Raw genomic sequence first — 288,358 nt, forward strand, 5'->3', positions numbered from 1 at the left:
TAGAAATAAAATAATAAATATATTGTTACTTCTATTAATTTTATTTTTTTACCTACGTGACTTTACCGAAAAAGCCTAAGAGTATGAATCCTTGCAGTCACGAACGCTTCAAATCTAGAAGTAACCAAGTGTTGCTGCCCCCCCCCCCCCAACCTCGAACGTCTTCATATTTAGCTTTGATTTAACGTCGATGTATTTTGTTGTTGTTGCAAGATTCGCGTCAACAATGTTACGTGCCAAAGACGGCTCGGCATCTCTATGACGTTCCTCCTCGGGGCGTTATCCTTTTAGTTTTTGTGCCTTCTATTAATTTTGTCCCCTATTGCGCCATCGGTGTCACGCCACGGGAGACGCGGAACCCTTCATGTTGGACAACGCCCAAGGAAGTGGACACTACGGAGCTGGCCTCTAAAATTCCCTTCAGGTGGCCACTGACCCTCCACACAAGTAGCGGGCAGCATTTTGCCCACACGCTCCGCTGGAATTCTCATCACGTGACAATCAATCCGATGCTTTTAGATTCTCAGAGTTGGGACTTTAGTCAACGGTGACCGGGTTGAGACCATCAACTCACCACACTTACACAAAAAAACCCGGCTTCACCGCAGGTGTTTGCCTGGATCTGCAGAACAGGGATATCAACGGCTCAGCGCTCCGACCTCTCAGCCACCCGGCCGCCACTTCGCCCTCTCACGCTGGATTGATGACTCTCATCTGGGATTAGTTCGTAATACGGGTAGAACGCACATTTAAACACAAGCCCCCACTTCATTGGCATGGGGTCAAATCGTCAACAAAAGACTCCGCGGCCAATTTTACTCCTCCGAAATTAGGCATCGAACTCGCCAAATTGCAATCCAAAATCTGAGCATCACTCTCCGAAGCAACTGAACCATTTCTCCCATCCTCGCATCTCTCAACTCATGCAGATTGATAAAACGAATTTCTTTACGACCTGCTTTTTTGTGTGTAGTTTGGTGTACTTCCCGTGCACCTCCGATTAGCAGAGTTTGGGTACGTACGGCGCTAGAGAAGTTCAACATACGTATATACTATGAATAACTGCTCGACAGGTCCCTCTCGCAGACTCATCCTGGTCTATCAGTTCTCACCTGGTTCAAATAAATAGAAAAAAAACCACACCAAACCCTTGCCCATCGCGTGGGGTATAGTTCTTGAAAAATAGCTGCAATTGGCAAATCCGTGACCCGCAAACTCAAAACTCGAGTATGGTTCAAGGTTCACGGTTCACGGGCCTCCTTTTGTTTCGTGTTATCTTTACATGAACCCCAAACACGAAACGAGAAGCATTTCTCACGTAAAATATGATGAATCTTTTTCCGACAGTGTTAAAACAGAACTCGTGCGGCAAATGTACAAGAATGGGGGAGGTGAATAGAAAGAGAGCCAGCGAGAGAGAGAATGTGGAAAGAAAATTCTTTCGGGCGGCTGAACCTCGCTGGGAAAAAAACGCGCAACCTGGGACCCGAGCGTTGGGCTTGCGTGGGAGACGCGATGCAAACGAGACGGCGTTCTTACTTGGCAGCAGCATCAGCAGCAGCATCGCGATCAGTGTTTGCAGTTAAATGCATCCAGTCCAGGAACGTCTCTTTATGTACAGGAATCTCGTGGTCAATCGATAATGGTCGAGCACACCTCGATACATCTGGCGTGAATGGTCAAATCCGCGATGGAAAAAGCCACGATGGTGCGTGGTTTTGGTGTAAACTTGAACGAAAGAAGTGTTTGTATGTGGGGGGGGGGGGGGGGGGATTGTGGGGGTCGCAGTCCTCTTCATCGACCGAGCGAATGCAGGAACGTCCGCCGCTCGCCGAGCGCTGATGTCTCGTGGAGACACTCGGGAACAACAGAGATAGGTGGCAGGATTATTATTCCTCCTCCTCCAGGAACGCAAGATAAAACCGAGCAGGTACCATTGCTGCGGCAGATGATGGGGATGATGGCCTGGCGGAAAGCAGTCAATCAAACGCCGCACATTATAGTCAACACGCGAGTTTGCGTTTTTAATGTAGAATTATTTTTTTGATGAAAAAAATTGAAAGAAATCCCAACAGGGCCGATGGGGGGGGGGGGGGTGGCTGGTGGGGGCTGGTGGGTGGTACTGGTGGTGGGGGGGGGGGCTGGTGGGGGCTGGTGGGTGGTTGGTGGGGGGCAGTCGCGTGCAGCCCCCCAGACAGTCAAGACTCGGGGTGGCGTCGTCACCACGCCCGGCGACCCGCGCTCCAACTCGGCCGAGCTTGCGGCTCTGGGCCACGGTCAGCGGTGGTGGTGGTAGCGGTGGTGGCGGCGGTGGTTGTGGCGGTGGTGGTGGTGGCGGTGAGTGGCGCCGTGGCACCGCACCCGTCCCGCGGCCCTGCGTGCGAGCGGCATCCAAACCGCTCCGTCAATCCCGCGGCGCTCACAAGCCAAACAAAGACAAAGGTTCCCTCCCGTGTAGCCTTAACAGACTGTTGAGGCAAGAGCACCATATGAAGGCCGGCACGGCACACGAGGGGGTGGGTGGCCAGCACCGCGCCCGGCCGCCTTTGTCTCTAAATGTGGAGGTGAAAAAAACCAGGAGGACCCGGAGAAAAATACACGCGACCACGGGGAGAGAGACACGCAGACTCCAAATATACAGCAGCAGGCGTTAGGATCGGTATCGAACCCACGACCTCCTGCATACCGGGCGAGGTAGTTAACATCTCACTATTTTGGCGCCCACTGTCTTACGTGTAAACATGTGATCATACATGTGATCATACATGTGATCATGGTCCTTTGTCAATCCACCGTAGGATGAAGGCCACCCCACGCCATTATAGGCCGTGGGAGTTGCTTGGGCATACTTCACCAAGTTGGTAAGTGTAGCCTGGTGACGGGGCGAGGGAAGTTGGGTGGGTGGGGGGAGTAATTCAGGACCGGGTTTGATAAATCTCATCCCACGAACTGAACCTCCGGTCACTTGATGCGAAACGCAGTGTGCGATAACCTTCTGCACAACACACATACACACATATCTGGGTCTGAGAACAAATTCGTCTCGACGGCCGAAATACTCCCTCCCTGGGCTAAACGGGCAAGACTCTCCCACTGCGAGAAGCAGAGCGCTTTGTAAAGCCGACGGCTTTGCCAATAAAGTGGACACACCTCAATGAACAAGCATGCGCGTACCCCCCGCCGCCGCCCCCGCCCCCCCCCCTAAGCATTTAATTAAAAACATTGCCCAGGTGGTCATGCACATCACACGAATCGGTTCTGTGGCAGAATAGCAATTGGGCGCAGAAGGGAAAACGGCTCAAGCAAGGTGGAGAGGGGGGGGGGCAAATGATCCACGAGCAGGTAAACAACAGGTAAACAAACAGGTAAACAACAGGTAAACAACAGGTAAACAACAGCGACATCCCCCCCCCCCTCTCTCGCACAATTGGTTTCAACCAGAGTCTCGATCCACAGTCGGACAAAGCCATCGTTTTGTTGGGGGGGGGGGGGGAATAAACAAAATTGTGATAAAAACTTTGACAGACACCCACCCGCGACGCAAGCTCACAAATGTAGCGACTCGATTTCACCGTTCCGACTTTAGACTTTGGGGTACCCCCCCACCCCAACCACTGTCTCTGCGCGTTCATTTTCCTTCTTATTAACTTTATTCCTTCTTATTCACTTTAAGATGTTTTCTTGTTCATGTTTTTGTTTTTTGTTTGTTGCGGTTGCACCCCATTCAAGAGCCGAATGGCTCACAGGGCTATACCTATTCTTAGGTTTTTTCGGTAAAGTCACGTAGGTAAAAAATAATAATAAAAGTAAAATAAAAATCACGACGTTTCGGAGGCAACACAAGCGTCCGTCTTCAGGTGGAACCGTCACAGCACGCTTGCTGTATAAAGTAAATAAGGGCTATACCTAATAAATAAACTTGAACTTTCTCTTGGCTTGCAAAATTCATCACGATGTGTTTTAAACATCGATAATTGTTCCTTTCAAGCAGCGTGCTACTTTTGTTTTACGAATCCGTTACTGCTGCGAGGGCACAGCGGGGCCTGCGTTTTCGGTCAGTGCAATAGCGAGCGCCGTTCACCATCGGAAAACCACATTGTGCTTCTAGATTTGAAGCTTTCGTGACTGCAAGGATTCATATTCTTAGGTTTTTCGGTAAATGCACGTAGGTAAAACATTAAAATTAATAAAAACAAAATAAAAATCAACATTGTGCTTTTTTTTAAAATCGCGAAACCGCATTTCTGCAGCGGCGCACGAGCACAAATAATAATGATGAAACCCCGTCAACAGTGCGGCTGTAAAGAGGGAAAACTTCATATTTAACAGGCGAGTTTTTTGGGGGAAATGGGCCCTTCCATCGCTCCGCTACGAAGAAGGGGGGGGGGGGGGCACGACGAACCAGCAACGTGCAGTTTCCTTTGTCGTTACAAAAGCAAACGTGAGGTGTGGGGGGGTATAAAGTGGGGGGAGGGGGGGTGACGTTCATTAAGAAAAAAAACTCCAGAAATAACAGGATAGGATCACAATTGAAAATTTATAAACGGCATCACTCTCGTCGCTCGCGAACACTGGCGTCGTGCGTAAGACAACAACACCCTGCGGTCGGGGGAAAAAAAACAACACAACAACAACAATAACAACAACACCGGGCGTGCAGGCGGTGCAACTGCACCGGGGCAGTCGCCATGGCTACGACGAGAACTGGGTGGGGGGAGGGGCAGATTTAGACATGAGGCCCCCTCCCCCTCTCCCCACATTACATTCCTTACAAAAGGGGGGCACACCAATGCCAACCCTTGCTTAAACCCGCTGAGTTTCACTCATCCGGCGCAATGCAATCAAAGAGTCGGGGGGCTCAATCTCGGCGCCCCGATTGACCGGGGCGCGCCTCGAGGAGTTTTTGTGCCCTCCGGGTGTCTCGCTACAGGCGACAACCCACACACACACAGAGAGAGAGGATCGCAGGCCGTGACGCAGACTCGCTTGGCAGCACCACGCCGCTGCACGTGGGTGGGTTCGAAGCGTGGGGAGCACGGACGTTTGGAGCGACGAGGCACGTGTAGACGCGCGTCCCACGTGATGCGGTCAAGTGGGCTCGTGTGCTTTGTTCATCACACCGATGCGTATTTAAATTTTTAAACTTTTTTTTCCCGGAGGCAAACGTCCACAAGATGACAGTCACGTTAATATATTATCTTGTGTATTTGTCGTTGTCCGGTACGTTCGGAAACGTATTAAACGTAATCACTCAATACACCTGTGCGTTTGCATATACACGTACACACACAAAACGCATACGCCGCACAATACAAAAATAAAACACGCGAACCGTTACAGAAGAGAACATACGCAAGTGACGCTTTTCACCGACTGGTTGTGTAAAATTGAAATGTTAACCAATGATCACACCCAGTAAATACGTTCATTTTTGTATAATATATTACAGTATATATATGCTGTACTTCATTTGCCCTTGTAAATTTAAAACGAGTGCAAGGATTCAATCATTTGAGCTGGACCCATCCCACGATTGTGAACGATAACCGCCGATTGATCAACTGGCCAAGCCAAGGCGCCCCCTCTGCCCGATGGATCTGCCGCTTGAACGTCTCATCGGCGGCGAGGGGGGAGAGGTCGTCACTCGACCCCTGCGGGAGCGAGGAGGATTCGGTGGCAGCATGAGCAAGGCAAGTCAGAATTCCGCCGTTTGCTCCGGCGAGCATCGTCGTCACAGCGATGCTGCCCTCTTCTTGGTTCTTTCGGTAAAGTCACGTAGAATGGAAATAATAAAATGATAAAACATAATAAAATAATTCTCACGACGTTTCGGCCACAACGCAAGCAGCCGTCCTCAGGTGGAGAGCAGGTCTGTCGAGTAGACAGAGTAGACAGAGTCATTCAGACGCTGTCTACTCGACAGACCTGCTCTCCACCTGAGGCCCGGCTGCTTGCGTTGTGGCCGAAACGTCGTGATAATTATTTTATTATGTTTTATTTTTATTATTTTATTATTTCCATTCTACGTGACTTTACCGAAAGAACCAACAAGATGAATCCCTGCAGTCACGAAAGCTTTAAAGCGATGCTCTCCTTTTCTCCTCCAACCTCCTCAGCCTCCTCCGTTGGTGTGGAACCAGTGGGGAGGGGTCCAAAGGAGCACGGGACCTCGCGAAGCGCAGCAGCATTTTCAGCCGGTACCTGCTGTGCACACCATGGTGGAATGATCGATGACCATGAACGGACGGACGGACGGATGTTTGACCGGTGATGGCTTTCGATGGTGATGATTGATGGGATGATGACAGCTGTCAATGGACGACACCGAGTAGAGAGGAAGAGACCTAACAGAGAATGGCGACGACGACGACGACGTGACGAGATTGGTGCCAGAAAGATGTGGCCACGACTTGAGCAGCGTGGCACGAGACCGAGAGGAAAGTGGAAACGAATGGCGACATGTACAGTGGACACCGACGGGCCATCTGCCCATGGATCGTGATGACAATAAGAACGATCGATTGATGGTGATTATGGATAATAATTGATCATTATGGATCATGATAATGATTAACGGATGATGAGAATAAGGATGATTTATTGATGCTCATAGACGACCGATTCGTGAATGACGTGTATGCGTCACGGTCATGAGGATGGTGCGGATGATGATGATGAACCCAGGGTGCAGTTGACCCATAAACAAGACCTTGAAGTTGGGAGCTGGACGCAAGTCAGCCCTGTCTCTTTACCAACTTGCACAACTTTGGCCACGGATAAATATGAAGACCTAAATAGTAAAAAAAAAATACACGCGCACGGGAAACAACACTGCTTGTAATCAGCTCTCTTACTTCAGCGACTGCTGTAAGCAAGCAACGCCGAAAGTTTAAACCCGTTGCATTGCGTGCGCGATTTATTTTGGCTCTTCCGAGGTCACCCGAGGCGAGGTCAGGGTGTTTGGGGTCAGCAAAAATATCCACAACCCCCCCCCCCCGCACTCAACGCCTTGAATATATATATTATTTTTCTTATTCTATCTACGTGACTTTACCGAAAGTCCCAAAGAGTATATAGAACACTGTTCAAAGTTTCGTCCCATTACAATCCAGACAGACGAACACACCGCCCCCCCTCAAGTGCAGCGGTGAGGTTGGCTCTCCCCCTGTGTTGGCAAACACGCGCTTTGTCGCGACATTTCTTACACGAGTATGGCAATGTCTTTCGCCCACGCCCGCATAAGCACCGATGTCGTACGGCGCACGTACAACCTGCCATTCGTGCGTTGTTTGACGATGATCAGGCCCCAGTCCCGGATCGGTTTTTTTTACCACTGGTGGAAATTGTTGTTGCAGCCAAAACAATTTTAGTGGGGAGGCTCAGCCAATCACGAGCGAGAGGAGGAGCAAAAGCACAATTGCACCGCGGGTGATGTGACGTCACGAGGCAAGGCCCCCACCCCCAGCCCAATGGAACAGAGCCGGCCAATCGGGCTCCGAGCCGTCTGACACCACGTGCGCTCAGCGATCTGTCGGTCTTGCCCGCTGCAGACCCATAACAGCCACACACACACAGTTGGGCGCAGAGCGCTGGATACATCCACAGGGTGGTTCAAACATGTTTTAACACTTATATGGGACTATCGTTTTTAAGCGGGGGGGGGGGGGGGGAAAGGAAAATACAGTACTACACTGCAACTTCATAACGAATGTGATGTTAATAGCTTCAAAGTTCAGAGATTGTCCACTTGTTTCGCCTTCATTGTCAACGCATTGCCTGGAATCTTCTCCAGGTGGTCTCCAGAGCACGGAGGCAGCAACTTTCTTGAGGTGTTGTTGCAAATCCTCAGAAAGTGGAAAACATTTTTTGAAGCACCCTGTACATGGGTGGAATAACTACCATCCCCCCCACCCCCCTCGCGATTGTCAAAGATTCCCGATCGCGATTCGATTTAAAATATTCAAGAACAGCTTTTTTAACACTGGTGTAATGGTTGCAAGCCTTTTCTTGCAAGCTGCAGTTGTCACGTGAACTCATGGACGCACAGGATGAAACGCAGCAACTCGCAAAAGGAATTCTTTACACGGGTGATTCTATGCGCGTATCGTGAACTTATGAATCGGTATTGATTGACGAATCGGTGTTACTCTCTTTCTCTACTTGCAACCAATGGAGGGGCTTGGAGACCCCACAATATCCTGTCTCTCACACGTGTGAACCCAAAGCCTACAGTTTCTGTACTTGACATTATTGAGGTCAACGACAAGAGGTTAAATCAATTTACAGGTCAACATACCACACCATGCCATGGCTTCCTTCTGATCGATCGTACAACAATTGTTACACCGATCTCCCTTGCACATAAAGACCCCTCATATAGCTTTACGGGCAGTGCCGGCAAGTGCTCGTAGGCAACACTTAGGGAGGCATCTCAGCTGGCCGCCTCTGTCTCTCCGGTGCCCATGTATACACACACGGCACCCAGTTACTCATTTAGGGCTAATTCGACCTAGTGGAGGCACGGGACAGGTTCAGATACCACTTGCCACTTGTGCGCATGATATCCAAGCTAGATCGCCAGTATTGTAGAGTGCGAACCTGACGTCACGCGCACACATACACACACACGCGCGCACAAACTACATCATATGTACGTTCAACATATCGCGATCGTCATTAAAATTACCATAATCACTGTTATTAAAATAACTGTGCCCTATCATAATCATCAATATGATTACCTTCACCATTATTAAAATCATCATGATGATCACCATAATATTAGCATCATTACCATGAGCATCGCAAAAATGATCATCATCATCATCGCTATCAGCATCATCGGCACTCTGTTCGCACGAGAGATGGAGGCCCCCCACACCGGCCACCCACAGGCGCAGCGGCGCCCCGGGAACTTTGGGAATATTTTCTATTTTCGCGGCACACCAGTTTCCGAACGCGCGCCGGACGGTGTCAGGGGCCCCTCGCGCGGGGAAAACCGGCGAGCGAATCCGCCAAGTGTCACAGGCCGCGATGCCAAGGCCCGAGTCGTGATGGACAAAAAAAATAAAATCGCAGAAAGTTCTCCGTCACAATCCTGTGGGGGGCTCCTACAGCAGAACGCGCTTTCCATTTTCTTTTCTTCTCTCGAGAAAACGATCCTCTTTGCGGAATCGGTCGATCGTGGAATCGAGATGACGACTTTCTTCGCAAGCGGGAAAAGTAAAAAATAGAAGAACGGTGCACCATGAAATCGGGCCCGTGTCCGAATCTTGTTCATCTTGAGACGGTGTGCTTTTTGCACAGAAGTGTGCACAGGTGTGAACGTACAGGAGACCACGTGTATTTTTTTGACGTCCCAAATCGGGAAAACTTTCTCCCATTCCCATCGAAGCCACGGAGAGCCCAAAACAAAAACACAAACATTCGCGCACGACAGCCGAAAATAATCAACCGTGGCCATGGTGGCGGTCCAAGGCTCGGCAGGGCAACTCTGATCGCGCAACCGGCACTCCCGCCGCTCGGCGACCCGGCAAGGAGATGACTTTCTGATAATTTTGTTTCACGCCAATTTCAACGGTCGACGATGAGGTGGTGGCGGCGGCCGTCACTTGAGTCGACGCGGGATTTTTTTTTCGTAATGGATTATAATCGGTGCCGTGTCGCCTTCGTTAAAAATTGCGCGTGCCCCGAACGGACGAAACGTTAGCGGCGGGCGCCGCTGCCTGTGGATTTAAGTCCGCTTAAGAGCGAGTAAAAACGAGGGACGAGCAAAAAGACACGATTTAAAACAAACACTGTGTGAATGAGAGGTGGGTGGGTGGGTGTTTACTTCGCTCTACCGAAGTAAACATTAGCTAAATAGAAAAAAAGGGGCTTTAAAAAAACATTTAAGAGCTTTCATGAAAGTCAACACACAGAGCGTGTGTTAAAACAAGAGCGCGACGCTGGGATTCATCGCTCTGTACAGGAGGAAAAAAGCAGAGAGTGTTGCCGATGACCAGGGTTCTCATTGACCGAACATTCGTCCAAATGCAGCTTCTCTGCATCTATCTGTTCGACGTACGCGAAGTCGTTCACCTGGTTCGACAAAGATTCGTGCAGCATGAAATGTATCCGCAATAATCAAGCGGACCGGGGATGAAAGGTTCTGAATGCAGGGGGTGCCCCCCTTGTGTGGCCTTTACAATCCCGTCGACAGACGGCGGCGAAGTCGGGGATGACAAAAGAAGGAAGCAGCTGTGGAGGCGGTGCCGTGGTGGTGGTGCCCTGATGGGCGATGTCGTGGTGGCAGGACTGTGTTGGTGGTGGTAGTGATGGGCAGGACTGGTTGTGGGCAGGGCAGCACCGGGGGCGGTGCTGCTGCCTCATATCGCGAGGAGCTCGATGCTCGGCGGAGGCTTGGTGGTGGCGGCCGTACCGTTGCGTTTCTCGAATTCTTGCGAGATTTCCAGGAAGGACTTGTTGCGCGTCTCCGGGAGGATGAAGTAAATGTAGATGGCGCAGCACACGCAGTCCACCAGGAACACGAGGAAGCAGAAGGAGCCCAGCTCTTTCTGTCGACGGGGACGAGCGGCACAAACAACACCAGCACAGGCACTCGTGGATACGCGGGCCCCCTTTCTTGCGAATCCGCTGCTAGATGAGGGCATCCCCAGGCCATTGCGGGTTGTTCGAATATACTTCCCCACACTGGCCAGTGTGGGGTGTGGGGTGGGGGGAGGACCCAGGACCAGGCCAGATGTCACTGACCACCGTGGCCAGGAATAAAACACAGAGGCCGCCGAGTTTACAGGGTAAACACACCGGTGGTGCTGAACTTCTAACTCATTGGCACGTTCGGTTCACGTGAGAAACCTTACCAATTGGCTGCGTCGGGAGGTGGCGGGTCAACGACACATTTATATTTACGCGATTTAACAAACAAAAAAAAACGCTTTATTATGGATAAAATTTGTCACGACAGCCTACTCCGTGTTAAACCAAGTCACAACACCTCCAAGCACACACAGCGTGTACACCACGTGCATCATACAGAAGGGGGCAGCAGTGTGCCGCCGCAGATAGACGAGCGTTGCGCATAGGGCCCCTCTGCAGTGCGAGAGGGCTGCGAGGTGGCCCGGCAGTAGGGCGTTTGCCACTCGCTGCAAAGGATCACGGTTCGAATCCAGCGGCCGCCCTGGTTATTACTGCCGGTGTAATAATGGTAATAATCCTACGCCATCTGCTTTACGGTGGACGTTGAAGAATTCCCCATTTGTGCGTGTTGGCGCCAGGGCCCGAAAATGTGGCAAATTCGAAACGTTCCATCAGAAGTTACTCACTTGGGATTGTACGTAGTTGTCATTGCCCTCGACTGGCAGATTGCTGCCCCAGGTCACTCTTGCAAATACGACAATCCTGGTCTCTTAAATTCTCATTTTTTATGGCAACCGCAAGCCAGTAAATTAATAATCCCACTAACGTTTTTTGTTGGTTTCATTTGGAATCACCCCTGTAAATGGCCGTGATTATTATTACAGGTTTGGTATTTCGAAGCACGAGCAAGGTCCACCCCTGCACCTGACGATGGTTCTCCCCAACCTGCGAGCGACCCTCAATGGCCAAAACTGCCTGCCACCCTGCCAACTTTGCAGGGGAACGCCACCCATGCCAAACCCGCGAGGGATGGGGGCTCGCACCACCATGAAGGGGAACACCATGCCGATGGAGAAGAGGAAGATCCAGTTGCAGGAGCCGTTGATCATGTAGGCGGCAGGGCGCGCTTCCTGCGTGAACAACTCCGCCGCCATCATTCCCGTCACGCCACCTGCGTTACGATCGCACGATGCACGCACGCACAAAGACAAAGATCCCCCGTGTAGCTTTAACAAGCTGTTCGGGGCAAGTGCTGTTAGCGAGCACCTATCAAGGCCGGCACGGCACACGAGGGGGTGGGTGGCCAGCACCTCGCCCGGTCGCCTTTATCAGAATCAGAAGGGGTTTTATTCGCCATGAGAGTTCGCACAGACAAGGAATTTACTTTGGCCGGAAGGTGCATACATTCAACATTTAGGAATCTTAAATCTTAAATCAGTGGTGTACAAGTCTAACTATACTAAAGGTACAAGTCTAACTAATACTAAGGAGCTAAAGTATGTAAAAATTGAATAAAATAAAATCTAAAATATACAATAGCTATAATATACAATATAAAATTACAAAAATGCAAATAGGGTAACATAGTGCAAATATAGCAGGGTGTCATTGTGCAGATATTGTGTTAAAGTCAGTTTGAGCGTTAAAGTCAGTGTGAGCCCCTGGCCTTGTTTATCTCCCCAGTGGCGATGTTTACACACCGCACCGGGTACTCATTTGAGGCCGAGTAGAACTAAGGAAGGTCCAGGACCGGTTCAGACAATCGTCACCGGTGTTGGCCATGAGCGGGAATGAAATTCGGGTCACCAGGTTTGTAGCGCAGCGCGCTAACCGCTACACTACCGCTCCCCACTAACACACACACACACAGGAGCAGACGCAGCGAACAGCAGCAATAATTTTTACGAGAAACACATGTGAGTGAACGAATGCAATGCACAATGAAAAATAGCAAATCCAACTCCGTCTGCTACTTATTTCTACTTTATTTTTTATTTTACCGGCTAAGGCCCACTGAGCTACTGTATATGTTTCTACACACACCTCTTTTTCAGAAGTGACCTGGCCACAAATGATCGCTCAATGACGTGGCTGATCATGTGGATGTGTAAGTTAGCCAATCGCCCGGATGGCCTCATCCAGCTCAACGGCTATTTTTTATACGACGGGCGACCCCACGGCCACTTGTGACCAATAAATAAACTCTTGAATTACACGAGATATTGGTTAATGTGCACCCTGGTAAACCCCCCCCCCCCGAATGCGCTCACTTTTTGTCAGATCAGCGGATTAGTTGAGCAGGGTTGTGAAAAAAAAGCAGAAGTACTTAATAGTTGTTATGAGGCTGCAGACCTCTGGTGGGCAGCAGTGGGCAGTGCAACAACATCAATTGCTGTACTCTACTTCTATGCCCCTATGCCTACGCTTCCTGCCTTCACTGGATGAAGAGTCATGCGGGAGTATAAACCATGGGAAACCGTAAAGACGATGGGGGGACACGGGACTAAACGAAGACACGGAGAGAAGAGGATTTATACTCTTAGTTCTTTCGGTAAAGTCACGTAGGTAAAAAATGAAATTAAAATTAATAAAAAATAAAAACAATAAAATCACGACGTTTCGGAGGCAACACAAGCTTCCGTCTTCAGGTGAAACTGTCACAGCACGATAGCTGTATCAAGTGGAGAGAAGTCCCAAGAGGTACGACCTTATATACTGGCTAAGGGGGGAGAAGCCAAGAAGGGCCGCGGGAGAGGAAGAGTTGTGAGATGGTCAGTGCTGCTGCTGGAACTGAGCCTTTGTAATGTAGATGGCATATGTAGATAAGCCAGCTAGGATTAAGCCGCCTTTTGTTATGCTGCTGGGTGGGTAAATTAATTCAAAAAAAGAAGAGGATTTCACTGTGGATTGGAGAGTTTGTACGACTCTCCGTGTCACTATCGATGCTTCAACATTACAGAGATTTCCATTGCCTTGAAGTGCTCGCCCAGAATGAAGGGCGAGGGGCGGAATTGGGAGGCGGACGCCGGGAATCTCACGCTGGTGCGAGGATCGCGAGGATCGCGAGGATCGCTAGGATCGCTAGGATCGCTAGGATCGCGAGGATCGCGAGGATCTCGAGGATCTCGAGGATCGCTAGGATCGCGAGGATCGCTAGGATCCCGAGCTCACCTGGGCCGATGCCAAAGCTGAGGATGTAGCCGAACACGCATGTGGCGCTGAGGTACGGCATCCACTCCACGGAGTCCTGGGTACAAACAAAGACAAAGATCCCACCCATATAGCTTTAACAGGCTGTTGGGGCAAGTGCTGTTAGCGGGCACCTATGAAGGCCGGCACGGCACACGAGGGGGTGGGTGGCCAGCACCACTGCTCATTTGAGGCTGAGTTGACACACACGCACAGATACACGCACACGCACGCATGCACACGCGACACAGGATGTGTCGGATCCGTACCCAGTTTTGCAGAAGTAACCAACGCGGCTTTTTTTTCTCTCCAAAATTTATTTTCGTCTTTCTCCAATTGTATCCCAATGGTGATATCGTCGTCATGTAAACTAAACAAACGCTCAACTATTTTTTTTTATTTGACCAGGTAAGGCCCACTGAGCTTTAGACCTCTTTCTCAGAAGCGACCTGGCCACAGATGATAGCTCAACCAAGTGGCTTATCACGTGGACATTTATAGCAGCCAAATACTCGAAACGGACGTCGATTCTAAATGTCACGGCCCTCTCAACCAGACGCTTGGTTAAGAATTGTTGGCATAAAACTACCATGTGTCCTTGGCCAAAACAAAACACGCATCGTCGTTTTGGCTACGAAAACCTACGTTCTAAGTGGTATTTTACAGACCGTGCGAAATCGAAGGTGCACCTCCGACTGATGGCATGGGCGAGGAACAGAGGGCCTTGGTCAACGACGGGGGGCCTTTTAGGTGCGGCGGCCTATTATTAATCCTATAGGTAACTAAAGTGTTATTCATGTTAAACTTCGATTTGCGACGTACAATTCGTACATCGAACTTCAAATAGCCAGGCCCATCGGGCACGGGCGGTGGCGATGATGTCTCCCCCGGGGGGCTCCCGTCGTAACGCAGTTCGGCCGGCCGTGAACGTGAAGGTGGACTTGGGTTCTCACCTGGAGGTGCAGCGACACGGTCATCACGACGCACACCACCGACATCATCACGTAGCCGCCGATGAGCAGCGGTCGCCTTCCGGCGCGCTCGATGAAGTACCCCTGGGGACACACACGCGTGCCCGCAGTGGAAGCCGGCTTCCATCATCGACCGCAATCGCCGACGCTCAGAAATGTTTGTCAGTCACTGGGACAGTTCTCGTGGCGTGCACCATCTCACAGAACATTCCGGGTTTCTCCCGCAAACAGGGTGCCCCCGCAGGAGACAGGAGCCGCACGTTTCTATGTTAGATCCCTCCTTCACAACTGCACAAAAAATAACAACGCTCTCGAATGTGCTGCTTCGTTTGTACCGTGTGTTGTTGGGGAATAGATGCCTGCCATTTCAGAATAGGAATATATATTTATACTGGAGGAATCCAATGACAAGACAATTCTGCTTCAGGTGACAGTTCCGATTTCCCGAAGCAGCACGCAGAGCAAAACGTCGGACATCACATCCGTTGCTTTTTCTTTCGGACAGGCTCAACGACAAAAAAAACACAAACAGGCTGAACCGCCACTTCACCACTCCCAACGACCACGATCGTCATCGCGCTGCACGGGGGGAGCGGGGGGCGGCCGTGCAACCCAAACTTACGCTGACGAACACGGTGAACATCTCGCACACGCCCGTGCCGATGGTGACGTAGGTGATCTTGTCGTGGGCAACGCCTGACGCTTCGAAAATGTACGTGGAGTAGGAGTAGATCTGCGCGCCCAACACACACCGAGAGCAGCAACGAAACACCGGGCGCACAGAGAAAACAAAAACGTTAAAAACTAAAAACTTTTTTTTACGACCAGTTAATGCCCACTAGGCTACATAGGTCGCTTTACAGAGGCGACCTGGCCACAAATGATACTTTTAACCGAGTGACTTGTCACGTGAAATGCTCTAAACGCACGTTTCTAAACGCGGAGGGAAATGCAGAGAGGACCCGGAGAAAAATCCCCGTGACCACGGGCAGAGAGACGTGCACACTCAAAATATACAGGCGTCAGGAGTCGGGATTGAACCCACGACCTCCTCGCACACCTGGTGAGGTCGTTAACATCTCGCTATCAGTGGCGCCCCATATCGAGGCACGGGGGGGGGGGGGGGGGGCGTTCCTTTTGGCGATCGGCACTTGCCCCGGCACGCAGGTTCACGCGTAGGTACAAAACCTCCACGGGCGGGCGAAACCCGGGTGTAGGTGCAAGTGAGGACACGCGTGCTGCGCGAGAGACGGAACCGAAATAAACGACGCTGTGCAGAAAAGCAAGGGGGGGGGGGGGAAGTGGACGGCGGGCCACGGTACAAGTTTTATCGCGTTGTGGGGGGAGCGGGAATCCGGCTGCGTGGATGTTTATTCGCGAATCAAAAGTAAATTTCGCAATGACCCAGCTGGGGAATATCTCGCGGGGTCACGGCAGCCGGGCTTGTGTCAAGTGGAGCCCCCTCCCCCCTTCCGCTTGTAGGATGTTGTGCGTGGGCTTGTGTCAAATGGAGCCCCCCCTTCCGCTTGCAGGATGTTGTACGTGGCAATCGAGAGCGTTTTCAACAACAGTCAGAAATGTGTACAAACACGGACGATTGTGTAAAAATATAAAAAAACCCCGTCGTGTTCAATTTCGGATTGGCCAACTTCCAGCGCTGGGAATGATGAATCTAAGTTTTGACAGTCAAGAGGCGAACTTTACCCTCTGCAGTAGAATGGGTTGGGAAATTGCAGTTTCCTCTAGCGGCAGATAAGCGGTCAATTGAAAAGATACCAGAAGCAGTTGTGCGAGGTCTCCGTCTGCGGACCATTTCTTTAATGCAGTGGGCGATGCGATCCGGCACATTTGGTCATTGGCAGGGGGACTTCATGGCGTGTTCATCGCACTGATTCAAACTGCTTCACGTGCTCGCTCAGTAGGGCTGAACGATTTGGGGAAAATATCTAATTGCGATTTTTCTGACAGATATTGCGATTTGATTTGCGATTACATTTTTTAAAATCAAGCTTCAGTTCAATATTCACTGTGTAATAGATTTAAAGCATGTGATGGAGCATTACCACATGATACCATAAAAATATGAACTGCTCTATATATTGTAATGCAAGGATGAGAACTTAAAATATATGAATTGCTTCCAACGTGTATTTATAAAAATGTTTTAACTGAAATAGAACAATCAAACATAGAACAATTGCTAAGTTAAATAAATAAAGTTATCATAATAAAAAAAACTATTCCAATAAGAAAGTAATAGGACTTTTCAAACCGCAAAAAATCACAGCCTTTGCGATTTGCTAATCGCGCTGTTTCAAATTGCGATTTCGATTTGAAATCGATTAATCATTCAGCCCTAACGCTCGGCTAAAATTAAATTAACCCGCGTACGAAGAGGCGGTGCAGTGGTCGACCACATTGGACATCCACTTCGAACTCCCGCAAGTTTCTTAAATCGCCCCCCCCGCCAACGGCCTCTGTCCACCCATCAGTGTAAATGGGTGCACCCACAGTTCGTCGACTGGTAGGTTGTGTGCGTTAACATCCAGCCAGCGTGGACGAGTCGGACAAAATACCCTCCCCCCCTCCTCCTCTTGGAAGGGACCCCCCCCCGGAGCTTCCGCTTTGTAGTCGTGGCCCTTTTCACCAGCAGTGGAGTGAGCGAGCAACGGCAGGGCTGCACCTTTACCATTGCCTTTAATAAGTCATGCACTCTTCTTGGTTCTTTCGGTAAAGTCACGTAGAAGGGAAATAATAAAATAATAAAAATAAAACATCAAATAATTCTCACGACGTTTCGGCCACAATGCAAGCAGCCGTCCTCAGGTGAAGAAACAGGTCTGTCGGGAAGACAGCGCCCCAGGCTTGAAGCGTCTATTTAAGCTGGGTACCCAGCTTCACCTGAGGACGGCTGCTTGCGTTGTGGCCGAAATGTCGTGAGAATTATTTTATTATGTTTTATTTTTATTATTTTATTATTTCCCTTCTACGTGACGACTTTACCGAAAGAACCAAGAAGATGAATCCCTGCAGTCACGAAAGCTTTAAATCGAAAAAAAAGTCATGCAATCGTGCAACCGTGGGGGTGGGGGGGGGGTGGCAGGGGAGGTGCTCACCACGTCGAGTCCGCACAGCTGCTGCCCGGCACCCATGACCACGACGGTGATGAGCTGCCACCGTTGCGAGGGGTCACGCAGCAGGTCCAGCGGCATCTTCTTCTTCTGACCCTGCAGCTTCGCGTGCTCGGCCCTCATCTCCGCCATCTCGTCCGTGACGTCACCCGCCCCGCGCAGCCACTGCAGGGCTGTGGAATAAAAAATATATAGAAATATCCCCTGTGTAACCTTAACAGACTGTTTAGGGGCAAGCGCTGTTAGCGAGTAGTCTTCTCGACAGACCTGTTCTCCACCTGAGGACGGCTGCTTGCGTTGTGGCCGAAACGTCGTGAGAATTATTTTATTATGTTTTATTTTTATTATTTTATTATTTCCATTCTACGTGACTTTACCGAAAGAACCAAGAAGATGAGTAGTACTCGTGAAGGCCGGCACGAGACACGAGGGGGGCGGGTGTCCAGCACCAGGCCTCCCCGTCCGCCATTGTCTCACCAGCACTGATATTTTATACATTGCCATATTTTACTCAATTAAAATTGACTCGAGCCACAAGCGGGAAACCAACTCGGGGTGGCCGAGTTCGCGGTGCAGCGCAGCGGCGCTAACCACCTGCACTATGGCCCCATTGCTACTTCGCACACGGAAATGCCACCAACTGCCACGGAATTAATTGCACCACGATGAATCGACTGCCTCTTTGAAGGTAACGAAACAAAACCGCGTGGGGCTCGGTTCACGGAGTTGTCATCGCAATCGCCACCGATTGCTGCGCTTTGCTGCGTGGAGTCCGGTCGATGTTTTTTTTCCGTTCCTGTGGCCGCCTCAGAAAGAGCGGAGGATGTTCAGAGAGACTGTGATGTAATTCGCGAGAGGATGCCAAATGCTTCCACTATTTTTAATCTGGTGAAAAAACAATAATAAAAAACCAAAAACACACTTTTAATTAGTTTAACACGTAGGCTTTCGCGACCAATATCATCCATAAGAGGTTTTTTTGGGGGGTTAGATTGCGTAAATATCTAAATGTATTGTTACACCCGCCACCACCCGACACAGCCAACTCCCACCTGAAGACGGTTGCCTGTGTGGCGATCGAAACGTCGTGAACTATTATTATTTTTCTACCTACGTGACTTTACGAAAGAACCAAAGAGTATAGCAAGGGTTGTCACGTAAACAGAACATACCATGTTGTACTAGTGACGAATTGGCACGTTCTGTTTACGTGACAACCCTTACTAGTTGGCTGTGTCTGGTGGTGGCGGATTTAACGACACATTTATACATTTACGCGATCTAACTCCCAAACAAACCTCTGTTACACTTTTAATCGCCGAGGATTCGCACCGTCATGAACGTCACGGATGAAGTCACCACGACCTTCAGGATACGCAGCCCATCGTGCGCAACGGCATGAACAGTAACGACACGACATGGGCGGCTTGTGCCTGTGGTTCTCTCCTCCGTCCCTCGCGTTCGTTGTGGCCCCGAAAGGTGGCCCACCACCTGATTTCTCGGTCATTCACCTCGATGGTGAGTGGGGGTGAGTAGGGGTGGGGGGAATTCTGGGGCGGGTGCAATCACCGGCGGTGGGGGGCGCCAAGGTACAGCCGTGCGGGGCCTGCCAGCGACCGCGGCGCAGCGATCGTGCCGCCGCTGTGCTGCGCACGGCCAAGCACTCCAGACAGCTCCCTGGTGGCGAGCGTTGCGGTGTGGCACACTGCTCGTGCCAGGGCCCCTCGGCTGTGCCAGGTGCCGTTGCCAAATTCCTTAGGCGGTGATCGTGCACCCTCCACTACCCCCCCATCCCCATCAAGGTGAATAACCCGGTTTTGGGTTGTCACCTCCGAGGCACAAATCACTGAAACAGAGGGGATTTTTGTTTTATTATCACCATCATTACTGTTACGCAACTGACAAAAGACAGGCCTTTGAAAGGCTTGCAGATGGTCCCAGGAAAGCAAGCTCAAAGAGAGGCTGGTCCCGGGTAAAACCAGGACCAGGTGGCCAACCCTAGACCTGTACGTGATGCAGGTCTATCAACACACTATGGGCGGGGGGGGGGGGCGAGGTGCAAGGGGGTATACAATTGCACGGGGGTCCCAAAACCCAGGAGGGCCCCCCAAAAATACATTTACCTTGGGCAAGGGACGTAGGCCCCCCCCAAACCCCACCCCCACTTCAAAAGTCAAAATTACGCACCATGGGCTGCAAATTTGTTCCGATAGGCCCGATGACATTGACGTCACGGCAGTCTCTGCGCTCGTCCGCCGGTGGCGTGGCGAGCGGCCTCGCCAACGCGCGCGTGAAGCACGCGGTCGGATCCTGCCGACGGGCGCTCCCCGTTTTCTCATTTAAAAATCGATATTGTGTCCCGGTTCCATGGCAAGCGACGGCGTTGGCTCGTGCGCAACAAGGTGCCAGGCGGAGCATCGCGCTCGCCGCATCGTGGGAGGTGATGGCGACAGCGATCGGGAGGGCATTATCCAGCAGTGGATCGAGCAACGCCTGATGATGATGATGATGATCACCACCGTTCGTCGTCGTCGTCATCATCATCGTCATCATCATCCGCCACAAAACAGAATCGTTCCCGACTAAGCCACTGGTTTTAACCAGGGGACATCCTCTCTTTGAGGTTGCTTTCCTGGGATCGTCTGCAAGCCTTTCAAAGGCCTGGCTTTTATCAGCTGCCTCGCAGTAATGATGGTGATAAGCCACTTGCAGCGAAGCGTTGGACCTCACGCCGAGCAACGCGGGGGCACAACCCGAAAACGCATAAGAGAGCGATTAAAATCAATACATCGTTACATGCCGATATAACCTGTCACCGTGCGTGCTATGTTGTCCATTTGTACCACGTGTGCCCACGTGTACCCACGTGTGCCCATGTATTCCCACGTGTGCCGCAAGTGCTGTTCGCGTCGCGCGTGCCTTTTGCGCATGTGTAGTGACATAGAACGGTCACTACTGTGTCGGCCCGTACGAGGGCTGGGGGCCCCAAGGGGGTGCCTGGGGGGTCACGTGGTGGAGGGACCCAGACCTTTCCAGAGGTGGGGGAAGGGAGGCGTGGCCTGGGAAGGGAGGCGTGGCCTGGGCAGAGCCGGCCACGCCTGGGCGGATATAAGCGTGGTGTGAACGCAGAGCGAGGCTGTTGAACTCCGAAGTGAAGACGATATCATCGGTCCTCCAAGTCGTCGTCCTGGACCAGGCAGCCCGTCGCCTGCCTGGTCCACTCTGTGTCGTGTTCCAGAGTGTTAGTGAGTTGAGGAAGGTGGTCACCACCTCATGTACAGTGTTATATTACTTACCGTTTAATAAATACTGTTGCCTCCAAGCTGTGTGTGTGCGCACCTAATTCGAACCCACTACGCACAAGAGCGCGCCGTTTGCGCTCGGCTACCTTTGAGGCAGCGCTTGCGGTCGTCGCGGTCGATGAGCAGGAAGCGCGGGCTCTCGGGGAGCAGGGGCAGCACGGCGAGCTGCACCAGCGCCGGTACCACCGTCAGTGCCAGCAGGAAGGGCCACATCTCCTCCTCGCCCATCAGCTCCCTGCAACGGTGGGAGGGGGAAATACGGCAGTCCCCGGGGGCAGGGAGCAACGTCACGCAAAGACAAAGACCCCACCCCCCCCCCCCCCCCGAATAGCCTTAACAGACTTTTGGGGCAAGTGCTGTTAGCGAGCACTTACGAAGGCCGTAATGGGTACACAAGGGGGGGGTGGGGTGGCCAGCACCACGCCCCGGCCGCCTTCGTCTCCCCAGTGGCGATGTTTACGCACCGCACCAGGTTCCTCATTTGAGGCCGAGTCGACCGAGGGGAGGCCCAGGACCGGCTCAGATCATCGTCACTGTTGTCGGCGTCACGTACGCACGCACGATCGAACGCAGGGCGCCCCCGGGGTCTGCGTCCCGGCTCCAGCAGCTCGGCGAGGAGCGGCTGCCGAGTGGACTTCAATGTCAGCGCCCACGTGCTGTGGGCGAGGCTCCCCATCCCAACGTCTCTTTTCTACGGCTCGTCTGGTTCGTCATGTCAATACGCGGATCAGTAAAAGGATTGGAATAGGGAAGTTTAAGAATACTTTTGCAAGAACGTGGCCTGTCTCATGTAGCCCATGGGCCAGAGACGATACTGGTGCCACCTAAAGTAGCTCAACTTTATCAGTTGCGATATCTATTTATATAAAAGGGAAATTTGTGATAATGTGTGTCTGTTCGAAATATTTAGCGTACTTCCCGACATGCAACAAACTTGAAATTTGGCATGTGGGTAGCTTCCAGACTGTACACAATGCAAAAAGTATAAAAATAGACTTTTGTATTTTGGGGGGCGTTGGGGGGGGCGCAATAATGGATATATTTTGCACGCAAGTGAGCGGTGACGTCACATCTGTGATGTCACCCGCATGCGGCAGCGTTACGCATCCAAGACAAGAATCCAAGTCTCGGGCGAAGCTGGGTAGTCAAGCCAGTATATTTATACGGCTAACACAAGTTAATTATTTTATAACCCACTCAGTTAAAATGGTTATCACAAAATTAACTCTTGTGAGCCACATAAACAAATGGGAATCGCCACCACTATGCCACCTCAGGTGGTTCCGACAAAGTGAGATGTTAACTACCTCGCCTGGTGTGCAGGAGGTCGTGGGTTCAATCCCAACCCTGATGCCTTCTGTATATTTGGAGTTTGCGTGCTCTCCCCATGGTCGAGTGGAGTTTTCCTTCCACATTGAGAAATATGCGTTGAGATTTTTTTGTTGCTATAAATTTCCACACGATAAGCAATTTCGTTGAGCTACCCTTTGCGGCCAGGTCACTTCTGAAAAAGAGCTACATAGCTCAGTGGGCCTCATCCGGCAAAATAAAAAAGTAGTTTTAAGCAAGTCAGTAGTCGAGATCTGGCCAGTGTCTGACGGAGTCAATAGTGATCATCGGCAATCATCACCGTAGCCCCATGATCTGTCCGCTGACGATGCCGAAGGGCAGGAAGAGGATGCCGCCCATCGCCATGATTCCACGCAGGTGCTGGGGGGCCGACTCCCCCAGGAACATGGGCTGCAGGCTCAGGCCCACTCCTGTGAGTGAATTTGGGGCACGCACGCACACAATGCACGCACGCACGCGACAATCGGCATACGTGATTGGTCAGTTGGTTGGACGACACGGGCAAAAATGCGCGCGCTCGCAAACGTCAAAGATCGCTGGCGACGGCAAAAGGGATCGGGGATCAAGCGGCGATGAGCCCACATCGGTCGTCGTCATCCACATCGATTCTTGAGCTCGCGACACGCATAATCGACGTTTTGAAAATTTCGCATAGGTTGCACGTTAATGAGGTCACGTGAACCCGTACGCCCACTAAGAGGCCGCTACGTTTGGGCAAAAAAACAAGTTTGGGACACTTGCACCGACTCGCGACCGTGAATTTCTGAAAATTGAATGGAATAACAAGGCAGGGATGTATCGCTATACGCGCGTGTGTGTGTGTGTATATATAAATGTATGTCGTTATATCACACCAAACGAGCGATGATAAAATATACGAGTTGGTGAAATTGCTGCTCAGTGAAGTGTGCGGCGGGCGCCCGGACCGTGCTACGGTTGGACTCGTATTTCATTAAAGCCCAATCATGCAAGACACACTGTGAATTAACTTATAAATGCGCATACGTACGGAGCGGGGTGTGTACGGGCGAGCGCGTGACAAGATCAAAAAAACAAATGAGAACTTCCAGAGTATAGCCTCGGTTTGGGGAAAAATAAAAATTTAACGTGAAATGGAAAAATAATCTGAGCTCATGTTTATTACGGGGGGGTGGTGGGGGGGGGGTGGCACCACACATGACTTTCCACGAACATGCTTTGTAATAAACAAAGACCTTCTGGCATTTAAAAAAAAAAGAGAAAACCCGACCGCCACACGAACGTGGCCAACTGCCTTCCCCCCCCTCCACCGTGCGTTTTAACCACAAAGTCTGAAGGGGAAAATGGATGCGGGGGAGGCTCAATCCTAGATTTGAAGCTTTCGTGACTGCAAGGATTCATACTCGTAGTTTTTCGGTAAAGTCACGTAGGTAAAAAATGAAATTAAAATTAATAAAAATAAAATAATAAAAATCACGACGTTTCGGAGGCAACACGAGTCTCCGTCGTCAAGTAACTCGCTCACAAACGTCGACCTGATGACGGAGACTTGTGTTGCCTCCGAAACGTCGTGATTTTTATTACTTTATTTTTATTAATTTTTATTAAATTTTTTACCTACGTGACTTTACCGAAAAAACTAAGAGTATAGGCTCAAATTTCGATTTAAAGCTTTCGTGACTTTTGGTAAAGTCACGTAGAATGGAAATAATTAAATAATTAAATAAAACATAATAAAATAATTCTCATCATTCAGACGCTGTCTCCCCGACAGACCTGGTCTTCACCTGAGGACGGCTGCTTGCGTTGTGGCCGAAACGTCGTGAGAATTATTTTATAATGTTTTATTTTATTATTTTATTATTTCCATTCTACATGACTTTACCGAAAGAACCAAGAAGAAGTATAGGCTCAATCCTCCTTGCGCTGGCCACCAGCCACCTAAGCCTCTCGGTTTCAGGGGGGGGGGTGTGGGACGGACCCCGGGGGGCCCAGCTCACCGCAGTTGATGCCGATGAGGAGCCTGCCGATGATTATGAGCTCAAAGGAGGTCGCGGGACGGCTCACGCCCATCAGCACCGCGGCCAGCACCGCAAAGCCATTGTTGAACAGCAGGGCACCCTTCCTGCGAAGCGAGGGCGTGCACAGCGAGACGCGGTTTTCAATGACCGAGCTCGTCAGCCAGACGCCATCTCCACCCCACCCACCGCCACCGACCCCGACACGACGGTTCGCACGTGTGTGTATCTGTGTGTGTCTGTGTGTGTCTGTGTGTGTGTCTGTGTGTGTGTCTGTGTGTGTGTCTGTGTGTGTGTGGGGAGCGGTAGTGTAGCGGTTAGCGCGCTGCGCTATGAACCCGGCGACCCGAGTTCGATTCCCGCTCACGGCCAACACCGGTGACGATTATCTGAACCGGTCCCGGGCCTCCCCTAGGTCGACTCAGCCTCAAATGAGTACATGGTGCAATGTGTAAACATCGTCGCTAGGGAGACAAAGGCGGCCGGGCGTGGTGTTGGCCACCCACCCCCTCGTGTGCCGTGCCGGCCTTCATAGGTGCTCGCTAACAGCACTTGCCCCTACAGTCTGTTAAGGCTATACGGGGGATCTTTTGTGTGTGCGTGTCGACTCAAGCGAGTACCTGGTGCGGTGTGTAAACATCGCCACTAGGGAGACAAAGGCGGCCGGGCGTGGTGCTGGCTATCCACCTCCTCTCGTGTGCCATTCTGGCCTAACAGCACATACCCCAACAGTCTGTTAAGGCTATACGGGGATCTTTGTCTTTGTCTGTGTAGGGAGCGGTAGTGTAGCAGTTAGCGTCATGCGCTATGGAACCCGGTGACCCGAGTTCGATTGCCGGTCACGGCCAACACCGGTGACTATTATCTGAACCGGTATTGAGCTTTCCCGAGGTCGACTCAACCTCAAATGAGTACCCGGTGCGGTGTAAAAATTTGCCACTAGGAAGACAAAGACAGCTGGGGATTGTGCTGGCCACCCACCCCCTCGTGTGCCGTTCCGGCCTTCGTCGGTGCTACTCGCTAACAGCACTTGCCCCATAGATCTGTTAAGGCTATACCGGGGGATTCTTTGTCTTAGTGTGTGCAGGCAGTAAGGCATGGTGGGAAAAGTTTCCCATGGTGCTCTGCAAGCCTCGCTAGAGCGACAGGGTGATGTCGCCAGCATGTGCGGCTGAGTGCGCTGCTCAGGGGCCAGATGCGCTGCTTGTACCGCCGAGCCTGTAACATGAGGGTTGGTAAACGGCGCTAAAAGCCCAGAGTGTTTCCATGTGGAGTTCAACATTTCTTTTTCACATGCGGGGAGTCTACCGCTGGTTTCGATCAAAAACCGTTTAACTTGTCGTAATAATGTTTGCTTTCAAATCGTATTTTGGATGCACACGGCTGGGCTAACGCAACAAAAATGCTTCAGTGATGGATTGAAAACAAAAAAGGCGTATTCAACTGAGCATTTGTATCGCACAAAGCAGGCACGGAGAAATTATTTAAAGCAGGGCCTCCGAAATGAACGTACAACATTGTACAGCACTTTGTCTATACACTGCTGGTCCCGAGCATGCCTTGGTGGTCACCCCACTGGTCAGCAAGGCTTGGGGTAGTGGGGTAGTGGGGGGGTTTGGGGTGGTTGCAGGGCTGGTTCAGACATCACTCACCCCTGATGACACTACGGCTAGGAAATGAACACATGCCAATGGGTTCATAGCGCAGTGAACTAACCACTTGCGTGAACGCTCTACCCACCCCTCCGCATATACACATGAAACGAATGACATAAAAGGAAATAAGTTATACGTCGTTTGTTCCATTCATGAGTTAATCCTCCCCTAATCTCAAGTGAAGATATATTTTATTTATTTAATCCAATGTACTTAACTGAATTCCAATAGCAGGAGAATAGGCTTACGCTTGTAATTCCAAGCGGATTATTCAGCGGTGTGACAAAGTGGGTCTCTCAAAGATGCGAGTGAGAATTAAAAACCATTGCTGAAATCAATTAAGGGCAATCCGGGACAATAGCGAGAAAAAGAGACTGTTGGGGCATGTGCTGTTAGCGAGCAGCACCTATGAAGGCCGGGATACGCGCGCGCACACACGCGCACACACACCACTCGCTTGAATCGTGTGTTTCGACACCGACCTCCGGCTAACCCCTTCCATTTGGCCCGACTGGCGAGGGACCTCTGCGGACTGTGCATTCTCGTCCGCCGGCCAAGAAGTGGCGCGGATGCTCAGCCGCACCTCTGCCCCGCCACGCCGTGCCCCCCTTTTCCTGGCCAACGAACAATGAGCCCACTTGCTGGGGCGGATGCTTTAAAGGTCAGGCCTTGCACAAGAAGAAGAAGTCGCTTGCAGCTCTGCGCGGCTGGACGGCTCATCCGAGCCCCGGGTTACCACCCCCGTAGCGCGGCACGGGCAGCCCCTGCCACCCCTTAGACTCATGATCCTCCTTCTTCTTGGTTCTTTCGGTAAAGTCACGTAGAAGGGAAATAATAAAATAATAAAAATAAAACATTATAAAATAATTCTCACGACGTTTCGGCCACAACGCAAGCAGCCGTCCTCAGGTGTTGTAGACGAAACGTCGTGAGAATTATTTTATTATGTTTTTTATTATTATTTTATTATTTCCCTTCTACGTGAGTTTACTGAAAGAACCAAGAAGATGAATCCCTGCAGTCACGAAAGCTTTAAATCGAAAAATCATGATCCTCCGTTGGGCTACCGCGCCAAGAGGGAAGAAACGCCACCCGAGCTCGCCCTCGAACGTCCATCGCAGCCCCACGCACATCGGGCGGGCGGGAGGGGGGGCAACGCCGCCGGTGTCCTCCAATCAAATGAGACATGGAGGCTGCGTCACAAACCAATGAGAGCTGTGAGGGAGAGGGGGGGGGGGGCGGACGGACACAGAGTCTGCTACTCCCAGCTGTCGGCGGGGATCGGTGTCGGAAGAAGTCGCCGCCGAGGCGGAGAGCAACGGTTTCAAAAAAGGATGTCGGGCCCTCGCTTGCTCGCGACCCGGACGCTTTTGTCCGACCCTGCCACGCCTCCCGCTGGGGCCACACCACCGGATTGATGAACTCGGCGAGACGCAGACGGCCCCCACTGCCAGCTGCTGCCGTGCTGACCTTTGGGCAACGTTTTTAGCAGGGGGGGGGGGGGCGGGCCGATCATGCCACCGGAGCGTCGGGTTCGGGGCTCGACCGGGCGTCACGTGACACCTCGCACTGCACCGCGCGGTCCAAATCGCCGTGGCGAGTTTCACCGTGGTTGACGATGGTTGTGGAGCCGGTGCAGTGCAGGGCGGCGCGATTGCCGTGCGGGACGATGCAAGGGGGCGGATTAGTCGAATTGTGTGAGAGAGAGAGGGAGGGAGGGAGACGGAGGAACGCATGGATCGGAGAACATGCGCTGGTTTAAAACAACACAATGTTCCAACTCTTAAGGAAAGCAAGCTGACTGGCTTGGGCAGGACGCGTCGCTAGAAGGGACGGGACGACAGCACGACGGCCCAGACGTACAATGAAGTGGCCGCCAAGGGATGGAACGCGTCTCGCGAGTACCGTCCACTGCAGAGAGAGATGGAGTGACGAAATACGCTCGCGCGCAGGTGCTCAGGTGGAATGTTGAAGGTCAGGACTGTAAGAGAACGGGGCGACAAGAAGGCTCGGGGAGGGACGAGACCTTCGTCCAAGCAGCGGACTGATCATGGTCCGACGATGCCGAAGAGGGCGGCGGCCCGGGGCTCAAGCCCCTCGACGTCGGGTACGTCTGGGGCGCTTCCGCTGGTGGCGGGCAGCGAACCGAATCATGTGGCCTCACGCCGCGCGCTACAAATCACCGCCGTGCTGAATCGCACGACCCTTTGAACTTGGGGGGGGGGGGGGGGGATTACATTTTTTTAATTAAAGAATTAAACGGGCAGAGGGCAGCCCAGGATTTTCGCGAACAACGCAATTACCTTGCCGCTTTATTTATTAACTCGTTAATCCTTCCACGCACTTATTAACCACTTAATGAAATGTATTGCATTCTCTACTTAATTAAAAAAGGGTGGGGGGGGAGGGCGGAGCTGGGGGGGGAGAAAAAAAGACAGCAGTCGTGCAGTCTGCCGATTGGGAAATACGGAAAACAAGGCAGCAGGCTCTGTGCATCTGTCAGCTGCCTGCATTGGGCTACTCATGTGCAGAGCTGGGCTCTAACCCGATTGGTTAACCCTTTCCCATTCCGAGACATTTGCAAGTTCGAGGGTGGGTCATGTCCGCCGATTAATCTCGGAACGCGCGACCGGGTCAGCGTTAATTTTTATTTAGAGAGGTTTAGAAGCGCCTTTGCTTTTCAAGACTCACCGCAGAGATCCGTAGCGACACAATTGCCGATTGCCGGCGCCAAACTGTGGCAGTCTGACGTTTTGTTTGCGGATTTGGGCGAAATAATAGGTGCGGGTATTACGACTGAACGCACCTGCCCAGGCGGATGGCGAGGGGCCCCGCGAGCAGAGCGCCGAGGCACCCGCCGAGCGTGAACACGGAGACGACGGTCGACCAGAGCAACGTGAGCACGTGCTGGTCAAGGCCTGCGCCGTAGCGCTGCTCGCACGTCGTGTTGATGAAGCGCTGGATGTGCTGCTCCGGCGGCGGCGGCGGGCGCGAGCGGAGAGAAGAAAAAAACAAAATAAGAGTGACGTTACAAAACGTTAGGTCTTCTTGAGTCGGCGGAGCGGCACACATTCTTAGGTTTTTTCGGTAAAGTCACGTAGGTAAAAAATGTAAATTAATAAAAGTAAAATAAAAATAAAATAAAAATCACGACATTTCGGAGGCAACACAAGCTTCCGTCGTCGTGATTTTCATTTTTATTTTACTTTTATTAATTTTAATTTTTTACCTACGTGACTTTACCGAAAAAAACCTAAGAATATGAATCCTTGCAGTCACGAAAGCTTCAAATCTGGAGCGGCACACCTTTGACGACTGGCGTATCCCATAGCCGGGGCCAAAACCGAACCCGCGATACGATGCACGATGGCTTCGCAAGACGAGACAAGACACGTGTATCCTGGCTCGAAGCCAAGCAGGGCCGCGGTGGGGCCTCGTGACGTGCGCGCCGGTGCCTGCTGAGCCAGGCCAGGCTAGCTGGCTCGCTCGCGTGGCTCCGGCACAGCACGGTTGTGCAGTGGAAAGATGCATCGGAGGTGAAAACTCGCAAGCTGGCACCGTTGTTTGTAAAACCCGTTTAAGATTCATGATAATTGACAGCCATTTGTCTATCTACTGATGGATGGATGGAGGCCATTACCCCCAAGCTGTGCGGTTACGGTGGCCCTCAAGCGCCGCGAGTTGATGGTCACAGCCTGGCCATACCAATTAAAATCACAAAATAACCCAAAACATTTGATTTCGTCCTGCACTGTGTTTTTTACTAACGTCCAGCTCTTAAGAATTATTAATTTTGGTTTAACTGGTATGCGACGAACATTACTCCCTGTGGCTGGGCGGGTGGGGGAAGTGCTGCCTTCTATACTACGTTGAACAGAAGTCGGCTCAACAGTATCCAGTTCTGTGGGCGATTCTCGAACACGAAAGGGATTCACTGCACCATGGAAAGATCCGAAACAGATATATTGGATCATGACAAGACACCGAATTCGCAGTCTGGATACAATCGAGACAAATAAAAAAAAGTACCACTCTCCTTCAGTCACACTTGGGACAGGCCTCAATTCATCGAACACACACACACACAGACATAATTCGCGCAGAATCAACGGAGTAACACAGCGGAGGTCACCGAGGTCTGAAAAACCTAGACTTGCACAACTCTTGGCTACAGCCCCAAATTTATCCTAAAATGCCTTCCCATCTCTCTGGAAGCCAAACCCCACAAAAGGCCAGACAAATGAGCCCCTTTTAAAAAGACTCGGCGATGTTTTCAACAGGATTTCCTTCTTGACGTCTCAGCGCTTTTGACACTTCCTTCCGGTGCGCGCTCACAAGTGCTGGTTTCGGGCCAATTTGAGAATTCCAACTTTTGATTTCTCGCTTTTGCAATTCGTCGAACAAAGCGGCGGCGGCGGCTCCCTCGCGGTTGTAATTGGCACAGCGGTCGATCGGCGCGTCGTTCCACGCTGCAGTTTTTTGTGAGGTCCCGCCAAGAAATGTTTCGAAAACCGCTCTCGTCGGCCAACCTCGGCCCAAAACCAGACAAACACGCGGCATGAGGCCTAGGCCCCCCGCCCCGGAGGACAAAGGGAATCTGCGTAAGGGGACGCCGGGATTCATGATTTTTAACGTTAACAAAGCGAGGCTCGCCGGGTTGTTTTCATGGAAATTGTAATGGCGTCCAACGGAACGCTCTCTAGGAAATATTTACTCCCGCTTGACTTGGCAAATCCTGTTTCAGAAATGTTCTGCTGCCGGTGGCACCCCATTGCCGCTTGAAAGGTTCAGGCCACAGTCCGATTCGCACCTCCGATTAGCGGAGTTGGCTACATGCGATGGGAAATAAGTTCAGCATACATACATACGCGCTGTAGAAACACCTTTTTCCTTTGCCCCAAATTATATTTCCAGTTGGCTGTCGGTGTTACGTCACGAGATAGAAGACGTTTCCACGGAAGGCTCTTTTGCGAATCCGTTGCTGGATGAGGGCTTCCCCAGCAGGTATGGGGCTTTTAACAAATGCGCTTTCAGAGAGGCAAACACGCACGGCATTCTGGGTGCGTGCAAGGCATTGTGGGTGTGTGCCACACACTTGTCACCCCGGTCGAGTGCGGGGATGTGCGCAGTGGGGGCGGGGGGGGGGCCTGGGAGTGCAGCGTTGCTGACTTTTTAACAGTGGAAAGTCGCCAAACGAACCTCAGAAAGTGGCTACCCAATCTAGCAAGTAATTAAACAACGAGCAGCTTTTCGCAGGCTTCTCAATGGCCACCCGGAATCGCTCTCGTACCTGTGTAACCTTCTCCCGTAATGTCCTCGTGCCAGATAGCCTGGAGAATTTGTCACCGCCGGTCGCTTTGACGGCGTTTGTGTGTTGCTCGCGAAACTCAAAGGGGTCTCAAGATCGAGTGAATGAAATAAATCACCAAGTAGGCAAGGATGATGGTGGAGGTGGGTGCGGAGGGTGGGGGAGGGCACTCACGGCCGTGGGTGCGCTGATGACGGAGATGTTGAAGCCGTACTGGAAGCTGCCCCCAATGCCCGTGGCGGCCACCAGCACGCACAGGCGCAGCACGGGAACCTGCGGGCACAGCGGGCACAAGGGCGGCGGCGGGAGAGCGCAGTGGCCACGACGGCCGAGAGCCGCGGTTAAATTTCCTTCGGGAACTCAGCCGAGGCATCCATGGGCAACGGTAGAATCGACTGCGATGGCACGAGCTTCGGTGGCATTTCAAGGTTTCAAAATAGCGAAACAACTAATGCCTTGGTGATGATGATGATAACCGGCCAATGGAAGCCAAGAAAGTTGAATACACCAGTGTTTTCTGGGCAGATTTGTTATTGTTGTATATTATTTGTATTTATTTATTTACCCTATTTAGAGCCACAGTGTTATTGACGAACGTGTTAAGTTTTTGTTCATTGTGTTTGTGCACCACTAGAAAATGCAGAATAGCGCGGTTTTTTTCATTCACAAAAATAATATTTTAACACCCCAAAGTTGTTGGGATATTCGTAAAATATCCACTTTTCAAGTACAAATCTAATAACTAATCCTAATAACTAATCCTATATCTGCTGGTGCTCCTTCTCGTGGGTGGGAGAAAGCACGCTTCCAAATCCCAGCGCAAAAGGCGTTTTTTTTTCGTCCCGCAAGAGACAACGGTGAAAAACAGAAAATCGCCGCGTTAATTCGTCAGCGTTTGCCGCACAGAGCGTTGGGATCGAAGGCAGCCACAAGGTGGCTTTTGTTTGCTCCCGCCGGAACGCAAATGTCTGCGGAATTCGATAAATGTGCAAACGCCACGAGGACTACGAGGACATCACGAGACGACAAACCTCACCACGTGCAAAAATCAGGAGGTCAAGAAATATACATATGTGTGTGTTTGTGTGTCAAGGGACATTCCATCCCTGAACACAGAACAAAGACAAATGTCACAGATTCCAATGAGAACCTGAGTCGACTGTTTGTGAGGAGCGTGCCGATAGCGTACACTTATGAAGGCCGACACGGCACACGAGGGGGTGAAGAATGTGGCCAGCACCACGCGCGGCCGCCTTTGTCTCTCCAGTGGTGATGTGTACACAGCGCACAAAGTACTCGCTTAAGGCCAAGTCGACCCACGGCGGAGACCCAAGCCCGTTTTAGATATTCGTCACGGATGTTGGCCGTGAGCAGGAATCGAACTCGGGTAACCCGGTTTAGACAGCAGTGCACCAATCGCTTCCCCCCATCGCTCCCCAAAACAAAAGACGCAGGCACACTCGCGCGCGCTTTAAAGCGGGTCGGGTTATTCAGGGTCGAATGGCACATCTGGACAGGACCCCGCGCGGTCTGGGAGGGGCGCCGATGCCTCGGGGAGAATACGTGGCTTGGGCCAGATGGCGCCTGCGCTTCAGATGGGCACTGCAGCTTTCACCATCGGGGCTTTTGTGCGCAGGTTTGACTCAACAACCGCACTTACAACCTCGGCAGAGCCACTGGGAACTTGCGCCAACTTGGCGCCCGTGATGGTCGGGGGGGGGGGGAGTGGGGGAAGACACCAGTGACCAGCCACAGTGGAAGGCGCGACGCCTGAGCGTAACCGGCGATGTGACGCCACGTGGACGGGCAATTGCATCATCAGCCGAGAGAGGGAACCGCACCCCAGAGGAAGTCCACCGCGCAGACGGAGCGATGAGAATTGCCTTGAGCGGAGGCGTTAGGACGGCGACGGTCTGACGGGGCCTTCAATCAGCAGTGAATTTGTCGTGGACGGTGACGATGATTGTAATGAAATGAAGGCTTCTGGGAGGACACCTCCGTGTGAACGAACAGCTCCTGTTGTGCAAGCAGATTGAAGTGTTGGCACGATGGGAGCACCGATTTTGTTATGCAATCGGCCAAACGCTGTTGGCTGTAGAACTGCGGCACCCGGAGGAGTAAACAAGATGCTCTCTACCCACGCACAACAACGCTGCTGGCTGAATTTCAAATGATGGCAATACAAATGAAAGACTTTTTTTTCTATCTGTTAAGGAAAGGGGCAATGTGTGGGTTTGAAATAAAAAATAGAATGCGTACGAAAAAGATTCACCAATGGCAAGCAGGGAAAAAAGTTCGTCGGTCCAAATGATCAAATTCTGCTAAAATGTCATTACTTACATCAGGGTCAGATTGGAGCAGAGTAATGATTAATTTAAATTACGCGAATTATTTCTTGGATTTATTAACAGACACTAATTATAGAACCCTCGTGTTGTAATGAATACGCGCTGTAATGAACACGTTAAATATTAGCTCACGCTCGAGGGGGATCGCGTTCTTTAGTGAGGGGGGGGGGGTTACGGGGTCATCGCCATCCTCATCATCTAAAAATCATCGCGGGCTTGTAGGGGGCACGCTAAGTGCCACGAACAAAGCCGAACGTGTTTTTTCAAAAAACAAGAAACGACAATGTCCACTCGCTTTAATGGAACTCCACGCAGCCCCCCCTTTTCACCGCGAGCACGCATGCAGTTCACAACGGTAATCCTGGCTTTTGGGGGCGCCGCGGTGACGAGATGTTAACCGCCTCGCCTGGTGTACAGGAGGTCGTGGGTTCGATCCCGACCCTGACGCCTGCTGCATATTTGGAGTTTGCGTGTCTCTCTCCCCGTGGTCGCGTGGATTTTTCTCCGGGTCCCTCCGGTTTTCCCCTCCACATTTAGAAATCAACATCAAGTGTTTAAAGTATTTGACTGCTATAAATGTCCACGTGATGATGATAAGCCACTTTGTCGAGCTCTCATTTGTGGCCAGCTCGCCTCTCAAAAAGAGTTCCATAGCTCAGTGTGGCCTCAACCTGGTAAAACAAAAAATAGTTTCATATTTTACTTTCCCACCGTCCTCGCCGAGTCTCCTTGAGCGGCACGCGGCCCTCCGCAGATTATCACGACAACTCAAGCGACGCTGGTGCGCGCCACAGTATTATGCAAAATTGCCTTCTCTCGCTTTCAAGGTTAACAAAAAAAGCATGCGGCTTGCCAGACATGATGAGGCTCCCTCTTGTATGTACGTTGGAACTTCTTCCGCACCGTACGTGGCCAACTGTGCTACTCGGAGGAGGCTTCTCAGTGGCAACAAGGGAGTGTGGAGGTAGAGGGGATGCTTCATTATTATATTTACTCGAGGGAGAGGCCTTCACGGCAACAGGTGCGCATTGCAGGCTCATTACGGGCTAATCCACATGCAGTAGCAGTTCATTATTTAATGAGGCCAATTTTTTTGGGGGAGTTGAACCATATGGCGGTACCCCGGGGCACCATAGTACCCCGGCTCTTGCATAATGTCCGTGACGCAGTCGTTTTTACTCTGTTGATGGTCGGCGATGCGGCAATCGACTCATCTCGAAGAGCTGTACACGATGCACCACCACGGTGCGTACCGCGAGCGTTCAGGGCAGTGGCGGCTCCTGCAAAATCTCTCAGGGGGGGCAAATGTCTGGATGATTGATAAGGATAAGGTCCACCCATGCAATGGATAAATTAACAGCTTAAGCATGTAAAGGCAACTTCACTTCTTTAATATTAATGAAAAATAAAGTGACTCTTACAATACATCTTGTTTGTTTCTATACTCACTATTAAAACAAACCACTCAAGTTTCTTTTATTAAAGATTCCACTAGGTGGCCACAAATTATATTGTTGGATGAAACGTGCTTACGTATGATGACGTAAGCACGTATGATGACGTAAGCACGTTAGGGCGAGCCCTCCCGGAAGCCATAGAGAATGCATTGCAGCGCCCCCCGGTCGAAAAAAAGCATCTTTGAATGTAAGTCTATGGGGCCACTCGGGGCGATTCTCAGCCGGAGTGAAATCGCCCAAAAAGAGGCGGTACTACACAGAACGTGACATGACGCTGATTGGACTATATCCAGAGGCACAGTGACGGCGAGCGTGACTCTGTGGTTGAATGACATTGGTGGTGCGTCGCCCAATCGCCCTAATGAAGAAACCGCCCCTGGTTCAGGGTTTCAGCGCAATCGTCCTCGCTGCGTGTCGACATCGATTTTGGATTGATTGGTACCCCACTCGCGGAGTTAAGTACACCCCTTGGAAAAAAAATCGTCCCAGAAATAAAATATTTAATTGCCTCGGCCATTTTGTATTATTTGGTACCCCGGGGTACCGCCAATAAGGATCATTTGAGGTTTTTTTTGTATTTAGTTTTTTAAAAATACGTCCCCCCCCCCCCCTCATCCGCTTCGCGTTCCAGACGGAAAATAAAAAGCACATTCACGCTGCAAAAAATACTGTAACAAAAAAAAAACGCGCGTAAAGATACACACACAGCGGGTCTGTTCAGTCAATTGTCTCTTCGCTCTGTATTATTGACTTATGGTTGCATCTGTGCTCAACAGAAGCTTGCTTGGATTTTGGGGGGGGGGATGAGGTGTACATGTTGGGAGTGGGGGCCACAATATTATTTTGTCACGGTTGTGCCGCTTGTGCAATCGGTTTATTACTATAAATATTTGTTTAATTTTACCGGGTAAGGCCCACAGAGCTATATAGGTCTCTCTTCAGAAGCGACCTGGCCACCGCCAGTGGACAACGCGACGAAGTCGCTTATCATTTGGAACTTCATAGTAGCCAAATAATCAAAACGCATGTCTATTCTAAATGCGGAGGGAAAAAACCAGAGGACCCGGACAAAAAAATCCACGCTACCTCGGGCAGAGAAACACGCAAACTCCAAATATAGAGCAGGCGTCAGGGTCGAGATCAAACCACGACCTCCTGCATACCAGGCGAGGTAGTTAACATCTCGCCACCACGGCATCCTTTGTGGCGCATTCTCCCGCCCTTGCTGCGTTGTTTGGCACGATGTTTAACATTTTGCACCGCGGGTTTCCGGGAGCTTCTTGATCACGCGAATTGGGCGGCTCACATCTCCTCGCCTGATAGTCGACGGAGAAATGCGAAGGGGCTCGATTCGGTTCCAGAAGAAGTTACCCCCACAGCAGCACGTGGGGCGAAACATCGGACATCGCACCGAACGACGCACGGTACACGAACCCGCACACCACCCATCGGAGAGCTCCTGTTTACTGTCGTAAAATCGTCTAAACTGCACCTCTTCTTGGTTTTTATTATTTTATGACTTCCCTTCTACGGGACTTTACCAAGAGAACCAAGAAGATGAATCCCTGCAGTCACGAAAGCTTTAAATCGAAAATTAAACTGCACCTCATTCATTCACAGTGCTGGTCTCGGTGTGTCAGCCCCCACCCACGTCCCCCTGTCCCCCCACCTCCCCCCATCGCTGTCATCTCCCCTCTCGGGACTCCTGAAAAGTCTCCAATTACCGCCAAAGCCGCTATCGTCGCGAGCGTTTCCGAGACGTCCCTCCCCCTTTCGGGGGGGGGGGGGGGGCCTCTCTCGCTATTCCCCGCACGGCGCGGTGGGGAAATCGAGGACGCACATCCAATTGCTGGATGTAGTTCGAAGCGAGGAGGTGGTGGGTTGTGTTTTTTTTATTTGATTATTTTTGTTAATCACGCGACGAATCAATTAATCCCGATTACATCCCGCAAGAGACATTTCTGTGTTGAGGTGGAGGCGGAGCGTGGCTTGCATGCATCCGCGTGGATTTAGAGCCGATTTATTTTCCCTGCTCGGCAAAAAGTAGCGATAGAACCGCCACACCTCGCCAGATCTCAGAAGCCAGGCAGGGATTCATTGAGCCTGGTTAGCACTTGAATTTGGCGACAACCGCTTAGGGGCTCACAAGAGGGTTATCGGCGCGCGGGGCTGCGAGGTGTGTGCCAGGAGTTGGGCAGAGAATTAGTGCCGCCGCTCCACCCCTCTCGTGTGGCAGGGGCTGTGGCTTTCTTCTCTCCGGCTGCTCTCCCGGTCTCCTCCAACGCGAAGGACAAACCCGCTCATGGACGGAAAAAGTCCCCCCCCAAAAAAAACTAAAATCCATCCCTCCCCCCTCATCATGGGACCTCCTTTGCCAGGACCGAAATATGAGAATAGGTCTTCCCCTATTTTCTGGCAACAAAACAGCTGTGTTAAGATGTTAAAACACCAAACGGAAACCTTTTACAAGGAATCATGTCTGCATTAACCACAATACTTGTGGTCAGAATGCAAACACAAAAACGTACTCTGATAATTTATGCATTGTCTTTGAAACGGATTGGTCCACACCAGAGACAGCTTTCTTTTGAGCCTCGTCTCAAAACGTCAACCGTTGGGCCCTCCCGTAGACAAGTCGTTGCGGCTCGGCTACGGGGATTTCTCCTGGGCCAACAACTGGCATTGTCAATTTGCACTCGCGCGGCCAAAAATGATTACACAGCCCGTGTGCGTTTATATTGGCGAGTGTGTCGCTCTCCCCCCCGCCCACCCCCCATCTTTGGATACTAATGTAGGTGTGAAGTGGGCTGTCCCCCCCCCCACACACACAGTGGATAGAGCATCCACAGAATGAACATTATTTATCGTCCGCAAAATGCACTCGTGTGCTTTTTAATTTTTCTGTACGACTATAAGTTGATCGCTCCTCACACGTGGAACTGCACCGAATCTCTCCCTTATGACCGAAAACTATTCCTATCTCAGGCGTGGGCTCCAGCCACACAGCGGAAGTTGGGAGTGTACAACCACAGTGTTACAACAGGAAGTCGTGGGTTCAAACCAGACCCTGACCATCTGTTCTCCCCGTGCTCGTGTGGATTTTCATCGCCGGAAGCATCCATCATCATCAGCAGTAGCATTTACGTCCTGGTAATAGGAGTTGCGAGGGGGAAGGGCAAAGAAAACGGGGGGGGGGGGAACCACCGTGGAGTCAAAATACCACGATTTGTGTTTGTCTCGTATTGTGTGGCTGTCTCTGAGGCCACGGCTGGAACTGCTTGGGGGGTGCCTGGGTGCTCACGACACAGACACACACGGTGGCTGCACCTCCGCTTCCCAGCGAGATTATTTTTCATGGGCAATTGAATGTTTTTTGCTTGGTCATCATGAACGTCAGTTGCGTTTAAATTACATATATATTAAAAAAAACACACCACGTTCTATTTTCGTTGGCGTTTTAAAAGATTTCTAAGATGAATAACAATGATGCACAGCGCTTTGTTAATCCACCGTTCGGTTTAGTGCCTCCGCAAGCTGCTGTGTCAGCCATTTGGGGTTGCTTGACCAAACGTCACCACGCTGGCCAGCGCAGGAGGTGATGGTGGTGGTGGTGGTGGGCGGTTGTGGCGAGCGGTTGTGTCGCGGTCAACGCGCTGCGCTACAAACCCGGCGGATCCAAGTTCGATTCCAGCTCGCGGCCAACGTCAGTGACGATTGTTTGAACCCGCTCCAGGGCCTCCCCTCGGTAGACCTGGCATAAAATGAGTACCTGGTGCAGCGTTTAAACATCACCACTGGGGAGACAAAGGCGGCCGGGCGTGGTGTTGTAGATCTACCCCCTCGTGTGCAAAGCCAACCTTCATTAGGTGGCTCGCAAAACAGCACTTGCCCTGTTTGTTGAGGCCTTAGCCGCATGTTTACAAGCGCGGCGTAGGCGTTTTTAGAGCCCCGCTTTGTTCGGGCACCTCCGATTTGCACGGTTTGGCATAGGGGCCGTCCATAAATGACGTCACGCGATTTTGAACGATTTTGACCCCCCCCCTCTCGTCACACGGCGTCACAAAAAGTCAGACCCCCCCCTCAAATATGACGTCACAAAGCTCTGCCCCCCCCCCAAAAAAAACATATTTCTAATGTTGAAAATAAAACTTGCTTCAAATCGCTTTAAACTATTGTCATTGCAGTGCGTATTTAATGTGGCGCTGCACTCTGATGTTGTAGGAGAAAACATTTATTAAAACGTCTATTTAATTAAGTAGAACGTGTTGTCTATTTATTTAAAGTTGCGCATTTTGATGTGACGTCACATTTCTCAACTCCCCCCCCCCCCCCTCGTCACAAATCGTCCCAAATTTGTGACCCCCCCCCATGTGCGTGACGTCATTTATGGACGGCCCCTTACGTACGTATGGCGTGAAAGAAGTTCAACGCGACTTGGCCTTTGCGACTTTGCCCGCCCGCGGCGAAAGAGACGTCCCGAAGCTCAAGGCTTCTCAGACGATTCACACAAAGCACTGATACATCACAAGCTCAAAAAGGGGGAAGGGCATGTATGATAATCTCCCTTCTAGGAACTCGGGGGGCGCTTTGGCAATGTCTTACCGCAACCGTCAGTCGTTTACCGCATATTTGTTTAAGAAGGCGATGAGGGGGCGGGCGGGCGGGCGGGGGAGGATTCCGTGGGTGGATGAGGTGAGGGGGAGGCAGCGGTGTGATAAACAGTCCGAAAATGTGGAACTGGGCCGATGGATAACCTTTGACCCTGCGACCTCCCACCAACGACTTCATCGTTCATCTTGAGCGGCGGGGAGGGTGTGTGTGGAAAAAGCTCAAGAGGTTGGCGCTTGATACATTCCTGTGGTCGACTGCGGAGGCGTGGGCAGGCAAAGAAGCTGTGAAAACGCGGCAGCCTATTTGCACGGCCACCCCCACTGCACTACGAGAACAGCAAGTCGCATACAGCGACGACGACTCAAGTCTCAGATTCCATTATTAAAAAAAAAATGTGCTCTTGGCCCCCTCCGTCAATCTCTTCTCTCTCATCTCGCTTTACCCTCTGACACATTGTGTCTCGCTCAAGCACAGTAAAGGCCTCCTCTTGCAAACCCTCCAGGCAAATTCTAGATTTAAAGTTTTCGTGATTGCAAGGGTCCATACTCTTGGCTTTTTTCGGTAAAGTCACGTAGGTGAAAAATAAAATAAAAACAAATTGAATCACGACGTTTCGGAAGCAACGCAAGCTTCCGTCTTCAGGTGGAACCGTCACAGCAAAAATACCTGTGTCAAGTGGAAAGAACTATAAGACACGAGACTATATACAGATTAATGGGAGGGGGGGGGGGGAGCCAAGATGGGCCGCAAACTCCCCTTCTCGGCTTCTGCTTCTGTGGTCTGGAATTCTCTTCCAACTCCATGAAGTTGAGACTGTACTGCCCCTGCCCCCCCACCCTCCCCCGTGAAGGGGCCTGGAGATTCGGTTGCATGTCGACTCCATATGAATGTTAACTGTATCCGTGCAACAACAACCAATCACCGAGCACGGCACGACGACAAACACACACACGTTGAACTTCTTTCGCACCGTACGTAGTCGACCGTGCTAATCGGAGGCGCGGGGAGACGCTTGTGCAAGGCTCGGTGCGCACTTCGAAAAGATAATGCGTCTAAATTTCGATTTAAAGCTTTCGTGACTGCAGGGATTCATCTTCATGGTTCGTTCGGTAAAGTCACGTAGAAGGGATATAATAAAAATAAAACATAATACAATTCTCACGACGTTTCGGCTACAACGCAAGCAGCCGTCCTCAGATGAAGAACAGGGCTGTCGGAAAGACAGCGTCCGTCGTGAGAATTGTATTTTAGGTTTTATTTTTATTATTTTATTATTTCCCTTCTACGTGACTTTACCGAAAGAACCAAGAAGATAATGCGTGTGTTATCTATTAAGCTACTTATTCTAATTCGAGACGCAAAACGTTACACCTCCTGGCTTTGGCATTCCTCGGGAGGCACCGATACAACCGACCATTGAACAGCATCGGAAAATATCAACAGGCCATCATCACACACGTCTCCTTCATAAATGGGACGACGTAAAAGACGAGCCGCTGTCGTACGATCGTTTGCCATGCGAGCCGAACCATGGACTTGACCGTATTGTAGTCCACAGTGGCCTGGCACTCCTTCAAAGTGGGAAGGATCAGCAGCAATACTACGCGAAGTCTCACCCCGAAGACCTCGACATTGACAAAGCTCCTGGGAATATTGCCATCGCACATGCAAGAACAGAGTGGAACCCGAGGGGTCACTTCTGTTCGCATGCAAAAAAGTGGCTCACCGGGTGCCAACCGATACACGACAAACATCCTGTGACATGGCGGTGACATCACCAGGGGGGAATTCCCAGGAGTTATAGGGTGCTTTCATACAGTGCTAGTCAAACATACATACAGCCCCTTTCTCCACACGCCAAACGAAAATCCGCGAGCACATCTGTCCAGCTCGTGCTGTTGCAGGTAGGTGCTCGCTCATGGTTCGGCAACTGAAATTCCGTAAAAAAAATAAAATCCCTCAATATTTCAAGAGCCCGCAATGCAATGTGGTGGTCCTCAACAACGTCAGTAAGCGGTCCCTAAAGAGCCGCATGAGGCTCTGCAGGTCGCAGGTTGATAGCAACGCCTGTGCTCGGTGGACCATTGCTGTCGCATCATCGCGAGGGTTGGCGATGGGGCCCGGCTTCGGGAGGGCCTTTCCGCCCCACCAGTGGATTTGCCCATTCGGTGAAATGACGAATATTTCGCTCCGTCTGGCCTTTTCGGCCTTCTGGTTTCAATGTTTTCACCAGCGGGTTGTTTGTGTGCAGCAGGAAATCTACCAGACCAGTTTTAGTGACGTATTCATGTATTCGTTTACACATCTGATTTTGAAATTTATTTCGTTCGCGTTATTTATTTTAAAGGCTCGACTCTGCTGCTGTCAGGCCTACTAAAAAACACATTTATTTCATGCGGTTAGAGACGCCTCGTCCGATTATTTATTAATAACCGACGAGGATATATGTGCCTCCGCTAATGAGCATCCCAAATTGATGTGCCGTTGACAGGGGCAGTCCTGTTCGCTGCGGTTTCCTGTGGCAGTTTGCGGGTTGAAGGTTGAGGAAGCCACAAAGTCCACCCCGAGGGCTTTTGCCGTGGGAGGCGATAACGAATTCAGGTGCATTCACAAGGGCCACTGGAATGCGCTAGCAGTTGCTTCATAATCAGTGCTTTATCTCAACGATAGACCCATACACACCTCCCCCCCCCACCCCATAGATTGACAGAGACGCATAAAATTAAATACTCACCGCAGAATAAAACGAACAGACCCATAGACTCAGGTCGAGACCCATATAGCAGAGGTGGGACAAAGTCATTGTTATGCAAGTCCAAGTCGAGTCTGAAGTCATCAAATTCATGACTCGAGTCTGACTCGAGTCCAAGTCACATGACTCGAGTCCACACCTCTGCCATATAGTGAAATGTGTAATATTCAGGTTGCACCGCAGCCCATTCATTCAGCAGCTCCAAGTAGACTGGTCTTGTGGGAGCCCAGCACCGGTTGTTCTACTCCCACCACACGGGTAAGGAATCTACCAATTATGAATGAGTTCAACCTGCCCTGGTGACGAGCCGAGACTGGAAAACCCGGGGTGGGGACTTTGTGCCTCTCGATCCCGGAGTCCCCTTGCGTGGGCCCTCCCCACCCCCCTTTAAGTGCCCCCCCACCCCCTCGTCCCCCCCCCCTTACGTGCCCCCCCCCCCCCACGTGCCCCTCCCACCCCCCCGCGCCCCTCCCCCACCCCGCGTGCCCCCCACCCCCCACGTGCCCCCCCACGTGCCCTTCGCCACCGCGGCCCACGCTGACGCACCGAGAAAGGCATTTGTGTTTTTGCCGTGATAGCGCAACGTGACCTTTGACCTGCACAAGATTAGAAAAAAAGACCCCGATTGGACATGGTGGTGCTGGAGGGGGGGCATCATCTGTTGCTGTGTTTCACGACCGCCGCGAATTTTTGTTTTGGTTTGCGTTTCATATCCAGAGAAATTTCAGGAGCAGCTGCAGCAGATGCCGATGTAATATATATACAAAAATTTTTTTAGACAAATGTTTACACATCACACTGTGGCCAAAGAATATATGTGAATAAAGCACACATACAGGAAGGCAGTCGGCAAGGTCTGAAGATAATAAAAAATTAAATGCATAAAAAAAATCATCCAGGGGTTTATTCTGAAGAATCATATTAATGTACTAAATCATACAACTGACAGAATGTCTATTATTGTAATTTATTGAGGCAATACAAAAATATCATGCAATAAAAGTCTGTGCGTAGATTTTTATATCCTGCCATTCAGGGTCTCAAATACACGAGCACACACGTACACACATCCTGCGCGCACACACGCGCAACAAAGACAACATATAGATCTCTGGAGCAAGTGCTGTTATAGCGAGCATCTATGAAGCGCCGTGCGGCGTACGAGGTGGTGCTGCGGTCAGGATCCCGCCCGGCCGTCTTTGTCTTCCCAGTACTAACATTTACACATTTAATAATTTACAGTCGACCTCGTGGAGGCCCAGGAGGACCCGGCAGGCCTCGTACCTGCACGGATGCTCGCCACTGATGTTGGCCGTGAGCTGGAATTGAACTCGCGTGTTCGGGTTTGTGGCACAGTGTGCTAATCTCTACGCTACTGCTTTACATGAAGACATGCAGGGCATCGCATGATTATAAGGCGCGACGTTATTCACCCCCCTCAGGATTCAGGGCTGCATTCGATGCAAGGGTCAATTGTTATTTTGATATTTTGGGGAATGTATTGGTCTCTAGTGGCTGGTAGTGGTTACATGAACCCATTACATACACCACATACGCATACTGATTAATGATTACACAAGGGATTTGAAGCAACTCAATGGGATTAACCTAAGAGACATCACCTTGACTCAAGGACTGTGGTTTGGGTCGGCCACATTCCTTTAAGGGATGATATATCTGGTGGTCGAGACTAAAGAGGGATTGGCAGCTAAAGGAGTGAACAAAGTTGAGATTAAATCCATCGCAGATATGGAACAACGAATGGACCTGTTGCATCACAAGACCGTGAGAGATGCACATGGTTTGGGGAGGCCTTCATCCAGCAGCGGATGGACCATTGAACGATGATGACTCTAATCTAGATTTGAAGTTTTCGTGACTGCAGGGATCCATACTCTTTGGTTCTTTCGGTAAAGTCACGTAGGTGGAAAATAAAATAAATTAACTCACGACGTTTCGGGCGCAACACAAGCGTCCGTCATCAGGTGGGACAACCACAGCAAGAAACCATTGCTTTACCGAAAGAACCAAAGAGTGATGATGACTCTGATGGTGAGATTAATAATAATAATAATAGTTCAATTTGTAACGCGCGCAAATTTGCAGACGTAGTGGCCGCAACTCAGAGGCGCGGAGCCAAGCTCAGAGTCGCTCAAAAGCATGTGATTGTAGAGTTGAGTTTTTAAGTCTCTCTTGAAGGAGGCGATTGAGGTGATGCTGCGAATGTGCAGAGGGGTATCGTTCCAGACTGTTGGGGCTGCCACCGAGCAGCAGCGCATAGACGTGACCGTCCTGGATCTTGGTATCAATAGGAGGTCGTGAGTCGCGCTGCGCAGGCATCTGCAACGATCGATAGTAACGTAAAACGACATCCCGTGCATTGAGTTCGCAGAATGCGCTACACGGTGGGAACAGACGGAGGTGCAACCTGCGCGCATCAATGCGCCAACAAGGAATCCCAAACATCGCCGGAGTCAAAGCGCATCGCACGTTTTGGAAACGGTGATAAATGATTAAAAAATATATACAAAGTGTTTACCGCCAGGCTCGTTTCACTCAGTGTGCCGTTTTAACGCTGACTTAGCCACGTTCCTTTAAAAATGCTGATCGACGGCAATGAGCGCGATTACATTCAAGGGGTGTGTGGTGGTCATGAGACGCATGGAATAAACAAATATCGCGTGCGGTTGACAGGGGTGGGGGTGGTCGCTGGCGGGAGCGACCATCAACCTTCGAGCGAAAAAAAAGCCGGCGCTTTAAACTCGTCACCGCCACCATCGTCATCATCATCATCATCATCAGCCGTGACCAATCCACTGCTGGATGAATGCCTCACCCCTCGAGCTTGTAGCCGTCACCATCTCTCACGATTTCCGCGATGTCATAAACAACAACAAAACCCGTCATTGCTACCAAGTGGCGGCGATGTCACCACGGCGCTTCTGCCAGGCTCGGTGCATTTTGAGGCCACGTGAAGGGTCGAAGGCTCTCCCCGCTGGCAGGAGGTCACGTGACAGACCCAGTGTGCCCTGGGTTGACTGACCGAGGCGACTGGCAGATGTTGTAATGCACCAAAAGCACCTGCACACGGGCGGTTTTCATCGGCTCCATCCCGCTTAGAGGACGCGATCTCTCTCTCGGGCGCGTTTCCCCCTCCCCTGCTTGGCTGCTTTGAACCGGCGGACGTAATAACCCGGCCGGAAAGACGGGCGACGGATCCTGGGTTGTTCTTCTGAACGCTTAGGAAGCCCTTTAAATTTCGTTTGAAGGAGCAGATTTGAAGGTTTCAAAAGCACAATGTTTGGGGATGAAAAATAAACACAGCTACCAAGTTGTGCTACTTAAAAAGGCACTCAAATGAACAGCGTCAACCAGGGCTATTGCAATGTCAGAATAATAAAATAAAGCAAGGTTCCGTAGCAGAACAGTCATGTGATGAAACAAAAGTCAAAAGAATAATAACCTCTATTTTATAAGTGCCTTTCATATTGAAGTATCTCAAAGCGCTGTACGTAGAAAAAAAACTACATTCCCAAATATAGGTAAAATCGAAGCGAAATAGAAAGGTGAAAATAACGATATAAATGACACCTCTAGAAATTCCAATAAAGTTTAAAAACTATGATGAAAGTGAATAATAATAATTACAGAGTAATCAGACAACGCAATTGTTTTTAAAATATTAAGTTAGAGGGAAAGCCTGCAGTACAAATAGGCGAGTTTTAAGACACGATTTAAAAAGTGACACAATGACACACAGAATCCCAAATGGGCTAAGGGGATATTCGACAATCGCAGAAAGCCTGGCTGCAGAAAAGGCTCCGTCTCCCACAGAACATCACGGTCTTGCCTTTGGAACTTTGACGAGTAGACCAGAATCATGCAATTTACCACCACAAAGTGACGAATCACGTTGTGTATATGTATATATACAAAAAAACTCGACAGTGTTGGGGGGAGGGGGGGAGCAAATGTGAAGCAGTGGTGGGTGTAGCGTGGTTGGCAGGGCCACTGGTGCAAGGAATTAAATGCCCCCCCACTCTACCCACCATGCCCACTTTCATAGGCCGGCAACACCTGAACATCGGTGCACACACATGCTCAATGGCGAAGCCACTGGGGGGGGGGGGGTATGAGTATAAATGACCCGACGGATTAGCGGGGGCTACGCTCTGCAATCGTCACGTTTTAGCACCGCCACGAGATGGGGCTTCTCCGTGGCTCACGAGCGTGTGGCGCTCTCGCTTGCGCCGCACGCGATCTTGACGTTGCAGAAGTAACCATCTGTCCACTTGGCTTTTTGTGTGTGTTAATGGACGCGCGAGGATACAGAGGTATTGATTTTTTATAAAGTGGCGCGCAATATTCCGTGCACGCACGATCCGTCTGGACAAAACGATACCTGGTTAAATACCGTCGCTTTCCGTCAACTTGAAAGCAGTGAAGTGATAACCTCGTTGTGCTTACACCTTGGTTATACGATAAATCTACCGACCCACCTACCCACGCACCCAACCTATCTACCCACACACCCAACCTCCCCATCCATCTTCCTACCTACCTGGCTCCATCTACTCACACACCGTGGAGTCAGAGCATGCACGCATGCAGAATATTTAACAGTACGAGTGAAGGGCACCATATCACGACCTTTAAAAACACAAGGCGGATTAATTTTTTTAAACAATCATTTCTATTGGCTTTCCGAAATAAACTGTATGAACTACAGAGCCCGTAAAAATGTAAAATGTGGGGAGGCGCGTTGAGTTCAGATGCACAAAGATGGCAAACGTCAGTGGCAAGCGATAATTTATAATCGGAGCTGGTTCTGACCGTCTCCTGGCTTCACCAAACATCGCTAACCAGCGGTGTGGTCAAAGAAGTGTCGGTCTGAGAACAAACTCAGACGGACACTGCAGGGGGGGGGGGGGAGAGGGCTCTCAACCCACAGCAGATTGACAAAGAGATTGTAAAAAAAAAAATTACAAGAATGAATTATCATAATTATTATAATTCAAATTACCAGCCGCACTTGGAAGCACCACACCATGGGCCCTGCCGGCTCACGCGCAACGGTGATCTGCATCTGGGTCGCCACTTTCACCTGCGTCTGAGCATTTCCGCCAATCTTTGTGGCGCCCGTACACACACACACACATCGAAATACCGCAGCATGCCATTGCGGGGCCAACATTCAGATTGCCAACAAGCTTAGAAAGAGGAGGAGCAAAGAGGAAGGAAAATAAAATACGATCGACTTTATGCAACAGTGGGTGAAACTAAAACAGCGCCTCAGCAATATCATCCCCCTCCGAGGAGCACGGCTGTCTCCGTACGGTGCACGAAAGATGTTTAACGTCGCCTACATAAATGCGACGTTGAAACGCCGACTCGGCAATGCGATAAATAAATAATAAATACTCCCAACCCCCCCCACGCGTTCAACGGGCACTCGATGGACACCCCCCGTGGGACTGAGTCCTTGCCAGCAGCTGGTATGCAGCTGGCTGGAATCTGGGCCTAGGCTCACACCACCACCACTACCACCCCATCGCAACAAACCGTAGCCCCGAAAGTCCAACACACCACACACACGCGGTCTCCCAGCGTTTCAAGCTCCCAACTGCGATGAAAAGGCACGCATCAGACATGTCGGGTTACTACAGCCCTTTGTCAATCCACTGCTGGCCGTGCCGTGATTTCATTGGGGTCACCTGACCACCATACTTCACCACGCTGGTCAGTGCGGTGTTGGGTGGCTCAGAACCGGCTTGGAGATCAAACGCCACGGACGTTTGTAGCTGCGGTAGGGAAGTTGAGCTCAGCACACCGCGGTCATTTTTACTATCGACAGTTCACATTTCATAAGAGGTTTTTTTGGTTTAGATCGCGTGAATATAAATGTGTCGTTAAACTCGCCACTACCCGAAACGGCCAATTAGTAAGGGGCTTGTCACGTAAACAAAACGTGCCAATTCGTTACCAGTGCAGCACATCGGTGTGCGGGAGGGTAAACCCACCGCAACATTTACAATTCGAGGTTCATATTGGTGTCCCTCAGAATAGCTTCGACTCCCGACGGACTCGTTAAACATCTTGCGTGATCTGACGTCGTTATCCCAAACACTCATTTGCCAGGGCGGATGACTTTCAAGTTTGTTGAACTTCGTTTGCACCGCACGCAGCCAACCGTGCTAATCGGAGGTGCGGCAAAGGGGCGTGGGCGACAAAGAAAAAGTTACTTTCCTCGAAGTCATGCGCTCCCCTCTTTCCGTTCTCTCGATGTGCTTTCAAACGTTTCTGTAAATTAAAAATGTGGCCCACACCCTTGGCCAGGGAGGAAACGCCCGTTTTTTTTGTTGCAGAAGCCATCATCCAGGCACGTGATTACCGACGGACACTTGTCAGTCGAGTGGCTAGGATTCGGCGCTCTTACCGCAGCGGCCCGGGGTTCGATTCCCGGTCAGGGAACAATTGATTGGCACCTCCGATTTAAGCACGGTTGGCTACGTACATTGCGAAAGAAGTTCACAAAGCACACACACACGGACTTGTGCCTGCGCGTGTCGCCCCAGAAGAGTGAACCGCAGCCTAAACTCTCTCTTCTCTCTTCCCCCCATGAGGTTTATTTTCCCCCTACTGCAGATCGAATCCAGACGAGGTGTCTCCGTCAAAACCGCGCGCAGCAATCCTGCAATAAAGTTCAGCATCACGCCGCCGACATCGATACAAACCGATTCCCGCCACCCGCACGCAGACGCCAACTCCCGCAAGAGTCCCGGTTAAAACCTGGACAGGTGGCAACCCCGGGGGGCTGCCCTGTTATTCTTAGGAGGGTCCGCCGTTAATGCTGCGTCGAGCAGTGTTTGTTCGTGGGGTAATCGCCCCGTTGTCTAACGAGCGGCAACTGCCACGAAAATAACTCGAAGCGCCACGCTGCCACGTGGCTGTTGTGTTTCCACCGATCCGCTTTGCCAGCGAGGGAGGGCTGGGGAGAGAGCGGTGACGTTATGGTTGCCACCTCCACTGCTTCTACCTGCAGGTCGTCCTCTTTTTTCAGGTAGCCGCCCTGGGATAGCTGCGAGTCTTCACACGGAGACTCGCGAGAGCCAGGGCTTTGTCAGCTGAATAGTAAAAAAAACAACACTAAAGGCTTCTTCCCCCTCTTCCTGTGTTTTCAGATGTTGCTCTACCGACGTTTCGTTCCCAGCATTTTGTACCTCAAGAGGTGGCGACCTGAAGTGTAGTATTGTACAGTCAACAGTGGAGTTTTGTTGACAGCATTGGGACAGGGGGAGCAAATCCTTTTCCTGGTGTCCAACATTCTGGAAACACCTTGCAACTCTTCCTAAAACATCTGGCCAGGGTTGAAGATTATCTCTTCCTCTTCCTTTTTCTATTCTTCTTCTTTTGTACGGCTGCTGATGTAGATGCGGAGCAACAACTAACAATTTCACATTCAGGTGGTGGGGCGAGATAACCGCGTCAGGGGCAGTGGAGCTTATCGATGCGATGCCTCCTTAGTATTTGTGGATCGGGCATTGCGTCGTTTTTTTGTTTGTCCGGTCTAGTTCTGGGTGACCACAAATGTTCCATTTGTGCATCAGGCATCTGCGTCTACTGCCATGGTTTGTGCAGTGGATGGGGTTTAGGGTGGACCATGAGCTTAGACCAAAATATCCTCCAGAGGGGCTCTCTTTCTCGAGCCCCCCTCTGGGGGAGGGCCTTCCGCTGGCAGTGGCAACGAGCAAGCACATTGCAGGGCTGCATCCTTGACCCTTACCTCGTGACGAGCTGACCCGGGAGTGACCGGGTGCCGCGGTGGCGAGATGTTAACTGCCTCGCCTGTTATACAGGAGGTCGTGGGTTCGATCCCGACGCCTGCTGTATATTTCGAGTTTGCGTGTCTCTCTCTGCGTGAGTCGCGTGGATTTTTTTTGCCCGTAGTCCTCCGGTCTTTCCCGACACATTTAGAATCAACGTGCGTTTCAGAGTATTTGGCTGCTATATATTTCCTGGAGATAAGCTGCTTCGTTGAGCTATTATTTGTGGCCAGGTTTCGTCTAAAAAAAGATCTATATAGCTCAGTGGGCCTTACCTGATAAAATAATAGTTTTACGTTTTTTAGACTGGTCTCACGTGTGGCTACATACAGCGTGAACAAGCTCAACATACATACATGCATACCTGTAGAAGTTGACAGGAAAAAAACTTATATTTTTTGTCCTTTTCGTTTCGTTTGCTTACTAATATTTAGGCGCGTGGGCAGAGTCGAACACCCGCGCACGTGTGTGCTAAAATGTCGCCTGGGTGTCAGTTAAAGATAAAGCGCGCTTTAGAGACGGAGCCAATATCGGGGCACGCGGCGCTCCATTCACCCTAGCGTCCGAATTCAGAATTCTCCTGAAAAGAAGGCCCAAGACTGAGCGACGCTCTCCTGGGTATATACGTACGGTGCGATAGAAGTTCAACTTACATAATACTGTCAATGAGTTTTTTAGAGTACGATCACCACAAACAGTATACTTTGCAATTACGACCACTGGTTCCACTTGCCGCAGTCTATTCATGCCACTTTTTTAGGATCACAATAAAACGGTGGGTTTATTTTAAATGTTACTGTGACATAACCCACTCACAGGGCTTGGGTGTTGACTCAATATGATGAAATTCCGATCATAAATGACCTGGCAGCCCACTCGTGGCCACCTTCCAAGTTCGTAAACTTATTTTATCTTAAAAAAAAACTCTGACAAGCCTCCACTAGTATCAGCCACAGCTCTTTGCAATCTTCCATAGCTTGATCAAATTTCACGTTTATTTTCTTTGACCAGGCGTAAACTCGGCATGAGCCTCATCTGAAAGAGTGACCTGGGGCGGGGGGGGGGGTTCACCAAAATGACAAACAAACAAAAAAATGACCACGAAAAAAACAAGAATAAATTACATTGCATATGTAAAGTAGTAACTCGGCGGGAGACGTCTTCACGGGTAGCACACTCTTTATTTTCACCAACTTGTAGTTACACGGATGACTAACACCCACTTCGTTGCACGGGTGACTGACACCCACTTAGCTACTCGGGTGACTCACACCCACTCAGCTACACGGGTGACTAACACCCACTTCGTCGCACGGGTGACTGACACCCACTTAGCTACTCGGGTGACTCACACCCACTCAGCTACACGGGTGACTAACACCCACTTCGTTGCACGGGTGACTGACACCCACTTAGCTACTCGGGTGACTCACACCCACTCAGCTACACGGGTGACTAACACCCACTCAGCTACACGGGTGACAAACACCCACTCAGCTATACTGACACGGGCTCTTACGCCCCGTAGCCTTCCGGGACACACCCAGCCGGGGGTGCCCGTCTCGGCTCTGGGTACCACCGTCCCGACCCACACGGGCGTCGGACTACGGGTCCCCCAGTCTCGGCTCCGAGCCACATAGGGCCCCGGTCCTCACAAGGACGGCGGGACTAGGGGTCTCGGGCCACTACCTCCTCCACCCCGTCTTCGGTCTTCAACTGGTGAACACTCCCCGAGTGCTCTCGCGCGTCTCCCTTTATACCCCTCCTGCGGACGTCGCTGAGAGCACCCACTTATCTGACCAATCACTGCGCACTCGCTACGATCCTCTTTTCCCAGCTTGTGTGAGCGCGCCTTACCACCGGCGCGCGCGTCCATGCCCCGCCCACATCGCGTGCCCAACCCCGCGCCCCGTGATCCATCACTGTCGGCGCACATCAATACCACCACTACACATACAATAAAGCATCTTTATACAATGTAAAGCATCTTTATACAATGTACTCGAAGGGCTGCGATATTGCTAAATCGATCGTTCGGCTACACTTCCATGGGCGTTCTCAGCTAATTGTCCCATCGATGCGTCCCATAACAACAACACGGCGCTGCCATCCGGACTATGTGTGCCAAGGACCTCCAATTAGCACGGTTGGCTACGCGCGGCGCAAGAAGCAGTTCAACACACACATACAAGAATGACAGCCGTCTCTGCTGTATCGTTTAGTTTTTTTTTTATCCAGCGTAGTTCATGGAAATCGCATCTCATAATCGTTTAGGAACTACAGACAAGCAGCCAGGCAGTGAGCCGGCATTAACAATTGCCCAAGGTCTGCAGTTCTCTATGTTTTAAGGATGTTTTCAGCCAATTAACGAGTGCTTATGCCATACGACGAGCACGACTGTCTGTTTTATGTCGATATTCTCTCTTCTCGGTTTACAGTTTGTACAGTATTTTCTCGTTATTCGTGAGGAAAACGTTCCCAGAGATGCTCGCGAAAAGCAAATTTCAAGGATGATGATGATAATTGCCCAAGAAATATCGTACGTGCATCGTCTGCAGATGTTTCTAAAGCTTTTCCCCTTCTCCATCTCTCTCACCACTTCGTCTCGTCACTTTATTTCTCTCGATGCAGTCCCGTAGCATTCCAGACGCGATTCGCGGATTGCCAAAAATCACAGACGCCAAGTTTGTGTACGACGGGGGGGGGGGGGGGGGGGGGATACTGTACACGTATAACATTGCACCATGCCATATGAAATAAGATCGTATTAATGTCAAGACGTACGCAACACCGATAATGTCATTTATACGAGGCACGCTTAAATTCTCTGGGTAAGAACACTCGCCATACAGCGCGGTCCAGGTGTCTTGTGACCCCCCCCCCGCCCGCCGCCACTTCATTTACAGAGCATTTTCGTTCCTTTGCTTATCCTTTTATGTTTTCACACTCATTTGTACACACAAAAAAAAGTTCTAGAAAATTAAACGCGGGTCGCAAGACATCTCAGAACCGGAATATTTATAGTGGAGGAATCCGAAGAGCTATAAAGTGATTTTTTTTAACAGGCATCTGGACCACCCCTATGCACTGCAGACCAGGGACTTTAACAATCGATGTTCACAACTCTGCTCGCATCGCACGCGCGCCCGCGTCTAGCGAGTTTGTGAAAGATTTCTTCAAAGCGCTCTGTGTGTGTCCCCCCCCGCAGTTTTGCGCTGCCAATGTACATTTCGCAGCGGGAGGGGAAAACACGTTGGCGACACGTCGCTAAATGTTTGATATTTGCCTAAAGAATGTGAGACCATGTTACACAAGCGTCACTCGGCACGCGTCGACTTGAGTGGCTGCGAACAGCTGACGATGCGCCCCAGCACCGGCTCCAAGATTTGTTTGTCGAGGTCTGCTGCTGCTGTTGTTGTTTGTCTGACATAGCAGATGCTCGCGTCAGTTATGAAACGGCTGCAGCGCTTTTAGAAGAAAAAAAAGAAACTAAACTGAACGTGCTAATGAAAAGCCGCGGGGCAATGTGCCGTGAGGGGCAAGGTTTAAAATCTGTGCGAAACGTCCGCTACGATCTACAAAAAAAAAAATCAGAAACTCGGACGCTGCCAAGAAAAGCAAAAGCCTAGGGGGGCAACGCGAAGAATCGCCGACGAGAAACGCAACGCTTGGAATCACACCGCGAGGGGGAGAGCAAAACCAACACACACGGGGTGCGAATACAAACTCGGAGGGCTTGTATTCGCCTTCGAAGAAAAAGTCACATTTGGCAAGACAGAAAGTTTGTATTCGCCTTCGAAGAAAAAGTCACATTTGGCAGGACAGAAAGCTTGTATCTTCTTGGTTCTTTCGGTAAAGTCACATAGAAGGGAAATAATAAAATAATAAAAATAAAACATAACAAAATAACATAATAAAATAATATTAGAATGTAATAAAATAGTAATATTATAATAAAATAAAATAATATATAACGTATTTTTTATTATTTCCCTTCTACGTGACTTTACCGAAAGAACCAAGAAGATGAATCCCTCCAGTCACGAAAGCTTTAAATCGAAAAGAAAGCTTGTATTCGCTTGAGAAGAAAAAGTCACATTTGGCAGGACACGGGCGCTGGGCAGGGAGGACGGAGGACGAGACTGAGAATCACGTGGCGGCTAACGGAGAGACGCCCGCCGAGGAGACGGAGCGATGAGATCGGCAGGAGACACGCGGATCGCTGCATCGCGAGAGCGTAAAGGATGGCGGTGATGGCTTGAGAGGGGGGGGGGGCGTTCATCCAACAGCGTATAGAGCAAGGATGATGATGGTGGTGGTCACGATATTATTATTATTTCGCTGCTACTAAATTTCTGCTTTTTTTAAATGGGTGCGCATTCTCCGTCTCGTAACACGCATGCCAATATAATTCGGAGTGTTTACGTTCTGGTAGCAGCGAGGCCTGGCATAATGAGAGTCGGCTTGGAGTGTATTGTATGTTGACTCGCACACATCATTAAAAGGGTCTTAAAAGCCACTCGCTCTAAAATCAGTCCCGGCAGTAGGTTTCCTCACAATGTAAACACCCCGCTGATTAGAGTGATGTTTTGATGGTGTAACTAATGGTTAGTCTCCAGACGAGAGCTGTACAGTCAAAACGCATCTCAGCCATATTCATATCCGGAATCCCTTCACGGTGCCTCCGAATTAATTCATTTCTTATCCTATTATCCACGCCATGATAATTGCCATTATACTAATATTACCACTATTTTTCTTTAAACCAGGCAAGGCCCACTGAACTACCTAATATCTCTTCTTGGTTCTTTCGGTAAAGTCACGTAGAAGGGAAATAATAAAATAATAAAAATAAAACATAATCAAATAATTCTCACGATGTTTCGGCCACAACGCAAGCAGCCGTCCTCAGGTGAAGAACAGGTCTGTCGGAAAGACAGACGCTGTCTTTCCGACCGAAAGAACCAAGAAGATGAATCCCTGCAGTCACGAAAGCTTTAAATCGATACCTAATATCTCTTTTACAGAAGCCACAAACGATAGCTCAACAAAGTGGCTGATCATGTGGAAATCTATCGCAGCCAAGTATTCTAAACGCGTGATGTTGATTCTCAATGTGGAGGGAAAAACCGAAAGGACCCGGAGAAAAAGCTACACGACCCACAGGGAGAACACGCCAACTCCAAATATACAGCCATCAGGGTTGAGATTGAACCCACGACCTCCGGCGAGGCAGTTAACATCTCGCCACCGTGGCGCCATGCCATGGACCGATCCAGAGGTGAAGGTGACATTAATCTTATTATCAGAACCTTTGGCACATATTAGTCACTCGGAGTGGCCTCTGATAAATTAATCTTATCCAAGCCTTCGCACGGATAAGAGGATTGAGGCCATGAAGTGGCAGAAAAATCTATCCTGTTATTCGCACCTTCATGTGAATAAGGGGATCAAATCCGGACGGGGTGTGAATTCTCATCCCATTCGGCGAGTATATTGCTCCAATACGGGCGATCCATAATTGGTTTCCTGGAAGCATTTTATCAGAGCCTTCGTATGGACAGGAGTAATTTCCCAGCGTGTTTTATCGTCATTTTGAATGCGAGAGCAGGCGGGTATTTGAGCTATAAAATGCACCACACTGCCAAATGGATGTGTATTTTATGATACCGTGAGCCATGAAGTGCTTACACGGCAAACTCACAGTGATGGTGGAACTCAAATTTGAGAAGCTTGACGAAAGGCCACTCTTGTTGCCAGTGTTTACGCCGATATTTGCTCAGTGGTAGCCTGGCCAAGGCTACATTTTACGATCATCCAGGCGAGATTGAGAGATGGGGGTGGGGGGTAGGGGGTTTAAGGGAGCAGCAGGGAAATGCGGAAGATACAAATTATTTGAAAGGTATTGTTTGAAGACCAAGAATTAAAAAGCCAGATGAGGTTTTTTCCTGGTTCTCACCGAGGCCCTCTTGGATCAGAGGCTTCGGGAAATCTTGGAATTCTACACCACTCCCATTCCGCCTCTCTCCATGCCTCCTGATTTAGTCTTCATCGACCATCGCCCCGACCCTATCCTGGGTATGTGGCTCACGTTCTACGACATGTGGTTTTATAAACATGGCCAATGAATCAATAATTTAAAACGGTGCACAAAAATAGCATGGAGCGATAGATGCACGCTTGGAACTACACCGAGAGACAAGGAAGAACAGCACGTGGGATCAGAGGACAATTTTTATAGGGTTAAGGACAGAAGTCCACGGGGGCCTTGGGTGCAGGATGTGTCGCCGGAAGGAATGACGGCCGACGGTCAAGAAGATTGACAGCGTGGCAGGCAAGGCACGCGAGCTCAAACGGATTGTGACATCGTGGGTTCGAGATGGCTTCGGATCGGGGAGGGGCCTTTATCCAGCGGTGGATTAACAGTGGCCAATGATGATGATGATGATATCCTGGGAAAAGTGTATTTGGCATCAAATGGTCGTTAGTCTTCACTTGGGTGTGTGATGTTATGAAATGATGAAATGTCCCTTGAGGCAGAAATCTCTTGCGCAAACCACTTGATTTCTGGCAAAGCCCGTTTTTTAAGCTTTCATTTGCCATGCGGAGTTCATGACCTAAGTATGTTCAGATCTTCACTTTTATTCAGTAGCTGCTGACATTTCCCCCTGCTCTAGCATAAGCCAGTCAAACTTCTTATTCATAATAATAAGTTCCACTTGTAACACGCTGCACAATATTCCGTTGGTCTTGAAGAGAAACATCGACTCGGACGAGGTGCGAGGAAGAACTGCGTCTGCGGTGAATTCTGGTTACGGCTTCGGTGGGTGGCGTGGGTATACGGGGCACCCAAATTACGTTTCGACTCGGCCAAGAGACACGGGAGACACACGCAGCAGCATCTTGTACATAAATCGTGATATTTTAATGTTGTTGTCGAGTATCGGTTCGGCTCCCTTCAGCAAGGCGAGACAGATGCCGATGACGCGAACCTTTGAAGGAGGCAGCAGAAGACAAACCAGCAGGCTCGGTGCTTGGGCAGCAGTAGCCAGGAGTTGCGTAGATTTAAATGAATCTCAGCTCAGCAGAACTCTGCTCATCCGCGACGAAGTAAGGTGTGGACTACGCAGGTCCAGTGAGGGAACCATTCGTTGGTTAGGGGGCACCTCTGACTTCCACTGCGAGGGTTGTGCCACCTGGTCCTTGGGCTGCGAGTATCGGAGGGTCTGGGGAACATCTGAGCCTCGGGGCGACTTGCAAGTTACACCACCACAACTCCCACCACTCCTACCGCCTGTGGCGGTAGGCGTTAAGCCGTCACGCTGCACGTGCCCTCGCTGTGCCTGCACCTGTTCAGAGTTCTGTCCGCGATAACAAGCACCGTGGACAAGGGGGATGTCCATAAGGGAATATTTCTGTTTCTGCTCCAGTATGAGCCATGCATGCACCGCACACCTGTGTGATGTTTCAGTGTGTGTGTGGAGTGGTGGCGCAGCGGTTAGCACGCTGCGTTACGAACACGGTGGCCCGAGTTTTGATCCCCACTCACGGTCAACACCGGTGACGATTATCTGAACCGGTCCTGGGCCTCCCCTAGGTCAACTCAGCCTCAAATGAGTACCTGGTGCGATGCGTAAACATCGCCACTGGGGAGGCAGAGACGGCCTGGTGTGATGTTGGCCTGGTGTGATGTTGGTCACCCCCCCTCCCCCTCGTGTGTCGTCCCGGCCTTCATAGGTGCTCGCTAACAGCACTTGCCCCAAGTCTGTTAAGGCTACACGGGGGATCTTTGTCTCGTCTTTGTCCTTGGTGTGTGGTCGATACACAAGGTACATATTATCTATTAATAGTTCCAATGACAAACCCATCAAGAATGCGAACAACGACCTTGTTGAATCTCAGAAGATAAGCCGGAGTAAGAATGTATAATGACATGGTTGTTATCGGCCGCAAGCATGGTCAAACAACACCCCACGATTTGCAAAGTGTTTGGGAGGCCTTCATCCAGCAGTGGAATTACAAAGAGTTCTAATCACAACTAGGTGCCTAACCACACGCACACAAACGGCATCTAGGCGTGTACACAGACGAACACCAGGATGCGTGTGGGTGGGCGAGTGCCTTCAACACAAGGTACACATTCTTATTCTTAGGTTTTTTCGGTAAAGTCGCGTAGGTAAAAAATTAAAATTAAAATTGATAAAGTAAAATAAAAATAAAATAAAAATCACGACGTTTCGGAGGCAACACAAGCCTCCGTCTTCAGGTGGAACCGTCACAGCACTTACTTGATACAGCTATCGTGCTGTGACGGTTCCACCTGAAGACGGAGGCTTGTGTTGCCTCCGAAACGTCGTGATTTTTATTTTATTTGTATTTTACTTTTATTAATATAAATTTTAATTCTTTACCTACGTGACTTTACCGAAAACACCTAAGAATATGAATCCTTGCAGTCACCAAAGCTTCAAATCTAGAACAAGATACACATTTGACCGCACAAAAATATCCAGGAGGCTTTTTTGTAATAATTCAAACGAAATAGGTCCAGACATGAAGCACGAGTTAATGGGCACGCTCAAGATCACCATCTCTCGGAAGGTGCCTTGCTGGGTCAAATTTGTGTCGAAGCGGAGTCAAAACTCGACACGGATTCTCTCGTAGCAGCGACCTCTTTGTTCAATCCTTGCGATGTCGGTCACGCTGCCCATATATAGAGACGGGTGTTTTTGTGGCTTCACTGCAGTGAGTCCGCATAGCGCTCGAAGGAAAGTGATACAACACCAAAAAAACCATGGGGGGGGTGGATGATAAACTCGAAGGGTGGGCATGGTGGAGAGATGTTAACTACCTCGCCTGGTATGCAGGAAGTCGTGGGTTAGATCCCGACCCTGACGCCTGCTGTATGTTTGGAGTTTGCGTGTCTCTCTCCGCGTGGTCAACGTGGATTTTTCTCCAGGTCCTCCGGTTTTTTCCCTCCATATTTAGAAACATGCGTTTGGAATATTTGGCTGCGATAATTTTCCACACCACCAGCCGCTTTGTGGAGTTATCATTTGTGACCAGGTAGGTCACTTCTGAAAATGAGCTATATATACCTCAGTGGGCCTTACCTGGTCAAATAAAAAGTTTTAAAAATGTATAGTTTACGTCGAGGTTGGCGAGTGAGCCAGTGCACCGGCTTTACGAGCAGCCTGGCGAACATTTTTGCCACTCTGCGATTGGGATCTATGGATGCAACGTGCCTCACAAAGTTACATTAATATCACCTTCATCACCATTATGATTGAAGCGGGCAGTGGCCTTACCACGTGGGCCGCGGCTTTGAGATGGGACCGCGTCGTTCTCCCGTGGTCGCACCGTGGGCTATTCCTCGCATCCCATCGGGGTAACGGACGGCCGCATCCGCCGTGCGATGTTCTGAGGAAAGCGATTCGGCACCAGCCGTGATATTCGGGGCGAATTTAAAAAAACCGGAGGAGATTCTTCTGTGCTGGCGGGAGGAAGAGGGGAGGTTGGCGATTTATTAAGCGCTTGATCGGAACGTTGTGGCCTCGTGCCTGGTTTGTTTTGCATTGATCGAGGGGGTGGGGGGGGGGGGTACGCTTTGATGGCTCGCGCTCGATTTAAAAACGGGGCCGCGGGGGGGACTTCAATCCGGAAACGGGGGACGTTCGTGAAACTCCTCTCGAAGTCGGTAGTCTCGGGGGAGTTGGCCCGGGACGCCGGGTGGGTGTAGACGCGACGTTCGCGTGTCCCTTCTTCCGAGTGTCGGGGGGGGGGGGGGGGGGGTGAGGGAAACGTGGGATGGAGTTCCGCGTGCGGCCGGGATTAGCGAGGGACACCGCTGGACGCGCAGCAAATAACCGCAAGATTCGGACACATTCAGCGGACAATGGGAGGGCGACGCCGGATGGATTGCCGCATCGCGAGAGAAGCGAGAAATGTCGACGGACTCGGGGAGAGGCCTTCATCCAGCAGCAGATAAATCGTGGCGGGGGGATCGCTGAAACAAACTAAACAATGGGGGGCATTGCCCCCTTCAGACATACCCAGCAGGTATGCGTTTAATTTTATTGAAGAGGATATTTTAACATGTTGTCTTACGTTTTTCCCACTGCAATTCTACGGTATCTTTGCAGGTGTCTGTAAAAAGCTCGAGTGTATACTGTGCGACGAATGAGTGTCAAGGAAGGGGACGTTCAAAAGGGAACAAGAGGTTTAGAATGCTCGTTGTGGTGGTTGCTGCTTACAAGTAAATCACTGTCAGGGGGTGTCTACAGAAAGCGGTTGAGGCTTTTGTCAGCTGTTCCGGCTGTTTTAAAGTATGAGTGGTCACAAGCGGCATTGACATCTTAGAATCTGTGATGCGCGCAGTGTCCGTTCGTGTGCTCTCAGAGAGAGAGAGAGGAGGGGTGGGGGAGAACGATGATGAGGCGCGGGAAAACCGCAAACAAGTGGGAAGGGAGCCAGAACCGGCGCCAACAATTTCCCCAAAGATCTGCGGTCCTATATTGGGATGTTTGTCCAACTCCACTAATGATAGTGTTTATGTATGTTGGGAGAAAACCAGAGACGGGGAGAGAAAAAGCCCACACATGCGAGGAGACAACACTCGATTCCCCCCCCCCCCCCCCCGTACAGATGGAAATGGACGGATTGGAATTAACTTTCCGTACATCCAGATTCTGGCAAGCCAGAGATGGCGACCTCGTTGCCCACAGGTAGGGAGGGGAGATCCACCAGCCCTCGCCGACAGAGTGCTGCACTGCGGGTGTGCAGCATCGCCACCAGCGCCGGGAATCTGTTTGTTGCTCAACCGTAGAATGCGAAGGGCAGCGGCGCTGTGAACCCGGTGACCTGGGTTCAATTCCCGGCAAGGGCTAGGTTTGGCGGCGAGGGAAGTCTGAACGAGTCCTGGGATTGCCACCGCTTTCCTTCACGGACCCCTCACCGGGCCAGCGTGGTGAAGTATGGACAAACCACCTCCGTGACGGACGCCGCGTGGCTTGACAAAGGGGCCGTAAAATATTGCGGCGCTGTTTGCCGCGTTGTCTGCGTAACGCTTACGCCACACTTTGCCTGCCCTGAGGTTTTATTTGTTGACGCTTACCAATATCTCGTACGCACCATTCGAGTGTGCGAGCTGTAAGCCGCTTGATAAAAAGAGATCTTCTTAAAGACGTGGCTGCAATGATAAAATAGTGAGTTTTTTTTCTTCACACGGACAAAAGAATTTCCCTGTGACCATTTACTCATAGTATTTGATTTGCCAGGCAAAACAGGGCCTTATTTATTCTACCCTTTTCCGGAAGGTGTGTGTGTGTGCGCGAGTGGGTGCAGTGACGCAGTGGTTAGCGCACCCGACAGTGAATATTTGAGCCAGTCCCGAACCTCCCCTAGGTCGACTCGGCCTCAAATGAGTACCTGACGCCACTAGGGAGACAAAGGCGGCCGGGTGTGGTGCTGACCACCCACCCCCTCGTGTGCAGTGTCGGCTTCATAGGTGCTCACTAACAGCACTTGCCCCAAGTCTGTTAATAGACCATACAGGGGATCTTTGTATTTTGCATACGGAGGTACATGCCATCTATAAAGTTTGGCAAACCGTCTGAAATCACACACGGTAAAAAAACCCCCAGTTAATACGGAAACACTGACGTGACTATGAAAAACGCAACATGACGCTAACACCTCTGGCAGTAAAAAAAGGCGTTTTTGGAATCTTAAAGCTGCTATATATATTTTTTTTATGTTCGTCAATAACATCACCACCCTTCAAAAGGAAAATATTTAATAGGCGACGTTCTGCTGCAATGTCCCTTTCTTCATTGCGGGATTTTATGGCCCACTGACCAAAATGTCTCCTGTTAAATGGCAGCGCGTGTTATTTGATGGATGTTTTTTTTGTTATTTCAAAGTTTCAGGAAATATTTTTTTTCATAGCAGACAGCACTGCTATGAAGAAGGGCCATTTGGCTGAAACATCGCCCATTTATATATATATTTCCCCTAATGGCCGATCTATGAAAAAAAGTAATTTTCGTTTTTTGTTATTTATGCTTGCGCACTCCTGCCAGACGCGGTCACAATTTATTTTCTTTAACGGTGGAAATAATAGATCGGTTTGTTCCGTTCTTAGCCTTAAGGCTACTACTGCAGTATACGCGTTGAGAACAATTCTTACCGCCATGTGGAATTGACTTGGCGGTGAAAACTCCATGATCCAACGTGATTTTTACTGTGCACCTTTCTCCTCGACCGCAAGTTTTTTTCTTTTCTGAAATTGAAGTTCAGTTCCTGAAACCTACGCGGCAGAATGTGTTTGTCACCAAACCCCTGCCCCCCCCCCCCCCCAAGACAGACATTGTTATTCACAAATCTATGGGAAAGTTTCACCACGCAATGTCGAACACACACCCACGTTAAAATATTTTTTTTACGTGTATGAGCGAAATGTATTTATTTCCTAGCCAAGGAGCGAGTCGCCGAGTTTCAAGACTCGTATTTTCCCCAAAGTATTCTGCAATGGCATCTTTGGAGCACTTCGAAATTAAACCCCACGCGTACTCAAATCTCCACACAGACCGATTCAGGAATCCGTTGCTGGATTCACGAATGGATCTCATGGCCACACTGCAGGGCGATCCCACAAGGAGCCGTATCGCAAACCAACGGCCACTACACCGAAACTTCCTGCTGAGCTGCCAAAAAAAATCTGTCGAGACCGAGTGAGGGCAATTTGGTCATCGCTTTAACAAGAAAAAATTAACCCGTAAAAACAAAGTTTTTCACTATAAATCCTTTATATGCGTGGCATCGGTTTTATTTTATTATTCATTTATGTTTTTCTTGAGTAAGAGTTTCATTTTTATCACATTGGTATTTTAAATTAAATATGAAAAAAAATTTTCCTAAAAAGTGGAACATTTTGGAAATTTTTTTTCACGAAAATAAATTGTCACGCACAACGAGTCTGTGTGCAAAATGTCAGCTCGATTGGATCACGGGAATTGGGTTAAAAAACGACCGAAAGATTTGCACGGTCGTAAGCGCGCAAGCAAGCAAGTGAACTTAATATAAAGGATTTAAAAACAACCTTCAGCCCAAAAGCCACAACTCTTTAACTCCGCTTCCTTGAACTCGGCTTCTGAGAGCCACTCCATAACCGAACCATATGCTCGAAACACTCTCTCGCGTGGGACCAGACACATTACACGTCGGGTTTAAAATAGAACGCGCATGCAAGCTTCTAATTATATACCGCACCTACCGCAAGTTGTACAGATACTTTACAGGCGTCTTACACTACAAGTATGGCAATCTCGTGATCTGTACACGAACGTAAACAACCACGAGATGGCAGTAAGAGCTACGGATTATTGAATCTATCTGTGTGGAGCTTTCTGAGTGTTACCCCTCGTGTGTGAGAGTTTTTTTAAGGGCACTGGTTTTACACCATTGGAACCTCATTTACCAGTAAAAAATATGATCATTGGGTTTTTACCCTTCTATCTGGCAACAAAACTGACACCTTTTTTTTTACAAGGAGTCATGTTTGCATAGACCACAATACCAATCAACTTCAAGGACAGTGCATACATTATCAGAGTTATGTTTTTTGTTTGCATTATGACTGCTGGTATTGTGGTCTATGCAAACATGACTCCTTGTAAAAAAGGTGTCAGTTTTGTTGCCAGATAGAAGGGTAAAAAAACAATTATCATGGCACTGGTTTTGTTTACGAGGCTCCTGCTCCATAGGGATGTTTTATCAGTTTCACTAACGAGTGGCTTGTGGATGGAAACACGAATACCCCGGAGGAAAGGCACCACGAAACAATAAACTCTGCTTAAATTCAATAAATCATCGCAAAATGCTGCCATCTCCTGGCCACCTCGTAGCGCAACGGTGTCATTAGGGGGCCGTCCATAAATGACGTCACGCGATTTTGGACGATTTTTGACCCCCCCCCCTCGTCACACGGCGTCATAAAAAGTCAGGCCCCCATCAAATATGACGTCACAAAGCTCTGCCCCCCCCCTCCCCCAAAACCAAATTTCCATTTTGAAAATAAAACATGCTTCAAATCGCTTTAAACTATTGTCATTGCTGTGCGTATTTAATGTGGCGCTGCACTCTGATGTTGTAAGAGTGTTGTTATAACAATTAGTGTTGTTATAACAATTCTATATTTATTTAAAGTTGCGTGACGTCATTTATGGACGGCCCCTAAGCACAATTCGAGGGGGACGGTCACCAAGAAACAAAGCAGTGCGGCGCGTGTAACTAAGGAAACAAAAGCATCGACTAAGCATGCCGATATATCAACGCCACGTGCAATATTTTTTCGTAAACTAAGATCTAAAAACGGTCTGGAAATCGGTGGAACTAAAGTAGAAAATACAAAATAGATGGGGGGTGGGGGGGCAGTGGAGGGAAGACAACAAAGACATACAAATCGCTTCTCGAATCGAGTGGTAACAGCTGTCACTCTCGTTACAGAATTAATTTGTGTGTGCAGCTCGAACCAGACACGCGGTCTAACGCCTGCGTAAGTGTGCAAGGCCACGCTGTCTCATACACGTGCGTGAAAACGCTTTCGTACAGGTGCGAGAACGTTGTTATACACCTGCGTGCACTGCACAGCCACAACCGTGGAAAGGGCCACCCATGTCACACCTGCAGAGGAGGAACAACACCGTTACACACCCGTGCAATAAACAACACGCCGCTGTTAAGACGCACCTGTGCAAATCCACAGGTGGAAGAAAACCACGTGCGCTCACAATTCCACCCACCCGGGTCATTAACAAAGTAACTAAGAACGGCCAACAAATCGACGCGTCAAAGTGAACGATGCGGCCGATACAATTTGTGGCCGACACAATTAGTGGCATCTCCACCGCGTGCCCAAACAAGTCTCCGACGGCACGCGGAACACGCTCGCGACCGCCTCTTACCGCGGCCGCCACGTGCGCTGGAGCGCCGCCACCACCACCACCTCCTCCTTCCTTGGCTGCGACCTGGCCGTCTTGCTCCAGTGGCGGGGCCCTTTTCTCCTCTTCCATGACGAGCAAGACGAAAGGGCTTTAACAGCGCGCGCTAATGTCACACTCTTCGTCGCCCGCCGCCGCCGCTGCCGTCGATGTGAATTGTTGTGAATTGTGCGCAGTCGCCACGCACAACTTGTTACGCACGCTCGCTCTAGGCCGTAATAAAACTGTTGCCGCCGGCTGGCTCATCGCCCGCAGCACTTTCGCTGCACATGTGGCAAGTTCGACACGGAGGGCTGGCTATACGGTGGGCGCTGCTTGCTGATGATAGCCGTAGTTGGTGGTTGTGGCTGTGGCTGCTGTTGCTGTGATCGCTGTTGTAACAGCTGCTTGCTGCTGTTGCTGGTGTCGCTGCGTTTACGTGGCGCATGGAGCAGCGGTCGTCACTGCTCGCGTGCGTTCCGGCATCATTTGCTGCTGGGCCCTCTACCGGCAGCACGAGATGTGCCTGCCGTGGTGTGTGTGCGTGTGTGCGGAACAGCCGTGGCCGCGTGCTGCTGTCCGCGTGCGTTGTACACGTGTCACACGCACCGTGCGCGCGGGTGAATATATACGCGCGCGCGCCTACGCGAGTTTGTCCGTGTGTATGCGCGCGTGTGTGTGTATGCCTGCGTGTGCCTCTGGTGTGTGTGTGTGCGTGGATTGTATGTCACTCCGCCCTCCGATGTTGGCTCCATTGTGTTGGGTTGCCTCCGCCCCCAAAACGAGGGGAGGGAGCGTGGCGGTGTGGGTGTTGGGAGGCCGTGTTTGCGGGGGAGGAGTAAAGAGGCGTGGGTGGGATGAGGGAGGGAGGAGGGAAAAAGACCCATATTTTTTGGGGTCTTTCGGTAAAGTCACGGAGATTGGTTCAAATGAATAAAAATAAACCCATCCAATCTACGCGACTTTACCGAAAGACCCAAAGAATATGAATCCCTGCCGTCACGAAAGCTTTAAGTCAAGAAAAAGCCCCACACTTTGAAGACGAAAAAAGGGGGCCGTCCATAAATGACGTCACGCGATTTTGGACTATTTTTGACCCCCCCCTCGTCACACGGCGTCACAAAAAGTCAGACCCCCCCCTCAAATATGACGTCACAAAGCTCTGCCCCCCCCCCTCGAAACTATATTTTCATTTTTTAATAAAACATGCTTCAAATCGCTTTAAACTATTGTCATAGTGCGTATTTAATGTGGCGCTGCACTCTGATGTTGTCTATTAAATTAAGTAGAACGTATTGTCTATATTTAAAGTTGCGCATATTGATGTGACGTCACATTTCTCAAACCCCCCCTCGTCACAGATCGTCACAAATGTCTGACCCCCCCCCCCCCTAGGTGCGTTGACGTCATTTATGGACGGCCCCAAACTCGGTTCCCGAAGCAATTTGGGAGTTTGTGCGATTTGAAGGCAGTCCCGGTGTTGCTGTTTCGTCTGCGCAACCGAGAAGAGAGGACGACGCGGAGGCGAGAGGGAAGATGTTGGTGCACAGGCGTGGCACTGGGGGTGCGTGCGCGGAATGAGCTTGTGATTGTTACACGGTATTAATGCAGAACACCCTGACATGTCACACGGAGAGAAAGGCGCCCGATGACAGAACGTACACCGCCGAGGCCGAGGGAGCGATGCGCGAGAGATCCGGTGATTGTATCGATAGTTACATCGCTGGGCCGTGACAGGTGGTGGTGACGGCGGTTTGGGTGGAGGCCTTCATCCAGCAGTGGATTGATCATGATTCATGATGATGATATACACTCGAGTGTTTTTTTAATATTTCTGCAAGGCATGGGGAGCGGTGGCGCAGTGGTGCGGCACGCTGCGCTGTCAATTGATCCCCGCCAGGGCTCATATCAGTGGCAAATTATTTCTCAGAATCTGAATATTTATTTGCTAGCCGTTGGCCCGTCCAAGGACGGGTGTATTGCGGTAAATCTGTAACTTGCAAGCGAAAAGCAGACCGCGTGCAATTTGTAATGGCGCGGTGACACAGACCTATTTCGTTTAAAGGTTATAATCCCTTGTTCATCATGACGTCCTTTTTACTTTGATGTCTCAACAGCGTCACGGAGATCACGTGACGTGAGGGTTTTGCCTTTGTAGTGAGGGTTGTAAGTTGACGCCGAGGAGGGGGGAGGAGCCGCCTCGCCCCCCTCCCCATGTGGAGTGACGTCAGCCGCTAATTATTATTAATGGCGTGCGGGGGGGGGGGGTCCATTTGGAGGACATCACCTGTTAATGATTATTAATGATGGGGGCTGTTCGAGGTGGAGTGACGTCACCTGCTCATGATTATTAATGGTGGGGGGTCCATGTGGAGGACGTCACCTGCTCATGAATATTAATGAGGGGGGCTGGTGGACGTGGAGTGACGTCACGAGCGTTAGGGACATTCCTGGGTGATTCGAGTAGGTATACTGGAGGAATCCGATGAGCAATGAAGCTCTTTTTTATACAGATATCTAAGCAGGGGCGGGTCAAAACGTCACAATAACAACGCAAACCCACGATCGGAGTGCAAATCACACAAATTATAGCTCAACGAAGTGGCTCATCGTGCGGAAAGTATCGCATCCAAATTCCGTGAATACTCCATCTTCCCCCACTTTCGCCCTCCCGCACTGACCGGCGTGGTGAAGTATGGTCAAAAAAACCCCACACGAGCCGGCACGCGGCGTGGGGGAGCCTTCATCCAGCATTGGATTGACAAAGGGCTCTAAGTATTGTTCATTCAAATACATGGATTATACAGGCAAGATTAAGTTAGAAATATCAACATTAGTATTATACAGCGCAAGTTTAAATAAGCCTAAGTGCGTACCGAGACTGTGCTGTGATCTATTACGTTGCACGCGATGGATGTGCGAAGGGCGGTTGACGCTCTAAACAAGTAATTGGCATACACCGTTGTACCCCTCGTGAGCATTGCCGGACTAAGCTAGTGCGGGGCCTGTAGAATATGTTATCAAAGGGCCCTAAATAAAAAAAAACGTAAATATTAAAACACACATTTTTTTTATTTCGATTTAAAGCTTTCGTGACTGCAGGGATTCATCTTCTTGGTTCTTTCGGTAAAGTCATGTAGAAGGGCGGAAAAAATGTATTTTATTATGTTTTATTTTTATTCTTTTATTCTTTCCCTTCTACGTGACTTTACCGAAAGAACCAAGAAGACACATTTTTAACTTGCATAGTAAAGTAATTGTATTTTTTAAATTTCAAGACAGCCATATATAGACGACAAATCGCTAACCTTAAACACCCAGTCGTTCATAAAAGTTGAAGGCGGTATAATACTAAAGTAATAGAGCAAGTGCAGAATCACTGAACCGGAATTGCTACTGTGGGGGACGACGTCCGCCCCACCGCCCTCGTTGGGCAGGTGGAGCGCAACGTTTGCCCCCTCCAGTCCCTCCTCCACTCCTTCCTCTACCGCGCCGTTCGGCCCCTCTCGCCAGGCCCCCGCCGATCAGGTGATCGGCCCTCCTGCGCCAGCGCCCTCTCTGAGGGACATAGCTCAGTGGCTGGCTCACCACCGCCCGGGGTTATCTCACACACGGCCACGTACACCACCACTAATATCAAGGCGGCTGCGTGCACACGCGCGCCCCTGCAGGCGCTCGTTTTACACAAAGGCTAGCGATAAAGGGCTGCGCGAATTTGCGCGCACGCCTTGCCGTCAATGCTATTGTTGTTACGCGAACAAGCGCGAGCACTTATGTTTTAATACACGTGCACGCACGCTCAAATTACCGACACCACACTGACGCTGCAGCCCTGCGCTCGCTCTCTCGCGCAGTCGCACCACGCACAAATCGAAGACACCACGTCGATGTTCTACCAACACACACAGGAATCACACTGCACCGATCCTCTGCAACTAAAGTTTATTAACGGCGCAAATACACACTACCTGGAGGTGGAATACGTCACAAGAAGATCTTAGCCTAACTCTGCCTACGAACCCAGTCACTCAAACGTCCTACTACGTACCTCGTAGCTATACTCACGGCATCGCACGGACGCTGTGAGAGTCGGAGGGAGAAGGACGAGAGAAAACTTCACCTATCACTGCCTCGTAGCAGCACTTGCCGGCATCACACGGATGCTGCGAGCGGCTCGAGGAGGCAGGAAGGCAGGGAGTGGGTCTTGACGGCCCGGAGGCTGAAGACAAGAACCCAAAATAGTCCTGGGCTACTCCCTTTAAATCCTTACTTCAAAGGCCCGGGGTGCCATTGTACCGCGCAGCCAATCATGCGCTTCCCTGCACCGCCGTCCCTTTCCACCGTCTCTACCGTGGCCTAATCCCCTCACTTCAAAGGCCCAGGGTGGTATCATACCGCGCAGCCAATCATGCGCCCACCCGCGCTGCCATCCCTCTCCCTGTGACCGGCGGGCGGCGGCAGCCACCCATTGTCCCTTTGTCTTGCGCCCTTCTTGCTCAGGGTTCCGTCCTCCATTCTTCCCTCCGAGTTGTACCTCATTGCGGTTGGCCCAGGGAATCTTTTCTTTTTGCGCCCATACAATTTTATGCCAATTTCGGGGCACCGCAATGTAACCTGTCCTGTGAGGGTTGGCCAATCTCCTGGCACCGGGAAAACGTGGGATTCTCCATCTTGGGGTCCTTTGGATTAAAACCCGATGTGCCAGGCAATCCCCCACCAGGACACTACGTGGGTGTTTAGTGCGGGGGCCGGGAGGGAATTGCGGCGCTTGCGGAGTTGCTCCATGGTCGTAGCACCACAATAGCTTGAAATAATTTAGCGTGGGGCCCTTGAAAGTGCGGGGCCTGTCGCAAATGTAGCTACTTTTGCTACTAGGATCATCCGGCACTGCTTATGAGTAACATAAGCCCGGGATAGGCTTCATTGTTATTATTGAAAAAGTACTCATCACAGTGCACTTTGTTAATCCATCATTGGATGAAGGCCTTGCCACGCCGTGTCGGCCACGCAGGGTTTGTCGTTTGACAGGGCATCTCAGTCAGTCAACCCACAGCACCTCAGTCTTTCCCGTGACCTCCTGCCAGCAGCGAGCCTTCGACAAAAACTTCACGTGATAGCCTCAAAGTGCACCTAGCCTGGCACAGGCACCGTGGTCACCGCCACATCGTGATGAATGACGGTGGTTGTTGTTGTTTGACCGTACTTCACGCAGTTCAGTGCGCGTTGGAAGTTGGTGAAATTCTCAATTGGGAGTACACAGTGAGGCTTTACTGGATAAACAAGCGGAGCAATAAGAAAAGGAAAGAAGACCCCAGGGTCGGTTCAGATATCACTCCACAAAAATGTTGATCCGTGTATTGGAGCTTAGGTCGCTGGGTTCATAGCGCAGTGCGCTATCATTGATTGTTATCGGATTAATAGCAATGACTGTCTATTGACGAAAGTGCCTGTGCGTTACATTTAGTAGTATATATATTTAAAGTACCATATGGCTCATGTCATTTGTCAATGCAGAATCGAGTGCTCAAAAATTAATCAGAAAATATCGACGAAAGTAGTGATTCCTCACCTTTACTGCAGCCTTGCACCACTTTGGTCCTCAGTCGTAATTTTTCTATAATGTTAATACATAAATGGAATGAAAAAAAGGAGTTGTACTTATGTGCCCATGCTTAATTTGTGTTTCAATGATTTACCTTCAAATAAAAAATCTGTCCGTGTCTCGCACCCCCAGAAAGGCATGTCGCATTCTCAGGAGGTGCGTGCACTACCAGGTTAAGAACCACTGGACTTACTTACTCCTCTTCGCTCCCTGTGGAGCATAAGGCCGCAACAAGCCCACACCATGCCGGGCGGTCTTTATCAGCTTTCCACTGGACCAAAATGCCTCCCAATCCCGTCAGACCGCGTGCCGCTGCTACAACTCGTCTCGCAAGTCTCGCAAGTTTTTTTTCCATTTTAATTTAGATGTTGGACAAATTTGCCCTGCCGTGTCGTCCTGGGTCGCCGTGATCGGGTGGTGTGCAGGTGATAATGATGATGAGGGGTTTGATGATGAGGTGTGTGTGTATGGTCTGGCCGGGTGTCTGGGGCGTCGCGACTAGCCTGATGATTTCTTGTGAAGTCCCGCGATGTTGCTCGGAGATGGCTTAGTTGTCTCGAGTTGACTTCACCCTGGAATCCTCTTGTGATGTGGCCCGGCCTCCCGCAGTGGCAGCAGATGATCTCCGCACCATCCCCGGTCCCTTTCGTGGGTCTGCCATGGTTGCTGTTGTTAACAATCACGCCTTGGGCTGTTGAATTCCCGAATGGCCGCTGCCATCTCCTCCAAGGTCGCCTGAAGATCGTTGCCCATGCTGGGCCCGGCGGCAGCCGCTGTTGTCGCTGCTCCTGTCAGCTCCGTTGGTCCTCTGGCTCCTCCCGCTCTCCGTCGTTTCTGACACCTGTGCCACAAGCTTGAATGGCGCTCTTGCTTCTTTGAAGTCTGGTCGCTCTCCGGCACAATTGGTAGCACAAGGCTGCTCCCTTGGATTTGGCCTGGCATCTGCTCCATCACCAGCGTGTCCCGGGCACCTTGTCCATCCGTGGGAATGCCAGAATTGCGAGCTCCTCCGTCTCCAGGTCGACAATGTTGACTCGGCGCTCTGTGGGAATTAGCTGCTGCTCCGGCTCGGCGACATCGGCTCATCCGACTGCGGGGATCGGCGGATGGTCAGGCCGTGCAGGATTGCCTCTTTTCCCCTCTCTCTCTTCGACGCTAGCCGTCAGCAACCGATCAATTGCGGAGGTAAGGCGGTCCAGTCTCTCCACTATCTGTTTTCGGGCTATCTTGTCTCGGCGATTCTGGTTCCCCGGTCTGTGGCAGGGCCTCCACCTCCTTCGGGAACGTAGCTGCCAGCGGGGTCTGGCTCCCGCTGGGTTTCGGGTCTCAGGCACCTGGGGCGCTTAGGGATGAAGCCTCTTCCTCCGATGGAGCTCCTCTTCGGGTCTTCTTTCGGGATACCGTAGACTGAATCCTACCGCTGCCACCAGTGTAAAGAAGCTCATTGGAAACGTCCATTTTGTAGAATTAGAAACTTTATTTCTATTGTAACGTATTTACAGCTCCGAGCGTAACAACCGCCACACTCGTAATTACTACAGCTATCTCCAGCCCCGATGGTTTCCACTAAGTTGTTCATGAACAGTCACCGCCGATGGTTTACACCAAGTTGTTCACGAACAGTCACCGCCGATGGTTTACACTAAGTTGTTCATGAACAGTCACCGCCGATGGTTTCCACTAAGTTGTTTCACGAACAGTCACCGCTGATGGTTTACACTAAGTTGTTCATGAACAGTCACCGCTGATGGTTTCCACTAAGTTGTTCATGAACAGTCACCGCTGATGGTTTACACTAAGTTGTTCACGAACAGTCACCGCTGATGGTTTCCACTAAGTTGTTCTCGAACAATGGGCCCCGATGTCGTCCATCTTGGTCGTCGATTAGTCCCCCGAGCAAGCGCGCCGACCACGGGCCTAGCTCCCCCTTATATACCTGCTCGGCCCCACCCCAATCGGACAATGCCCCCCCCCCACCACACTGTACTATAACACGTGTGTTCTTTATTGAATAATGAGTACAGTGCCTTCTGGTCACCTATTCCTATCTCAACGTGTACCTTCTAGCACCTTCTCTGTACAGTCCCCTACATCACTGCCCCCCCCCCCCTGATGGGGACTGAACACAAGTGGACTATGGGATTTTCCCTGGGTACATGGGATGTTTAACATTTCACTTCTAGGTCAACGCATAACACAGGCCCTTGAAGCAAGGGGGGCGGGGGTGGAAGCGTTGTGACCGACAATGACCACTGCGTACCGCAGGTATGACCGAGGGGAAGTCCCTAGACAAGTTCGGATACTCGCCACTTGTGTTAGAGTATGCAAAGTACGAGTGTTGGTTGTTCCACCACAGCTTCACAGAACCGGTTTCAGACTTAGCCAAACGACTTACGTCACCAAAGAGGCCCAGCTCAAGGGGTGAAACTTGGACGCCTCGGCTAACTCCTTTCTGCATGCCCCCACCACCCACTCCGTCTCTTCCAATTTCTTTCCCCAACACACACCCAGCAGTTGGTCACAGTTTGGCTGCTGGCAGAGAGACAGTTTCGAGTGAGTGCGTTAAATAACGCAGCGGTGCTGTTGAAAAATTGCTTTTCAGTTCTGAAATTACACGTCAACAGTGCTGTACCGTTTCGATGCGTTGTAATGTCCGTCTTGCAGTTGTGTCGGAGCCGGCGATTCAAGTTGGAGTGGAAACTATCCCGACAGACGTCCTAATGTTGAGCGCATTCGTCTGGTCGGAATGCTAATGATGGTTTATCGTTTGCTTGGGTGCATCAAGGTTCGGTTCCACAGGGCCCATTGTCGTTTTAATACTTAAACGTGAACAAACTCTGCCGCCTATTCACGCGGTTCGAGGTTGAGTTCAAAATGATTGTGGACGATTTTCATATCTATGCTATTCTTGTTAACACAGAGCAATCAATAACGCTTTATATTTAACCAAGTGTTAGTCTCGAATTGTAACTCGGTTTTAGTCTCCACTCTTAAATCTGAACACGCCACAGCCCTGACTGTTTAAACGTTTTCATTTTATTTGATCAGGTAAGGCCCACCGAGCTACATAGCTCTTTTTCAGAAGCGACCTGGCCGCAAATGATAACTCAACAAAGCGGCTTATCACGTGAAAATGTATAGCAGCCAAATACCGTAAACGCACGTTGTTTTCTGAATGTGGAACAAAACCGGAGGACGCTGAGAAAAATCCACTCGACCACGGGGAGAGAGACAAGCAAACTCCAAATATACAACAGGCGTCACGGTCGGGATTGAACCCACGATCTCCTATTTGACACCGGTATAAGGTCATCAGGGTTACATTCAGACACACGGACGATCGCTTGCCATGTTTTCCCCCCCTATTTTCCAGGATTTGAAAACCCTTGGGAGTAATCCATTTGTACATTTGCACATAGGTAGGATTAGGCAAAAAAGACTCGATACATCAACGTTTTGGCTCCAATACGTTGACGTTTTTGACAGCGGTGTTAATTTCTCAAGCCAAAGAAAATAGCAGAAATATATTAAATATCCCACTGGCCACCTTAATGTTAAGCTCTCCGAGAATAGTCAAGTATGGTCAAACAACCCCTACTAATGACACGGCATGGAGAGGCATTGATCCGGCAGTGGATAGATTCATGGGTGTTAATCGTAATACCGTAATCATTTATAACATTCATAGCGTTGCGTTTAAATCTCGGCTAGGGATTGACTCAGCCTTTCATCCCTCAGTGGTCGAAACAATCAGCGCCATTTTTGTTGAAGTAGAACAATGATTGGCCTAATACACTTTTTGTGTTCAAGCTTGTCAGGAAAGACTGGAGCGATGGCCAATGATTGAAACTACGGTCGAAACATAAGATGACCATTCTCTACTCTTAGGTTTTTTCGGTAAAGTCACGTAGGGGAACATAAATAAAAAAATAATAAAAGATTAATAATACAAATAATAGAAGAAATAATAGAAATAAAATAATTTTATTTCTATTATTTTTATTATTTCTTCTATTATGTTTATTATTTATCTTTTACTATTTATTTATTTTTACCTACGTGACTTTACCGAAAAAACCTAAGAGTATGAATCCTTGCAGTCACTAAAGCTTCAAATCTAGAAATGACCATTCTCTCTCCACTGCTTCCCCCGAGTTTCACCAAATAAACGTGCGATATTCTTTACACACTCTACCATCTCAGTGCGCTGCAGTCACCCCCCTCCCCTCCCCCCACAGCCACAGCTCTGCAGGCCGCCTCTATCGTCTTATTTGTACAATTTATTCAATGGCCATGAGAGCCTTGCCAGGTTTCAAGTGTCCTCAGCAGGCCACACCACACTTCTCTCTGGGGAAACGACAGCCTCCATTTGCAAGCTGCAGAATGCCCACCGTAAACAGAAACTTCTGCTCGTATGTGTATGATATATTTGTTTGGTTTCGTGCCACTAAATGTAATTGTTTGCATTGCGCTAAACTCGAGTTGTCCGTCCAGTTATGTCGCCCCTGATGATCGTCCTGGACTTCCCTTATCCTTGCTGACGTTAAAGTGAGCCTTGCGAGGTACAACAGAAGAGTCGGGCCTTAGCACAGCTGTACGGCCAGGAATTTGTGAAAATGTGTCACTGGCAAATGTCGCCCTGGACAGGACGTTGTCGCTTAAAAGTGGAGATGGAGCGATGAAATCAGCTGGTGCTGGACGGGATTGCCGCATCGCGAGACCATCAGAGATGGCGACGGCATGTGGAGGCCTTCGTCCAGCAGTGGATAGATCAAGGCTGAGGATACAAAAAACCCGTAAAGACTTGCTTATAATAGGAGGCATGTAACGATGCACAGATCGATCGAAAAAAGCATGATTTGTCCAAGTCGGAGTGGATTATATGTGATTCATGCATATGCATATGCGAATGATATGCTAATTATAAATAATTATAGTCAAACACAACAAGAAATAATAACGAAATGAAAAAGTCATCATGAGCAATGAAGGCATTAATTCTGGAATGGAATGGCGACCCTCCAAACTCGTGACAACTAACGGAATTGTGAATGTATTAGGGGCATGTGGAGCAGTGAGCGGAGTGGTGGCAAGGCGTTATGAACCACGGCGAGCCGAGTTCGATTCACGGCCAACATCAGTGGCCGCCCACCCAGCCACCCACCTCACCAACCCATCGTGGCCCGAGTTAGGTCAAAACCACACCTCGAATGAAGGCTTTTCTTGACCGGTTTGTCTCCGTTTCTCTTGAGTCAAGGGATGGAAGAAAAAACAACAAACAACAACAATACCGGCCACCACCCGACACTCACCTCGGCTAATGTCATTACGTTTTGTGTTTATCTTCTTGGTTCTTTCGGTAAAGTCACGTAGAAGGGAAATAATAAAATAATAAATATTTTACATAATAAAATACAATTCTCACGACGTTTCGGCCACAACGCAAGCAGCCGCCCTCAGGTGAAGAACAGGGCTGTCGGAAAGACAGCGTTGTGGCCGAAACGTCGTGAGTATTGTATTTTATTATGTTTTATTTTTATTATTTTATTATTTCCCTTCTACGTGACTTTACCGAAAGAACCAAGAAGATGAATCCCTGCAGTCACGAAAGCTTTAAATCGAAAGTTTTGTGTTTAGTTTAACACGTAGGCTTTCGCGACCAATATCATCCATAGTACAGGGTTTTGGGTGAGATCGCGTCAATATCAATGTGTCGTTAAACCCGCCACCACCCAACACAGCCAACTACTAAGGGTTGTCACGTTAACGTTACTAGTACAGCACACCCGGTAGTGTTTTGGAGAGCAAATCCACAACATTTACAATCCGAGTACGACGTTTCGCCAGTAATTGCAACTGGCATCATCGGGCGGCAGCCAGATTTGTCAAGAAATCCTCCAGTTTCGTTCCCCGTACTGCCGGTTCGCACGGTTGGCTACGTACGGTGCGAAAGAAGTTCAACATGCGTTGCCTGCGTGTTCGTAGCCTGTGACCGGAACCGCCCGGAATGCTTCCCGATCTCTGAAGCGAATCAGGATTTTGAGCCTGGACAGTGCTTGTGTGGGTAACCACTGTGCGCCAAAGGGCTGGGGGTTGTGCGTGTTGTGGGCAGTGGAGGGGAGTGCGGCGATAACAAGTTGGCCCCCCATCCATCCATCCCCCCCACCTTCCACCGTCACCAACGTGCATTGACCAGATTGGTGAAGTATGGGGAAACATTTATTATATCATATAAATAAACAAAAAGCCAAGGCAAAATTTTGGCCAAATGACGAATATGTTCGATTTTCTTTGTTACACGTTCTCGTGCACCGCTGCCAATGCAGCCCTATCACCAACACGAGTTGCTTAGAATGTACAAGGTGTGTGTCGGGGAGGCCCCCATCCAGCAGTGGATTGACAACACGGGGTGTACATGCGCATGTGTTTGTCGTGACCTTGCGGCTGCCTGCCAGGGAAGAGGAGGTGGGGGGACTTAACAGTGGCATGTGTGGATGAAAAACACAGTGAAGAGCAAATGAATATTTCCCAGTCGCTGACATGTTATTATGCCGCCTGCCATGAAAGGGCATGCTGTGCAACAGCTCACTGCAGAGGGAACAGCTTCTTATTTGAATAACATTGTTCAAAGAGAGCCGTGGCATAACATCGACAGGGAAATCGTAATTGACTATTCATGAAATTGGGAACATGCTGTTGTGAACGCAGGCAGGGGTCATGCATTTACATATTGATCGGTTTAACAATTGATCATACATGTTTAAGTATTTGTCAAATTTCGTTTCTTTGTTAATTTCATTGTGTATGTAGTCCTACATTGTTCGTGGTCCTAGTGGCCAAGTAATTGTTTTGCCCTAAACAGTATCGTCCCCCTCCCTCCACTCCTTCCCGTCCCTCCCCTATAACCTTTCGTGACCCCGCGTGCCCTCTGTTATCGTCACTCACTCCTCGGCCCTTGCACGCCCCCCGCCATCTAAATCACTTGAGTGTTGTTACCGCCTTTCTAACGATGTTAAGCGCCTTAAGCTAAGGCGCTCTATAAATATAAAATGAGATAAGATTCGATCTGAGGCTGTATATCTTAAGCACATGAATCGGAAATTAAAGTAGACCATAATCATGCACCAAGAATTGGTGGTAATTTAATAAAGGATAATTTGTATAATGCGTAAATGCTATATAAACGTCCCAAGATGATTGAATTTCATTTTTGCACGGCATCTAAATGGCCATCAGTAAGAGCACCTGGTACTGTCTATACAATTTTCTCTCCAGAAAGGACAGTTGCCCAAATTACTGTCCCTTTTTCATGGCCCAGCCAACATCACACGATGACAGATGCCCATCAACCTACTCAATGCCACGCGAGCTTTGTGTCAAACGTTCGGACGCAAAGATTATGTCTTTTAAAGTCCTTTAACAAGTCATTTTTCGTAGCAAAAAACAAGTGCAACAGCTGGATAAACGGCTCAGGCAGTTGTTTTCCAAATTTACGCCCCCCCCCCAAAGCGAGGCCTCCAGAAATTTGCGGGAGCTCTGGCAGCAAGTCTTGTAATTTTCCATGTAACCACTGAATTAAACTATATATTTTTTATTTGACTACGTAAGGCCCTACTGAGCTTCCCAGGTGATAAGTGGTCACAAGTGACTCTGGTCATCACAAATGATAACAATGAAGTGGCTGATCATGTGGAAAATTAGAGCAGCCAAATATTTTATTGTTGTATTTTTATTATTTTATTATTTCCCTTCTACGTGACTTTACCGAAAGAACCAAGAATATGCATCCCTGCAGTCACGAAAGCTTGAAATCGAAATTCAGCCAAATTCTCTAAATAACACTCCCCCGAAGTGGGAAAATATGTATATATAATGTGATGTTTCAGGCAACAACAATTGTTCTTGATAGAGAGATAAATAAATTGCCATTGCCTTAAATGTCACCTGCATATATGCAACTTTAATTCTACTTAAAACTCACTCAAAATATAAACTCTTGGACGGCAGTGTTATTGACATAGCAAATGGCTATTAAGAAGTGCCATTGTATGGCATAATATTTGTTTCTTTTGTTCGATTCATTACGTAACATATATTAAATAAGTTCCCTGAATATCCTGTCAAAAATGGAACATTTATGTAATCAAACGTAGCACAAAATGTCATGGCCACGGCCCGAAAATGCACCTCTTGTATGCTATTTGTGTTTCACTGAGGCCGCGGTGTTATTTTTAACGAACGTGTCGACTCGTTTTTTTTTGTACAAAAAGCAACGACGGCGTTCTGTCGGCGACTCTCTATTGTGTCGAGGGAAAGGGATTTTTTTTCTCTCAAAGAAGCCGAGAGAGCGTCGATGGGGTGGCGCACCCTTCCTCCGGATTTCTTCTGATCTCGCTCACCGCACCAGGCGGCGGCGGCTGCTGCTGCTGCTGCTTCTCCTGACGGGTCAGCTGCCCCAGGAGGATCGCTGTGGGGCGCCTGACCCCGCGTGACCTCTACACGGCCGCGCGCACGCAAAACCTTAACAGACTGTTGGGGCAAGTACTGTTAGCGAGCACCTATGAAGGCCGGAACAGTACACGAGGGGGTGGGTGGCCAGCACCACGCCTGACCGCCTTTGTCTCCCCAGTGGGGATGTTTATACATAATATAGGTTTTTGGGTCAGATCGCGTTATTTATAAATGTGTCGTAACCCTCCACCACCCGACACGGCCAAACAGTAAAAAATGTGTCACGTTTTCAAAGGACAAATTAATTGACTTCTTTAGCCCACCGGTGTGCTGAAGAGAGAATCAACAGCATTTTTAAAATTTGAGTATGACGCGAAAGCCTACGTGTTATAAATGGATGTGTATACACCACTGCACGAGGAGGTACTCATTTGAGGCTGAGTCGACCTAGGGGAGGCCCAGGACCGATGTAGATAATCGTCACTGGTGTTGGCCGTGAGTGGGACTCGGATGCCCAGGTTCATAGCGCAACGCGCAAACGGTTACGCGACCGCTCCCGCACGCTACCGGGCGAACACAAAGACAAAGCTCCCCCGTATAGACTTAACAGGCTGTTGGGGCAAGTGCTGTTATCCAGCACCTGTGAAGGCCGGCACGGCACACGAGGGGGGCTGGTGGCTAACACAACGCCCGACCGCCTTTGTCTCCCCAGTGGGGATGTTTACACACCACTGCACCAGCTACTCATTTGAGGCCGAGTCAACCTAGGGGAGGCTCAGGACCGTGAGCGGGAATCGAACTCGGGTGGCCGGGTTCGTAGCGCAGTGCGCGCTGTAACAGGATAAAATGAATCCGTGGCAGAATGATAAAAAAACAAATTAGGGTCTCAATGTTTTTTGTTCCATGCTCACGTGCACATGATTTAAACATAAACAATCAGCGGTTCTTATTGCAAGATATATTACTAGTGGTCGTATGAGTTCATCAAACATTTTTGTTGAAATTTGACCCTCCTCCACCTGCTGTCAGCAGCACCACAGACTGCAAATGATATAATTATCACGTGTTGTTTGGCAAACCCAAGCCTGCACAAGTAATGACAGATTAAATGAAAGCGAATAAGGTATTTACTATATTACTTTCATTTAACGGACGCTAACTTACACTCAAGAAGGTGTGTGATGTTCGGTGGCATTTTGAAGGCGTTTCGTGTGAAATTCAAAGCCAACATCATGAATTTGCGGCAAAAGAATTGCGCAACAATCCTAACATACGGGCGCAGCCACAGTTATGGTGAGCTATTTCATGTCAAAATATAACAGCGAGTTGCAGAATTGCTAGACATAACAAGCGAAACTGAAACGCGTGGAATTCGTCCGTAATGCGCGAAATGGCAAACAAAGGGGTTGCCATTACGTACGGAATCATTTCACACGAAAGGTTTCCAAATGTCCGATTATATGTATATTTTACTTAAAGTAGATTTCTATTTACTAAGCGAAGACGACTTAGGAAACTAGTGACATTGGCATTAGGACAAGCTCTTAACTAACACTGCAGGGATTCATCTTCTTGGTTCTTTCGGTAAAGTCACGTAGAAGGGAAATAAAAAAATATTAATAAAACATAATAAAATAAAAATAGTTATGTTTTATTTTTAATATTTTATTATTTCCCTTCTACGTGACTTTACCGAAAGAACCAAGAAGATAACACACCGAACACAACATGTTTTTGTTCATGACATGTTTAACTGCTGGGGGTGGTTTAAGCCAGAGAAGCCGGGCGGAAAAACCCACGCGACCACAGCGGGAACACCAAAACTTGACACACACAGGAGGTCGAAGCCACCGGCTTGGTCTGCGGTGCGTTGGTATATTCCATCAATTATAACGAGAAACACAGTGGCAATTCGTACATTTACTTAGCGGGAATATCATCATCAGCGGCAAGATCAACAGTAGCATCATCAACGACATCCGTAGCATTTACATACATAGGTAAATCATCAGCTACGACTCACGATTCGTCAAAAAAACACGTTTTCCTTCAGGACGTTCGCGTCCATTTGAAATAGCCGTCTAAAAGGTAGGCCACATACACAACGCTGTTTACCCCTCTTCACTGCTGGAAGCTTTTTGTGATCATGAATCTGGGTCCGTTAGTTTCACGACAAACTGGGCCTATATAATCGCGTTCCTTGTCGGCGTGATGAAGGTAAATTGGCTGCGTGGTTTTCTCTCCGCGTGTGATTGCCCTTGACAGACAGGTAGTCAGCTATGCTCTGCCCCTACCTCGGGTGTCTGCTCAAGACTGATTTTCAATTCAAAATCAGGTAAGTTCACCAAATCGGGTGCTACAAGTAATTAGTAATCACATATCAACGTTAGTTCATATGTACGTATGATTATGGAAAATACAACGGTCAATATTTGCATGGAAAGGCAGTTAATATTTATATGGAATGATGACGCTTAGTTTTTTTGATGGAAGAGAATGAATTTTGTGTCATCATTTATTGTCACGTTGCAGGGACTTGTAACTTAAAAAGGGAGCGTTGTCAGCAAGATGGAATTGCAACGTGATATGTTGAATATGTATTCATGTTGCGAGGCACATGTAAGGCCTCGTGGAGGATAAGGCGAGCAAGAGTCGGGCCCAATTAACACGAGGCGTCTCTCGCGCGGGGCACGCTTTACGAACATGGCTTTCAACCCACACCGTTTACCCCGTATTCTTGTACAGCGAAATTGAGTTTACAGATCCACGGACTTTGTAGGATGAACGTTGAGATTTATAAGGGGCACGGAGTAACTAAAAGGGTCTGAATTGGTCTGTAACAAGGTACGGCACTGATAAGGGGTTGACATGTATGCATTAATATCACCACATTTAATTGACGTCGGCTCATCTCACTAGCGATTTGAAAGCACGTGCGGTGAAAATAGCGTTTAATGTGCACGAGGTTAATTTGGAAGCTTATTGACACTGATGGTATAAACGTGCAGACAGCGTTTAAGTGATCGTCAATAAAACTTTCAGCCATTGATATTCAGGAGTTATATTGCAGAACACAGTGCGTTTCTACATTCACTCACAGGCTCCAACTCTGTTACTCCTAATCGTGTGCAGCTTCAGGAGAATTCTAGAACGTCATGTCTCCTGAAATGGTCAGATTAAAATGTTTTATATGGCACAGTTGAGAAACATAAGATAGTTTGTAACAAAGGGAGTGAAGGGATTACAGTGCTCTGCTGTTTCATGTTTCATCACCCTGGTAACAGCAGGTCAAATGGTGTCATCAAAATGACGTTCACCACTTCCACATAAACATCACGCATCAAGTTGCATCTTCCGAAATGTGCATTGCACGCTGTGTAAAAGTGGGAGAGTTAGACACCTGCTTTGTGGACATGTTCAACAGCATAAATACATGGAATATTAACCTGTGACATTTATTCTGCTGTGGTCTACCTAGGCATCTACAACGACGCACGGTTCGCCCTGGACAGACATGGAAACATTAACGATGTTCAAAATCATCAAAGAACATTTCGAGCGGGTGTTGGGGGAAGCAGGGGCCGTACAGATATTGCGTGCGACTGTTGTGTGAGTCGTGGCTGAGAAATCGAGATCTTGTGAGTCACAAGGTATCGCCGGACGAGGTTTCACACGTCGTAAGCTTTTGCGACCAATATTACACTGGTCAACACACTTTTTCTAGCGTAAGGTATTCCAACGGTTTTAAGGTAATTTTGGGGTGCTGATTCCAAATCTGGCATCTGTTTTTGTCTATCATATCAGGTTTTTGAGATATCAAATATTGCATTTTCAATAAAAACTGCAGAAGAAAAATATTAAATAAATGTGGATATCTACATAAAATCATATTATAAACACACTATCCTAAAAATACAGCACCATATTTTAACACTAAAGCAGTCACTGACTCGCAACAACTTGCAATCATAAGTGACAGAGTTTATTTCGGGTAAAATCAATGAAAATGGGGTATGCCGATAGCATAAAAGTGACATGTGATAGAGCAAATCTGAGATCAGATTTGGAATCAGCACCCTGAAAATAGTCTAGAACAGCTGCAAAAGTCCAGGCCAGAAAAAAATGTTTTTTTTTGTTGACCAGTGTAATCCATGATATTAATAGAGGTTTTTGAATATAAATGTGTCGTTAAGCACGCCACCACCCGACACTGCCAATTAGTAAGGGTTGTCACGTCAACAAAACTTTTCAATTCGGTACTAGTACAGCACACCGGTGTGTTGGACAATAAACAACTCTGCCTGTTGCCTGATGATGTTGGTTGTAATTACTGGCGAAACGTCGTACTCTTAATTATGAATCTTGTGGGTTTACTCTCTCACACACAACCGGTGTGTGCTGAACTAGTAACGAATTGGCATATTTTGTTTAAGTGACAAACCTTACTCATCGGTTGTGTCGGGTGGTGGCGGGTTTCACGACAACATTTATATATTTACGCCATCTAACCCAAAAAAGCCTCTATCGTATTGATATCGCCAGACCGTTCACATTTCAGATTTAGCCAAACTACAGCGGCACATCTGAGATCACAACAACAGCAATCTCAGCACACATACGTCAACAACACCACTGCCACAATGGAAGAAGAAGAAGGAAATTCAACAACTGCCGACGTTTCACGCACTGGTCTCTCACCATGGCATGTGACTCAAACATCCGGAGAGAACCCTGAGAGTGGCTGGGGAAAGGGGCAAGCCATAAATGACGTCACGCACCTAGGGGGGGGGGGGTCAGACATTTGTGACGATGTGTGACAAGAGGGGGGGGGGGGGGGGGGAATGTGACGTCACATCAAAATGCGCAATTTTAAATATAGACAACACGTTCTACTTAATTAAATAGACTTTTTAATAAATGTTTTCTCCTACAACATCAGAGTGCAACGCCACATTAAATACGCACTACAATGACGATAGTTTAAAGCGATTTGAAGCATGTTTTATATTTTTTTTGGGGGGGAGGGGGGCAGAGCTTTGTGACGTCATATTTGAGGGGGGGTCTGACTTTTTGTGACGCCGTGTGACGAGGAGGGGGGGGGGGGGTAAAAAATCGTCCAAAAACGCGTGACGCCATTTATGGACGGCCCCAAAGGGAAAAAACATCACTCGCTCCGTGCTACATGCACGGCTGCCTCGTTTCTACAAAACGGTGGCATCGCGATTAATAACTGGATGGGAACCCCTGAGCGAGTATTTCTACTCATTCACTGCATCCTGCACGCGGTTTTAGTCCGTTTGGTTATCAACGATGCGGGCATTTTTTGTTCGTTTTACCAAGGTTTATTGAAAGGACACGTACGTCCTTTTATCCGCCATAATAATTCGCCAAAAGAACTTGTATTGGAATAAGAGGGCAGCTGTCAGAACTGGACGAGTGGGAACGCGGTCGCTAAATACACAGGTCTCCCTCGACATCGTTTTGTTCTCAGTGGGCCCTCGCTTGGTTACAAAGGTCATCTTGCCTGTACACATGCACACACACACACCTCCTCACATCCACGCAATCCACATGCACACAGCCCCTAAAAAAACACCCAGGCCACACACATGCTGTTTACACAGAATACGGGTGTGCGTGTGTGTGGCTGGGTCATGTGGCCTGCATGCCCTAGCCACCGCATGCCAAAACAACTTTTGTTCGGCCGGATAGAGGGGGCTAAACGGGCGCGGCACGGGCGAGAGAAGAGATGGAGTGATGTGGTACAGGAGGACGTGGAGCTGAGTGGACTTTGCTGATGAGTGGTACCAGCGGTGTCAAGATAGGCCTCTGTGGAGGAGGCTCGTGAAGGACGCTGCTGCTGCTGGGCAGTTGGAGGCAGTTGTCCTCCAAAAACAACGGAGGGCAGAGGAGCGACGCTCACAACAACGAGTGGAACGCCGGGTGGATAAAACACAGCAAGTTGGCACAGTAGGGGGCACAGGTGGTGCATCGGCCAGTCATCTCAAGTCAGTCGACCCATGGCACCTGCTGGGTCTGTCCCGTGACCTCCTGCCAGCGGGCGTTCGACACTTCACGTGGCCTCAACGTGCACCTAGCCTGGCACAAGCGCCGTGGCGACGTCACTGCCACTTAGTGGCGAATGGCGGTTGTTGTTGCGTGTGTGTCACACAGGGCAGTCGGTTCCGTGTAAGACTAAATAATTAATAATAATAAATAAGCAGCTGTGGTGCAATTATTCTTTTGGTGTACGGTGTTTTTTTTCTGGAAGACTTTGCAGTTTTTCCCCGGATTTTTTCTGTTTGCGCATAGTCACTTTAAGATGTTTTCTTGTTCATGTTTTTGTTTGTTGCGGTTGCACCCGATTCAAGAGCCGAATGGCTCACGGGGTATGCCAAATAAATGCAACTGAAAACTGAAACTTTTGTTACTGCCAAAGATAAGGCACAACCCTCAACACCGCAAACCCATACCGCCTAAATTATCACGAGCGAAAACACTGTGCTAAAACGCGCAGCTCTGTAGCAATAACAACAATGGTCTTCATTTAATGAAGTTCCTTTAACATCGAAATATAACAAAGCGCTGTACTGTACGTAAAAAAAAAAAAAAATCTAAAAACTAAAAAAGTAATACAACATCCAATAGAAACAGTCGAAAGAAAATCATAATATTGGCAACGACACATTCGGACAGCATGCAGACACACTACAATACAAGTCAGTGATGAGAATTCGAATAAGAGTTCCACATTACAGGAAACGTCAGTTGTAGTAATTACACTCGCAGAAAATGTAACATCCAGTCAAGACGACAGGACAAGTCAGTGCTAATAATTATTAGATTCAGCAGTATTGGTGAAATGCAATCGGACAACAGGGACACAAAATGTAATATTGGAGTTGAGAATAGGTTTTTATCATTTTTTCTGGCAACAAAACAGGTGAGAAGTTGTTAAAAGACCAAACTAAAACCTTTTACAAGGAATCATGTCTGCATTAACCACAATACTTGTGGTCAGAATGCAAACAAAAAAACATACTCTGATAATATATGCATTGTCCTTGAAACTGATTGGTCCACACCAGAGACAGCTTTCTTTTGAGCCTCGTCTCAAACGGTGTTAGACCAGAGGACGCCAAAAGGCGTACAGCACAAAGAAAATGCACCATCCACCACAACCAATCATCCACCACCACCACCACCACCACCAACAACCATCCACCACCATCCACCACCACAAACCATCCACCACCACCACCAACCACCACCACCATCCACCACCACCACTAACCATTCACCACCACCAACCATCCACCACCACAAATCATCCACCACCACAAACCATCCACAACCACCACCACCACCACAAACCATCCACCATCACCACCAACCATCCACCATCACCACCAACCATCCACCACCACCCACCACCACCACCACCATCCACCACCACCACCACCAACCATCCACCACCACCAATCATCCACCACCACCAACTACCACCACCCCCACCACCAACCACCACCACCAACCACCACCACAAACCATCCACCACCACCACCCACGCGTTTGCTTAAAAAATGCACCCGAACAACAATCGGACAGAACGCAACCGACCACAGGCGGCGCGATGAGGTTTACAAACTCACAGCAGCGCACGTTCGAGCGGAGGTGTAAATATAGCTATTGTAGATCCTGTTTCCGTGTAGGATAGATGATTATTTTTAAAGTAAATGACGTGTGCTGCCCCCCACCCCCCCCCCGTACTACCCTTTTCACTTTCCTTACATGTTTTTGTTCATAATATGCGTAAAGAACTTCACACGTAGTAGGCGTTCACGACAAATATTATCCTCAGTAGAGGTGCTTGGGCGAGATTGCGTACATATGAATGCGTCATTAAACCCGCCACCACCCAACACAGCCAATTAGTAAGGGTTTTCACGGAAGCAAAACATGCCAATGCGTTACTAGTTCAGCACTCGAATGGTGAACGTTGTGGATCTACCTACTAAAAACAAATGCAGGGCCTACCTTGGCTCCTCCCACCCTCAACGAGTATCTATATATATAAAATCGTGAATCTGTCTGTCTGTGTGTGTGTCTGTGTGTCGCCGGACCATACGCTGTTTCATTGGACGGCGGTTGCCCCTGGCAACGGGTAGCGACGCCTTCGCCGCTTTCATTGGACGCCGGTTGCCCCTGGCAACGGGTAGCGACGCCTTCGCCGCGGGCTGCAGTTTAATTGGACGGCGGTTGCCCCTGGCAACGGGTGGCCACGCCTTCGCCGCTTTCATTGGACGGCGGTTGCCCCTGGCAACGCGTAGCGACGCCTTCGCCTCGGGGTGGACGACATTTTTAATTCCCGTTAAAAATAGGCGCACGCATTAACACGCGACTCTGACGTAAATTCATCAAAGTTTCACGTCCTCTTCAGGGTCGGTACATTATAAAATTCTAGCGATTACACAGTATTATTGTAGCGCGGGGGGGGGGGGGGGGAGCGGCACACGTACCCTGCCTCAGCCGGGTGGGAAAATCAGGCGATGCCGGAGGCTCTGCACCGTGCTAGGCCTCGACACCCACCACGCGACTCTGAGGTAAATTCATCAAAGTTACACATCCTCTACAGACTGGTGAGGGAGGGAGAGCGGTGAGGGAGGGAGAGCGGTGAGGGAGGGAGAGCGGTGAGGGAGGGAGAGCGGTGAGGAGGGAGAGCGGTGAGGGAGGGACTCAGCCTCAAAACGAGTAACTGGTGTGGCGTATTAACATCGCCACTGGGGAGACAAAGGCGGCCGGGCGTGGTGGATACAAGTCCTGGGCGAAGCCGGGTAGTACAGCTAGTACAGTATATAAAAATACGGGTTTCTTGGAATTTCTCTCACTTGATACAGCTATCGTGCTGTGACTGTTTCACCTGAAGACGGAAGCTTGTGTTGCCTCCGAAACGTCGTGATTTTTATTTTACTTTTACTAATTTGTATTTTTTACCTACGTGACTTTATCGAAAAAAAACCCCCCTAAGAATATGGTTTACCTACTCTCCAACGTGACAATCTCCGGGTCCTCCAATTCCTCCCCTCCACATTTAGAAGCATCAATTTTAGAGTATTTGGCTGCGATACATTTCAGCATGAGGATCTGATTTCTGGCCAAGGTAGCTTCTCAAAAAGGAGCTGTATTGTTCAGTGGGCCTTACCTGTTAAAATAAGAATGGGTACACAGCAGTTGATCAACCGGTAGCTTGTTGTGGGGTAAATTATGGGTATTTCCCACCTCTTCCAAGAAATCTCACCAGCGCAGAAGCAACTCATCAAAGCTCCCTCAAGTAGAGTCCCTTTCGTCAGCAGCAGTAGCACGAGCAAAACGACTGCAGTCAATGGCGGAGCCAGGATTTTCAGGTCGAGGGTGGGGGGCAACCCCTCCAGCAATGAAAAATGATAGAGGAGTTGTTAGTGAGTAATGAGTTGCTAGTGAGGACTTGTCCCTTGCTTTTTATTCGACGCGTGTGCGGCGATGGCGCAGCCATCGATCGAGGGTTGAATTCGAACCGCGTCGTGTGATCGGCATCGCGCTCGCTGAAGCTGTGTGATGCCTTCAGGGAAGTCGTGCGATGTATACGCAACTGCGCACAATACTGCGAGTCACTTATAACTGCTTTGCCGTTACTTATTGCCAATTATGGACTCAGACTATAGTCCTATCATCTCATAGAGTCCCTGGCAAATAATAATATGCTACACCGTGGCAGTGGGGGTCGCAAAATGCCGATGTATTACTAATAAACCCCAATGATCCGATCGAAATGAGGGATTTCGATAGGATCATTGGGGGGGTGGGTGCTGTAGCTTTACCTCTGCATAGATTTACGTAAAAAAAAAACCCGACACACAATCGCGTCATCGAACATGGCACAGTGCTTTCTTTTTTTGTTAACATCAATCCACTGCTGGAAGAGCCGTCATCAATCCCCTTCCTATAATTAGCGCGGTCCTCAATTTGACATTCACGGCAACACGTGCGTTCCACGTGGTGCGCGCGCTCTCACGCGAGGGCGTGTACTCGACTGCGCCCTCTGATTGGCTGAGAGGCAGTGGCTATAATCTACACACCCCCACCCCCTATCCCCTGTCCCACCTCGACCAGTGATGGATGGAGTTGGATACAGCAGATCGGGGGGAGGGGGGCGGCACTGGGGGGGCACTGGGGGGGGGGGGCACTGGGGGGGAGGGGCACTGGGGGGGGGGAGGGGCACTGGGGGGGGGGGGGGCACTGGGGGGGGGCACTGGGGGGAGGGGCACTGGGGAGGAGGCATCCCACGTGGTTTGGCCCAACTGAAATACAGAAGTAAATACATTTAGTACCAAAGGGGCATGGCCATGTGCATCCAAATAAAGGAGGACCTTGGCGAAGTTAAATTCAGGTCCTCTCTTAAAGAAAACCAAGCAAAAGACCCACAGGGGACCCCAAGTAGCTCAAGGGGGAATCCCAGATTCACGAAAGAATAGGGGTGAACCAAAAATCAGCTCTATTTAAAAAAAATAATTATTATAAACATGCGAGGTTAATTGCCCGATGATGCTGGATGTAATTACCAGGGGAACTTTTCGATTTAAAGCTTTCGTGACTGCAGGGATTCATATTCTTGGTTCTTTCGGTAAAGTCACGAAATAATAAAAGAATAAAAATAAAACGTAATAGAATCAAATTCTCACGACGTTTCGGCCACAACACACCAGGGAAACGTCACGGTGCTCACATTGTGAATGTTGTGGATGTACTCTCCAACACACCGGTGGGCTGAAGTAGTCACTAATCGGCGTTTTGTTAACGTGGCAAATCCCTTACTAATTGGCTGTGTCGAGCGGCGGAGGGTTACGACACAGTTATGCTTACGCGATCTCACCCAAAAATCTTTATTATGAATTATTATGAAGGCTAATCAACATTTAAAACAGCTAATTAATCAAGCTCCGTCATCTGACTCTGGCTTTGTCACTTCCCTCCAGCTGTTGTTTCACGACCCCTGTCCCATCTGTGTAGAGTATCCTCATTTCATTACAGCTCTTCGTCTACATTTCTCTCATCTCGCTACGCCCCCGTTGCCTATATCGCTTCTGTAATCTCACCGTATCATCAGGTACTCTGGGGGAGGCCCAGGATCGGTGAAAGAAATATTACCAATTGATGTCGGCTGTGGGTGAGAATGAATCAAACTCCTTAAGCAAAATAGCCACGGAACAACAGACATCGGGATAACATTACAACACAGCTCTCCCCAATCACAATCGAGCTGTGGTGCTTCACCTGGGGTGTGAGACGTGGCCAGGTTTTTTTAGAAGGTAAATCATCGAAAGACAAATTAAGTATGGGCACGTAAGTGCAACTTACTTTGTGTCATGAAACCTACGTATACATTAACATTGTACATATTGTAAACGATTGAGAATCAACGGGATGCAAGGCTGCAGTAAAGGTTAATAATATAACCGCTGCGCTACACTATACACTACGATACACTACGTTATACACTACACCAGCGGGTGCGAGATGTGGGCAGATTTTTTTTAGATGGTAAATAATCGAAAACACAAATTAAGCACGGGCACGGAAGTCCAACTACTTGGTTTAATCAAACCCCATGCATTTATTAACAATTTTTTTACGATTGAAAGCCAAGGCTGCAGCGAATGTTATAAGGACCACTGTAATCGAGAGGATTACAGCATTGTGTAGTCTGTCGACGATTGACGTTGAGTCTAATTATTTTCGCAGTCTAACGACGATTTGCCGCAAGGTTCGTTGAGTCGCGCACCTCGAGGCAATCTCCGTCATTGTGCCCACGTCCCCATCACCGTTAGCGGGCACGCTCAATCCACTTGCTGGATTTGAGTCTTTTTATTATAATTTTTACACGCTTTTATTTAACTCTCTCTCTGTTGTTGTTGTTGTCGTATCCTCAAATCTTGTAACTCAATTTTAATCCACTTCCTAATTTGGTATCGACTGCAAACTTGGTATACTTATGTCATACTGATGACAATACTATATTCTATCATAAAAAAATATTTTATATATATATTTTTTATATCTTATGTTTCGGCTTGGGTCTAATTGTCCACGCTCAACTGACGTTGGCTGTAAATCACCACGGCCCCTGACGTTATGGCAAGCTCCTCGAGTCGTGGAGTTTTGCCATTACGAGTACGGTACATTTCATGAAAGCGTGTTTTTTTTTTCCTCGTGTCGGCTTGGAGCTCTCCGCGATTTCGAGCTTTGCGCTTCTGAAGCCCGGTTCCCTAGCGCCCCCTGGGCGGTCACTGGCGGAACCAAAACAATTCGAACGGGATTTTGTTTGATAATTGTTTTTTTACCCTTCTATCTGGCAACAAAACTGACACCTTTTTTTTACAAGGAGTCATGTTTGCATAGACCACAATACCTGCAGTCATAATGCAAACAAAAAACATAACTCTGATAATGTATGCACTGTCCTTGAAGTTGATTGGTCCACACCCGAGACAGCTTTCCTTATAGAGCCTAGTCTCACATGGGTTGGACCAGATGAAAAAAAAGGTGTCAGTTTTGTTGCCAGATAGAAGGGTAAAAAAACAATTATCATATTTTTTACTGGCAAATGAGGTTCCAATGGGATTTTGTTTGTTTCACGTGCGCCTAAATGCTCACAGTCCACACAGAAACTGCAGACATCGACACGCGAGTCAAAAGCGCCACCGCCTTCATAAGAACACAAGTCTATGTTAATAGTCGACGTTTCGGGAAACGGTCCTATCTTCACCGCACGCAGGGCAAAGAGAGTGAGAACATAATGATTCGCCCTCTGGTGTGTCTGCACGTTGTTCCGGAGTGTTGTTCGTGAGCAGGATGTCCGACGTTTCGCTCCACGTGCCGAGAGTTTCCAAAAATTCTCAGAGTTACGGCCCTTTCAGTGTAACCCCCCCCCCCCCCCCAATAATTTGAATGCGGTATTTGTATTTATTTTACAGACGCCGTTGGGTGAGTGTATAGACAGCCCTTTCATTAATCCACCGTTGTACCAACACCCTCCCCACGCTGCGCGGGTCGTGGGTGGTTATTATTTGACCACATGTCACCACGCTGCCAGTGCGCGTTGGTCGAGGCGTGGTGCAAAGACAGTGGAAACATTCAAAAGCAGCACCATACAGCGTGGTCCAGATGTCTTGTGACCACACTCCCCGCCCCGCCGCCAATTATTTGACCACGAATATTTGTTTTCCTTTGCATCTTCATTTCTGTTTTAACTAATCCTTACTTTAAAAAAAATTCGTGTTAGGTTTTGGAGAGTTAAATGGGGAGTCACAAGACATCGGGACCACATCTGAACTGTGCACTCGTGGGTTTTGCTGTACTGCCCTCTGCTGGTCACGACGGCATGGCACCGCAGGGGTAAATCAACGGTGGGATTTTTTTTTCTTCTAGATTTGAAGCTTTCGTGACTGCAAGGATTCATATTCTTAGATTTTTTCGGTAAAGTCACGTAGGTGAAAAATTTAAATTAAAATTTATAAAAGTAAAATAAAAATCACGACGGAAGCTTGTGTTGCCTCCGAAACGTTGTGAATTTTTATTTTTTTATTTTATTTTACTTTTATTAATTTAAATTTTTTACCGACGTGACTTTCCCGAAAAAAAAAATCTAAGAATATGGTGAGATTTTTCATTTATTTATCGTAACAATGTACGCTTGTTGAGTAGCTATTCGGAAAGCCTCACCTAGTCTCACGACTGGAATACAGGAGGGTCCTGCCATATACATATATTGGCAGTAGAGGGACGGTGATCGCTATGGATTTTTCCCCACCGAACGATTTGCGGTCCATTTAATTTCTTTGAAATTTCGCAGATTTGCACCGTGACACCACCGGGCAACGCAATGACATCCTCTTGCGAACGACGTCACGGGATCTTTAACGTCCACCGTGAAGCAAGGACCGGTGTGTATTTTGTTGTTGTTGTTGCTGTTGTTTTGTTTCAAACGGAGAATAACACCCGCGGTATTATTCCAGCGGATTTCGAACCGTGAACTCGTCCCGGCCCCGCGACAGCACCGCAGATTTCACCTCCGCTCATCACAGACCCTTCTGTAGATTCGCGAGCACTGTGCCAAGCGCAAGCTTCGTGCTCAGCGCGAGAGCTCCTTGGCATTTTCGCACCCGCCCTGCCCACTCACTTCCCCCCCCCCCCCCACCGTGTGCATTAATAGGTGCTCGCTAACAGCACTTAGGCCTCGAGGCTTAAACGTGTTCTTTGTCGCTGTTTGCAGAGCAATCAAAGGCAGCTCAAGGGTCGGCGGAGACCACCCCGGTCTTCGGGGCAGGTGGCCTTCAACGCACACGTGGAAAGAGTGAGTTGCCCCCTCCTGAAATAGCTTTGCGCTGAGCTGAAAAGTACACAGCTCAAACAATAACATGACTCACATTTTTACAGGCAGTCCTTTGTCAATCCACTGCTGGATGGAGACCTCCCCACGCCGTTATCGGTCACGGGGGAGGGTGGTGTTTGACCATACCTCACCTCGATGGTCAGGGCGGGTTGGTGAGGGTTGGTGTATGGCTCATGACTGGTTCCGATTGTCCATCACCACTCGAGTTGTCACCTGCCCTGGTTTTCCCAGGATTCATCTTGATTTGAAGCTTTCGTGACTGCAGTAATCCATACTCTTTGGTTCTTTCGGTAAAGTCACGTCGGTAGAAATAAAATATTTCCCAGGATTGTTTTTTTAAGATATCTGTCCTGGAAAATCTGGAAGTCTTTCCAGCAATTTTAAATCTCCGTTTTGTATTTGTCATTTACGTAATAGTACTACGACTTTACCACTCGACCGACTTAAATGTAGATCTTCCCTCTCCTGTTTTTGTGAGATATTTTTTTATTCCGGTTAAATGCTCCGTTTTTTTTAATTCGCTCTTCAGAGGTGGCAACCCTACTCGCCTCCGACGTTTAGCCATGGCCAGAAGTCGAACGCTGGTTCACATCCCAGAACACTCGCCACTGAGTAATATCCTCGATCAAAGTAACGAGATAGAATCCCAGTAACGGTCCAGGCGAGTTAGCTGTTATGACAAACTCTTTGGGTTTATGTGGGTGGCCCCGTCTCACTGCCCGATGTGTTGATGTTTATACCCTCGTCCGTGTCTATGATCCCAATTTGAAAGGCACATGGACCTGCCCATACTTGCCCGCTCATTCTACAGCAAACACAGTTCATTGCATTCCTCGTTACTGAGGAGGTTCACAAAACGCCACAGAACCTGCCTTTGCTATTGTGGGCGCACACCTGCACCACCAGGGCCAAAGGCAAATATCCCCCGTATAGCCTTAGCAGACTGTTGGGACAAGTGCTGTTTGCGAGCACCTATGAGGGCACACGAGGGGGTGGGTGGCCAGTACCACGCAAACACACACAAATACACCCTTCCACGTGCACATTTTAACATTCACGAATGCATGTTACAGCCAAGTGAGCATTGGAAAATTGGCCACTATTTATATCTATCACATGCAGATATCTTGAATGAGAGAGTGGTATAATTGTTTATTTTGTTCTATAGAAGGAATAGAAAGCTGACATTTGGAATGTAATCCAATATCTACTTAGAACTGGATTAATCCGAATAACATACATTTCCATTTTTGGCACCTTAAAATTGGAATGGATTTTTCCATTTTAATTGTTGTACTAAGGTCCTTAGAAGTTTGGATTTTTGCGGGTCTTAATGGTTTTGAATTTAAATTATATGTACATTTATAATCTGACAGGCAATATTTTTTTTTTTACTTTGGCGCTCCCAACTAATTTTAGGACAAGATTTTTGGTTTTCATACTTAGGCCTTGGAAAGTTTGTATCTGGAGGTTTTGAAGGTTTTTAACATGAAATTGTTTTTTCAGAACCTACGTTTTTCAATATGTTTATAAAGAGTGTGACACTGAAGCTGATATGAAGTGGGCAAAACCTGGTTCCTAAAAAAGCCCTCCTGCTCCCCCCCCCCCCCAAATAATATTCCAATTATACTCTAGGCATCATGTCTGGACATATATAGTTTCATTTAGAGTCTCCAGATAGCAACGCATCACTCTGTGCACGAGAATGGCCGTGGAAGATGACCGTTACAGAACTACTTTTAAAGTCGCTTCAATAGATCGTTTTGTCCACACACATTTGAAAGATTACTCGTTACACGTTAAACCAACATATTTAAATGTATACTCTTGGTTCTTTCGGTAAAGTCACGTAGGTAAATAAAATAAATAAATAAAATATCTTTACTTATGTGACTTTACCGAAAGAAGCAAGAATATGGATCCTTGCAGTCGCGAAAACTTCAAATCTAGAATAATTAAATGTAACAACTGAAATAAGGCAAATTGATCCAACATTTTTTTTTTGGGGTAAGCATTTTTTTTCCAACATTTTTTGGGGAGTAATTATTGTTCGTGGTCACCAGTGACCGGACTGAGACTCTCAACTTGCTGCATCTCTGGGCCCAGTTTAAATCACAGCGTGCTCGGTGACCCTCACCGCTCTCCCCCCCCCCGAGTTTGTGTGTGTTTCGTTTGTTGTCCTCTCTCCGCACCTCCGATTAGCACCGTTTTGGCTACGTACGGCGCGAAAGAAGTTCAACAAACACGCATGCTTTTTTTCTTTCGATTTAAAGCTTTCGTGACTGCAGGGATTCATCTTCTTGGTTCTTTCGGTAAAGTCACGTAGAAGGGAAATAATAAAATAATATAAATAAAACATAATAAAATAATTCTCACGACGTTTCGGCTACAACGCTTGTGTAGCCGAGAATTATTTTATCATGTTTTATTTTTTATTATTTTATTACTCCCCTTCTACGTGACTTTACCGAAAAAACCAAGAAGATGAAACACGCATGCGCTCGCCAACCGGCCAATTACGTTGCCAAATTACTAGTGGCCACTCATTATAGGGCTTAGAGCGAAGGGAATAAAAACACCCTCAGAACAACAACAACAATAATAACACAACGAGAAGACCCCGGGGCCTGCCTAGGACACGCAGGCGGGACGACGTCGCCTGGCTGACCTGGGAACGCCTGGACATTCCCCAAGAGGAGCTCCGAGTCTGTCGCGATGGAACGGGAGGTCTGCACCGCCACTACTCGACATGCTGCCAGGGCGCGAGCCTAACCGGGGGGACGGGGACTGAGCAAAGGAGTGAAACGAAAGGGATACGACGGGACCGCCGTGCACAAGAAACGGCGTGCGCCCCGAGCCAGCCACGCTTCGCCCGGCGTCCCCTGCGTCGTGGAACGACCCGCCGAGAGGAGCGACGCGCACAATGGAAAGCCACCAAAATAATTAAATGTTCTTAGGTTTTTTCGGTAAAGTCACGTAGGTAAAAAAAGTTAAATTCAAATTCATAAAAGTATCTTCTTTTATTTTTATTTTACTTTTATTAATTTTTTTTACCTACGTGACTTTACCGAAAAAAAACCTACGAATATGAATCCTTGCAGTCACGAAAGCTTTAAATCTAGAAATAATTAAATGCAACAGCCGAAATCCACAGCAGCCGCCGAAAATATTAGGGCAGCTTCACCGACGGCTGCTGCTTGCTTGCTTTTGCTACCAGGCTGAGGACAAGTCCAGGCTTGTCCCCCCCTTCAGCTCTGGTGGGGAGAGGGGGGAGCTGGTGTTGCAAGGCGTGTGCGCCTCGGCGTGTTGTATTTGGACGAGAGTGACGCGTTGCGTGAATGAGCGCGCGCGCGTGCGCGTGTCGCGAGCGCAATTTGAAAGGCGGTGGTTTGGTTCATCGTCGTTTTCTCAAACTCTGTCACGCTCCGTGGATGTGCCGTTACGTCATAATTATTGTCAGAAAATGTATCCGCGGAAGGGGTGTGGAGTGGTGGTCGCAGTAGTTAGCGCGTTGGGTGTTATATAACCCGGCAACCCGAGTTTGTCGACTGTCCGCGGCTACGCATGTATGTTGAACCTCTTTCGCATCCGACGTAATCGTATGCTAACATCAGTGGCGCGTGATACCTGAACCGGTCCTGCCTCTCGCCCGCTACACAAAGCGGCAACGACCAGTGACACAATTATAGTCAAACAGCCCCACGAATGACAAATCGTAAGGGGGAAAGCTTTCATCCAGCGGTGGAATGATGAAGGGCTGCGCATTCTTAACGTACCCAACAGAGTTTTTTGCTTTGCCACAAGGTCAGGGTCCTGCATTGGCGATGTTTGGCCAATTCCACTTGAAAGAGTTTATTGAATGTGGTAGGAAACCAGAGCACCTGGAGAAAACCCCACAGCGCAACTCTAAAACAGATTCCAGCAGCTACTCTTTGGTTCTTTCGGTAAAGTCACGTATAAAGATAAAATAATAAATTAAATAATAGCATACTACGACGTTTCGATTACAACACAAGCAATCATCATCAGGTATAAAAGAAATAGCAACAAAAATCTAACCAGAAAACTATAGACAGACATATAAGCAGGCAGATATCACAAAGATACATAGAGAGAGAACACACATATGTATTTATATAGTTTTCTGGTTAGATTTTTGTTGCTATTTCTTTTATACCTGATGATGATTGCTTGTGTTGCAATCGAAACGTCGTAGTATGCTATTATTTAATTTATTATTTTATCTTTATACGTGACTTTACCGAAAGAACCAAAGAGTAATTCTTGCAGTCACGAAAGCTCCAAATTAAGATAGATTCCAGCAGGTCTGGGAGTTTTACAAATCTGGGCGATCCACCAATTCCCCTTCCCTCTGGAGCTGGGCCACTGCGGCATTCGTTGCCAATGTGAGGACAGGGTTGGGCACTTTAATTACATTTAATTGACTTAAATTATTTATCGTCTCTACCAGGAGTTCCTCTCAACCCTGAACGTTAACACAGTGAGGCCACATTTATATTTTTATTTTAACAGGAAGGGCCCAATAAACTGTTAGGTTTTATTTCTTCGGTGTACTGCCACCGGGTTGTAACCTGCATATGCAGTGAGCGTGCACTTGCCAGCAATGCTCCTACACTGCACAGTGGAGGGGTATAATTGGTATTATTGGTTGATGTTTTGTGTCTGTCTGTCCATTCACACGGATCTCATCTCTGTCTATGAAGTCACGTGTCCCGTGATAGGGGCACGTTTTGTGATTCACGCAGGCAAGTATCATTCGGCGAGGCCAATTGCATTAATCGAAGCCAATTACTTAATTGGGGGACAACAAAAGAAATAAATAAAGTGGCACATCGCCCCGCTACAGGCAGCCTCCAGCAGCTTCCACTGCATCGTGAAACAGAGCAGCCTTGCACAACGAGCATGACGTAATTACCAAATGGTAGGACATTATTACAATTAACATCATTCACCCAGGCCAAGTGCCATTCAGCCAGCGGGCCAGGCCAATGTCACTCAAACCGAACCCGTTCAAGCGAACCAGCAAAATCTTTTTGTTATGCGGTGCAATAAAACCACCGGGCACGTCGGGGGTGGGGTGGGGGGAGAGTTTGTTTGCAGGCTTAAAATGTTTTTTTTTTAAACCGGCAGCCAAGTGTGGCGCGCAGAGATGCCACGACCCGTCGCGGTTGTCGCCTCTCTGTTACCAAATTGTCTAAAGTCGCCGAAGCAGCATTCACTCGTGAGCACGCTGGAAAGGCAGGCGGGGAGGCGGGGAGTGGAGGTTTAAGGCGTTGGCTGCATGTGCAACTCCCCCCAAACCAATGGCGTAGCTAGGATATTTTGCGCCCGGGGACGAACTATAAAATTGGCGCCCCCCCCCCGTTTAATCACATACCAAAATATAATTACATGACACGTAGGCTGTGTGTGGCGGGATATATAAACTTTTAGGTTGAGGTGTAGATTTGTGCAGTCGTTTCAGGCTGCCGCGCCCGCCGCAATAAGTTATAATGTGACGTTGTAAGCCTCATTTTGGCGCCCCTTTACCTTGGCGCCCGGGGACACGTGTACCCCCCTGCCCCCCCCTAGCTACGCCTCTGCCCCAAACCCACCACCCCTTGTAAGCGACCCCCCCCCCTCAATCAAGACCCAATATACACACAAAAACCCGTTTCACCACCCATGAACAGATTTCATCGTACCTTTGTGGCAGGCAACTTTTTTATTTTATTTCAATGTCTCAACCGCACCATGGGAGCGAAAGCTCTAAATTCCCGGCCACTTCGCTGTGACCACTTGGTGGGCAGTCACAGAAGGCGGCTGTGTGCATCACCGTTGACAGTTGCTCAAGCGTCTGGGCTTTAGGATAATTCCCTCCCCACCACCACCCCCCGTATTGTGCTGCCCAACATAAGCGCTTGTCAAATTCTTGTCAAATTACTGCGTCAATCCATTTGGAATAGCACGTGGGTGGGGTGGGGGGGGGCTTTTCGTGGGACATCGAAAGTCATTTGGTTAGCCCCCTGCTGGATGAGGGCCTCCCCATGCTATCCGTCGTGATTTCTGTTTTTATACGTGTGTACGTTGAACTTCTTTCGAACTGTACGTAGCTAACCGTGCGAATTGGAGGTCCGGGGTAAGGACAACAAACTAAACACGATCATTCATAAGAAATGTATTTGGGTTCGATTGCGTAAGTATAAATGTGTCATAACCCTCCACCACCCGACACAGCCAGTAAGGTTTGTCACGTAAACAACGCGCCTATTAGTTACGACTTCAGCTCACCGGCGTGTTGGAGAGTAAATCCACAACATTTACAATTTGAATACGACGTTTCGATGGTAATTACATCCAGCATCATCGGGCAATTTGCCAGAATAGCGAAGCAATCCACTTACGCGATCTAACCCAAAAACCTTCATTATGAATAATATTGATCGCAAAAGCCTGCTACGTGATAAACAAAATAAGCTGTTTCAAAAAAACGAGTTTTCAATTTAGATGTAAAAGTGCATAGCTCCAGTGAGTTCCTAATATCAGAAGAAGAGCGTTCCAGACGACCGCAGAAGCGCATCTGAAAGCGCCACGCGATACAGTGACCGTCTTCGTTCGACGCCTATCCAAAAGCCGCTGCAAACATGCCCGGTGATCACGTGATGGTTTATGTTCCGTGACGAGCTCAGCAAGGCATTGTGGTTGATTTGTGGCAAGCACTTTGCGTGTAACGAGTGCGACCTTGTAATGATGTTCTGGAAGGGCTAGAAAGCTGGAATTTGGAATGTACTCCAGTCTGTACCTACGACGACCACCACAGCCCCGCAGGCGGCTATGACAACCTCACATGCACGGCGGTCACTCATCCGAGCAATAGCCAGGTTCCAGACTGCTTAGCTTCCAAGGTCTAAAACGATTTGAGCGCATTCTGGGTGATTTAAACATCGGCCCTTTGCTGTGATTTATTATTTTGTTTGCTTAAACTCCGTTTTAAATGACAGTGACATTCACAAATCCAGAAAGGCCTCAATACTCTTCTGTGAGGAGTGGCTAGCATTGGAATGAAGGTTTAGCCAATTCCTTCTCGAAGAGCTATTTTCTTTGCGTGTGGCAGGAAGGTGTTGCACCCGGAGGAAACCCACACATACGAGGCGATTTGTTCTCAAGCTCCACTCAATTTCATGATCCGATTTTCTGCACTGACATCTCCTGGCCACCCGTCAGCCGGGCAGCTTTGAGAGAGTCCGCAGTATTGTGTTGCCAATGGAATCTTTGCCGAAAAAAAGTACTGCATTACAAACTTGCACAACCGCGCCTGGCTTGAACTCTATTTGTTATGTCACACAAATAATAAAAAACATGGTACGAGAAAATATGAACCACTCCACCCAAATAGCGGACATAAAACAAATAACAGCTCACCACCCTTCTCATGTGCAGCTGTGCAAGGGTTCTGGACATTTCCTCGCGTGATATGACCGCCATCTCGAGCAGCAAAATCTGAAATCGATTTATTTTGACACCAGGATAAAGGCCCTTTCACTAAGCCGGGGGGGGGGGGGGGGAATCAGCAACCACAGTAACAAGAAGCGGCGTTCTTTTTTCTCCTTCAAATTCTGTGGACAAAAAAAAAGATAACCCAACTCAATATTTCGAGAGCCGACAATGCAAACGTGAATGATGACGTCACTACGCGGTCCTTAAAAGTGTCGCGTGCGGCTCCGGACCCGGAATTTCACGAAAAACAAAACTGCACGAACATCGATGGCGGCGTGACTCACTCTCTCTTGAAACGCCATCGCGTATCTCGTAGGCGACGCAGTTGTATTGTTGTTAATAGTGGCGTACAGAGGGCAGCCAATGGGTACCTCTGTCTCAATGGGGGGGGGGGAGGGAGGGGAATAGAAGACTGGGTGGTGGTGTCTGACTTTAAATAAACATTTGGCGACCAATCGCAGTGTGCATCACTCGCAACTTTATTATCCGATTTTCAGCAGAACTTTGAACAGGTTTTGATTTTTTTTCTTTTCACTCGTATCCCGTTGAAAACTTACAAAAAAACAATACATGCGCGGCGCGGTTAATTTTTTTCTGTTAAAACAAAACACCACCGGTAACACTTGAAACAGATGCACAGCGTGATGACCGCGCGACGCTGCGAGCGACTGCCGTTGTTGCAGTTCCTACGCTGCAAGTCTCGGGGGGGGGGGGGGGGGGGTGCCGAGTCGGATGCGAGGACGTTGCTCCGATCTCGAGGCACGCAGTCGTAGTGGTTGGGGGGGGGGGGGGTCTCGGGAGCCAGGCAGATCGTCGCTGGCACGGTGGTAGGCATAGCGACTCATCGGAGACCGCTTCGTGACCAACTCGTGGAGCGGAGTCGGGGTCCGAAGGCTCGCTGGCTCTATCTTACGGGTGTGCAATGATAGGAGTGCAACGGCTAGTGTGCGCTATTACACTGGTCAACACACTTTTTCTGGCATAAGGTATTCCAACGGGTTTAATGTAATTTTGGGGTACTGATTCCAAATCTGGCATCAGTTTTTGTCTATCACTTTTTGAGATATCAAATATTGCATTTTCAATTAAAACTGCAGAAGAAAAATATTAAATAAATGTGGATATCTACATAAAATCATATTATAAACACACTATCCTAAAAATACAGCACCATATTTTAACATTAAAGCAGTCACTGACTCGCAACAACTTGCAATCATAGGTGACAGAGTTAATTTCGGGTAAAATCAATGAAACTGGGGTATGCCGATAGCATAAAAATGAGATGTGATAGAGAAAATCTGAGATCAGATTTGGAATCAGCACCCTGAAATTAGTCTAAAACAGCTGCAAAAGTCCAGGCCAGAATTTTTTTTGTTGACTAGTGTTATATGCCCGATGACCCCGAGTTTGAAATCCGGCCAAGGCCAACACGGACACCGTTCAATAAACCCACACTAAGCCGCAGGGTGAAGTATGGTAAAACAAAAACAACCCCCACAACTCTGCGTAGAAAGGCGTTCGCCGAGCGGTTGATTGACAAAGGCTCTAAAATTATTTTATTTACACAAGTAATTTTAATTTTGGCAGAGAGCAAATCCTCTCGAATCCCAATTCAATCTGAGCACATCAAATATGCAAAGGAGGGCCACTTAAACAAAACATACTTCTCCTCTGGGTGAGCATTACAAAAGGTTTGAAGTACGAACTCGAAATTTCACACTCGATCACGGACTTTAAAAGCCACAAACGTCGAACGTTTTTTTTTTGATAATCAAAAAGTAAGGGGAAGCGGTGGTGCAGCGATCAGCAATAAACCCGATAGGGTAAAATACGATTGTAATTTGATGAGTAGGAGGCTAAGCAGAAATGTCAGGTGAGCGGGAGATGTAACCCTCGGTGTTTTGCTTCACTTGGGCGAGCCTAGCGAAACGCGAGTGCTGGGAGCTATCGTCGCCAGGCGGAACTGAGACACGTGGAGAGGCACGCCAAATCTCACCGTTGGTCATTTCAATCACAGAGGTCAACGTAGGCAAAGGGATGGGTAAAATAAAATAACTGGCGAGGTACACGTTTTAATGATAAAAAAAAATAATATACACGTGCAATTTGCTTCTGGGAAAGCTGAAACTTTGGTGTTGTTTAACGTCGTTGTATATATATCTTGCTCGTCAGAATAAAAATACTGGAAGTCGTCGGGAGGAGACGGGATGGGAAAACACCGAGTGGAGTGTGGACGCCTCGGGACGGATCTGTATTGAAATTATGTAACAGAGAGGCCAACGAGAGGAGGACGAAGCGCATTTTTCAAAACGAAATACGACGGCGCAGAGCAACGTAGCGGATGCGCATGAAGACCACCACACGTTTTGAGCGAGTGAAAAATGATCACCCACTACGACGTGGTCTACGCATGGGCACGGACAGACACATCTACAAAACAAAAAGAAGCATTCTTTGGTTCTTTCGGTAAAGTCACGTAGAAGGGAAACAATAAAATAATTATCTTTCTATGATTTTAAAAATAATTATATTTGTATTATTTTATTGTTTCCCTTCTACGTGACTTTACCGAAATAACCAAGAATATGAATCCCTGCAGTCACGAAAGCTTTAAATAAAAAAAGAGAAGCATGCCGAGACGCACACTCGGAATCTTGAACGCGTGGATCGGGGGAGTAAAACGCGCATAAGGAGGCGTCGTCCTCTTGAGAATGTTAAGCAAGGTGGGGGGGGGGGGGATTGGGCAGGACACGCACGTGGAAGGAACGATGGCCGAAGGAAAGAGACTGGGGATGGAGATGAATTGCACCCGGGATGACGAAGCAATGAAATCGGTTCCCGGGGCAACAGCGAGATGGATTGTGGCATCGCAGGATCTGCGAGGGATGGCGTCAGTGTGTGCGGGGGGGGGGGGGGGGGGGCTTCATCCAGCAGTGGATAGACAATGGCTGATGCTGATGATTGAATGGTGCGGAATTATCAACAGCACCGATTGACAAATACAATTATATTCTTGGTTCTTTCGGTAAAGTCACGTATAAGGGAAATAATAAAATAATATAAATATCAATTAAAAAAATATATATTTTTGCTGTGGATTTCACACCTGATGATGATTGCTTGTGTTGCAGTCGAAACGTCGTGAGAATTTTTATTGTTTTATATTTATATTATTTTATTATTTCCCTTCTACGTGACTTTACCGAAAGAACCAATAATATGAATCCCTGCAGTCACGAAAGCTTTAAATCAAAATTTGTATTGAGTTTATTTGTCACACGGATGATGATTCCGGTTAGCCAGTGTGCCCGGCTATTTTCCAAGGGATATCAAAATACAATTATATCAACGTTTTGCTTCCTCTTCTTCTTCCAGATAAGCTCTGTCGATGGGGTACAGCACCAGTCCCCCCCTCCCGCCCGCCGACACCTACCCCCCTCCCCGCTCTCAACAGCATGGCTACCATGAGAATAAAATAACCCATACGAAAAACAAAAACGCACACACGCTAAAGTACACAAATTGTGCCGATGCCTGCGTTCAACGGAGCTCTCGGCAAGCGAGAAAGTGCATCGAGCCGTGCGGCGTCGGAACGGGTGACGCGTCGAATTGACTTCGAGTGGCACAGGCACCTGAACGGAACGACGCTTCCGAGATGATCGGAGGCCACTTGATTATTTTTGTTTACGCAGCGCACCAAACTTCCCTGAGCGCGTGACGACGGCTGTAGGATGATGACCAACGACGTCGTCCGTTGTGGCGACAACACGAAGCGGTTGCTCTTTGGTTCTTTCGGTAAAGTCACGTATAAAGATAAAATAATAAATTAAATAATAGCATACGACGTTTCGATTGCAACACAAGCAATCGTCATCAGGTATAAATGAAATAGCAACAAAAATCTAACCATAAAACTATAGACAGACATATAAGCAGACAGATATCACCAAGATACATAGAGAGAGAGTAACACAGGCACAGAGAGGGAGATCGTCTCTATTTCATTTATACCTGATGACGATTGCTTGTGTTGCAATCGAAACGTCGTATGCTATTATTTAATTTATTATTTTATCTTATAACGTGACTTTACCGAAAGAACCAAGAGTAATTCCCGCAGTAACGAAAGCTCCAAATTTAAGAACGAAGCGGTTGCTCCGTGATGCCGATAAATCGACTTTGGCACCGACGGCGTGGAGGCGGTTACTGGGTTTGCAGGTTGAGTTGCGTTCGTCCGTCTCGAGACGTTCTCCAAGTCAAACTCGACCCACCGTTGTCTTCAGCCCAGTTGCGTTCGAGGGGGGCGAGGTGGAGGGAGGGGGGGGGGGCGTGCTGCTGGAGGGGGCTTAGCCCCCCCCCCCCACCCCATTGAAGGATCAGCTCCCCCTTTTTCGATTCTGATACCACCGCTAATATTCCCTTGAGCGATTTGATCATTGGGGGTGCCCTTCGGGGTGACTCGGCAATCAGTGACCTCTGTGACACCGCGACAAACGATGGGGACCGAACCAAGCCTCTTTCAGTCTTCATCTCTTTTGCCTGCGACTGCTCTCTGCACAAGTCCACTGTTTTCTAGAGGCTGCTTTTGCTGCTGCTGCTCCTCGCGAGAAGACCAAACCACTGCAGTTAACACTTCCCGCTGGTGCTCAGGAGGAGGCTGCCATTTCCAAGCTATTTAAGAGTTAATCGTCGGCCGTAGCACACTCATTGGATTTCTTTTCCAGATTTCCAATTTCTTTTAATGGTTAAGGCAAAAATAAATAAATGTCTGCACAAGATCGAACGAACTCGCTACTCGATCTCGTTCAGCTCTTTTAAGTTTTGCTTAAAGTTTGTTTAACGTTGATTGAGTCGTGCCCCCCACCCCATCTGAGTTTTTGTAGCATCACGGCTGCCCCCCCCCACGCGCCTCCCACGCCCATTTAAACAAGGTCACGCAACGAGGCTGATTGGCTTAAGCGTCACAGACCTACAACCACAAACTGGCTTTGGCACCACCAATACCCGCGCCATTCGCCACTAAATGACGGTGACGTCACCACGGCGCCTGTGCCAGGCCAGGTGCACTTTGAGGCTATCACGTGGAGTGTCGAAGGCTCGCTGCTGTCAGGAGGAGGTCTCGGGACAGACCCAGCAGGTGCCACGAGTTGGCCGACTGAGATGACCGGTAGATGCACCACCAGCTGCACCCCCTGCTGTGCCAACTTGCTCCATTTTAGCCGCCCGGCGTCTCGCTCGTTGTTGTGAGCGTCGCTCCGTCGCTGGAGGGCGACTGCCTTCGATTGCCCAGCAGCAGCAGCAGCGTCCTTCACGAGCCTCCCTCCATCTACCCACCGGCAACCACCGCCAGCGGACGCAGCGAAACTTTAACAAGCGGCAGCGTTTGATGGAAAGCCGCGTCTCGGAACAGAGCAACGAAATACTTCGTGGGTGGATTTCGTCGACGGAGCCGCCCCCGCCGCTTTTGAGTAGCCGCTCTCGTAGGGGGCCGTCCATAAATGACGTCACGCGATTTTGGCCTATTTTTAACCCCCCCTTCGTCACACGGCGTCACAAAAAGTCAGACCCCCCTGAAATATGACGTCACAAAGCTCTGCCCCCCCCCCAAACCATATTTCCATTTTGAAAATAAAACATGCTTCAAATCGCTTTAAACTATTGTCATTGTAGTTGCGTTGAATGTGGCGCTGCACTCTGATGTTGTAGGAGAAATCATGTATTAAAAAAGGAGGCATTGGAAAGCTGAAATTTTGCATAAAATTCACTTGAAAATATTCAACGTCTAACTAAAACTGCAGATGTTCAGAATATTATATTGAAATTCTCTTAGAATTATTAAAAATTAAAAGTAATTATAACTATAAAAAAATACTTGAAACTTTGTAGTAGAACGAAGCAAAATGGAGAGTACAATTATAACAATCATATATTCATTTCACAGAATTAAAAGCCCTGGTAGAATCATTAGAATCAAAATGTTTAATAACAATCATTCAAAAAATTTACTAAATGTATGCTTCTCCATTCTCCCATGGAGAAGCAAAATGCTCTATTCATGGAATAAATAAAAGGTGACCTTAGTAAATTTATATAATCAAATAGTTAATAATGATAATTTATCAAAAATAGTGTTGTTATAACAATTCTATTTAATATTTTTTTCATTTAAAGTTGCGCATTTTGATGTGACGTCACATTTCTCAACCCCCCCCTCCCCGCCTCGTCACACATCGTCACAAATGTCTGACCCCCCTCCCCCCCTAGGTGCGTGACGTCATTTATGGACGGCCCCTAGGGGCGCTGGCCAGCTCAGCCCCACCGTGTTTTCCTTTGAAAGTCGTCGCCAACAAATCCAAACCCCCAGCAACGACAAAAGTGCCCGCCACTGTGGGGGTTGCGTCGTGGGACGAGATTTCATTTGGCCACGGATGGAGGTGGTGGGTGGGGCGGAGGGGGGTGAGAGAAGAAGAAGGGGGGGGGGGGGCTAGAAGGGGGAGGCGGGGGGAGGAGGAGGAGGGGGGGGGGTGATGAAAAGCGCCCACGTGGAGACTAAAGATCAGAGACGGCTACGTCATCATCACGCACGTGGCCGGTGATTGCGACCCCATTCCGCGGGACGTCAAACTAGTCGCCGTGAGCTCCCGATTAATAATCATCCGGATTATGCGGCTTGCGGGATTAACCGTGCTTGCGTCTGACGAAGAAAGCAAAAAAAAACAAACACTAAAACTAAATTTATCAAATAATTATCAAAAACATCTCACACACGCGCGCTCGTGTTTCATGTTTCGGTGCTGCTCGCTCGCGACGGGTCCGTGACTCGGCGGCCACGTGACTGCAACTTTCAGGAGCATTGGATAGAAAAAAAATTAAGACTTGCGCGCTAAGTATGCACCCCCATTCTATGTAGGTAATCAACAGTGGCTTTTTAAGACCGGAAGCAGGTGGATGGCTTCACTATTCTGGCAAATCGCCCGATGATGCTGGATGTAATTACCAGCGAAACGTAAATGTTGTGGATGTACTCTCCAACACACCGGTGGGCTGAAGTAGTGAACTATTTGGCGTTTTGTTTACGTGACAAACCCCTTACTGATTGGCCGTGTCGGGTGGTAGAGGGTTTCAACACATTTATACCTAACGCGATCTAACCTTTTGTTATGAAGTGCTTTGTTGTCGCCTTACTTTACACGTTTCGCAATATCCGTGTTGTTGGGTTATTTGGCGGCACCCCTTACCCTTCCCCCCGTTATCACGGCGGTGGCTATGCTGCAACGTGGAGCTGTAAGCCGGCACTGTGGAGGCAGCTAAGGTTGGTGGATCACACAAGCGTTGTGTAACTCCCTTGCCATGTGCGTGTATACATAGCCGCGGTGTATACGTACAAGTGAATATAGTTTAGTTTCTACATCTGCATGGGATAGCGCATTGCCCCCTTTCCAGGCGTGGGATATCTCCGAGTGCTTTGGTTTTCCTCCCACATGTAAACGTTCTTTAAGTGACCGATAATAACACCTTAATATACAGAGGGACCCCAGAGCTTGGGGGTAATTTGGCGGCGGCTCACCGCCCGGCTGCCTTTACAACTCGTCCGTGGCGCCCTCACCCCTCTTAGTCGTTCTCTCTCTTCGTGAGCTGCCAAATACTGTGCAGCGGAATTATCGGAAGAATAATAATTATAATCAAGAGTTTACTCTAGTTGTACCAATGATGGGACTCACGTCGCTCATGAATTATTTGACCGAGGGTTTTTCCCCCTTCACTTGTTTTCTCACGCTGAACGATATATTAATCTTCGTCGCCACACCACGCTCAATATTTGTTTGCGATTCACAGCCCATTTGATCACATTAGCATTTGACACTCAACACGCGTAGCAGAACACATTGGAGCATTGTGCATAATACTTTGCAGAACTCTTACTTATGCAACACCACACCGTATTGTACACCACCACCACCACAGAAAAATACTATCATGCCGATCGGTCTGTTATTCACATTATGCACACACGCACAATCCAAGGTGCTCGTGCAGAAATTGATTCCCACCGAAGACACTTACATCCAGTGGCTCATCGAGATGGACCAGGTCACAGGGCCATATAGGGGGTGCTTCAGAAATGGCCACGGAAGCTTCCAGAGATGGCCTTCCAAAGCACTTTCAGCGGCCCTGCCAGGTCGCTCATGATCACACCCACGACTCCTCGTCCGCTGCCGCCCCCGAGCAGCATGCCTTGGAGCTACTGCCGGAGCCCCGAGGCCCGGACGGGCTGGCGTCCGGCGTAGAGGGCAGCCTGCGGCCGGCGATGTGCGCCCTCGGCGGAACGCTGTGCTGTGGCGGCCACACGTCCTCCTCGGAGCCCAGCTCCTCCTCGGCCCTCACGTTGGGCGTGAGCAGGCTGCGCACGCGGGAGCCCCTACGCGCCAGCTGTCTTGCCGACGGCGTCCGAGACATCGTCCTGACGCTCGGGGCCCGGCCCAGCTGAGACGCGCCGCTGCCCTGCGGCGGCCGGCTCGCGGGCCGCCCAGAGGAGCGGTTGGAGGGAACGCGGGCAATTTGACCCGGCCTCCTTCCCGTGGCCCGCGTGGACGGGGCACGGCCCACTTGGGCCACGGCGTATCGGGGCGCGCCGGGCCTCGCTTGCGCCTGGCTGTCGGCCGAGACTCGCGCCGTCCCACTGGTCACCTTGCGTTGAGATGCCACGCAGGCAGGAAGGCCGGCTGCGCTGCCACTGCCAGCCGCCCCCATTTTGCAAGTTGAGGGAGCTCCTCAAATTCTGAGGGGGACTCGTGGCGTGTTGCGGCCGTGGTGTCGGCAAGCTTCGCGAGCCCAGCTTGTTGGGGGACGACGGAGGATCTGGGCTCCCGGAGCTAGGGGTCTCCTTGTCGCCGGCCTCGGCCTGCTTGTAGACGGTGGGGGTGGGGATTTTGGAGGGACGTTGCTCTGGCCTGTGGTCACGACGAGGACGAATCTTCGGGCGGAGCTTCAGCTTATAAATGGACGGGACGCGCTCAGGCTTCCGAAGGCTCTTCCTCGGCCGAGAGAGGCCCTGCCGAGCCTGCTGCTGCTGCGTCCGCCTGGATGCCCTCTCTTCTCCGCACGCAAGTGGTTCCGCTGCTGCTGCTGCCACCATTGAATTTCGCAAACCCAGCGTTTCCCCATTCACCCCATCATTCTGCAATCGATCGTCTGCGACCCGTGGCGTCGCGCTCACCTCGCTGCCGTCAGCCACCTCCGACATCTTGTCTGAATCGCCTCCGTGGCTGCTTTCACTTGAGCGCCATTCACCATTGACGGCACCGTCCGAACCGTTGATGGGAGGCGCCTTCGCCAGTTTCGACCTGAGACTGTCTTCAATGACACTGAACCTTTCGCCGAGGATCAGCCTTTTCGTCAGCGTGTCGCGGTGCCCGTTCTTCGACGCTCTCTCTACGGCCTCCACCGCGGGCTGCGGGTCGACGGCCCTCACCTCGTCCACGGACTTGGACATTCGCGTGAACGTCCCGTCGCGCCGGAGTGCGCCCAGCGCGGGCGCTTTGCTGCCCCAGCCATCCATGTCGACGCGTTTGAGGTGCACGGAGCTCTGCTTCAGCTCGGCCACGACAGCGCCGTAATCCCCCTGGGCCACCGGCACGCTCACCGAAATCCTCGCCCCTACCGGCTCCGTGCCCGAATCGTCCGACGCGCCGCACGATGAGGGGCCGATCGTGCGGGCGCCGCTCGTGCGGGTGCCGCCGATGTCGAGGCTGGCGCCCAGGTGCCTGAGCGCCGGGTGGCTGCTGCTGCTGCCGCCACCACGCGAGGACGGCGGGCCCACGTGGTGGGGGGAGGCGAACTCGTCGCGCACGCTCTCGGGAGGGGTTTTGTTCGCGCGGTCCCGGGGTTGAGCGCCGTTGGGGAGGCCCCCGTGCTTGGGGTGCATCGTCTCCAGCGACAGCAAGGAGGAGTAGGCCGAGTCGCTCTTGGCGATGTCGGAGAAGTCGCGATGCGGCGACGCGGCGGGTGTGGAGCCCGACAGAGAGGGGGCGACTCCGCTGTCGTTCATCTCATTGTCGAATCCTCCTCCCTCGGCCGTTGCGTCAAGCTTGTTCTTGCGCATGTTGGCCCGAAACTCCTCCTCCAGACGGCGGTAGAGCTCCGCTTCCTCCTCGCGCGGGCGGTCGCCCGGCGGCCTGCACGCGACACTCGCGTCCTCCTCGTCGACGTCATCGTCGTCGTCCTGCTCCAACTCTTTCCCGTGCTCGTCGATGTAAACAAGCTGAGCCGTCGCCTGCGGAGACCAAGCGCCGTCCCTCTGGACAGGGTCGCTTCGCCGGTTGGGATGCGCCCTGTAGCTCACCACGTCGAGCTGAGTGTCCAGCGACCTGGAGCTCTTGATGCTGTTTGTGCCGGAGACCGCCAGAGAGCGTGCCGGGGCCGGTGACCGGGCTCTGTCCATGGAAGGCGCGCAGGGAAGATACTTATTGACGGCGGTGGCGGGCTGGGTCACAAGCTGCCGGATGCCGTCCGCGGCCGCCCCTCTCTGCCTCGGGCTGGCGCGGGCGGGAAGGCTCGTGCTCATCGACTCCTTCAGCTGGGAGCCGAGTTGAGCGCCACTCGCCCCGGACGCTTCGTCTTCGAGCGGCTCCTCCAATCGCCTCCGACGAGCCGAGGGCGCGACCTCGACGAGCGCGACGCGCGTCACCGCGTGCCGGCCGTCTTTGCTGCGCCGCACCCGCAGCAGCACTTGCTCGTTATCGTGCCGAGCGCCCGTCAGCGACTCCGCCGAAGAGTAGGGTCTGCTGTGCAGAGGAGTCGGCTCCACTTCACTGCGGGGTCTCGTTGGTCTGAATTTTGCGGTCTGCTGTTGCTGCTCTTGCTGCTGCTCGAGCAGCGACGGGGTTCTCGGGCGTGAGGCCTGCGCGCCGACGAACGGGTCGTGGGTCGAAAGGGGCCTCCGCCTCTCCTTGCTCTTACCGCCGATGTCGTCGTCCCTCATTCTGATGACGAGAGCAAAGAGACGAGTGAGACGGGAATAATTGCGCACGTGCACGGCATTCGCTCGCTCTCGAAGAGCGAGAACGGCTCGAAGGAGTGGGGAGGAACCACGGGCGAGCGGTAAAGGCAACCACGTGGTGGGCTGACGCAAAATCCAGTCTTCGAGCTATGCGGTCCTCGATAAATGAAGGTGATATTGGTCAATTCATGGAGCCACCAAGTAATGTCCTCTTGCATACAGCAACGGGCAACCCAGTAGCATTGTTTACAAAGGCCACACCCTCCTGATGAGAAGTTTAAACGCTTATAGAAAACATTGGTCTGGAAGGAGACGTGTTGGACTCATGGACATACATTATTTTGGTGAATAGAACTGATCCAAGTTCGTTTACCCATAATACTCCGCACCTCCAATTAGCAAGGTTGGCTATGTACGGCGTGAAAGAAGTTATACATACGTACATACATCCTCCAAGACGGTAGGCGGGAATGGAGCGGTGGCGCGGTTGCTAGCTAGTAACACCACGCTCGGAACCCTGGCGACCTGGACATGGCCACACATCAGCGGCGAGCGAGTGATGTCGTCGTCACCATAGCACTTTGCGAAAGTCCGCAAAAGTCTAACTCCTGCTCCCGTGTTCCACGGAGCTGTCTCCCGCCATCCCCATCACCGTACCTCACGGGGGTCCCGGGGCGAGGAATCGTCCCCTCCCTTCCCTGCCCACGGTGCTCAGCGGTCCCGGGGAGAGGGGAGTAGGGCCGGAGGTCGTGGGTCGTCGCAGAGAGGCGAAGCTGCGAGCCCGACCTGGGCCCCAGGCCGGTCTGCTCCGGGCACACCGACGTGGCCGTTTTGGAGAGCTGCGATGAGCCCCCTGCCTTGACCGGCGTCCTGTGAGCTGAGGGCGGGGAATTCGCACGGGAGAGAGAGTGAGAGAGGCGTAGTGCGCGCACACGCGGTGAAATCGGTGCGCTTGCCGCAGTCATTCTTCACGCCGTTTCATGTGTCCGGGTAAAGTTGCCACCTCTGAGGTACAAATAAACAAGCGCATGTCACGGGAAGAATAAGAATATCTCCTGATACCACCGGAAGAGAGGGGAGAACTGCACGGAAATGTTTCGCCTTGAGTGGCGGATCATTATTATGCAATTGACAAAAAACTGGGGCCGTTAAGGTTCGTGGAATACTTACATATTTATTGGCACAGCTTTTTCAAGAAGAGGAAGATTTATATGGTCAAGTTAAATAAACTCCTTGAAAAAAGTAAAAAAAACAACGGTTTTATTAACAACTTCGTTTAACTGACGGTCGAGAAGTACGTCAATGGTGCCCGAGTCGATTCCACAGTTTAGGGGCCGCGGCGTTTTTGACCTACACAAAATATATATATAATTAAGAAGCCGTCCATAATTTTTTTATTGATTGAAAGGAGGCAATTAATTTATTATTTGATGCCGATTTTGATACAGAATTGTATTGTCTTCGGATCTGAGTACGTGTGCAAAATGTGGAATTGATTGGACAACAGGAAGTAGACTAAATTTTGATTACAAAATTTGACCACGACAAACACAAGTGAAGTTAAATAAAACCGTTGAAAAAGAACGATGTTAGAATAATTTGTACGGGGGAGGTGGGGGGGATAGGATCTTCAGCGGATGCCTGACAGAAGAACGTGAATCGCATTGTTACTCCGTTTTGAGTTCAACAATCCTTTCATGTATATACGTATGTATGTTGAACTTCTTACGCACCGTACGTAGCCAAACGTGCTAATCGGAGGTGCGGGATGAATGTTTGTTGAATGCGGTTGTGTGTCTACCCCTGAGTTTTTGCATGCCCCCCCCCCCATCCTTTAATCGAGGTCAAGCTACAGCGTTGGCAGCGTTGGGGTGCGAGGGGAGGGTTGGGGTGGGGGGTTGGGGACTCTCACTGGGGGCCAGGCAGCGGCAGGGGTCGTGCTTGTCCAGGTAGTGCTCCAGGGTGTCCCAGCCGCCACCCACGCGCACCATCACGTGCTTCCGCAGGATCTGCCCGCGTGCCACCGACACAGAGAGAGCCGTAAGGACGGTTCCATAATCGTCGTCGTGATTATTACGATCATGAGCCGTGACGAATCCACTACTTGATGAAGGCCTCCTCAATGCCATGTAGGTTGCTGGCCGCCTTTGTCTCCCCAGTGGCGATGTTTACACATTGCACCAGGAACTCATTTCAGGCTGAGTCGACCTAGGGGAGGCCCAGGACCGGTTCAGATAATCGTCACTGGTGTTTGCCATGAGCGGGATTCGAACCCGGGTCGCCAGGTTCATAGCGCAGCGCGCTAACCGCTACACTACCGCCCCCCCCCCACACACACACACAGAGAGGGTCTCACCCTGACGTAGATGAGGGAGCTGGAGTCCCCGACACGGTACTTTCCCTCTGACACCCGCACCATGGGGAACTGCACCGGGCACGTGCATCGGCTGAGCAGGAACCGCACCTAGACGGGCACGGAGACACGTGTGGCTCTGAGCGACAACGCAGACCATGTGTCCGGACTACGTATTTGACCATCATCATCACCACCACCGCCACCGTCTTCATCATCATCACCGTCGCGTGCTATTTATACCGCAAGTCCCATGCAGTGCATGTCAAGGCAATAGAACTGAGTGCCGTTTGAGATATTTACTCGGGAAGAAAGTGGTTTCAGACTCAACGCTTGGCGTCATGGCATCAAAACCTGCCCCTTCTCGTAAGTGCAGTGAAGTAGAACTGAATTATTTCTGAACTTTTGGGGGGAGCGGCGGCGCAGTGGTTAGCGCACGGCACCCTGAACCCCGATGACCCGAGTACGACCCCCCCCCGTGCCCCCCCCGCCCCCCTTCATCAACCCACGCTGCTCCCCCCCCCCCCAGCATGGGAATTACAGTCAGTTATCGACAACAACCATCATCAGAATAAAGGGCCATCCATTGAGTAGGTACGCAAAAATCTGTCAAAACTTGAGCCCTGCCCCTCCCTGTACGCACGCGGACATTCTACACCCCCCCCCCCCCCACCTGCGTACGTACGCCTGACGCACCCCCCCCCGAATCCTATAGAACGGCCGCTATTGAATCTACGCAGAAACGATCAAGGATTATTAATAATATCAACGTGTTTAAGCAAACAAATAGGACACCGCCGGACTATCTAACTCATTTGAGGGCCAATGTAGACACATTATTATCGAGGCTTCACCCCCCCTCCCCGTTTCCTATGCGTACGCACATTGTCAGTAGACCCCCCCATACGCAAGCATACGCGTTTGGGTTAACCCCCCCCTGCCCCCTCCATGCGTACGTACTAAATGGATGGCCCCCTAATGTTCAGATTTACTAAGGGGGCAACAACATTGACGATGACGACGGTCACCGCCGCCGTCATCATCACCGTGGTTAGTTTGCTTCGCCGTGGCAGCTCGAATTTTTTTTCGAAACTTTGGGAACCGCACGTGCTGGGGGGGGGGCAGTGCCGGATTATCCCAGTAGCAAAAGTAGCTACATATGTGTAGCTACTACATATGATACGTAGTAGCTACACATATGTAGTAGCTACGGGCCCCGCACTTTCAAGGGCCCCGCGCTAAACGCTTTCAAGCTATCAATTCCGGCTCACCGAATCTGCACTTGCGCTATTACTCTAGTACTATACCGCCTTCAACTTTTACGAACGACCGGGTGTTCAAGGTTAGTGATCTGTCGTATTATCCGGTTGTATAGCAAATGAAAAAATCCAATTACTTTGCTATGCAAGTTACAACATTTGTGTGGTTTTTATTTTATTTAGGGCCCCTTGACAACATACGCTGCAGGGCCCCGCACTAGTTTCATCCGCCACTGTGTGTGTGTCGGGGGGGGAGGGGTCCCCTGTGATGACGTCACGGTGGCGAGTCTCGGTTGTTGCGCTGCTGCCGCAACGACCTCCCTCCCTCCCTCTCCGTGTTGACTCTGTGGTGCGGCGGGGGTGGACGGGGGAGGTGGTGGTGGTGCTGCTGCTGCTGCTGTGTGCACAGGCCGACTGGCGGCGTCTCTCGTTGCCAGGTTTCTGGCACGCGTGGTGTAGCGAGCGCCCAGCGTCGCCGCCGCAACGCCCGAGCTGAACCTTCAATAATCATCGTGATGATACGAGATTGTTTTTTTCTTAAAAGGTTAAGGTTGTTTTGCCAGGCGCGTATCACGTTCATCGTATTTTAAGATGGGGTTGGAAAGTAAAAAATGAAACGCACCCCAAACTTGTGGCTCGGTTTTCATGAAGTTATAGAAATGTTTTCAAACACACTGCACGTATTATCATAGGCTACGTATGTGCGTCGAACTTCTTTCGCACCATACGTAGCAGATTATAAGACGCACCAATACATGTTTCTTTGTAATGCAGGGCAATAAAAAAAGGCGCGTCTCATAATTCGGAGAATGCGGTTATGCCGTGCATTGATTGGAATGTCGCGATGCAAGTATCTAAGTTTGCGCGTGAGAATTCATCATTTCCGATGTATGCAAATGGTATGCACATTTTATGCAAACTGCATGCGAACGATAGATTTCAGGCCAACGACGTGGGATCAAGAGAATGGAAAAATAATACAAAGTAACTGGAAAAAGGAGGTTAAAAAAATCTACATGTTAAAAAAAAATCGAATCGCCACCAAGAATCATCACAAATCATTGGATCGGATGGGGGGGGGGGGAGGTGGATCGTTTCACGTCTGATTATTCGTTTTTGCTCGCGAATAAGTTCCTGCTGGCGCTCATGAGCGTCGCGTTGTCACGAGGCATTTCCATTCGTCGTTCTCTTGAAGGCAGCAACGCAACAGCAGCATCGCGTTAGCGGTCTCGCGAAGATGGATTTTTGGAGAGCTGCTTCTGCATTTCCTTCACTTTACCCACCGCTGGAGTCACCACATTGTTTTGTTTTATAAGCCCCCTCCTATAAACGTGTTGGCCCCGGCGTCCATCAAACGCATTCTTTATGTTTCAGATTGCAGAGCTGGAGTTTGTTGTGCAGCCATTGGTTACCAAGCAAGGGGCTATGAATTCACAATCACGCCGAAGCACTCCGCGTTATTTATCGGTGGCTGCAACTCGGATTTGAAACCCAGAACCTCACGCGTGCTGGTGACACACCACGACTTGGCATTAACCCCCTGGGTGAATTCTAGATTTGAAGCTTTCGTGACTGCAAGGATTCATATTCTTGGGTTTTTTCAGTAAAGTCACGTAGGTAAAAAATTTAAACAAAAAATTAATAAAAGTAAAATATAAATAAAATAAAAATCACGACTTTCGGAGGCTTGTGTTGCCTCCGAAACGTCGTTATTTTTTTATTTTATTTTAATTTTACTTTTATTAATTTTAAAATTTTACCTACGTGACTTTACCGAAAAAACCCAAGAATATGAACTCCTGGGTAAACTCAGGCCACATCATCAACGGCGATTTTCGAATATATATATTTCTAGCAGCGAGATGCGATCGTGTCTTCAAGACACTTTACAAAATGAAAAACAACGCAGATTATGGCAGCGAGGGTAGGGGGAGGGGATCCGGGTATTGCACCTTTGGAGAGACCTGAGAGAGAGAGAGAGGAGAGGGCGGAGAGAGAGAAAGAGAGGAGAGCAACAGGGAGGCACAAGTCCGAGAAGAATCAACCGGACCCCTGAATCAACGACGAACTCTGGGGATTTTGCCCCCAAATCATTTTCGGGGGGGGGGGGGGGGTGGTGGCAAGTTTATCGTGAAGTTTTTAGACCTGAACACTGGCATATACCCAAACATCAACACGCGCGCACAAGCAGCTCTGACATAATGCAGTAGCGTTCAGTTCAAGGATTGTGACGGCGCGCCTCAGAGAATGCGCGGAATCGATGTTGATTTTTAAATCGGAGCACCCGATCAATCCAACTGAGCCGACGATGCCAAATGAAGTGGCGTGCACGGATTTTACTCGGTGGGCGCGCGCATTAAAGTGCCGTCTGCCCCCTTTTGAGAGTCCCACAAAGCATAATAAAGGCAAAGTGCCACCCTGTAACTCGGATTTATAGGAGACGCTGAGCCAACAGCCGTGTCTGTAAGCGGTGTGTAACGAACAACGCAACGTGCATTTGATGACATTTTTGGCCTTTTCTTTTTCGCGCGCGTTCGTTGCTGTCAGGGACGGTGGTAGCGCCGGCTTCTAAACATCTGCAGGATCCATCTTCTTGGTTCTCTCGGTAAAGTCACGTAGAAGGAAAATAATAAAATAATAAAAATAAAACATAATAACATAATTCTCACGACGTTTCGGCCACAACGCAAGCAGCCGTCTTCAGGTGGAGAACGGGTCTGTCCTTCTACGTAACTTTACCGAAAGAACCAAGAAGATGAATCCCTGCAGTCACGAAAGCTTTAAATCGAAATCTGCAGGATCGTTCCGTGAACTCCGTGAGGAGCGCCGCGTGCACTCGCTGTCGAGGATGTCCATCGGCTTGGACCGTCGGGATAAACCGCAGTGCGACCTTTGGGCACTTTTTTTTGTGTCACGCAAACTCTTGGAAAGCGGACGCCACCTGGACTGTCGAGCAACAGAGAGAGAGAGTCGCCTGCCAAAATTGCAACGGCCCATCGACAGCTCTAAACCCTCAAAATCCATTCCATCCTTTTGTCCCCGTTCGTGGTGATTAGCACACCACACATGGCCACAATCGTTGGGCCCCCAAAACCAATCGCGATTGGCACAAGCAAATACGTTCTTTGCCGAGAGGCTTGCCGACTGGGCTGTCTTTTCTCCGCTTCCAATCCCGTCGACACACCGCGACCCCCTTCGCTGTTTTGGGGACGCGTGTCTACGAGCGATGCGTCACCGCGGCCATAAAATACTATTCATTAGCGGCAAACGGCCACCAATCACGAGGATGCCGCTATCTGTGTTGCGCCAGACTCCCACCGAACAACCGATCCTCAAACAACGACGGCTGCCTCCACGCCACGGAAATGGAATCATGGACCTCGGTGGGCCGGGTCAATCCGTTACATGACAGCGGACCTCGCAAGTGTTTGTTTACATATATTGCATTTAATGAAAGTGTAATTTATTCATCAGGAAAATCCTCGCAGAGTCTCAAGACACTTTTGCAACGAGTGGTAATATTTGGCCAGTTTCCTTTTTTAAGGAGAGGTTTTTTTTTGTGTCTGTAGGGAGTGTAAAACCGAAGCATCTCAAGAAAAGCCACGCGTAATGAGAGCATGGCACTCAAGAGGTCCGCACGGACAGGTTAAAGAGCCCACTTCCTGCACATCCATCCGCTGGCCGCCATGCAGCCCAAGCAGGTTTGGGAGTTTTGTCTCGGATGATGTGCACTGACGATGGGCCTGATGGTGACAATTTACTTGACATACCGACAAAACCCCACAGGCTCATAATGCCCTCATATTTTGTGCTCCTTGTTGAAGTAACAGCTGAGCGACGGTAGCGCGGCCATCGACATTTTTTTTGTCTGTGAATTACGATGACTTAATTCATGGCTTTGCCACAGCTAAAGCTAGTAAAAACAATGTTTTTTTAAGACAGGAGTGTAGCGAGTAATTTACGTTTCATGAATTTACCTCGAGTCGAATACATTTGTTAATCATGGCTAAATAATGACATGTGTTTGATGACTCTCTGCAATATATAATACACACTTAAGCCTTTGCCTCCTATTTAGCCTTAGACTCTTCGTAACTCTTAATCTGGCCATGCCTGGTGCCTCATACCCAATCTGGTTCGTGACCACCGCACCTCACCCTTTGGTCTGGCGCAGTTGCACCGCCTGCAGACTCGACAGCGACCGCGCGAGGAGTGGCTACGCACGTATGTTGAACTTCTTTTGTACCGTACGTAGCCAACATGGGCTGAGTTTGTGGGGAAGGAGGGCGGGCGGCGGGGGGCGGGGGAGCAACGCCCCGGCCAAACCGGACATTTTCATGAATTTATTTTCAGTAGTTTACAATGAAGGTAAATTTTTTTTCAATTAATTACACGCACCCACAATCCCTAACGCGAGGAACAAAGTGAACCCCTTGCCCCCCCCCCCCCCAAATATAGAAGTCACACACCGCCTATGGTAGCCAGCCGTGGAAAGGACAACAAATGAAACCGAAAGAGCAGAGGGATGGGTGGGAGAACGGTGGTGGGGGGGGAGGTGGTGTCGGGCTGGGGAGGAGTGGCCGGTGGGTGGGGGTGGCGGTGGAGGTGTTGGTGGTGAAACTGTGGTGGTGGTGGGGGGGGCAGCGAGGGGGGTGGATGGATGTATGGGGGTGGCGGTGGTGGTGGTGTCGGCAGGGTCAGACTGACCATGCCGTCCAGGCTCTTGAGATCACACGTCTTGCGCTGGGGCTGCGCAGCGGCGGGGGGTGGCGGCTGGGCCTCGGGCTGCCTCTCGAGGCGGATCTCCTCGTCGATCTCGCGCTCGAGCTGCACCAGCACGGGCGCCAGCATGCCGAAGCGCGCGCCGCGCCGCGCCACCTCGAGCAGGCACAGCACGAAGTGCTTCTCGTTGCGCCGCAGGACCTGGGCCCGCCGCCGTGGGGGGGGGGGGGGGGTGTAGAGAGTGAGGGCCTCGTTCGCGAGGTCGGGACGACCACCCCGAATGATGTTTTTTTTTTTGACAGCGCGTCACGATACGATCCCGGTGGACATGCGAAAACGTCGGTGGCGACGTTGGCGCGTGGTTGGAACCGTTGGGCCAGCGTTGGCCCAGCGTTGGACCAAAGTTGGCCCAAAATAAGCCCAAGGTTCCCTGCTTACTAGGATGTAACTTGCTGTTAGCCAAACAATGCCATGCTGAAAAGAGCGCCCGCAAAAATTACTCAATTGGGATTACACGTGGCAACGTCTACCCGTACTGCGAGCACCTGGCAGGGCTTTCGTAAACAAAAACAAATAGTTTTCGTTTAATACATTGAAACTGACGGTTTGGCAAGAACACAAAACAATGAAACTTCTGCGCAGGGCCCCCCCTCCCCCGCCCATTTATCGAACATCTCTGAGATTGGGACGCGACCCTGGCCTCGTTGTCACCAAACGCACCAGGTCGTTGCTCTCGAACATGACGGACTCGTTGACGCCCAGCCGGTGTCGACACCAGCCGATGAAGTTGGAGACGTTGTCCCTGGCCTGGAAGGAGCGGGTCTTCACGTCGCGCGACGCGAACGCCAGGTCTCCCTGGGGAAGCTGCGGTGGTGGCGGGCGGGCGGGCGGCATAGGTAAAGGTGCAGGCCTGGAGGTGTATGCGTGTGTGCGCGCGTGTGCGTGTGTGTTGAACTTCGTTTTGCACCGTATGTAGCCAACCGTGCCGGGGGTGGGGGGCGGGCGGGGACAACTAACTAACTAACTAACAAAGACAAAGATCCCCCATATAGCCTTAACAGACTGTAGGGGCAAGTGCTGTTAGCGAGCACCTATGAAGGCCGGAACGGTACACGAGGGGGCGGGTGGCCAGCACCACGCCCGACCGCCTTTGTCTCCCTAGTGGCAATGTTTACACACCGCACCAGGTACTCATTCGAGGCTGAGTCGACCTAGGGGAGGCCCGGGACCGGTTCAGATAATCGTCACTGGTGTTGGCCGTGAGCGGGAATCGAACCCGTGTCGCCGGGTTCATAGCGCAGTGTAGCGCTAACCGCTACACTATCGCTCCAACTAACTAACTAACACACACACACACACAAAGTGACTTGCTCGTTCCACTGCTGACGGAAAAGAACACAAACCGCCCCCCCAGAGGGAGCTGTGTGGAGAGAGTTCCTCTGTAAAACGTCTTGAGCTGAGCAAGGTTGTATCGGGACTTGCGAGAAGAGACTAGGGGAGGGAGTTCCATTCACAAAATCCCGAGCAGCGTGACAACACAAACTGAGCACGTTCGTCGACAGCACAGCCGCGACAGAGCGGGGACGTGGCGGGTATAATAGGCGACGTTTCGGGCAAGGGGCCGTCTATAAATGACGTCACGCGATTTTGGACGATTTTTGACCCCACCCCTCTTCGCCACGCGGCGTTACAAAAAGTCAGACCCCCCCTCAAATGACGTCACAAAGCTCTGCCCCCCCCCCCCACAAAATAAATTAAACATGCTTCAAATCGCTTTAAACTATTGTAGTGCGTATTTAATGTGGCGCTGCACTCTGATGTTGTAGGAGAAAACATTTATTGAAAAGTCTATTTAATTAAGTAGAACGTGTTGTCTATATTTATTTAAAGTTGCGCATTTTGATGTGACGTCACATTTCTCAAACCCCCCCCCTCTTGTCACACATCGTCACAAATGTCTGACCCCCCCCACCCTAGGTGCGTGACGTCATTTATGGACGGCCCCTTTCCCGCGGGCGATTTCGAGCTCAGCGTTTGGCGGGTGCGTCTTCTCGATCGGGTCGGTGTTTTTGGCGTGCGATCCGGATTCGTGCAACCTTCATTGACGTCTTGGAAGAGTTTCCGGAGCGTCTTGTAATAATACTAATGATGATGATGATAATCCGGAGGCGGAACGCTGAATGCCCAACCATTCCGCAGCGGCGTCGTCGTGCCAACACCGCAGGACGATGCGGACATTCGACAGGGCTGCCATACGTGAATGTTTCCACAATGATAATTGGTTTTTTACCCTTTTATCTGGAAACAAAACTGACACCTTTTTTTACAAGGAGTCATGTTTGCATAAACCACAATACCTGCAGTCATAATGCAAACATGGCTCCTTGTAAAAAAGGTGACAGTTTTGTTGCCAGATATGAGGGTAAAAAACAATTAGCATATTTTTTACTGGCAAATGAGGTTCAATGTGTACATGCTTACACCGAGCTCTCATATTCTGATGGTGCATTGTCTTTGAGTTGCGCGCCTTTTGGCGTCATCTGGTCCAACACCATGTGAGACTAGGCTCTAAGGAAAGCTGTCTCGGGTGTGGACCAATCAACTTCAAGGACAGTGCACATATATTATCAGAGTTGTGTTTTTTGTTTGCATTATGACTGCAGGTATTGTGGTCAATGCAAACATGACTCCTTGTAAAAAAAGGTGTCAGTTTTGTTGCCAGATAAAAGGGTAAAAAAACAATTATCATATTTTTTACTGGCAAATGAGGTTCCAATGGGGTTTCCACAATGTTATGCTGCTGCTTTGCTGAAGATCGATTGATAGGCTTGAGCAGAGGCGCAACTATTGGTGGGGGGGGGGGGGGTGGGCTATGGGGCAGCGTTCTGCGACGCATAGGGACCCCGTCGACCACAAGGGGGTGCTTCGAATCGTCGAGAGATAAACAAAAGTCAAACATGTTAAGAAAATGTATATTCATTCATATTTTATTTTCCTGCCGTCTACCATGGACCCAGCTGTTAACGCATCTGGATATCATATTAATTGAGTATAAAGTTGCGCGATCCACCCCCTTTGAGGAAATCTTAGACCGACGGGGCCCGCCGTGAAAGCAAAGACGCATGATTACTTAATTGTTGGGCATTGTCCCTTTAAATAAATACTTTCATTATTATTATTAATACTGTCACAATGAGACGTCTGGAACCCAATACACGGTGCAAGCTAAAAAAGATTTACCACCTTTGCCAGTACCAACATATAATATTGGATTTTCCCCCTTTTTTCTGGCAACAAAACTAAAACCTTTTTACAAGGATTCATGTCTGCATTAACCACAATACTTGCAGTTTTTTGTTTGCCTGATCAACATTCCAAATTAGCGGATATGGAACAGTGTCTCCTACGCACACCCACGTCACGGGATCCTTACGGTGAGCCGTGCAGCAAGACCGTGCGTTTCATTTTGGGGGTAGAGGAGCGTTGGGGGGGGGGGGGGTGGGTAAATACACACGCAGTATTAACCAGGGCGGCCGCCGGGCCTCAAACCGCCTTTTACCTGCATGGTCGCGGCGGCTTGCGGCTGAGCCTCTGCGAACTCGGCGGCTTGGCGGTTCACGGTGTTGGCGTGGTGGCAGAGTACCGTGCCGGTCTCGAGCTCCTCCAGGAAGTTGTCCACCGTGATGTCGATGCTGTGCAGAGCGCTCAGCCACTCGGCCAGGTCCTCCTTCATGGCGTACAAGTACTCCTCGCTCGAGCGGAACGGACGGATGCTTTTGGTCGCCGCTGACGAGATGTCCACCTCGGCCATCGTGTTCACTTTGGGTGACTTCGTGGGGTCCTTTTTGAATTGTTGTTGTTGTTGTTCTTTTTGTTAAAATCTACGCACGATTTTAAGCCGCGTGTTTCCCCAATTGGACCGGTGAATATTTTTCAAAGTCGTACACTGTTGTTGTTGTTGTTGTCGTCGATGAAGGTGTGCGTGCTGCGTTGTGTGCCTTCTTTAATAGGTGCTCGCTAACAACACTTGCCTCAACAGCCGAAATGTAGGCGATATGGCGTATATTTGTTGTGCGATGGCAAGAGACAACCCGTGTCTGTACGTATCTATACTTCCGAGTTGACTGTTCAATGATGACCGTCTGTTGTTTTTGCAAATAAAACCAATCACCACAACGCGTTGCTTATTTCATGTCCAAGCAGAAACAGTGGCGTGCCGGATTTCTGTTAACATCATATTCTGTAACACGTACACAAATACAAAGCATTTCAACACTAACTCGCGGTTAGAAACGCCACGAACAATGGCATTAATTATTCATCGCTGCACGTGTGCATGCATGCATGTCTTATTCATTCATTGCGTACGGCCCCACAAGTGGCAGTGACACCTGTGGAGTAAAAAAAACCCATCAACAACAGGAACCCATAAACACCGATAGGGCGTCGAAAAGCAACTTAGTACCAAGACTGCAGGTGGCGTTGAGAGTTCGCGATCGTTCGTCAGCTGCCCCTGCCGCTGCCCTTTCAGTTCATCGCACCGTGCACGTCGTCTGTTCGGCGATCGCAGGAGACCTGCAAGAACGCCAGAGACATTTCCCACGTTGAGCATCTCGGCTGACACGAAGCTGGACTTCGCGCCATCTCCGTAGCCGTGTCGCGGGATGGGATGGCATGGAGCGAGCCACGCTGAAATAAAGCCGCGACGGAGGGCAGCAGATGCGACGACGCGATCCTCTCGCGTGGTGGCGGTGAGCGCTCGCGCTACGCAAAACCCGGCGACCCGAGTTCGATTCTCGCTCACATTCCAACTCCCCAAGCGCTACAACCAGGGTGGGAACCCCCCCTGCCTCTATGCGTGGCGTTCGGAGACCTGGCGAAATCGGTGGCGTTCAGGGCGATGTCCGTTCGGAGGCAATGACCGAGATGCAACGTCGGCAACGTCGTTGAATGATCCTCTTGTCTGGCTGTTGAAGTCACGGGGTAAGCGCGCAGCCCTTAGGTTGTGATCTGTTGGCTGCAGGGCTCCTGAATCGGACAACCGAGCGTTGCATCGGCCGTGATGGTTCATAGCCAAATAAGCGGTAGAATATTGCTATTGTCCTCTCGCCGTCATCGCCTTCGTCGTCATCATCATCATCGTCCCACCAGCAAATAACTCTCTTTGATTTGATTTTACTTTTATTAAATTTTTTTTTTACCTACGTGACTTTACCGAAAAAAAACCTAAGAATATGATTAATAACTCACAATGCACCGGATCTCGTCGGATCCAGGGAGCTCACTAAGCAGGGCCACACGAAACAAAACACTCCTCGCCAATGACATTCGGCAAGGCATCCCAACGTGTCAGGAATCTCTTGGAATCGAATCGTGAGACACACGGAGGTGCCTCTGGGGCAGATAAAAATTGGCACCGTGACTACACATCGTCAGCAGCTTGACTGCCAATCACCATTATCATAATCAACGGCCTACTATGCCGTAGTTTTATATGTGCAGTGTAATACTAAGTGCTTATGCATCCTCAACGTGTGCCTCTCTTCATGCGTAACACAACAGAAATATACATGTACAATGACGAAGGCTGCTGTCGTTTTCGCTACCAACAGCGGAAACAGTGAACGGGAGGGAGTGTGTGTGTGTCACAGTCACATGCTTTAAGCAGCGTCGGCCATGCACCGGCGATAAAGATTTGAGAGAAAGAAAACCCATCAAACTTGGAAGATTTTTAAGGTTTGGAGTCGGGCATCACGTATACGCACCTCACAATTAACAACGACTCACAATTACGGGACTGTTGTGACGGTGTCACACAAAGCACGGCGTTTAAATATATTCCTCGAATTGGTAATGCCTGATAAATATAAAGTAGACTGATGTTTCGGGCAACGGCCCCCTATCCAGAGGACAGAAATGAGAACAGCCGAAATGCTAAAAAGACAAAGATCCCCCATGTAGCCTTCAACAGACCGTCGGGGCAAGGTGCTGTTACCGAGCGCCTATTAAGATTAGCACGCGCGGCGATGGTCTGGCCAACGCCACGCCCGGCCGCCTTTGTGGTGTTCATGTTTGCACACCGCACCAGGTACTGATTTAAGGCTGAGTCGACCTGGGGGGGGGGGCAGGACCGGTTCGTATACTCGCCACTGTTTTTAGTCGTGAGCGGGAATCGAACTCGGCTGGCTTGGCGTTGGTAGCGCAGCGCGGACCACTGCGTTCAAAAAAAATAAGAAAAAATAACCACGCGCAGCGCATTCACTCGCTAGCTCGGCCACCGCGAGCTGAGCGTATTCACCGGATTATAAGACGCACCGGAAAGTAAGACGCACCCCAAAATTTTGTGCCCGGCGTAAAATACGAAATAATATTGAAGGCGAAACTAATCTGGTCTCACACACAGGCGCACAGATAACCGGAGTATAAGACGCACCCCTCCCCCCCGCCCACCCACCCCCAATTTAATGTTTTAAAACAGAGGGGAAAACAAGCGCGTCTTATAAACGGGGGAATACGGTAACGAGAGCTGACCACAGGCGGAGTCGCTTGTGCCCCAGAGGCACGCTCACGTTACACGCTTTGAATAATTGATCGCGCTCGAAGAGAAGTGAAGACGAGAGAGAGAGGAGGGGAATAGGCGAGAGAATAGAGAGCGAGATGGGACAGAAGGGGAGAAATGGGAAGGTTTGATCGTATCTCTCTCCGCGTCTCACTCACCTTAGCTCGCAATGAGCGGCGGACGTGCGCTCCATTTCCACCAGGCGAGGAGGCCACCGTGTGTTCGACGCGTTTCTATCACGGGGCGTCGTATCGTCTCCATCGCAACGAGCCAGCCCCGAGGTGGGGCCATAACAAACAAAAGCGGCGGAGTGTACGGCCTCTCTTCTGCAACGCACCCTCCCAGCCACCAGACTGAACGCATGCACCCTACCCCTCTACTCACGAAAGTCACTCACTTCCCCCCCCCCACACACTTCTCCCCCCCCCCCACACACACTGCAAGCCCCCGCTGCTAAAGGCAAGCCACAATGTGATTCATAGCCGGTTAATTTATTTGGGTTAGAACGTTTAAGTTTAGTTGATGAGAAGTAATAAAATAATAAAAATAAAACATAATAAAATAATTCTCACGACATTTCGGCCACAACGCAAGCAGCCGTCCTCAGGTGAAGACCAGGTCTATCGAGGCGACAGCGTCTGACCTGGTTTTCACCTGAGGACGTCGTGAGAATTATTTTATTATGTTTTATTTTTATTATTTTATTACTTCCCTTCTACGTGACTTTACCGAAAGAACCAAGAAGATGAATCCCTGCAGTCACGAAAGCTTTAAATCGAAATTTAGTTGATGAGTTTCATGTTAATCCGAGCAATGCATTTTTTTTGTTACAATTTAGTTATCATGTATGCATGTTTGAACTTCTTCTTTCGTAGCCAGGCCTGCGAATCGGAGGTGCGGGGGGAGGACAACAAACTATACACAACAAGCAGTTCTAAAGAAATTCGTTTTCAATCGAGAGTATTGAAAAGTGCGTAGCTCCAGTGGCTTCCTAATATAGGAAGGAAGAGCGTTCCAGACGGCCAAAGAAGCACATCTGAAAGTGCGCGATGCAGTGACCGTCTTTGGTCGATGGTTCGCCAAAATTCGCTGCGAGGATAACTGGAGTTTGCATCATGGTTAATGCTAATAAAACTGTACACAATTATACAAATTTTTAATCGCTTTTAAAAATTACCGTTTTGCCGAAAAGCCAATAATTATTAGGTACATTCGCCCACGTGGCAACTCGATTTGTATGGCTTTTATAGGGTAATAAAAAATGATATTCTTAACAAAATATTCAAAATAGTATTGTACATTCGTCATTAATGGTAAATCACCCAGAGGATCGAGCCTGCTTAGTACCGATACGCGATACTGCGAACACCAGGGGTTGCTAGCTTGGGCTGCGAGTGCAGCAACGGGTTCTTGAATATATCCGTTCAGATATTTGCGCTTTGCGTGTTATCCCCTCACATGCATTATGGGGGTTGTCCCACATGGAGCCACACACTCATGAATGGCATTGGCCAACATCTCAATGTGTAAGGACTCTCATAATAAAAGTGTCCTGCGACTTTGCTTTTATTTTCTGGATAAAGAAGCAATATTTATTTTATTATTATTATTATCATCATCATCATCAAAACACGGAATATTCTACATCTCACCGATGCATTGTCTGGTTGCGTGGCGTGTTCTTCGGCACAACGTCCGACGTTTCGCTCCACGTTCTGAGCGTCAAATTCAGGCACTGAAATTTCAGCGCAAATTCGCAAACAAAACACAAGAGAGCCGTCCAGCACAGCCACGGAAAACCTCGCAATGTGTAGAGAGCATCGTCCTTCCATCAAAGAATCACCACAAATACGTGAGCTCCGATTCGAGGTGACATCGAGGCGAGTTCGTCACACGTGTGTGCTTGCGATTGACACCTCTGCATTTAACATCGGCTGCACCGAGCGCATCGCTTAAGACATCGATGGAAAAAAAAACTAAAATATCACCACACACACCTTGAAACTGAATGGGAACTTTTTTTGCTAGGTATCAAAGTATGACAAAAAATACAAATAGGTGTTAGCCTTTCTGGCAATCAAACAGGAGGTGTTAGGATCTTCAAACACCAAATAGAAACTTTTTGCAAGGAATCACGTACTGCATTAATCGCGCACAGTACTTGTGGTGAACATTCAAACAAAACACAAGAAAACTTATCCTTATCTTGTCATACTTTGATACTGGCAAAACGGTCAGATGTTGCAGCTGCTTACCCCGAGCCCAAATTGCTCTGATCGTGCATTGTCCTTGTACCGTTCGCCTTTCGGCGTTGTCCTCTGCTCTGACGCTGGTGGTGAGACTAGGCCCTAAAGAAGGCTGTCTCTGGTGTAGGCCAATCAGTTGCAAAGAAGACAATGCAAATGTTATAATCAGAGCCGTGTCTGTTTGCATGATCGCCGCAAGTACCTTGTGTGGTTAATGTAGTCCTTGATTTCTTGCCAAAAGTTTTTATTCGGTCTTTGAACATCTCAACACAACCGTTGTATTACCAGAAAAGCTAAAACCTATTATTATCATTATTATTTTTCCGCACGCCTTGAAACTGGGCGTAGGTTCACGGACAGGCCACCTCCAGCGTCACACGAGCGTGCGTGATTTCGCAGGCGAGGTTTTGTTGTTGTTATATTTATTCTCAATGTAAGTAATTGGCGCCTCGACTATTATTTCCATCTCGTCAAAGACGTGTCAGCGACGAAGGGGGCCCTCCTCCCCCTCTCCCCTCCCCCCCACCACGGCAACCGCTCCGCTTAATTAAAACGTCCGCCTTAATCCGTCAAAAGCTAGCTAGCAACCCGCGCGAGTTCACACATTTTCCTACCCCCCCCTCCCCTTTTACTTTTGCACGCAAAGTCAAGAGGCGCGTCGCTCGCGTGTATTAATTACCGCGTGCGTCTCGTTTGGCCTTTGAGTTCAATTGTGGGGGGGGGGGGGGGGGGCGGTGGTGCAGCGGTTTGCGCACTGCGCTGGGAGCCCAACAAACCCTGACGTTTGATTCCCCAGCCATGGACAACGTGAGCGGTGAGCGATGCGTGATTTTGCCGTGGCATCTGTCACCTCCCCAAGCCTCCTTCACCCCTTTTTTTCATTGACCTGCACTGACCGCGATGATCACCACGATAATTACAATTTCGACTCTCGAAGAGCGAGGGTGATTCGGAGGCGCGAGGAGCCACGGACGAGCGGGGAAGGCAGCGAGCCAGTTGGAGAGGCGGCGCCTCCAGTTGGCCAAACTCTACGGTTGTCTACAAATGAGTGTTTACGCGTGGGAGCAAAGAGATGTAACCCACGCGTGCGAGGATGGCAACGCCACTCCACATAGACGGAACAAGTGGGGTCCGCTTGTGCTGCACTGCATTCTAAATTATCAACAGGTAAGGCCCATTGAGCTGTACGAACCTGATGGCTGTGCCCCGGGCACCATAGTACCCCGGCTCTCGCATAATGTCCGTGACGCAGTCGTTTTGAGTCTGTTGATGGTCGGCGATGCGGCAATCGACTCATCCCGACGAGCTGTGCACACGATGCACCACCACGCTGTGTACGAGAGCGTTCAGGGTTTCGGCGCAATCGTCCTCGCAGCGTTTCGACATCGCGGAGTAGCACCGATTTCGGATTTATTGGTACCCCAGGCGTGGAGTTCAGTACACCCCGGGAAAAAAAGTGTCCCAGAAATAACATATTTAATTGCCTCGGCCATGTTTCATTATTTGGTAACCCGGGGTGCGCCATAAGGATCATTTGTTTATTTTTCAGAGGCGACCTGGCAACAAATGATAGCTTACCAAGGCAAACCCCACAGAGATTTTTAGCTATTTTTCAGATGCGACTTGGCCACAAATGATAGCTTACTAAGGCAAGCCCTACATACATTTTTATCTATTTTTCAGATGCGACCTGGCCACAAATGATAGCTTACCCAGGCAAGCCCCACAGAGATTTTTAGCTATTTTTCAGATGCGACCTGGCCACAAACGATAGCTTACCAAGGCAAGCCCTACAGAAAATTGTATCTATTTTTCAGATGCGACCTGGCCACAAATGATAGCTTACCCAGGCAAGCCCCACAGAGATTTTTAGATATTTTTCAGATGCGACCTGGCCACAAATGATAGCTTACCAAGGCAAGCCCCACAGAGATTTGTAGCTATTTTTCAGATGCGACCTGGTCACAAATGATAGCTTACCCAGACAAGCCCCACAGAGCTATATATCTATTTCTCAGAGGCGACCTGGCCACAAATGATAGCTCAACGACGTGGCTTATCGTGTGGAAATTTATAGCAGCCAAATCCTCTAAACGTACGTTTCTAAATGTGTAGGGAAAATATGGAGAAAAAATGAAACCACGTGACCACGGGGGAGAACATGCAAACTCCAAATATACAACATGCACTGTCAGGGTCGGGATCGAACTCGCGACCTCCTGTATCTCGCCGCCGTGGCTGCTGGCAAGTTAGGCTCTTGGCACCTTGATACCCAAGAGAAGCGAGTTTCACAGCATGTTGTGATCCACCAGTCCTCACACTGCCTGGCTGCTTCACCTCCAATGTGGCAAAGTATGGTCAAGCAATGCTCACAACTGACACTGCCCAAGGAGGCCATCGTCCAGCGGTGGAATGGCAAAGGGCTGTAAATAATCTTGAAGACCTCTCCAGGCTGTATCTGTCATAGGGGTTATAGTAATAGGTTTTTACCCCTTCAACTGGTACAAAAACTGACACCTTTATACAAGGCATCATGTTTGCAATAACCACAACACAAGCAGTCAAAATGCAAAAAAAGAAACAACTCTGATAATGATATGCACTGTCCTTGAAGTTTTTGTACCAGTTGAAAGGGTAAAAACCTATTACTATATTTTGCCACTGATAAAAGAGGTCTCATAGTGTCATAGGGGCCGTTTGGCCATACTTCACCCCGCTGGTCAGTGCACGTTGGTGAACGGGATCCCGTGACCAGTTTCAGATATCAACTTGCCAATGATGGACCTGCATCTGTAACTGATTTTACTGGGATCGTAGCGCGGTGTATTCGCCAATACATCACTGCTGCTCACGTTTTTTTTTATTAACACAACACCACGAAACAAGTCTGGTCAGGGAGCGAGCGCTACCACACGTTTATTTTGGTTAATATTTAACATCTTCATCCAGGCATTGCATCAACCCGTCACTTGTTTACAAGTTGACCAATGAACTGTGCGCAAACATGTTCAGCTTGTAATGGGGTTTTTGTTGTTGTTGTTGTAGTAGAACATTACATTCAAATCCCAGCTAGGAAGAGTTATAACTGAAACGTTACGTCCAGTAGAAGAACAATTGATTTTACACGTGAATTATATTACAATGTAGAACTGCTTTTTTGTGTTTCTGTCTGTTGCTCTTCCCCCCGTACCTCCGATTATCACGGTTGGCTACGTACGGTGCGAAAGAAGTTCAACATACCTACGTATTGAGAGCAGACGTTGTTTTTTTCTGTCAGGTGCAGCGTTGTCCATTGCCCAGGGTTACGTAGGATCGTAACAGTCACATTGTGCCAAATGTTCACCCTTACCCCAAAACGGCTCTGTACACGATTGGGGAAACCCAATTACCATTCGGTCAGACGATCCTAAAATGCGTTAAAATATGTTCAGACGATGGCGATTCACTGAGCCGCGGTGAGATGAGTCAAATCATCTGACATCACCAATTCTAGATTTGAAGCTTTCGTGACTGCAAGGATTCATATTCTTAGGTTTTTTCGGTAAAGTCACGTAGGTAAAACATTAAAAACATTAAAATTATTAAAAGTAAAATAAAATAAAAATCACGACGTTTCGGAGGCAACACAAGCTTCCGTGTTGCCTCCGAAACGTCGTGATGTTTATTTTTTTTTACTTTTATTAATTTTAATGTGTTACCTACCTACATCACCAACCCACAAAATCCCACCCTGCGACACGATTCAAAACGCTCTGTAAACGCCACTATTTCCCGAAGACCAGTTGGCTGAAATGTGAAAATCTTACTTCCCTTTGTTAAAAAACACAAACAAACCCCACAATTTGTATCATGTTTAATTCCCCCTATAATTTTCCATGTTAATAACAACACATTACGCGATAACTTCACTGAGTAAGAAATGAAATCGCTTTGAATAATCATAACCCGCAGTATCAATTATCGTATCGAATTGGGAACAAATATTTCAGTCTTTCTAAAAATATCGCTGTAAAAATATTCCAGGTGCCTATGTTGCTTGTATAGTAACATGGAATTAGGTCACTACGTAGCATAGCGCTGGTTGCTGGCAGAGAAGGGGATCAGCACTTGCACAGCGCGTGAGTGGAGCTGCTTCTAGCGACACATCACAATCCGTAATGAAAAATGTCACAAAAAACACCGCCAAGTGTGAAGTGGCTCAGAAAAATTTGGCTACCGGTCCCGACCGAAGAGCATTTTGATTTAATTCCAAGCTTCAAACAAATATCACAAAATATTCGGAGCCAGAAAATAGATCTGTCAAGTGAAGAGCGAGAGAGAGAGAGCAAGCGAACAAAAGTGTAGGACATCATCAACTTTGAGACTGGCTTTAATATAATCTGCAGAGCTTTACCGCTTTAATAAGCCCATGAGCCAAGTTGGTAAGGAATGTGGTTGCTATCACCTCGGGTGGCAAATACTACCAGTGCCCAGCATCACGGGAAGTATCCAGCAGGTACGTACTTATGCGCTGTTCGTCTCACACACGCACACTTATGATGTATTTTTGTATTCCAAAGACGTTTGATATCCACACGCTGATTGCTTTCTTTCCCAACATGACATTCTCTTGTCGTTGCATTAATTAACCCCCTTTCCTCACGTGACGCGTACATTGTACAAGCGCCATCGTGATGACCCCTTGCTACGCCGATGCATTGTTGTGATCATGAGAAACAAAAAATGCTCGAAATGCTTTTTAATTGGCAGCATTCGGCACCCTATGTGGTTATGAAGACAATTGTGGAACAAATGATGCAAGGGCTGCTGCGTAGGGCTTCCCTCTGACAATTGCAACTTGACTGCGAAACTCCGCATGACCACACAACAACAATCGTGTACACAAGCAGACAAAAGAGATCCCCCGTGTAGCCGGCGCAGGCTGTTGGGGCGAGTGCTGTTTGCGAATTACCTGCGAAGGCCGGAACGCCGCAGGAGGAGGGGATGCATGCTATTGGTCAGCACAACGTCCGACCGCCTTTGTCTCTCCAATGCTGATGTTTGCACACTCGGCACCAGGTGCTCCTTCCATGCTGAGTCAAGCTAGGGACGGTCCCATCACCGGCGCAGATATTCGCCACTGGTTGTTGGCCGTGGCTGGGATTCGAACTCAGGCTGCGGGATTGGTAGGGTATAGTGTGCCAACCACTACGAACGAGACTGCCCCCATCACGCGCGCACGCTCTTCCACACAAAGTCACGCATGCTCACACACACACGCTCACACGTATACACAGACGAAACAAAGATACCCCGTAGAGGCTTTAACGCAATGTTGGAGCAAGTTCTCTTGGCGAACACCTATGAAGATCGGCACAGCGCACGAGGGGGTCAGTGGCCAACACCACGCCCGGCGTCCTTTGTCTATCCCCAGTCGCGATGTTGACACATCGAACCAGGTTACTCATTTGAGGCTGAGTCGACCTAGGGGAGGCCCAGGACCGGTTCAATTAATCGTCACTGGTGTTGGCCGTGAGCGCGAATCGAACTCGTGTCGCCGGGTTCATAGCGCGGCGCGACAAGCGCTACAACACTACCGCTCCACACACACACACCAACAGATACAATACCTACACACACACGCCCCAACATATACAACACACACACACACACACCACCAGATACAACACCTACACACACACACACAGATACAACACCTACACACACACACACCAACAGATACAACACCTACACACACACCCCAACAGATACAACACCTACACACACACACTAACAGATACAACACCTACACACACACACACACAGATACAACACCTACACACACACACTAACAGATACAACACCTACACACACACACACACACCAACAGATCTAACACCTACACACACACCAACAGATACAACACCTACACACACACACCAACAGATACAACACCTACACACACACACACAGATACAACACCTACACACACACACCAACATATACAACACCTACACACACACACATATCTAACACCTACACACACAACGGGTGCCACACACACACAACACCTACACACACACACAGATACAACACCTACACACACACCAACAGATGTAACACCTACACCTACACACATACAACAACAACAACCGCCATTCGCCACTAAGTGGCGGTGACGTCACCACGACGCTTGTGCCAGGCCAAGTGCACCTTGAGGCCACGTGAAGTGTCGAACGCCCGCTGGCAGGAGGTCACGGGGCAGACCCAGCAGGTGCCACGGGTCGACTGACCGAGATGACACACATAAACAACGGGTGCCACACACACACAACACCTACACACACACAACACCTACACACACACCAACAGATGTAACACCTACACACACACAACGGGTGCCAGGGTAACCCATTTGTAGGCGCGCTCCGTGGGGCCGTTCCGCCTGTCGGCTCCATTCTGGAGTCCCTTCGCATCAAAGCGGCGCTCGTTCAGACAAAAAAAATCTAAATAAACAAACCGAGATTGGGCCCGGCATAGTTTGACACAGCGCTGTCAAAACATGCCCCACGAACACTATCTACGGCAGCAGGCGGCCCATCCGCGTCTGGTTGTCAGGCCATACGACGCTGACAAGGTCTCAAAAAGTTAAAACCAGTAAATTAAATGTTAAAAACAATTAATGGAGCAGTCCCGCAATTGTTCACAGCACTGCGGGTGGAAGGGCCTCCGACTAGGAGCTGTATTTGGCTTCATCTAGAGGGCTTGTTAATGATGGTCATGCGTTCATTCACAGGCCGATGGGCACATCTCCTTCATAAGATGTACAATTAAAGGCAGGACAATGAGTACGATTGTGGCCATGGAACGGCATAATAAACCACTGTAGCCTGCGCTTTTTCAACGGACAAATAGCTCAACTAAACTCAACATTGAAGCCCTTTTCGTAGCGAGCAGACCTCGACATTGGCATTTTGCTCCGCGCGGTAACCATACGCAAAGTGAGAATCTGGAGTAGATTCGAAGCTTTCGTGACTGCAGGAATAACTCTTTGGTTCTTTCGGTAAAGTCAGGTGACTTTACCGAAATAACCAAAGCGAGAATCTAGAGGGCACATTTTTTTTGCCTATTTGGCCTCCTCGTCAACGCTGTCCAGACGATTTGTAAGAGACGGGGAAATTGACCACACCGTATCCAATCGCACGCGACTTGTCGATTGATGAACGTCTGTGGGTAACCCGTTTGTACTGCTGGATATACAGAGGCGGTGGTGGTGGTGGTGGGATTTAGGCATCCTTTACACCGCTATTTCACCCGCAGCACCAGGGCATCGTCATCGAACCGATGAACCTCCGCGCTGCCAGGCTGGCTTGATAACCATTCACGCACCGCGGCAGCGACGATGCCCGAGTAAGCGCTGCTGGAAAATGTTTAGCTGAAAACAAATTGGCTTGGGGGTGTGCAAACGGTCAAACGGGCCTACACTTTTGTTTGCTTGTTTTGGTGGTGACTTGTGAAGCGGAGACGTCGCCTGTTTACGTGTGGGGCCGTTGTTGGCTGGGGTTTGCCACGTGGCTGGCGTTGTTCTGCCACTAAAAGCATGGAGCAAACCAAGCAAGAGCTTAGGAGCCCCCCCCTCCCCGAGCAGCTGAAGGTCGCCGGATTATTGATACGGGTGAAGTATCAGAATGAACACATTCACACGCGTCCGTCTCATTTACATCCCGCTCAGCTCATCTCCCTCCATCTCCATCTCTTGCCCATATTTTTTTGAGTTATTGCATCTAAAGAAGGGTGGGATAACTTTAGCAAACCCCACCCTCCTCCCTCCATCTCCAATGAGCCCAGCACCCCCTACAGTGCTCACCTTTTTGCGTGAGTTTTATGTTCAGGGTTCGTCTTCCGAAGCTTCATCGTGACAACAGTTCAACGCGAAAATGATCTCCCCCTCGCACTTGGACAAAAAAACGCTGCCGCCGTTCCTCCAAAACAAGTCTTTGCACCGCATCTCTTGTGCGATCGCGCACAATATCAGCCTGAAGAACAGTCCGGCACGCTGTTGGGGAAAGTCTTGTTGGCGAATCGCATCCGTCCCTCAATATTGTAGACATCTCTTCGGATGGGCATCGAAACGCGTGGTACAATCGTGTGGGATCATTATGGAGAAGGCGTACCTTGTGCTCTAGCGGTCGTGTGTCTTACGCCGTTCATCCCTGCTCGAAGGCAGCCGGGCAGTGTTGGGTCAGAAAGCATCGAGTGAGAAATTAAGCCCAGCAGTTGCGTGTGTTATTTCTTGTGGTGTGTTCGTCCAAAAAAAAACAGCAACTCGTGCTGCTTATTTTTTTTTATGCCAGATAAGGGAAGCGTTGGCCGAAAAACAACCGTTTGCCAAAAGCATCACCCATCCAAAATACTCACCTCCTTTTTTTCAACAGCTGACATTTGCATCCTGTTTTTTTTTATTCACATAAAACAATAGTTAAACAAAGTTAAACAAGCCAATATCAAATATGTATTTTAGAATAACTGAAATAATTTGGGCCAAAGACACACTTGGCGAATAAACAAAAAAAAGATCCATTGTACTTTATTTCACGTTACTTTTATTGAACGGTATTTTCCCCAAAGCCTACTCGCCGGAATTGTTTAAGGAACACTGAGACGCACAGGTGAGAGAAGCAGGGGTGAGCGGCCGGACTGAGAGAGCCATGGGTGAGAGCGCAATGGGTGAATGGCATGGCTAAGCGTGGCATGGATGAGAGTGGCAGGGATGAGAGTGGCAGGGCTGATAGTGGCAGGGCTGAGCATGGCAAGGGTGCCATGGCTGAGAGTGGCATGTGGCAGAGAGTGGCATGGGTTGCAAGTGTAGCAGTGTGGTGGAGAACAGGTGGGGTGGCGAGCGACCACCAGCAGGTTTTTAATAAAAAATATAATAATCGCACACTGGTAGACAGAGCGTGCAACAGATTTAACGAGTTTAACACGCAACAAAAACGGTGAACCTTTCATCTTGTATTCACCTGCAACGGCTGCATCTGCTGCACGCCCGGCGCTGTCACGTTGACTTGATTCCAGAGCCCCCGCCGAATGCGGCCAAAACATGGCATGGATAACGTCAGGGAGCTTTTGCTTCCCAAAGCCAACTGCGCCATCGACATCGCATTTGGGGAGTCTACTCTGACGAGGCTCGTCTCAGCACTGGCCTTTGCCCGAGTGACCAGCGATGGACAACAACAACAACAACCGCCATTCGCCACTAAGTGGCGGTGACGTCACCACGACGCTTGTGCCAGGCCAAGTGCACCTTGAGGCCACGTGAAGTGTCGAACGCCCGCTGGCAGGAGGTCACGGGGCAGACCCAGGTGCCACGGGTCGATTTGACACACACCGGAGCACAGGCACATTGGTCGGTAACCTTTTTTGCCATTGAACATATTCGTCAATAACACTGTGGCCTTCACAGGATATTTCACGGTCGACTTTTTTTGGGCAACCAAAAAGGGACCACTGGCCGAAACGTCGCCTATTATATATGTTCTCCTTTTGGGGCCACAGTTTTATCGAAGAATGTGTTCAATTGGAATAAAGGTCAGTGACCTCTTGACTATTGACAACCAGCCTCAACCCTTAGTGAGCACTGCCACCACGTGGACATGTTTTGTAATAACAGTGCTGCGCTCACTGCCATCGATGGAGCCAACGTGCAGGATCTCTGCGGGTTGTAAGCATGCATGTTGAACTTCTTTTTCACCGTACATAGCCAACCGTGCCATCGGAGGTGCGGTTGTTGGGGGCAGGTGCCGTTGGCGAGCATCTATTAAGGCCAGAGCAGTACACAGCGGGGTGGCTGTGTCCAGCATTACGCGCCGCAGGATGTCTCCCCCGATGCTCACGTTTTTTGCACTGCACCTGAAGTGGGGGGGGGGGGGGGGGGGGGGGTGGCCAGGATTGGTCCTGATATCGTTCACCAATGATGTCACCGCGGGTTGGAATCGAACACAGCTCGCCGGGTAGACAGCACGCTGCGTTGGTCGCAGTACCACCGTTTCCCCGACCGGTCGCGAGCATCACAACCATCACCGCCGCCGCCGCCACCACCACCAGAAGCAACGCCGCATGCCGGAATCCACAACTTCCATAAAATTGCCGTGCAGATTCTCTCTGGAAACACGCAGGATGGCGATCGAAACAGGAAGCTTCATCCAAGTAAAAAATAACGACACCGGACTTGCTTGATCAGAAGCGAAATTCAATGGGAGTTCATACCCCTTTTGGTCTCATCCAAAAAAAAAACACCGTAAATTTTGCCTGCCATTTCTCACTAGCCCCATCGCCACCGATTTCTGCGCACATTTAACATTCGCGCGCAAAGCAAAATCGCACACACGCCGACTGAACCGAAATAAATCCGGACGTCACTGCCATTGCGAGAGGGGCAAAAAAAATAAATGCAATCTGCTGCATAAAAATTGGATTTTTATAAGAAAAAAAAATCATCCTGCCTCTTGGAAATGCTCTCAATGCATTCGACTGATGTAATTATGGCATTAAAATTGCTTTCCTGTGTCTCACAACACCCAACATGCCCACCAGCATCGGGGCGTCCATCTCGCGCGGGAGAGCTAACACGCCTGCGGCATGGTTGCCCGGGGAAGAGAACGAGCGAACGCGTCCCGGACTTTGGAAGCCTCGATTTCGTCCTAAGGATATCCTTTTCTCAATTGTCTTTCACACGCTGGATCATGACCAGAAGCGAGCGAGCGAGCAACGCGTGGACGTGCGACTCCAGGAGGCGTGGGTTGATGAAATAATACAAACAAACTAAAACTGCCCAGAAATTTGTTTTCATCGATGGAAGAAACCACAGCGCTATAGGATGTTTGTCCTTGTCAGTAAGGCGAGGGCAGTGCACTGGTCCATCAAAGTAAGTCTTGCTGCAATGTATAATTAAGTGATATTACTCAGTGCGAGTTAAATTTTGACAGGCTGTCACAAGTGATTTCATTTTTTTTGCAACGGCCACAGGACCTCCCGCTGAATCCCACTATCGACGTGATTTGGGGCGCGCTACTTGCCGTACGTTCATCAACTACGAAGCCCCCTCCCCCCAAGCTCTGGCACCGCTGCTGTAGTGCACATCAAACAGCCCGTGGGGGGGGGGGGGTGGGACCCGATGTCTTCGCCTCGGCACTGTGGGGGCCCACGGGTTAATGTGCAGGGGGGTTTCGCCGGCAGCACTGATCATCGCCACGGCTCGCACACGCGTGTCACGGTGCGTCGCATCGTACGCGCGGCAGCGAATGGCTAACACTAATGCATCAAGACTCGTGATGCTTCACTCAAAACTCATCATGCTGCGTAGCGATCGATGGCTTCAATGATATCTGAGTAAATGACGCTTGGCACGTTAACAATCCCTGAAATACAAAACAAAAGGTAAATTGCAAAGAAATATAATATAGCTGCTAACTTGTCAGGGAGCGGCGTGGACACTAGACTAGACGTTCTCGGAAGAATCGAAGTGAAACTCCACGTGGACGTAGGTGAACGGGCATTTCAATAAACGTCAGCTGCAATTTGAATTATCTTCAAAAGAAATGTTTCTGTCTCCACCCCCCCCCCCACCGCCCTCAAACTCTTAAATTTTACGTCGCAGCGATTTCAAATGCTCTCCGCTTCCCGTGAGCCATATATATGTTTCTTCGTGTGTTTTTTTAAAGAACGTTCGATAATTGAAAACTAGTTTATTCATTTACGCTTTGGCACTAGTATGTGGATGCTAAATGCTGGAGTGAAACAGTGGAATGGGAAGGACAGGGGGGGGGGCCCAATGGATTCGCCATGAATAAATCGGGCAACATCTTTGGGCATGGTACGTTTGTATGATGTATGCTGAACTTCTTTCGCACCGTACGTAGACAAGCATGTGTTAAATCGGACCGCCCAGTGAGAGTCAAGTGTTCTGCAGTATTCCCACCATTTACCAATTCCTGAATGTATCCGTCTTGACTGGTACGTTCCGGCTACGAGGCGGACACTTGCTTACGATGCATCACGGACAACCTCGTGGGGAAACTGTACAGACCCTCTCTCTTGTACAGTTGTTGGCACCTACATCAAAATAATACCGATTAACAAGTGTAAATTGTCACATTTCTTAAAGGTATATTACAGAGCATAGAACAAAAATATATACAGGGGTTAGGCTTCGGTATACTGTACGAGTATCATCTTTCCGTTAAGTTTTTCTCGTTTAGAAAAGTCTCATTTTTAAGAGCTTCTGCCAACTCAGAATTTCTATCCTTCACCAAAAGTTTTTTGTCGTTTTCTTTTTAAATTACGCGACACATTGTCACGTGACAGCAAAGGAAAGAAAAGGAAAACTGAATGCGGAATGTTTTTTTTTGCTTTTTCATCTTCTTCAAAACGAGTGCAAAACAACCCCTGCGCTGCTGATGCACAGACGCTCGGTTGATTTTCTACATCGCGAGGTTTGTATGTGTGTGTGTGGGAGGGGGGGGGGGGGCAGCCTTCGTCCAGCAGTGGATAGATCACGACGAATGATGAGGGCAGATGCACAGGTGCTACGGGGCACCGGCTGCTCGTCCGCGTGTTTCTTGCACGACGTGTTACCCAGTTGCGTGGTGGGACGTCTTCCTTTCGCGCCGTGCCAATCGGAGGTGAAGAAGTCACGCGGTGTTCACGCTTGTCGATGGAGGAGGGGTCTCATCAAAACATTTCACGTTCACTGCCATGTCCCCTCCATCCCTCCCCACCCTCTGGAAAATTATCTTTCGTGAGCTCTACCGCTGGATAAAGTACCATTTAAAAAAAATTTTATTGACCACCACCATAGCGTGATCGTAATTGGTGTAATCTTGCAGTGTAGTGTAACGCGCACGGAGACGTTTGTTACGATATGGGCGCAGTGCAGATGTAAGTTGTTGTTGTCGTTGTGCTACAATAATGTTGTAGATATAGCTGGGATAAAAAGAAACAGTCACCTCGCGATGACGAAAGCCAAACTCAAGACGGGAAAAAAATTGACACGCTAAAATCAGGTATCTGGACACGCGCATGTTGAGACCTTAGCCGACCCAGGCGATTATTCACTTTGATAGTATGGCACATCGTAATCTTAAAAACTTCAGCTTCTGCGAGCACAGCGTCCCAGATGTCGCATCGCAATGCGGGCGGCCCCGCAGCGCCACGACCGCACACGCGGGCCTCCTTCGCGAGAAACCATCACGCTTGCTCGCTCTCCTCCTCCTCCTCCTCCACCGCGCGTGCAATGCTTTGGCGGGCGGATTCTCAGCGGGCGACAATCCTCTGCGCGCACAAAAGAGGCGCGCGACAGGCGCTCGAGCAGAGGCTCGTGCACGGAAGAGCATCGTCTCCCCGCCACCCCCCCGCACCGCCCGCACCCTTCGGTTCCACAGGAGCCATCCGGCATCCCGAGCGCACGAGTTGCGACGCACCCCCAACCCCAACCTCCCCTCGTCACCAACCGGACCTCCGCGCTCCGACCACCCCCCCCACTTTCGCTGGCTCGGTGGGCCCAGTGGGTTCAGGCCGCATAACGGGCCCCGGCGGGCTCAGTCCACCAGGCTGGCCTCGGTGACGCCCTGCGCGGCCAACTCGGCCTGGACGTTCTCCAGGTAGTTGGGGTCGGGGAATCCGTGGCCCGTCACGTTGGAGCCGAACTCCGTCTTGTGGTGGATCTCGTTCCACACGACGGTGTCCGACTCGCCCGTGGTGCTCGACGTGCCCACCGTGAAGATGAGCCGCCGCTCCCACGCCACGATCAGCAGCCTCAGCACCTGCCGAGGGGGGGGGGGGGCAGTGGGGTGGGGGGGGTGGACGCACCGCCCCGCGACGCGCTGTTAGCGGAGGCGCCGTCGACGCGCAACGCCGCCGCTGGCGAGCGGCAGATGTCGCAAACGGGTTTTGATTCCTTACCCGTACCCGTACCCGGCCGCATCAGGGTCGCAAATGGGTACCCGTACCCGTACCCGGCCAGGTACGGGTTCCCGTTCCCTACCCGTACCCATACCCTACCCGAAATGAGTGACAAACGGTGACTCACCAGTGACTCACGGCCTACCCGTACCCGTACCCGGCCGCACCAGGGTCGCAAACGGGTACCCGTACCCGGCTGGGTACGGGTAGCCGGGTATCGGGTAGGGTACGGGTATCGGGTACCCGGTTGCGACGTCTGGCGAACGGCACCGCTTCAGGGAACGACGCGCTCCGGTCTCGTCGGACCTCGGAAGCCGAGCGGGGGTCGCTCGTCATGGGCGACCGCCGCCGTCGTCGTCATCCGCAAAAACCACCGTGGCACGGAGCTCTCCGATGCGGTTCAGACATCCGCGCGGCACGATGGCCGACGTTTCCGCTCCAGGTGCATAGAGATTTTTTTCGATTAAGTTCCCTTATTAGAGTTCCCGATGAGGTCTCTCGGAGCATGCAGCGAAACGTCGAAGCTTGAGGTCAGGCAACAAGAGGGGATACAACCCACCGACAGCTGTGTCGCATGAACCCGAGGGAGTGGGGTGCCAAATAGCGGAGGGAACTACTTGGTGGGCGGTATGAGACGAACGCTGCTGTAATGTACTTCTACGATGCCCGCGTCTGCGATTGCCAGGCCACAATGACCAACGTGGAACGCCACGGTGGCCAGGAGATGTTAACTACCTCGCCTGGTGTACAGGAGGTCACGGGTTCGATCCCGACCCTGACGCCTGCTGCTGTATATTTGGAGTTTGCGGTGTCTCTCTCCCCGTGTTCGCGTGGATTTTTCTCCGGCTCCTTCCTCCACACTGTATAATGAACGTCACGCGTTTACGAGCATTTGTCCGCGCTGTACATCTCCATGTGACAAGCCACGTTGTTAAGCTAGCTCAGTGGGCCTGACCTGGTAAAATAAAAATGAAGTATGGTAACAACCACCCACGGCTCACGTGTCACAGGGAGGCCCTCGTCAAACACGCTGTGGGTTTACATTACGCGTCTAAATGTTATTGGCTGTTATTTTGTGCAGCAGATCTGGCTGTAGGCTGTACACATTAAGGAGCCCGCTGAGACACAGCGATATCTCTCTGCAGGGGAAAATAAAATCCACTTTAGGAATAAAGCGCCACGCAGCATCCTGCTGAAGTAAAACGAGTCATTTACAAGGCTCCATTACATCGCTCAAACAAGTAAAAACACTTACTTTTGAAAAGATAAGTATTGATCGTTTCGTCTCTTCTACCCAATGTTTATTTTCTTCTTTTATTTCGAACGTTGTCACCTCGCGAGGGACCAAAGTGCTGCGCCACTCATCGCTATTGCAGAGCAGCAAATCGCCCCGTGAGAAAACGGTCCATGGAATGAGATATTACGAACCTCTTCCTGAGATCCCTTCAGTTGAAACCCTTATCCGCCACACACTAAAGAGGGGGGGGGGGGGCAGAGGTCGCAACCGGGTACCCGATACCCGTACCCTACCCGATACCCGGCTACCCGTACCCGGCCGGGTACGGGTACGGGTACCCGTTTGCGACCCTGGTGCGGCCGGGTACGGGTACGGGTAGGCCGTGAGTCACTGGTGAGTAACCGTTTGTCACTCATTTCGGGTAGGGTATGGGTACGGGTAGCGTACGGGTGCCCGTACCCGGCCGGGTACGGGTACCCGTACCCGTTTGCGACCCTGGTGCAAACGGGTACGGGTAAGGAATCAAAACCCGTTTGCGACCTCTGGGGAGGGAGGGGGGGTGCAACGAACTTCCTGGCATGGCGCTTCATCGCTTGGCAGTCAAACTGGATTTTCTTTTAATTTATTCAGAGTTGGGGATTTTGGCAAATTGATTGAACAAAAAAAAAACATCGCACGCAATTTAACACGGCCGATTTTATTTAATGCAGTCAATTGGTGGCCGCTGAGACCCGTCAACTCACTACACTCGGAAAAACCCAGTTTAACCAAGGGCAGCCGGAACTCAGACTCAAACCAAAGTTTACGGTCCTGGTAAAGTGTTCTATAATAGAGGTTTTTGGGTTAGATCGCGTTAATATAAATGTGCCGTGACAACTGCCACCACCCGACCCAGCCGACGAGTGAGGTTTGTCACTTAAACAAAACATGCCAATTTGTTACTAGTTCAGCACAACATTTACGGTAACGTTTCGCCGGCAATTACAACTGGCATCATCAGGCGACAGCCAGAGTTGTGATGATGCTGGTTGTAATCACTGGCGAAACGTCGTACTCGAGTGCTGTCGTGGTAACGAATTGGCACGGTTTGATTACGTGACAAACCTTACTAATCGGCTGTGTCGGGTTTTGGCGGGTTTAAGGACACATTTATATTTACGTGATTTAACCCCCCAAAAAAACCTCCTTTATTATGGATCATATCGGTCGCGAAAGCCTGCGTGTTAAACTGACAGCGTTCCGATTCGCCGAGCCGGATAACCACCTCAAAAAAGACTAAAACAACCCCACCAAAATCACACCCCTTTAAATATTAAACGAGCGTAGATACACAATCACAGGGTAACGACGTTACGCGAAGTCGCGCAGCAAAACCAACAACGGCAAAGCGGCCGTCGTTCACCTTGAAATTTAGGGTCTCGTTAAATGCAGTCACGAGGAGCCGAGGGAGAGAGGGAGGGAGGGAGGGAGGGAGAGAAGACGACTCCTCACCTTGCGGCCCGTCTCGTTGTCGGGCAGGTAGCAGTGGCGAGGGAACCCGCGAGCCGTGAACTTCTTCCCGGGGTTGGGGTGCTCGGGGCCCTGCGTGTGAACAGGATCGCTCGCGCGATCAGCACTCACACCGCCCGCCTCGCACAACGACAAACGCTCTTCGCGCGAATGCGCATATGCAGCGACGACAACCACCACGGGTGACGTTCGCCACTTAAGTGGCGGTGGTGTCGCCACAGCAATTGTGCCAGGTTAGATGCGCTGCGAGGCCACGTGAAGCGTTTAAGGCTCGCACGCGTACAAGCACGCACACACGCACAAAGCCTTTAACAAACTGTTGGGGTAAAGTTCTGTTAGCGAGCGCCTATTAAAGTTGCAAGAGCGCAAGGGGAAGTGGTGTGGGCAGCGCCACATGCCTGGCCACCATCGTATCCACACTGCCGATGTTTACTTTCTGGATTGGGTGCTCATTAAGTGCGATTTGACTTGCGGGAGGAACCAAGCATGGCTCAGTCCTGGGATTGGGCAGAGGACACATCGTCAAGGATTGTGGCGGGTGGTCGAGACTCACAAACGGAATGGCAGCCAGGGGGCAGGGGGGGGGGAATATTCCCAAAGAAGAAAATCCACCACCGTGGAGGTGGGAGTGACGAATTCACCTCGCGTTTCAGAAGCGAGATGGATCGTTTGCATTGTGAGATCGTCAGAGATGGCAATGGCTTTGGGGAAAACCATCCGGCAGTTGACAGATCGCGGCTAACGACGCTGACGACGAGTGCGCTCCGGTCAGCTGCTAACCGGGGACGCGTGGGAGGCAGCGTTGACACGCGCCGCGCTGCTCACGAACCTGCATGCCGGGTGGGATGTCGTAGATGATGCGGATCGTCTTGCAGTCAGAGTATCCGGGCAGCGAGTACGGGATGACGTGGTACTCCATCTTGCCCGGCGGCTGCGTGCCCGTCTTCTCGCCGTAGATCGTCTTGCACGTCGGGCACTGCAGGCTGCCGTCCTGTGCACAAACCGCAGGGGATGTGGGGGGGATACAATTTAAACGCGTAGGGCTTTCGCGTGACAATATTGCTCATATCCTTGGTTCCTTCGGTAAAGTCACGTGGATAGAAGACCGCTTGTGTTGCGATCGAAACGTCGTGGGGTTTTTGCTTTTATTATTTTCAATTTGTTTTTTATTAAAAATTTGTCACTTTTATTTAATTTTATCCTTTTTCTTTTCTATCTACGTGACTTTACCGAAAGAACCAAGAATATGAATTCCTGCAGTCACGAAAGTTATAAGTCAGTATTATTCATGACGAAGGTTTTTGGGTTAGATCGCGGGAAAATATACACGTGTTGTTAAACCACCACCACCACCACTACCCGACACGTGAACAAAACGTGCCAATTGGCTATTGCTTCAGCACATCCGTTTGATGGCGAGTAAACTGACGGCATTTACAATTGAGTACGACGTTTCGCTGGTGATTACAACCAGCTTCATCAGGCGATTTGCCATAATACACTTTGCCCATCGCCGTCATGAACGAGTATGTCTCTGAAAAAAAAAATGGTAAACATTCAAAAGTGGCAATTTCTTCAACAATCCAGCTTGGTGGCGTTTGCTACACACGTGGGCCTTACATAATAAAATTAAAATAGTTTAGTTTTTATAGTTTTCCAATTTCAGAGAGCCCAGTGGTGGCGGTGGGTAATGTAGGTATGAATGTTGAACTTCTTTCGCACTATACGCAGCCAAACGTGCTCATCGGGGGTGTGGGCGAAGAACAACTTAAACACAAAAAGCAGTTCTAAAGAAATGCGTTTTAAATGTAGATTATTTAAAAGTGCATAGCTCCAGTGGCTTCCCAATATCGTAAGGAAGAGCGTTCCAGACAGCCGCAGAAGCGCATCTGAAAAGCACGCGATGCGGTGAGCGTCTTTGTTCGATGGCCATCCAAGAGCCACCGCTAGCGAGGATGACTGGAGCTCGCGTGATGATTTACGCGCCTTTGTTAGTGGCCGCGGCGACGGTGGGTACACTCTCCGCACTCCTCACCTTGTTGCCATTGGCGTACATGGCGAGCATGCAGAGCGCGTGAAACGCGTGGCCGCACTTCCCCAAGCGGCCCACCACCTCCGACTTGACGCTGCCGTGGCTGCACATCCCGTCGTAGCCCGACGGCACGTTCAGCCGCTCCATGCAGATGGTGCAGTCCTGGGACGCGCGGGGTTAACAAGAGTGGGAGTGTTTCGGAGTGGGGGGGGGGTCAGAGGTCACCGTCGCACGTCTTCGGCGACACCACGACGCGGAGCGCCGGTGCTGCGAATGGCGACCGTCAAGTTTGGCTTTCATGAACTGGCGCAAGTTTTTTCTGTTTTTCCACTGGCACATCTGAGCCGTGCCGGTAGGCAGCTCTCACGGTATCGGCGACCTTCTGCTACCGTTTGCCTTGCTGAGTTGGACCCAAGCTGCGATACCGTCGACATCTGAATCCGGATTGGTGCCAAGCAGGGCCAGGGGCGGGGCTAATTTATACATTCACTGCACGTGATGGCCAGTCAGAAAAGCCGTGAGGGCACAGCGTCACCGCGCCATCTATATCTTAACGCATCTCGATTTTGGTGACGTCAGCGGCACAGCTCGGCTTCTGCGGTGGAAAAACAACCTGGCCTTACCGCAACCGTTCCAGGCTGGCTCAACGCAGTCCCGGAACGGCCCCCCGGTGACACGGTGGAAAAGAGAAATATGTTTCGTGTGTCTCACAGTCACCTCATCCGGAGGGTTCTTCAACTTCTGCAGGTATTTCTTCACGACCTCTTCTGGGCTCCGACCTCCTACGCGACAACATGAACCACAGTGTGGCGATACTCCCGATGGCTCGTACACACCCACAAAGACAGCATAGCCTCGTAGATTGTTCCACGAAATGTTGGCGCAAGAGCTGTAAACGCCGGCGCCACGTGCATCCGTCTTTGTCTCCTCTGCGCCGATGTTTTACGTACAACTTGACGCATTCATTTAAGACTGATTTGGCCCACAGGAGAGCCAAAACGGCTGGAGTTACTACTTGCCACTTGATTTAAAAAAATTATCCATGCCTGGGAATTTAATTCTGGTTGCTAAGTTCATAGTGCAGTGTCTTAACCGCAAACAGCAACATCATCTTCTTGGTTCTTTCGGTAAAGTCACGTAGAAGGGAAACAATCAAATAATAAAAATAAAATATAATAAAATACAATTCTCACGACGTTTCGGCCACAACGCAAGCAGCCGTTCTCAGGTGAAGAACAGGGCTGTCGGAAAGACAGCGTCTGAAATTCAGTGGCCGAAACGTCGTGAGAATTATTTTATTATGTTTTATTTTTATTATTTTATTACTTCCCTTCTACGTGACTTTACCGAAAGAACCAAGAAGATGCATTCCTGCAGTCACGAAAGCTTTAAATCGAAAAATAAAAGCAACATTATCGCTCCCCATACACACAGAACACAATACACACCAATTCACACAGCACAGACATTCCATGCATCGTTGATGCAGTCACTACCTTTTCACTCGTGACGGAATGTCATTTTGCCTTCGGAAATAATTGAAAATGATAATATAATTTTACTTACAGCAGATGCATTGCGTCATGCGTACAACCCAATCGTTCTCACATCAAGTGGTAGCGTAGCAGTGACGGTGTGAGGCCACGCGTGCTTCACGCACCCAACGCCACAAATATCTATGGTATGGATGTGAAGGTGCAGCTGTACTCATTATTCAAATCGTAGTATTTACTTTTGTACCATCCCAGTAAAGATGCCAACGTCCGGACACGTGGATGGAACCGTTGGTCGCAACCGTTGGCCCGACGCTAATTGAGCGCCGTCAATTAGCGTTGGCAAACGCCGGTCTCGCGCCAACGTGTAGCGAAGATCGCCTTCACAGGACGCTGCTACCACGTGGGATCTTTGCGGAGACCAAAGGTGGCAGGCACACGCAAGTGCTCGCCTAATAGCCTCCGTGTCTGAGGGTGAGGCCCAAAAAAACAAGAATTCAACCCTCAATCCAACATCGGCAAGCAAACGCCGTGGCACTCGCTTCGGCGCGTCGCCATCGGCGAAATGCGACGTGCCAATTTTTAAAACTCATCGCCGCGGGGGGCGGGAGGGGGGGATAAAAACGACGCATCCATTCGTCGATTCAATCATTTTAAAAAAGGCTCAAGGCACGCGGCGTTGAATTACGTGCGTGAGAATTGATGTTTCGATCGATGCAAATGACACGCAAACGATACGTGGACAAGAGGTAAGTGGAGGGCCACGGTCGCCGACTTGTTTGAGAAAGCATGGCGTGCACACACACACAGAGAGAGAGAGAGAGTCAGAGAGTTCCCAGTTAGGCCAGTGGAGAGAACGAAAGTTTGCCAAGGAGACGGGCGAAAATGATAGATCAACAAAATCTTGACGATTTCGATTTAAAGCTTTCGTGACTGCAGGGATTCATCTTCTTGGTTCTTTCGGTAAAGTCACGTAGAATGGAAATAATAAAATAATAAAAATAAAACATAATCAAATAATTCTCACGACGTTTCGGCCACAACGCAAGCATCCGTCCTCAGGTGAAGAACAGGTCTGTCGGAAAGACCTATTCGAGAAGACAGACCTGTTCTTCACCTGAGGACGGCTGCTTGCGTTGTGGCCGAAACGTCGGGAGAATTATTTTATTATGTTTTATTTTTATTATTTTATTACTTCCCTTCTACGTGACTTTACCGAAAGAACCAAGAAGAAGATCTTTATTATTTCCTGCCCCCCCTCTCTGCCTGCGACCGGCTGCCTCTATAAAAAATAACGGTGACCACCGTTTCCATTCGGGCGTCTTGTGGCGTGGTTGCATTGTGCACGTTATATAAAACCCACATTTTATTCTATTGTAACAGAGTGGCCTAAGGCTTGCGGGGCGACATCTCACTTGCGCTTGCGAAAAGGGACAAAAGTTCAGTGAAAGTTTATTGTTTTCACCGTTCCTGTGCAGCAGCATACACCCACTAATGTACACACCATGACGGACAAATCGTGAGCACGCCCTAGCGAATGTAAACACACTCAGGCGCCACTCGCGTGCAAAGATAAAGAACACCCGTGTACCCTTTAGCCGCCTTGTGGGGCGAGTGCTGTTCGCGAGCACCTAGTAAGGCTGGCACGGGATAACAGAGGGTGGGTGGCCAACGCCATGGCCGCCTTCGTCTCCCCCGTGTGGATTACGCACCGTAACAGGGACTCTCATTTAAGGCTGAGTCAACCTGATACTTGCCACCGATGTTGGCTGTGAGCGGGAATTGAAATCGGGGCCACTACCGCACGCAAACACACATTATGGGTTGGCACAACGCATCGGTTAAAATCAGTGTTCGCACTCGGTCATCTAATACTCGACAGCCCTTTGCCAATCCATTGCTGAGTGAAGGCCTTCCCCATGCCTTGTCAACCATACTTACCCACAATGGTCAGTGAGTCTTGGGGAATAGGGCAGAGGATCGGTTCGGACGTAAATTGTGTTTCATGTTAGTCGTGGTCAGTTTTCAAACTCTAGTTGCTCTGTTCAACATGCAATATTGTGTCATCCACTGTGCTACTGCTCCCCCCTAATGCTCCACATATATTGAATAATGTGCTTTAAACAATTGCCATTGTAGTGCGTATTTAATGTGGCGCTACACTCTGATGTTGTAGAAGAAAACATTTATTAAAAAGCCTATTTAATTAAGTAGAACGTGTCGTCTATATTTATTTAAAGTAGCGCATTTTGATGTGACGTCACATTTCTCAAACGAACCCCCCCCCCCCCTCGTCATACATCGCCACAAATGTCTGACCCCACCCCCCCCCCCTAGGTGCGTGACGTCATTTATGGACGGCCCCTTAGGCGGCTGCCGTGACACCACCGCCAGTTTTTACGCGCAGCTTGTGGCGCTCGTGCTCGCGCGCGCGTGCGTGGCGCGCTTGCTCGCGCGCGTGGCGCTTGTGCTCGCGCGCGTGGCGCTCGTGCTCGCGCGCGTGCGTGCGTGCGCGTGGCGCTCACCCTTGCGCGCGTGCTTCTTCTTGATCTTGCGGCAGGAGCCCGACACGCCGGGCACGGCGCGCAGCTCCCCCTTGCTGACCGAGGGCGGGTGCAGCACGGGCTTGGGCGCACGCGTAAGGAACACCGGCAGGCCGGCCGCGCACATCAAGATGCCCGTGATGCCTGCGCCAGAGGTGTACACACCACCACCACCACCGCGCACACCATCCCGCACACACCCCACCACCACCCCCGCACACCCGAGCCGCCAGAGAAAACAGTGTTGACACTCAAAGCCGTCAGCGCTGGATGGTCATCTTCATCAGTTAGCCACGGTCTGTCCATTGCTTTGGTGAAGGCATCACCCGACCCGACCCCTCACCCCACCGCCCTACCAAGCCGTTGCCATCACGGACAGGTTCGTCAGATGGAACGATTCATCTGGCTCTTGCATGTCAGCTTATCTCATCACTACTTCGACACGGTGGTGGATAACCTCTCAGGCATGTTCTCCCTCCTTTTGGCTGCCACTCCATCAATATTCTCCATCATTGATCATCATCCCCTTTATAGGGATGATGATGATGGACCCTACCGGGGAGATGGATCGATGAAATCCGTTCGTGTGCCAGGTGCTATACAAACTGTTGCATCGGCAAGACTGTTGGCTGTTGGCGAGATGACGGCGGCTTGGGGAGGCATTTATCCAGCAGTGGGTAGATGATGACTAATGGCGATGTGACTATAGATTTATGCTGCTTCACTGTGTACGTGCACAGCATGGGCAGGAAAATAATTCATCGAGGATTCACTTCTTGTGAATTAAACACCCGAATCGTGACAATGATTATAATCGTAGAGGGAGCGAATCATTACATGGAGCAGCATACGTCACGTGCTGTTCATATTCGCGGTTTATATTTCAGAGACCCAGACAATTAGTGCCTTGTGAACGAAACCCTTTGCGTGGCAGGACAACGAGAGATGGCAGCGTGCTTGGAGAGTTCTTCATCCAGCAGCGGAGTAACCATGGCTCAAAATGACGACGAAGATGGCAACATAACCATTTAATAACTGGAGTTCAAAAAGCTGAATATCAAGAAAGATTATGGCAGCAGTTTTGGCACTCGTTCATCCACCAATGGTTTAACCACGTCTGATTACAATTTTCCAACACCACCACCATGCTCTGCTGTTCGCAATGCCTTCTTCATTTGGATTTTGTTTTGCGTGGGGTGGTCACCCATCCAAAGCACTACCCAGGCTCCACCCCGCTTGGATTCTGATAATGGTGACGATGATGCCCGAGGGGTTGATGCTTGGTTTGTTGTCCTTCCCGTAGCACGGCTGGCTATGTAAAGTGCGAAGGAAACGGGAGGAGGATTTCTTCACAACTCTGGTCTGTCGCCTGATGATGCTGGTTGTAATTACTGGCAAAACACTGTACTCGAATTGTAAATGTTGTGGGTTTTACTCTCCAACACACCGGTGTGCTATACCAGTAACGAATCGGCATGTTTTGTTTACTTGACAAACATTACCAATTGGCCGTGTCGGGTGGTGGCAGGGTTTAACGACACATTTATATATTTACGCGATCTAACCCCAATCACCTCGACCATGCAGTTCAACATGCACACATCGATTAACCGAAACCCAGGTTCGTTTTACCGCAATGCTTCTGCACACCACTCCAGCACCACGGGGTGTGTAAGCGCCTGGCAGCTTGGGTATCGGCAACATTCGGGCAAGTTCACGTGACCACCAGCACGCTGCTCGTGCGGAGATATGAAAGTGGGCTGTAGAAAGCTGAACTTGTACGCTCCCACGCACATTCCCACGACGCCTACAGTAAACGTCCTTCGCGCGGGCCGTTACTGCCGTGTTAATTGGGGATGTTAATGATCCCTTCCAGATTGAGAATGCTTCGATTTGTTTTCGTATTTATGCCTCTCATCGGACCACGTCATTGTTTATTGCGCCGTGTAGTTTGTATTTATTTTTTTCACCTAAAAGGGCGAAGCTCTTTTTAAAGCTTTCGTGACTGCAGGGATTCATCTTCTTGGTTCTTTCGGTAAAGTCACGTAGAAGGGAAATAATAAAATAATAAAAAGTACATATTCATAGGTTTTTTTCGGTAAAGTCACGTAGGTAAAACATCAAAATTAATAAAAAATAAATAAAATAAAACAAAAATCACGACGTTTCGGAGGTGATTTTTTTTTTATTTTATTTATTTTTATTAATTTTGATGTTTTACCTACGTGACTTTACCGAAAAAACCTATGAATATGAATCCTTGCAGTCACGAAAGCTTCAAATCTAGAAATAAAAAGTACATTTTTTAAATATATTATTTCGGCCGAAACGTCGTGAGAATTATTTTATTATGTTTTATTTTTATTATTTTATTACTTCCCTTCTACGTGACTTTACCGAAAGAACCAAGAAGAAGGGCGAAGCTCTTTACGAGTCGAGCCGGCAAGGTGAGGTTTGCAGGTGTGCGTACAGGCGAATGGCCTCGTCTTTCAATCCACCGACGGCAGACGGGCCTCCGCCGGAGGGGGACATTCACGCGGCTTTGCTAAAGATTCTTTTTTGACGTTGACCACCCGCTCGGGAAGAGGCGAGGGGGGGGGGGCACCGACTTGTTTACCACACCAGACGCGACCTGCCTATTGACTGGCTGTGGCTTACCCATTTATAGCGCTGGGTGAATAGAGGCAGTCGGGGGAGAGGGAGGGAGGGGGTTAAGAAAAGTGCACCATTACTTAAACCGATCGAATCAAAGTGGCGACCTTTGCATTACAAGTTCATTGCGGTAAACATTATACCATGGCAGCAGCCCTCACATATACACACACACACACTGACACCTGCACGCACACGATAAGACAAATATCCTATTAAACATCTGTAAAAAATTAACCCGTCAAAACAACGTTTTTCACTATAAATCCTTTATATGCGTGGCATCGGTTTTATTTTATTATTTTCTTGAGTAAGAGTTTCATTTTGATCACATTGGTATTTTCAATTAAATATGAAAACATTTTTTCCTAAAAAGTGGAACATTTTGGAAGTTTTTTTTTCACGAAAATAAATTGTCACGCACAACGAATCTGTGTGCAAAATGTCAGCTCGATTGGATCACGGGAAGTGGGTTAAAAAACGACCGACAGATTTGCACGGTCGTAAGCGCGCAAGCAAGTGAACTTAATATAAAGGATTTAAAAATGACGATCATTCTGTTATGAGAACACTCACCCGCCAGGGCTGGATTTATTGGGCCAGAGCCACCCAGATTCTTAACAGGCAGCGCAGGCACCCTGCGAGCGAAAGGAAACACGGACACGCGGTGAGAACGCGATTTTTCACACCGTGCCACTCCCCACAGAGGGGAGAAAACAAAAAACAGAATGTGTTTCGATTTAAAGCTTTCGTGACTGCAGGGATTCATTTTCTTGGTTCTTTCGGTAACGTGACGTAGAAGGAAAATTATAAAACAATAAAAATAAAACATAATAAAATAATTCTCACGACGTTTCGGCCACAACGCAAGTAGCCGTCTTCAGGTGGAGAACATGTCTGTCGAGAAGGCAGAGTCTCGACAGACCTGTTCTCCACCTGAAGACGGCTGCTTGCGTTGTGGCCGAAACGTCGTGAGAATTATTTTATTATGTTTTATTATTTTATTATTTTCCTTCTACGTGACTTTACCAAAAGAACCAAGAAGAACAGAACGTGTGTTAAATGTTTCAATGTCCCCCAGAGACAGGGGGTGCGGGGGGCAAATAGAGAGGTCACAGCGGGCTTTTGTCCACTCTGCGCAATTTTCAACAAATCACTCGGAGAAATCAATAAAACAGTCTGGACTTTCAGCGTCTGCAAGACGGGTTGGAATTGTGAATGAAATCAACGCGAACATTTTTTTGCGTGTATATATATTTTAAAATTTCTGTAAAGGAGATTAAAATTCTCATGGAATATTTCTCATAGCGGAGGGTGGGGGAGGGGGGTAGGTGGCAGGGAGATATATTTTCTGCAGCTCAGCCCCAGACAGTTCCAGCCGAAATGAAGCCTTGTAGATTGCCCCACTGAGATGTATGTACGGCTTCAACCCTAATGTCGAAGCAAATCAGACTTTGTTGGACAAGGTGGACCAGGGGAGGGAAGATTTGGTGGGACACGTGCAGGGGCTTTGAATTCAAATGCCCTTTTTCCTGCACAGTAATGCCATCCGCAATTATTTTAGCGGGGCGTCTCAAAGTGGCTCGCCACACGGCACATCCAGCGGCAGCTCCAGCTGAAATTAAGCCCTGCATATCTGCGTGCATACGCACATGCGTGCATGTATATTATGAAAAGCAACGGTACAAAATTAGTGCCTTTGTAAAAAAAAAATCGACACAACAATGCCCCCTAACGAGCACGACACGCGAGTGGCAATACGCGCGCAGTGGTTTAATCGCGCACATTCGAATGGGTAAGATGTGAGAACAATGAGAGTTCCCGATGAGAAACTCGGAGTCCTTTGCTGCGTGATGCTAATGAGGCCAGGCCAGCGAGAGTCCCGACGATGAGCACCAACCACGGCCGCATTCTTTCGTCATTTATTCGCCCACCCCCCCCCCCTCATTGTCAATAAGATAGTGAAATGAAAATAAATAAAAATGCAGCCGTGCAGGGTCACACATGAGTCAGAAGTGTGACGGAGAGGTGTAGAGAATTTGGCTGAACGCACGCAACAAAATACAAATTCCCACGCGTCGTTTTACAGAAACTTTGCAGAAGGAAAGCACAAACACCGCCGTGACGCGACGTCACGGCACCCATTTATTTGTTTTGTTTCAACGCTTTACGGGGAGAAATGTTGCGTGAGCAAGGCTTGCGGGTAGGACAACAGACCCCCCCCCCGACGGGCGCTGCGCATTTTGCGTGTGAGATTGCAAGACGGGCCGTCCACACCGAATGTGCCGTCACAGCAGCGGACTTTGCGATGTCCGTTGCGATGTTATTTCTGGCGGCGTCGACAGCGCTGTGATGTCGAGAGAGAGAGAGGCCACTCCTGTTTCCCAGACACCCCCTGTGAATCGTGCTTGATGGTCTGTGGTGCCCAGGTCACAGTCTCTCCCTGTGCTGCTAGTGTCCCCGTGCCGTGGGTAATGTCTGTGTCCTCCTTTTCCCCCTTCCACGTCTAACCGGATGTCTTATATTGCATGTGTAATTGGAGTTAACTTTAGAGATGCTGTGGAATAAATACGATGAATAATTGCCAATAAATTATGCTTATCCGATAAACCAGCAGCGTTTGTTTAGCACGTGTGCCGGTTACACTACGCTGATGAGCCCCAGACGAATGAAAGCAGAGTTTCCATGCTTAGACAAATGCTGCTGGTTTGAGTGAAACGTGTACTTAGCGTTTGTGCGACACAGAGCTACGGTTTATTTATTTATCTAATTACCCAGAGCACTTCACTGTGGCAACCCATGAGCAGTTTGTGTATCAATTATATACACGTGTCAAATATACAATCTCTGATTAGCACGGTTAGCTACGTACGGTGCGAAAGAAGCTCAACATGTATGCATACAAATGACTTTAATCTAAGAGTTAAGTCAAGGGGGGGGGGGGCTGATCCCTTCAGCAAGATAAGGTGGGGGGGGGGGGGTCAGCCCCCTCCAGCACACCCACCCAGTGCCGGATGAAGCGAGTGCGGGGCCTGTAGCGTATGTTATAAAGGGGCCCTAAATAAGAAAAAAACACGTAAATATTAAAACACAAAATGTTGTAACTTGCATAGTAAAGTAATTGTATGTTTTCCTTTGCTATACAGCCAGATAATGCGACAAATCGCTAACCTTAAACACCCAGTAGTTAAAAAAAGTTGAAGGCGGTATAGTACTATAGTAATAGAGCTAGTGCTGAATCACAGAAACCGGAATTGATAGCTTGAAAGCATTTAGCGCGGGGCCCTTGAAAGTGCGAGGTCCGCAGCTACTACATATGTAGTAGCTACACATGTAGTAGCTACACATGTAGTAGCTACTATCACAATGATATATGTAGCTACTCGTGCTACTCGGATCATCCGGCACTGCACCCACCCCACTAGGCTGTGGAGGCTGCACCGCTCGTTGAGGTTTTTTTGTCACGTGGTTAGAACCATACTTGACCAGAAAGTCCGGGCTGCTCTCGCGACAATTTCCCAGCGGGGAACGCGTGGCTCTCTTAAAAGCGTTCGCACGCCGCGCGTTTTGGCAGACTCCGCTGTAGCCATCGCATAGCATTTTGCAAACAAACAGCAGAATGAGGCTCAAAAAATAATTTAATTCAGTCACTACATTTAATAAATCACAATGATGTGGTCAATTAAAAAAAAACTCCAAGCATAGTTTTTGTTGTTGTTGTTGTTGTCTAACGCTGTGGTTTGTTTATCAATGGCGCATCAATCTAATTTATCGACAAGAGACATGTAGGGTCAAACAGGGACTTGCTTTTTTTCTCGCGTGGCGATGCGGTTTAGAAGATCTACCCCTCCACGAGCATCGTTCTAATGAACTATCCATTAAATTTCGATTTAAAGCTTTCGTGACTGAAGGGATTCATCTTCTTGGCTCTTTCGGCAAAGTCACGTAGAAGGGAAATAATAAAATAAAAAAAAGTAAAAATATTTTATTCTATTATTATATGATTTTTAGTATTATTATTTTATTATTTCCCTTCTACGTGACTTTACCGAAAGATTAAAAGAAAAAATATTAATTATATTATTATATAATTTTATTATGCTTTATTTTTATTATTTTATTATTTCCCTTCTACGTGACTTTACCGAAAGAACCAAGAAGAACTATCCATTAGTTTAGACTGTGACAGATTCCCAATTAAATGTGTAGGTGTACCAACACCGTTACGGTGGGAAGGAGCGGCGGTGCTGTAGTTAGCGCAATGTCAACTCGGAAACACGAATATTATTCCCGGCCATGGTAAGTGGTATCTCCCCCAACACCCCCCCCCCCGATCTTCTCCCTTCAATAACCGGCATGGTGAAGTATGGTCAAACAACCCCCACGACCGACACAGCAGAATTTATTTCGCACCGCACATGGCCCACTGCGCGATTCAGAGTCGCGGGAGAACGTCTACAAACTAAACAACAAAAAGCCTTCGTCCACCGATGCATTGCCAGTAGGCTAAAACGGGTCAAGGGGGCAGCCCTGCATGCAAGCGACTCCTCACGCGCACCACTGCTAGACATCCACCCCCTCTCTATGCACTGGTCAGACGTGTTAGAAGTTGGAAGACATCATTCTACGTGCTAAGAGAACAGCTCAAACGCAATTACGATAGATATATTATAGAACTTTTTGTTGCCGTTGTTGCGTGTGTGTGTGTGGCCACGCGCCGCAGATTCCCGCCGTGAGCAAGACAGCCATGGGCACCGGAGCAGCATCGGAGTTCCAAGAGGCTCCTTGGGCAGATGCACCCACGTCGTGGCTGCCTGATTGCCACATGGTTATTGTTATTATAGCAGCAGCAGCAGCAGCAGCCAATAATCAACGGGAGTCATTGTGGAAGACAATTAGCGCCACGTGTGTGTGAGACGGTGCAACTCACACTCCACAGGCATGAGAAGCACTCTGGTTCCAGACACTCCAGACCGATCACGAGTATAGCTATTGCTGTTACACATTAACGTCTAATCTTGGAAATTGCTGAAATGTACAAGGGAGTCCTTTGGGCAATGTTGTCGATGACTATTTAGCGTCGTAAGCCAAAAGTGTATATGTAGAATTTATTTCGCACCGTACATAGCTCACTGCGCGATTCAGAGTCGCGGGAGAAGGTCTACAAACTAAACAACAAAAAGCTGTTTTCAAGAAATGAGTTTTCAGCCTAGTTAAAAGTGCATATCTCCAGCGGCTTCCTACTATTGGAAGGAAGAGCGTTCCAGACGGCCGCAGAAGCGCACCTGAAAGTGCGCGATGAACAATGTTACCGGCCAATTTTTATTTTTGCGCGCACCCATCTTTTTGCATGACAAAGCCGAATTGTCTACGACTACTACGTATAGGTCTAGCAATGGTACAGCCCCTTTGTCAATTCGCTGCAGGATGAAGGTCTCCCCCCATGCCATGTTAAACCGTGATGGTTTGACCATACTTCACCATTGCTGGCCAGCCAGGGTTGAAGGGGGGCAAGGCAGGCCAGGACAGGTAAGCCGACCTGCACTCACCACTGATGAAAGCCATGGCTGGGAATCGAATTCAGTTTGCCGGGTTCATAGTTTATTATATTGTGCGCTTACCGCCGATCATGGCACTCCTCCCCATAATGATGTTTGCCTATGAATTATGTAACACAAGAATGGAACAGTGACAACAAGATAGCACGAAGATAATTGCTACCCATATACAATAGTAATTTTCAATTTGAAGCTAACATGAGACCTTTGAACCCAATTTGTAATTTCATTCATCAAGCCTCGCATTCAACATCTATTTAAAATCTATTTAAAATAAGTGAATATTATTTGAATGACTGTAGTTAATAGGCACGTGTAATGCATTAATTTGTCAATTGAAGTTGATTATTACGCTCACCAGAGGCAGAGTCACGTGTGAGGATGTATTAGGTTACAATTTATGCAAATTTCATGCAAATGCCCATTTAGGATCATGGCACAGAATGAGACGAGACGATACGAAATAGCGCACAATACAAAATGAAACAGGCAGACCGTACGAGACGTAAACAAAGTGCAGACGGGACGGTGCGAGACAGGGCGATACAAATGAGACTCACGATTACCTACGTTATAGAACCGTACAAAACTAAAAAAACATTTTTAATTCTTCAATAAAATCATCACATCGTTCTTTGTGACAATTCATCTCATCGCCGTGGGGGCGATGGGAGGGATGCGAGTGAATCGTTACACCCACAGTGGGTAACTTTAACATCTTCTGTCGTCGGACATAATCAATCCACTGCTGGATGAAGGCAACAATGCATTCAGCGCCTGCGAACGAGCCGAATTCGTCATTCCATCTCCATGCCGGACGTGCCCTCAATGGCATCTCGCCCCCCTCTCCTCTGGCTACCACCGTCTGTTGTTATTCTCACCAAATTTGGCCGTCACCCCATCCGCGTGCCTTGCCCGAAGCCCTTGTATAAGTTCTCTATAAACCAGAAACTTTCCTTTCTGACTCTCAGCGTCATCCCAACCAAGAGCAAGTGCGATTTTGGAAGAGCTTCCCCACCCTCTTCCGTGTCCTCCCCCACCACCACCCACTAGTTTGTTCCTGACACAAACAGAAGTGGCCGTGACGCATCAACAAGGATAAGTGCGTGGCATCCCGGACGCAAAGAAGCACAACACCTGCAGGATTATGCCGAACGGGACGCCTTAAAAATAGGCCTCCTGACATTTAGCGGGTGCATGAAAAACAGGAAAGCCAAGAAAAAGTCGTCTCCCCTCGTGTAAATGTCAGCCGGTGTGGTCCTCCTCTCGTCCTGCTCTTCGAAGAGAAAACCCATTCATTCTTGCTCCGAAATCATTATTGAGCGTCGTTGTGGAGAAATATACACGGAGCGAAAGACTTCGACTCTACACGCGAACGAAATATTTGTTCATTGTATTGTACTATTGTGTTACTTACATTCTCCGCAGATTAAGTTATTGAGTAGTGATTATATTATTTTAGCGGCGAGACCAATGGGAACGGACGAATACTGAGTATCGTCTATAATCAACGTTTTTGGGTTTAGATCGCGTTATTTATAAATGTGTCGTAACCCTCCACCACCCGACACGGCCAATCAGTAAAAAAGTGTCACGTTGAACTGTCAACGTGACACTTTTTTACTGATTGAACTGTCAACGTGACACTTTTTTACTGATTGGCCGTGTCGGTGGTGGAGGGTTACGACACATTTATAAATAACGCTATCTAAACCCAAAAACGTTGATTATGAATAATATTGGTCGCGAAAGCCTACGTGTTAAACTGAGTATCGTCTCTTCATACGCTTTGTTGCTTACATCCTCCACAATTGCACGAAATATTTAGTTTCGCGTCTCATATGTTTGTGTCTAACGATTTACCGAATCCAACCCACAAACGTTGGGCAGTTTGCCAGCTAGGTTTAAGGAAGGCTGCTGACGAGACACTGAATATCGTAACTGGGACCGAGTTTTGCTGCGAATAAAACCAACTGCTGCTGAAAGTAATTGCACTCCGAGAAGACCGTGTGGCTGATGGGATTTTTTTACTTTTACAGTGTAGAGAATACATTTGGGAAGGAGTTGTATTGTCTGCTTATATATATATATTTTTACTTCTTTCTCAGTGGTCTCATCCAGCCGGCTTATAACCCATTGCTCTCTACGATAATAAATCCATGAATTCACGTCATTAAATCGTGTACAAGTCACGATTTTTTTAGGGTCATTCAAGGTTAACACCTGAAGCTTTTGTTCTAGACAACCGTTTCGGAATGACGTATGGCAACTCTGGGGGGGGGGGGGGGAATGTTTCCAAGGTTTTCATGTTAAGGCTGAGTCGACCTCAAGGGAGGCAAAGGGCGGGTTCATGTAAAGTACAACTTGCCAGAAACATTGTCTAGGGCCAGGAATAAAACTCACGATGCTGGGGGGTGTCAAAGAGTGCACTTACCACTGCACCACCGCTCAACACACAAATATGCACTTTAAAATCTAAATTGAAAACTCATTTCTTTAGAACTGCTTTCTGTGTTTAGTTTGTTGGCCTTCCCCCAGCACCTCCGATTAATACGGTTGGCTACGTACGGTGCGACATAATTTCAACATACACACATACAAAACACGCAGACACTGGCACACAAGAGAGAAGCTCTCTCATACAAAACCTCCCATATAGCCTGAACAGGCTGTTGTGGCAAGTGCTGTTAGCAAGCACCTATGAAGGCCGGAACAGCACACGAGGGGGTGGGTGGCCAGCATCACGCCCGATTGCCTTTGTCTCCCCAGTGGCGATGTTTACACACCGCACACAGTAATACGTCGACTCACTGTCACGTACTCGGACAGACCAGACTCCTTTGCTAACACAGTCAGACCAACACACAGCGACTGAAGCAGACACACAGAGTGACGTAGACACCGATACACACGCACGCACATACTCCCCCTAACAAAGACAAAGGCGCACACATGGTGGTGGTGACAATGCCGGATTAAACTCATTTCGGGGCCTGTAGCATGTGTTATAAAGGGGCCCTAAATAAAAAAAGCCACGTAAATATTAAAACACACATTTTTTACTTGCATAGTAAAGTAATTGCATTTTTTTCATTTGCTATACAGCCAGATAATACGACAAATCGCTAACCTTAAAGACCCAGTCGTTCATAAAAATTGAAGGCGGTATAGTACTATAGTAATAGAGCAAGTGCAGAATCACTGAACCGGAATTGAGAGCTTGAAAATGCGGGGGCCCGTAGCTACGACACATGTGGCTACTTTTGCTACTGGGAGAATCCGGCAATGGGTGGTGAACAGCACACGTGCGCGAGACAACGTGCAATCTGTGCTTACGTCTGTGACAAATAAAGGACGGCTCAGGTCGTCATCCCTCGCCGCCCCCCCCTCCCTCCTCATCCACAATGCAAGGAGCACATGTGCTGCCCGGAAGCTCCGGAGCCTTGCGAGCGAGCGAGCGTCTCCGCATTCCAAGGACAGAACGACCACGTTCCGATGTCCTCTGCCGTGACCTTCATAAATCCCCAAGGCAGCCGGCAGGGTCACGCATCTCCCCACATCCCTCCATTGTTTCCTCGGCCTGTCAAACCCGCCAGCGTCCTTTCCTCGCTACGCGTCACGTCGCTAAAATACACACCGCAATAAATTGAGTTGTGTTAAAGGGACAAAAAAGGGGAAAAAAAACCCTACTAAAGTAGACGCTACTTATTGCTGTATTAGGCCTGGCGTGATCCCGTTTACATTCCTGTCAACCCATACTTTTTACCCGCATTCTTATACAGGGAAATTGAGTTTTCAGGTCCATACGGCGTACAACCGTTTCAATACGAGCAACAACAAAAAACCTAGATATTTTTTTGTCTATTGGTTTGTGTTTCTCCCTTGTGATGGGACTTTGTAGGATGAACGTTGAGATTTATAAGGGCACGGGATAACCAGTAAGGTCTGAATTGGTCTGTAATAAGGTAGGCATTGAGAAGGGGTTGACAGGTATGCGTTTAGGTCACATATATATGTGAGCAAGCGAGAGCCCATTCAGATAAGTATCCTTATGGAGGAAGATCTGGATAAGCGTGAAGTGTTGAAAGCTTATTACAGTCGGGTATAATGACCATAATATGAAAAATTAATTATAGACTTTGTTAGTATGTTACGCCAATTATTCATGCCCCTATGCTGTGTCAGTGTCCGTGGCCGTTGTTGGATAGTACTTCACCGCTGCGGTCAGTTCGGGCTGGTGAATGGGGGATGCACAGAGAAGATACACAGAGGACCGGTCCAGATATCACTCACAGCTGATGTAAGCTGTGACCACAGATCAAACTCGGGGTTAGCATTCCACCCGGGGCCTTCACAATTCTCCAGTAATATTTATTTCGCTTTACCGTTATCGTTATGCACTCATGAGATCGTTAGCACGTGGTGTTTTTAACTAGAGTATGCGAGAATTTGCTTTAAATCGGCACAATTTAGCTTATTAATTACAAACTAGATTAAAAATAAAATCATAATTGCACACGGGGCATTGCAGCGCACGATAATATAATGCAATAATGCATTGCTCTTGATGTCTGCAGGAGGTCTGACACAGATGAAGAGCTCCTAATGAGGATGGGGGCCTTTAGACTCCCGAGGGGAAAATGCTAAAAAAAATGCCTGGTGGATATTGACTTTGCCAGGTTCTGCATTCATTAAAGATATGGTGCCAGGAAAAGGCAGACCACCTTCCGAATGAAATTGCGGCAGGTGTTCCAGCTTTTGGATGAAAAAGAAAAAAAACACTCTAAGGAGGTTTCTGCAGAGTACATAAACAGGTTCTTTGTTTCAATCGCTGCTCTAGACTTGTACGATCTGCCTCTTCATTTTATTTGTGTAACACGAGGACGCATCGTGCAACGTGCTTAGTGGAAAACCCACGCATATACAAGCATGGCTCGTGCCATGCTTTCCCAACGTGCATTTAATTTGTCATCGGAGGCGTTGATTGCCAGTATGGAAGTCCTTATTTGCTCTCGTTTGTACCTCCAAGGTGCGGGCCGACTTCATCGGTCAATTTTGGCCAATTCTCAAAGGTGGTGGGCTTCCAAATAGCAACGAAACGTCACGCGAAAGTTTCGTCACTGTCGGATCATCATTCCTAGAGATGTCGTGGCTAACAACCGATGGTCTTTCAACCTTATAAAGCGTTAAGAAGAGCAACAACTGTGACCCTCAATCACGATGATTCATCAGTTCGCTCAATTGATAGGGAGGTGAATCCTGTGTTAATAACTCATTTAGGACAGTATTCACAGAAATGTTCCCCTTTGAGAAAACATTCTCGAGGGTTGCCAGGTGGCGCAGGGGTCAATTTTGAGTTTCAGCCACCCATGATTAAACAACAATGTTACCAAGTGCAAAGACTTGACCGTCTCTGCCAGACCATCAACAATTACTGCGCCAAAAAACAACCATCTTTAATTTAAATTTCGAATTAATAATAAATATGCTAAATTCCTCTGTTGATATGCAAATTCCTTTGTCAAGGCGCCCTTCCTCCCCTAACCCAGCTTAAATATACGCTGCCAAGCTTGGTGGTGTTCATTCAAATGCTGTCTTACCGACAGACCTGTTCTTCACCTGAGGACGGCTGCTTGCGTTGTGGCCGAAACGTCGTGAGAATTGTATTTTATTATGTTTTATTTTTATTATTTTATTATTTCCCTTCTACGTGACTTTACCGAAAGAACCAAGAAGATCTTCAATTTAGTTTATCAATTGTCTCTTATGCCAGCTCTGGGGGGGGGGGGGGGGGGAGGGTGGCTTCAAAATATTGGCGTCAATGACATACGGAAAACACTTATTTTTTGTTTCATTTTATTTTTCTAACCAACGTGACTTTACCGGGGATTCATCTTCTTGGTTCTTTCGGTAAAGTCACGTAGAATGGAAATAATAAAATAATAAAAATTAAACATAATACAATAATTTTATTATGTTTTATTTTTATTATTTTATTATAATAAAATGGAAATAATAAAATAATAAAAATAAAACATTGTACAATAATTTTATTACGTTTTATTTTTATTATTTTATTATTATAATAAAATTATTGTATTATGTTTTATTTTTATTATTTTATTATTTCCATTCTACGTGACTTTACCGAAAGAACCAAGAAGATGAATCCCTGCAGTCACGAAAGCTTTAAATCGAAATTTTACCGGGGATGCTATTCCTTTCCAGCAGATAAAGGGGTCAACCGAAGTGATTTCAGAAGCATCTCCCCGGAATCATCATCCAGGGTCATTCGTTGTTTGACACAGGAGCGATGCACTGCTAGCCGCAGAGTTCCAAAGAAGTAGTAACGTGACGTAATCGCGATTGCTTCTCACGAAACGACAGCGATAGAAATGACGTAACGTAATTTGGGAAAGTAATAAAAAAAACCACCCCTCCCTCAATGTTGATTTGAAAGTCACGTTGGTTAGAAAAATAAAATGAAACAAAAAATAATAGATCACGACGTTTCGATTGCAACACAAGCGATCGTCCTCAGGCGGAAAATGTTGATAATCCAGCAGTGGAACTGCTGAACCAGCGAGAGAGCCGTTACACCAAGAGGTTATTTACGTGGCGATGGGAAAGCAAGCGGGGTCTGAGCTGGAAAGGAATTCCATCAGCGGATGTGAACTGCCACAATATCATCTGTAGATCTAAGATGCTCTCTTTGCTGGCACACGTAAAAACAACAAAAATCCAGCGTGTGGAATTGTCATCGGCTCGAAAATATGTCATCTATTTTAGGCCAGCAAACTGCGTGTGTCTAACCCAAGATAGCAATCCAAGGTTGTAGTGCACTAAGTCCGATTGCAAAAATCTTGCAGGCTTATTGTTGGCTAATTTCCAACGCGCCCACATTTCTCCAGTGTTCTCGCTATCTGCCACAGGCAATATTTTATCAGTTTCCTCCAGTTCCCCATTAAGCCACCCTCACAATGCCTCAGGGGTGTTGTTGTCTTCACTGCTGCATTTGCTCAAGGAGTCTGGCGTGAACCAGCTGCTAACGGAGCTGTGTCACGTACAACCAAAAGAGGTTAATGCACAGCCCCTACAATTGCTTGCCCACGCCACCGCCAACAGAAGGGCCTCCGCTAGAGGATGTTTAAACATTTATTCTTTGGTTCTTTCGGTAAAGTCACGTATAAAGATAAATTAATAAATTAAATAATAGCATACGACGTTTCGATTGCAACACAAGCAATCATCATCAGGTATAAATGAAATAGCCACAAAAAATCTAACCATAAAACTATAGACAGACATATAAGCAGACAGATATCACCAAGATACATAGAGAGAGCAACACAGGTACAGAGATGGGGATCGTCTCTGTGGGGTGGCCTTAAATAGACACCCCACAGAGACACCCCACAGAGACGACCCCCCTCTCTGTACCTGTGTTACTCTCTCTATGTATCTTGGTGATATCTGTCTGCTTATATGTCTGTCTATAGTTTTATGGTTAGATTTTTTGTGGCTATTTCATTTATACCTGATGATGATTGCTTGTGTTGCAATCGAAACGTCGTATGCTATTATTTAATTTATTATTTTATCTTTATACGTCACTTTACCGAAAGAACCAAATAATAATTCCTGCAGTCACGAAAGCTTAAAAATTAAGATGTTTAAACAGTCCCTCTAAAGTCTAGAGGGCATTTGGTCTACTCTTCCTGCTGGCCAGACATACTAAACTAAACTTTTATTTTCATTTTACCAGGTTAGGCCCACTGAGCTCTATAGCTCTTTTTCCGAAGCGACCTGGCCACAAATGATAGCTCAACGAAGTAACCTATCATGTGAGAATTTATAGCAGCCAAATACTCTCAACGCACAATTCTAAGTGTGTGGGGGGGGGGGGGGGGGCGGAGGACCCGGATAAAATCCACGTGGCCACGGCGAGAATATGCAAACTTCAAATATACAGCAGCAGCAGGCGTCAGGATCGGGATCGAATCCACGACCTCCTGTAAACCAGACGAGGTAGTTAACATCTCGCCGCTGTGGCACCGTAAGATACGTCTTCGAAGAGGTGGAAGAACTCACGCTCATACCCCTCGCCACCACACTCAACCCGCTGATCGACTTTCGTGTCGCCAGTTATACTGCTGGGCTTGTGCCATTGCTTCAACTGCTGCCCCAGTAGATTGAATTGAACCGTTGACCTCTGCATTGCAAATCCAGTGTGCTAACCATTACACCATGACAGCATCAGTGCAAGTATAATAATAATGTAATGTCCTATATATATGCCTTGCATCACAGCACTGTGAAGGACTGAGTGGAAAGGCTGACGTTGAATAATAATTGGAGGTTTTTAGCGATGAAAGCCTCACTGAGCCAAGACATTGTCAGGAGGGTTTTGCATTGGGTTGTTTGGTTAATTCGATTCGTAACTTTTTTTTGGGTTTGTAATATGCGACGGCACCCAGAGAGAAAACACACTATGCACGCGAGAGGGTAACACTCAAAGCTCCACACAGATGGATTCAAGAATCCGTTCCTGTACTGGAAACTGCCATCTCAGCACACGTTCTTTCGTACACATGCATGTGCACGTGTGTATGGGGGGGGGGGGTAATGGCAGTGGTTAGCACGTTGCGCAATGAACCTGGCAACCAGAGTTGGATTCCCGCTCATGTCCAACACCAGCGACGATTTGCTGAACCGGCCTTGGGCCCCCCCTAGTTTAACTCGGCCTCAAATGAGTACCTAGTGCAGTGTGTAAACATCGCCACAAGGGAGGCAAAGGCGGCCGGGCGTGGTGCTGGCCACCCACCCCCTCATGTGCCGTGCCGGCCTTCATAGGTGCTCACTAACAGCACTTGCCCCAACAGTCTGTTAAGGCTGTACTGGCGACCTTTGTCTGTCGCTGGTGCATAGTTAAATTACACAAATCTGGTCGCGCGCACACACCTACTGCATATCGATCACTCATTAACTGAAAACCGGTGGAGCAGCCTGGGAGGTGTTCTCCGGCAAACTCGCGTAAAAATACATGTCAGTCATTTTTGCTATTTCTTTTAAAATATAGCCCAATTGAAAATAAAAATAAAACCCCATCCATTACAGCTTCACTAATTCTGTTAAATAAGGCAGGCCATTTGCTACACATGAAAGGTTCCTGCCACTAACAGGTTATATTTAAGACCAAACGTGCATTAGATGCGCAATCATTTGCGCGCCGCACAGTACGAGTGAGTACTCAATCACCGAGGGAACATTTTACGAGCCGCTCTCGCCGACACTTTAGGTGATAGACCTTCAGGAAATGTGGTCAGATATCTCTGACTTTTGCGACTTTCAAGGGGGGCCAATAAAGTAACCGACTACAGGGAAAGAAATCCCAAGCCTTGCCCACGGCAGCAAATCGATATCCCTCTGCAAAGAGTCTTTTGGTAGACGGTAACACGGAGACCTTGAGCCCAGGGCATCGTGACTGCAACGAAATGCGCCGGTGACATCGGGCGACTGTGCTGTGCCGTGAACGCGTAATTGCTCGAGTGTCGATACAAACATTGAATTGTTCATTTTTCTTGATAAACCACGGAATGAGTGGGCGTAATGCGTCATCGAGTGTCATTCCCGTGCCGTGTGCGTGGTGTACGGTATACAGAAAAAAAAGCAAGAGGTTGCGAGATAGATCTGAAGGTTATTACCGTGATGGCAGGAATAAAAAAATGTTCACAAACTCCTCTTATCCACCTCAATAATAGGAGCAGTAAAGGGATGGGGGGCAGTCGCTATAGGTGGAACTATTGGATATCTGTGAAAGAGAGCTATGTAGCGTATCGGATTCCTCCGGTATAAACAAATATTCTGATCCTATTAACCAAATAGATATCCAACCGAGGAATGGAACGCATCCGAGAGATGGATCGATGGTAAAATGAGTTCGTCTGCGGATGCTGGGCGGATTGATACACATGGTGGGATTGTGATAAGTGGCTTGGTTGAGGCCTGATGATAAGTGGCTTGGTTGAGGCCTGATGACGATCCACGGATAAACATGAACAGGTGCTCATATTCTTAAATTCTTTCGGTAAAGTCACGTAGATAGAAAATAAAATAAAAATAACAGATAATAAAATAAAAGGCCGCTTGTGTTGCGATCGAAACGCCGTGCGTTTTTTTGCTTTAATTATTTTCAATTTATTATTTAGAAATTTAGTTATTTCATTTCATTATCTGTTATTCTTATTTCATTTTCTATCTACGTGACTTTACCGAAAGAACCACGAGTACGAATTCCTGCAGCCGCAAAAGTTTCAAGTCAAAACGAACGGGTGGCTGACAACCGACGAATGAAACAACAACAATGACAACAGCGACGCGTGACGCAAGAGTGACTTGTCAGACAAACGGGCGGACGGACGGGAAGGAGCCAGGGGCGCGGACACCCACATGCGCAGGCAAGCAGGCGGACACGCGTGGCGGCTTGCCACCCACCCTGGTGGGCGCGCCGAGCCCGTGAAGCCCACCACGCTCCTCTGCTGCTTCACGCCGGGCCGGTTGAGGTTGTTCGGGGCAGACACGGAGGTGGCCATGGCGATAGCCGGCATCCCCAGGCCGCGATTGGCCGGCGTGTATCCCGCGGCGATGGCCTGCAGAGCGGGCTGTGACCGTGGTCTGCTCACGGTCAAGCCTGACCTGGCCTGCCCCTGAAACACACGAAACAAAGATCCCCCCCCCACCCCCGTAGAGCCTTAACAGACTGTCGGGGCAAGTGCTGTTCAGCGAGCACGAGGGAGGCCGGCACGGTACACGAGGAGGGGTGGGTGGCCAATGCCACGTTCAAGTTTCAAGTTCATTTATTAGGTATAGCCCTGTGAGCCATTCGGCTCTTGAATCGGGTGCATCCGCAACAAACAAAAAACAAAAACATGAAGAAAAAACATCTTAAAGTGAATATGTGACTAAGTGCAAACAGAAAATCCAAGAAAAGACAGCAAAATATTGCAGAAAAAGCACCGTACACCAACACTGTGTGCAAAAATCCCAGTGGGATGCAAGTCAAACAACAACAACAACAACCACAAGACAACTTAGATTAAGGCCATCAGTCTAACTCTGTACTACAACAAACAAACATGGCTAAACCAATACACTTTTCGAAATCACCAAAATAAAGCTATGAAAGCACCGCACCGGGTACTGTGGGTAGGATCTGAAGTGGGTGCCACGATTTGGTTTGGGGACGCCACAAAGTCACTTTTTTTTGTCTTCGCAAGCGTTGCAGGTGGAGGCAGTGCCGCGGTGGTTAGCACGCTGCGTGACGACCCCGGTGTGATATCAGTTCGATTCGGCGAGCACCTCCGAACCCTCAGTGGTGACCGATATACTCTTTGGTTCTGTCGGTAAAGTCACCTAGTTAGAAATAGAAATAAATAAATAAAACAAATCACGACGTTTTTGTGTTGCCTGATGACGACCGCTTGTGCTGCGATCGAAACGTCGTGATTTGTTTTATTTTATTTTATTTCTACCCACGTGACTTTACCGAAAGAACCAAAGAGTATAGATTCCTGCAGTCACGAAAGCTTCAAATTAAGATTGACGACCGATATCTTTAACCAGTGCCAAGTACAGCTTTCCACCAAGCTGTACTCACCAACGTGGTGAAGTACGGCCACATGGGCCGCACAATCCGAAGGCCTTCATCCGGCAGCGGATTTACAAAAAAAGGGTTGAAAACTATTATTATTAGTATTCCTGTAATTGTTATCCACGTTAAGATTTTCATTTAAGTCCGAGCATAAATCTTGTGAATCTAAATGGCGTGGAGCATGTTTAAAAAAACATTTGCTCTACGAATAACCTTTTAGAAAACATTGACATCATTGGTTACGTAAAAAAAAATTTTTGAAAGTGCAACACAGTCATTATTTTGCAGACCATTTTTTATTCGTCCGCTTTGATATTAACTTTCCTTGTCGGGACAAATGTGATTCCGGCTTTTGGCGAAGAGCCAAAAAATCGTCGGATCGGCAGGGAAAGCCGTACACCAGATGAATAACGGCAGGTGGCAAAAAAACAGAGAACAAACCAGACCGGGGGGGGGGGGGGGGGGTGGGGGGACCTGCTGACAAAAAACTCCGGAATCATCACAAAGCCGCTGCGCTTGCGTCGGGGAAACCGGCTGGCATCACGCGATGTCGCGGCATTCCTCACCTGTGTCTGCCTCGTCGGCGAGCTGAATGTCTCGCGTCTCCTCTGCTGTTGCTGCTGCTGCTGGGACATTGCCTGCTGCATTTGCATCTGCTGCTGCTGATGATGCGTGACGTTGCCAGCCGTGGCCGTAGAGGCCAGGTTGTTGGTGGACAGAGCGGGCCGCTGAGTCACCGTCCCGTAGGCGGTGACACCCAGCATGTTTTGCTGCTGCTGCTGCTGCTGGGCATGTCCCTGCACATTCTGGTGGTGGTGGTGGCTCTGCTGCTGCTGCTGCTGGTGCAAACACTGAGGACACGCGCATAGCAGCGACATCTGCTGCTGTTGCTGTTGCTGCTGCTGCTGGATTTGCTGCTGATGCATCTGCTGATGCTGGCCGCCGTGGTGTCCCTGGCCGCCGGAGGCCTGTCCGGCTCCGACGGGCCACGACTGCGACTTGGGCAGGGCGAGAGGCCCCGCGGCCAGGCTGCCGCCGCCGCTGTTGATGACGAGCAGCGGGTACGGCGTGTCGAGGCGCCGTCGGACGCGGCGGCGCGTCTGGCCGAGCCGCCCGATCTGGCACATGGCCGTGAAGTCGAGCAGGATTGGCAGCCCCAGCGTGGCCAGGTCGAGCCACGGGTGCTGCTTCTCGTGCGCGTTCTGGATGGTGACGCACACGTCCATGGGGTACGGGGTCCACACGCCACCCTCGCTCTCCCACTCCCACACGACGCCGCGGCCCGGGGCCGCCGAGGGATCGTAGAAGCTCCGTCGCACCGGTCTCATTGTCCCTGCGGCGGAGAGGGAACGCTCACGTTAGGAGGAGGATGATGATGAGGGGGAGTGGAGGAGGTGGGGGAAGCAGCGGAGGAGAAGGAGAGAGAATGGGCACAGAACGTGCAGATGTCGTGTGGGCTCGGAGAACGTGCGACGAGGGACATGGATTGTGGCGCAAAGACTGGTGACTTTTGGATGGTTTGTCTGTAACTCAGCATCTGCTAACGGGCGACTGTTTAAATGCCAACGTTAGGATATTTTATCATGGTCTAGAGTGCATCCTCAATCCGTTATTCACTCAATCGCTCTGTCCTATCTCGGCTTTGGACATTTTCCCAAAAAATGGTCGCCTGTTATGTAAGTTTTTTCCCTCTTTGGGAGTTCGTGTTATTTTTGTTATTATTTTTGTTTGTTATTTCGTGCTTGTGCACCGCTGCCGACGCAAGCGTCACACATTGAGCTTCTTTGAAAAGGGGGAAAGACCCAATGATGAACCAACCCACCCCCCTCCCGGTCCGTGAAAAAATTGTCTTCCACGAAACCGGTCCCTGGTGCCAAAAAGTTTGGGGACCGCTGGATTAAATACCCTGGACAGGAGCTAGGGTATCAGTGACAGCGGTCAATTGTGTGTAGAGCACCGTGATCACGCCAGCACTTCAGGAGGTAAAAATTCCGTCTGTTCATTCACAGAAGTCTCACCGAGCCTCAGGACTCGGTCCTGCATTGAGATGTTTGGGGAAATCCGCGTGCGAGTGTTTGGCACGTGGTTGGAAACCCGAGTAACCGGGCAGGGTTGGCACATTTTAAACTAAGGCATATTTCTCAGTCAACTCAGGTTTATCTGGGTACGAGTGATTTACAGATCTCGGTAAGCATTTTTTTTCCAGATTTCGGTACGAAATATGATTCCTAGCACCATAAAACACAAATGGCAATTCCTGGATTGTCCGGGACAAACCCGGACAGGCGGGCCGCGCTCGTACACGCAGAAAGCATACACACGAGGGGATTGGCGAAGTGAAGTAGGCCCAAATCTGGTCGAAATATTACTTCCCACTAATGTTAGCCATGGCCGGAAATCAAATGGCTGGGCAGCCAGGTTCACAATGCAGTGTGCTAACCACTGAGTCACTGCCCCAGTTTGACCGTCAGATCATTAATTATGCTGTTAATTAGGGTGTGGTGGTATACGAGCCAGCACTTCGGAGAATAGGTTAGCTGCATGGATCGCATGCAGCATTTTAAGAACTACATAACTCATTGGTCTTCAAAGTGTCCTGCAGAGAGCAGAGTAACAGCAAAAGTGGGTTTGTTATTTGTCTTTGAGGACCTCAAAGTGATGTTCACTCAAATGTGCCGGGGATTTCTCTGGGCATTCCCGTTTCCTCCCACAACACGCTCATAAAAAATGAATTGTCCAATCATTCAAATGCAGGACTGTCCCAATTAATTATAGCAATTAATCATCAGATTGTATTTTCGTGAACAATCCAAGTGGGCCCCCCTAACCCAAACACATTTATCTTTGCCAGTTATATCCACCAGGAAATCACACATTCAGAGAAGCTCCTTACTCCGTTAATTAGGATACCGTGTTCCCTTCTCTGGATTTTTATCATTCCCATGTGCCCTTCCCTTGTCACTGAAGATTTTTGCAAGGCCAATTGAAACCGTGGCTTTAAATATACAAACACATACATCAGCTTCGGCTAACGTATGTCAAATGGCTACCGTGGCAGGTTTAGTTTACACACAGAGTGGGCTTTTTACCATCATCAACATAATCAGTCATGGTCAATCCACTGCTGAATGAACCCCCATTTCCCCTACCACAAGCCATCACCGACTTTCACAATCCTGAACGTAATAATCCACACGCTCCGTCCCTTGGGGTTTAATTTACGTTTCGGCTGTAGACGTGTGAACAATTGATACATCTAAATTGATAGTACCGTTTCGCGATTAAATCGATCAAATAACGTGTAAAAAAACTATTTTTTAAATTCATTTTTGCAAATCGTATGCAATGTTTTCATGAGCAAACAACATGAATCGTACATCCGCTCCAATGCCGTAAAGGCTCGTCCGCTCCCGACATGACACTCAAAGGAGAGTGCTGCTCAATGAGCAAATTCGTCGCTCTTTCATTTCGCCTGCAAAACGCACAGTTAGGGAGGGTGATCGCCGCCAACGTGTGGCCGCGGGGGTGGGAGGGGGAGAATTTTGCTGCTGCGAGCCACCGTGAGAAGAGTATCTCCCCCCCCCCCCCCACAACAAGCTCCGAGCTCGGCTACCCCCCCCCCCTACCCCGCGCTGCCCAAGACGCCGCGTCTCACCCAGGTGCGCGGCGGCAATCAAAGGCGCCGACTTTCAGGTTTGCCGAGACTAAGCTCAACTATTTTTATTTCATCAGGTGAGGTCCCATCGAGCTATGTCGCTCTTTTTTTCAGACGCGACCTGGATATCACAAATGATGAGTCGACGAAGTGGCTTACGATCGCGTGGGAATTTATAGCAGCCAAATGCTCTTCGACACGTGATGTTGATCCTCAACTTGGAGGGGAAAAACCCGGAGGACCCGGAGAAAAATCCACGTGGCCACGGGGAGAGAGAGAGAACATGCAAACTCCCAAAAGATTCGAGTCTCCCTGGTAACCCGGAAAAAAATCTCGAGTATGAAATTAATTCGTGGGGGGTACAGCAAATGAGAATGCAGGTGCCGCGAATGGACTATGGGTCCATGGGCTGGAGGGGGCCCGCGTGTTGGGGCACGAAGAGGTGGGAATTCGACAGAGGGCCCACTCCATTCCCACACTGCACACCACTGATCCTCTTGTGTTTGTTGTTGTAAGCACGTTCACGGACTTCTGAACGTCGACACATCGACGGACCATACAATTACAAAATACAAAACCACAATTCCGACTTGCAGAGCGTCTACTAAGTGCGATCGGATCTTGAAATGCACGTGATGCACAAATCGCATGACATTTTCTATTTTGTTCAAAATGGGATAATCAAAATATTGTAGTCAAGAGAGAAAACAAGGATATGATACAAACAAGACGGTTAAAATCATAAAGAAAAAAGAGTTTAATTGAATCGTGACCCCGAATTGTGAAAATTCATCATTGCCAAGGGTTGTTGGAGCGGGGGGGGGGGTGAGAGGCGGTGAATCGCGATGCCCCTAACGTCTAGGACATCTTTTCTCCCCTGGCTTGCGATCTACGATACCTCAAGAGAGTGTTTTTGTCTATTTATGAACGCACTCACACATAGTACCGGTTGGTACGGCGTAGATCACGGAGATTTGTTCTCGGGCACGCGCGTCATAGACACGAGGCAGATGGGTGCGCATGCTGCGGCACAGAATGTGACAATCGGGAGTACAGTAAAGTTGGACAAGCCTGCACGAATTCCAGTAAAAAAATCAATACTACTGGTAGGAACCTCCTGGTTACACCAGCCCACAGGGGATTTAACACGTAGGCTTTCGCGACCAATGTTATTCATAATCAACGTTTTTGGGTTTAGATCGCGTTTATTTATAAATGTGTCGTAACCCTCCACCACCCGACACGGCCAATCAGTAAAAAAGTGTCACGTTGACAAAGACAAATAGTTCACTGCTTTAGCCCACCGGTGTGTTGAAGCCACAACATTTACAATTTGAGTACGACGTTTCGCTGGTAATTGCAACCAGCATCATCGGGCAATTCGCCAGAATGGTGAGGTTCTCCTGTGTCTCCCGTTCTTATATAGAGCAGCAGCAGGGTGACGTCATCATTATTGTGTCCGTCCGTCCGTCGTGCAGGGAGGGGCCGGGCGGGGCGGGAGGGGCTGGGTGGGGAGGGGAGGGTGGGGAGGGGCTGGGTGGGGAGGGTGGGGAGGGGCTGGGTGGGGAGGGGCTGGTCACCCCGTGGTGCCCTTATAAAACTCAACGTGTAACCTACTCACGCCGGCTTGTGCCCGCCCTCACAGTCGGGCATATTTGCGGAATACACCACGCCGCCGTTGACCCTGGCCATTGACCGAGCAACCCAACGTTGCTACCAGCTCCCTCCGCAGGAATGTGTTTGATAGTTACTTTCCAGAATTGGTTTAGCAAAAGTCGAAGCGATTTCCTGCCTAATACAGGTTCTTTTTTTGGGGGGGTTAGATCGCGTAAATATATAAATGTGTTGTTAAATCCGCCACCACCCAACCCAACCAATTAGAAAAGTTTGTAACAAAAACAGAAGGTGCCAATTCGTCACTCGTACAGCACACCGGTGTGTTGGAGAGCAAAACATTAACAATCTGAGTACGACGTTTGGCCAGTAATTACAACTAGCTTCATTAGGCGACAGCCAGATTCGTGCAGAAATCCTCCTTGCTCTATTTAGTATTGAGAAGCAGTGTTTATCCCCCATATATAGAGCTGATTTGGCGATGAAAATTCCCTATTCCTATGACAGGGACAAGTATATCCGTTGGACAACTACTGTTGACTTTCCCACAAAATAGCAGTGTGGATCACGGAGGTTTTTGTTCAATTAAATTAACTTAATGCGAATATCCATGAAAAGTGCTATGCTTGCATCATAACAATTTGGTTATATTCCGCCCCAAATTATCGATATATATAAAAGGGAAATTTGTGAATATGTGTGTCTGTTAGAAATGTTTAGCATACTTCCCGACACGCAATAAACTTGAAATTTGGCATGTGGGTAGCTTCCAGACTGTACACAATGCAAAAAGTATAAAAATTGGCTTTTGTATTTTGGGGGAGGGGGGGAGGGCGCAATAATGGATATATTTTGCACGGCAAGTGAGCGGTGACGTCACATCTGTGATGTCACATCTGTGATGTCACATCTGTGATGTCACATCTGTGATGTCACATCTGTGATGTCACATCTGTGATGTCACATCTGTGATGTCACATCTGTGATGTCACATCTGTGATGTCACATCTGTGATGTCACCCGCATGCGGCAGCGTCACGCAGTGTGCCTGCTGACGTCACGCACCCCCCACCCAAACCCCTCCGCGTAGGCCGTGTATCCCGCACAAATGCGCGGCGTAGCTGTCTCGATTTTCTAAGTCAACGCGACTATTTTCAGCTCGCTCTTCAATATAGAGCAGAAAATACATCTGTTTGTGTGATGGAGCAAAAACTCTCGAACGCGGGGCTCTGACGCCACGAAATTTGCACAGCTGACGCTGTCTGGAATTTCTACGGGAACGCGACTATTTTCAGCTCGTTACGTTATTCCCTTCCCGAGTTGCCTAAATCGACCTTACGTATAAGTGGGTTAAGGTTGAATTTCCTTGAGTGAAAAACATTCCATTTAGTTAAATTGATTTGTTTCAGCTTTTTTCTTTCTTGCAAGCATCACATTTTTCAGGGTTTTTCAATGAAATTAATCCCAGACAAGAATCCAAGTCCGGGGCGAAGCCGGGTAGTCAAGCTAGTCCGCTATAAACATCAGCGGCAAGTGACATCAGAACCGGTCCAACTCTCACCCCTCTTCACCAACCCACACACTGACCAGTGTGGTGAAGTATAGTAACCGCCCCCCCCCCTCAACCTCCCCACCCCCATGATTGACATGGCAAGGGGAGGCCTTCATCCATTGGTGGATGGACGAAAGGCTTTACATGTGCATCATCACATGAACGAGAATCTCTGTCACCCGCTCTGCTGTATTGCAAAAATAAAAAAAACAGCTCTGTCACGTGCGTACCAATAGTTTTTTACAGGAATTGTTGCTGGTTTTCTGGGCTCCCGATGCCACTCTCTACGTCATAGCGAGCGCACCACACCTGCCTCATCTTCACGATGGACGTGCCTGAAAAGAAATCGCAAGAATTCACACCGTACCCGCCGGTACGGCCGTGTTTGAGTGCCCGAAATCGGAAGACGGACACTCTCGACGTCTTGCTAGACCCTCAAGCCACGGGAAGACGTTTGGGGTATAAATAATTGATGAACAAAAGAATATCAATCTTGATTTGAAGAAAGAATATCAGAGAGAGAGAGACGTGGGAACAGACGATACGTGGCCACGTGGGAAGGATGCGCAGCCACAAGGCAGCCAGATGAGAGAGGATGGGCTCTCGGTGTGGCACGGCGTGGGAGAAGCCAGACGTGGGCCCACACCACGCTGTGGGACAAACAAAGGGGGATGGCGCTGACAAGGCAACAGCAAAGGTTACTCGAGGAGGGGTTTTGCGATTCAAAGATAACACTGGTCAACAAAAAAAATCATTTTTTTCTGGCCTGGACTTTTGCAGCTGTTTTAGACTAATTTCAGGGTGCTGATTCCAAATCTGATCTCAGATTTGCTCTATCACATCTCATTTTTATGCTATCGGCATACCCCATTTTCATTGATTTTACCCGAAATTAACTCTGTCACTTATGATTGCAAGTTGTTGCGAGTCAGTGACTGCTTTAGTGTTAAAATATGGTGCTGTATTTTTAGGATAGTGTGTGTACAACATCATTTTATGTAGATATCCACATTTATTAAATATTTTTCTTCCGCAGTTTTTATTGAAAATGCAATATTTGATATCTCAAAAACCTGATGTGATAGACACATCAGGTTTTTGATGCCAGATTTGGAATTAGCACCCCAAAATTACCTTAAACCCGTTGGAATACCTTATACCAGAAAAAGTGTGTTGACCAGTGTTATTTAGCGAGACGTCGGCCGTGGGATCACAAACCACGGTTTACCGCCAGGGTGTGGACGCGAGGTGTCATTTTCTAAAATCTGCCAAGCAGGATTTCGGCGCGAGCTGGCAGCAGTGTTCCGAAGGTGCTGCAACATCAGCAGCAGCAATGATCCTAATCCACTACTGCATCAGCGACGATCAATCCCACCAGCCATCAGCATCTCTCCTGGTCTTGTGATGGAACTATCCACCTGGCTCATGCACACGACCTGATTTCATCTCCACGGTGGACGTCCTCCAGGACGTATTCCATCCCTCGGCTGCCACTCCACCAATTGTCTTGCCCATCGGGCATCATCCCTCTTCTAGCGATGACATGTCCTGCCCAAGTCAACTTACGTCGATCAAACAGCCAAACTGATATCTTTAACCTGCGCATGTGCGCTCTGATCCACGCACTCCTCTTCCCGTCCCTCTCAACTTAACTCCGAGCGTGCGTTCTTTGCCACGAAGCAAAGAAAGTAACAACAAATTTAAAATCAAATCTACGGGGTGAACGATGACTGTGTTCAGCAATGGACAACCATTCTCATGCTCGACGACCCGACAGCCGTCTCTAGCAAGTTGAGATTACAGGCCACCGCCGGCCAGCGAGAGGAGGGTGGGTGTTGGGGTGGGGTATTTCATGTACGCGAGTGTCCGTGCCCTTCCGGTGTTTGTCTCTCGCTTCACTTGGGAGCAGGATGAGCCATGCCCAAGGACATCCTTCCATCCGGGCCTCAAACTGCTGTCAAGAGTGCAAAATAGATGGTGGTCACCCGGAGCCATCCTGTTGTGCGAATCTCTATGTGTAACCCAAAACGCCAACGTCGCCAAAATAATTTACCGTAGGACGCTTTACTCTGCGCGCGAAACGACGGATTGTGCCCGTGGAGAAATGTAGATTTTTTTTTTACGCGTACAAAATGTAGACGTCGTGATAAGCTCACGTTGCAATTGTCAGAGAGGATCGTGAGAGGCTTGGGAAGGAACTTCATCCGACGGTGAATCGACCATGGCTCATGATGACGATGATTGTTATTCTTAGGTTTAAAAAAGTGAAAGCTACAGAGAAAAACCAAGAAAGGGCGTATATGAAATGCTAAAAACGAGACAAAAACATTGGATTCCTGTGAATAATTGCGTATCCGCATTCTGACAATTCATCAAATTGCTTGGGGGTTCGAGGGGGGGGGGGATGGTTGTGTAAGCCCAATGCACGAAATCACCTAATTGTGAAAACAACACAAAACGCGTCCTGCAACAGGCACCAACCATTACGATTGCCTAAACCCCGCGCATAAAAACAAGTGGGCTGCGTATTAATTCTAATTATTGACCGGATACCTTTGAATAAGCCGATGCCATGCAGTCGTGTTAATAATTAACCGGGTAAATTTGAATAAGCTGCTAATGCATGCATGCGCGCATGCATATAGCGCGGGGCTTAATTTCAGTCGCGGGTCTGTCTGGGTCCAGAGGGCCCACAACGTACTTCTGCACCCGGTGCGCTGTCTCTCGCGTGCCCGCGTGTGGATGCGTCTGCTCGTCGTCACGCTCGCTGCAAGCCGACCAGCGAAATAACAAGTTAGTCATTATTCTTTGGTTCTTTCGTTAAAGTCACGTATAAAGAAAAAATAATAAATTAAATAATAGCATACGACGTTTCGATTGCAACACAAGCAATCATCATCAGGTATAATGAAATAGCGACATAAAATCTAACCAGAAAAAATTATAGACAGACATATAAGCAGACAGATATCACCTAGATGCTTGTCTGTCTATAATTTTTTCTGGTTAGATTTTGTGTCGCTATTTCATTATACCTGATGATGATTGCTTGTGTTGCAATCGAAACGTCGTATGCTATTATTTAATTTATTATTTTTTCTTTATACGTGACTTTACCGAAAGAACCAAAGAATAATTCCTGCAGTCACGAAAGCTCCAAAGTTAAGATTGAAGTTAGTCATTGACTGCGTAAGTTTTTTTTAGTAAACCCTGGCGCCGAACAATTATGTTCATCGTCTAAGAAGTGGGTACGTTTCAATAAGCCGGTGCTGTGCAATCACGTTAATTGTTAACCGGGCACATTTGCATAAGCAAACAGGGTTTCACTGCTTATTTTGTGGGAACGGCGAAGCTTATTATGTTCTCGAGTGCGATGGCATTACGTTAAGGAGTTGTATGCCCACGTCGAGTTTGGTTAGCGACGGCGAGCGGGCTTCAATTTGTGTAGTTTCGCTTTTTCTGCTCCAGTAAAGGAGCGCAGACCATAGCGGGTTATATTCCACGGCCCACATAGTACGGGGTAACAGCATGGCCTGGCCACAATCGCGCCACCGTGGCTTGCCTCTAATTCTTAGGTTTTTTCGGTAAAGTCACGTAGGTAAAAAATAAAAATAAAAATTAATGAAAGTAAAATAAAAATCACGACGTTTCGGAGGCAACACAAGCTTCCGTCTTCAGGTGGAACCGTCACAGCACGCTTGCTGTTTCAAGTAAGAGAAATTCCAAGAAAACAGTCTTACTTGAAACAGCTATCGGGCTGTGACGGTTCCACCTGAAGACGGAAGCTTGTGTTGCCTCCGAAACGTCGTGATTTCTATTTTTATTTTACTTTATTAATTGTAATTTTATTTTTTTACCTACGTGACTTTACCGAAAAAAACGTAAGAATATGAATCCTTGCAGTCACGAAAGCTTCAAATCTAGAATTGCCTCTAATTCTCCATTTACGAAGGAGATGTGCACATCGCCCCCGTTGATATTCTCCGATGCGGTTAATGGTCACCCCCGCCGGTGTCTTCGAGGAATGTCGAAGCCAGGAGGTGCCCAATGTTTGGCACTCCAAAGAGGTGGCGTTTATTCCGTACGTCCGCACCGTTGTTGCACTCTGTTCGCCAGCGTGCTTCCGGATCTGCGCGATATTCGAGGATGGTGGCCGCACTCATCCCAGAAGTAGGATCGGGACCTGAGGTTGGCAGCAAGGTGCATTTGTAGGGGTCTCGCTGTCGTTGGCGAGAAAGCGCGTGAATTCCCTCGCAGCGTCCATGGCTGCAAGGCAGTTTACACGACCAGCTATGATGACCGAGTGGCCGATTCTTATTGCTGTTCATCAGCAGACGTTTTGCTGTCTGGCACAATGCCCATCAGGAAAGGCCATTAATGAGTAAACCTCAGCTTTGAGTGAGGACCTGTCTTCATTATCACGTGCGTACCATCGAGTCGCGTGCAAACTAGCCATGGTGACTCATCTCAAATTGGCCTTCTCTGCTTGCAAAGTGCAGACCAAATTGACATTAAAATCACATTACGCAATAATTTATGCATTTTCTTTTGCAGACTGCTGGTAATATAAAAATTGGCCATATCTACTGCGGGGGGAGGGGGGGGGGATGGGATTCTGTGTAGAACAGAGTCAGGTTGAACAAAGGCTGGCCATTAATAACGGATGACAATAATTATTCAAAGCCCTCTGTCAATCCACTGATGGATGAAGCCCTCCCCCCACCCCCACATGCAATGTCAGTCATAATATTTTTTTTGGTTTATCATACTCCGCCATGCTGAAGCACTACGGTTTGGTGATGAAGGGGGGAGCAGACCATGATCAGCTCAGACATCAACTGCACCACGCTGGTCAGGGGCCGGTTCGTGATGATGGAGCGGGCCCGGGACCGACTTTGATGGCTCTCTCACCACTGATATTAGCCATGGCCCGGAATCAAATTGAGCTCCGCTGAAGTCACAGTGGGGGCGGACCAACCGCTTCGCCACAGCTCTTCCCAAAGCTGTCCATTAAGATGCTTAATATAACTCGGGCTATGTCGTGTACTCCGTAATCACAGCCGTGTCGTGCATAGATGGCTTTACTATAATTATCCAGCTGTCATAATGCCCCACTTTAGCATGAACTTCCCCGAGCTCCCCACAACTCGAGACGAGATACGCGATTAAAGTGCTCGTACGTTATCGAGCAGTTGGGTCGACGCGTACCATGGAAATATTTCACATCTACTTAAATGTATCGATGGAAATGAAAAAAAAATGTGTGAGCTAATTAATTAATGTACAGGTCTTTGTTGGATGAGTGCCCCCCCCCCCCCCCCCTTATGCCTTTGTGAGCCATGAACATACTTTTATCATACTTCACCATGCTGGTCAACACGTGTTGTTGAACGTGGTGGTTGTGGTTGGGGGGGGGGAGTGCAGAACAAAGATGCGTCGCTGCACTGCTCCCCTGCCACCCACAACGCCTCCTACGCGTGACTGTCGCACATGGTGGCCGCCCATGCAAGCACCCTGCAGGTTGCGCACCTGCTTAGCTTTCGAAATTGGACGAGATCATCGGACGTGATTGGGCACATTCTTGGTGCCATGTGGTCGTTGGAGGACTTCGTGGAAAATGCTATTCAGCTTGACAAAAAAATAATGTATATCAATAACAGAGGTTTTTATGGGGGTTCGATCGCGTAAATATAAATGTGTCGTTGAACCCGCCGCCACCCGACACGGCCAATTAGTAAGGGGTTGTCACGTAAACACAAGTGCCAATTGGCTATTAGTTCAGCACACTGGTTGTGTATTGGAGAGTAAACCCACAACATTTACAATTCGAGTACGACGTTTCACCGGTCATTACAACCAGCCTCATCAGGCGACAGCCAGAGTTGTGGAAAATTATGGCTGTCGCCTGATGAGGCTGGTTGTAATGACCGGCGAAACATCGTACTCGAATTGTAAATGTTGTGGGTTTACTCTCCAACACGCAACCGGTGTGTGCTGAACTAGTAACTAATTTGCACGTTTTGTTCAGGTGACAAACCTTACTAAACAGCTGTGTCGGGTGGTGGCGCGTTTAACGACACCTTTATATTCACGTGATCTCACCCAAAAAAGAACCTCTTATGGATAATATTGGCCGCGAAAGCTTGTTAAGCGTTAAACAGAAAATTAAAATAAAATAAAATTAGGTTGCTGAACACAGGCCCAGAGGGCCCCCAAAACGCCAAGGGGGGGGGGGGCAGCAACAAAAATCACTCTTGGTTTTGCACGGCTGCCAGGTCTGCCTTCTCAAGACGTATTAAACCACACCTCAGCCAAGGAATCTCCCTGTAAACGAACGCACGCACACACACACGTACGTACGTGGGCGCACATCCGTCTGCAGTTCTGCAAAATTATTCTACAACCTCCTGCAGCCTCCTCTCGTCCCCAGGCCCTCACACCAAACTCCCCCGAGACTGGGAAGGGGGGGGGGTGTGGGGGGATATTGAACATGGCGTTTGCGGAGGGAAAAGATGTCGATGCGGTGTGCTTCTATTAAATTGGCTGACAGCTGCAAGCTGCAAGCAGGTTGTGGCAAATTCTAAAATAGAGGTGCAGAGTTTTTCTTTTACGAAATAGGACTAACAAAAAATGTATTGCTTAAAATGTGAATTGTTTGCCCCATTTCGAAACGCATTCACAATTTCCGGGTTAAGGGATGCTTATTCTTGGGTCTTTGGGGAGAGTCACGTAGATATGTTCAAAGAAAATAACAACCTATCTACGTGCCTTTACCGAAAGACCCAAGAATATGAATTCCTGCGGTGACGAAAGCTTTAAGTCAAGATTTAAGGGATGCTGTTTGACAAAGGAAGGCATTCGTGCCGTGCGAGTCATTGCTATTCTGTGAGAATAATTAATTAAGGGAATGGACCCAGACATCATTACGTATTGCCTGGGCATTCCACGCACCTCGCCGTGGCTTTGAAGGGATAAAACCGCAGGGTTTATAGAGGCCCCCCTCCCCCCATGGTATTAATATTCAAAGCATAATCAAGTGTCACTGATGGCAACGTTGGTGATGCCGTGCGATGTGCGTGAAGGCTGAACCACGATTGCGTTCGTAGCAGTGCAGACAGTTTAAAGATGTGGACAATGATCGTTCGTATAATTATGAGGCGGCTTGTTTTTTTTTTCTTTGCGCAAACTATTTAAACGAATTAGGATTGTAATTCACGCGGAGTATGGTGTCGGATGTACTCAACACAAAATTACTATTTTGTAACCATGGCTGGCTTGACGGTAGTGGTGCTTTCACTTCAGACCTACATTTCAGACACTTAAAAACCACGTGGGTCATCATTCATACCATTATGAAGTGGCTTTTTTTTATATGGGAATAGTATGTCACCCTATTAGGACTGCAATTTTGATGGAGATCAGAGGTCGACCATTCTCGATAAGGGAACAAAATGTTGATAACATACCACGCTGGTGTTGGGTGTACTCCAATGACTTGATTTGAAGCGTTCGTGACTGCAGGAATCCATACTCTTTGGTTCTTTCGGTAAAGTCACGTCGGTATAAAAATAAAATAAAATAAATCACGACGTTTCGGGCGCAACACAAGCGTCCGTCATCAGTCTGCATCAGCAGATGGCCATGCTTTCCCACCTGATGACGGACACTTGTGTTGCGCCCGAAACGTCGTGATTTATTTTATTTTTATACCTCCGTGACTTTACTGAAAGAACCAAAGAGTATGACAGTGACTTCTTTATTCACGCTGGGATGGGATGGTTCATTCAGTGTTGTGTACGCAGCAGAGCACCGACTCTCTCTCTCTCAAATTTAGTAATCTTTGGAAGAACATAATCAACCAGGTAGGGTGTTGACTGTTGTGTTAGCCGACTCTCTGTGTTGTATTGCATTATATTTCTAAGTTTACTAGGTTTGTGTTCTCATTCATTCTTACCTGATGACGGTTGCTTGTGTTGCAATCGAAACGTCGTATTCTATTATTATTTCATTTGTTTTCTTTCTACGTGACTTTACCGAAAGAACCAAAGAGTCATTCCTGCAGTCACGAAAGCTTCGAATCTAGTTAGCACCGACTTATTCAATAAATTAGCCGTAGTTTCTTAAGCTGCAGATATCTGCGAGGTGAGCCCGCGTGTGCACGATGAGAAATACTTTTGACCGTGAAAGTGCCGCCTAATTTGTGGAACTGCACTCATGTTTGTAAATTGCGATGGGAAAATCTCACCCCCCCCAATGCAGTGGTGACAACTGTCGCAATCGCTTCAACTTGCAAATTGTGTCCGGTTAGTTCCAGGGGGGGGGGGGGGGGGATGTTGACTGGCTTCCAATTATAAGCTCCAAAGCAAGACATATGACTTCACCGCAATGTCTGCAATTCCACTGGAGGAATGTGAAAAAAAATAACCCAAACTTTTGCGTTTGATAAATCAAACGCAAAATAGCAGACGACTGCATTGGACGTGGGTAACGAGAGCAAACACAAATATATATTCGTGCTCGTGGCTGATGTTCTTGGCTGGCGGTTCTGAACCTTGTTTTTGGCTAATGTTGCCCCTTCTTGAATTTTGCTTCAACTGAGTATACCCCCAGCCCCCCCCCCCCCTTGCCTGATCAAACGTGGTTCTGCGAACTACACGTACGAATCATGAACATCGATATTTTTACCAATTGCCCATTTTGTGAGGCGTATCCTAACTAGCTAGTGACTGCAAGCGTGACGTAATTTTTCCGACCTCGCTGGTGACTCGAGGAAACCCCATTGTTTACGATCAGTGAGTTTAGAAGGGAATTGTATATCTTTCTAGGTTACCATACGGATTAAAATTTTATCGTAGTTATTTTACATTGGCAGATACATATGTGATTATTCACCAATAACTCATGTATGATACACATTGTACACATTTATAAATCACCTCACGTCCCCCCTGGGACATTGACACGTACCCCTAGGGGTCTGCGTGCCCCTGATTGAGAACCACTGCTCCAGGTAATGGGGCCCTTTGTCGGATCATCCTTTTCTTCTTCTTCGGTATAAGAACAGGACCATTGCTTGCAACATTGAGGAAATGATGCAAAGTTAATGGCCAGTGTGGCGAGTTTATTTTGATTGTACTGTATGATCGGGGCGGAACAACGCATCTTTTAACATGGATTCTTAAAGTCGTGACGGATGATACGAGTGGGAGAAGATTCGAGTGGCAGAAAAAAAGAGGGAACGTGCCTGACGGGACCATACCAGGGATGGCGACGGCCCGTGAGGAGGCCTTCATCCATCAGAAGAATGATCATATGGCTGGTGATGATGATTATGAATACATTAATAAGGGAAGGAGACGGCGCATCACCGGCTCCAGATGCACTGGCCTACCGATCTGGGGCATGCCGCTGTCATTCTGAGTAGCCTGCGGTGGCCTGCCAGCCACGTGCTCGCATGACAATGAGAGGCTGTCTACGCGAAGCTGTGCAGCCTTATAAATAAGTACACTGGGCTGGAGATGCCCCCCAACGGGTGTTAAAGAGATTTATATATATATATTTTTAAAAAATATATTCCGAGGTATATTTATGAGCCGTGCACCCCTGAGCGGTTCGTGATTGTTGTTTATCGGGATGCACTTTGCGGTGTTCGGCAAATACTAAAAGTATCCAGTGTGGCCGAGTCTGCTTTGGGAACGCGAATTTTTGCGCACAAGGCGTTAGAACGCGCGCCGCGTTAGAACGCGAGCAGTTATCGCGTAGTTTATAGGGGCCATCCAGTTGGTAGGTACGCAAAACTCTGTTAAAACGTGAGACCTGCCCCCCCCCTCCCTGTACGCACGCGGACTTTTAACAGCCCCACCACACACCTGCGTACGTACGCCTGGCACCCCCCCGAATCCTATAGAACGGCCGATATCCACGCAGAAACGATCATGGATTAATCATATTAACGTGTTTAAGTAAACGGATAGTTCACACCGCCGGGCTAACTCATTTGAAGGCCAATGTAGACAAATTATTATCGAGGCTTCAACACCCCCCCCCCCCGAATCCTATAGAACGGCCGATATTTAATCCACGCAGAAACGATCATGGATTCATAATATTAATGCGTTTAAGCAAACAGATAGTTCACACCGCCGGACTCTCTAACTCATTTCAAGGCCAATGTAGACTAATTATCATCGAGGCTTCACCCCCCCCCCCCCGTTTCCTATGCGTACATTGTCAGTAGACCCCCCCCCCCCCATACGCAAGCGTACGCATTTGGGTTAACCCCCCCCCCCCCTGCGTACGTACTAAACGGATGGCCCCTAAGTACTAAATGGATGGTCCCTTAGCGAGCGATTGACGACGAACTTTTTTTTGTTTGGAGCTGCGCGGCCGGGCGGAGTGATACAAAGTTTGCGGAACGTAACCGCCGTCTCACCGCGCGCACGCACATCGTATTTCGCCAAACTTTACCCTTACGTTTTATTAAAGGGGGACATTGCTTACGCTCAGCGCGTTTTTCACTTTACGCGGCCGTTGCTGAACAGTGACTTACTGGAAAAATAACGTCACCTTCCAGATTCCCCTTCCCTTTAATCAGTTCCCTCGGCACACACATTCTGCTGTGTTTCCCAGTAGTGTCCCTGCATCAACAAATTCAGAGAGATGAGTGATAGAAATGGACACCCCCACCCCACCCCCTCCATTTATGTATGTCTGTCTGTAAGTTGGGTTTGTTTGCAAGGTCTCTTAATCAGAGGTGTGGACTCGAGTCATGTGACTTGGACTCGAGTCAGACTCGAGTCATGAATTTGATGACTTCAGACTCGACTTGGACTTGCATAACAATGACTTTGTCCCACCTCTGAGGTGTGGACTCGAGTCATGTGACTTGGACTCGAGTCATACTCGAGTCATGAATTTGATGACTTCAGACTCGACTTGGACTTGCATAACAATGACTTTGTCCCACCTCTGCTCTTAATTGCTAGAGCTTTCAAAAACAAAGATTCCCCGCACAGACCTTTGGGGCCAAGTGATGTTCGCGAGTAGCGCTTATGAAGGCCGGCACGACACGTGACAGGGTGGGTGGCCAGCACCACGCCCGGCCGCCTTTGTCTGCACAGTGCTGATATTAAACATCCCACCAGCAGTGCTGGATTATCCCAGTAGCAAAAGTAACTACATGTGTAGTAGCTACGGGCGCCGTACTTTCAAGGGCCCCGCGCTAAATGCTTCGAAGCTATCAATTCTGGTTCAGTGATTCTGCACTTGCTCTATTACTATAGTACTATACCGCCTTCAACTTTTATGAACGACTGGGTGTTTAAGGTTAGCGATTTGTCGTATTATCCGACTGTATAGCAAATGAAAAAATACAATTACTTTACTATGCAAGTAAAAAAATTGTGTTTTAATGTCTCTTTTTTATTTTGGACCCCTTCATAACGTATGCTACAGGCCCCACACTAGTTTAATCCGGCACTGCCCACCAGGTACTCATTTGAGAGCCCAGGGACCGGTTCAGATAACACTGTGTAACAACATTTAGTTAGCTCCTGGGTAGTAAGTGTTATTTCCTAATTGCTCATGCCTCAAAAGTACAGAAAATGGCTATTATTTCCCAGGACAGTAATATTTTGAAATTTACATATTTTGAATGAAAAAACGTATGCATTTGTGTCATTCCTTCATGTAAAGTCCTGGTCACAAAAGCAAAGTTTGTGGGGAATAATAGCCATTTTCTACGCTTTTTAGACATAAGCAATTAAAAAAGAACACTTACTACCCAGGGACAAAAATCGTGTTACACAGTGAATTTTCTGTGTCACTTTACAACACCCACAACACAAGGAAGGATATCAAAACAACAAAGACAAAGCTCCCCACCCCTCGTATAGCCTACAACAGACTGTTGGGGCAAGTGCTGTCACCAGGCAGAGGGTCGCCAACAGTCGATATAGATTCTGGCCAGTAGGTGGCTGGTTGGGCTCATGAATCGTAACCTGGCATGCACCCCAGCGCCACATGGGCTAATTGGCCGATGCAGATCTTGCTCACTGTGATATACATCGTATCGCAGATATCCACAATAAATGTTTTTGCCTTCGATCTGGAGCACCTCAACTCTTCCATTTCGAACGTGCAGCATACGTGACTTATGTTCTGCTCAAAGTTATCCCGAGTCCAACTTTTGTAGCACGGTTGGCTACGTACGGTGCGACAGAAGTTCAACATACACACAAAGCACTCTTTGTTTAGCTCTTCAGTCAATGTCCTTAGTTTCAATACTACTTGGTTGTATCGACTGTCACCAGCAAATATAAATGTTTATAATAGTTTCTTAAATATCGATTTAAAGCTTTCGTGACTGCAGGCATTCATATTCTTGGTTCTTTCGGTAAAGTCACGTAGAAGGGAAATAATAAAATAATAAAAATAAAACATAATAAAATAAAATCTTTTTATTTAAACATAATAAAATAAAAATTAAATAAAATCTTTTTATTTTATTATGTTTTATTTTTATTATTTTATTTCTCTTCTACGTGACTTTACCGAAATAACCAATAATAGTTTCTTAATTGATATATATACACACGCCTTAATTTCGAACATCACATTTTCAGGAACTATCTTGCGTTGCTGTGAATGATAGCTTTGGTGGCAACAGATCTGCTGGCTTGACTCCTCTTTTGGTCTGTGTGTTTGTCACTCATGCAATTTTAGTTATAAGTGGATCCTACTTTGTCAATGGGTTTGATCATTTCTATGTGTGTGTGTTCAGGGCTCTGGTGTGTGACAGCCCGGATGACTGCTCCAGTTTCCACAATATCAAATGGTTTTTCATGGTCAACAAAGGCCGCGTGTGATCATTTTTGATATATTTTGTCTCTTAGAGAATGCGATTGATCGTGTGCATATGACCAATTGTAGAAGAAAAAAAAAACTTTCCCAAATCCATCTTGCTCACTTGGTTGCTTGGCCTCCAAGATGTACATTAGGGTTCCCGGTGGCCTTTTAGAACTCAGTGTAGAGATGTGACGGGAGACTAATGGGTCTGTAATTCATCAAACCAATTACCTCCTTGTTTGAATACAATGAACAAATGAAATCAAGACGTGAATGGTACCAGGACGTGTGTTCTTTTCGAAAACTAAATTTGTTCATGAAAAGCTAAATACAAACGTGCCTGAAAAAGGGATTTGTGCATATCTATTTGAAACATTTAGTGCCGACCAATGAGCGCATATCACCACACGCGTCATATGGCTCAGAAACCTGGACAATTTTTTTTTTTACAAAACAGAAAAGTGTTCTAAGGAGTACTCGGAGAGACGCGACAGAGAGGCACAAAGGGGAACACGTAGATCAGGGAACTGAATGCAAATCAGAGACATTGAATGTGGTGACGATATGTTAACTAGCTTGTCCGGTATACAAGAGGCCATGGCTTCGATCCCGACCCCGAAGCCTGCTGTATATTTGTAGTTTGGATGTTCTCCCCGTGGTGGTGTGGATTTTTCGCTGGGTCCTCCAGGTTTTCCCTCCACATTTAGAATCAACATGCGTTTAAGAGTATTTGGCTGGTATACATTTTCGCACGATAACCAGGTCACTTCTGAAGAAGGAACTACAAAGCTCAGTGAAGCCTTACCCGGTGAAATAAATACATAGTTTAGTTTAAGTCGGCTTGAGCAGCACACACCATGCATGGCTCGAATGGATGTTGGCCGATAGACGAGGCGGGTGAGAGGATGAGGGCCAACGGAAAGCATGCGCCCGACGTCCAGAGCGGGGATGGAGCGATCAAATCCGTTTACGTGCAGACATTAGACCAGGGGTCGGGAACCTTTTTGACTGGGAGAGCCATAAAAGCCAAATATTTCTAAATATATTTCATTGAGAGCCATATAGTATTTTTAACGTATAATAAATTAAATGTCTTACTTTTAATGCGACTTCTGGTGCTGCATAATTTTGCTGATGGCCTTGTAGTCTGGTTCATACGTGGTGAGGTTGAGCTTCATGCATGCGTGACCCGTGAAATTTATCTTCAAAACGAATTTCTGTTTACTTTAAAATGACACAGTATTATTAAGCAATATCACAAGTATTTTAAAATCAGTTCCAAACTGATTTTTTTATTTTTTCAACTCAAAATTGTCTGGGAGCCATATGCCGTCACTAGAAGAGCCATATATGGCTCGCGAGCCATAGGTTCCCGACCGCTGCATTAGATCAATTGTGACATCGAAGGTACGCCCGAGGGATGGGAACGGCATGGAGAGGCCTTAGCCCAGCAGTGGGCAGACAAAGGCTGATGACGGTGAATTTAACATAGACAGTTGTGGAGGGCAAGCGGGGTTTGCACGCACAACGCATTCACCGGGCAAGGGCAGAGGACACACGACCTCCCATCAGTTTCCATCTGCATGGGCATGGGCAGATGGGAACTGGAAGCCGCCTTCGAGTTGCGATTTCTAAGGCGTGCACACACCGAAGGGCTTTCTCCGTTCACCTTTCGCCGAGTGATTGCGGCCCCGATTTGCGGTGAAGAAGACAACAGCAATTGTCAAAAAAGTCGATGGGGTGAATCGTTGGCCTACTGCGTTACACGTCACAATTCGGATTCACACAAGTGTCTGCACGTGTCTGCATGTCTAGACGCTGTAAAGAAGCAGTGGTGTATATCGGCTCGTTGTTTATATAGCACATTCTTAGTACGTTTTAGGGGTGCTTGGTTTGGCCCGATTTTTTGAGTTAGTATAGATTTATACTTAAAATTTGTATCTGTATTTTATTGTGATTGTTATTGGGAAAAAAACATCGAAATGGAATTTTTTGCACTTTTTGTACGCAGCTTGGACGGGTGGTGCTTTTTCTGTAGGATTTTATTGTTTATGTACGTGATGTTTAGATTTGTGCACAATTAATTTTAGGTGTATCTTGTAATTTTATTGTTTGTTGCGGTTGCATCCGAATCAAGAGCCGAATGGCTCACAGGGTAAATCCTAATAAATGAAACTGAAGACTGAAATTAAACTGAAGACTGAAATTAAACTGAAGACTGAAATTAAACTGAAACTGAAATTGTGCTGCACAGCTCTCTCAGGAGGCATTTTCAGGTCGCAACCGAGCGGCGTTTGGCATTACTTATCCGACGTTTCGCCCCACGTGCTGGGTAGCTTCTTTGGCTTCCTGATGAAGCTCCCAGCACGAGCACAGAGCGGAGGGTGCGTATACATTTATCTCATCTCGCAGGCACTCTCTCGTAGGCGTACGTGTAATGCGGCGCTGCAGCTGCCCGACAGCATAAGTGGGCCACAGCGGCACATTAGCCAAGGCCCCCGGCGTTTGAAGCCAAACGGCCAATCGCCATCACTCTTCTGTCATGCTGGCACAAGCAGGGCCAAGCGGTCCAAGTTCTTACGTGGGCCGAGACATGTGCCTGTCTAGAATGCCATGGGTATTGGCACGTGTACGGTGCATCGTGAGGCCACGCTATGCTAATGCGGCATATTTCCATTTGTCAGAACACATTAACTTTTGAGCAGAGCAAGACAGCAATTTTCAAATCCATTTTTTATCCCCTTTTTCTTGGCTCTCTGATGAGCGCATCCCAGAGCTCCGATGCGTTTCAGCACGTGGAGCGAACCCGTCAGATAGCATGCCGAAAAGCACCTACGCAGACACTTCCCAGAGCTGCGAAAACGCTCGTTTGCAAGCGACGCGCATGCCGGATGAAAGCTCCGCTTTATTAGCGAAGGGAATTCGGCAGAGGCTATTATTGCGTACATGTAGAGTCTGCCTTGTTGTTGTTGTTTACATATATAATGCTTTTAAATATAAAGGCATTTGATTAACTGTGAAGGGGGTGGGCGGGAGTGGCTGTGAGACCAGAAGGGAGGTAAAATGTGCAGATGATTATCACGGGGGAATGTGGAACGGTGGCAGTCGCTGGGATTCGTGGGAACGGAGGAAACCTTCAAAGGGTCGTGGGTTGCTTGAGAGTGTGTGACGAAATGGCGGTGTGTTTTAACAGGTGCTGCGTGCATTGCTGCGGGCTTAATTAAATTGATGTTTGACCATGAAAGTTGGCACTACACACTTAATCGCGACAGCCTCGCCATCTGCAGAAAGAGACATTAAGGGGTTGCTGGTAGCTGGCTCACACGCATTGTCCCACTGGCGAGCACGTTGACAACGACGATAAGGCACTTGGCTCTGGAAGGGCACGCCGAAGCGCTGCCGCTGCGTAAGTTTGTTTCCGTGGCTGCGCTGTCCTTTTTAAATCCTTTATATTAAGTTCACTTGCTTGCGCGCTTACGACCGTGCACATCTTTCGGTCGTTTTTTAACCCACTTCCCGTGATCCAATCGAGCTGACATTTTGCATACAGACTCGTTGTGTGTTACAATTAATTTTCGTGAAATTTCCCCCCCAAAATTTTACACTTTTTAGGAAAAAAAATATATTTAATTACCAATTGCTTAATGGTGCCAGGCAATCATCTGACCCATAGGTGGCAGCCATCTCAAGCCAGAGGACTCTAGCCGCCACGCATATAAAGGATTTATAGTGAAAAACTTTGTTTTTACGGGTTAATTTTTTTTTGTTCTTTTCAGCACGACGTCCAACATTTTGCTCCATGTCCTGGGAGCAGACCGGCGGGACGTCGTGCCGTATGAGACGCGGTGCAACGTGAACACGTATCTGCGATGTTTGATTCACCACGATTCATCACGATTCTATAAGACCACAATACATGAATAGAGCCGTGTGTGTGTGAATCGTCATGGTGGTGAGATGTTAACAACCTCGCCTGGTATACAGGAGGTCGTGGCTTCGATCGCGACCCTAACGCCTGCTGCTGTATATTTAGAGTTTGCGCGTTGCCCCCGTGGTCGCGTGGATTTTTCTTCGGGTCCTCCAGTTTTTGCCTCCACATTGATAAACATGCATTGAGACTATTTGGCGGCTACAGATTCCCACGTGAAAGGGCACTTCGTTGAGCTATCATTTGTGGCCAAGTTGCTTTTGAAAAAGAGCTACATAGCTGAGCCTTACCTGGTAAAATAAAAGGAGTTTATAGTTGTTATTGTTTCTCAAATCTCATGCGTTGTAGGTAACGTATATTTTCCCCCAAACCTCCACCCTCTTGCCCCAAGGTAGTGAATCTTTTCAAGTTTACGATCTCGCATCCGTTCGAATAAAAACATTGAGTAATCACATGCTTCACGTGCCTGACGATTGCCGAACACATCCCACACTACGCAGACGCTGCCAATTATATTAACACGACACTTCTCACGAACACTTCCACTCGCATTACAAGATCGTATAATTAATTGGAATCGGCGATTTCTGTCACGTGAGATGCGTTTTGCAACCATTAGGCTCGTGCAGCGCGTGACGACTTAATTTATATTTGAATTGAACGGAGGCGAATCGAAAAACCGCAGTGGGTTCCTGAGGAATGACGTTTTTTTTTTTAAACTCTGACGTGACCCCCTGCAGCCAATTAGAGGTGCAATCATTCACCATTGGGCGCGATGCTAAAAAACAAAACGGACGTTTGATTCAATTGGCGACCATAAATTGTGACCATTCGTCGAATCGCTGGAGGGCAGAGAATAATTCCACCGCCTGTCCACTCCGGCTTGCGCGAGGAACGCGAGGGTTCCTTCTTTCCCCCCACGGGCAATCATTTCGTCGTCAATTCCTTTGCACCACTCCGACAGCGGGCTTCACGCAACGGGCGCACAAATCTATCGATCGCGGTAGTTGCCCCGTGCGTCCCTCTTTATGCTTTTGCATCGTGGCGCACGAACTGCACGCCACCGCCGTTTTGCCAAAATTCGTTCGGGCATTCCGAGCGCGTCGTCGGCGGAGGAGTTCGGCGATGGACGCACACAAAACGCGCACGCCACCGCGGCAGGCAGCGTGGGGAGGACCCGACGAGGATTTTGAAAGGAGGCTCCATCCAAGCCGCCGGTTCTCACGCTCATTAGGCACAGGCGTTCTATTGTGCACGGGACCCCCCCCTCCCAGCCCCGACTCTGTGTTTGGCAGCAAAACAAAACAAAAAAGTGGGTGCAGTAAGAGTCGTGAAATGGGCAGGGAGGGGAGATTGAGGCGAGGATGAAAAGAAGCAATAATGGATGGAGGGGGCGGGGTGCTGATTGGGGGAGGGGGGGGTATGGCGAGGGGTGACACACACGCGCTTCTGTGCCCTGCCTGTGCGCGCCAGCACACTTTGCGTACACAAGACAAAGATGTCTACCCCCGCCGTAAAGCCTTAACAGACTGTTGGGGCAAGTGCTGTTAGCGAGCACCTATGACGGCCGGCACGGCACACGAGGGGGGTGGGTGGCCAGCAACACACCAGGCCGCCTTTCTCTCCCCCAGTGGCGATGTTTACACATCGCACCAGGTACTCCCTTGAGGCTGAGTCGACCTAGGGGAGGCCCAGGACCGGTTTAGATAATCGTCACTGGTGTTTGCCGTGAGCGGGAATCGAACCCGGGTGGCCAGGTTCGTAGTGCATCGTAGCGCTAACCGCTACACCACCGCCACACAGACACACACATGGACTTTTCCGCTTTCGAGATCGCCCACATTTTTCGAGTGACTCGGTCACGGTGCGAACGTGTAAAGTAAAAGAAAAATCTCATTACGAATGCGTCTGCGCTCTGTGCAAACGGCCGAAATCAAACTGCAGGAAAGGCTTTTCAAGAGACTTTCAGCACGCACATCATACAAACTGTGCCTGGCCGGCAGTGACAACCGAGTCTCTCTTACGTAGAGCGGCGTCCCGGGGTATATTACGGTAAAAAAGAAAGCACTTAGCGGCAGCCTGTAGACATGAAATAAATAAACAACAGTGCCTTAAACTACACACATCAAAGTGTGGTGGAGCCCCGCCCACGGCCGATCTAAATTGAACACTCATTTCTTGTTCATGTTTTTGTTTTTTGTTTGTTGCGGTTGCACCCGATTCAAGAGCCGAATGGCTCACAGGGCTATACCTAATAAATGAACTTGAACTTGAACTAGTTTGTTGTCCTTCGCGCCGCACCTCCGATTACCACAGTTGGCTACGTACGGCGCAGAGGAAGTTCAACGCACATACACAGATGAAGGTGTCGCGACAAGTTTTGTAGACGATTGCGCCGCTCGTTCTGCCTGCAGAGAAACGCCAGGCGACCAAATTGCCCTCGCCCACCCCCGCCCGCTCCACACACAACTAGAAGTTCGGCAAAAAAGCCACGGAAACACTTTATTTTTATTTTTGGGTTTGTCCTCAATAGGCCTCGGCACTCTCCACACATTCTAGTGAAGTTGCACTTTCGTCGTCAAAATGTCACACGCGCAGCTAAAAAGGAAGCGTCAGCTGTCATCAACTGTCAGTGGCCCTCACTGATGTTTCCTGCTAGCAAGTGCTATCCGTGAGTGCCATGTACATATACACACACACACCACAAGATAACAAAACAAAGATCCCCCATATATCCCTTTAAAAGTTTGCTGGGGCAAGTGCTGTGAGCGAACACCGATTAAGGCACACGAAGGGGTGGGTGGCCAGCGCCACGTCCAGCTGCCTTCGTCTCCTCGAAGCTGATGTTTAATATAAAGTACACCGCACCAGGTATTTAATTAAGGCCGTGTCGAACTAGAGGAGGCCTCGGACCGGTTCAGATAATCGCCACCTGGGAGTGGGTGGCCAGCAGTCGACATTGACTCAGGCCAGTAGGTTCAGATATTAGACACCGTCGTTTGCCGCGACTGAGAATCGGAACTCGGGTGATCAGCTCCGTAGCGCCTTGAGCAGGTCGCTACACCGCCGCTGCATACACGCGCTGCACGCACAGGTTTTCGTGTGGCTTTGGCCAGATGCGTCGCTTTCTCGGCCACAGCAGAGACGAGAATGCTCAAGGTGACATTGAAAGGAACGAATCGAGCACCGGCTGAGAAGCAGGCTCGCGATGTAACAAGGGGCAGCCACTCTAGAGAGATGACTGCGAGAAAATCGCGCTCTTGTCGGCCGGTGACCTTAAGAGCGAGTCCCTAAACGAACACTGGGCACTCTCGTGTCGTCTGGCATCAGGTGGCCGTTTCCCCTCTCGATTGAAATATTAAAAGCGCAGATGATGGAGGAACCCATTGAGCAAGCCACGAAAAGTGCAGCAATGTGTGATATACGCAATGCCACCTCGATGATGCATTTATTGAGGTTTTTTTTTGAGTGGATGGCATCTAATAAATATGGGAAGTCCATCTCTCAACATGAAAGAAAACGTTTTATTCAATAGGCCTTATTCATTCTAAAGGCCTAAACGGCAAACATATGCATTTAGTTTCACATGGGAGGACAAACGTTTTGTCTGTTCATTATTCACTAGCTTGCCACGATCCTCCAAATCAGCTTTTGTGCTGATGACTTATTATACACTGCAGGATCGTAAGAGATGTCCAACGGCTTGGGGAGATCTTCATTCAGCAGTGGATCGATCATGGCTGTTGACGATGATGACCCACTATCCTCCACCACAGGGCACAGTGAGTTTGTAGAGTGATAATAATCATAATAATTAGCCATTGCAGTCTTAACAATGAAAAGCATCTGTACTTGTTTGCCAATACCAAATGCCTGCATGAAGTAATAACTCGCATTCATTACCAAGACTACTGTCAATATTCACTGCGAAGCTGCGTTATATAATAATGATCCTTGCATAATAATTGATGCTGCAGTACAGTTTCCGTTGGGTGGGAGGTCATTTTCAAATGCTGATGACAATGTTATATTATTGCTACATTATTTAAATATCTAGGAACAAAAAAGTCCTGTTTTTCTTTCCTGCATAGCGTGGCCCTAATTGTTTTTAACTTCAACATTCCCAATGATCAGACATGGCCAGGTTGTGGAGGGGGGTCATGAACCCGAGCCAGCGCCACTGAGCCCCTGTGGGTTTGAATTTGGCCCGCGATTCCACAATTGAAGTGGGTCCTCAAGTGGAGGGAGCTGATCGTCTCACAGGGCTAGTCACCAATGACACATACTTTGTTTTCCACGTCATTTCATTTACATTTGGCCAAGGCCACTGTCTTGGGACGCACAGCAGTTGTGAACGGATATTTTCTCTCATTTTTACACGAAGCCCACAATGCGCTGGAAAATAAAAAATTTGGAATAAGAAAACGAACTAAGAAATGAATCGACAGAATGCAGTATTATCAAAGGTAAATGCCATCACACTGACACACACACACACACACGGTATGAAGACAAATATCGCCCTATAGCTGCACAAACTGCGTGGAAAAGTGATGTTAGTCAACACCAAATATCGCCAGCATGACTCACGAAGCGATGGTGTGTGGCTCGCACATTGTCTGGCCACTTTTGTCACTTCAGGTACTCACTCAAGGCCCAGTCATCCCAGGGTAGGGCCCTGGCCTGGTCCAGATATATTCAGCCGCTGACATTGGCGATGAGTGAGAATCGATATCGGGCCATTGGTTTAGTAGTGCAGTGCGCTAACCACCACGCAACCACTCGCCCCCACCCCACATGGGCACGCACCCACGCATAAAAGTGCTATTTAGCGCCGCGTTGCTCTTTCTTTATGAAAGCTCATGAGACGCAGCCTGCTCTCGGCATTTTCCCCAAGAGCTTTGCTTAGTGTGTGGACCTGGGCACGTTAAATCAAACTGGCTTTTGCCGAGGGAAAGGTCAGATTATTCCCCACTGCCTTGACAACACGGTGACCTCCCTGGCACCCCATGGGGGGGGGGGGCAGCTCATTCCCACACAGGCAGTCCCATCTAAAATGAAAACGTCCTCCATGCATGGCAACGGGAGAAACTCGCCGACAATAAAAAGGCCATTTCAACCAACCGTACTCGATCAAGAAGAACGCAATTAAGTGCAAACCGTGCACATGCACAACGCCGCGCTGCAAAACGCTCGGGGGCGGCAGCCCTGCGGAACGTGGGGCAACAGGCCGCATCCTCGACATAGTACAAAGGTAAAGGTGCAGCCCGAAATGGTACCGCTCGTGCCACTGTTGGAGGAATGGCCTCCACCAGAGGGATCTCAAACAGCCCCCCCCCCTCTTGGAGATGGCGTGCGGCGTACTTTTGCAGGCCGGCCAGATTTCTCGGAAAGAAGGTTTGGGAGTGTACCGCAGACAACACGCCGTCGGACGCGTTCCGCCGATCGGCCAAACTGTGGTGACATTGTTTCACGCGGCTGGGTGGGGGACAGAGGTGGGGAGGGCTTCAAGAAACTCCCACAACGGTTTCAACTGCCGTGCCACGAGAACAAATCGAATCGGTCCTCCGGATCTGCAAGTCCAGTGTGCTGACCATTACACACTGCGGCGGCATCCAACTTTCGCGCGTTAATATCATAAGTGTGGCACATTAGGAATGGACCACTCTTTTAATTATTTCCTCGTGCAGCAAGGGAGTAACGTGGTGGTTTTGTGAAAGTTCATACGTGCTGTGCAGTACCTAAATGCACGTGTGTACAGCAGCATGCGATGACTGAGTCGGGCCTGTGGGTGGCTGGCGGGGTTATTGATCAACTGGACTTGTACACCAGTCACGTGGTTAATGGCGACTCGGTTGAGGATTGCTGTGTGTGACACACGTGCTGTTGCCCTCCAACAACAACGGAGGGCGGAGGAGCGACGCTCACAACAACGAGCGCCGGGTGGCTAAAGCACAGCAAGTTGGTACAGTAAGGGGCACAGGTGGTGCATCAGCCAGTCATCTTGGTCATCTCGGTCAGTCGACCCGTGGCACCTGGGTCTGCCCCGTGACCTCCTGCCGGCGGGCGTTCGACACTTCACGTGGCCTCAAGGTGCACTTGGCCTGGCACAAGCATCGTGGTGACGTCACCACCACTTAGTGGCGAATGGCGGTTGTTGTTGTTGCATTCTACACATTGACCACAATAAATGTGTTTGCCCTCGATTTGGAGCACCTGCCCACGTCCTTCGTTTCGAGTGTGCAACATGTGGGAAGAGGGCCACGGGAGCCGTCGTGTTTTTTGTTGTTGGAATCCACTTGGATGCTTATAACGGGGAAGCGATGCGAGGCTGCATTATTTTTTATTTTTATTTGGCCGAGCTGTCAAATTATTCTGGACATTTTATACATTGTAACATTCAGTGAGAGGTTAATTTGACGTAAAAAAAAGCATAGCAACTACATGGGCAAAGTGAAGCAATCTTTTTGCACACAAATGACACGTCTCCCACAGCTACCAATCATGTTGCCCCGTTAACGTTTTATAGCCGTCTGATAAGCAATGAATACTTTCTTGTTGGGATCAAATTGACATTCAATATTCTGTTACAAAAAAAAAAACAATCGTGAGTCCTGAACCATTTGCACAAAATCTTAATAAGCTTTTATGAATATGAAAAATGCCAAAAATATACCCAGGAAAGCCTCCCTCCTTTTAAGTGTCCATTAATGAGTGTTTGGCAGATTAGAGTAAACTGGAGTAACTGGAAAACAGCCCCATCCATATTTATGTATGGAGAACTTCTTTCGCACCGTACGTAACCAACCGTGCGAATCAAAGGTTCTGGTCACTCCCTTAATGGCCTGCACCTCCGAGGGAGTGACAATGAAATTGTTCAATCTTAAGAACAAGCCTATTGTAACAATGATAGAAGCCAATTATTTACCTAGTAAAGGGTGTCTCAAGACTCTTGTTACATTGCAATATTTAGCAATTGCCACGTGGCTGAATGTGGCAGGAATCTGGTAGAAACCAGAGAAAAACGACGGTACAAACGGGCGGGTCACCCATCCAAGTATTAACCAGGCTCAATCCTGCATAGCTTCCGAGATCTGACGAGATTGGGTCCATCGGGGGGATTTTTTTTTATTATAGGGCCCACACTTAACCATTATTTTTTTTATAAAAGCCCCTCGAAGGACCGCATAATGATAGTGGCTCAATTGTTTCTTCAGAAGTTGCGTCTGGTGTCGCTTGTACATCATCGGCTGGACCCTCCTCATTGTGCAAAATGGCAAAAAAGATAAAAACAAGGTTATATCTCATAGCTTCTCGACACCCGTACAGTGCGTTGTTACCACGTACGCTTCAAAGCATCGGAATACCATTTGTATTAACGAACGCACGTCAGGGACATTGTTCAACAAGCCCCGTGATGCGTGCATCGCGGGCGATGAAAAGCGAGGGAGGCATTTGTATTTTAAAAAAAAGATGGCTGCGATTGAAATTAGATTCGAGATGGGAAAGAGTCAGCCACAGGAGAAGACAAAAGTATTGAGCCCAGATTTGGAACAGGGGCAGGGGGCAGGGGGCGACGGGGGGGGGGGGAGGTGCATCAGTTCAGGGAGCAAAAGAAAAACGGTTGTATAAAAAAAATGGAATTGAAAAAAAAAGATCCTTTCCACCTCAAATTCGAATTGTGCCATCGGCATCACGTGGTGGGACTCACAATTCGTTTGGCAATCTCACACAGCAGCGCACGGCCACGTGCACGTGTCCGAACGCCTGCGGAAGTGACGTTTCGCGGGGACCTCTTACAAGTCCCTGCAAGTGGCATTTGTGTTTCTTTGAGCAGCTCGGGTTTCGTGGTCACACTCTGCCACGGGGTTGTTCTTCACATGGCAGCCACACCAACCTGTTGGAATTCTCAGAGCTAGAATTACGCAAAATTTATGTAAAACGGAAATGTTATGTTGCGGATACATTGGTGAGCAGGATGAGACCAATTTTAGAATCCGGATCAATCATAAGTGGTTGTCTGGATTCGAACCCAGCATTTTGAGAGAGCCAGCTCGCCATTCTGATATTTGAGCCATTTGGCCACCTTAAACATTTACAGATATAACAAACACAGTATCAAGCAATTGGATATGTTTTTTGTACTATCTTAAAGTAATGACAATAACTTTGTTGATAATTGTTTTTTTCACCCTTTTATCTGGCAACAAAACCGACACCTTTTTTTACAAGGAGTCTTGTTTGCATTGACCACAATACCTGCAGTCGGAATGCAAACAAAAAACACAACTCTTATAATGACATTGATTGGTCCACACCCGAGACAGCTTTTTTTAGAGCCTTGTCCAACACCATGTGAGGTGCGCCTTTTGGCGTCATCTGGTCCAACACCAGGGTGAGACTAGGCTCGAAGAAAAGCTGTCTCGGGTGTAGACCAATCAATTTCAAGGACAGTGCATACATTATCAGAGTTGTGTTTTTTGTTTGCATTCCGACCGCAGGTATTGCGGTCAATGCAAACATGACTCCTTGTAAAAAAGGTGTCAGTTTTGTTGCCAGATAAAAGGGTAAAAAACCAATTATCATATTTTGATACTGGCGAGGTTTCAATGGTGGTGAATAACTTTGTCGTTTCATCCTTGCTCTAAGGTATACATAGGTTATGCGTGTGATTGCGACAGAGGCAAGTGCAGCCATGACAGACTCAAGTTAATGAAAACTATAGGTCAATGTATTATACATTGCTCTATTAAATACATTATGAATGTATCCCTTCAATGAAAGCTATTTCCACTGTGTTTGTGGGTGCAAGTGCTCACTGTAATACCACGCACATTATAGTGCTGATTAATGGTTCTACGAAGGAGCAATACAGCAAATCACGCGTCAGAATGATCTAACGCTGCGTTTCTCCAATTAATCAAATATGCCTCTGGTCCATTTGTGAAAATATAACATGGTGCATATTTTAAAATGTCAATTATTTTTTGAATGTTTAATTACAGTATTTGTCAAAGTTCCAGGTTGGGTCTGGTGACAGAGCGACGAGAGAGCGCTGTTGAGATCATGGGTTTTAATTCGTGGTTTCAGCCACCAATGTTTAAACGGGGTTCTGAGGTGTAATGTGAGTTGACACCCAGCCTTCACAATAAAGGTTTTTGGGTTACATCGCGTTATTTATAAATGTGTCGCAATCCTCCACCACCCGACACGGCCAATCAGTAAAAAATGTGTCACGTTGACAAAAGACAAATAGTTCACTACTTTAGCCCACCGGTGTGTTGAAGAGTGAATCCACAATACTTTGAGTAGTACGACGTTTCGCTGTAAATTACATCCAGCATCTTCGGGCGATTTGCCAGAATAGTGAAGCCATCCATCTGCTTCCGGTATTAAATAGTGCATGATGACGTCATCATTGTTCACCGTTTGAGAACAAAAACCGTCCCATAGTACGATGTTTTTCTAACTTGGCCATCATTCTCAGCCTAGGAAGTATTAATTTATGGAGATGTTTTTTGACTGCTATGTGACGGACGTGTCTGTGTTGGTAATTGTAGTCCTTCCAGGTGTTTATAAAGAGGTCACTTGAAAGGGATCTCAGTAATAGTTCTGTGATGTCACCTTCAGTGGGCCGTTCTCTCACATGGGGTGATGATTCACTGCTCTGTAATATTCCAGAATGGACACTATAACACCGTTATAACATCCCGTAACTCCGAGAGAACAAAGTATATGTATATAAGACTAACTATACTCTTTGGTTCTTCGGTAAAGTCACGTAGGTAGAAAAAATAAATACCTACGTGACTTTACCGAAAGAACCAAAGAGTATAGATTCCTGCAGTCACGAAAACTTCAAATCAAGACTAACTATATTGGAACAAAATACTGAGCAGCATTGGTAACCAAGAGAATCGGGCGTGATTGACAATGAATGAGTGAAACAATTAAGACGTTTGTGTATTATCTGCATCGAACTTTATGCTTACCCGAGCCCTCATTACTTTGATAGTGCATTGTCTTTGTGCTCTACGCCTTTTGGCGTCCTCTGGTCGAGCACCAATTGAGACGAGGCTCAAAAGAAAGCTGTCTCTGGTGTGGACCAATCAGTTTCAAGGACAATGCATATATTATCAGTGGGGTTTTTTGTTTGCATTTTGACCACAAGTATTGTGGTTAATGCACACATGATTCCTTGTAAAAAGGTTTATGTTTTGTTGCCAGAAAAAAGGGGGAACACCCTATTATTCACATGTACCCTGTTTAACACGTCGGCTTTCGCGACCAATATTATTCATAATAAAGGTTTTTTGGGTTAGATCGCGTAAGTAGAAATGTGTCGTAACCCTCCACCACCCGACACAGCCAATTAGTAAGGGATTCGTCATGCAAACAACGCGCCAATCAGTGACTACTTCAGCCCACCGGTGTATTGGAGAGTACATCCACAACATTTACAATTTTTTTGTACCCTTTACGACATTTGCATTACAAATGCATACCGCTGCATCGAGCACGGTTTTTTGAAGGGAGCGCACACTGATGGCATACAGTGCAGACTGTGGCGGATAAGATAGGGTTCTTGCTGCTCCCGATTGTCCCCATTCTGTCAGCCTAATGTACGCTCAGACTTACGGGGGGGGGGGGGGGGGCGGCGGCTGGAAAAGCAAAGTGCTCATCTCGACCATCGATTCCAGGAGAGCACAGCTCGTTGGCTATGCAGAGGCGTTTGGGGCTGCAGACTACAAATTCGCACGGCGGCTGGGTGTTAACAAAAAAAAAAGCAATCTGGTTCCGCTGCCGACATTTTCTGCCGAGGGTGTTTTAACATTTGAACACAAACGTTGAGATTTCAGGGGCGTAATTATAACGCGAGTCGATTCGGCGATTAATGTTGCTTAAATTTCGATTTAAAGCTTTTGTGACTGCAGGGATTCATCTTCTTGGTTCTTTCGGTAAAGTCACGTAGAAGGGAAATAATAAAATAATAAAAACAAAACATAATATAATAATTCTCACGACGTTTCGGCCACAACGCAAGCAGCCGTCCTCAGGTGAAGAACAGGTCTGTCGGAAAGACCTGAGGACGGCTGCTTGCGTTGTGGCCGAAACGTCGTGAGAATTGTATTTTATTATGTTTTATTTTTATTATTTTATTATTTCCCTTCTATGTGACTTTACCGAAAGAACCAAGAAGATAATGTTGCTTACTTAACCTCGTTATAACATGGCTTTTGCATGACCTCCTACATCCACCAGAGCCCCCTGTATTCACCGCAATGTCCAATACATAAATCTATTATTACATCGAATGGTGACCGAGAATTGATCCGACGGGGGAGGTTAATCGTTTACGTGGCTCCATTCTAAGGTTTCTTTCACGGCGATGCCACTCGTAACGTTTCCACGTAGAAAATAGGGGGAATCTCTTGTTCGTAAAATAGCAAATTGCTACAATTCTCTCAGCAGGGCCAGCCGGCCTGGATCACCGCATTAGGCGACTTTGCATCCCGTGTGGCAGTCCGGTTGAATTATTAAGAACGCGAGACGACAACGCCTGCCGACAGCCACTCAGGGCACGCACGACGGAGGCTCACGCGGAAACGGGACACACGGAAGACTGCAGTCGGGGAGGACGTGGAATTAGTTGAGAAGGCAGTAGTTAGTCAGCCCCTTGCACGATGGGATCTAACAATGGCAAGAGCAAACGACATTGGAAGAGGTGGAGGAAAGCCGTGTCGACGGCATGTTCGTAAATGCAGAACGTTCCCTTGGTGATGATCCATGTTAGCACGGTACACGGCAGATTGCTGGAACGATGATTCGAGTGCTGGCAGGCAAATTGGAGATGTGTCAATCGGTTGTCATGTTTGTCGAGCTGTGTGTCAGGCACGGGATTAAAACACTGCTTTCTCTCTAATGCCGAGACCATCTTCCTGCTGGCACTGACTATGGCCAGGCTGACCAGATTGCAGCGACTTAAAGAAATGATGGGAAAACTAAAAAGCCCAATAAAAAAAATATTTCTGCGAGAATGGCGAACATTCTTGATTTGAAGCTTTCGTGACTGCAGGAATCTATACTCTTTTGTTCTTTCGGTAAAGTCACGTGGGTATATGGCGAACATGTTATCACATTCCTGTGACAAATACCGTAGCAAATTCAAAACATCCGAGAAAATCAAAGTAAACCACAGAAAATCGCTCCTGTTATAAGGAATTTGTGGAGTTAATTAGGAATGCATAACACATTATTTTGGGACGGTATGTGAAGTACGCCATTGTCATTATTTAACTACAGTATACTTCTTGAATTGTGTATAGTCAATGATATCTACAGTATACACAGTAATTGCTAATGACTTAAATTACCATTATCATGCACGACCAATCCACTGCTGGATGAAGCCCTTGCCAATGAGGTAGCCATCCAAAGTTTGTCCCACGATGCCACACGAGCTAATCTCATCACTCCATCTCCGCGGTGGTGACTCCCTAAGTGCCATTCTGTGACCTGCCTCATCCATCGGCCATCATCCCATCTATTGATGTCTCCTGCCCAAACCCGATCACTATCGTTTACTATGCGATTGCTATGTGACGTTATGAACTTGTTAATTTTCCTCGAATCAATGCGCCGCGCCTCTTCCCGTCTCCAGTTGATTTCTAACGTGCGATTCTAACTTCGTTCGTGTCCACGTTGTCGAAGCGTGTCACTGCGGGTAGCACCCACCGATTAGCATTCGCCTCCTCTCGTTCAACCTCCTAATTTCATTACTTTGATCCCGATCCACCTTCGCCGACTTCCCTAGGTATATGCATTAGCATAACGGTGGCCGAGGGGTGCTACATCTACTTTGGTACGTTTGTCATTATTTTATTCGCACTGCAAAACGGGGAAACTACCGCTGGTTGCCAGATAGAAGAGTAAAAAAACAATTATCATATTTTTACTGGCAAATGAGGTTCCCATAGTGTAGATGCTTGCCCCGAGCTCTCATACTCTGATGGTGCATTGTCTTTGAGTTGTGCGCCTTTTGGCGTCATCTGGTCCAACCCATGTGAGACTAGGCTCTAAGGAAAGCTGTCTCGGGTGTGGACCAATCAACTTCAAGGACAGTGCACATTATCAGAGTTATGTCTTTTGTTTGTATTATGACTGCAGGTATTGCGGTCTATGCAAACATGACTCCTTGTAAAAAGGTGTCAGTTTTGTTTCCAGATAGAAGGGTAAAAAAACAATTATCATATTTTTACTGACAAATGAGGTTCCCATAGTACCGCTGACTGTTAACACAAGTAAGTGGGGGGCTCTCAAGCGGAACACGCCGCGAGACGGGATGATGGTCCGCTGGTCAACAATAACAAAGGATTGGCAGCCAGGGAATGAAACGCGTTCTGGAGGAATACCTCCATCGAGCTTGTCTGCAGGTGCTGAGTCAATTATGCCATTGTCACCGTGAGATGCTGGTGGCGAATTGGGGAGCCTTTCATCCAGTAGTGGATTGCCCATGGCCGAAGACGATGATGATGATGACGACATTGATGATGGTAAACCTAGGGCAGCCAGTAATTAAAGCCATTGTACGCGAGGGTCAATCTGAACGGACCGTGAGGATGGCCGAGCGATACCGCTCACTGCTCGATGAACGTCTGAACCTTTGTGTGCCCAACAATGGCGCAGTTGTGCACAACAGCCCTGTCAGCCACGGTGGTTCTCGCTCATACGGCCCCGTCTCCACGTCTGATAATGAGCAAACTCACTTTGCACCGCGGTGAATGAAGTTTGACCTCGGTGACCCTTTTATAAAGTTCACCCCCCCCACCCCCCCGAACAATACGAGTGGCTCATCTGTTCCTCGCCATTTGCTATTGCCGGTAACGTAATAGGTGAGTCACGGAGTGTCCGCTCGGCTCGACTCGCCGCCTTGCTTGCGAGCCCTGTTATTCCAGTCTCGCTGTTTGTTTATCCTCAGCGAGCGATATTGCAATGTCTGGTTCATTATAATTTCTTGCAAGCACACAGTAATGATATCATCATCGTCATCATCAGACAAGGTCCATCCACTGCTGGATGAAGGCCTCGCCAAGTCTTCGCCATCTGTTATGATCTTGCGACGACATAATCCAACTCTCACCTGCACGCAAGCTGCTTTTACAATAAGCGACACAACATTTACCCATTTGCTTAAAGTTAAATAATAATAATGTATTTTTTGTTGTTGAAAATTAAGCTTTCATTTGGGATATGAAAGGGAATTGGTGAATTATGAAGATTGAGCCGACAAAACCGAACTCAGCTTTCGCCACGTAACCCCAGGAGGGAAGGAAAAAAAAATCAGGTTTTAAAAGTAGGTCTCTCTTTGTAACGATATTAAACAAATCACGTTCCGCTACATTTTTTCACATAAATTAGAAAATATCTCTCAAGCCCGCCAGCCTATCGGCCTTCCAGAATGACATCAACCAGCAGCAGCTGTTTAAAGCCGCAAAACTCTTGACCGGTTTTGGTTTTCTTGCGCTCATCCAGTGGAGTCGGACTTGCTCAACAAATACCGCTGGTTTACCAAGATGTTATTGGCGAGTTCTCTCTCTCTCTCTCTCTCCACACCATGGGTTGTCCATGCAAGACAGAAATAGTGTGCGTGTGTGTGTAATACCCCTGTGGCCATGTGACCATGACAATTGACCTTCCGGAAATCCAGCCGTAAAATCGTGTTTTAAAGTTTCACATAAAAACTCAACCCCAGCAAAGGTCAAATGTCGGCTTTGAAATGTAGAACATGTCGATGTTTGGCGAGGTTCACACGCTGTAACCTTAGCAACGATTATCCCCCCCGCCCTCCACCTCAATATCCATTCCAGGTTCCTATCGACAACCAACCAATATACCCACTGCATCACTGCATTCTATAATAGATCATTATTGAGTTCAAATTATTGATATTATGATTATGCATTATTTATCTATTAAAATTTGTTTAGACAATTATATGTAGTCCTGTATACTGTATATGAATAACAAAACTTGAAATATTTAAACATTACAACCTGTCTTGGGTCCACCTCTTCACCAATTTTCATTGATTGGTAAAGCGATTATCCGGTGATGCTGCTACATTTGGTAGTGGTGACAAAAAAAAATCAAACTCGTCAACACCACTTTTTAAATGGAAAAAATATATATAATAGGTGACGTTTCGGGAAATGGCCCTTCTTCATATGCACATAAATTATTGATGTGCTATGATGACGTTGCCGTAGAATGTAATGGGGGAAGTTTCGGACTATGGCCAGCCTTCATAGCATTTATGCGCTATGAAGAAGGGCCAATTCCCGAAACGTCTACGCTGGTAAATTAACACCCGATGATCGACTATCGATTGACATAGGGCGTGTAAACAACTATTCGTGTGTTATACATAATGATAATGATAAACGAATTCTTTACATGAAGAGTTTATAAAAGATAAGTATTTAACACAGACACCTTATTAACTCATAATTAAATATCACGAATAAAACACGATAGATTAGTAACGTTATTCATTAAATCTGAATTGACTTCACAACGCGCATTACACCACTGCACGGTAAAATTGCTTGCGTCACCTTTATAAGCAACAGCTTCATTAGAACTCCTTTGCCAGTACCAAAACATAATAATAATAGGGGGTTCCCCCTTTTTTCTGGCAACAAAACTGAAACCTTTTTACAAGGATTCATGTGTGCATTAACCACAATACTTGCAGCCAAAATGCAAACAAAAACACACTATGATAATATATGCATTGTCCTTAAAACTGATTGGTCCACACCAAGGGACGGCTTGTTTGCATTTGACTGCAAGTATTTAGTGGTTAATGCAGACATGAATTCTTGTAAAAAGGTTTCAGTTTTGTTGCCAGAAAAAAAGGGGAAACACCCTATTATTATTAAGCAACAACTTCTCCAACGGCAGAAACTCGTTGAATGCACACCGATGGCCAAAACATCTCAGGGCATGGGAGGGATCCTCATGAAAACGAGCCTTAAGACTCGGTGAGGTTTTTGTTCTTTTCTTCCTGGTTATAGAATTGCTATTTTTTTCGTGCCGAACTCATTGGACCCGATAGTAAGAACAGGACCCTAACCAATTCACTCAACATCCCCGTCCGATATTGACCTCCGTGCTCACAGGGACTTAACATCTCGACACGTTCGCCTTTTCCTTGCGCTCAGAGATCTGACTTCCACCTCCACTGATCACAAAGTGGGGGGATGCGTTTGGCAAAATGGTCAGAGATACTATTATCCGTAGCGGCTTCGGGGGGAGCAATATTGCGGATCTTTTTTTCCGCGAATTTATTCCGCGAATCTGTGTCTGGGGGGGGGGGGGGGGGGATAATAAGACGAATATGGCCACGGATAATAGGAGTTTTTAACAGACTCTAAAAGCATCCACGGATAATTGAATTCACGGGTAAAAATCGGGTCACGGATAATAGTTCTTGTTTCTTCGACTTATATTTCCCCTGCGTATAAAGTACAAGTAACATTTTTAGACATTTACCAAATAATTTTTCTTTATAATTCGTGGAATATGCAATTTTAAACCGAAACAAAATGAAATTGCATATAACCACCACCAATCTTGGAGGCGGAAGAGTGAAATAACGCTCGTGTGGAGGAGCCAGATGAATCGTTGCTTCGTAATAGACAGCTATGGCTTTGGTCCTACTGGATGATCTGTAAGGGCAGACGGATGCACAATGCGACAGACGGAGCATATGCTTAAAGGCTTCATTCAACCTTAGATGTAAATATTTAATTTAAAAAAACGTATAAGGCCTTTAACTCTTGTTTCTACCGTTTGTCTATCTTTACACATGTTTAAGGCACGCTAAGAGACGCACCCTAAGTAAGTAATCAAATGAGCAATTAATGCTCACCCGAGTCTCACGATCTGTTACACGGAGGGCAGACCCCTGTGAGCCTGATTGGAGGGCGGTGAAACACTCAAATCTGAATTGATTTGGAAAAGGAGCGATTTGGACAATGAGCGTTTGGGGAAATTAAGGAGATTGTTGGAGAGACGGAGAAACTTCCAGAAGGGTGGAGACGAGGGCATGAAAGGAGCTGGTAAGGTGAGTTTGTGGCGTCTTAACGGAGTCATTCCCGGAAGCTGTACGTGCTGCGGGTTGTACGTGTTGAAGAGAAGTAACGAAATAGTTACAAGATTTACCCGTGGAACTCGTTAACACGCGGAGCTCTCACCTACGCCGCACCAATAAGGGCAGTCTTATTAATCACGATACAGCACCGTAGCTGCTGCGTACACACTCAGAACCGCCGTGTATATCCTTCCAAACTCTTTGGTTCTTTCGGTAAAGTCACGTAGGTATAAAATAAATATAAATCACGACATTTCGGGCGCAACACAAGCGTCCGTCATCAGGTGGGAAAGCATGGTCCGCTGCTGAGGCAGACTTTTAAAACAGACTTTTAAAACACTTTTAAAACAGTCTGCCTTAGCAGCAGACCATGCTTTCCCACCTGATGATGGACGCTTGTGTTGCGCCCGAAACGTCGTGATTTATTTTATTTTATACCTGCGTGACTTTACCGAAAGAACCAAAGAGTATGGATTCCTGCAGTCATGAAAGCTTCAAATCAAGATTTTTTCCTTCCACTCAAATGAAAAACTCGACCACTCTATTTTTGCAAACATTACAAAACTAACGCATAAACACACAGCCAAAAAAGCCGCGTTAACGCGAGGATAATTGATTTACTGGAAAGTCACACCCCTAGCTGCCGCATGCCGTGGAGCATGCGGGTTCACCCGCATCCGTTCTGAGCCACTACCCCCCATGCCGTCTCCAATCCTTTTAGGATTCTTAAAACGTACAAAAAAAAATAGATTCTATCTACATCTATTCACAAACAGCCTGGCACCTCATTTGTTTTCTTTTCCCGCGATTTTATCACAAATGTGCTGTCGGCATCGCGAGACGGAGACTCAGTTCGGACCGCTCACACAGCACCACGGCAACTTCTTGTTATAGGTCAGTCCGCGTGAATGGATATCACAAAGCTAGCTCCCGAGATTCATACACTTAGTTTTTTCGGTAAAGTCACGTAGGTAAAAAATGAATTTAAAATTAATAAAAATAAAATAATAAAATTCACAATTGAATTTTTATTAATTTTATTATTTTATTTTTTATTAATTTTAATTTCATTTTTTACCTACGTGACTTTAGCGAAAAAACTAAGAGTATGAATCCTTGCAGTCACGAAAGCTTCAAATCTAGAACTCCCAAGATCCCTGCGAGCGACCCTTGGTCCACGCGGTCGGACGCAGCACTTTCCCACCTGTCCTGCTATATAGACATAATCCAACCGATTTTATTTTAGTCTCTGAGTTGGAAATATAGCCGAATCAGGTACCGAACCTAATTGCATTTATTGTTTATTTTGTGCGGCGATTTGTGGCTGGGCTAAAAACATCAACTCACGACACTGGAGAATTCGTTTTGGTCAAGAGTGGCTACCTGAAACCCAGAATCTCAGCGGCACTGGGTTTGATGCTCTAATCTCTGAGCCACCCAGCCATATGTGAACAAACTTATACTTAACATTCAGCTAAAATAGCACCGATTACATCTCTGACATACTATACTTTCATTATCTGGTTGTCAAGCTTCTCGCACGCCGATTGGCCCGCTGTCAAAATCTATAGGCGCTGATTGCTTAACCGTCCTCAAGAATGTAGCGTTCCCAGCACCAAAACTTCCATGCATTGATCCATTAGTTTGACTGCTGTAACGGTGAAATATGTTACCCCGTATCTGCTTGGTTGTTAGGGCTACTCAAGTTTCTGCGGTCTTGAACGAGCGGCATTAAATGCCAGGCCATGGCACTTTAACATCCGATTGAATAGATGTTGTTATAGTGGTGGTCAACGTCAAAGACAATGTTTCTCAGCCAAAGACCGAGTGGGCACAGCACAAAATGGGGTTAACGCGAGGCACACGCATCGCGGCGGGAAACGTTACGGTCGGGCAACGTGGCTCCCGTGATTTTTTCGCAGTGCTGTGCTTTGTAATCGCCGAGGCTATCAGATAAACGGACTTGTCTCCTCGGGGATAATGCTCGCTCGCCGCGGGATGCTCGTTAATTTCAAAACTTCATGCCGCTCGGAGCTGTGAGCTCCCTTTGTTGCTTAAAATGAAAAATGTTGGAATTGAAGGCATGGGTGGCCTTTGTCTCTCGGAAGCTAGCCTGTGCACACGCCTCCATGCAGGACCCTGCATCGTGTCTCTGACAGTCCTCCAGCTACCGCTTTCGATAGTCGCCCACAGTGGAAGGGATAATCGTTTAACAACGTGATTTCTTCTTCTTGGTTCTTTCGGTAAAGTCACGTAGAATGGAAATGACTTTACCGAAAGAACCAAAAAGATGAATCCCTGCAGTCACGAAAGCTTTAAATCGAAATTTAACGTGATTTCTTCTCGATTTTATTTTTCACTCTGGTTGCCAAGCAGCTCCGTGGAATGACATGTCAGAGACGTGATATTACGTGAAAACAGGTAATGTCTTCCTGTGCAATCGAACCGTTTTGACTCATTCCACCTCGCAATGGTTACATCTTAATGGATTATAGAATGTGAATCATCAACGGTTAATATCTGTTTTTATACCTCTTTATTTCAAACTAACTTTCCGAAATCATCTTCCGACAATCCCTGTGAATAAGTTTCTGAGCGTAGCGGTTTCATTTTAGTAAATGATATTCGTTATTTATAAATATGTATTTTAAGTTAGGTGCTGGATTAGTGAGAGCTTCGATGATTGCGTTGGTTCCAACCGACTCTGATGCTTTTTTCATGGGCGAGAACGGGCACGCATGTAGTTATTTTTTTTCCTTCAGAATCTGATTAAAGAGTGCGTAAATTGTTGATGGTTAAACAAAGCTTTCCGTCATCCAGAATGCTTACGTACGTGGTCGCACGTTATTCTGTTCCCGATCATATTCTCGTATTTACCGATGACGTATGACTATGTTAGTGGTCGTCATAAAAAAAACAGCTGGAAATGAAGAACTTGACAAAGTTGTTCGTACGATAAACGTGAGCAAAACAAAAGCAATGTACAACAAGTTCACTAAACATCTGAAGATATCTTTTGGAGGGACACAACTGAAAAAAAACACTACCAAGTTTGTGCACCTAGGAGGGTCAATTGAAGGTTGACGTGGACCAATATGAGACAAAGGAGAACAAGTTGTGGTGAAATTTTGAAAACTGAAGTTAATTCTAAAAGTGAACATCAAATATACCGAAAAATATCGTTTTCATCAGTGCGTACATGATAGATGGGCTCAAAAAACTTGGGCATTCATAAAGAAAATGAAACAAACACTGATGGGATTTACACCGAGAGACAGGAAGAGGAACACATGGATAAGAAAGCGAATGCTGGTTCGAGACGTTATGCTGACTTGAAAACAATCTTTGGGCTTGGGCAGGACGCGTTGCAATGAGGACGATTGCCGGTGGATGAGACACACAATGGAGAGTAGCCCATGGAGGGGCCACGCATGAGAGTACGTCCCCTACGGAGATGGAATGATTAAATCGGCTCGTGTGCAGGATCTACATGGATCGTCGCAGTTTGCGACCACGAGCGATGGAAATGGTTTGGGGGGGACCTCCATCGTGCAGTGGATGGAGCATGGCCGTTCGCTGTTGATTTGTCAACGAACGTGATTTTATTTCCACGGTCACTGCGTTTCCAACCCTTGAAATGCCTGCTTTTACAATTGTATTCTAATATGCTCTCTCCGAGATCACAACAGAATATCAGAAGCACAGCGATTAATTCCACGTGAACAAAATTGCAACAAAAAATTGCTTTGCAAGAATTTCCAAAGGATTTTATTTTTTAAATGACAGACATCGTACTTTGCTTACCAGTTGAGGTGCGTGTTTGTCTACTCATTTGATTTTAAAAAGGTTTCGGTATCAGATCAATAGAGTGCATCTCGTTTGTCTTTGCAAACAAAAAAAACAATCTCCCAGCGGCACGCAGAGCATGCGTCGGTGCGGCCTAAAAAGCCGTGACTTCCACGGTTCCCGCAGCATTCATTGAAATTGTTGACGTCACCGTAATTCGACGCGGGCGTTGATGCCGCAAATTAAATGTCAAAGCCACTTTCCGGTGGGATCACGGCCACTGGCGGGGATGGGCACCACGCTGGGGTTGCCACCTGCCGTGGCTTTTCCCCCAGGACGCGTCCTCTATCAGAGGTAAGCTGTGTCGAGAAATCTGTAAGGCCTCGCGGGACATTACAAGTGGCGGGGTTTTTTTGTCACTTGCGTTAACAATACACCGCTCAAGGCGAGCCATTCACGTGCAGTTCACCAGTCGTTGGGGTTTTTTTTTGCGAGATATATTTTTTCTTCTTCTCGTGATACCAGTGGTGGTGCCGGTCCATTGGGCACAGATTATTTTGGAAGCACCCTCTCCTTTCAGTTCATAAACCCCCCGTGAGATTACAGATAAGATATGGACAAGAGATGTACAGATATGAGAGAAAAAGTGGGCACGTTACAGTGAGCAGATGCAACGAGATTAGAGAAAAGCGCTGCGGCTACGGTTGGGATGATGGGAATTAATTATAATTCTCATGTTAATTGGCATTTTGTGTGTAGTCAGGATCCGAATTGGAGCTCTTATTCGGTTGCATCCCTATAGATTTTCTTGCAATGAATTTGGGCTTCGCGCGACAACTTGGGACCCTAAACCCTTGGCTCAATTTTCTCATGGCGAGCTCAACCTCCGGAATGAAATTTGTCGTTTTTGTTTGTTTGTTTGTCCCGCGGCAATGGCAAGCAACCCGGACGGGACGGGGGCCTGACGCAGCGGTGTGCGCACGCTCGCTCGCTCGTGCCTGCGCAACACCGCTGCCTCGCGGCGATTAAGCGCCACTCGCCCCGCCGTTTCTTTCCTCCCCATCGCTCCGTGATGAAGTGGCGGCACGTACGCACGTGACACTTCCCATCGGGCGCCGGCAACGGTTGGGCAGTGGCGCAGGGGCTTCGACACTAAATCAAAGTAGCAACCGCCGCTGTCCGGCTGCGGTGTTTTTATCCCACGTGCGGCCTCACGGGTGATCATCATCATCATCGCCAGTGGCGACACAGAGGCACCACTTAGCAGGCCGCAACTTAGAAAATGTACAAGGCGGAACCCCCGCCCCCCCTCCCCAAACCGCGGGTGGGTGCAAAATTGTCGCTGTCGCAGCATTGTGTTTGGTTCTTTTAGTTACACGTCACGCATTCATTGTACCACTGTTTTTTTAGACGAATGCCAAAGTATGATTTTAAATCGGCTCATTAACTTTGCTGTCGTCAAAATTTTTTTTAAGTTCGTGTAGTTAGTTTAAATCCTGAATAATGGACTCGACAGAGCCTGGTCTACAGGATCAGTCAATTTAGTCTGTTTGGGAGGTCAACAGTGGGTGCCATACAAACAGACCGGTGACCACCGTGGAAATCTAGACTCTTCACCACTTGGCCGAGGAATGAGTGCGCATGCAAACGAGCCCAAGCCAATATATGCGTGCGTTCACGACATTTCGACCCGTTTCGTTTGAGTGCTGTATTGTAGCATTTCGGTGCGAAGTTGAATTCGGATGAAACAAAACGCGTGAAGATAATGAGTAGATTCATTAGGATCGTGGCATTATTTTATATACACTTAGGCACGGTCATGTTTAACCCCTCCAATGTCACGATTTAAGCGCGCATTATTTCGTGCCTAATTTCGCTGTCTAGTTTGTACTCTCGCAATGTGTAAACATTTGTAGTAACCCCTAAAGCAGGGGTGGAGAACGTCTGGCCCGCGGGCCGTATGAGGCCCCCGAAATCATTTGGTGTGGCCCTGCCAAGGCAACCGCAGGCGGGACTCGAAATTCAATAAATCTAGGAGCAAACCTGGAAAAGCAGTTGCGACTAGCAACATCATCAATAGCAGCTAGCATCACACGCCTCACCAAAGAGAAGCAGTTCCAGCCATCGCATTAGGGGTGAGTTAATTAAATGTTTGACCAAATATAACAGGCTCATTTTTAATTTGATAATTTTGTATGGCCCGCGAATGATGTTATAAATATCCAAATGGCCCTTGGCAGGAAAAAAGGTTCCCCACCCCTGCCCTCAAGGAACGATGGTCAAAATAATCGCGTTGCAATGCAGGCTTGCATGCAGGCTTGCATTGCAACGCGATTGTTACTCCGATGATTTCGTCAGATCTCGGAAGCTAAAGCGGGGTTTACGCATGGATGGTGCTTATATGGATGCGTGGCAATCATGCAACACACAGCAGGCTGTTACAGGCTTCGGTGGTGGCGTAACAGAGGGCAGTGCAGCTGAATCCATTGTTGCACCGCGCTCTTCATGCTGCCCCCTCGCCTTCGGCAGCCCGCACTGCCCCCCCCCCCTTAAACTGCCCCCGTCAATGCCCCCCCTCACTGCCCTCTCCCACTGCCCCCCCCTCACTGCCCCCCTCACTGCCCTCTCCCACTGCCCTCTCCCACTGCCCCCCCTCACTGCCCCCCCTTAAACTGCCCCCGTCAATGCCCCCCCTCACTGCCCTCTCCCACTGCCTCCCCTCACTGCCCCCCCGCTGCCCCCCCCTCACTGCCCACCTCACTGCCCCCCTCACTGCCCTCTCCCACTGCCCCCCCTCACTTCCCCCCCCACTGCCCCCCCACTGCCCCTCCCACTGCCTCCCCCGACTTCCCCCTCACTCCCCCCCACACTGCCCCCCCCCCACTGCCCCCCCCCACTGCCCCCCCCCCCCCCACTGCCCCCCCCCACTGCCCCCCCCCCACTGCCCCCCATGTCGTAATCCCTTGCACGGGTGGGGGTGTGGGACGGCTGCGTCACAGAGACGGGGGGCGGGGCAGTGTCACGGTGGCGGAGGGAGACGGCCCAACCAGAGCGGTGAGCAGTCCCGTCTCCATGGCGACCGTGACCCGCATGATCCTGCGGCACTGTTCGTTTTTAAAGGGGCCTTACGCGCTCGCAGTGATCAGCACGTGGCACAACAAAAATAATAATAATTACAAACTAAATAAAAATGCGGATATTTCGTCCGTGACATTAAACGCAAATGCGTTTGCAAAAATGTAAAGTTTCGTTGCGGATTTTTTTTGTGTTTTTTACGCAAAAAATATTTTAAGGTGCAATTTGCCGCGATTGTATCACGACGAAAGCGTGTAGTGGTCACCGTATCGGAACTTGCAATCCAGGAGGCTACTTATCGATGTCATTATTTGTCGATTGGCTTATGGTGGGGGTAAGTGTGGGTACTGAAACCCCCTACCAAGTTGTCTGGCCGTCGTGGAAAGAGTAGGCCAAGTGCCGTTTAGAGGGGCTCTATAGAGCCCCATCTGTGGTAGACAAGCCTGGCAGCCAGCAGTGAGCAAATCTTGAATCTTTCATACGTAAGAATAGGAATGATGTCTGCATTAACCACAATACTTGTGGTCAGAAAGCAAACAAAAAACATACTCTGATAATATATGCATTGTCCTTGAAAATAATTGGTTCACACCAGAGGCAGCTTTCTTTTGAGCCTCGTCTCAAACGGTGTTAGACCAGAGGACGCCAAAAGGCGTACAGCTCAAAGACATACATGTCTTGAAGGTTTCATTACGAGGGTCATAAATGCTTAATACCGAGTCCATAACGATGGTCATATATACCAACTAAGTAAAATACATTTTTCTTGGTTCTTTCGGTAAAGTCACGTAGAAGGGAAATAATAAAATAAGAAAAATAAAGCAATAAAATTCTTACGACGTTTCGATTGCAACACAAGCAATCATCATCAGGTGTGAAAACCACAGCAAGAAAATGTATTTAAAAAAATTCATCGATATAATTGCACGCTTTTGCTGCGACTTTGTAAAAGATGACAAACAGTAATACGGAAATAAGACGAAATATACATTTTAACATGTTCACTCTCCGGCCTATACATTTCATAACATTCGCTTCAGCACCACAGTTTCACCTACACAAGTTATGCTAATCATCCTCAAGAGAATACCTACAGGCAATAAAATATAATCATTTCTGCTTCAACCGCATTAATTGATCAGACCAAACAGTTCTCGTTGAAACCTTCTGCAGCCAGGCCACCAAGATTGTACTGCTTGCCAAAGATACATAAAGAAGATACACCTCTTCGTCCCATTGTCTCTACTATCAACTCCCCCACTTACAAACTGGCTCGTTTTCTGTCCGAAATCCTACGGCCTTTCACTGGAAAAACCACCTCTGCAGTACTAAACTCTACTGACCTGGTATCGACAATCAAGGGGATTGCCCTGTCCCCAGACGACCTGCTTGTCAGTTTTGATGTGGTTTCCTTGTTCACCAAGGTGCCTGTGCCTGACACCATCGCAATCATTGAAGACTTGGTTCATCAAGGACTGAATGCTGGGGTACCCCCCCTGGTGAGACACTGCTTAACCAATACATACTTCACCTGGAATGGAACCTTCTACAAGCAAATTGAGGGCACCCCAATGGGCTCCCCCCTATCTCCGGTTGTAGCCAACATCTTCATGGAGAAATTTGAGACGGACGCCATCCAGACTGCCACTCTACGCCCGACCTTATGGAAGAGGTACGTAGACGACACTTTTGTCATCTGGCCACATGGCCGGCCTGCTCTAGACCAATTTCTCGACCACATCAATTCCATACACCCAGCCATCAGATTCACCATGGAAGTCGAAAATGATGGCAAGCTACCCTTTTTGGATGTCCTAATCAAAAGGAGACCTGATGGTTCAATGAGCCACTCTGTCTACAGGAAAGCCACCCACACGGATGCTTATCTAAAACCGGATTCCCACCACCATCCATCCCAGAAGAATTCCCTCATCAAGACTCTATATCATAGAGCCCAATGCATCTCCGACCATGAACACATTTCCAGTGAACTCAAACACGTACGCCAAGCTCTTAAGGCTAATGGTTACTCCGACTACACAATCCGCAAAGCCATCACTCCAACCATCAAGAAGGATCCTGTTGAGGAGCCTTTCAAGGCCATCACCTTACCCTACATTGCTGGGGTCACAAAAAGATCTCCAAAATCCTGATTAAACACAAGATCCAGGTCCGATTCAACACAGTACATAAAATCCGTGATCTGGTACCGTCTGTAAAAGATGTGGTTCCAGACATACAGTACCCTGGTGTCTACAAACTAAGTTGCCTCTGTGGTAGCAGTTACATTGGGGAAACCAAACGACATGTCTCGGACCGCATCCGTGAACATAAAGCTGACCTGAAACACGGTAGGACAAACACCTCAGCCGTGGCAGATCACTGTTACAACTCAGTGGGCTCACATGACATTGACTTCTCCAAGACAGAGGTTCTCTGCAAGCCATCTGGCTATCATGAGAGATTCGTTCATGAGGCGATCCACATATACAAACACAGAGACAATTTTAACCGAGAAGATGGATTCTGGCTTAGCAATCACTCGAAGGACGTAATAAACCATTTTGATACACATTAAGGTGGGTAGAATAATACATAGTGTTATATTAAAATGTATAAGGTATAGAGTGGTTTATAGCAATACAGTATGTAATTTAATGTTGGGTTTGCCTATGGCAGTATATAGTACGGTATAGACGCGTGTGATGTAAGAGAATAAAGTTTAGATGGAAGCATATTATATAATTTTTTACAACGTAGAAATTTTTTATGTATTACTTACTGTTAGTAACTCAGCTTATTGTAGAGTATAGTAAGTATACTGATGATGCTATGTAGTTTATACTTTAGTTTGTTATGCAGTTTATACTTTAGTTTTTTACGTGGTTGTTTAGTAACTGCAGCTACATACTATTAACATTCCTTTCCTTTGTTAATGCTACCCCCCTCCCCCCCCCCTTTGATGCTGCTAATCCTGCATAATGCACGGGCATAGTATTGATTTGGAACCCCCCCCCCCGCCCACCTCCTACGCATTTTCCATATGCTGAATTCCTCTTGATAAGCAAATTATTTTGTTTAGGCGCTCTTCTTCCCACCTCCCCCCCTCTAACCCAGCTTAAATATACGCTCCAAGCTTGGTGGTGTTTCATTCTTCGCCTGAGGACGGCTGCTTGCGTTGTGGCCGAAACGTCGTGAGAATTGTTTTCTTATGTTTTATTTTTATTATTTTATTACTTCCCTTCTACGTGACTTTACCGAAAGAACCAAGAAGATGAATCCCTGCAGTCACGAAAGCTTTAAATCGAAGCATGACAAAGTGTTGACTCGCCAATGCCTTTGTTTGAAGGCGGCACATTTCTTTTGCAAATAAACCCACGAAGTGTGCCATCGATTTTAATTGGTATCGTCGTCAGATACACACACGCCGGGGGCAATACGAAGACTCATTTTCCATTGCAGTGACTTTCAACGGTTCAATAGTACGACATCACTTTTGATTCATGCCTATTTGTGAAGGGAAATTAACGTATTGAAATTTTATTTCAACAAAAATGTGGGGTTCTTACCACTACTGTACGATCGTATCCTCCAGATTATAAAGACGCATATTCTTGGGGTTTTTCGGTAAAGTCACGTAGGTAAAAAATAACAATTAATAAAAGTAAAATTAAAATAAAATAAGCGTGCTGTGACTTTTACTAATTTTAATTTTTTACCTACGTGACTTTACCGAAAAAACCAAAGAATATGAATCATTGCAGTCACGAAAGCTTCAAATCTAGAATTATAAAGACGTTTCGGAAAATCAAGACGCACCAGAAACTTGTGTCCAGTGTAAATAAATGTACAAAGATCTGGTCGTGCATGCGCAGTTCCCAGAATAACAGGAGGCTTTTGTATTCTTGGTTCTTTCGGTAAAGTCACGTGTAGTTTTCACACCTGATGATGATTGCTTGTGTTGCAATGGAAACGTCGTGAGAATTTTTTTTTTATTGTTTTTCCTTCTACGTGACTTTACCGAAAGAACCAAGAATATGAATCCCTGCAGTCACGAAAGCTTTACATCGAAAGGAGGCTTTTGCTTCAAATTATAGGGAAGGAAAACGCATCGTAATGCAGAGAATATAGAACACGTGACTTGACAATGCACTCTGCGATGCCACAAATCCACCTCACACATTTACAGGAGCCGATCTCCTTCACTTCATCCTCGACGATGTGGCCCATCCTCTTGAGGCACATTCTCTCTCTACAGAAACAGGTAGCTAGAAAAGGTGTACAGTGAGCGTATAAAAGAAGAGAATGATATACGTGCACTTCTAGGACACAGCAAGTGATGATGATATCTGATGAACGCACACATTCCTCACTTTGAGTATGTTGTGTGACCGATTGATGTATTGGTGATTCACGTCTTCACAGAAAGGCTGTTTCCACAAATTAGGTGTAAATTAACTGAATTGCTTATCTACATACTGTATATATATTTTTGCCAATGTTTGCCTACGAAATGTTCTCAGAAGTTAAGTTTCCAGTAACACATGAACAAAGTGCCAAGATTTGTCAGTTTTTAAACATTTACACGAAACATTATGCACAGCAAACAACACTCAGTGTAATTTATCTCTTATTTTAAAGTTGTATCCCTTTATTTAAACCAACCTGAACATTTCTGGAACTGCTGATATGTTTGTGTATTGGGAAGGATGAGTTTGGGCCCTGTGTGAGGCACTGCCTCTCACTGGTGCCCCTGGCTGTCATCTTAAACAAATAAGTAATATTTAAAAACACTTTTTAAAAAACACGCTTTAAACACATTTCTGCGGAGGGAGCTGGTAACAACGTTGGGTTGCTCGGTCAATGGCCAGGGTCAACGGCAGCGTGGTGTATTCCGCAAATATGGCCGACTGTGAGGGTGGGCACAAGCCGGCGTGAGTAGGTTAAACGTTTAGTTTTATGAGGGCACCACGGGGTGACCAGCCCCTCCCCACCCAGCCCCACCCCTCCCACCCCCACCCAGCCCCACCCTCCCCACCCCACCCAGCCCCTCCCCAACCTCCCCACCCAGCCCCTCCCCACCCTCCCCTCTCCACCCAGCCCCACCCCTCCCATTTTTGGATGCACGACGGACGGACGGACGGACACAATAATCCCCTGTGGGCTGGTGTAACCAGGAGGTTCCTACCAGTATGAAATGTACCCTAATAGTAATGGAAGAACTCCACGACTCCAGGAAGTGGCCCCGAAGCTTGCCATAACGTAAGGGACCGAGGTCATTTACAGCCAACGTCAGTTGACCGTGGACAATTACAGCCAAGCCAAAACATAACATATAAAAAATAATTTTTAAAATATGTTTTTATGATAGAATATAGTATTGTCATCAGTATAACATAAGTATACACAGTTTGCAGTTGATACCACATTGGGAAGTGGGTAAAAATTGAGTTACAAGATTTGAGGATACAACGACAACAACAACAGACAGAGTGAGTTAATAAAAAGCGTGTAAAAAACTAAAATCGAAGCCCTCTCTTGCATCGCTGCCTCGAGTAAGCGTCGCGAAATATTTTAACAAAGCATGAAAGTAATGCGCCCGAGGCCCCAACAGCCATCTGGCACGTGGGCACACTTGGTGGCTCCGTTGTAGTGCAAAGACGTCCTCTGTTTCAGCAATCGGCTGATTTCAAAGAGCCCGCTGTCTCAAAATTTGGCACCGTGCCCCCCTCCCCCCCCCCCCCCGTTATTCCGAAGGCATCCTTGAGGCATCAGCAGAACTGTCAACGAGGGAGCATGCTTGGGGGGTTGGTGGGAGGCGAAGAAACCGCATGCGAGCCTCACAATCAACGCTGCAGCACTGATTGCGGGGAGCAGAGATGGCAAGACCGTCGGGCAATTAGCGGCATGTGGGGAGGGGAAAGGCGGGGGTGCTCGGCCAAGTGGGTGGGCGAGATCACAGGTGGAGGTTGTTGGGAGGTTCCAAAAGCAGAGTCGTCGGTTTGCCTCTACCCTGCCTCGTTCAATCCCCTACCCCCTCTGCTCAGCGGTTGTTGTGTGTCCAGAGGTCGCAAACGGGTTTTGATTCTTTACCCGTACCCGGCCGCACCAGGCTCGCAAATGGGTACCCGTACCCGGCCGGGTACGGGTACCCGTTCCCTACCCATACCCGTACCCCTACCCGAAATGAGTGACGAACGGTTACTCACCAGTGACTCACGGCCTACCCGTACCCGGCCGCACCAGGGTCGCAAACGGGTACCCGTACTCGTACCTGGCCGGGTACGGGTAGCCGGGTATCGGGTAGGGTACGGGTATCGGGTACCCGGTTGCGACCTCTGGTGTCTTCCCAAAATCTCAGCGGCCGACAGTCTTGGATCTTCATCCCTTCCTTTAAAAAAAAAAACGCGTTTCCTGTAACATGCCTCACTTCACCTGTCCTTGTTAACCAATCCACTTCGAGGTATTGTCCAGATACATCTTTGCGTCCCCTCTTGCCCTGGATCGTCTGGGTAAAGCGCAAGTTCGCCAAGCTCCCTCGACTCATTAAAGGTCTCAAACATGTTGCCTTCCTTATCGGTATGCCGGTTTTCATCAGATTTTTAGAAGCGCAGCAGGTTTGAGCCTGGATAGTGCTTGAATGGGTGACCACCATGCACGGCAGGTTCACATCGGCTGTGGGATTACGTGGTGGGGAGCAGAGAGCAGTGTAGCAACATCCATCGTTGTACTACACTTCTATGCTTACAGATCCATGGTTCCTACCTTCACCAACCCACATTGATCAGCGTGGTGAAGTATCGTCACATAACCCCAATGACCTGCCAGGTGTAAGCAGGCCCTCAACCCAGCAGTGCTTTGGCAAAGGGCTGTACATGTACATCGCCATAAGCGTTATAATTCCAAGACTTTGGCAAACGAATAGGGCCTAAGAAGAGCAAAGCAAATCATGCCAAACCTGGTCACGATGAAAACACAACCTCCAACATCTTCAACGCCATCCTCATCTCTCCTGATGCGACGTACAAGCACTTGGGTACGCTTCCTATCTTAAACTGACACTTCAAATAATTCCACTGTGGTTTAATAGTGCAAGGGACGATTAACGCGCCCCCAGACGTGGACGAGGCTTCAATGTTTATGAGTTGCGCGATGAAATTTCGATTTAAAGCTTTCGTGACTGCAGGGATTCATCTTCTTGGTTCTTTCGGTAAAGTCACGTAGAAGGGAAGTAATAAAATAATAAAAAATAAAACATAATAAAATAATTATCACGACGTTTCGGCCACAACGCAAGCAGCCGTACTCATTTCTTCACCTGAGGACGGCTGCTTGCGTTGTGGCCGAAACGTGATAATTATTTTATTATGTTTTATTTTTATTATTTTATTATTTCCCTTCTACGTGACTTTACCGAAAGAACCAAGAAGAAGTTGCGCGATGCTCACGGCTGACCTCTGCGACGCGGCTAAAGCGCGAAAGGCAATTCAAGCGAAGCCAATTTGTCGTTGAACCGCGGAAACTGTCTCCATCTCGTGCTTTGAGACAACCGAGGGCCATGCAAAAATCAGCCAACGTCTGCTTGCCAGACGAGAGTGAAAATATTAAAATCTCGCATTGTGACGATCCATTAGTTTCTCCAACCCACGCACCGGCCACAAGACCCTTTTCTCCGTCACCCCCAACCGGTGCTTGGTAAGTCTAATTATGTTTTGAGTAATGTACGAAATTCGGAAAAGAATCGGGTGGAAGGGGCAGAATGTTGTACAAAGCATCTGCATAACTAGTGTATGCAAATGCATCACACGCGAAATAATTATGCTGCAAGGCAATAAAAAACATACCATACGGTCAAATAAATTACTACTGCGTGCCGAATTTTAAATGTTTGTTTTTTAATTGGTTTGCATGAACTGTCGATGTTCATAATACAGTTTTTTTGGGGGTTAGACTGTGTAAATAACATAACATTTATGGATATTGGTCGCGAAAGCCTACGTGTTAAATTGACTAAGCCTCCATGGGGAGGATACTTTTCTTCAAATCACAAAATTGGAGAAACTCCTACGCGACAACCCTTACTAATTGGCTGTGTCGGGTGATGGCGAGTTTAACGACACATTTCTATATTTACACGATCTAACCCCCCCAAAAAACCCCATATTACGAATGAAATTGGTCGCGAAAACCTACGTGTTAAACCGACTGTAGATGTTGCTAGCAATAACAATAAGAGTAATTTACAACCCTTTGTCAATACACTGTCAGACGAAGCCCTCTGGAAAAAATAAAATAATAAAAATAAAACATAATAAAATATTATTTTATTATGTTAAATGTTTTTATGATATTATTATATTATTGTATTATGTTGAATTTTTATTATTATATTATTTCCATTCTACGTGACTTTACCGAAATAACCAAGAAGATGAATCCCTGCAGTCACGAAAGCTTTAAATCGAAATTGAAGTCCTCTCTTTCGGCCGTGTTTGGCCACTGCGCGCTGGTATAAGACGTGGCCCAGTCAGATGCCACTGGCCACAAATGTCCCTTGCGACCCGAAATCGAACTCAACCTCCCTTAGCGCAGTAAGCCAACAAGCACTACCACACCACCTGCCCCCCATGGCACGTAGACAGTATTTACTATCCATTTGTAAAGGAGAAGGCGACATATGGTTGTAGGGGTTCGTCTTTTATTGTTTTCCCAAGTCCACATTCGTCCCCAGCCTTCTCTCTCCGTGTCCCGCAAAGATCTCCCCCCTTTACTAATAAGACAATCTTCTTGGTTCTTTCGGTAAAGTCACGTAGGTATAAAATAAAATGAATCACGACGTTTCGGGAGCAACACAAGCGTCCGTCATCAGGTGGGAAACGTCGTGATTTATTTTATTTTCTACCTACGTGACTTTACCGAAAGAACCAAAGAGTATGGATTCCTGCAGTCACGAAAGCTTCAAATCAAGATTGAGTTTTCTCCCCCTTATCTCTCCTCGCCTCTCTGCTCCGCCCCCTTATCTCTCCTCGCCTCTCTGCCCCTCCCCCTTATCTCTCCTCGCCTCTCTGCCCCTCCCCCTTATCTCTCCTCGCCTCTCTCCTCCTCCCCCTTATCTCTCCTCGCCTCTCTGCCCCTCCCCCTTATCTCTCCTCGCCTCTCTGCCCCTCCCCCTTATCTCTCCTCGCCTCTCTGCCCCTCCCCCTTATCTCTCCTCGCCTCTCTCCTCCTCCCCCTTATCTCTCCTCGCCTCTCTGCCCCTCCCCCTTATCTCTCCTCGCCTCTCTGCTCCTCCCCCTTATCTCTCCTCGCCTCTCTGCCCCTCCCCCGTATCTCTCCTCGCCTCTCTGCCCCTCCCCCTTATCTCTCCTCGCCTCTCTGCCCCTCCCCCGTATCTCTCCTCGCCTCTCTGCCCCTCCCCCTTATCTCTCCTCGCCTCTCTGCTCCTCCCCCTTATCTCTCCTCGCCTCTCTGCCCCTCCCCCTTATCTCTCCTCGCCTCTCTGCTCCGCCCCCTTATCTCTCCTCGCCTCTCTGCCCCTCCCCCTTATCTCTCCTCGCCTCTCTGCCCCTCCCCCTTATCTCTCCTCGCCTCTCTCCTCCTCCCCCTTATCTCTCCTCGCCTCTCTGCTCCTCCCCCTTATCTCTCCTCGCCTCTCTGCTCCTCCCCCTTATCTCTCCTCGCCTCTCTGCCCCTCCCCCTTATCTCTCCTCGCCTCTCTGCTCCTCCCCCTTATCTCTCCTCGCCTCTCTGCTCCTCCCCCTTATCTTTCCTCGCCTCTCTGCTCCTCCCCCTTATCTCTCCTCGCCTCTCTGCTCCGCCCCCTTATCTCTCCTCCTCCCCCTTATCTCTCCTCGCCTCTCTGCTCCTCCCCCTTATCTCTCCTCGCCTCTCTGCTCATCCCCCTTATCTCTCCTCGCCTCTCTGCCCCTCCCCCTTATCTCTCCTCGCCTCTCTGCTCCGCCCCCTTATCTCTCCTCGCCTCTCTGCTCCTCCCCCTTATCTCTCATCGTCTCTCTGCCCCTCCCCCTTATCTCTCCTCGCCTCTCTGCTCCTCCCCCTTATCTCTCCTCGCCTCTCTGCCCCTCCCCCTTATCTCTCCTCGCCTCTCTGCTCCTCCCCCTTACCTCTCCTCGTCTCTCTGCCCCTCCCCCTTATCTCTCCTCGTCTCTCTGCCCCTCCCCCTTATCTCTCCTCGCCTCTCTCCTCCTCCCCCTTATCTCTCCTCGTCTCTCTGCTCCTCCCCCTTATCTCTCCTCGCCTCTCTCCTCCTCCCCCTTATCTCTCCTCGCCTCTCTGCCCCTCCCCCTTATCTCTCCTCGCCTCTCTGCTCCTCCCCCTTATCTCTCCTCGCCTCTCTGCCCCTCCCCCGTATCTCTCCTCGCCTCTCTGCCCCTCCCCCTTATCTCTCCTCGCCTCTCTGCCCCTCCCCCGTATCTCTCCTCGCCTCTCTGCCCCTCCCCCTTATCTCTCCTCGCCTCTCTGCTCCTCCCCCTTATCTCTCCTCGCCTCTCTGCCCCTCCCCCTTATCTCTCCTCGCCTCTCTGCTCCGCCCCCTTATCTCTCCTCGCCTCTCTGCCCCTCCCCCTTATCTCTCCTCGCCTCTCTGCCCCTCCCCCTTATCTCTCCTCGCCTCTCTCCTCCTCCCCCTTATCTCTCCTCGCCTCTCTGCTCCTCCCCCTTATCTCTCCTCGCCTCTCTGCTCCTCCCCCTTATCTCTCCTCGCCTCTCTGCCCCTCCCCCTTATCTCTCCTCGCCTCTCTGCTCCTCCCCCTTATCTCTCCTCGCCTCTCTGCTCCTCCCCCTTATCTTTCCTCGCCTCTCTGCTCCTCCCCCTTATCTCTCCTCGCCTCTCTGCTCCGCCCCCTTATCTCTCCTCCTCCCCCTTATCTCTCCTCGCCTCTCTGCTCCTCCCCCTTATCTCTCCTCGCCTCTCTGCTCATCCCCCTTATCTCTCCTCGCCTCTCTGCCCCTCCCCCTTATCTCTCCTCGCCTCTCTGCTCCGCCCCCTTATCTCTCCTCGCCTCTCTGCTCCTCCCCCTTATCTCTCATCGTCTCTCTGCCCCTCCCCCTTATCTCTCCTCGCCTCTCTGCTCCTCCCCCTTATCTCTCCTCGCCTCTCTGCCCCTCCCCCTTATCTCTCCTCGCCTCTCTGCTCCTCCCCCTTACCTCTCCTCGTCTCTCTGCCCCTCCCCCTTATCTCTCCTCGTCTCTCTGCCCCTCCCCCTTATCTCTCCTCGCCTCTCTCCTCCTCCCCCTTATCTCTCCTCGTCTCTCTGCTCCTCCCCCTTATCTCTCCTCGCCTCTCTCCTCCTCCCCCTTATCTCTCCTCGCCGCTCTGCTCCTCCCCCTTATCTCTCCTCGCCTCTCTGCTCCGCCCCCTTATCTCTCCTCGCCTCTCTCCTCCTCCCCCTTATCTCTCCTCACATCTGTGCTCCTCCCCCTTATCTCTCCTCGCCTCTCTCCTCCTCCCTCTTATCTCTCCTCACATCTGTGCCCCTCCCCCTTATCTCTCCTCGCCTCTCTGCTCCGCCCCCTTATCTCTCCTCGCATCTCTGCTCCTCCCCCTTATCTCTCATCACTTCTCTACTCCTCCCCCTTATCTCTCCTCGTCTCTCTGCTCCCCCCCTTATCTCTCCTCGCATCTCTGCCCCTCCCCCTTATCTCTCCTCGCCTCTCTGCCCCTCCCCCTTATCTCTCCTCGCCTCTCTGCTCCTCCCCCTTATCTCTCCTCGCCTCTCTGCTCCTCCCCCTTATCTCTCATCGTCTCTCTGCTCCTCCCCCTTATCTCTCCCCGTCTCTCTCCGCCCCCTTATCTCTCCCCGTCTCTCTCCTCCGCCCCCTTATCTCTCCTCGTCTCTCTGCCCCTCCTCCTTCCACTGTCCCCGCCCCCCTGTCCCATCTCATTTTGACGGGAATCCTTCCCCTGACATCCCTCACACATTTATGCTTGCCTCCAAATCCCTACGCCATACGCGCGCTCCATAAAATCTGACTACCGAAACGCGCACAGTATTAAAAAAAAAAAGCCTCGTACAGTTACATGCATTTGCATGCCGTTTATTTTATGACTCTTGCTTTGTAAAACCGGTGGGCCTGTCAGTGCACAACGCACGGGGGGGCGATCCGTTTGTAGATACCCCACTGATGTGCAATGCTCCCCGGGTCTCGTGTGATACCCGACTGGGGCTTGCGTTTGGATCAGGGTCGACATTGGCACAATTAGCCGCGTCTCCCTCCCTTGGTGTTCAACTGATTCAACCCCTCCCCCCGCCACTGGGTTCTCTCTCTCTCTGTGGGGGTCACATCAGAGGCAATGCTTGAGGGATGTTACACCGGTGACACTACGCTGGCATTAACAACCTGTGAAAGTTATGGATGAGGCAAATAAAGTAAAAAAAAAATTTCAATAAATCCCCACCACATTGGTCATTAACTGTGCTTTATAACGGAAAAAAAAAACTATGAACTAAGGTGACATTTTGGGCAATTGCCCTTATGAGACAATTATTCAAAATGTGAGCCTATTATACATTTTCCCCCCTGTTATTAGGCAATGCTAACGGACGTTAAAAATTGTCACATTGTTTAAAACTGGACACTGCTTTACTGTTGGATGTTAAATGTTTTGATTTGAGATGTTGCTTCGACTCTTTCTTCATGCATATACAGTGCTCTATTTAATGTATTTGTGACCCACATCTTCATTAAACGTTTCAACTTTTAATTCTCAACTCGCTCCCACCTGGTTTGTATAAAGTATTGCACTATGTAAGTGTAATGACAGGGTGACACCTGCCGGCCTGTAAGGGTAACTACGGTTATAGCTGCATTACATAATGCCTTATTGTCAAGGGGCGTATTTGGGGTAAAGGTTAAGCGCGGTGTCAGTCGAGAAGCTCCGGGAACCATCCCGAAGGTTCTAGAAGGTTCTAGAAAAGGGACGCGGCCAGAGGTGGAGCTTGGCCACGCCAGGCGGATATCATGAGCATCGAACCAGAGCTTCGGGGCTGTTAGCGTGGGGTCTGGGTTCTGGTTGCGTCGCTGCTCGCCGTCATCTTCGTCGTCGACCCCGTGGCTGTTCTTCTGCGGGACCCGCTCCGTCTTCGCCGCTACGCTCGTCAAGCAGCCAGCGTAGCGCAGGACGGAGAGGGGCCGCATGTTTAGAGCAGCTTTGGTGTCACTGCATTACAAAGTGTATCGCCCTGTGTCCTCTTAATAAATAAGAATCCTTCTTCTAGACGCGTGTCGGAGTCGCTCACTAGATAAGTATGCTAATGCAGAATGTGTTGAGTTTTTTTTATTAATTTGTGCTTGAACACCAATGTGCCATGCCTTAAAATTCTACGCATAATATAGAACAAGGAACAAATGGAGTTCATCCAGGAGTGGATTGATTATGGCGAAGGGTGATGAATACAGCACAACAGCCAACCTAGGAATGTGGTCTGAGTCTGACGTTCAACGACTTGGCTATTAGCGGCTTAAAAGCAACAGCAAAGTTACATTCGGCTGTTAAGCCCTCTTTATGCGCTGGCACCATGTTAAAGTCACGTGTGATGACAACACGAATACAATTTACAGCCGACTCAATGAATTACGTTGAAATTGATTGCGTTGAAATTGATTAACAAAAGAGACAATGCTCACGAAAAGGCAAAAGTGCAGCCCTGCAATTTGCTGGCTCATGCCACTGCTGGTGGAAGATGCCTTCCTGCACTGGATGGAGCTCGAGAGAGCCATTCCATTGGGAGTTACCCGACACTTTAGCCCACCACATTTAACCTGCCGATCGCCTTGAAATGCGGGGAAGCCATTTCTACTGCTCGGTATTTATTTATTTAGTTACCAAATGCAAAGTCCCTAAGCCAAGCGGTTGCTTCTGGCCCTGCTGTGTTAAGGGCGAGTAGGCCTCTGCCGAATTTGTGTATTGAGCAGACTTCGAGGATGTGGCGCATGGTTCGCTCCACCGCACAGGCACATAGGGGGCTCGCTCTTATGCCCCATTGGTGGAGGTTGGCAAGGCATGGGCCGTGACCCTGGACCTGTGGAGGTTGAAATCAAGGACCAGCTCCAGTGATTCCCATTCTTGTGTCCAGGTGAGATTTGGTGTTGAAGTTGTGTGTGGGTCGGTCTTTCCAAATCGGCTTTCTTGGCAGACTTTATCAATAATTTTGCGGGTTATTGCGAGTCTGGATCATAGTGTACCAGTGATGATGCGCATGGTGGTGTTTAGCTGTGTGTAGATCTGTGTGTGTGTGTCGACCTTAAGCAGACAGCTGCTCGGTAGACAGGATTTAAAACAAACTTGGCACCCATTTATTTCAGCTGCAGCACCGGGAGATTAACACTGCGACCTCTTGATTGCAAGTCCATTGCGCCAACCACTACACCAGAGTTACATGTACATCCGACATAGCACAGTGGTGTAGATTACCGTATTACATTCAACTTCTCAAGTACAAAGGCTCAAAGACAATGTAATGTACAGCATTGTCAGTGCAGCCTCAAGATCACACGATCCTCGGTCGCCAGGGAAGAAGATAAAACGGAGTTGTATTGTAAAATAAACGAAAACAAGCTCCTTACAATGAAAGCAGTGCAGGGTGGCTGGGGATATCAAACATCGGGACAACAATTTGGGCCACAGCTGCCTTTAATTTTAATGAGCGAGATGTTTTGACTACAGCGAGACTGATACGAGCAGATATAAAAAATATAATGAAAATGTTTTTTTGCCCAAACCCACTGCCCACAATATTGTTTGCATAACTATTGGTTGTGATCTATGAACACTGCCTTAAATAAAAAAAGGTAATGTTGCTGGTAACGGCGCTGCTTTATCACACATACAAAGAGGATATTGATTCATTTAATTTTGTTAAATGAATCGGGTGGGAAACATTCGACCGTAAGAATAACCGGCGGAGGATGTTGGTGAGAAGAAAATATCACGGTATAAAAAAATTATAACATTGCAGACATTGAGTAGCAACACATTTAAGAAACAGCAACATTCAAGCCACCACCACTCAAGAAGTAACGCGGAAAAGTAACGACGCACGATCAACGCTGAAGCACCAACTACACCAACGATACTTGCAGGACTGTAACATATCCATAAAAAGAAATATATTTATAGAAAAGGCAACAAATCAACATATTGGTTTTTTTCCTTTTAAAGGCGGCGGTGTTATTGATGAATGTGTCGATGTGTTACGTTATTTGTGCTTATGCACCAGTGAAGTACTGCCTCACCAAATAATGTATTTAATCATGAGCTTGTGGATTTGTAATGCTTGGCAATAGCTACGTTGCTCTAAAGCCTTATACTGTGAAATCGGGTTACAACATGAGAAAACTAGCCCAGCAGTTACAGGAGCATATACAATGCTGTATATGCGCAGTACTGTATATGCGCAGTACTGTGACCTGCCTATGGTATGTATACTATAGAATCAGAATATGTATTTATACTGGAGGGATCCGATGAGCTATGAAGCTTTTTTCACAGATTTCCAGTAGGGGCGGGTAAGAACGTTACAACAACAACAACAAACAGTGAAACAACATAGTAGTAGTGCAAAGTATAAGAAATGTAAACAAACCACCTAAACGCATACAAATAAAACTAAACCATCCCCATCCTACCAGGCAAAAACCCAGGGAGGTATTAACTATAGGCAGGACACACCATTAAAGAGCAAGATGGCCGATGGACAAGACTAGTGGTGGAATGGCAGCCAAAAGGCTAGAACGAGCCCGAGCGATCAGCCACAGTGGAGATAGAGCAATTAAATCAGTTCACACGCAGAAGTTACATTCCAGTAAACACGGGACCAACGCTTCGTCCAATGGTTACAACCACATGCCTACGTTGGCACAGCATTGCATATTTATTGGGATGGACTGTGGCATCGCAGGACGGCAAAAGATGGCCGTGTGAAGAGGCCTTCATCCGGTAGTGGATAGACAATGCCTGCTGCTGCTGACAAAGATTACAATGAAGACACAGCTCTATATATACCGGCTTGTCATAAATCTGGCCACCTACCCACATCCGAAAGCTTAAATAACGGACGAAAACCTTGAGACTATTTCCCACCGTGCCATGTGTTGCTCGGCCTGCCACGTGGTGAATAATGGAACAGCCAAAGTAAGTGGGGTCAGCCTCAAGTGACGTACGCTGATCTGACCCTCTGCGTCTCCGGCAGTGTGGCTGAGCAAGGACGCACACACACGGGTGAACGGTGCACAGCAGAGCGGGGGCATATGGGCCGTGCGTTGGTATGTAACGTCGCCTACATTTTGCTATTTATAAACAGTAAAAGACGCTGACAATCGTGTATATGTTATACCTGGAATGGGTAACACAATTTAATTAAATGTTACTTCATAATTGTAACAATCGGTAACTTGCTGGTTAGACTCCAATGCTTATTCGTCCTATACCTTTCTATGGAGCTCTCACAACCACTCCCTTTCCTCTCCAGGCTTAAATGTCTATCCAACTGCTATTTCACCCCTTTTTTTATCGACTCCACTATTCCCTAAACTGCCCCAACCGACAGCATCGCAGCTGTCCGTTAACTGCCCCAACCGACAACCTCGTGGCTGTCAGTTAACTGCCCCAACCGACAACCTCGTGGCTGCCCGTCAACTGCCCCAACCGACAACCTCGTGGCTGTCAGTTAACTGCCCCAACCGACAACCTCGTGGCTACCCGTCAACTGCCCCAACCGACAGCCTCGTGGCTGTCAGTTAACTGCCCCAACCGACAACCTCGTGGCTGCCCGTCAACTGCCCCAACCGACAACCTCGTGGCTGCCCTGTTAACTGCCCCAACCGACAGCATCGTGGCTGCCCGTCAACTGCCCCAACCGACAGCCCCGTGGCTGCCAGTTAACTGCCCCAACCAACAGCCCCGTGGCTGCCCGTCAACTGCCCCAACTAACAGCTTCGTGGCTGTCCGTTAACTGCCCCAACTGACAGCCACGAGGCTGCCCGTCAACTTCCCCAACTGACAGCTTCGTGGCTGTCCGTTAACTGCCCCAACTGACAACCTCGTGGCTGTCGGTTAACTGCCCCAACCGACAGCCCCGTGGCTGCCCGTTAACTGCCCCAACTGACAGCTTCCGCGGCTGTCCGCCGATCACACTCCACTCCACACCCACGAGCTTGTAGGAGCCGGGGGCTCAGTCCACTCGGTGGTGCTGATAACGTTCAACATTCAGCACCACAAGTCGGGAGTCTCATCCCTGCAGTTCCCCGTTGTGGTGTCACCTTCATTTATAACATAGCCTCTCAATTCCTGCAGGTATACAGCACAACCGTGAAAACCCACGCACGAGTAGATGACACGTTCACAAGGACACACGTGGCGCGCTAGGTTCCACACAGATTGGCCATTCACAAATATCGCGATAGCACGCGTACGGAAGTGTGCGTGTCGTCGGGTTGATCGTTCACGGGTTAGGTGCAAGTCGCCGTCGGGCGAATGGAGTGAAAGAAGGTGGACCGAGACAGCACGACAGAGGGTCCAAAATAAGATGCGCTCATGACGACGAAATTGTATTAAAATGTGAGGCTGAATTGTGACGATTATTCATTTCCCATGAGACGTATTATACACACGTAATCGAGTGCAACAAAAATTACACAGCTCTTCGAGAGAAGCACTGAAATAGATTGCAATACGGGTGTATACCTAGGGCAATTACTGAAGGCATTTTTGGATCAATATCACGAAATGAAGGGGATGAGCACGAGCAGGATGGAACATTTCTGGAAAACTGACATTTGATAATGACAAGGACAATACTGATGTGCATGAAGAAGTTTTAAGTCCGTGCTTGCCGAGAGCTAAGACGTACGAATCAGAAACATGGCCACTGGCAGAGGAAAAGGAACAGCTGAACAGCAGACAAAGTAGTTCTAGATAGGTTCGCGTTAGCATAGTTGGCTACGTACGGTGCGAAAGAAGTTCAACATACATACGTGTTCACAATTGCATCGAGAGTAAAGAAAGATGAGCACACGGATCAGGAAACATGCAAATCAGAGGCATAGCATTGACTGTAAAGGAGGGAGTGCGGGCTTGGGCTGGCCACATCACTGAAGTGATGGAACAGAGAGAAAGAGATCTGCTCAAGAGACAGACCACCACATAGATGAGATCCGTTCACGCGTAGGAGCGAGATGGATTGCGGCATCACAGAACCCTGTATGGGATGGCGGCAGTGTGCGGAGTGCAATTGACAAGACCGCATCTGAAAGTCAATTCCAATTACGAGCAATCTCTCCAGATTTCTCTTGAAAATTCGCCATCAGATGGATGTGTCCTGACTCTTGTTTGCACAGCAGGCAGAGGAGAGTGATAAATCTACTGCTGGATACATGTCTCACCAATCCACCCCCATCTCTCACAGTCCAGTGATAGTAAAACACAAATACAAATATCGCCCGTATAGCTTTCAACATGCTGTTGGGGCAAGTACTGTTTCTTTACCCGCACCTTTGATTATCGCGGTTGGCTATGTGCAGCGTGAAAGAAGTTCTACATACATCGAGCACCTTTAAAGGGCTACACGGCACATGAGGGGGTGGTTGACTCACCACGCCTAGGCCGTCTTTGTCTCCCCAACGCTAACGTTTACACTCCTATCTAAGGCTGAGTCAACCTAGGGGAGGCCCCAAAGACTGGTTCAAATATTCGTCACCGATACCGGCCATGACCGGTAATTGAACTCTGGTCATGGGGTTCGTCGCGCAGTGCGTCGACCACAGCACCATCTCTCCCCCACCAGTGGTATTTGTCCACATCGTACCTCCACGTGAGCCGATTTCATCACGACCGTATGTGTCTCTGTGGGGTTGACTTCCTCTCGGAATGGCTTCCATTCCTTGGCTGCCACTCTGTTATTATTCTTGACCATCGGCCATCATCATCATCACAACACGCGCGTCCACTTCCTCATCTTAACAGTTTGAAGTTCTCATTGGCCTGCCTATGCACTCTGATACATGCGTTTCTCTTTTTGTCTTTCGGAGTAATTCCAAATAGGCATCTCTCCAGGGGTCTTTGCACACTCTTCAGTATTTGTTCAGTCTCAATTGATAACTTCCCCACATTTCTAATTCTAGTGACAGCAGGTTGTGTATGCACTGATGAAAACAAAATAGTGAAAAAAATAGTGCACAATTGTCATTGTTTTAAATAAACCCATACACAAGTGGAAACCCCATTTCTAGACCTAAGGGACTCTTTAATTCTAATTTCTGTGGTGCTATGGATAACGCACATAGCAACTGAGCGAGTTTTGCCATTGACGTTCGGAGATTCCAACCTACAGGGCTGCTATCTAACCCCTTATTAATCACGAAGGGTTCATGCCATCATGCATTACCACGCGTTGTCCCAAAGCTGCGATTAGCATGGCTGGCTACGTTGAGTGCGAAAAAAGTCAACATACATTATATATACAAGCACACATTTCTTTGGGTCAGATGAGTTATCGGGCAACTCTAGCCGATACACACACACACACATAATGTGAAGATGAAAGGTGTGGTCCTGCAATGTCCGGCTCATTCTCCTTGCTGGCAGCAAGGCCTCCATTAGAGGTAGCTCCTGAGAGACCCCCCCCCCCCCCTCTCTCTAGAGGGTAATGTCGCTTACTTACCCTTCTATGCTGGTCAGACGTCTCGGAAAGCAATAGGAATGCCCACAAATTACCGATCGACTAATTGTGGAGCACTCATTTATACTGCCGGGCGTACAGAGGCGGTGCGAGATTCAACAAACTTCTACCCATTATTAGAACTTCCATGGCGATGGATCTAATCCAACTGGTGACCTCTGGACTGCAAGGCCCGGGTGCTAACCATTACCGCCCCCCCCGCCCCCAAGGCGCATCTCTGCTCACAGGGGAGGTGAGGGGGGTCATCGTAAAACAGTTTTGCACATTTGATCAACGTCGTTCAGGTGCGTGCATAAACTGTGGCGCCAACTTGCACGTGGCTTCTGAAGCTGCTTCTGTTGCCGCTGCGGAGGCTTGCAGGTGGTGGAGCAAGCGCACTAGGCCTCGATAGGTGTCGTCCTCATAACTGGCGGTTGAGTGTCCATGACAGACTCTTGTCAATCTTTCGCAATCTTCAGCATCTCTGTCTCAGGGAAAGCCCCGTCCAACGCATTGCGCTGGCTACCTTGTCACCAACTGACTTGGGGAGACTGATCCATGCGTTTGCGTTATGCCGACTCGACTACTGCGACGCCTTCCTGGTTGGGATGCCGAGCAAAGTACTGGGTAGACTCCAGCTTGTTCAGAATGCAGCTGCTCGAGTGTTCACACGTTTACCATTCCGTGAGCACATTACACCAGTGATCTTATCCCTTCATTGGCTACCGGTCAAATTCCGAGTGGATTTTAACATGCTGTTATTAACCTATAAGGCTTTAAAGGCGCTCACCCCACATTGCTTGCAGGAACTAATACATCGAAATATTCCATCAAGGTCCTTAAGAGCTTCTGATCTCCAACTACTTATCACTCCCAGGTCTGGGTTGCACTCTTTGGGTGATTGGGCTTTTGTGAGCGTGGCACCCAGGCTATGGAACGCTTTGCCACTTTAAATCAGAAAATCCGAGTTGGTAAATATAGACGCCTTCTTTGAAAACCCATCTCTTTAAAATGGCATTCCCTCTTCAGTTTGGTCGATTGCCCTGGTTCTGTTTTTGTTTCCTGCTTTCCATGCGCTGCGAATTGGAATCCTAGGATGGGATGTACATTATAAATTCGAATTATTATTACTTGCAGTTTAAATACAACAGGGCACGGGTTTGGATTTGCATAACGTCTACATGCAACCTCATCTCTAGACGTGGTGGGAATAGTGTGTGTGCATCACGGTGGGACACGAGGCTAATGGTACTCTCCTAACAACCCCAATAACAACGCCGACGAAGAAGAAAATAAAATTGATAAGAATAGCGCGGACCCTCACCGAGTCTCAAGACTCTTTCTCGGGAGGGTCCTGCTACATCGGGACGCTTGGCACGATTCCATTGGCGAGTGGTTGGCTTCACGTGGCCAACAATCCAGAGCAAACGCCACCACCGAGCAAACATCAATCCCTTTAACGTTGCCATCTCCTGGTCACCTCGCAACCTCTCGTGAACGCAAAACGACGCAACCCAATCAAGTTCAAAGGTCACAGACAGAAAGCCCTGAGAACGAACGCCGCCTTTCGCTCCGCCTCTCGCCCAATTCGTGCGCCGTCGAACGCGAAACGGACGAGAGGCAAATGAGTCGTTCAGCCGTCCGCGTGTTTCATGCGTCGCTGCGACGAACTGTGTCTGCTCGTCATTAAACAGCCATAGCGCAGATCAATACTCATCCGACAGCTTTTGCAGAAAATGGGGGTGGGGGGGTCGGGGTCCTGCCTCCACGCATAATGGGCGCGCATTGATTATGAATATTAATAACGGAGCAGTGCCAGCAGTATCAGGGGTTCGTTGCTACGCAAGGCACGCACGCGTCTAAGACGTGACGCGAATAACAGTCAGCAACACCCACCATCGCCAGCATCGGCAGATCTCTCGCTCTCTCTCTCTGTCTCCCACACACAGCGAGGGCACGCTCTGCCCACGTATTCACAGGTGTCACGAATGCTCGAGCATCACCCCGATCACGCCGCAATAAATCGGCTTTCGCAAATTAGCCAAAAGCTGCCGTTCGTCAATGTGACGCCGCCCTAAAATGCGAATACGGAAAGAGACGAACGACGTTGCGAGCAAACGCCCTTCTCTCGTGGCTCGGGACACAATCGACGCTCGTTTGCTTGCGGTTCACGTTAATTGTCTGTGCGCAATCGCACATTTGATGCGGTTGGGGTGGAAGCGTGCGGAGTAGTATGGGGGGGAGGGGGTGAGGATAATGGGAGAGAGGAGCGGTGGTGGTGGAAGCGGGTGGTCAGAAATCAACAACGACAAAAAAATCCGTAACGGAAGCAACGAGCGATAGAAGATTAGAATAGTTTTTTTGGGGTTTGGAAAACACTCGATTGGTGGTGATGATGATGGTGCTGATGGTGTTGCGGGAGCGGGCGGGCGGGGGGGAGGGCAGTGACGCCGACCCGAGGAGGCTTGCAGCTCCGTCAATGCGTAACCGATGCCTGCGCGCAAGTTCGCAACCGGCGCGCGGTCCGTTGTGCCGACGTTTTTAATTTCGTGTCACTTTGCGATGGTCGCGACACACGGCTGGCGCGCGTCGAGAACGACGCCTCTTGTCAGACGCGCGTCGAGGCTTGGAGGAGGGGGGGGTTGTGGTGTAGAGGAGGAGGAGGAGGGGGGGGGGCGAGAGCATTTCTGCCAGAGCTTTAACGACTTGTGCATTTTGCGCATGGGGCAAAAACAAAAAGGGCTCGCACACCCCGTTGCACGCAGCGGCACTTGACGCGATTTAAGCCAGAGACCACCTCGACGACCTTTGGAACGCTGCAAGCGACCGTATGGAGGAGGATGAGGATTTACCCACCAATGCTTCATTCTCGTCGTCATCATCATCTGCTGCTGAAACCATTTCAATGCAATGTCGACGGCCGTGTGAGCGGGCAATGCCCTCCACTGGATTTGTCTGCTTCGGCGGTGGCGCATGGCTAGGGTCACGGTGGAATGACGGTCACGGACAGACACAGACAGACAGACACAAACAGACTCAGACGCGGGTGGCAAAGTCGCGAAAAGAGAAGTCGCCACGTACCCGTGTCCTGGCGGAATTGTTGCATGCTCTGCAGGTCGAGGATGTAGGGCGACAGTGTCGGGTCGGCTTGGCCAAGCACCACGCTGCCCGAGCCCCCGAGGCTAGCCCCGCCAGCCCCACCACCACTCACGCTGCCACCTCGCATGCCACCACCACCACCGCCCTGCAAACCTCCCGAACGCAGAACCGTCTCGATGTGGTGACACACCGCTGCGCTGTATGCTCGCCACACCGTAGCCGGCTGCTGCTGCTGTTGCTGCTGCAGCTGCTGTTGCTGCTGCAGCTGCTGTTGCTGCTGTGTTGACGCTTGCGATTGTTGATGCGTCGTCGTCGTCTGCTGCTGCTGTCCGTTATGCGGCTGCTGCTGCGGCGGCGGCTGCGGCGTCGGCTGCGTCGTCGGCGCGCCGAGCGGGGATGGCTGCTGATCGTCCAGCCACTCCCAGACCACGACTCGCCACACGGGCTGCGGGGCGAGGGCGAGCGGCGAGGCGCCGGCCAGCGCGCTGGGATGCGCTCCCGAAGCGAGGAGCTGCATCTCGGACCCGAGCAGCGGCATCATCGCGGATCACCTCCTCCTCCTACTCCTCCTCGCCGCACCACCACCCCCCCCCTCCCCACCCACCCACCGACCCACCACCACCAGCACCAGGTCGCTCCAAGCGAGCTTGTAGCTTTCGCTCGTACTCCCCGAGCCTGCCTCGAACCCCAGGGTTCCTCTTCAGCCCCTTGTCGGATGAGTCCTCCTCCTGCTGCTCCTCCTGCTGCTGCTGCTGCTCCTCCTGCTGCTGCTGCACTCGATTCTGTGTCGTCCGCCCCTCTGACGACGCCGACGCCCACGCGCGCTCTGCCGAGGGCTCGGGGCACGTTCGGCTCGCCTTGTGATGCGATGCGCGGTGGTGGCTGCGGTGCAGGATGAGCGTGAGCGCGCCCCCACCTGCCGGAGTGCGTTTAATTCAAGGACCCCCCCCCACCCCTCAAACCCCCCACCCCCCAAACCCCCCACCCTACCCCCTCCCACCACCCCACCACCCCCACCCTACCCCCCACCACCCCCCACCACCCCCATCCCCCCACCCCCCACCCCCCCTTGCTTCCCAGCCACCCGCCGTTGTCACGCGGCCACCCAGCCTCATCACACAGCCACTCACCCTCATCACACAGCCACTCACCTTCATCACACAGCCACTCACCCTCATCACACAGCCACTCACCCTCATTACACAGCCACTCACCCTCATCACACAGCCACTCACCCTCATCACACAGCCACTCACCCTCATCACACAGCCACTCACCCTCATCACACAGCCACTCACCCTCATCACGCAGCCACTCACCCTCATCACGCAGCCACTCACCCTCATCACACAGCCACTCACCCTCATCACACAGCCACTCACCCTCATCACACAGCCACTCACCCTCATCACACAGCCACTCACCCTCATCACACAACCACCCACCCTCATCACACAGCCACTCACCCTCATCACACAGCCACTCACCCTCATCACACAGCCACTCACCCTCATCACACAGCCACTCACCCTCATCACACAGCCACTCACCCTCATCACACAGCCACTCACCCTCATCACACAGACACTCACCCTCATCACACAGCCACTCACCCTCATCACACAGCCACTCACCCTCATCACACAGCCATTCACCCTCATCACACAGCCACTCACCCTCATCACACAGCCACTCACCCTCATCACACAGCCACTCACCCTCATCACACAGACACTCACCCTCATCACACAGCCACTCACCCTCATCACACAGCCACTCACCCTCATCACACAGCCATTCACCCTCATCACACAGCCACTCACCCTCATCACGCAGCCACTCACCCTCATCACACAGCCACTCACCCTCATCACACAGCCACTCACCCTCGTCACAGCCAGTCACCTTCATCACACAGCCACTCACCCTCATCACACAGCCACTCACCCTCATCACACAGTCACTCACCCTCATCACACAGCCACTCACCCTCATCACACAGCCACTCACCCTCATCACACAGCCACCTACCCTCATCACACAGCCACTCACCCTCATCACACAGCCACTCACCCTCATCACACAGCCACTCACCCTCATCACACAGCCACTCACCCTCATCACACAGCCACTCACCCTCATCACACAGCCACTCACCCTCATCACACAGTCACTCACCCTCATCACACAGCCACTCACCCTCATCACACAGCCACTCACCCTCATCACACAGCCACTCACCCTCATCACACAGTCACTCACCCTCATCACACAGTCACTCACCCTCATCACACAGCCACTCACCCTCATCACACAGCCACTCACCCTCATCACACAGTCACTCACCCTCACCACACAGCCATTCACCCTCATCACACAGCCACTCACCCTCATCACACAGCCACCCACCCTCATCACACAGTCACTCACCCTCATCACACAGCCACTCACCCTCATCACACAGCCACTCACCCTCATCACACAGCCACTCACCCTCATCACACAGCCACTCACCCTCATCACACAGCCACTCACCCTCATCACACAGCCACTCACCCTCATCACACAGCCACTCACCCTCATCACACAGCCACTCACCCTCATCACACAGCCACTCACCCTCATCACACAGCCACTCACCCTCATCACACAGCCACTCACCCTCATCACACAGCCACTCACCCTCATCACACAGCCACCCACCCTCATCACACAGCCACTCACCCTCATCACACAGCCACTCACCCTCATCACACAGCCACTCACCCTCATCACACAGCCACTCACCCTCATCACACAGCCACTCACCCTCATAACACAGCCACTCACCCTCATCACACAGCCACTCACCCTCATCACACAGACACTCACCCTCATCACACAGCCACCCACCCTCATCACACAGCCACTCACCCTCATCACACAGCCACTCACCCTCATCACACAGCCACTCACCCTCATCACACAGCCACTCACCCTCATCACACAGCCACTCACCCTCATCACACAGCCACTCACCCTCATCACGCAGCCACTCACCCTCATCACGCAGCCACTCACCCTCATCACACAGCCACTCACCCTCATCACACAGCCACTCACCCTCATCACACAGCCACTCACCCTCATCACACAGCCACCCACCCTCATCACACAGCCACTCACCCTCATCACACAGCCACTCACCCTCATCACACAGCCACTCACCCTCATCACACAGCCACTCACCCTCATCACACAGCCACTCACCCTCATCACACAGACACTCACCCTCATCACACAGTCACTCACCCTGATCACACAGCCATTCACCCTCATCACACAGCCACTCACCCTCATCACACAGCCACTCACCCTCATCACACAGCCACTCACCCTCATCACACAGCCACCCACCCTCATCACACAGCCACTCACCCTCATCACACAGCCACTCACCCTCATCACACAGCCACTCACCCTCATCACACAGCCACCCACCCTCATCACACAGCCACTCACCCTCATCACACAGCCACTCACCCTCATCACAGCCAGTCACCTTCATCACACAGCCACTCACCCTCATCACACAGCCACTCACCCTCATCACACAGCCACTCACCCTCATCACACAGCCACTCACCCTCATCACACAGCCACCCACCCTCATCACACAGCCACTCACCCTCGTCACACAGCCACTCACCCTCATCACACAGCCACTCACCCTCATCACACAGCCACTCACCCTCATCACACAGCCACTCACCCTCATCACACAGCCACCCACCCTCATCACACAGCCACTCACCCTCATCACACAGCCACTCACCCTCATCACACAGCCACTCACCCTCATCACACAGCCACTCCCCTCATCACACAGCCACTCACCCTCATCACACAGCCACTCACCCTCATCACACAGCCACTCACCCTCATCACACAGCCACTCACCCTCATCACACAGCCACTCACCCTCATCACACAGACACTCACCCTCATCACACAGCCACTCACCCTCATCACACAGCCACTCACCCTCACAACACAGCCACTCACCCTCATCACACAGCCACTCACCCTCATCAACAGCAACTCCCCTCTCATCAAGCAAGCCACTCACCTCATCACACAGCCATTCACCCTCATCACACAGCCACTCACCCTCATCACCAGCCACTCACCTCATCAACACAGCCACTCACCTCATCACACAGCCACTCACCCTCATCACACAGCCACCCACCATCATCACACAGCACTCACCCTCATCACACAGCCACTCACCCTCATCCCACAGCCACTCACCCTCATCACACAGCCACTCACCCTCATCACACAGCCACTCACCTCATCACGCAGCCACTTCAACACCTCATCACACGGCACACTCACCCCGCATCACACAGCCACTCACCCTCATCACACAGCCACTCACCCTCATCACACAGCCACTCACCCTCATCACACAGCCACCCACCATTATCACACAGCCACTCACCCTCATCACACAGCCACTCACCTCATCACACAGCCACTCACCCTCATCACACAGCCACCTCACCCTCATCACACAGCACTCACCCTCAGCACACAGCCACTCACCCTCATCACACAGACACTCACCCTCATCACACAGCACTCACCCTATCACACAGCCACTCACCCTCATCACACAGCCACTCACCCTCATCACACAGCCACTCACCCTCATCACACAGCCACTCACCCTCATCACACAGCCACTCACCCTCATCACACAGCCACTCACCCTCATCACACAGCCACTCACCCTCATCACACAGCCACCCACCCTCATCACACAGCCACTCACCCTCATCACACAGCCACTCACCCTCATCACACAGCCACTCACCCTCATCACACAGCCACTCACCCTCATCACACAGCCACTCACCCTCATCACACAGCCACTCACCCTCATCACACAGCACTCACCCTCATCACACAGCCACTCACCCTCATCACACAGCCACTCACCCTCATCACACAGCCACTCACCCTCATCACACAGCCACTCACCCTCATCACACAGCCACTCACCCTCATCACACAGCCACTCACCCTCATCACACAGCCACTCACCCTCATCACACAGCCACTCACCCTCATCACACAGCCACTCACCCTCATCACACAGCCACTCACCCTCATCACACAGCCACTCATTCACACAGCCACTCACCCTCATCACACAGCCACTCACCCTCATCACACAGCCACTCACCCTCATCACCACAGCCACTCACCCTCATCACACAGCCACTCCACCCTCATCACACAGCAATCACCCTCATCACACAGCCACTCACCCTCATCACACAGCCACTCACCTCATCACACAGCCACTCACCCTCATCACACAGCCACTCACCCTCATCACACAGCCACTCACCCTCATCACACAGCCACTCACCCTCATCACACAGCCACTCACCCTCATCACCCAGCCACTCACCCTCATCACACAGTCACTTCACCCTCATCACACAGCACTCACCCTCATCACACAGCCACTCACCCTCATCACACAGCCACTCCACGCCTCCTCACACAGCCACTCACCCTCATCACACAGCCACTACCCTCATCACACAGCCACTCACCTCATACCACAGCCACTCACCCTCATCACACAGCCACTCACCCTCATCACACAGCCACTCACCCTCATCACACAGCCACTCACCTCATCACACAGCCACTCACCTCATCACACAGCCACTCACCCTCATCACACAGCCACTCACCCTCATCACACAGCCACTCACCCTCATCACACAGCCACTCACCCTCATCACACAGCCACTCACCTCATCACACAGCCACTCACCCTCATCACACAGCCACTCACCCTCATCACACAGCCACTCACCCTCATCACACAGCCACTCACCCTCATCACACAGCCACTCACCCTCAGTCACACAGCCACTCACCCTCATCACACAGCCACTCACCCTCATCACACAGCCACTCACCCTCATCACACAGCCACTCACCCTCGTCACACAGCCACTCACCCTCATCACACAGCCACTCACCCTCCGTCACACAGCCACTCACCCTCATCACACAGCCACTCACCCTCATCACACAGCCACTCACCCTCATCACACACAGCCACTCACCCTCAGTCACACAGCCACTCACCCTCATCACACAGCCACCTCACCCTCATTCACACAGCCCACTCACCCTCATCACCACAGCCACTCACCCTCGTCCACCACAGCCACTCACCCTCATCACACAGCCACTCACCCTCATCACACAGCCACTCACCCTCATCACACAGCCACTCACCCTCGTCACACAGCCACTCACCTCATCACACAGTCCACTCACCCTCATCACACAGCCACTCACCCTCATCCACAGCCACTCACCCTCATCACACAGTCACTCACCCTCATCACACAGCCACTCACCCTCATCACACAGCCACTCACCCTCATCACACAGCCACTCACCCTCATCACACAGCCACCCACCCTCATCACACAGCCACTCACCCTCATCACACAGCCACTCACCCTCATCACACAGCCACTCACCCTCATCACACAGCCACTCACCCTCATCACACAGTCACTCACCCTCGTCACACAGCCACTCACCCTCATCACACAGTCGCTCACCCTCATCACACAGCCACTCACCCTCGTCACCCAGCCGCTCACCCTCATCACACAGCCACTCACCCTCATCACACAGCCATTCACCCTCATCACACAGCCATTCACCCTCATCACACAGTCACTCACCCTCACCCTCATCACCAGTCATTCACCCTCATCACACAGCCACTCACCCTCACACAGTCCTCCCCTCGTCACACAGCCACTGACCCTTATCACACAGCCACTCACCCTCATCACACAGCCACTCACCCTCATCACACAGCCACTCACCCTCATCACACAGCCACTCACCCTCATCACACAGCCACTCACCCTCGTCACCCAGCCACTCACCCTCATCACACAGCCACTCACCCTCATCACACAGACACTCACCCTCATCACACAGCCACTCACCCTCATCACACAGCCACTCACCCTCATCACCCAGCCACTCACCCTCATCACACAGCCACTCACTCTCATCACACAGCCACTCACCCTCATCACACAGCCACTCACCCTCATCACACAGCCACTCACCCTCATCACCCAGCCACTCACCCTCATCACACAGCCACTCACCCTCATCACACAGACACTCACCCTCATCACACAGCCACTCACCCTCATCACACAGCCACTCACCCTCATCACCCAGCCACTCACCCTCATCACACAGCCACTCACTCTCATCACACAGCCACTCACCCTCATCACACAGCCACTCACCCTCATCACCCAGCCACTCACCCTCATCACACAGCCACTCACTCTCATCACACAGCCACTCACCCTCATCACACAGCCACTCACCCTCATCACACAGCCACTCACCCTCATCACACAGCCACTCACCCTCATCACACAGCCACTCACCCTCATCACACAGCCACTCACCCTCATCACACAGCCACTCACCCTCATCACACAGCCACTCACCCTCATCACACAGCCACTCACCCTCATCACACGGCCACTCACCCTCATCACACAGCCACTCAGTTTATCTCCACCATCACCAACCTCACCATTTCTCACCACCATCCCTCATCTTCGTTACCCACCCGATAACCCATCCACCCAGCACCACCACCATCATCACCCAACCAATCATCCTCCCTCTTTCCCTCACCAATCACTATTTCACCCTCCCTCAGCACTCACCCACCCACCATCACCACCACCACCCTCTCTCCCCCACCCACCATAATCTCCCCCAACCCACCACAATTTCTCACCATAAACATGCACCATCATCTCCTATATTTTGCCAAACAAAAAAACAAATTCCTGCAAATAACTCAAATGGAATATACACAGCAATCATCGCCCACTACTGCCAACATTTTTTTGCAGAGTTGTACGCCTCAGTGAGGCTTATCCTGGTTAAACATGCATAATAATAATAATAGGTTTTACCTTTTCTGGCAATTAAACATGCGTTAAGATGTTCAAACACCAAATATAAACTAATTCTAGATTTGAAGCTTTCGTGATTGCAAGGATTTATACTCTTAGGTTTTTTTCGGTAAAGTCACGTAGGTAAAAAATAAAATTAAAAGTTAATAATGGAAATAAAATAAAATAATAAATCACGACGTTTCGGAGGCAACACAAGTCCCACCTGATGACGGAGACTTGTGTTGCCTCTGAAACGTCGTGATTTATTATTTTATTCTATTTCCATTATTAACTTTTAATTTTATTTTTTACCTACGTGACTTTACCGAAAAAACCTAAGAGTACCAAATAGAAACCTTTTGCAAGGCATCAAATCTGCATTAACCACACGTACCTATGGCAAAACGTGCAAACCAACAAGCCGAGAGGGTATAACATATTCTTACTTTTAATCATTTTGTATACTGACAAAAAGGTCCCGTAGAAATAATAAAATTAGCCCACGGAATCATGCAGCCTCGTCACCCAATCGCCCCCCACCACCCCCCCACCACCAGCCAGTGCCGGATGATCCTAGTAGCAAAAGTAGCTACATATGTAGTGAGTTCAACTGAGTAGCAGACGTAGACTTGTAAGCAACACATTTATATAACGCCAACACACGGGGTAACTGCCCCTTAACAGAATAACAACCTATGGTGGTGACCACCAGGCCAACTACACTAATCACAACGTAACTGGTGCAGTTAGCCTGGTGGTGACCACCAGGCTAGCTACGCTAGTTACCACGTGACTGGTGTAGTTTAGCTGGGTGGTCACCACCAGGCTAACTACACTAATCACAACGGAACTATCTACTACGGACTGGACCACAGCTCGTTTCCAGGTCCACGTGTTGGAGACTCGGCAGAACGTAGACGAAGGCTTCTTCAGGATGAACAACAACGCCGATTCCTCTGGGGGACCCGGCTTATATCCTCTGCGGCGTGGCTGGCTCCTCCCTTGGCCACGCCCACCTTCCAGAACCCTCCAGCAGGAGCTGGACCCCGACCACGTGACCACACCTAGCCCCCACTTGGCGCCCCTTTGTAGACTTGACTGGTCACGTGTCGTCTCGGGTAAACCTGAGTGCCATGGCCTTTAGTAACCCCTTTCCTACGGCCGGCACTTCCACACCCTATCCTGTAGGGGCTGGCACTGCACGCCAAGCGTGGTGCCATCCGGCGCTGTCACTCAGCGCTGACGGGGCCCCTCTAGCGCCGGTACTACACCCACATCGCCGTAGTGTTTGCGATGTTGCTACACCGCATGCCGTGCCTCTCGAGGGCCGGCACTGCACGTTGACGTCACGCGATGCCACTGCACGTGTATGTAGCTACGGGCCACGCACTTTCAAGGTCCCCGGCGCTAAATGCTTTCAAGTTATCAATTCCGATTTTAGTGATTCTGCACTTGCTCTATTACTGTAGTACTTTGCCGCCTTCAACTTTTTACGAACGTAAAAAAAAAATCAAATGAAAAAATATAATTACTTTACGATTCCAGTTAAAACATTTGTGGTTTAATATTTCGGTGTTTTTTTATATTTAGGGCCCCATTTATAACACATGCTACAGGCCCCGCACTGAGCTTAATCCGGCACTGCCCCCAACGAATCAACGAAGTTACGTGTCGTGAAATTCATGAAGGCCCCCCCCCCCCCCATTCGTCCTATGTGCTGACCAAATTTAAACGAAAGCACACCTTTCCAGGCACGTGTTCTGTTAACGCAGTCACTGCATGGGCTGTTTGTTGGTCGCAGCAGGACTGGATATTCCACACGTGGGTCATCCTGCAATCCATCCAACGCTCAGCTGGAACTGCTGTATGCAAGAATAACCAAGGTTGTAAGGGGATACTGCAGTGGCAGTGCTGCACAAGGGCAAATGAGAGATCTCTTTGCTGCGGAGAAGGGCCGTTGCCTGAAACGTCATCAACTAAATATGTGTACATCGTTTTAGGGGCAGCGTTATTGACGAATGCGTTGTGTTTTTTTGTTACGTAAAACAAACGGACGGCTGACTGGTGTACATTGAATCCACTTGAAACTCCGTGACCAGTACGCTACTTATCGAGAGACACTTCCATTATGCGATCATTGGAATGCGTATAGCGTCTAAATGGCTAAGCATCTCAAGATTACGTGCGGAGCATACGCATACATAAACAGTGCATTCTGGCAAGCAAAATAACAAAAAACCCCAGAACAGATTCAAAACAAAAACACATGTTGGGCAGATCAAGCAGTCGCGTGACACACACCACGCGTGTGTGAGTCCGCGCAGATGGTGGTGATCCGCACTGTGATGTGTCGTGATCTTTGGCAACAACGGCTACTTGGGTTTTAAAGCTTTCGTGACTGCAGGGATTCATCTTCTTGGTTCTTTCGGTAAAGTCACGTAGAAGGGAAATAATAAAACAATAAAAATGAAACATAATAAAATAATTCTCACGACGTTTCGGCTACAACGCAAGCAGCCGTCCTGCCATCCTCAGGTGAAGAATTCATTCAATCTTCACCTGAGGACGGCTGCTTGCGTTGTAGCCGAAACGTCGTGAGAATTATTTTATTATGTTTTATTTTTATTATTTTATTATTTCCCTTTTACGTGACTTTACCGAAAGAACCAAGAAAACGGCTACTTTGGTTTTATGCAACCAGCGCAAGGACAGGGAGAGGAGAGATGATTAATAAGGAGACGAAAATGTTGCAACGTCATGCCCGTCAACCCATGCGGTTTACCCGTATTCTTGTGTACATTGAAATTAAGTTTTTAGGTCCATACGCCGCACATCCGTTTCAACACAGGCAACATTTTGATTGTCTATTTGCTTGTGTTTCTCCCTCGTGATGGGACTTTGTAGGATGAACGTTGAGATATACAAGGGGCACGGGGTGACCAATAAGGTCTGAGTTGTTCTGTTATAAGGTAAGGGCACTGATGAATGGGTTGACGGGTATGCAAAGTGGTGGAACAATGCCGTCGATTATCTATAGCTCAAGAAGCTCCCGAAGGTCATCAAACTGCAGCGTGGACAACAGCAGCAGGAGAGCATTCTAAACGACAGGGGGCAGCAGATGAGGAGTGACCTTCCACAGCCATAATTAATTCGATGCCGGTATGAATGGCTATGGGGCCGTCCATAAATGACGTCACACAATTTTGGACGATTTTTGACCCCCCCCTCGTCACACGGCGTCACAAAAAGTCAGACCCCCCCCTCAAATATGACGTCACAAAGCTCTGCCCCTCCCCACAAAAAACCATATTTCCATTTTGGAAATAAAACATGCTTCAAATCGCTTTAAACTTCTTGTCATTGTAGTGCGTATTTAATGTGGCGCTGCACTCTGATGTTGTATGAGTGTTGTTCTAACAATTAGTGTTGTTATAACAATTCTATATTTGTTTAAAGTTGCGCATTTTGATGTGACGTCACATTTCTCAAACCCCCCTCCCTCGTCACACATCGTTACAAATGTCTGACCCCCCCCCCCAGGTGCGTGACGTCATTTAGGGACCGCCCCTGTGGACGTGAAGGAGTCGTGGCGCAGTCGTTTACGCATCGCTCTCTGAGACGCGGCCACATCTGACATCGGTGGGGAGATTTTATATTTCAACCGGTCATGGTCCTCGAACCTCCCTCCCTCTTTACAAAAGCCATACCAAGTACGGTCAAACAACTCCCACGATCGTGTGAGCATCCATCCAGGAATGGATTGATAGGTTTTCTGGAAATTTTAAATAACATTTTTTGTGTACACATACGTGAATATGCTAGTCGATGAACGAGCCAGACGTAAAGTGGGCCACCAAAACAAATCATGCCAGTGGACATCCTCATCGACTGGAAAACTGTCACTCACCTCTCAGTGCTACTTGCAGTTTAACGCCTATCGTCGTTTATCCTAACTGCATGAAAGGCTGCACAAGGCTAATTCCGTGGTCAAATGCACCATAAAACGGTCTCATCTTGAACACATACACTCATCGCGTTAATCATCCGTCACTCACCGCCTTTAAGTGATGCTTGCTACATTTAAGCACCAAAGCACTTCTGCTGACCCTAAGTAAAACAGTAAAAGGAGATTCTAGATTTGAAGTTTTTGTGACTGCGAGGATCCATAATACTCTTTGGTTATTTCGGTAAAGTCACGTAGGTGAAAATAAAATAAAAATAACTATATCACGACGTTTCGGAGGCAACACAAGCTTCCGTCATCAGGTGGGACAACCCCAGCAAAATTGTTTTTACTCTAGTGGGCAGAGAGAGTTGTATGTGACAAGCGATTATATAGGGTAAGAGCAAGGGAGGAGGGATGCAGGGGGGGGGGGCGTGTGGAGTCGGGGGAGGGGATTTAGGCTGTTGTTATTTTTTTCTTCTTGGTTCTTTCGGTAAAGTCATCACATAGAAGGGAAATAATAAAATAATAAAAATAAAACATAATAAAATAAGATAATTATTTAATTCTTGTTTTATTTATGTTTTCTTTTTCTTTTTTTTATTATTTCCCTTCTAAGAGAGTAAGATAATAATTTTATTATGCTTTATTTTTTATTATTTTATTATTTCCCTTCTACGTGACTTTACCGAAAGAACCAAGAAGATGAATCCCTGCAGTCACGAAAGCTTTAAATCGAAACTGTTGTCGTTATTTACTAAAAGAGAGATGTCACACGTGGCATGCGCCATAGTCGCGTGTAACATATCTATGGGAGCAACGGTGGCGTGAATGGTTATGGCACTGAACCGCGGTGACCCGAATTCGATTCTTGGCGACGGTCATTATTGGTGGCGAGTAATATCTTAACCAGTCATTCACACCCCCCCCCCCCCCCACCTGCTCCACCGCTTCCAACCACCCTTTTAACCTGCACCGACGAACAATCATGACAGACATCCACTGCAACATGAATTAAGTGCATTTGCAAGCCCGGTACGTCGCGACTCAGCGATCAGCTGTTACCGCCAACAAGCATTCTCGTTTAGTGGTGAAGTGTTCGGAGTTATTGATCTGGTAAACATTAAAAGCTGGGCCCTTTGATGTTTTATGGCCTGATTAAATAAAAAAGAAATACCCATGGGTCTCTGATTTGTTTTTTTCAAACGGCAGGGAGGACATCTGTGCGTTCTAACCTTGGAGATCAAAGATCAAATCTGTGTTCTAAATAGGATACTAGACAGACCACGAACACTTTGAATTTGACCATCAAGAGAAAAATCATCACCAGCCATTTTCTATCCACTCCTGGATGGTCTCTCCCCCCCCCCCCCCCAGACCATCGCTAACCCATTCCAGTCGTGCGATGAACAATCCCTCTTAGCTCTTGCGCATGAGCTAATCTCATCGCTCCATCTCTCTGCGGTGGTCACTCTTTTATGCGTTCTCTCCTTTGGCCGCACATTCCATTACCAGTCTCAGTTTTGTTGGCCATCGAGCCTTCTCGTGACGCATCTCTTGTGCAAGCCCTGCACTTTCAGTTTGCATTTATTAGGTATGAAGTATTGGAATTGACGGCAGGAACTTCTTGACGGGTAACACACTTTTATTAAATCTTGACGTGTCACAATACAACGGGTGGTCTCTATCCTTTGGACTATACACTCCACTTAACTCGTGTAGACTCTATGCTTCTGGCTACACACAATACACTTGACTCGTGTAGACCCTATGCCTCTGGCTACACACAATACACTTGACTCGTGTAGACCCTATGCCTCTGGCTACACACAATACACTTGACTCGTGTAGACCCTATGCCTCTGGCTACACACAATACATTCGGCTCGTGTAGACTCTATGCCTATGGCTACACACACTACACTCGCCTCTGGGTTACACAGAGTCCCGGTCCCGTTAGGACAGCGGGACTAGGTACCGCAGGGCCCTATGTCTTCATCCCCGTCTTCATTCTTCGCTGGTTACATACTGCCCTTACGCCTGTGTGCATTCCCTTTTATAGCCCCTGCTCACGAGAGACGGAGCTGATGCGGACGTCGACGTGAGCATCGCTCCTTAGTGAACCAACCACGACGCACTCTCTCTACGATCCGTTTTCCCCAGCGCGTGTTAACACTACTCCACCAATCACACCGCGCTGCCACCCGGTCACTCCCTCTTAGCGCGTCACCGGCCCACAGCCAATCAGTACCCCGTAACCCACGACCCCGCGCTGACCCCTGATCCTCCACCGTCAGCGCGCGTCACCACATACACAGCCAATCATTACGCGCTGGCATACGATCCCTAATCCCAGCGCGTATCACCACTACATCACCCCCTCCCACATAGCTTGCAGCCGGCCCGGCTGTTAACCAACAACACAACCTAACGTCAACGCAGTAATAAAGAAACCCCCCCCCCCAGTGTGCCCCGTAATGCAACAACAACAACACAACAACAACACTTAAATAAGAAGCAATATACAGCCCGACGAACAACACAATAAAAGCGAACACCAGAAAACGAACGCGCCAAGTGTCTCTGTGACTAAACGCAGTGACGAGGCGCTCCGGCTGCCTCGACTCCTCACGTGGTAGGTCATAAAAAGTAGCGCGACCTAGCGCGAGTCCGTCTGGCCGGTCCGTCATATGGGACGGGACGCTGGCGACCGTCCGGTGGCTCCGGCAGCTCTAGACGGCGCGGATCGGGCCTGGAAGGACCGGCCCCGCCGCGAAGATCCGGCCGCCGGTGGTCGGCAGCTGTCAGTTCCGAGACACCTGGGAGCGGATCAGGCGGAGACATGTGAGGATCAGGCAAAGACATTTCCTCCTTAGGGTCGTCGGTCACGTCACATGCTCGGCCCTCACGACACAAGGGGAGGCCATATGGAGGCGTGAACGGTTTCAGTCGGGAGGGGATGGACGTACCAACGGCGTTTTCCCCATTTTATCTGAACGCACTGGGGGCGTGCAACCCGCACGACCTCCACGGGTCCCCGCCATGGCTTCAACAATTTAGGGGACGTAGCCAAAGGTGCCTGAGGGCAATGCAGCCAGGCCCTGTCACCTGGTTCCCAGTTGTGCACGGACACCTTCCGTGCACGCAACCGCTCGTTTGCAATTTGGCGAGCCCGCGAATTAAGCCGTGCGGCCTCCCTTGCCTCTGTCAGCTTATGAATATTAAATTTAATATGCTCCGCCAATTTCGAATTAGTTTGTGGTGCGGGCAGGCCCAGCTGCGTTTCCATGGGCGGGTCGGCTTCCCGACCGTACATCAGATAAAACGGGGAAAATCCCGTAGCTGCATGGGGGGCCATTCTATACGCGGCGAGGACCCCAGGGACCTGCAGGTCCCAATCAACATGTGCCTCACACACCTGCTGGCACAGCATAGAAGTCAATGTCCTGTGGAGCCTCTCCACCATCCCGTCCGTCTGCGGGTGGTACGGGGAGGTACGCACCTTCTTAGTACCCAACAGGTCGCACACCTCTTGCAGTAATTTACTCGAAAAATTTTTCCCTTGGTCGGTCAGCAAGCGTTCGGGAGCCCCCTTGTCCAGGACGTAGCCCTGGACAAAGGCGTCCGTCACAGCCGCCGCCGACTGGTTGGCGAGTGGCCACGCCATAGGCCACCGGGTAAAATATTCGACCCCCACCAACAGGTACTTATTACCCCTAGGCGTGACTGGAAAAGGCCCCAGAATATCGAGTGCAACGAGCTCGTTAGTGCGCGAGACCTGAATAGATTGCAGCGGTGGATTAGCTGCCACGGGCGGTGGTTTCCGTCTGGCGCACTCAACACAACCCTTCAGAATATTCACCACGTCACTCCCCATTCCCGGCCAATAATAGTCACGCTGAAGCAGGGCAAGCGTTTTGTTAACTCCCAAATGCAAGAGGCGTTCGTGTGCGGCCAAGACAACCTTCCCTCTCACAGCAGAAGGCACCACAATCGCGTGCCGCCGGGACAAACTGTCCCATCTCATTAACAGGCCTTGCTTAAGTACGTAGGAGCCAGTTCGTTCATGGTCACCTTCGGAACCCCCCGTCCTGCGGCGCAATGCTAGCAGGGAGCTGTCCGCCATTTGGAGACGGCCCCACTCAATCAGCGACAGTGAAAGCAGCGAGTCCTGACCCCCTGGGGTAGCGGGAACATCCCCAATTGGTGTGCCCGCGGTCGCAACCAACGCCTCCATACCTTCCGTAACTGGCGGTTTACAGCGCGCCGATCCCGATAAGCACGCACATTTGTGACAAGGCAACAACCGCGACAGGGCATCGGCATTTGTGTGTCGCAACCCCTTACGGTATGTAGTCGTGAACTGATAGTCCTGGAGGACTTCCAACCACCGCGACAATTGGCCCGAGGGCTGGGCGACCCGCAATGAATATTGGAGCGCCGCGTGGTCCGTCCGGACCGTAAAGTGACGACCATAGAGATATGGTCTGAATTGTTGTACGAAAAAAACAATGGCAAGCAGCTCGCGACGGGTGACGCAGTAGCGCTGCTCTGCCGGCGACAACACTCTGCTACCATAGGCGACCACCCGTTCGACCCCTCCAACGACTTGGGACAGCACCCCCCCAATGCCCGTGTTGCTAGCATCCGTGTCTAGCAAGAAGGGACTCGCAAAGTCCGGATAGCGCAAGGGTGGGGCCCCTACCAAGGCGTCCCGGAGGGAACAGAATGCAGCCTCCTCCTCCGGTCCCCATCGGAACTTCACTCCTTTCGCCGTTAGAGCGTGCAAGGGTTTTGCAATGGTGGCGAAGTGCTCAACGAATCGGCGATAATAAGAAGCAAAGCCGATGAAACTGCGCACGTCCGAAACTGACGTGGGCGTCGGCCACGAACTGACACAGTCCGTCTTCGCAGGATCGGTAGAAATCCCCGAAGAGTCGACAATGTGACCCAAGTATCTAACGGATTTACGAAAAAGGTGGCATTTGGCCGGTTTAAACTTTAATTTAGCCGATCGCATTCGCAAGAACACCCCTCTCAATCGCTGGAGGTGTTCTTCAAACGTTTTACCGAAAACAATGACATCGTCAAGGTAAATGAGGCACGTATCCCACTGCAAGCCTGACAGAACCAACTCCATAAGGCGCTGAAACGTCGCAGGAGAGGAGTGAAGTCCCATGGGTAACCGGTTAAACTGAAACAGGCCCCCTGGAGTCCGAAATGCAGTCTTAGGCTTAGACTGTTCGTCGAGTGGCAACTGCCAGAATCCGGATAATAAATCAAGAGTCGAAAAGTATCGCGCACCAGACAATGCGTCGAGGGACTCGTCCATCCTGGGGAGCGGATACGCGTCGGCCACAGAGATCTTATTCAGGCGACGGAAATCGACGCAAAATCGCAAGGACCCGTCCTGCTTTTTAACGAGCACAATAGGTGCTCCCCAAGGACTGGAAGAAGGCGAAATAATGTCGGCTTCTAGCATATCGTTAACGGCCGACTGAACATGTTCCTTCTCAGCAGGACTCAGTCGGAAGGGATTTAGCCTGACCGGTGCTGCATCGCCCGTTTCAATGTGGTGGTGTAGCAGGTCCGTGCACCCAATGTCATACTTATGTTTACTGAAGACATCCGAAAATTCAATCAGCAACCCGCGCAGCGCACCCAACTGTACTGCTGACAAATCGTCCGAGTCCGCGCATAGCGAATCGACCCATTCGAGGTCCTCCTTTGGTTTTACGTTTTGCTTGGGGCTCGGATCAGCCTGCGCAACCAGCCGCTCTTCCGCAGGGACCCGCGCCGCGTGAGCTAGCACGGTGCCCTGCTGAATGACGGCCGGCCGCGACCCAGCATTTAAAACCATTACAAACGGATCCCTGTCAGCCCCAACCAAAGTGTGAGCCACCGACAAATCGAGACCTCCAACAGCCCTATTAGAAGGACCCAAAAGCATGCCTTGTTCCGAGGCCTCCCTCACCCATGGTTTCCGCAACCGGAGGGGAATTAACATTTGTGAACCCGGGGGCACGTGCACGGTCTGTGTCGCTAACGCTTGTATCGTAGCGCACGCCATCCGAATTTCAGTAGGGCTCGTCAAAAATGAAATACGGCGACTTGATGGTAGTTCAATGCAACGCTGATCAATGAGAATTTTGATGGGCATTTTTGCCAAAAAATCAGTGCCCAATAGACAAGGAACCGCCAGGGAGGACGAAACGAAAACGGGTCCTGACAATTTGATATCTCCAATGCAAATGGACGCCCTAATCTGACCGATAATGCCCAACGATCCCCCGTTAGCGGCGTAAAATGGCACATCCACCGGAAGAAGCGGACGACATTGTACAGGGAGAATGTTATAAATGAGGTCCGATATAATAGTCGCCGATGCCCCCGTGTCCACTAACACCCTGACCTCGACCCCATCAATAGATCCCGTAACGACGGATGAACCCGCTGAGGCAGCCACTATTCTGTGCCCCAACTCCGACCATTTAATGTCTCCCCGGTCCCGGCCGAACCCCCCTCGCCGAACCGAATCCCCGAACCCTACTCGGCCCTCCTCCGCCGCAACGCGACGGCCCATGCGTGTCGAGTGTGCGGGCCGAGCATGTGAGGTGCCGCGACTTGCCGGGGTTTGCAGGGATGACTTGGGGCCTTGTTCGTCGTCCAGCCGAGGTCCCATGGCGCGCTGACGTGGGGCGCGGCAACCGGAGGCCACATGGCCCCGGAGGCCGCAGTTATAACACGTGATGACAGTCGTCGGAGATCTCGGTTGCTCCAGCTTGCGGGCCAATCGCAGAGGCGAACGACCCCCCGACCTCCAGTCCCCCGGTCGTCCCGCGATGAACGCCTCCTCTTGTGGGCTGACGACTTGGGGCACGGTGACTACCGGGCCCGGAGCTGAGGCCACGGCAGCGTTGCAGACGACCCCTTGTTTACGTTAAAGGACCTCGTGCGCTTGTATGCTCGTAGCGACCCGTAAGGAAGAAATATCGGTCTCGTCGGCCGTGTTGATGGGGACCCCCAGGTCCTGCGCCAACTTGAGCAGTTGCTCCAAAACCATGGCATCTTGGCCCTCCTCGTCCATACGAGGGAACGCGGCGTCGGCGAGAGCCAGCAACGCCGTGCGATAGGCGAGCACGGTCTCCGTGTCCGCCTTCCGTCTTGCATAAAAATGATGGCGACACGCCGAGGGAGGACCATAGACCTTGGCCATGAGAGCCAGCGCATCCTTGAGCGTGGAGCGGTCCGACCTGCGTGCGGACGTGAAGGCCGCGAGCGCGTTGTCGTCCAGCATGGCAGGCAGTGCCCGCAGTGCCGTAGCGTCGGACCAGGCGGACATTTCCTGATGCGCCAAAAACCTGCGCTGAAATTGGCCCCAGTCCCCGCCTTCCGCCTTGAAGGCTGACAACGTGGGAAGGCGCTGTTGAATGATGAAGTCGTCCTCCTCCTCGTGCTTCCTCTCCGCCGCCCCGTTGGTGTGTAAGATGGCGGCCCCAGTGGCGGGTGTTTGATGGCGGTCCGCAGCGCGCGTTGGTGACGTAAGCGGGCGCGCTTGGAGAACCGCTGCCACGTGGTGATGGCCGTTCCCGCCAAAAGTCGGCGCAGATGAAATGGCGGGAATCGCCAAGTCATTTTGGCGGGAATCTGCGGGGCGACCCTGTAGAACGTCCGCCGCCGTCCCCGCTCCTCCCGACGAGCTGATCTCCGCCAGGATGGACGCGGCGGCGAGCAGCAGCTCCGCCAGGCGGGAGTGCGCCTCGCGGAGCACGGCGTCGGTCCCCCGTCGCTCGTCCGGCGCCGTCGGCGGATCCTGCAGCGTGGGCAATTCCTCGTCCTCACCCCCCGATGCCAGCTGGCCCGAGTCGTCGAGGTTGTCCCCGCGGTCAATCCCGTGGGTCCGACGGGTCTTCCTTGTATCCATGCTTGGAAGACCGTTTCACTTCTGACGCCAGTTGAAGTATTTGAATTGACGGCAGGAACTTCTTGACGGGTAACACACTTTTATTAAATCTTGACGTGTCACAATACAACGGGTGGTCTCTATCCTTTGGACTATACACTCCACTTAACTCGTGTAGACTCTATGCTTCTGGCTACACACAATACACTTGACTCGTGTAGACCCTATGCCTCTGGCTACACACAATACACTTGACTCGTGTAGACCCTATGCCTCTGGCTACACACAATACATTCGGCTCGTGTAGACTCTATGCCTATGGCTACACACACTACACTCGCCTCTGGGTTACACAGAGTCCCGGTCCCGTTAGGACAGCGGGACTAGGTACCGCAGGGCTCTATGTCTTCATCCCCGTCTTCATTCTTCGCTGGTTACATACTGCCCTTACGCCTGTGTGCATTCCCTTTTATAGCCCCTGCTCACGAGAGACGGAGCTGATGCGGACGTCGACGTGAGCATCGCTCCTTAGTGAACCAATCACGACGCACTCTCTCTACGATCCGTTTTCCCCAGCGCGTGTTAACACTACTCCACCAATCACACCGCGCTGCCACCCGGTCACTCCCTCTCAGCGCGTCACCGGCCCACAGCCAATCAGTACCCCGTAACCCACGACCCCGCGCTGACCCCTGATCCTCCACCGTCAGCGCGCGTCACCACATACACAGCCAATCATTACGCGCTGGCATACGATCCCTAATCCCAGCGCGTATCACCACTACAGGTATATAACCCTGTGAGCTATGCGGCTCTTGACTCGGGTGCAACCGCAACAAAAAAAAAACATGAACAAGAAACATCTTAAAGTGACTACAGCAAAGAAAAAAACACCGCATTTCAACGCTGTGTGCAACAATCCCAGTGGGATGCAAGTCAAACAATAACAATCATAAGACAATGTAGATTAAAGTTAACAGGCTAACTCTGTACTACAACAAACAAACATGGCTAAACCAAAACGTTTTCCAAAATCACCAAAATAAAGCTATAAAAACAATGTAACAGTGATCATAGGAACTTCCTCAACAGTCAATAATGCCTCTGATTACGCGTGTCCCTCCTTCTTTAATCCCAAGCGGGCATCTCCCCACGCTTCTTCATTTATTTTAGGTGCAGCATCTTTTTTTGGTTTTAATTCCTTTGTCAGGGTCCATATTTTTGACGCACATGTCGATTATTATTATTATTATCGTTATTCAGGCACGGTGCTGTGCTGAATTTAATCGTTAAAAATCTTTTTTAGTTTTTTGTTTTGTTTCAAAGAACACTCCATCGTGCCGCGAAAACCCTGGGCAGCCGCAGCAATATTTTTGAACAAATAACGTTGGACACGGTCTCGAACTTATAGTTGTTGTCTCGCTGCAGGACGACACACAAAAAAAAACCAAATCTGACTGATTAGCCACGCGGGAATGCCACGGCTCACCTTGGCTTTTAACCGCGACACTACACTCGCGTACCCACTAATCATCTAATTAGCCGACAATACGCCTCCTCAGGCGCAGATCCGCACGTCCACTTTCTCCTTTAAGCGGTTTGATGGACGTGGTACGGTGCTTTGGAGGTGTTGCCATGGCAACTGAGCGATGATGGCGTTTGACGGCGAAGCTAAACGCCCTGGTTGAGATGATTTAGACAAAAACAATTTTTTCACGCACCACCACCATCAGGAATGGCTGCATGCAATACAAATTCAATGCTTTGCCCAGCCAAATATGTTTTTGTGTTGTTGTTGTTGTCGGTGGTTGTGCAGAGTTAGCGATGACCAATGTATGTACAGGGTTGTCCAGATGTCTTGTGGCTCCCAATTAATTTTCCTTTGCATGTTCATTTCTGTTTCAAATCAACCTCGCTTGGAGAATTAAGTGGGGATCACGAGACATCTGGGGCACCCTTTACTGTACTGTGTGTGCTCACGTATAGCCCCTGTGTTTGCTCACTGCTGATGAAGCCTCAAACGTACACATCGCCATGTATCTTCCTTTACGCGCTAAGTACGAGTCACCGTACATCCGTTTAATGTTTCTGTAACTTAATTTTCGAAATGGGCACTACGCCGATCAGTCTAAAAATAATCTGCCCGAGCAGATTTTGCGCCGCGGGGAATTTTACACTTAATTTTGATTTAACATCGATTCATGTTTGTGCAATGTCTTAAACATTGTTCACGTGTTCTTAGGTTTTTTTCGGTAAAGTCACGTAGGTAAAAAATTAAAATTAATAAAAGTAAAATAAAATAAAAATCACGACGTTTCGATTGCAACACAAGCAATCATCATCAGGTATAAATGAAATAGCAACAAAAAATTCTAACCAGAAAAACTATAGACAGACATATAAGCAGACAGATATCACCAAGATACACAGAGAGAGAGAGTAACACAGGTACAGAGTGAATATGAATCCTTGCAGTCACGAAAGCTTCAAATCTAGAATTGTTCACGTGATGCGATTGTTTTTCGATTTAAAGCTTTCGTGACTGCAGCGATTCATCTTCTTGGTTTTTTCGGTAAAGTCACGTAGAAGGGAAGTAATAAAATAATACAAATAAAACATAATAAAATAATTCTCACGACGTTTCGGCTACAACGCAAGCAGCCGTCTTCAGGTGAAGAATGAGACACTACCAAGCTAGGAGCTTATATATAAGCTGGGTTGGAGGTGGAAGAGCGTCTTTTTGTTAAGGCGCTCTTCCACCTCCAACCCAGCTTATATATAAGCTCATAGCTTGGTAGTGTCTCATTCTTCACCTGAAGACGGCTGCTTGCGTTGTAGCCGAAACGTCGTGAGAATTATTTTATTTTATTATGTTTTATTTTTATTATTTTATTACTTCCCTTCTACGTGACTTTACCGAAAGAACCAAGAAGGCGATTGTTTTTGTTATGCTTTCTATTGTCCTCATTGCTTTACAGTAATTTATTTTTGCGTTGCTATTGTTATTGTGATGCTCCAGCTCACTCGTGCGTGCGAGGATATTCTCATCCCCGCTCGTTCTCGCGGGGTCAAGGACACCGTTCTTGAGGCTTGAAACAAGCAGCGGTGGGAGTGAAAACACCAACGCAAGCCAATATATTCTTGGTTCTTTCGGTAAAGTCATGTAGAAGGGAAATAATAAAATAATATACATATAAAACAATACAAATTCTCACGACGTTTCGACTGCAACACAAGCAATCATCATCAGGTGTGAAATCAACAGCAAGAAAATTAGAAATTTTGTGTGAAATCCACAGCAAGAAAATTTCAAATTTTCTTGCTGTGGATTTCACACCTGATGATGATTGCTTGTGTTGCAGTCGAAACGTCGTGAGAATTTGTATTGTTTTATATTCATATTATTTTTATTATTTCCCTTCTACGTGACTTTATCGAAAGAACCAAGAATATGAATCCCTGCAGTCACGAAAGCTTTTAATCAAAACGTAAGCCAATATGTTACGAAAGGCAGGGGGGTATGGTGGGCTAAGAGGCCTACATAGGGTAATAAGGCCTCGATGTCTTCGCGCTGACGGAAACGATGCCACCGCTCATGAACAGGTTGAGGTGCAGATTGGCGCCCTAGAGGCCCCTGCTCCGAGTTTTTGTGCAGTTCAACAGACGACCGCGTGTGCACACCGGGACAGATATAGGCCATTACACCACCTAGGCCCCTTACCCCCCACCCCTGTACACGTGGACTGTGTACTGCCTTTTTTTGTCAATCCACCGCTGGATGAGGGCCTCCTCATGCCGTGGGGGTCGTGGCGGTTAATCGACCATACTTCATCACGCTGGTCAGTATGGGCTGGTGAAGCCGGGAGCAATAGAAGTGGAGTGACATCCGACAAAGCAGCCTTCAACAAATCTTTATTTGAAAGTCTTTATTTCCTTGGGCACGAGACGCGGTCTTCAATGAGTCCCTTCACTCCAAAGCGTTTCGAGCCCTCGCGTCTCCCCCCTTACAATATCCCTCAAAAGCCCCTTTCTCGAATGTTCCTTGGCCCACTTTCCCTCCGGCCGATCACCTTCTCACTTTCTTTCGAACGGGTCCCCCAACCGACCCTCCCAGTCAATCATCCTCCGTATCTCGCCCTGTCCATTTTGCATTTCTACCTCCAATCCCTTAAATTTCCCCATACCTCTATCCAATCCCCTTTGCAGGACCGGTTCGGTACCAATCACAGGGGCTTGTGTTTTTTTTTAACTTCCTGATTAGGTGTGTGCATTGAAAAACAAGGGGGGGGGGGTTTGACAACTTATTTTTACTTACTAAGCATCCTTGTCATTTTGACTTAAAGCTTTCGTGACAGCAGGAATTCATATTCTTTGGTTCTTTCGGTAAAGTCACGTAGATAGAAAATCAAATAAAAATCATAAAAAATAAAAATGAAAAATATCATTTGCAAGAGTGAACCGGGGTCACCCAAATGGCAAAAAAAGTCAAACAAACCGTGGTGGTGGGGGGGGTTAGCCCAGCAACGAAGCAAACGGAGAGACTCAGAACAAAAGCGAACCGCGTCGCAAAGGAAATTGAAAGTCCGGTATCACAATGGAGTTTGCTGCACTGCCCTCTGCTGCCGACAAAGCAGCCCACATCCGCCCAAGACACCTGGTTTGGTGCAGAGCCAGAGAAGAGACAAAGATCCTCCCCCTCCCGTATAGCCTTAACAGACTGTTGGGGCAAGTGCTGTTAGCGAGCACCTATGAAGGCCGGAGGGCGTGGGTGACCAGCACCACGCCCAACCGCCTTTGTCTCCCCAGTGGCGATGTCTACTACACATCGCACCAGGTACTCATTCGAGGCTGAGTCGACCTAGGGGAAGGCCCAGGACCGGTTCAGATAATCGTCACCGGTGTTGGCCGTGAGGGGGAATCTAACTCGGGTCGCCGGGTTCGTAGCGTGGTGCGCTAACCGCTGCACCACCGCTCCCCACACGTGGTGCATAGCGGTCACTCAATCAAGCACTATGCAGACTCGAAGCCAGTTTTAGCTTCTGAGACCCGATGATTTAATCAAAGGCGGCCGCCAATGTGTATGGACCACGCGTTTCATGCAAGCCAATCCGTGTAATCTATCTCATGCGTTTAACGTGCAATGTATCATGTCCTGCGATATTTTTTATACAACGTTTCAGACGCTTGTGGTAATTTGTTTTCACAACAAAGAGTCCGATGGAACATTGCAAGGATACATCGGTTGTTAGTAACCCGCATTAGGCTAATTAGCCTTTTTTATTATTAGTGAGAACCAGGCGTACATTGTGAATGTAAACAGAAGCTAAAAGTTACGTTAATGCAGTTAGCTCAATTAAATTAGTCTTACATTTCAGGGTCACATAGTAAAAACAAACCCATTAAGAAACGCGCATCGAATTATCGTTATTGACTTAAAGCTTGTTTTGCTATTGAAATGTCAGGGTTTTGCAATGTGTTATTCCGCTGCATCGTGAACGTCCTATTACATTAAAGAATTAGCCGTCCGCTCTGATGCATTGAGATGAAATAACGAATAAACCCCTCCACCGCCGAAACGTCCGAAATGAGAGATTAAGTTCGGGCAGAATTGACGATTGTGTTAAAGCCCCTCTTTAAGGCAGAGGTCGCCAACGGGTTTTGATTCCTTACCCGTACCCGGCCGCACCAGGGTCGCAAATGGGTACCCGTACCCTACCCGAAATGAGTGACAAACGGTTACTCACCAGTGACTCACGGCCTACCCGTACCCGGCCGCACCAGGGTCGCAAACGGCTACCCTTACCCGTACCCGGCCGGGTACGGGTAGCCGGGTATCGGGTAGGGTACGGGTATCGGGTTCCCGGTTGCGACCTCTGCTTTAAGGGGGGCGAATAGAGCCAATTGAATCGCCACCCTTGCACACGGCCGAGTCCGTGCTCATTTATGCCTTCATATTCTTTGGGTCTTTCGGTAAAGTCACGTAGATAGAAAATTGATAAAATGATAAAAAAAAAATCACGACGTCTCCATCGCAACACAAGCCATCGTCCTCCGGTGTTGCGATCGAAACGTCTAGATTTTAAAAAATCATTTTTTTTTCTATCGACGTGACTTTGCCGCACGGCCGAGTCCGTGCTAATTTATGCCCGCGGATTTGGTCTGTCCCCTCTGACCGCTACTTTGGAGCGTTGTCTGGTGAGCAAATCGGCGCCCAATTTGCGTGCTTCGCCGCAGGTGACGCCACGCAAAGGTCTCTCGTGTGGGAATTCGAGCAGCCCGGACACCGACAAGTGCCGTGGAATACGGAAATGGTTCGCGCGTGAGACGAGGCAAATCCGGAGGTCGGACGTGCCGGCTCCGTTTTCGATTTGGGGATCGTCCATAAATGACGTCACGCACCTAGGGGGCGGGGGGGGGGTCAGACATTTGTGACGATGTGTGACGAGGGGGAGGGGGGGTTGAGAAATGTGATGTCACATCAAAATGCGCAACTTTAAATAAATATAGACAACACGTTCTACTTCATTTAAATATCATTTTAATCAATGTTTTCTCCTAGAACAGGGGTCGGCAACCAAAATAACAAGAAGAGCCATTTCTTTCCAATTCGGTACAAAATTCAGTATTTCAAGAGCCGCAATGCATCTGAGTACATACTGTACTCACGTACATATCGTCAAGAAGCAGCCCGTAAAGAGCCGCATGCGGCTCCGGAGCCGTAGGTTGCCGACCCCTGACCTAGAACATCAGAGTGCAGCGCCACATTAAATACGCACTACAATGACAATAGTTTAAAGCGATTTGAAGCATGTTTTATTTTTTTTGGGGGGGGGAGGGGGCAGAGCTTTGTGACGTCATATTTCAGGGGAGTCTGACTTTCTGTGACGCCGTGTGACGAAGGGGGGGGGGGGGGTCAAATATCGTCCAAAATCGCGTGACGTCATTTATGGACGGCCCCCTTGCCGGCACAGCATTTGAAAGCACGTGGCGCGCTCCTCTGTCCACCCGGCAGTACAGACGGGTGGCACCGCGCGGACAGCCGATCGGCAGATTGGCACGTGGTGGGGTAAAGCTGGGAACCCGCGCGTCTTCCAAGGCATCTGGCCGGCGTGGAAGAATCGACAACATTCGTGGACGAGTCTGTCAAATACCCGCTCTGATGGGCTCTCTCTAGAGCCCTCCCCCCAACCCCCTCTAGTGGAGGCCCATCCACAAGCAGTGTTGTGAGCAAGCAATGGCACGGCTGCACTATGACATGTAAAAAAAATTCTTAAAAATGTTACCGCTTATATGGGACTATCGTTTTTAATAGAAAATTAACGGATAATCCATCGTAACATGATAACAAATGTAATGTTAATAGTTTCAAAAAGTCAAAGGGTCTCCACTTTGTTCGCCATCGTTGTCAACACGTGCCTGGAATCATCTCCAGGAGATCTCCAGAGCACGGAGGCGGCACATTTCTCGTGGTGTTGTTGCAAATTCTCGGAAGTGTTCACATTGTTTCGAAGCACCCTGCACATTATGCACTACACGTGGACGAGTAGGCGAAAGATAACCTCTGGGAGCCCCTTCCGTCAGCAGCAGCGTGAGCAAGCAATTGCAGGGCTGCACCTTTACCTTACACACCCACCTCTCGCGCCATTCGTGATTGCGTCTGCTCGCTGCGATTGATGATTCCGCTCAAGAGGAACCGAGCGATGAATGCGCAGGTGGCTCGGGAACAAACAAAACACGAGAATGCGCCACGCTACAAACAAACAAGTTCAAGTTTCAAGTTCATTGATTAGGTACAGAGCCCTGTGAGCCATTCGGCTCTTGAATCGGGTGCAACCGCAACAAACAAAAAACAAAAACATGAACAAAAAACATCTTAAAGTGAATATGTCACTAAGTGCAAACAGAAAATCCAAGAAAAGACAGCAAAATATTGCAGAAAAAACACCGTACACCAACGCTGTGTGCAAAAATCCCAGTGGGATGCAAGTCAAACAACAACAACAACCACAGACAACTTAGATTAAACAAACACGTCGAGACCACACGCACGCACGCACGGCGACGTGGGGTAGAACCTGTTGCTAACATCCAACCGCTGTGGAAACCTCGCAACGCACGGCATTTGGCGGGCAAGAGTAACATTGCAAATTCTAGATTTGAAGCTTTCGTGACTTCAATGATTCATATTCTTAGGTTTTTTTCGGTAAAGTCACGTAGGTAAAAACATTAAAAAGTAAAATAAAATAAAAATCACGACGTTTCGGAGGCAACACAAGCTTCCGTCTTCAGGTGGTACCGTCACAGCCACGACAGCTGTATCAAGTAAATGAGAGATTGCAGGAGCTACCACTCCAATCTCTCATTTACTTGATACAGCTGTCGTGGCTGTGACGGTACCACCTGAAGACGGAAGCTTGTGTTGCCTCCGAAACGTCGTGATTTTTATTTTATTTTACTTTTTAATGTTTTTACCTACGTGACTTTACCGAAAAAACCTAATAATATGAAACATTGCAAATGTTTAGACGGGGGGGGGGGGGGGTGGAAACAAAACATAGATTGCTCTCGTCATACTCCTATTCAAAATTATCAATGCCTCGAGTTTCTTGGCTGGCTACTGGCTGGGTTCCTCGCCACCATCGATTGTTCGGCGGCTGCCTCGGAGCGTTGCCATCGAAACGAGACTGGGGCGACCGGGCGAAACGGGAGATTTTGCCCGTGTAGCGAATCGACAATGAATCGAATTGAAACGGCGGAAGGAGTTCCCAAGACGTGCACTTCACAGACAGCGACGCCGAAGAGACGGGAGTAATACATACAGAAGACTGGCCACGGTTGTTCATTTAGAATTTCTCAAACCTTTAAATTTGCACTCCTATTAATGGAATTCTTTCGTACTCTTTGGTTCTTTCAGTAAAGTCACGTAGGTATAAAATAAAATAAGTCACCAACGTGACTTTACCGAACGAACCAAAGAGTATGGATTCCTGCAGTCACGAAAGCCTCAAATCAGGAATTTTTTCGTTAGAATATTCGTTATATGCTGGGGAGTCTTTATAAAAAAAACCTCAGCAGATTAATGTTCGTGTCCAGAGTTCAGAAATGCGTGAAGAGTTATGAAAATGACGGCTGTCACTTATATTTCGTTGCGGATAATAACAATAATTTAGGATCCTTTGTAAATCTATTGCTGCGTGAAGGTCCCCCACACCATGGCGGTTATGGAGGTATTCGACCATACTTCACTATTGTGGTCAGTGAAGGGACTGGATCAGAGATCACTCATCACTCGTGTGAGCGGCATGGAAGAGAATCGAATTGAGACTGCCTGCAGGTTTCGTCTTGCGGAGTCTGCTAACCGCTGCTACACGACTCCCCTGGTTCTTCTAACAAATATATCGATTTTTTCGTTTTCAGTGTCGGTAATTTTGTTTGATGTTCTGTATCTCATGATGGTTGTTCCGTTAACCTGTATGTGTGCACATATTCTCGCACATTTTAGTTTTCCAACCTAAGTTGCCTTTGCAAAGGAGCTGTTTGTCTCGATGGACTCGCGATTTGATTCTTTAAGAAATAAAATAAAACTACGGAAAATATGGTAGCACCTGTAGTGGCGACTACGTGGTTGACAGGGACCTACAGCGCACAGCACACACGGATAAGGGATGCTGTTGTGGTGTAATGGCTAGCACGCTGCACTTGCAATACAGAGGTCACCACACTTAAGTCGATGGGCAGGTGGATGGGCATCTGGCCGCCGTGGAAGAGTAGGCCAAATACACCTCTAGAGCTGCTTCTAGTGGAGGCTTTTCCGCCAGCATTGGCGTGAGCGAGATTACTGGACGGAAATCCAAAAACATCAAAATCTTACACAATCGATTCGTGCGCTCATGATTCGATGCCTCTATCGTTCCACCACTCGAGTGGCCGAGTGGCAGCGTGAGTCTGCAACGATCACGGACGAAGAAGGGACGACGTTCCAGAGACTGGCGCGTGCGAGAGCGAGACGCAATGCAGCTGCGCAGGATTACGATTTGCCCCCATCATCCACGAGTGAATTAAGAACGGCTTACGATGCATTTACATCTCGTACAAATGGTCCCCAGAGACAGTGATAACTCCCTCGCTGCAGCGGTGCATAATGAGCTACGCTCTTGCCAAAGGTCAAGTTTGTGCAGCTCCCAAAGGAGGGCACCAACCAGTGGGGGGATACGACTCAGCCTTTGTCGGAGCGGTGGTCGGGGCTGGTGTGGAAAGAACGGGGCCCCATTTCCTCCGCGCCCCCCTCTTCCACTTTTTCTCGGCGGTGGCGCAGTGATTCAGGAACGGCGCTGTGGACGAGGGGGCGAGTAATTGGGCTGACATCCATTCGCTGCAGAAACCTTGCGACGGGTTGCCATCGCATCGTGCGACATTTGCGCGCAAGAATAACATTGGAAGGTTGGCTTCGGGAACCACAACAACAAAAAACGAATTGCACTTGTCATGACTGCTATTCAAAAGAATCAATGCCTCGAGTTGCCTGGCTGGCATACTGGCTGGGTTTCTCGCCACCCACAAAAAGAAACTCGATTGTTTAGCGGCTGCTGCAGGGCCGCTGCCACCGAGTGGGCGAGCAATTCGTGAACCAGTCTTGGTTACACCACCACCCAAAATGAATCGACCGTTGTGATAAAAAAAAAAGTATGGCGATACGACCGATTTCACTGATACCGTCCGGGCAGGCGTTCATCCCATTGGAATTGACAAAGGGGCTGCATGCTATGTCATTGCGATGATGTCACGCTCCGCGGGATTGAACGGCCGTGAAGACATCGCACGCTCGGCTGGGGAGCTTGAGCCGCAGAGGAGGCGTCGTCACTTAGGATGCCGAAGTTTTGGGATTTTGTTGCCATTCATCTAGGAAAGTCTCGCCGAGTTGCGGGATTCATTCATTTGCAGAATCGGTTCCCGGAATGCTTTTGTTTGGCGAGTTCCTCTTGAAAGGAGTGCTTTGCACGTGGAAGGCAACTGGAGAATCCGGAGAAAACCCCACATTTACGAGGGGATAATACACACAAATATGTCCCAAACTTATTTCTGGAAAATGTTTTCGCTTATTGGCCACGAGCAGTGTACAGGTTGCGTCCCTATCCTGCACACTATTTCAACGTCCCCGCACCTCTGATTAGCACGGTTGGCTATGCACGGTGCGGAAGAAGTTCAACATGCAGAACATACGACGTTCAAGTTTGAACAAAAAGGTTAAAGTGCAGCTCTAACGTTGGCTACGTCACTGCTGGAAGAGCGGCATCCACTAGAGGGAGCTCTAGAGATACACACACACTGAGGGTATCTTTAATAATAATATTATATAATTACTAGCTGTACTACCCGGCTTCGCCGGGACTTGTATCCACCACGGCCGGCCGCCTTTGTCTCCCCAGTGGCGATGTTAATACGCTACAGCAGTTACTCGTTTGAGGCAGAGTCGACCTAGGGGAGGTTCAAATAATCGTCACCGGTGGTGGCCGTGAGCGGGAATCGAACTGGGTTCGCTGGGTTGGTAGCGCAGCGTAGCGTTAAGCACTACACCCACCGCTCCTCACACACCACACACGCACAGACACACACACAGACACACGCAGACACACACAGACAGACACACACACACACAGACAGCACGCTAACCACTACACTACCGCTCCCCACACACCACACACGCACACACACAGACACACACACAGACACACACACACAGACAGCACGCTAAGCACTACACTACCGTTCCCCCTACACAACACACGCGCGCGCGTCCATAGGTACACATACAGGCGCTTGCTGCAGACACACACAACTTTCAGGGTGCGCACGGCAGTAAACGACTGCAATAATAAAGTGGCAATGCTGCGCGAGGAACGCCTTAGACCTGCAAGACATTTGTGTAATGCGAGCGTAAACACACAAACACATACAAACACATACACACACATACATACACACACATACACACAAACACATATACACACATACACACACATACATACACACAGACATACACATACACACAAACACACACATACATACACACAAACACATACACAATACACACAGACATACATGCAGACACACAGAGACACACATAACACACATACATACACACACATACATACACAGAAACACATACACACACATACATACACACACATACATACACACAAACACATACACACACGTACATACACACATACATACAGACACACAGACATAGACATAAACACATACAAAAAAAACCCACATACATACACACACAGACATACACACAAACACATACACACACATACATACACACATACATACACAGAGACAAACACATTCACACAAACACACACATACATACACACAAACACATACACAATACACACACACATACATGCAGACACACAGACACACATAACACACATACGTACACACGCATACATACACAGAAACACATACACACATACATACACACACATACATGCACACAAACACATGCACACACGTACATACACACATACATACAGACACGCAGACATACACATAAAGACATACAAAAAAACCGACATACATACACACACACATACACACAAACACATACACACACATACATACACACATACATAGAGACACACAGACATACACATAAACACATACACACATACACATGACCCGGCTTCGCCCGGGACTTGGATCCACGATGCCCGGCCGCCTTTGTCTCCCCAGTGACGATGTTCACACACGACAGCAGTTACGCGTTTGAGGCTGAGTCGACGTAGGGGAGGCCCAGGTCCGTTTCAAATAATCGTCAGCGGTGGTGGGCGTGAGTTGGAATCGAACTGGGGTCGCTCAACCAGCTTAATGACTATTAGTACAAAGAACATATAAAGAATCGATTATAATAACCAGGCTACAGTCCACATTATAGACTGCCAGTACACGCACTCAGCTTCATAAGCAGGCTAGAGTGGCAGTACGCAACACACATACATACACACACATACATACACAGAAAGACACACACACATACATAGACACACACATACATACACACAAACACATGCACACACGTACATACACACATACATACAGACACGCAGACATAGACATAAAAACATAGAAAAAAACCCACATACATACACACACACACAAACACACACACACATACACACATACATACAGACACACAGACATACACATAAACACATACACACATACACATGACCCGGCTTCGGCCGGGACTTGGATCCACGATGCCCGGCCGCCTTTGTCTCCCCAGTGACGATGTTCACACACGACAGCAGTTACGCGTTTTTGGCTGAGTCGACCTAGGGGAGGCCCAGGTCCGTTTCAAATAATCGTCAGCGGTGGTGGGCGTGAGTTGGAATCGAACTGGGGTCGCTCAACCAGCTTAATGACTATTTGTACAAAGAACATATAAAGAATCGATTATAATAACCAGGCTACACTCCACATTCTAGACTGCCAGTGCACGCACTCAGCTTCATAAGCAGGCTAGAGTGTACATGATAGAGTGGCAGTACGCTCACCGAGTTTAATAAGCAGGCTACAGTCTACATGATAGACAGGCAGTACGCTGACCCAGCTTAATCGATTATAATAACCAGGCTACAGTCCACATTCTAGACTGCCAGTACACGCAGTCAGCTTCATAAGCAGGCTAGAGTGTACATGATAGAGTGGCAGTACGCTCACCGAGCTTAATAAGCAGGCTACAATCTACATGATAGACTGGCAGTACGCTGACCCAGCTTAATGACTATTTGTACAGTGAACATTTAAGTAATCGATTTGGGTTTAAAAGTAATATTAATTGCACACATTGTGGTAGGGGTGGAGTGAAGAGTAGGAAAAACTTTGATGAATTTACCTCAGAGTGGCGTGGTGGGTGTCGAGGCCTAGTAGCGTGCAGAGCCTGCGGCCTCGCCTAAATTGTCCACCCGGCAGAGGCAGGGTACGGGTGGCGTGCCTTCCCCCCCCCCCCAGCGCTCCAACAATACTGTGTAATGGCAATTATTTAATTATTTACGGAGCTTATGAAAGCGGCGAAGGCGTGGCTAGCCTTTGGCAGGGGCAACCGCCGTCCAATGAAACTGCAGCCCTTGGCGAAGGCGTCGCTAGCCGTTGCCAGGTCCAATGAAAGCGGCGAAGGCGTCGCTGGCCGTTGCCAGGGGCAACCGGCGTCCAATGAAAGTGCGTATGGTCCGAAATCCACACACACACACAGACAGACAGACATGAACGATTTTATATATATAGATTCCACACCGGCCAGAAATCTTGGAAGAAGTCGGAGTACACACACACTTTGCCCCACCATAGGCGAGCTGTCCATCGACTGACTGTGGATTTTTAGAGGTGGTGCGGATCAGGCGGGAGGTGGGGGCGGTTTGTGGAAGTGAAGACATTTTGCCCATTGTGTCAGCTTGCAGATCGAATTGAATCGGCCACCCTCTGGAATGCAAATCCGGTGTGATAACCACTCGCCATTGCACCATGGGCAGCTACCCCGGTTCTCACATCTCAGCCCTCATTAATCTGCTGTTGGGCCATGCATCATGCATGCCACGGCTTATCGTGGAGTTGGACGCGTTCCCTTCCTTCACTTGCCGCTGCATTATTATTCTTGACCATTTGCCATCATCGCTGCGAGCAAGTTGTCCTGCCCAAGCACATTTACGCTTAAAAAAGAAAACACACACACACACTTAACTATTTGAATGCACGTTTCTCCAACCCATGTGGTTATCGCTGTCTCTCAATGTAACGCAAAGAATGCAACTCTCCGTGAGATGGTCTCATTTTTAAATCCTTTATATTAAGTTCACTTGCTTGCTTGCTTGCGCGCTTACAACCGTGCAAATCTTTCGGTCGGTTTTTAACCCACTTCCCGTGATCCAATCGAGCTGACATTTTGCACACAGACTCATTGTGCGTGACAATTTATTTTCGTGAAAAAATTTCCATAACTTTACACTTTTTAGGAATTTTTTTTTATATTTAATTACCAATTGCTTAATGGTGGCAGGCAATCATCTGACCCATAGGTGGCAGCCATCTCAAGTCAGAGGACGAGAGGACTCTAGCAGCCACGTATACAAAAGGATTTATAGTGAAAAACTTTGTTTTTACGGGTTCATTTTTTAACCCACTTCCCGTGATCCAATCGAGCTGACATTTCGCACGCAGACTCGTTGTGCGTGACAATTTCTTTTCGTGAAAAAAATTTCCCAAAATTGTACACTTTTTAGGATTTTTTTTTTATATTTAATTACCAATTGCTTAATGGTGGCAGGCAATCATCTGACCCATAGGTGGCAGCCATCTCGAGCCAGAGGACGAGAGGACTCTAGCCGCCACGCATATAAAGGATTTATAGTGAAAAACTTTGTTTTTACGGGTTAATTTTTTACCATCTATTGTTTCTTGATTATCATTTCTTGAGTCGTCTTATTTATGGAGGGCAGCTTTTTCTGTCAGCCAAAATTAAACAACATTAGCATGTCGTGATTCACGATTGATATGTGGGTCAAATCGTATAAGTCATGAAACCCTCTTTCAACCGACAGCCAATTAATGAAGTTGTAAAGTGAACAAATGCGCAAACTTATTTCCAGTTATAGATTGGCACGTTTGTTCACGATCTGATCTAAAAATAAAGTACAAATCGTAATATTGGTCGTGAAATCTTACGTGTTAAAACTACCGCATCATGTTCGTGTCATCTATATGAGCTGCACACGATTGGTCCCGTATGCCTGGACAAAACTCCATCGCATTGAAACTTGGTTTGCACTTCGTTTGGCTAAATTCCAGCCCTGAGATAAACAAAAAATACCGCATGGCAGAATGTGTGGGAAAGTGCGGTCCCCCCACTGTGTAAAATAAAAAAATATACCAACATGATGGAATAATTTGCGAGAAGTGTCACGCGAAATCTCTTCTGCAGCCACTGTCTGGGCGGGGGACACACCGATGCATTGCGTTCTGAGATTTACAAACGGATTCTTCACCTCATGATATAATGCTGATAGCACAACTGGATAACAATGGGGGGGGGGGGGGGGTAAGACAAAAACAATGAACTCTTTCCCACGCACAATTAGATTCATGTCAGCATTAGCGTAAGCAATGGCGGAGCCAGGATTTTCAGTTAGGGGGGGCAACCCCTCCAGCAATGAAAAATGATAGAGGAGTTGTTAGTAAGTAAGGAGTTGTTAGTAAGTAAGGAGTTGCTAGTAAGTAAGGACTTGTCCCTCGCGTTTTATACGACGCGTGTGCGGCGATGGCGTAGCCATCGATCGAGGGTTGAATTCGAACCGCGTCGTGTGATCGGCATCGCGCTCGCTGAAGGCGTTGATGCCTTCAGGGAAGTCGTGGACTGTGTATACGCAACTGCGCACAATTCTGAGTCACTTATAACTGCTTTGCCGTTACTTATTGCCAATTATGGGCTCAGACTATTGTCCTATCATCTCATAGAATCCCTGGCACGTAATAATATGCTACACAGTGGCAGTGGGGGTCGCAAAATGCCGATTTATTACTAATAAACCCCAATGATCCGATCTAAATGAGGGATTTTGATCGGTCCATTGGGCGGGGGGGGCGGGCACGTGCCACTCCACCCCCCCACTGGCTCTGCCAGTGAGCGTAAGTAATCGTTTTAATACTGTGTAATAATTTAAAATGCATTATGTATTACACGCCCTCAAGATGCATTGCTTTGCTGCGTTAAACGACCATCTTTGCCTTCTGAAAACTAAAATCACACTGAAGCAACTTACCAGCAACCCGGGGCATTCTGCTGAAGCTTGCAGTAACCCTTAGCTCTGCGGGGAGGTCGTTATTTTCCCACAATTCAAATCGTCTGCACACATCACGATTTTCAGTGTCCCAGACTCGCTCAAGTTTAATTCAACCGATGCTTTTTGTTCATTTATTTGCCATACGGAGAGTCCCGGTTAGCCAGTTACCCAGTTAGTTTGCAAGAGCTATCGGCGCTGCACATCAGCGCAGAACAACAACGACGACAACAACAATAACAACAACGACGACAACAACGACGACAACAACAACAACAATGACGTCAGAGTGGTCCGTGCGGAGGGACAGGCAACATGGGAGCAGGAAAAACGAGTGCTTAAAGAACAAACGTTAACAATGTTAACCCAAATAAACAACAGGCATATCGCACCAAAAAAAACCACACGGACAAGGTAGTTAAATTTCGATTTAAAGTTTTCGTGACTGCAGGGATTCATCTTCTAAACCCCCCGCCCACCTCCTACGCATTTCACAAGTAGTACTAATCCCATATCTGTATTTCTCATAAATATGCTAAATTCCTCTTGATATTAAAATTATTTTGTCAAGGCGCTCTTCCCCCTCCAACCCAGCTTAAATAGACGCTCCAAGCCTGGGGTGTTTCATTCAGACTCTATCTTCTCGACAGACCTGTTCTCCACCTGAGGACGGCTGCTTGCGTTGTGGCCGAAACTTCGTGAGAATTATTTTATTATGTTTTATTTTTATTATTTTATTATTTCCATTCTACGTGACTTTACCGAAAGAACCAAGAAGAAGAAAAAAAAGACAAGGTACTGAAATGGCAGGAAAGATGAGCGCGGAGGCGAAGTGATCACGTTCACGAAAAATGGAACAACACAATTATCACGGGAATGCGAAAGCTAACAGCGAACGGGTTTGATATTAGTTTGCTCCCTTGGAGAACATTGACTTAATGATAATTTTTCAGGCATCGATCAGGAAACGTGGAAGAAATTGCCAAAGAAAATGGGAAAAAATAATCAGAAAATTACACAAATACAGAGGTCCGTGCTTTGGAAATACGCTGAGAGATAGGACGAAGAGCACGTGCATTAGAGAATGCATTGCAATTCAAAGATATCACGTTATTTAGAAATGTAAGCGGGTTTGGGCAGAGCATAATTGCCAGGAGGGACGATGCCCAGTGATCAAGACTAACAATAAAGTGGCATCCACATTAGGGGGGAAAAAATACACACGAAAGGATCACCAACGTGGAGATGGAGCGATCGAATCACCTCGTGCGGAGAAGCCTAAAGGATGATAATTGTTTTTTTACCCTTCTATCTGGCAACAAAACTGACACCTTTTTACAAGGAGTCATGTTTGCATAGACCACAATACCTGCAGTCATAATGCAAACAAAACACATAACTCTGATAATGTGCACTGTCCTTCAAGTTGATTGGTCCACACCCGAGACAGCTTTCCTTAGAGCCTAGTCTCACATGGGTTGGACCAGATGACGCCAAAAGGCTCGGCTCTAAGGAAAGCTATCTCGGGTGTGGACCAATCAACTTCAAGGACAGTGCACATTATCAGAGTTATGTTTTTTGTTTGCATTATGACTGCAGGTATTGTGGTCTATGCAAACATGACTCCTTGTAAAAAGGTGTCAGTTTTGTTGCCAGATAGAAGGGTAAAAAAACAATTCTCATATTTTTACTGGCAAATGAGGTTCCAAAGCCTAAAGGACTTTTTGCATCGCGAAACCACGTGAGACATGGCATCTGCTTCGGGGAGGCCTTGATCCAGCAGTGGAGAGATCGCGTCTGATGACAATGCCGATACTTTTTTCTCAGGATTCGGGGTGAAAGAGTTAATGGCTCTCAGTGGTGGCGTTTGGTGGGGGGGGGGGGGGAGGCTGTCAGACTCACACCCGACATAGGAGAGGTCAGCTGCAGAGACGGCCAAGCAGCGTGTGAGGGCCTTCCTGTCAGCGCGGATAAAATATGACCCTCCACTGCATCCCTATCGCTACGGGAAGCCCCAATTATATTCACACCGCCTGCTGTTTCATTGCTTGTTTGTTTTATTTTAATTTGTAGGTCATTAGTCAATTTTCATGACTAATTTAACCGATGCATACATTTATTGAAGATGATGTGGTGGATGTTTTTTTCCCCCTCCCCCCTCTCGAACTCCGCACGAAAATGAGACCAATACCAGCAGGTGTAAATGGGTGGAATGATCCGTAGTTGACTGAACTGTACACACAAACAGTCCACAGCTCTCTCCGTTGCGTCGTCGGGATCATACCGCACTAGATTTGAAGCTTTCGTGATTGCAATGATTCATACTCTTAGTTTTTTCGATAAAGTCACGTAGGTAAAAAATGAAATTAAAATTAATAAAAATAAAATAATAAAAATCACGACGTTTCGGAGGCAACACAAGTCTCCGTCATCAGGTGGGACCGTCACAGCCAGATTTGCTGTAATCAGAAACGTCGTCATTTTTATTATTTTATTTTTATTCATTTTAATTTCATTTTTTACCTACGTGACTTTACCGAAAAAACTAAAAGTATCATACCGCACGTTATTTAGCGGTGCGACGTTTCGCTCCACGTGCCGCACCAGAAAGAAGGGCTCCGTGCCGCCAGGCGCGCGGCGCGAACCTCGCCGGGGCTGTGAAAATCATTCCGGTCGCAGCGGCAACATTTTATTTATCGTTCACCGTCGGAGATTGAAAACGAGCTCGCAATATCACACACTCTCACCGTTTCCAATAAGAAGCCGGAGAAATAACTCAACTTAATGAAATAACAAAAAAAATGCACTGTTATTATTATTCATGTAGAGTGAGAAACTTGCCTGTTTTCCTTACGAGGGTATTGTTTATCTTTCCCAGCCTGCTCGTGTCAGTCTATTGTGATGTATACATTGTGTCACAGCGTGATTGGACGACATACATCGCATGTCGCTCATTTATCCCTCTTTGTAATTACGTCTCAAATAGGTTTACTGCGTAACATATTTCAAGCGAACGGACTATGTATATATTTTATTCTGGTTGTTAGTATAAAGCATTTTTCGGAAGCACAGTGTGTATACACGGGAGAGAGCGGTGGTGCAGTGGTTAGCACACTGCGATGTGAACCCAGCGACCGATTTCCAGCCAAGACGAGCAGCAGTGGAACGTGATGACATCTGAACCCAACCCACACTGACTAGCAAGGTAAACATCCCTCACAGCGGACATAGTTTGGGAAGGCTTTCATCCATCAGTGAATTGGCAAAGGACTGTCAATAAAATAATACAAATTTTTAAATAAATAAATAAGTAGCGCATGGAAAGATGTGGATTGCAAACCCGGTAAATATCCCCCCCATGCAATATGAGATGCAAATAAATGATACCATGGTACAGCAATGCGAATGAATTGTCTTCACGCTAATTTAGTGCCTAGCCCATGCGTACTTTCGCACAAAAGGGCATATGGCAGTTCCACAAATTAGGCAACCACATTCGTCAACATTTATCGCCAATTAATTACGTGGGCTGGGACAGATTAACACGGGGGGATTTCGGGGCCATATAGCTAGAGGGCTTCATATTTTGTAATGTTTTGATTTAAAGCTTTCGTGACTGCAGGAATTCATATTCTTTGGGCCTTTCGGTAAAGTCACGTAGATAGAAAATTAATACAATTATAATAAAATCACGACGTCTCCATCGCAACACAAGCAATCGTCCTCAGGTGTTGCGATCGAAAGGTCGAGATTTTTAAAAATAATTTATTATTTTTCTATCGACGTGACTTTACCGAATGACCCAAATAATATGATGACATGAGTTTGTGACTTTCTCCCTTAACGTTTACAATCGTTGTCACCCTTCTCATGTAAATGTTGTTTTAAAATATATATAAGTAACAGTACTTGTGAAAGGTGACACTTTTGTCTGCCACTACATTGCAATACATTATCATAAATAATGATACTAATGTACAGTCTCTTTCAATCCACTGCTGGATACGGACCTCCTCCCCCACTCATGGGGGTTGACCACACTTCACCTTTCTAGCCAGCGCTGGTCAGAGGAGACGTGCAACATAGACGCGGGAGCACAGTAGAAGTACTGTACAACAATTGTGCTGCACTGCCCCGTGCCGTCCACATTGCTCGCACCTACGATGATTCGTGCGGTTTGGCCACGTACAAAGCAGTTCAACAACACACGTACAAACAAACACTGCTCCGCCACAGCCGATGACACCTATCCAGGCTCTAATCTGCCTGTCTTCCATAATCTGCTCAGATCGGATGCTTTCCAGGCGATTTGGTCATCGGTGGGTCGTTAAATTCCGGAAGTGAAAAGGTGCACATTTTTTACAGGTGTGCATTCATATGACAAGGGCACCGAGATTTTCAATTACCTATAATGACCGCTATTGTTTCGGAGCCTTTTGTGCATGCTCAGCAATTTCCTCCCGCCAACACAAGGGGAGCCATCTGGCATTGCCAGATAATAATTATATAACGCATTCATTTCTGCTGCAATGATTTCTATGATTGAAAAAAACCGTTCATCTTTTAGATTTTGGTGTTCAACAAAACCATAGCACTTTGACGATGGTCTACTCTCAGCAACATTTAAATATCATTATCATCATCAGCCACTGTTTATCCATTGCTAGATACAGCTCTTCCCCAGCTGTCATTATCCCACACAGTCTGCGATTCCACAGTCCGCGTCACTTGTGCACACAAACAGACCCCCATCGCTCCGTCTCTGCAATAATTCGACTGTATTGTCTGGGACATTACCATTTGGTTTCTCAATTCTATCAGCAGTCTCATCCATTGGTCATCATTCCTACTCACGATTTATCCCGCCCAAGCCACATCACTTTTATCTTAACAGTCAGTAGAATAACACGGAGGCTTTCGCGACCAATACTATCCATAATAGAGGTTTTTAGGTTAGCGACATATTTGTAATTACGCGATCCAACCCAACTCCCTCTGTTGTGGAGTCAGAAAATAAGTGACTTGCTGGGGCATTAGTCTGCGAGGAGGATCGGCGACGATTGCTGCTGGCCATGAAACCCAAGCGAGCCATTTGCGGTGAGCATTTTCGAATTTTTGCAAATGCGCCTCCCCTGACACTGGCACGCAATGGCCTACACTTGCGAACGACGGCCAGGGGATCTTTTAAGGCCCACTGTGAATCAGGACGGCGTATAGTAAGTTCGTGGTAGTATTCAGTGCCGGATTAAACTAGTGCGGGGCCTGGAGCATATGTTATAAAGGGGCCCTTAATATAAAAAAAATTAAAACACGAATTTTTTACTTGCATAGTAAATTAATTGTATTTTTTCATTTGCTATACAGCCATATAATACCACAAATCGCTAACTTTGAACACCCAGTCGTTCATAAAAGTTGAAGGCGTTATAGTACTATAGTAATAGAGCAAGTGCAGAATGACTGAACCGGAATTGATAGCTTTAAAGCATTTAGCGCGGAGCCCTTGAAAGTGCGGGGCCCGTAGCTACATATGTAGCTACTTTTGCTACTCGGAGAATCGGACACTGGGAGAATTCGTGTGGTTATTTGCACCCTCGGTAATAACCCGCAGACATCTGCCACAAGCAAAGCTACCCGCGTGCGTCACAAAGGTGGATTCGCTATCTCACGTGGGCCTCTGGCAAGCATCCATGCATCCCCATCCTCTGCGTCTCCCGCACGTGGCTTGTGCCACTTACATTTCGACTCGTTGCAAGACAAGACACGTGCCACGTGACACGGCTTGCTGTGACCGACTGCCCCCTGCTGGTTGAAATCGTGTAATGTACGATTCCAACATTTTGGTTTGGTATTTGAGAAGGCACGCCACGGTGCTGACACTAGAGCAATGCAGAAAACACCATGGTAATGCAATATATTTCAAGGAGTGTACTTTGCAGTTGGCAACTGGCAAAGGACAAAATTTTTTCTGGAGTGGAGAGCGGCAGAAAGCGAGACGAAATCATAGACTTCGGAGGTCACGACTCTACAGGAGCAACCAAGGAACGGAAAAAAAATGAGAGAGGCCTTAGCCCGGCAATGGGAAGTTACTAGCTGAGAACAACAACAATTTTGCAATAAAATAATATCAAGGTGCTTTTAGTGGGTCGCCCTCTGCCATTATTTCCCTCAAAATATTATTCATTTTGAGGGCATGGAAGAACGATTGCCAAGACCGCCTGAATAGAATTGAAATAATCAATTAATGTGTATCCTGTAATTCTTGCTTCGATTAATTTAATGATCAAATGGAAACTCCCATGCAATCCATTAACGCCACGACCCTCACTCATTGTCACCGCAATGCACTTAGGAGTGGACTGCTGTTTGCAGTATTTTGGAGGCCGGATAACTGCCATCTGCCATTTTAAAATGGCCGCCGATCAGCTATATATTTTTGTTGTAAAAAATATTAATAGTTAATATATGTCATCAATTAATAATTCCAGCACTACACATGACTAAACGGTTCATCTTCTTGGTTCTTTCGGTAAAGTCACGTAGAAGGGAAATAATAAAATAATAAAACTAAAACATAATAAAATAATTCTCATGACGTTTTGGCCACAACGCAAGCAGCCGTCCTCAGGTGAAGACCAGGTCTGTCGGGGAGACAGTGTTCACTTGAATAGCACGTTTGCTTTCTGGAACCAATATGATTCATAATGGCTTTCTTTGGGTTAGGCCACAATGATCTACATATTGTGTACACTTTGCTGTTCATAAACACTGACAACACGTGTTTTTGTGCATGGTCATATCCCATCCGAGCATTATCCAGGCTCAACCCTCATCAGCTTTCGAAGGTGATTTGGTCATGGGCTTTAGTTTTCTGCCGCACACCTCCGATAAGCACGGTTGGCCACGCATGGTGCAAAAGAAGTTTAACATATACACATATATGCCTGTACACAAAATAAATGCAAACACATAAAATAAATAAGACAAAAATGCAATTATATTCGTAATAATACGTGATCTATCAAGACTACTTAGGTACGCACTCAAAAGTGCTGTACATCACAGGATAGTAAAAACACGATGTGTGAACACGTGTTAAGCGAGGACTTAACGTTAATCACTTGAAGGACAGTATCCACTTGTGAGCAATAACTCCCGAATTAAAAAATTAGATCCAATCTAGGAGTTCCCTTCCTCATCACAGTGAGTGTTTCAAGTTAAGTGGGACCACGAAAGGAGTGCTTTCAATAAGATCCATGCTTCATTGACCTCAGGAGGACATTTGGCACACTCTGCCCTTGAACAATGCTTGACTGCCATCTCCTATTGCTCAAAAATAATAACGTACCAAAATCATGAGGGAGAAGACACTTCAAATGTAAGTAACCACCCTTCACGGCTCCGCTATTAATCGTCCTTTTGACACAATTGATTCTGTCCATTTAATACAGTCACGGAGTTAAACATTTCTTTCAATATTTCAATAAAATTGTGCATAAACCCCTGGGTGTTTTGGAAAAAATACCCCCAAAAACCTTGGGGTCATGGGAGTAATCTTTGGTGGTTCATATTTAAAGTAAATGTGTATATACTTTTTGGTATGCAGGACACAACTATTTATCTCGCATTGCTTACAAACACTAGGATTATAACAATAATAGTGTCAGTGTATGAAGTTCTCTTTATACCGTGTACGGCATGTTTTTTTAACCATACTTCACCACGCTGGTCAGTGCAGATTGGTGACAGTAGCGGCCCAGGGTCGGTTTAGATATCAACCATCACCGATGCTACCTGTGGCCAAGAATTGAACTCAGGATGCCAGATTCATAGCAGATGCGCTAACCACTGTGCCACTCCCTGAACATTATTGTATTATTACCTGGGCTTAGCGATTTGGTAAAGTGTGCAAGAACGAGCGGGGAAGAGTTTATGGATGCAAGCTCCCGTATACTGACAATGTGGCCATCAGCACTCATCTGCTTTACATATCAATTCAAAGGGGCATTTGAAACACCTCAATGTTGGCTTCTTGAGATTTTAATACCACATTTAAGTTCAAAATAATCAAGGAAGCCAAAAAAAACGGCTCAACATATGGTAAAGCTATAGAACACATTCCTGCGGAGGGAGCTGGTAGGAACGTTGGGTCGCTCGGCAATGGCCAGGGTCAACGGCGGCGTGGTGTATTCCGCAAATATGGCCGACTGTGAGGGCGGGCACAAGCCGGCGTGAGTAGGTTAAACGTTGAGTTTTACAAGGGCACCACGGGGTGACCAGCTCCTCCCCACCCAGCCCCACCCCTCCCACCCCCCACCCAGCCCCTCCCTCCCCACCCAGCCCCTCCCCACCCTCCCTTCCCCACCCAGCCCCTCCCCGGTGTGCTTAACAATTACACCACGGCAACATTAGACTGCACATTTTCTCGTGATGTACGCCTCGCAGGAATGGGGTTACCGCTAATGAGAACGTGGGCAGAATTTCATATAAACGCCGTGAAACGCGATGTGGTGGTGTCGCGTTTAAATGACATTTTAATTATGCAGCTGACATCATAACTTGGTTCATCACATTTTTGTTTACGGTGCCTTAAAAATCTTGAGCCACACAGTAAATTGAACACTGCTGCTGCGGGACATTTTCTGAATGTCGCTGTCCTGTTTTGAAATAAATGAGCGTTGATGTTTTCTCTGCAAGGGGAAACATCTTCTTAATGAAGCTACAAATCGAGTTATATTTGCGTGATTCATCTACAGTGTGTCTGCACACAGGTCATATATTACAAAAAATTTTTTACAGTTACTGGGCACGGGTTCAACGGCCCAACAATCAGCATGATCAAAGTTGTACGTACATATGTATGCTGAACTTCTTTTGCACCGTACATAACCAACCATGCTAATTTGAGATGGGGAAAAGTAGCCAACCGCGCGAATCAGAGTTACAATATCGCATCACGGGTGCAGAGATGTTAACTTCCTCGCCTGGTATACCCGAGGTCGTGGGTT

General features: G+C 48.7%; 3 protein-coding genes and 1 long non-coding RNA gene across 7 annotated transcripts; 1 reads left to right on the forward strand and 3 right to left on the reverse strand.

Moving 5' to 3' along the window:
- Positions 1-6,020: 6,020 nt before the first annotated feature.
- On the reverse strand, positions 6,021-66,237 carry LOC133348410 (solute carrier family 2, facilitated glucose transporter member 11-like). The gene is made up of 12 exons (XM_061561202.1): positions 65,496-66,237; positions 31,716-31,814; positions 29,040-29,200; positions 24,561-24,685; positions 22,862-22,991; positions 21,318-21,466; positions 17,915-18,102; positions 15,421-15,531; positions 14,781-14,882; positions 13,810-13,885; positions 11,682-11,809; positions 6,021-10,556 (listed from the first exon to the last, which is right to left on the reverse strand). The coding sequence occupies exons 1-12, from the start codon at positions 65,601-65,603 to the stop codon at positions 10,368-10,370; spliced, it is 1,566 nt and encodes a 521-aa protein (XP_061417186.1). The 5' UTR covers positions 65,604-66,237; the 3' UTR covers positions 6,021-10,367.
- Positions 66,238-81,411: 15,174 nt separating this feature from the next.
- LOC133348216 (uncharacterized) lies at positions 81,412-83,828 on the forward strand. 2 transcript variants are annotated; one of them, XR_009755788.1, is made up of 3 exons: positions 81,412-81,651; positions 81,829-81,898; positions 83,042-83,828. It is a non-coding gene; the product is annotated as an uncharacterized LOC133348216 (long non-coding RNA). The 2 variants fall into 2 exon arrangements; XR_009755789.1 differs by having other exon boundaries at positions 81,412-81,563.
- Positions 83,829-107,962: 24,134 nt separating this feature from the next.
- On the reverse strand, positions 107,963-134,813 carry LOC133348411 (GAS2-like protein 2). The gene is made up of 11 exons (XM_061561203.1): positions 134,581-134,813; positions 129,036-129,118; positions 127,542-127,709; positions 125,290-125,399; positions 124,384-125,064; positions 121,545-121,688; positions 120,810-121,025; positions 114,847-114,954; positions 114,403-114,499; positions 113,148-113,367; positions 107,963-112,473 (listed from the first exon to the last, which is right to left on the reverse strand). Exons 5-11 carry the CDS (start codon positions 124,633-124,635, stop codon positions 109,911-109,913), a joined length of 3,600 nt encoding a protein of 1,199 aa, XP_061417187.1. The 5' UTR covers positions 124,636-125,064; positions 125,290-125,399; positions 127,542-127,709; positions 129,036-129,118; positions 134,581-134,813; the 3' UTR covers positions 107,963-109,910.
- A 6,938-nt stretch (positions 134,814-141,751) lies between these two features.
- LOC133348412 (E3 ubiquitin-protein ligase DTX1-like) lies at positions 141,752-243,202 on the reverse strand. 3 transcript variants are annotated; one of them, XM_061561205.1, is made up of 10 exons: positions 242,610-243,202; positions 172,808-173,574; positions 171,041-171,291; positions 155,610-155,671; positions 152,364-152,525; positions 149,063-149,127; positions 148,349-148,507; positions 147,143-147,304; positions 146,296-146,385; positions 141,752-143,428 (listed from the first exon to the last, which is right to left on the reverse strand). In XM_061561205.1, the coding sequence occupies exons 1-10, from the start codon at positions 243,166-243,168 to the stop codon at positions 143,204-143,206; spliced, it is 2,502 nt and encodes an 833-aa protein (XP_061417189.1). In that variant the 5' UTR covers positions 243,169-243,202; the 3' UTR covers positions 141,752-143,203. The 3 variants fall into 3 exon arrangements, with proteins under 3 accessions (XP_061417189.1, XP_061417190.1, XP_061417188.1); XM_061561206.1 differs by having other exon boundaries at positions 171,086-171,297; XM_061561204.1 differs by having other exon boundaries at positions 171,041-171,297.
- Between the last annotated feature and the right edge of the window lie 45,156 nt (positions 243,203-288,358).

This window comes from Lethenteron reissneri, chromosome 27 (genome assembly GCF_015708825.2).
Source record: "Lethenteron reissneri isolate LAM-NWPU_2019-01 chromosome 27, ASM1570882v1, whole genome shotgun sequence".
Classification (NCBI taxonomy): domain Eukaryota; kingdom Metazoa; phylum Chordata; class Hyperoartia; order Petromyzontiformes; family Petromyzontidae; genus Lethenteron; species Lethenteron reissneri.

Excerpts from the sequence above, each read along its gene's own strand:
- LOC133348410 (XM_061561202.1), bottom strand. The coding sequence starts at position 65,603 with ATGGAAGAGGAGAAAAGGGCCCCGCCACTGGAGCAAGACGGCCAGGTC. Across the intron at positions 31,815-65,495 it reads CAGCGCACGTGGCGGCCGCG|GTTCCCGTGCTGCGCCTGTG; the intron begins GTAAGAGGCGGT and ends CTGTGCCCGCAG. Across the intron at positions 22,992-24,560 it reads CCTCATCGGCATCAACTGCG|GAGTGGGCCTGAGCCTGCAG; the intron begins GTGAGCTGGGCC and ends ATTCACTCACAG.
- LOC133348412 (XM_061561204.1), bottom strand. The coding sequence starts at position 243,168 with ATGATGCCGCTGCTCGGGTCCGAGATGCAGCTCCTCGCTTCGGGAGCG. Across the intron at positions 171,298-172,807 it reads CGCCGACGAGGCAGACACAG|GGGCAGGCCAGGTCAGGCTT; the intron begins GTGAGGAATGCC and ends CGTGTGTTTCAG. Across the intron at positions 148,508-149,062 it reads TGAAGAACCCTCCGGATGAG|GACTGCACCATCTGCATGGA; the intron begins GTGACTGTGAGA and ends CGCGCGTCCCAG.
- LOC133348411 (XM_061561203.1), bottom strand. The coding sequence starts at position 124,635 with ATGGCCGAGGTGGACATCTCGTCAGCGGCGACCAAAAGCATCCGTCCG. Across the intron at positions 114,955-120,809 it reads TCAAGAGCCTGGACGGCATG|GTGCGGTTCCTGCTCAGCCG; the intron begins GTCAGTCTGACC and ends GTGCCCGTCTAG. Across the intron at positions 112,474-113,147 it reads CGCCCCGGGACCCCCGTGAG|AATGAGGGACGACGACATCG; the intron begins GTACGGTGATGG and ends TCTCGTCATCAG.